The sequence below is a fragment of the Phocoena phocoena genome, chromosome 1 (genome assembly GCF_963924675.1).
Source record: "Phocoena phocoena chromosome 1, mPhoPho1.1, whole genome shotgun sequence".
Taxonomy (NCBI): Eukaryota; Metazoa; Chordata; class Mammalia; order Artiodactyla; family Phocoenidae; genus Phocoena; species Phocoena phocoena.
The window spans coordinates 164,057,421-164,342,081 of NC_089219.1; the positions used below are offsets into that span (position 1 = coordinate 164,057,421).

The window sequence follows — 284,661 nt, forward strand, 5'->3', positions numbered from 1 at the left end:
AGATTTGTTGTCAGCAGAGGTCAAGGGAGTGGGGTGGAAGAATTAGATGAAGGTGGTCAATTGTACAAATTTCTACTTATAAGGTAAATGAGCACTAGGGATGTAATGTACAGCCTGATAGCTGTAGTTAACACTGCTGTGTGGTATATCTGAAAGTTGTTAAGAGAGTAGATCCTAACTAAGAGTTCTCATCACAAGGGAAAAAACTTTTTTTTGGTACCTCTACGAGTTGATGCATGGTAACTAAACTTATTGTGGTAATTGTTTCACAATATATGTGAGACAAATCATCCTGTACACCTTAAGCTTATACAGTGCTGTAGGTCAATTATATCTTAATAAAACTGGGGGGGGAACCCACAGTTAACCATACTTCAGCCTCACCTTTTTAAAATACTAATCCTAGGGCAAACTAATAGGTGTATCTAGAAAAGAAGTTCCATAGTCAAATATGTTTGTGAAATATTGGATTAAACAAAGATAACAGAGTTTCTCAGGGCTTTTATCATGTTAATGAACTTTGTGAATCTCTAGGGGCCAGCATATGGTATGTGAGTGTTCCCAAATTTATTTGAAAATGGAATTCTTTTATAATAGTGCATTGTAAGAACCTAGCACTTCATGGAACACACTTTGGGAAACACTGCTCTAATTTAACACTAATACCCGAAGACTGTATATGAGTTGTTTGCATCTCCTAATAGCAGCACATAATATGCATTACTCCTCTCCTTCTTCCAAGGTCCAGAGGATTTCAACAGTGATTACAGGAGAAATATGCATTTCATATCCTTTATGAATCCTTTAGCCCAGATACCTGGGTTGTAGATTTTTAGCAAATATTCAAAAGAAAGCCCTCTACTAATGTATGGAAAATGAGAGAATTTTTGTGTCATTTCCAAACTTATCTTCTTACCCAGAGTGGCACAGATTGTCTTTCAAGGCACTGGGTCATTAAAAGAGAAGTTATGTGTTGAAATCACCATCATATTATAGTAACAAGGAGAAAGTTGTTTATTTGTACACAAAGCAGTCTGTCTTACCCTCTATTTGAAATATGTTAGAAGACGAAAGTTATTTGTGGGGAGAGCCTAAACAGCTAAGACTTTCACATCTGGAGCTTTCAGGAAACATGCTGTTCTGGAGAGCTGAGTTTTCTTTATTGCTAGAGTTTAACCTATATTCTCATGAGTTTTCAAAATTCTACCTTTTGGGTAGATCTTTTCTAAAATGTGTATCATGCCACCTTGTCATCTTAACTAGGGTACACTCCACATAACTGAGTCTTTCCTTCAAGGCTTTCACTCTGCTGTGATATAGGAAGATCTCCAGGGTCTATAGTGGTGTGTCACGCTGTTTGACCCATCACAAAATCTTCTCCAAGTCTTCCCTGGCATTAGTTTTGTCTTTTATATCACTCTGGCCAGCAACTATTACTTCTCATTCTTGTTCCCACACCAGACTCTTGCAGCCCCCATTTCGCTCTTCATTCTTGCCTCCCCATTTCATAGAATTTACTTCATATTAATTTACTAATTTTCTGTAGCCGACCACCACCCTTCTTAGAATCCTTTTTATTTTTATTTTTTTAAATTTTTGGTCACGCCACGTGGCTCGCTGGATCTTAATTCCCTGACCAGGGATTGAACCCAGGCCCACAGCAGTGAAAGTGCCGAGCCCTATCCACTGGACAGCCAGGGAATTCCCTTTGAATCCTTTTTAAAACAAAAAGAGTCTAGGGTTCTGTTGTTATAAATTATGCTGAAAATCTCTTCATGTTTATTGACTATTTGGCTTTCTTTTTCTATATCATTTGCTCATTCTTCTATTGGGTTGTCTGTCTTTTTCTTTTTGATTAGGAAATATTTCTATATATTCCAGATACTAATCCTTTTTGGTTATGTGCATTGCAAGTATCTTCTCCTAGCATTGTCATTTTGCTGGTGACATCTTTTGTCCTTTAGAAGCATTTCCATTTTCATGTAATTAAATGTAGTATTCTTTGCCTCTATGGTCCCACTAGAATCTAAGTTCTCTGGGATGAAGAATTGTCTATCTTACCCTCTTCTTGTTCTCAGTGCCTAGATCAGTGCCTGGCATCTAGTAGATTCTCAGTAAATATCTGTTAAATGAATGAATAAATTAATTAATGGATAAAAAAAGGAGTCTAGGATTTTATGAGATAAATTCACAGACGTTAGCTGTGTAGAGACGTTTGGGCTTATTTTATTTTTTACTTTTATAAAATGTGTTCTTAGGTAGGTGAGTTAGGCAGACAGCTGAGTTATTAAAATAAATTTAGTTAATTTATTTAACCTAGAATCCTAATTTAGTTGCCCAATGACCCCTGACATTTTAATTAATAAGGTACAACACCTTTCATTCAAAAAATCTCAAAGGATTTCGCCACTTGAAGTTTGACCACACCCTGCGGTACAAAGATAAATTCTAACAACAGCTGTAGTGTAGCTCTTCAGCTATTCAGAAGCAGATACACAGAGCAGTCAGATGAGTTTCCTGAGTTCATACAGTGAAACCTCTGGGGAGTAAGAAACATCTAATTTTTTCTCAGTCTCTCTATTCACCACATAACATTTCCTCTTCAGGTGCAAAGTAAAATTAAATAGTTAAGGTTATTTCTTTACTAAAGATAACTCCAGTTAGTGGACATGATGGTTAATTTTTTTTTTTTTTTTTTTTTGTGGTACGCGGGCCTCTCACTGTTGTGGCCTCTCCCGTTGTGGAGCACAGGCTTCGGACGCGCAGGCTCAGCGGCCATGACTCACGGGCCCAGCCGCTCCACGGCATTTGGGATCCTCCCGGATCGGGGCACGAACGCGCGTCCCCCACATCGGCAGGAGGACTCTCAACCACTGCACCACCAGGGAAGCCCCTTATTTTTACTTTTTATTTATTTTTTTAACATCTTTAAAAAATTTTTTTTATTTATTTTATTTTTTGCTGTGTTGGGTCTTTGTTGCTGCGTGTGGGCTTTTCTCTGGTTGCGGCGAGCAGGGGCTACTCTTCATTGTGGTGTGCAGGCTTCTCATTGCGGTGGCTTCTCTTGTTGCAGAGCATGGGCTCTTAGGCGCGCGGGCTTCAGTAGTTGTGGCATGTGGGCTCAGTAGTTGTGGCTCACAGGCTCTAGAGTGCAGGCTTAGTAGTTGTGGCACATGGGCTTAGTTGCTCCTCAGAATGTGGGATCCTCTCAGACCAGGGCTCAAACCTGTGTCCCGTGCATTGGCAGGCGGATTCCTAACCACTGTGCCACCAGGGAAGCCCCATTTTTTTAACATCTTTATTGGAGTATAATTGCTTTACAATGGTGTGTTAGTTTCTGCTGTATAACAAAGTGAATCAGCTATACATAAACATATAGCCCCTTATCTCCTCCCTCTTGCGTCTCCCTCCCAGATGGTTAATTTTATATGTCAACTTGACTGGGTCACGAGGTGCCCAAATATTTGGTCTAACGTTATTCTGGGTGTTTCTGGATGAGATATTAACATTTGAACCAGCAGACTGAGCAAAGCAGATTGCCCTCCCTAATGTGGGTGGGTCCCGTCCAATCAGTTGAAGGCCTGGATAGAGCAAAAAGCCCAACCCTCCTCCCAGTAAGGGAGAATTCCTTCTACCTGACTGCTTTCAAACTGGAACATCAGCTTTTTCCTGCCTTCAAACTCAAACTGAAACATTGGCTCTTTCTGAGTCTTGAGCCTGCTGACCTTCAGACTAGAACTACGCAATCAGCTTTCCTGGATCTCCAACTTGCCCATTTGCCCTGCAGATCTTGTGACTTGTCAGCCTTCATAATTGCATGGGGTGTGAGCCAATTCTTTATAATAAGTGTCTCTCTCTCTCTCTCTCTGTATACACACACACACATATATCTCCTATTGACTCTGTTTCTCTGGAGAACACTGACTAATGTAGTGGACATACTCTAATGTCAAATAATTAAAGGAAAAAATACTCCCAAAGACTTATCACTTCTCCAGCAGGAAAATCCCCTTTTGAAAGGCTTAGCTATGCAGAATTCATAAAGGATTGTGGATATCTATTGACTGGAGAGAAATTAAATTTCAGTGTTGAAAAAATTCCAGTGCTGAGATAGTAAATTTCTGAAAGATAGGTGCTTTGCCAGTTTTGTTTTATAGTTCTAGTACACTGAACAGCACGGCAGAAATTTTTAATGTAATGACATTATTTGATGGTGATGTAAGAATGATGATACCAAATAAGGCTTTGGAAACTACTGTTGGCATGATGATGCAAACAAGGTAATATCTAGGGCAATCAGGAGTGACAGAATGTATTGATGTAAGTCTACCCTAAGTGAAGATGCTTTCTTCTTGCTGATACTACAAAGAGGTGGGCTTCTACATTCAGCACTGACTGTGGGTCCAGCTTTTTATCTCTGCTCTGCGCTTCTACCCTACTCTCCTCTTCTGCCCTCTCCAGCATCAGAGCTAAACACAAACCTCTTCTACCTCTCAACTCCATCTCACCCTTGACGGGTCCTGTTTTCTTCCATCCAGTAAAGGAAGGAGGGTGGAGCTGTGCCTTCATTGGCAGCCAAACATCTTGGGTGCTTGCTTCAGGCTCCACCTCCTACACCAACCACCACCCAGTGTGGATTACACAGCTCTTACCCAGAAGCTGTTTTTCCATCCTAGGAGCTGACCTCATTGTTCCTGGGTCGGGAGCCATCTACAAGGTGACACTTACCAATTGGGGAGTCTAGAGCAGTTTTGCGTTTGTGGCACTGGAGGAGTCATCCTGTCCCATTGTCTTTTGTCGTAAAGACGGCATTGACAACCTCCTTTCGTCTTCTCTGAGCACGAACATGGCTGAAAACGCGGAAGTGCGACTTGTATGTCACACACGGATATAGTCTGTGAATTCAGTAGTTCAGGAGCCTTGCTGTCATTTATGAAAACTGCCAGAGCTGTACGGCTCTGCTTCCTGTTCTTACAGACCAGCAGGACATTCTGGCTCAGTTGAGCCCCCGTCACGGGCTGCCACACAAACGTTGTCTGGTGCTGTCATTTCCTGGCAGTGAACAATATTCCCCATTGCCTCGGGATGCTCTCACAGTGTCCTTCTTGTGGCGGTTGAACCAGTCTTCAAAAAGCAACTGTATAGCTAGAGTCAATCTTTTGGAGAAGATGGGCAGAAACAAGGTCAGTGTGGTTTATTGGAAAGAACACCAAATACAGTTCTAAGAGCACAGCTACACTCTTTTGATAGTAGAGGAACTAGGCCCCCACCCCCTCACCACTTAGTGTCACAACCCTACATGTGTCTTCCTGTCCCTTCCCTACCTAACACCGTGAGGTGGGAAACGTGGCAGCAGTTATCTCTGTTTTATCATAACCACTGACCAGTCTGGCCACACAACACCGTCTACTGGACACCACCACACACTCTCAGCCATCCAGCCAGGCAGCTGTGTTTCTAGGTTTTTTTCCACTGATGTGCACTGTTTTCTTGGCCACAGCCCTAACTTTAGGTACATCAATTTCCTCATTATTTAAATGTATTCAGTAATGAAAACCCAAGTTGAATCTGCATCCTTAGGAGAGAAAGCGTTCTCTTGGTGCAAGTTATGTCTCTTCAGATGTATATTGGGAATAATTAGACTTAATACCTTAGTAATTCATCAAATATCCAGCTAATATTGATTTAATGTCTACTTTGTGTGTGTCATAGTGCTAAGTGCTTATTGTGAAGATTTAACAACATTATATACTGCTCAGGAGATTTTTGTCTTTGAAAAGTTAATAATAGTTATTTCATATATTATATGACAAACGCCTTTTCAATACTTGGGATTTTTTTAACAATAGGAATTTAAATGCAACAAAGGGATAAAGAGTGAACAATTTCATTCAGACTTCAAGTTTTGGAAGGACTAGATATGGTGTTTGTTAGTAATAAACAATGTGGACTTCCCTTATTAGAAAGATACATACTTAGTGAGACATTTACTGACTCCAGGGTCACCATGTCACCCTCTTTGCAAAACACTGGTCTCTAGCACCGCACCTTTGTTATTTTGTGTAATTTTTATTTCCTGGCACCCCCACGGAGGCACTTTCTCATTTTTCCTCCTGTGTAAGTGAAATAAAGGTAACAGAGTCTATAACTTCAGAGGCCTTGAAATTTTACTTTTGTTCATACCGCCACAGTTAAAATGATTTCTGATTTTTTTGTTGCTTTCCCTTCAGCAGAGTTTCATTTGCCAAGTACCTGAGCGTCAGAGAATTCGATTCTGCGGGCGGATATATTTGTGTTTAACAGGTGCAGATATCTCCTAAGAACCCTCCTATCTTCACACTCGTCGCCTTTATATTTTTCAGGATTTTAGAAACACCATAATCTCAGCATATTAAATATGAAGGGACTCCTTCGGATTCCCAGAGCCTTAAAGTTAGGCTATGCAAATGTGTGCGAGCGTGTTTCCATGGTGCGGAATGAAAGTTACGGCAGGGTTTTTCGAAGCAGCATTTCTATAAGCGTCACTCCTGCCACTGCCTTTCACAAGGGCCCACTTGCTGTGAAATATTTTGAAAACAGAGCTGAAGTGAAGCTAACGCAGAGCGCAAACAGGCGGAAGTACGAATAAACTAAGCGTGGCAGGCAGAAACCGAGAGGTTGGCAGTTTCCGCAAAGGAAGAGAATGCTTGGTAAACCGGGAGGAAAAAACCGCCCAGGGGTGTTGTTTAGAAACCTCCTGACCTTCGTTTCCCTTGCTCCTAGGGTTGGGGGAGCTCCCCAGAGCCGAGGAAGCAGCCCCCCAAAACCGCTTCCGGGACTGAAGCTTCCCTCCTCACGCCCCCAGGGAGCAGCTCTTTCTCAGGCCACGATTCCCTGCGACCCAAAAATAACTACACAGACGTGAGGAAAAGGGCCAAAGCCTGCGGCACAGGGAGGTGCTTAGTTACCGACTTATCGCTTACAGCCAGAACGCTCGAAACCTAACCCAGCGCTAGCCTTTTATAGAGAGTCCCTGGAGCCCCGCCCTAGCAACTTCTCCTAGCAACGCCTCGCCCGGGTGCTCCGCGGGCTTATCTGCCTCTGCCAGGCTCTTCCTGTTCCCCTCCCCCAGGCAGCAGGCCCCGCCGCCCCAAGTCACGTGACTATCCCCAGGGGAGGAACAAGACGAGCGGAAGATGTGAGGGGCGGGGCGCTGGAGGGCGAGCTCAACGTCATCAAGATACGCCGAGCTGGTTGTGGCGCTTAGCGCTTCTGGGAGTCTTGAGATTCGGCGATTGGGTGAAATGGCGGAGCCTGCGGTCGTGGTGTGGCTTCGGGGCCCCAGCTTCGGGTGCAAGGCGGTGTGGTGTACCTCGGCCACGCGCTCCGTACGCGATTTTATCCACCGACACTGCCAAGATCAGGTCAGGTTTGTGGTTCCTGGAAGGAATGGGAAAGCAGGACAGGGGCAGGATTAGGTGCGGTGAGGGTCTGTCGGGGGCACGTCTATTCTTTGGGGTTCTCAGTTTTTGAGGCTGAGGGTTAGGGTTTTAAGGTGCTTCAAACTGATGCTGAGCCCTGCCTTTGCTTTTGTTTTGTGGTGGTTTTGTCTCACAGAAGGGAGAAAAACCCCTCCGCTCACGGGCGTTTAGTCCGGCCCTCAGTCTGGACTAACAGAATACACTTTGGTATTCTCTTCATTCGTAAATGAGGCAGTTGAACCAGATGATTTTTAAGGCTCGTTTCCTTACTTTCGCTCTGTGCTTATGTGACGTGCATTTTTTGTCCACTGATAACACAGCCCTCTTAGCTCCAACCTAGAGAAGTATGTCATATCCAAACCCAGGCCAAAGGATGGTTGGGAAGGAAATGGATTTATCTGGTCACTGGTCGGGGCCAAGCACTCACATAGGTCATGTCGAGCGCATGATTCTTAGGGCCTGTCATGTAGATGTTTTCACTAATCATTATGATGCTCTGATTTGCCCAGGCATATTTTTGAAAACCTGTCATTGACTTCTAAAGTTACATGTGTGGTTTACTTAATTATAAAGTAAGCAAGCTTTTACCATCTATAAGATATTAAACCTATTCAGTTATTTAAAGAATATGCTGGTCTCAATGAATCTAATTTTAATTTTGACATTTGATCTCCTATTAACACGTTAACACTGCAGTCTAAACCAAATCTTTACTTGGATTGGTTCCATGAAGAAGCAATGTCTGTTTGCAAATAATGTGGTTTTTCAGTTTCCCCATTTTTCTTCCTAGACTTCAGTCCAGTTTAAAAACTGTCAGAAATGTTTTTACCATCTGAATGGGGAAATATTTTCCAAAATAGTTGGATTTTAATATCTCTGAAAATGACTTTTATCTGATGACCAGTTTTCAAACTTACTGACAGTTGATCCAAAGTGAGACCAGAAAAAAATAAGATCTTAATTATGAGGGGTCTTGGAAAAAATAGTTTAAAATAAGCAAGAAATATAAACGAATGGATTCATTCATATACTTAAGACACATGGCCATAACAAGTATGAACAAAACTTATAAAAGGGCATTTGATGAGACACTGGAACGAATAAAAATAGCTCAAGTTCATGCTTATGCCTTTTAAAACAGAACTATTCTGACACATGATAAAGTTAGTGTTAGCTCTCCCTGAGAAAGTAAAAGTCAGCCTGGCTCTTCATCACACTGGGATAATACACAGATAAAGCTAGCTGCAAAGTTAATAGGAAACAGTGTTTCTCCCAAGGACATGGTACAGTGATGAAATGTCATAATGACTTCCTTGAAAGTCTGCTGCTTTTTTAGTCTTTGTGAAACCTTACCTCAAAAATCATAGACTATAAGAATAAACTGCTGTTGGAAGTTATATCAGTAAGAAGCATCCCACTCTTACCTTGAGAATCTAAGTCACTTTGATGTAGAGAAGCACTCTTGATTTCGCAGGTGCAGAGCTTCAGATTAGGGGTTTCCGGACACAACATTCCACATTTCTCTTAACTTTGTAGTTTCCGAGGAAAGAGGAGCCTGGATCTCCTTCACAGTCTAGACCTGATGTTGACTCTTATACACACAGCCCTGCTTTATTGTGAGCCTCTCGAAACATTGTTTCATTTAAATTTTACCTAAATTCCATCCACCCCAAATCCTATAATAACTATATCTTTTTATTTGTTGGTGAGACACCTCATGATTCCTCTTGTGTGCAGTCCCTCTCTTGTTGTAGTGAGTCAAGAAATTTGAGTTGTTGAACTATATGTTGTCTCTGGTGGCCTTCGGCTGATTGGCCAAAGACACACGTAATACTTTCTGCTTGAAATGCTCTGTAATGGTTAAAAACAGTTAAATTGATTGTAAATTTTCTTTGTTTTTTTTTCTACTAGTGATTATTAACTGACAAGAATCTTAACAAGTAGAAAATGCCATTTTGTTAATCAGTTGTCTCGTTAAATAAGCAGTTTTGTTTGGAAATGAAGTATGATGCATGATGTATAATCTTTCAGCCTTCATGTTAAAGTCTTTTAAAGTTATTTAGGATTTTAGAAATACCATACCCATTGGATATATAAGATATTAAAAGAAACTAAAGTAGCTTTTAATTTATAAACATTAAACATATAGGAGGTATATTATATGTCTCATTTAATTTTTAGAACTCTTTAAAGTGGACAGTATTTTATAGGCAAGAATAGTCCTTCATGTTAATCACATCATTGCATATAGCCTGAGCTCCCTTGCTCCTCTCTCCTGGTATCATATTTGCCTGGGAAAACTCCAGTCAGTTTAAATCCAGCTCTCCACCTGTTTTACCTGGCATCTGGGCAGTGACTGTGGTGGGGGAACTAATCACGCAAACAAGTCTCACTACAAATTCATAAACACCAAACTTAGTGGTGCTTGGCATTTCTACTGTATTTCTCTAACCCAGAGCATGCTTCCACTGGGTTGCAGGACTGCTGAGAATATTGATCTAAGTAGTCCTTGGGCAGCTGGACAGAACCCAGGATCTCAACACATCTTTAATAGCCTGGCTCATTTTTCCTAGGGTGTCATCCAAATATTATTTGTGTATACCATGGTGTGAAAAGGGTTGAGAGGCACTGCTCAGTTCATCACTCTTTCACTCTCGTAGATTACTTTTTCACATCTCTCTTTAAATCTCCAAGACTTCTTCCATCCCAAAGATCATACTTTGTACTCAAGCAGTAAGGAGAGAATTTCTGCATCGTCACACCAGTGCCTCTGGTAGGTACCTGCTGTATATTCAGCCTCCTTGTCGGTTACTGTGGATGCACTGTCATTATTTTACAAATAATTTGCAATTATCTTCTACTTTGTACAGTAACCCCTCCCCCTCACCTACTGAAAGACTTATTTGGGCGTTAGTTCTTTCTCCCCTGTATTTTCCAGTGTTTTCCCTTTTTACAGCATCATTCCTACCGGTGTGCAAACGTGAGCCCACATCCATTCTAGCTATCACCTTATTTTCTCTGATTTTCTTTATAAAAAAATATTCTTGAACATATAACTTTTCTCCTTTAGAACCCACTCTAGTTCGGGTTTTTTGTTCCCATCACTCCAACAGAACAGCTCCTTGTCATACTGGTCAGTATCTTCTATGTTGCCATATCCAGTGATCAGTTTGCAGTTTTCATCTTGCTTTGTCTGTCAGTGCCAGTTTGCACAATTGACCACTCCCCGCCGGAGTACACTTTTCTCACTTGTCCAGATATCACAGTTCTCGTCCACCTCACTGGCCTCTCCTTTCCAGTCTTTTACAGTTTCCTCCTCATCAGCCTGAACTCTAATCTTGGAGGGGCCCCTCCCTCATCCCAGTGATTTCATCCATACTCATGGCTTTAACTACCGTCGGTATGGTATGCCGACAACTTTCAAATGTAAATCCCCAGTGCAGACCTCTTCCCCACACTCCAGACTTGTATAGCCACCAGTCTATTTGGCATCTCCATCTGGCTGTGCAATAAACATCTCAAAGTAAAATATCTGAGATGAGACTAATTTTCTCCCTCAAACTTCCTTTTCCCTCTTAATGAATGACAGCTCCATTTTCCCATTTATCAGACTGGATTTTTGCAATCATCTCTAATTCCTCTCTTGATCTCACTCCCTTCACCCAGAGCATTAGCAAATCCTGTTGCCTTTACCTTCAGAGTATCCTCAGAATCTCACATTTCTCATCATCTCTGCCACTACTGCCCTGGTACAAATAGCCTTCATTTCTTACCTGGATTATCACAATAGCTTCTCAATGATCTCTCTGCTTCTATAGTCTTACTTTCAGTTTAACAGCTAGAGTGATACTTTAAGAGCATGACTCAGATCGCACTTTGTTCAAAACTCTACAATAGTTTTATTCAGAGTAACATCCAGAGTCCTTACAGTGGTTTCGAAGGCCTTATCACTCCCCTTTTGTGTACTTCGTTCTAGCCTCATTGGCTGTGTTGTCATTCCTTGAATAAGTTCATTCCTGTTGCGTTTGCTCTTGTCTCTGTCTGGAATACTGTTCCCCCAGGTAGTCACATGGCTCATTCTCTCACTTTCTTTAATTCTCCGCTCAAATGTCACTTGATCAGAGAGGCTTTCCTTGACTATATATATTAAATAGATTACCACCACACCCATCCACATATCTTATCCCCTTTACCCTGCATATCACCACTTGGCATGATATATAATTTGTTCATTATTTGTCTTCCCCCACTAGAATGTTAGCTTCATGAGACAGGATCTGTATTCACTGTAGTATTCATGGTAGTATTCCAACACTTGAAAAGTACCTGGCAAATAGTAGGTACTTAATATTTGCTGAATGAATGAATGGGTCCCATTGAAATAGCTGTATGATGTGGTTCAGAATGAATGTTCATAGTTTCCACTTCAGGAAGATGACGGCAATGCATTTTTCCTTTCTATTCCTATTTAGATCTCTCTTTTCTTCATGTTGCAGAGTTAATTGTCAGCCTCCTAAGTTCCATATAACTTTGGTGAATACTCCTCTCTTGTCTCATTTTATGGCATTAGAAACTTGTTTAGAAAGACTTACAGTTTTTATATTTTCTTTTCATCATTTGATCTGAGAATTTTTTTGAAATACATAGAGTGAGTTTGGGGGAGTGTACTTGGGCTTCTGCAGTGATTGGCTGGAACTCAGGGGGATGCTGGCAGAAGAGATGAGGCACCAACTGCCAGCTGGTCCTAAAGCTGTTAAAGCTTATATAGGTAGTATATTAAAAATCAGGGCTTCCCTGGTGGCGCAGTGGTTGAGAGTCCGCCTGCCGATGCAGGGGACACGGGTTCGTGCCCCAGTCCAGGAAGATCCCACGTGCCGTGGAGCAGCTGGGCCCGTGAGCCATGGCCGCTGAGCCTGCACGTCCGGAGCCTGTGCTCTGCAACAAGAGAGGCCACAACAGTGAAAGGCCCGCGTACCACACACACACACACACAAATCATACTTTTTCTCCTCCTCTCCTCTCTTCTTACCCCTATCTACACTTTTCATGATGTCACTTTTAAACTTTGGGGCCACTCAGTGTTCAACTTGATACTACCTGTTTTTAAAAGTCAGAGGAAGTGGGACCTTCAGAGTTACTAGGTCTGAGCACTGAATATTCTACCTTGACTCCTATTTCCTATTAGAGAAGGAGAAAGAGCAGGTTTTTTTTTCTGTTGTTTTTTTTTTTTTAACATTTATTTATTTGTTTGGCTGTGCCTGTCTTAGTTGCGGCACGTGGGATCTTCATTGCTGCATGCGGGCTCTTGCAGCATTCGGGATCTTTTTTTAAGTTGCATCGTGCAGTATCTTTAGTTGTGGTATGCAAACTCTTAGTTGTGGCGTGTGGGATCTAGTTCCCTAACCAGAGATCGAACTTGGGCCCCCTGCACTGGGAGTGTGGAGTCTTAGCTACTGGGCCACCAGGGAAGCCCTGAGAGCAGTTTTAATTTTCACCCAAAAGGCAGAAATTTCTTCTATATATCATGATTAAGTATTAGGAAGAAATTGTACCTAGAATACATCATACAAGATGAGTTTTTTCTTTTAGTAGTTTCCATTTTTGCAATTCAACAAATATTAATTGAACACATACTGTCTCCTTATAACTGGAGTAATAAAAAGATAAGCTAGGTCCCTTTCTGCAAGAAACTTGTATTGTCTCATAAACAGCATTGAAAGAACCCCCAAACTTGTCTCTAGGATATTCCAGTGGAATGCTACTTTGTGAAATGCAATGGATTACTCGTTAACACCAGTGACACAGTGCAGCATGGAGCTGTTTATAGTTTGGAACCCAGACTTCGTGGTGGAAAAGGAGGTAGGACATGAATGTTGATGGCTTAGTTGTAACACATCTGTGTTCTGTAGCCATATGTATTAAATTAACAAACTCCTTGGTGTCTGTAATGTACCAGCCTCGATTTGCCTTGTGAAATCCTTTGTTTGCTTATCTAATTTTGCATATTTTCTCTTTTATTCTTTTTGAGGTAGATACCGTCTGATAAAATTCCCACCTTCTCCAGCTGGATCACTCTTAGGCACCCTAGGCTCTCAAACTCTAGGGAGGATTAGATGAAGAGGGGTGATTGTTATTCTGTCCAGTTTGCAGACGAGTGTCAAAACAATCAAATCTCCTTGTGCTTTTCTCAAGATTTTTGCCTAGTTATTGTAGTTCCAAGAGAGGTCTAAAGTCACTTTATGAAATACAACCATTTACAGATTGAGGTAGATTAAGGTCCTGGTTGTAGTAACTCATCTTAGAAGAGAAAAAAGAAACTAAAAGAGCAAAAACTGAATATGAACAGTTCTTGGTATTTCTCCTGATGCACTAACATGTAATCCTTAGGCTTTCTCAAAATCTGTGGTGATTCGGTTTGGTTTTCAAAGAGCTAACATTTCAGATTATAATCATCCTGCTGTTCGAAATTGTGTCAGTAAGAATGAAGCTTGTCGTATCAGCCAGTGACAGCTTAAAATTGCCTCCTTGCAAAATCTCACCATATAATTTTTTAAATTCTTAATCGTGGAATCTTGAGATTTCTGGCACTAGGTAAAGCCCTCTAAAATAGCCCAGTGGTGTGGGTATTGATACAATATTGCAGGAGTATAAGAGGAAGTGTAAAAAGCATGAGATTGAACCAAGTTTATCAGTACTCTTAACCTTTGCCACCTGGGTTAGAATCTTGATGTACATTTCCTTTAAAACGGAAAAGAAAGTAGAGATCACCTGTAGTCTTGTGATATAATACTGTTTTCACAAATTTGGCTTTTGTCCATCCTTGAACACTTTTAACCTGCTTTCTCCAAACATATTTGCTCAGGTTTTGGCTCTATGCTCCGAGCACTTGGTGCTCAGATTGAGAAGACAACCAATCGAGAAGCTTGCCGGGATCTCAGTGGAAGGAGACTGCGAGATGTCAATCACGAAAAAGCGTAAGATGCCCACCTGTTTTTATTTTTTTTTAGAAACATACTTTTCTAGCATTAGTGATTGTACGCATGCCATGCATATCAGAAATGTAAACTTGAAATACTTATGCTCTAATTTGTTGTTATCAGATTTAACTTTTTCTGTAATTTAATAATTATCTTTGGGTTTTAGTCAAGTCCATAACAGTATGCTAAGTAGTAAGCATGGCACACCTTTCTGAGGGAATATCACAGTATGAACAAGAATGCATTAATTTGTCTGGGTGGGGTGTTTTATGTATAAAAACACATGTGTATAATATGGCCATTCAGTTACATCTCTTCTCTCCCATCCCCAGAATGGCTGAGTGGGTAAAACAACAAGCCGAGCGAGAAGCTGAAAAGGAGCAAAAGCGCCTGGAACGACTGCAGCGGAAGCTTGCAGAACCCAGGCACTGCTTCACCAGCCCCGACTACCAGCAGCAGTGCCATGAGATGGCCGAGCGTCTGGAGGATTCCGTCCTCCGAGGTGAGAATGAGGATTCCTTAGTGCCATCAGCAGGCGTCCCTGCAGCCAGCTGTTCCACACAGAGGGCAGTTCTTAAGCCTTTTTGGGTTACAGACTTCTGAGAAACTGATGAAGCTGTGGAATTTCTCCCCTCAGTAATGAATACAGTATATCTTTTATACAACCCAGGGAAAAAACCCATACACTCTCACAGCATTTGACATACTTGACCCCTGAACTCTGTGGGCTCATGGGCCCCAGGTAAGAATACTTTTTGTGCTTCATGGGAATAAGCTAAGTCTTCAAGGAGGTGCCTAGACCCCAACATTTTGCTTCCAGTTTTAGGTCCCTTTTTTAAAACACGGTTTTTAATGAGAATGATTTTCATTAACTTTTATGTTTTTAGCATCCAAAGCATTATGCTAGGGCTGTTGTGCATTCAATTGAATAAGAAGGAGTCTTTTCCATCAAAAGGGTTATGGCATAACAGGGGAAAGACAGTTGTGTGCAAATAACAAGCACAAGGGGATGAATCGTTAGGTTTGAGGAGAGATACGTATGAATCTGTCAGCCTCAAAATTACAAATTGGACATGGTGCTTTAAAAATCCGGTTCAAGAGCCAGAATGCTTATCTTAAATCTGTATAAATTTGAGATTAGTCTCCTTTTAACTGGATTAAATTTTGGTGTGTTAAGAAATTTAAATGTAGAGCTTTAGATTGCAGCTGTTTTTGCAATTCAGATTATTTATAAATTCTTTAATTGAACTTAGTCCTGATAGTAGAAACTGAGTTGTTAAAATGTCTGGTTAGGTATGCAGGCTGCCTCCAGCAAGACGGTATCGGCAGAAGTCGGTGAGAGTCGGAAACGGCCTAACAAATCAAAAACAGACAGAGCAGCCAGTGCAGAGAAGAGGAAATGCTTTTGGTAAGTGTGTTCATTTTCATTTCAAACAGATCTTTGAGAACTGAAGAAAAAAAAATTTTTTTTTCCTTCTATTTATCCCTCTGGAATATCTTGTTCTGAAACTTACCTACTATATTTTTTTCTTATCTACCTGGAATAAACATACTTTTAAGTAAAGTCTGACGGAAGCTCAGAAATTTTCCAGAGTGCTTCAGTTCAGGTTTCGGTGATTCTCACATTGTATACATTAGTAATGGTTTCTGCCATAAGTGCCATTCACAGAATCTAAAGGATAATTCTTTTCCTTACAGTGGAAAGTCACATAAAAATAGCTTTATACTTGAATTACTGTTAGGTGTTGAAAGAGTTAACTTTCAGAAATTCCAGGTGGAAGCCATGGCTTTACTTTCCAGGTGGTTCTGTTTTCTCTGTGGTTTTTCGTCGTCATCACTGAGGTCTTTGGTCACTTTGCCAGACCTCTCTTCACCACTTTTGTACCTGCAGGTGAAAAGCACAACAGTACTTTTTCTTATCCATTCTTCTTACAGTTCTCCCACCCTTCCCAGTTGGTCCTCTGGTTACCAGCTCAGTTCCCTTGGGCCGAGTTCTAGAATATGATAAGTGCAAATGGATCTTGGTTTCCTTGTTGGCCTCCCCTTTGGGGATAGAAAGATAATTATTAACTAAACACCATGTAACTCTGTGAGTCCAGCATAGAATTTTTTGTGTTCTTTCTGAAATGTGAATTAAATGTTCCTGAGAGAAAAGATAGTAGTATTTCCTGTGGGTTTCTTTTTTTTAAGCCAGGTTTATTGTGGTATAATTTATATATGGTAAAATTCACCCTTTTTTTTTTTTTGCGCTACACGGGCCTCTCACTGTAGTGGCCTCTCCCGTTGCGGAGCACAGGCTCCGGACGCGCAGGCTCAGTGGCTGTGGCTCACGGGCCCAGCCGCTCTGCGGCATGTGGGATCTTCCCGGACCAGGGCACAAACCCGTGTCCCCTGCATCGGCAGGCGGACTCTCAACCACTACGCCACCAGGGAAGCCCAAAATTCACCCTTTTTGAACAGTTCTACACGTTTTGAAAATTTTATAATATACAGTCATGTAACCATCACCAAAATCAAGCTATGGAATATTTTTATCACCCTAAGACGTTCCCACGTGTCCCTTTGCAGTTAATTTTCTTCCCCCACCTCCATTCCTGGCAACCGCTGATCACTGGTGTGATGTTTGTTCATATGGTTTTGTCTTTTCCAGAATGTCATTATGTCTGCTGCTTTCACTTACAATAATGCTTTCAAGATCCACAGATGGTATTATATTGTATCAGTAGTTCGTTCCTTTCTATTGCCAAGTATTGTTGCGTGGTATGTCTGTACCACAATTTGTTTATCAACCATTCTCTAGCTGTTAGAGGTTTGGGTAGTTTCCAGTCTTGGGCAATTATGAATAAAACAGGATTTTCTTTCTTTTTTTTTGGCCGTGCCATGTGGCATGCGGGATCTTAGTTCCTTGACCAAGGATTGAACCTGTGCCCCCTGCAGTGGAAACTGAGTCCTAACCACTGGACTGCCAGGGAGTTCCCAGGATTTTCTTTTAATTGTTTATTATTTTATCTAATTTCCAACAGTTAAAATTCATACAGTATTGGGGAAAAAAGTTTTAAGCAAAACCAGTTTGTTTTAAGAGAGTCACAGCTTTTAAAAAGAGATCCTGTTGGATCTTTGGCATGTTGCTTCCAGTCTCACTGAAGTTTTTTTTCCTTTTATCCCTCTCTGGAGTATCTTGTTCTGAAACTCACCTACTCTCCTCTCTAGCTAGCCGATACCTTTATTCAGAGTCTGTTTCCTGGACAAACTGCAACTCTTTTTTTTTTTTTTTAAGTAGAAGCTGTAAATGGTGTTAAACCTTTTTGTTGCTTCTAATAGGTTGGGCATGGAAGGACTAGAGACTGCAGAAGGGTCTGGCTCTGCGAGCTCCGATGATGACAGTGCAGAAGCACCTAGTACTTCAGGAATGAGCTTTCACGTTCCCCAAAATGGCAGTGATGTTGTTGAGATGGCAGCCGAATTTCCTAGTAGCTCTCAGCAGGCAAGAGTTTTGAGTGCAGACTCTAGATCACGAGAAGAACTACAGACCCCTGTGACGGACTCTGGGAATGGTATTTCAGAAGACTTGTATGCTGAGCTGGGAGAGGCATCTATCCAGGAGTACATGGAAAGGAAGATGGCTTTAGAAACAGAGAAAACCCAGGAGAAAAATGAGGCAGAGAGTAAAGAACCCTTAGAAAAGGAAGCAGCTGGAGTTGGACTGAATAAGGAGCAGAAGACCAAAGAAATGACTGATGGGGAAAGAGGTGCCAAGGGAGCCCCTGGAGGAGACAGGGAAAACATACCTGTTGCCAAGCTGGAGGAAAGCCAGTCAGGAAACACAGTAAGTAAATTTGCGGGGGGTGATGTCTGAAGCCAAATCAGTTTAATCTCTGTAGTAAGTCGTTAAAATGAAAAGATGTGCTTTTTCCCATCAGCTGCTTAGTGGAAAAGCTTGTTTAATAATCAGAAGTATAGATGATGGTGAAGCTTGCCATGTCCCCCCCCAAAATCCTTAGTTTTTTGTTTTTTGTTTTTTTTGTGGTACGTGGGCCTCTCACCGTTGTGGCCTCTCCCGTTGCGGAGCACAGGCTCCGGATGCGCAGGCTCAGCAGCCATGGCTCACGGGCCCAGCCGCTCCGCGGCATGTGGGATCTTCCCATACCGGGGCACGAACCCGTGTCCCCTGCATCTGCAGGTGGACTCTCAACGACTGCACCACCAGGGAAGCCCAGTTTTTGTTTTTTTTAAAGCTCTGGAATTGGTATTATTTTGCCACTAGGTGGTGTCCTTGGTTCCATATTTCATCAATTCTAAGATGCACGTTTTTCACGTTTTAATATCTCTGAATTTGAATATATATCACCTTATAGTTTAATTGGTATTATTATTCTTTCTTAATAACATGCACTAATAATATGCATATTATGATAGATGGCATTTTTAGCTTTGATAAAATGTGCTTATTTTCCTATCACTAAATTTCTAGTTACTTAGTTTTTCTTTCTCATGTGAGTTACTGTTTGAATACAGTTGTCAGTTGGATGTGAAGATCTTTCCTGTAGAAGAGGAGCAGCTCCTTTTAAATTTATCATTAAATCTTAAGCCCCACACTCAACCTTTTTAAAATTTATTTTCATTGTGCATGCTTTTCCTTAAATAGTTATTTGCCGCCTTTAGTGGACTTACTTCAGCAAAAATCTTTAACGTTCACTCTTCAGTCTAATGATTTGCTTTTTAGGATAGATGAAACCTGAACTACTTGGCTTCTTTGGTAAACACAAAGCTTATCATTATTTATTTAACCAGCACCTTCCCTACTGGTGCTGGTTAAATAAGCAAAAATGCACATATTGCCCTTTCTAGGGAAGATAGTGAAATTTTTTATGCTAAGGGCTTTAAATTGACCCTTACACCATCTCTGGAGTTACAAGCATGTAGCTTTTATGTTACTCATATATGCTAGGAGTTTATCCTAGTCTTGGAAAAATGAAGAAAGGAAAATAGAATAAAACCTGATTTGATTTTCAATCTTTGAGCTTTTGACTGTGAAAATTTTGTTCTTGATGTAGTTGTAGCTGTTGTATTCATAATAATCATGTACAACCATGTGTGATTCTCCAAAGACACATAAGTGGTGGTTTAGGATTTGGCCGTATATAAAGAAGCCAAGATTCACTCCAGAAATCTTAACAAAATGGACTTTTTTTTAAAAAAAAATAAAGATCACCTAGAAAGATAGTTTGTCCCTAGAGCTCTTCAATATTTTTAAAAAACAACTTACTGTGAGAGAAAATTACTGACCTTTGAATATGTTTTTTAAAAAAAAACCCTAGGGCTTCCCTGGTGGCGCAGTGGTTGAGAGTCCGCCTGCCGACGCAGGGGACATGGGTTCGTGCCCCGGTACGGGAAGATACCACGTGCCGCGGAGCGGCTGGGCCCGTGAGCCATGGCCGCTGGGCCTGCGCGTCCGGAGCCTGTGCTCTGCAACGGGAGAGGCTACAACAGTGAGAGGCCCGCGTACTGCAAAAAAGAAAAAAAAAACCTAGGTGGTGAATGTTTTCATTCTTTGCAGAGCACCCATCATTGGAAGTATTTAATTAAAAAAAAAAAAGTATTTAATTTTGTCTTAAAGTCTATAAAGGTACTTGGTGGATAGAACAGTTGCAAGTCTTTTGAACAGCATTTAAATTTGTCAAGTTATATAAGTGAGAACTTTGATAATCACAGTTATTTGATTAAAATAGAAAGCTTAGGATTATGGGGTTAGTAGATTCACAGGCATAGGAATCTCATTAAAATGAGGCTTTATAGGGTGCTGCTCTTTTCTCTGGTCATAGTATGGGGGTAGGTGAGGTACATTTTGCTGTTTGAATTTTTACTGGAAAAATCAAAAAAGAAAAGTAATATTAAGAATCTGTTCAAGAATTCTATAACTTGTTACTCTTCTGAATACTTGTTTCTAAGTATATAGATAAAAAATTAATATTTATTAATTATATGTATTGACAATGTGTAGAGAATAGCATGATTATTAAAATTCAGTAGTAAGATATGACATATTAAATGAAGATTTCTTGAAAAACAGAAGGTCGATGACAATTGAAGAAAGTTTTATTCAGAGGAATGGACCTATTTAAAATTTTTCTTTCTTTTTCTTCTTCTCAGGATATTGGTCAGGAAACTGTAGATTTACTGGCGTTCAGCTCTGTTGCAGAAGTGGAGTTGCTGGGTTTGGAGAAGCTCAAGTGTGAACTCACGGCCCGGGGACTGAAGTGCGGGGGCACTCTCCAGGAGCGGGCGGCGAGGCTCTTCTCTGTCAGAGGACTGGCAAAGGAGCAGATAGATCCAGCTTTATATGCCAAGCCTTCGAAAGGGAAGAAGAAGTGAATTTCATCGGAGCTGATCTCCTGTTTCTTTATAGGCTAGCGCTTACAACCTGTATAATGTTGACTCTTGGACATTATTCTTGTTGCTATTAAAGGTGACTTTTTAATAACCAAATTCTAACTATCCTCTTTTTCATTATTAGATTTATAGAATTAATTTGTGAAACCCTCTGGGCCTGAAGTTTTTTTTGTGGGAAGGTTTCTTATAACTTATTTCTTTAATAAATATAGGGCTATTCAGAGTTTGGGTTTCATCTTCTGTTGTTTAGGTAAATTATAATTTCAAAGAATTTGACCCCAGTTGTCAGATTTGTGGACATAAAGTTATTCATAATAGTCTTTTCTATCCTTTTAACATCTTATAGGAGCTGTAGTGGTAACTTCTTTTTCATTCTGGTACTGATAATTTCTGCTTTCTCCTTGATCAGTCTAGCTAGGAGTTTATTGTTTTGTTCTGTTTTCAGAGCCAACTTTTGCCTTTGTTGATTTTTAATTGTTTTTAATTTCATTGATTTTTGCTCTTTATCATTTCCTTTCTTCTACTTAGGTTGGGTTTACTTTGCTCTTTTTTCTTTATCTTCTTAAGGTAAGTCCTATGTCACTGATTTTAGACTTTTTTTCTAGTATAAATATTTAAAGCTGTAAGTTTTTCTTTAAGCACTGTTTTAGCTGCATCTCAAAAATTTTAATATGTTGTATTTTCATTTTCACTCAGTTCCAAGTATTTTCTAGCTTCCTTGTGAATTCTTTTTTTTTTTTTTTGCGGTACGTGGGCCTCTCACTATTGTGGCCGTTCCTGTTGCGGAGCACAGGCTCCGGACGTGCAGGCTCAGTGGCCATGGCTCACGGGCCTAGCCGCTCCGTGGCATGTGGGATCCTCCCGGACCAGGGCACGAACCCGTGTCCCCTGCATCGGCAGGCGGACTCTCAACCACTGCGCCACCAGGCAAGCCCCCTTGTGAATTCTTTGACCCATGGGATTACCTAGAAGTATGTTGTCTAATTAGCAAATGTTAAACTTTCAGTTTATTTAAACTAAAAAGAAAAGTTCTCCCACCCTGTACCCCGCTGCCTCTGACAACCACCAATCAGTTCTCTGTATCTATCAGCTTGAGGGGTTTTTTTAATTAAAAAAATTTTTTTTTTAATTCCACACTTAAGAGAGGTCATACAGTATTTGTCTTTATCTGACTTATTTCACTGAGCATAGTGCCCTCAAGTTCCATTCATGTTGTTGCAAATGGCAATATTTACTTCTTTGTTACAGCTGAATAATACTCCATTGTATATATTTACCACATCTTCATTCATCTGTCATCCATCGATGGACACTTAGGTTGCTTTCATATCTTGGCTATTATAAATAATGCTGCAGTGAATATGGGGGTGCGTATAGCTTTTCAAGTTAATGTTTTCATTTTCCTCAGATAAATACCTAGAAGTGGAATTGCTATATTGTATAGTAGTTCTAGTTTTATTTATTTATTTATTTATTTATTTATTTATTTATTTATTTATTTTTTGCGGTACGCGGGCCTCTCACTGTTGTGGCCTCTCCCGTTGCGGAGCACAGGCTCCGGATGCGCAGGCTCACTGGCCATGGCTCACGGGCCCAGCCGCTCCGCGGCATGTGGGATCTTCCCGGATCGGGGCAGTAACCCGCGTCCCCTGCATCGGCAGGCGGACTCTCAACCACTGCGCCACCGGGGAAGCCCAAGCCACAGGAGGGTTCCCTTCTCTCCACGTCCCTGCCAACACTTGTTACTTCTAGTCTTTTTGATAACAGCCATTCTAATAGGTATGAGGTGATATCTCACTCTGGTTTTGATTTGTGTTTTTTTTGCTGTTGAGTTATATGAGCTCTTTATATATTTTGGATATTAGCGCCTTATCAGATACATGATTAGCAAATATTTTCTCCTATTCAGTAGACTGCCTTTTCATTTTGTTGATGGTTTCCTTTGCTATGCAGAAGCTTTTTAGTTTGATATATTTCCATTTGTTTATTTTTGCTTTTGTTGCTTATACTTTTGGTGTCAGATTGAAAAAAATCATTGCCAAGACCTATGTCAAGGAGCTTACCGCTATGTTTTCTTCTAGGAGTTTTATGGTTTCAGGTCTTAAGTTCAAGTCTTTAATCCATTTGAGTTAATTTTTATGGATGGCGTAACATAGAACAAGTGTTTGTTTTTTCTCCTAAGTATTTTATTTTTACTGGTTTCTGCTTTTACTGGTTTCTGTGGTCAGAAAATAGCCTGTTTATGATTTCGATCCTTTCAGTTTTATTGAGACTTGTATTATGACACAGCGTATGGTCTGTCTAGATGAATGTTCCACGTAAACTTGAAAAAGCAGCCTTAGAATCCTTGTCTGCTTGTTCTGACACGTGGATCATCTCAGGCTCAGTCTTTGTTGATTTTCTTGAAAATGGATCTCATTTTCCTGATGGTTCACATGTCGAGTAGTTTCAGGTTGTATCTTGGATATGGTGAATGATTTGACAGAGATTCTGGATTCTGTTCTATGCCTTCAAGAGTATAGCTCTTTGTTTCCTATTAGGCATGTAACTTGGCTGGACTCAAACCCTGAACTCTTTTTCTAGGTGGGCAGCACCTCATATCTCAGTTGCTGCTTAGAGTCTGCCCTGTGCCTGTGTGGTTCAGGGGGCAGAGTTAAAGTAGACAGAAGTTTTGGCTTACCTTCTCTGGCTCTGCCTTGCAGGACCTCCTCCCTCACTTTCCTGCAGCTGTGATTTCCCTGAATTCTTATCAACAATACTCTGCAGTTTTCCCATCAGAGTTCTAGCTGCCTGGCAAGGTATAGAATAGGGACTAAAAACTGTAAAAGTGGGAGACTTCCGCAGTGCTGTTCTTTTCTTTGAAGTGTGAACTCTGCCTGCTTCTGGTCATTCTCCAGTGTATTCAGTTAGTTGTTTTTTTGTATTTTGTCCAGAGTTTATACCTATTAACAACAGGAGGTTGGTCCAAAAGAAGCTGCTCAGCCATATTAGGAGAAGAACCTCTAGTACTGCATTACAGATGTGTGTGTATCTATACCTTTATAAACTGAATTGCAAGAGTCCATATATTTTGAGTTATGAAGGGATGATTTTACGTGGTGAAATTGTTCATACACACGTATTAATGGTTCCTAACACCTCAGTAGGGTTGTCTGTAAAACTACAAGTAAAATTATAGGCACAATTTTGTGTGTAAGTGCTTTTATTCTGGAGAAAATGAAGCATTTTAGTGTAGTGATAGAGAACTTGGACTTGGAGATATTTCCAGTCCTAGCTCATACACTTCACAAGCTATGTGGCTTTGGAAAAATTATTTAACCTCTCTGGGAATCAGTCTGTTCAGCTGTAAAAGGAATAATGGTAGGGTTGTGAAGATTACATAAGGCATAAATGTAATGGGCTAAACTCTGCACAGCATTTATTAGACGTGCTTAGCTATTGGTTTTGTCTGATTTTTCAAACGGTGTTCCTGTAAAGGAGAAAGCCAATGCCAAAATTCCCTTCACGGTATTACCAGGGGCTCTCTGTTTATATAGAAGTATGGTTATTACACAGAAAACAGCTGTTCAATGAAATGCCTTGGGCAAAACTGGACAGTAAGTGGTTACCTAAGGAATCAAAAAGAAGTGCATTTTTTTCTTTATTATCTTCTTTCAGGAATATTTTGGACATTACCTTGTTTCATGATGATAGAAACAACCTTACGGAGACACCGCTCTGTTTTTCCTGGTTTCTCTTAATTGCTTTTTTTTTTTTTACTGTATCTTCACTCCACTCCCTTCCCTTCCCTTTGTAATGTCTCAGTTTTTATTTGGGCCCAAATTAATGTTCCAGTATCATACTACATAGTCTGGCCAGTTCTTTGTTTTTGTTTTTGTTTTTGCGGTACGCGGGCCTCTCACACTTGTGGCCTCTCCCGTTGCGGAGCACAGGCTCCGGACGCGCAGGCTCAGCGGCCGTGGCTCACGGGCCCAGCCGCTCCGCGGCCTGTGGGATCTTCCAGGACCGGGGCATGAAACCATGTCCCCTGCATCGGCAGGCGGACTCTCAACCACTGCGCCACCAGGGAAGCCCCAGTTCTTTAATTATTACTATTTTTTTGGTCTTCTGCTGGTATTCTTAATTTCTTTCTTTTTTTTCTTTAAATAAAGAGTATATGGGTGGTGCACTTTCTGAACCGTCACATACCTGGCAGTGTTTTTCTGTTACCTTTGCATATGTGATACCGTGACTGGATATCAAATCCGTAGCTTACAGTCTTCTCCTTTAAAAACAATAGATACTTGCTTTTGTTTTCTGGGATAGAGTATTGCAGAAGAGAAGCTTTCTGTCTCATTTTGAGTTTCTTTTGTGCACAATGTGAATTTTTCTCCTTAGATAGATACCTCTATATCTTTATCCTTTAGATTTTAAAATGTCACCACGTTATTTCTAGGTATGGTCTCTTCCTTAATATTTCTTAGTGTTGGGAAACCTTTTTGAGGTCTGAAGACTAGCCTTTTAATTTTAGACCATTATTCTCCTATTATTTGATTCTTGCCTTTATTCTCTGTTCTGTTTCCATGGAAGCTGATATTTCGCCACATCCAGTCTGCTGTTTACCACTCCTCCTGAGGTTGTCAGCAATTAGGTTTTTCCCTTAGAGAATCTTTCTCACTCTCAGATTAGTCCCTCTTCATGCTTACTTGCTTCTGTTTTTAGATGTGTTCTCTTGAAACTCGGTATGCATGTGCTTTAGGGTCTTCTATGTTTACTGTTTCTCTTTCATAAGGGCACCTTTCCTCTAATCCCTCAAATTGATTTCTTTACAATTTTTCGATTTTTTAGTATGTCTGCATGTGCGTGCATTTAGGTCTGCTAGGATGGGATTAGATATACAAGAGATTCATTGGGGGCTGCGGCTGGGGGCTGGTGCCAGAGAAGGTAGGGAGAGGCTTTAGATCTAGGTTTGACACCCATGGAAGGAGAGGGAAGAAAGGAGATGGGAAGAATCTCGGACTACAGTTCCAAGAAAGATTCAGCCAGGCGGATGGAGACTCAAGCCAAAGTCATCTGTTGGAATCCAGCATCTCGCTGAATGGGCCTGCCTTAGTACCCCACCGTGCTCATTGGCTAGAAAGAGTCCCCGGGAAGTGTAGGCTGGGGTGAACCTGGTGGATCCAGGGGGCAGCCGATGGGACCATCAGTCAATGATGCTCTCCACCAGGGCATCTGAAGGGTATTTATTCATGGTTGCCACAGTATGTTCTTCTGTTGCTTAGGATTATTTTTCTAGTTCAGGTAGTTGAAATCCATTTTCTTCAAATTATGTGGGTACCTGTGCAAATCTTAAAAAGCACACTCAAAGGGGGAAGGGGAGAGTTTAGATTTAGTGGAGGTTTACTTTGTCAGATTAGAGGTTCTTTCACGTGTGAGAGATTTGGGCAGCCGTGTCCAAAGAATTTTTCTGTTGTGGCAGCATGAAGTTGGCTGGGCCAGTGCCCCTTTCCCAAGTGGCGTGGTTATGCCCTTCAGTTGCCAGCTCGAGCTGTGCCCTGCTTCACTGAGTGTGGAAGTGTGAGCAGCCCTCACCCTGCTCCCCAAAGCAAAATGACCTTGACTGGCAAAGTAAGAAGATCATAATTCTGAAATTGCCCCTTGTAGCATTAAAGACCGGAAGTTAGGAGGTTCACGGTGAACCGAGACTGACCATCTTGACCTCATTATATGTGGCTGTAGTTTGTCCAGCTCTCACTGGTCCACGGGTGGGGATGTTAATGAGCTTCTGCTGGGGTCCATTCCAATGGCTCACGCTTTTTTTTTTTTTTTTTTTTGCGGTACGCGGGCCTCTCACTGTTGGGGGCTCCGGACGCGCAGGCTCAGCAGCCATGGCTCACGGGCCCAGCCGCTCCGCGGCATGTGGGATCCTCCCGGACCAGGGCACGAACCCATGTCCCCCGCATTGGCAGGCGGACTCCCAATCACTGCGCCACCAGGGAAGCCCGGGCTCACACTTCTATTTTTCCCGCTTTATTGAGAAATAGTTGACATACATCACTGTATAAGTTGTAGACATACAGCATGATGATTTGATTTACATATATTGTGAAATGATTACCACAATATGTTCAACTAACATCCATCTTCCCAAATATATACAATAAAAGGAAAAGAAAAAAGGAAAAAAAATTCTTGTGATGGGAACTCTTAGGATTTACTTGTAACAACTTTCCTACATGCCAGGCAGCAGTGTTGGCTATAGTCCTGTTAACGTTACATCCCTAGTACTTAAAAAAAAATTTTTTTTAATTTTATTGGAATATAGTTATTTACAATGTTGTATTACTTTCGGGTGTACAGCAAAGTGATTCAGTTATACGTATACGTTTATTCATTCTTTTTTAGATTCTTATATAGGTTATCACAGCCTAGTACTTTTTAATCTTATAAATTTGTACCTTTTAACTATCTTCCTCCAGTTCCCCCTCTCCCACCCTCCACCTCTGGTAACCACAAGTCTGATCTCTCTCTCTCTCTCTCTTTTTTTTTTTTATGAGCTTGATTTTTTTTCCTTATATGTAAGTCAGATTGTGAATTTGTCTTCCTCTGTCTGACTCATTTCACTTACTTGCTCACACTTTGATTTGAAGGTAGCACCCTTTCTCTCTCCTCCATTTCTAGTACTAATACAGAGTTTTCTTGTTATAGTCCTTTGGTCACTTAAGTGGGAGTTTGCAAGAAGGAGTTAAATGTATGTTCTCAGATTACCAACCTGAACCAGCCCCTGTTAGTGGTTTTTCTAAATTAAAAGTGCCTCCCAGAAAGTCCAATATTTTAATAGCAAGTATTAACAAGTCTAGGCTGGCTCTGATCAAAATCGGGAAGGTACCAACTGTTAAACTTCATGACACTCCGTGTGTGTCTGATCTAGAACACGGGGAATCCAGGTGTCACTGTGACACACAGGCCCTCTAAGCCATCTGTCTGTCGACTTGTTTCTGGGGAGAAGTCTGATTCAGGTAAGGAATCAGGACTAGTAAGGAAGAGAGTTAGGAGTGTAGACAAATACTCAATGAAAATGGGCATTCAGTACGGAGAAGGCCCCCAGTGCTGGATACCTCAGTTTACCAACTAGATCCCTTGCTGCACTTAGAGGTTTAGCATAGGAATGACGATTAGTCTAGGAAGGCCTGTCACATCTGCTTGTTGAAGTTCTCAACTTTCAAGACAACTCACGTTTCCTCCTCCAATGTGGGTCTTAGTGAAAGGAAACAGTGGGCTGATTTTAGAGTTCATTCTGCAGACCTCTAGTTTCCAAACATTAATTGTGCACGTCTATCAGTAAAACACTTGGAGGTGTGTACCCCAGATCATGTCACTTATCTGTTTAGAGCCCCATCTGCCTCTGAATAAAAAGCCCAACTGCTTGGGCTTCCCCGGTGGCGCAGTGGTTGAGAATCTGCCTGCTAATGCAGGGGACATGGGTTCGAGCCCTGGTCTGGGAAGATCCCACATGCCGCGGAGCAACTAGGCCCGTGAGCCACAACTACTGAACCTGCACGTCTGGAGCCTGTGCTCCGCAGCAAGAGAGGCCGCGGTAGTGAGAGGCCCGTGCACCGCGATGAAGAGTGGCCCCAGCTTGCCACAACTAGAGAAAGCCCTCGTACAGAAATGAAGACCCCAAACAGCCAAAAATTAAAAAAAAAAAAAAAAAAAAAAAGCCAAGCATTTGAAGCCCATTAAAAAAAAAAAAAAAAAGCCCAAGTGCTTGCTTACAATCCCCGGCAACCCCTTCACAGTCTATGCCCTCACCCCTCTCTGACCTCATCTCCTCCCTGCCTCACTCCACCTCAGCCAAGGCGGCCTCCTTGCTGCTTCTTGGACAAACCCAACACACCAAAGACACTCTGCTTCCAGAGCTTTGCACCAACTTCCCTCTGCCCAGAACATTGTATCTCCAGATATCCTCACTAATTTAAAAAGGCAGTTACCCCTCCCCCATACACATCTGTACCTTTCTTTCCTGCGTATTCTTTATTGTACCACCAATTTCATACTATTTATTTTACTTGTTTATTAAATGTCCCTCTCCGCCCCCCTCACCCCATAGAGATAAGCTCCATCAGGGCAGAAATATTTGTCTGTTTTCTAGTACCTGGTACATAGAAGCTGCTCAAAAAATATGAACGAATGAATGTACTACTGCCCTAATATGACGTATTTTATAAAAACAATAAGCATAGAATTCCGAATATATTCATCATCCATCATATGGCATATCCCACGGAGTGCCTTTGAAACCTTTGCTTGTAAACGTAGGTGCCTTTGAAGGTCTTTGTGGAAAATGACTGGAACTTAATATTTTATCAAAATAAAATCTGACAGCAATCTCAAGTTGGGCAGGAAGGGCAACCCTACAGAAAGGGATTCTGTTGGTCACCACCTGCCAAGTGACAAAACTGCCAACTTCTGGAGGAAGAAAGACTTTTCTTGTTGCCAGTAGAGGGTGCTGGGCACCAACAAATGTGAACAGGAGCAGGGCAGGGTGGGAGCCTGCTCCGAGGTGAGGTGACAGACAGAGGGTCAGGGGCAGCTGGCCTGGATTTGACCAGGCTCTATCCATTCTAATTCTTAGATTCCCGTATTGCATTTCAGCTTCCACTCTACCAGGTGTTCATAACTCATTTACAGGCTTGCTGAATATCCCAGAGCTACTTCTCAACAAAACAACTCTTTCCTAATCATTTGCTGTTGTTTTCTGCCAGAGGAATTGGAGTATCCTTGTGTAACAATTGCTTTATTTTTGTGTTATAAAACAAATTAGGGGAGGCGGGTACGGCTGTATTTTGTACACCTCTGACATATTTATTTCTGCCCGGTGTCCTCAGGTCACTTTAGTGGGAACTGTGTGCACTGATGCTCCAGCTTGTACTACTGCCCTTCACTGCCCTCACTCCAGCCGGCAGAAGAGGCCTCTGACCAGAGCTAGCTTCCTGTCCCGAAACGCAGAGACACAAGAAAATATACCGTCTTCTCTTCCTTCTCTCTCATCTCTTCAGAAAGGCTGTTGGAAGGTTCAACCACAGATTTTTTTTTTTTAATTATTTTTTGTGTTGTTGCATTGGGTCTTCCTTGCTGCACACAGGCTTTCTCTAGTTGCAGCGAGTGGGGGCTACTCTTTGTTGCGATGCGCAGGCTTCTCATTGCAGTGGCTTCTCTTGTTGTGGAGCACGGGCTCCAGGCACGTGGGCTTCAGTAGTTGTGGCACGTGGGCTCAGTAGTTGTGGTGCACGGGCTTAGTTGCTTCGCGGCACATGGGATCTTCCCGGACCAGGGCTCTAACCCGTGTCCCCTGCATTGGCAGGCAGATTCCTAACCACTGCACCACCAGGGAAGCCCTTGACTACAGATTGAGTGAGAGGGGACTGCAGGAGAGGGGCAGAAGGGAGAAATCAGGCTGGGGGTGGGGAGGACAAAATCCTAGCCTCTGCCCTGGAAAATCAGAGATAAGTGGCTGCTTTGTTTAAAGGCAATCCCCCAAGTCACCTATGTGAGTGTCGAGGTAGATGGGGTTCCTCAGAGATGCTTCTTCCTCTCCTCCGTTCACTTGGCGGAATTAGGGAGGCTCCTGGAACTGCCTGTAAGTCTTGACTGGTCACAGCCTGGCATGGGGAGGGAAACCCATCTGCCAGGCTCCTGGGGAGCTGGCAGGTCTGTCCCCTTCTCTATGGAGCTGCCACAGAATCCCAGGGTGTTCAGGGTGCCGTGATTCTGTGGGTGTAGCTCCTCAGAGGCTGTAACATAGCCCCAGGCTCCAATTTTGTCTTCATCTAAATAGCCTTAGTGTGCGAATTGACTGATGTTGCCACAAGCAAATACCAGGCTTTTGACTTAGAAAATGATTTTGTTTGAATAAAGTATTATCTCTTTGTATATTGGAGTTCTATATAAGATTCAATTTATAAAAACAGGGTTTATTGATAAAGCAATTTTGAAAGCTTCGAGACATTAATTCTTTATATTGTTATTTTAGAAACATGATTTTTGGAAAAATGGTTAATCCAGATCAAAGAGGGAAAAAAGAATGAAAACTGACCTTGAGATTTAAGAATGAAATATTGTAACAGTTATAATGTTAAAAGAGGCCAGATTTAAAAATTGCATGTATAAATTACAAAATCATTATGTAAAAACAGAGCACATCTAGGAAAAAATGACTGGAAAGAAATACAGGTTGGGACTTCCCTGGTGGTCCAGCAGTTAAGACTCCGCCCTCTCAATGCAGGGGGCCTGGGTTCGATCACTGGTCAGGGAACTAGAACCCACATGCCACAACTAGAGATCCCACATGCTGCAACTAAAGATCTCGCATGCCAAAACTAAAGATCCTCCACACCACAACAAAGATCCTGCATGCCGCAGCTAAGACTGGTGCAGCCAAATAAATAAAAATATATAAAAAAAAGAAATACGGGTTAATGTTTACCAAAATTATCACTGGGGGATGTGAAAATGGATTACTTCCCCTTCTTTCTAATCTCATATATTCCCTAAATATTCTATGACCTATGATCAGGTTACTTTTTTTGTTGTTGTTAACTACTAATCTGTTCTTTGTATCTATGAGTCATTGTTTTATTTTGTTTTAGATTCCATATATGTGGGAGATCATACAGTATTTGTCTTTCTCTGTCTGACTTATTTCACTTAGCATAGTGCCCTCATTGTCCATCCATGTTGTCAAAAATGGCAGGATTTCCTTCTTTTTATGGCTGTATAATATTCCATTATGTATATATGTGTATATGTATATAATTTTTATTTATCTATTTTTGGCTGTGTTGGGTCTTCGTTGCGGTGCGCAGCCTTCTCATTGCGGTGGCTTGTCCTGTTGTGGAGCACAGGCTGTAGGCATGTGGGCTTCAGTAGTTGCGGCACGTGGTCTCAGTAGTTGTGGCTCCCGTGCTCTAGAACGCAGGTTCAGTGGTTGTGGCGCATGGGCTTAGTTGCTCTGCAGCATGTGGGATCTTCCCGGACCAGGGCTCGAACCCATGTCCCCTGCATTGGCAGGAGGATTCTTAACCACTGTGCCACCAGGGAAGTCCCATGTATGTAATTTTTATAACAATGAAACATGTTATGGCTCCTTTGCTGGAACGTCACTTTGGTTTATTTCAATTTTATTTTAACAAATACTCGTTGAGCACCTGCCCTGTTCTCTACTCTCCCCCGCCCTGGGGATGCCTTTCTCACAGAGCTCAAATCCAGCAGCCAAAGTAGGTGTCTAGAACGTGGTTATAGTAGTTTTTTATCAATACATAGAAGGTGCAATAATGAAGCGTATTCATAGGCGACACAGCACGAAGAAGGAGGACTCATTCCATCTGGTGGAGTGAGGTCAGGTCACTTGGGAGGCGACTGGGGGCCTGGGTTTTAAAAGATCTTACACCCCAGACAAAAAATGGGTATAAAATGATGGCGTTCTTACTAAGATGTAGCACGTGCATGCCACACAATGATTCATAAAATCCTTCCCTGTCCAGCCGTAGTGACAAAGGCTGGCTGAGGTGGGGAAGCTTAGCTGCTGTTCTTTGCCCCCGTAACCTCCAGCAGACCCTCCCAGGCCTTGCCAAAGAAAGAGACAATCTGAGTTGAAAACACTGTTCAAATACTTTAATTTGCTCCTCACTGCAACCCTTCAAAGGATACCGTTATCCTTGTTTTACAGACAGGAAACTAACGCTTACAAATAGGAAATGCTCAGCCCCAGGACACACAGCGTTGAGGATGCCGAGCTGTCTCCAGGATTCAATGAGATCATTTCCCTAAAGCACCCGTCTCGGTGCCTCGTGTTTTTTAGTGTTGGGACTGCACTTGCTCCCCTCTGCTGTCAGACAAAAGCCGGGAGTCAGGAGGATGCTGAGCTCCTGAAGCAGATCCCACTGGAACACGACCCAATGGACGGGGGTCTGATGCAGTGTCCTGCGTGCTGAGACAGGCCGGGTTTGGAGACTGTAAATGGCCTTATGTGTGGGTTTTAAAATCTTGTTGGAAAAAAGATACATCGTTTTTTTTTTGTTTGTTTTTGTTTTGGCGGTACGCGGGCTTCTCACTGTTGTGGCCTCTCCCGTTGCGGAGCACAGGCTCCGGATGCGCAGGCTCAGCGGCCATGGCTCACGGGCCCAGCTGGTCCGCAGCATGTGGATCTTCCCGGACCGGGGCACGAGCCCGTGTCCCCTGCATCGGCAGGTGGACTCCCAACCACTGCGCCACTAGGGAAGCCCAGATACATCATTTTTTAATACAACGTTAAAGACAATTCTGAAAATGAAAACATGAAATCCTACACTAGCACAACTTATTTGGGAATGCTTTCTTGTTACTGCATTTCGTATTCTGTTATTGTCATTTGTTGTTAGGTCACAGACATACTGACCTCTCCCTCCCCTTCTCCCCAGTCCAGTCCGTGGCCAAGTCCGGAATGACCTGGACGGCACATCTGCCCTCTCCTCTCACCCCCACGGCCACTGCCTAGTCAGGCCTCCACCCCTCCGACAGGCTGCCCTCAGCACTTTAGTCTTCGAAGGTCTCTCAGCTTCATCTCTGAAGCCCCAACCCTGCTGTTCATCCTCTACACAGCACGTAGAATTACCTTTAAAATGTTTTTCTTTTATTGTGGTAAAATATGCATAACATACAATTTGCTATTTTAAGTATTTTTAAGCGTACACTTCACTGGCATTAATTACATGCACATTGTTGTACAACTGTCACCACGGTCCGCCTCCAGAACTTCTTCATCTTCCCAAACTGAAACTCTGAATGCTTTGAACGGTAACTCCCCATCCCCCCTGCTTCCAGCCCCTGGCAACCACCATCCTACTTTCTGTCTTTATTAACTTGATGACTCTAGGTACGTGGCGTAAGTGGAATCACACAGTGTTGGTCCTTTTGTGACCAGCTTATTTTACTCGGCGTAATATCCTCAAGGTTGTAGCATGTGTCAGAATGTCTACCTTTTTCAAGGCTGAATAATATCCCATTGTATGTGTGTACCACACTTTGTTTATCCATGAGAATTATCTTTTAAAATGCAAATCAGATCACGTCCGTTTTTTGCTTAAGACTCCTCAGTGGCTTCCTGTGGCCCTCAGTCAGAGGCTTCCCATGGCTGGGATGCCCTCCTCCAGCTTCCGCCCCTCGGCCTCTGTGCTCTGGCCACGCGGGCCGCTTCCTGATCCCGGAACAAGCCAAGCCCTTTCCCAGCCCCACACTCACGTTGCCCTCTGCCTGGAACCATCTTCCCTGCTCCCTTGGTGCTGGTTCATTCTCACTCCAGATGTTGCCTCCTTGGTGAGGCCTCCCCAGTCACTCTCTCTTTCAGCACCCTGTTTACTTCCTTCACATTATCTGGCTTCTTTGGTGGCTTGTTTATTGTCTGTCTCCTCTCCTTGGAATGGGAGCTTCACAAGATGCAGACCTGGCCGTCTGGGTCACTGCCGTGGGCTCGGTAAAGATGCTCTGATGAGCGCCTGGCTGAATGGGCGCTGTCGGGCTGTCTGCAGGGGGCGTGACCTGCCGTGATTTAGTGTCACCTGCTCACTTGTCCTAAATGCGCTTTTATAAAAGTACTGATATTAGAAGGTGGTTGTGACCTTGCAAGGGGCTGCACTTGACTGTTAGGAACCCAGGTTTTCTCCCTCTCTTCCTTGTATCCACAGCCTCCTGATCAGGTAGCTGGACTGAAGGTCTCAGTTTCTCCTTCCGTCGAATCAAGGTGGGGCATGCTGACAGCGTGTGTCTCCTCCTGACTTCCTAGCGCTTTGTGACGATGTAGGGAGGGAGAGAAACTGAGAATATCGGGTAAAGAGCTTTAAAAAGAAATATATCAAATCTTTTAACTAGAGGAAGAAAGAAACCAAGAACAACATAACAAAATTATTTGAAAAATTTCCCCAGAGAAAGAGCAGAATTTCCACTCATCTGCATTTAAAAGTTTGTAATGAGGGAAAATCTGTTCAATAAACACAAAGAATAATTTATTTTCAAATCACACATATCTATAGAAACACATAAAAATGCATAGTTAGAGAAAGATGAAGAGATCTTAGAAGGAAAAGCCCTTAATTTAACATGCTGGCAAAGAGCTAAGTGATATATGTACCGGCATACTTTTTCTGTGTTGCAAATATCTCCTCCTACTTTCGGCTTGCCTTTTCGTTAATGGGGTCTTAAAATAAACATATTATTGAATATAACATACATACATACATACAGAACAGTGACTACATCATGCAGTACAATGTGAATTTTTTACAAATGAACTGTGTGACCAGCATCCAGATTGAGAATCAATATCACCAGCGTCCCCAAAGCCCCTTTTATGCCTCCTCTGGACACCACCCCTCCAAGGTAACCACTATCCTGACTTACGTACATGGGAGATGAGGAAAGTTCTCTTTGGTGTGTGCTTGCGTGTGGGATTCAGTGCATTGATTTGGGCAGTTGTTTTTTTCGTTTGTTTTTTTGCGGTACGCGGGCCTCTCACTGTTGTGGCCTCTCCCGTTGCAGAGCACAGGCTCCGGACGCGCAGGCTCAGCGGCCGTTGCTCACGGGCCCAGCCGCTCCATGGCATGTGGGATCCTCCCGGACCGGGGCACGAACCCGCGTGCCCCGCAACGGCAGGCGGACTCTCAACCACTGTGCCACCAGGAAAGCCCCAACTTGATGTTTTGATGTACTTATACATTGTGAAATGATCACCACAATCCAGCTAATTAATGTATCTATCACGTCTCTGTACTTACCATTTGTATGTGTGTGTGTTGAGAAGATTTAAGCTACATCCTCTTAGCAGATATCAGTTATACAATACAGTATTACTAGCTATAGTCACCATGCAGTACATTAGGTCTCCAGAACCTATTCATCTTGCATAACTGAAACGCTGTACTTTTGACCAACATCACCCCACTTCCCCCTTCCCCCATCCCGGCAACCACCATCCTTCTCTCTGATTCTAGGAGTTTGACTGTTCTTTAAATTCCACATAAAGTGAGGTCATGTGGTATTTCTCTTTCTGTGTCTTGCTTATTTTGCTTAGAATAATGTCCTTCAGCTCCATCCCACTTATTCAAATGGCAGGATTTTCTTTTTTGTGGCTGAAAAATATTCCAACGTGTCACACAACTCTTGCCAACAACAATCCCCAACCCTTGAACAGCTCTTGACAACTTTTGTCTGCAAGACCGTTTTACGAACGCTCTTTCAATTGAATGCTTGGAAGGAAATTTCTTTGTGTGGGTTAATGGATACAGCTTATGCAGCCAAGAAGCACTTCCTTCTGAATGTTTTTCAAAATTATAAGGGCAGCAAAGCCAGTCTGTAAACTCTCAGAAGGTCTCTTCTGACATCCCAAGGGAGGATGGGACTCTTCCCCAACGGCATCTCCCCTGGCCTAAGGCGTGGTGGACGGAACCGTCAGGTGCTGGCTTTACTTCATTTTCTCATCCTCCAGTCTTCATGAAGTAGGTATTCTTTCCCCCATTTTGTGGTGGATCAAACCGAGTTATCAAGAGTGCTTAAATAACTTGCCCAAGCTCCTAAGCAGGCAGGTTATTGTCAGAATTTATCTGTTTTAACTACAGAGATTGTGCATTAAAAACAAAGCAAAGCAAAACAAAAATCTCATTTTTCTGATTACTAAAAAAGGCCTTCAGAAATTCTGGAAAATACAGAAGAAATATAAAGATGATACTAAAAATCACCCAGATTTCTTCAACTCAGTAGTAATCATTGTTAACACATTGGTAAATTTCTTTTTTTTCTTTTCTTCTGCGTGCGTTGACTGAAATTTCCATTATTCTATTTCCATTTATTACAGGATATTGAATATAGTTCCCTGTGCTATACAGTAGGGCCTTATTGTTTATCCATTCTATAAGTAATAGTTTGCATCTGCTAGTCCCAAACTCCTAACCCAACCCTCTCCTGTACCCCCTCCCCCTTGGCAACCACAAGTCTGTTCTCTATGTCTGTGAGTATGTTTCTGTTTCTGTTTCGTAGATAAGTTCATTTGTGTTATCTTTTAGATTCCAACTGTAAGTGATATCATATGGTATTTGTCTTTGTCTGTCTGACTTACTTCACTCAGTATGATAATGGCATTATTTCATTCTTTTTTTATGGCTGAGTAATATTCCACTGTATATGTACCACATCTCCTTTATCCATTCATCTGTTGTTGGACATTTAGGTTGTTTCCACATCTTGGCTATTGTAAATAGTGCTGCTGTCAACATCGGGGCACATGCATCTTTTCAAATTATAGTTTTGTCTGGATATGTGCCCAGAAGGGGGATTGCTGGCTCATATGATAACTCTATGTTTAGTTTTTTAAGGACCCTCCATACTGTTTGCCATAGCGGCTGCACCAATTTACATTCCCATCAACAGTGTAGGAGGGTTCCCTTTTGTCCACGCCCCCTCCAGCATGAAATCATACATTTTAATGATGATATATATTCCTTTTTAACTGACATTGCATAGTGTGAGCTTTCTTTATGCCATTTAAAATTCTTCTGAACGTGGTTTTTTATGACTATTTAACAATTTATTTTGTGTATTTATCTTTCTTTTGTTGGGCATTTTCTTAATATTTTTGGTAATTGTATAAAATGCTGTAGAAAATCTTTGTGTTTCAACTGTTGTCTAAATCTCAAATTATCTCTGTGGGACAGATTCATTTAAAAGGAGACTTACTGGGGCAAGTTTATGAATATTTTTAAGGCCCTTGATACATATGACCAAATTACTGCAGCAAAGGTGGCACCTGTAAATGCACCTGGCACCTTCTCACTGCTCTCTCTGCAACATTGACTATTAACTTCTCAAAAGAAGTCTTTGCTAATTTGGTGCCTGAATAATGCTACCTTCCTGTTTTTTGTTTTTGTTTTTGTTTATTGAAGTTAGTTGATTTACAATGCTGTGTCAGTTTCAGGCATACAGCAAAGTGATTCAGATATATATTCTTTTTCAGATTCTTCTCCATTATAGTTTATTACAAGATACTGAATATAGTTCCCTGTGCTATTCAGTAGGTCCTTGTTGTTTATCTATTTTGTATATAGTAGTTTGTATCTGCTAATTACAAACTCCTAATTTATCCTCCCACCTTTCCCCTTTGGTAACCACAAGTTTATTTTCTATGTCTGTGAGTCTGTTTCTGTTTTGTAAATAAGTTCATTTGTATCATTTTTTAGATTCCACATGTAAGTGATATCATATGGTATTTATCTTTCTCTGACTTCCTTCACTTAGTATGATAATCTCTAGGTCTTTCCATGTTGCTGCAAACGGCATTATTTCGTTCTTTTTTATGGCTGAGTAATATTCCATTGTATATATATATATACACACAATGAAATATTATATATACATATACACAGTATATATATATATATATATATATATATATATATATATATATATATACCACATCTTCTTTATCCATTCATCTGTTGATGAACACTTAGGTTGCTTCCATGTCTTGGCTATTGTGAATAGTGCTGCTGTGAATATTGGGGTGTGTGTATCTTTTCGAATTATAGTTTTCTCTGGATATATACCCAGGAGTGGGATTTCAGGACCATACGGTAGCTCTATTTTTGTTTTTTGAGGAACCTCTATACCTTTTTCTACAGTGGCTGCACCAATTTACATTCCACCAACAGTGCTACCTTCCTGTTGATTAAGCCTGTCCTCTTTTGACTTCTCCATGCTCCATGGAGGGGATCCTGGCTGAAGGTAATGGGGCCACTGCCTCTTGGATCCCTTCTTTTATTTTTTTTAAAAAGCCCTTCCATAGTGTTTTCCATGTCCTGGGAACTGTTTAAGTACTTAACAAATATTAATTCAGATAACCCTACAATGGAGGCTCTATTGTCATCCTCCTTATTCAGTAGATGTGGAAACTAAGGCACAGAGCGCAGCTCCAGGCCACCTGACTTGCGACAAGGTAGAGCTGGGCTCGGTCTGGGAGCGGGCGCTGGGGCCACTCAGAAGCAGGGAAGGGTTCCTGCTGCACAAAGAAGCCAGCACCTCTGGTTTGGGTCTCAGCCACGCATTCCCTGACTCATCACCCTTCTTTCTTTTAGGCCCTGTCTTATTTCTTCAGGTGCCTTGAGCACCAGTTCATGGACACTGTTGCCAAGCCTGGTCACATTAATGTGCCTACAGGCAGCCTGGCCAGTGTCCTTGGCGTGTCAAGAATGACACTTGCTTTGTAGTCAAGGCTGTGGCACAGACAGGTCATAAGGAATCACAGCCGTGAGTCACTGTGCCAGGGCCTTTTCCAACCCCAAAGCTCAGTGGGTGGCAGGGCTACCTCTGCCAGTCAGCGTGGAAGTGTCCCAAACCCCAGAGGAAGGGAAATCTGACATCGACTGCTCACTGGGAAGCTAGGGAGAATCCACATTAGCCTCACGTCAGCCCAGCCACACTTATCACCCCGTGCAGCTGTCTGTTTACTAAGGGTGGACTTCCTACTGCTGGGACCCTGTCTTTGTCTCCCCAGCCCTGAGGTGTCTGGTGACTGATAGGTGCTCAGTGAATGCTGATTGAATGAATGAACTGCAGATGGGATGAGCTGGCTGACCAGAAGTGGCCCACCTACTGAGATTAAGAGATTGTTTACCCACGAGATTAAGGTGCTGCGGGCGTGGTCTACCCTGGTCAGGGGGCCTGCGTTCAAATCCCAGTGGTGTCGCTGACATTCAGGCTCATGGCCTTGGGTGATATTAGTTTGTGTGTTTTGGCCTCAGTTTTCCTTCTCAAAGGCCCCCATTGTTGTGAGGGTAGAAATGGAATGTATGTGATGACAAGGAGACCCAGGTAGATGTAAGCGATGGACACTGAGCCTTTGGACGGGGATCTCGGAGCCACAGGGTCTGCTCTGTCTCGCTCCTTTGGAGAAAAGGCGGCACCATTAGGGGTTCCAGGGTTGACCTTCCTGCCCTACTCATAAATGCTTTTCCTCAAGGGGGCTCTGTCCTCTTGACAGGGCTTCAGCCTCTGGGAGGCAGGAAGCTGATTTGCCAAGACCTCTGGGGTCTGGCTGGACACGTTTCACATCGGCTGAGGCTGGATTCCAGGAAGTTCTAAACTTCCCTCCCACTGTTAACAAATTAAGAAGCGGCCACAGTGATGTGATGAAGGCAAAGGAAGGAATAGGGTACCACAGAAGCAAGGGCCCATCTCTGCTGCATCCTTTGTAAAACTCCTCCCTCCACCCTTCCCTGTTTTCTCCTTCCTGGCATTCTCCTACATAGGCCCAAAGGGGTGGCAAGGGCTCAGCCTCCCTCAGCCTCCCTCCTCTGGCCTCCCTCAGAGGGAGATGGCTTCTCTTTCCGGGACAAGGCAAACAAGTCCTCAGGACTGAGAGACCTGCCTTAGGGCTTTGGCCTCAGGGTCCTGTAGCCAGACCGCCTGACAGAGGTCATCCCACCCACTCCAGCTGGAGCCTGCCTTCTTGCAAGGACTCTGAAGGCTTTAAAAAAAAAAAAAAGTATTATTCTGTTTATAGACACCCAGTAACAGGCCTATGTTAACATAGGGCGATAGCAACATCTTCCTCTGAGAGGCTGCCCGCTGTGAGTGGTCGCGAGCAGGTTAAGGGGCAAGGGCTGTGGTGCGCTCTTTTGCAAACAGCATGTCAGCTTCAGCCCCGAGTCTCATTCGCAATCTCACTGCCTCTTCAGGCTTCTGTGGGGCACACCGGTTGCTTTCCTTCTGCAGGATTTCGGGCAAAGTGTTGGGCTCCTACATCCCAGTCCTTCAGTTTGTCCACCTCAGAGGCTTCTCCAGGATCTGGGGAAAGTTGGGGAGGGGAACCATTTTCTTAGAGAAATCTTCCTCAGGAAAGAGTCAAGGGGCTGCACAGTTCTGTGGTTAGTGCCCCTGGGGGAGCCTAGAAGCTGCCCTTGGACGAGGGACTTGGGTGATGTCCAGGGATGTCTCTTTTGCTCACAGAGCGCTAGTCAGCCTCTCACTGAAGATGAGGCTGAAATGCATGCATCCTCGTACAAGAAGCACGCTGACCTAAATTCACAATGAGGAGACATGGCCTCAGGTCTCTGCCAAAGAACAAATTTTGATAGTGAAGACCCACAGCCCTACTTTCTCCAAAGTAATAGGTGATTCCTTAGGTTGGTCCCCTTTGAAGGACTGACTCTAGAGCAAACAAATATTATTTGGGAACATAAAATGCTCAAAAATTATAATTAGTATTCTCAGAATGATTTTTAATTGAATATATAGTTGATTTCCAATATTGTGGTAGTTTCAGGTGTACAGCAAAGTGATTCAGTTATACATATATATATTCTTTTCATATTCTTTTCTATTATGGTTTATCACAGGATATTGAATATAGTTTCCTGTGCTATACAGTAGGACCTCGTTGTTTATCCATTCTATATATAATAGTTTGCATCTGCTAATCTCAAACTCCCAGTCCAACCCTCTCCCACACCCCCTCCCCCTTGGCAACCACAAGTCTGTTCTCTATGTCTGTAAGTCTGTTTCATAGATAAGTTCATTTGTGTCATATTTTAGATTCCACATATAAGTGATATCATATGGTATTTGTCCTTCTCTTTCTAACTTACTTCGCTTAGAATGAGTGGCCCAGGGTTTATTTTGGACCCATAGCTTTTTTTTTTTGGCTCTACAATAAAGAATATTTACCTAATAATGGTAACATAAATGTCACTTACTTGTTTTCAGCATTTAAAATCAACTTATAAACAAAGGACTAAACAGAATGTTAAGGTTACCAGTCTTGACATCGCAAATGCCAAGGTGTAGCTAGTACAGGGTTGGGAGACCAGGCTGGGTGAGGAGGTGCAAGACATGGTCGCTTCATAGTCTAGTTTTACATGATGCAAAAATAAGACACGGTCTGCAGCTCTGGGAGCAAGAAATAGAGGTTTTCGTATATTGTTTAAATTTGCAAAAGTGATGAAAATAACTAAAATTACCAATGCGTTTATTAAAAATTTGAGAGGAGGATGGAATCCAGAATGATGGGGGGAAAAGAGCGAAACCCTTGTTTTTCGTAGCAGGGAGTCAACAGATACGTCTAAGGTAAGAAATCAAGCATACTGTTTCTGGTTTGGGAGGTAAACGGTCAGAAGTGACGTTTGAAGAGTGGGGAAGGATGGAGTGGGAGACTATTACTTTTCATTATAAACCTTTCTTTGCTATTTGATTTAGTACCCTAGATACGTCCTTGAACACACACACACACACACACACACACACACACACACACACACACGGCTCTTTAGAAAACTCATCAGCTCCCACCAGGAAACTCTCAGAGCTCCAAGAGCAAGCGGCAGGCCAAATGCTCAAAGGACAGCTTAGAGCTGCATTGCAGAGGAAGCAAAAAGTGTTTCCAGGAGGTGTCGGGGCTGCTTGGTGGCTGGAGTGTCACATTCCCTAATGAACATGCAGGAAGCGGGTAAAACACGCCAGTAGCTTCTCACCAGAGTGGATGGCAAAAGCTCGTTTCCTTTCCATGATAGATGCAGTGCTGAGCCATTAACAAAATGCTGAAGTATCTGGGGAAAGGATCTGGCTCAGCAGGACAGAGCTAATCCTAGGGATTCCCAAATGACTCCACACTCGTTATTATGTATTTTGTTTACTCAGGCCACCTTTCCAATTACCCGTCAGAATGTGCAAAGGCTTCCTCCCTGCTTTATCAGGTATGAGAGGTAGAGAATCAGGTAGAGAATAGGATAATGATATCAGTACCATAATAATGATTATCATAGCAAATATCAATTAATGATGTCAAATATCAATACCACTGCCCTCCATTAACACTCTCTCCCGGACTGGTTAGAACTCTGGCTCCACTAGGATGAACTTAGTACTGACAGCCTAGAAAATATGATCTGATCCAGGCCTTAAAGAATTTTCCATCTAGAACAGGTGATCCTAAGGAAAAGGCCAAGGGAGTCCGCCTGTGCCCCTCGGCCTCGCCACCCGTCTCTGACTGTCCCCGCTCGTCCGCCTGCGCCCTGTCAAGCCGGGCGGCGGGCACGAGCAGGCCTAACAGCAGCCCCTGCTCTTCCTAAAGCCCCTCCGCGGGAACCCTGACTGCCGCCATCCTGAGGCTGCAAATCCTGAGACTCCAAACTCAGCTGCCTCCAGAGAGGCCAGCACCCAGCCTTCATCAACTACGCCCAGCCAAGGCTATGTTTTACCAGAAGGCAAAATCATGCCAAATACCTTTTCTTTTTTTTTTGGTGGTGGAATTGATGTTAGGATGGATGAAACCGAAATTACAAGTTTCTTTGCTAGGTATGGTTCAGTAAAAGAAGTGAAGATAATCACGGACTGAACTGGCGTGTCCAAAGGCTATGGATTTGTTTCATTTTATAATGACATGGATGTGCAGGAGACAGTAGAATCACAGATAAATTTCCATGGTAAAAAGCTGAAACTGGGCCCTGCAATCAGGAAACAAAATTTAAGTGCTTATCATGTACAGCCACGTCCTTTGGGGGTTTTTTTTGCGGAGCACAGGCTCCGGAGGCACAGGCCCAGTGGCCATGGCTCACGGGCCCAGCCCTTCCGCGGCACGTGGGATCCCCCCGGACCGGGGAACGAACCCGCTTCCCCTGCATCGGCAGGCGGACTCCCCACCACTGCACCACTAGGGAAGCGCCGTCCTTTTGTTTTTGTTTTTGTTTTTGCGGTACGCGGGCCTCTCACTGTTGTGGCCTCTCTCGTTGCGGAGCACAGGCTCCGGAGGCACAGGCCCAGCGGCCATGGCTCACGGGCCCAGCCGCTCCACGGCACATGGGATCCCCCCCGGAGCGGGGAATGAACCCGTGTCCCCTGCATCGGCAGGCGGACTCCCCACCACTGTGCCACCAGGGAAGCCCCGTCCTTTGGTATGTAATCCTCCTCCTCTACCACAGTTTCAGTGTAATCCAGACACTGGAGTAATCCCAACACTGAAGCTTATATGCAGCCTCCAACCACGATGACTCAGTGTGTTCAGGCTTATCCTCCTTATCCAAATTCACCAGTTCAGGTTATGACCGGATATCAGCTGTGGGTTTGTAGTTATCAGATGCCACCTCAGTGGCCTACTGGGGAGCAGAGGAGTTAGGTTATTCCTCTGGATTATACAGCTGTTAACTACCACTGTAATGAAGTTGATCCAGGAGCTGAAGTTTTGCCAAGTGAATGTTCAATTCATGAAGCTACTCCATCCTCTGGAAACGGCCCACAAAAGAAATCTGTGGGCTGAAGCGTACAGATGGTGGAGTCGTGTCTATTTAATCCAGAGAACAGACTGAGAAACTCCCTTGTTACTCAAGATGACTACTTCAAGGTTAAGAGTTCATCACTTTATTTTTTTTTAATTTTTTTGCGGTACGCGGGCCTCTCACTGTTGTGGCCTCTCCCGTTGCGGAGCACAGGCTCCGGACGCGCAGGCTCAGCGGCCATGGCCCACGGGCCCGGATGCTCCGCGGCATGTGGGATCTTCCCGGACCGGGGCACGAACCCGTGTCCCCTGCATCGGCAGGCGGACTCCCAACCACTGCACCACCAAGGAAGCCCGAGTTCATCACTTTAGAAGAAGTTGGGCAGTGCTTAAGTCTGTTTGATCTTCTCTGCTGACTTTCTAGTCTCATAGGAAGTTGCAGGTTTTGAATAGTAAGAAGAGACTGAAAGTGTTGTAACTATTATAGAAATTTAATTCTGAATTTTGATAAATCACACTCAGACTTTTCTATACAAGTTATATTAGATTGCCTAGTTTTATTTTACAGCGAAACTGTTTTTCATTAGACATGTACTTAGAAACTGATTCTGTGTTCAATATATAGTTAAAAGTAAAAAAATAATTGAGACTGAAAGGAATAACTTTAAGATTTATCTGTAAGGATTTTTTTTAATTGACATTTTAAGAGTTTAAAAGCAAATGCTGATTTGCAAAAAAAATTGTTTTAGAAAACCTATTTTGAAAGGTTAGAATTTTGATAGTTTAAATACAAGCACTTCACTTCTGCAACAAGTACCTGTGAACAGTACAATATCTATGATGTTGTGCTCTGATGATTTGTCCAGAAATTTACCACAAAAGCAGAGTTGTGTTTTTTTTTTTTTTTAAAGAAGATGTTGGGGGTAGGAGTTTATTAATTAATTTATTTATTTTTGGCTGTGTTGGATCTTCGTTTCTGCACGAGGGCTTTCTCTAGTTGCGGCAAGCGGGGGCCACTCTTCATCGCAGTGTGCAGGCCTCTCACTATGGCGGCCTCTCCCGTTGCGGACGGAGCACAGGCTCCAGACGCGCAGGCTCAGTAGTTGTGGCTCACGGGCCCAGTTGTTCCGTGGCATGTGGGTTCCTCCCAGACCAGGGCTCGAACCCGTGTCCCCTGCATTAGCAGGCAGATTCAACCACTGCACCACCAGGGAAGCCCGAAAGCAGAGTTTTTAAAACTGCATTTTTAATCAGTGGAACTCAGTATATAGTTAGCTTTATTGAAGTTTTCCTTATCTAAACCCAGTAAAACAGATTCCAAACAAACAGTCCAATCAGTGGGTCTTACATTTATTAGTTCAAAATATTTTATCTTATCTAGAATCCACACATAGAGATATCCGATTGGGATGGTAATTAGGATAATTAAATTCTGGGCCTAATTTTTTTTAAAGACTCCAAAACAAACTAAACTTTATTAATTACATAAGCTTCTCGATAAGTTACCATTCTCCTTTTTCTCTTTACTTTTTTTCCCTTGAAATGCTAAACTCAATGGCTATATCTTAAATTGTGCAAAATATTGGTATTAAAGAAGGCTGAACCTTTTTTTTGTTTTTTTTAAATTTATTTACTTTTGGCTGTGTTGGGTCTTCGTTGCTGTGCACGGGCTTTCTCTAGTTGAGGTGAGCAGAGGTTACTCTTTGTTGCAGTGCACGGACTTCTCATTGTGGTGGCTTCTTGTTGCGGAGCACGGGCTCTAGGCACACAGTAGCTGTGGCTCACAGCCTCAGTAGTTGTGGCGCACGGGCTTAGCTGCTCCGCGGCATGTGAGATCTTCCCAGACCAGGGCTCGAACCCGTTTCTCCTGCATTGGCAGGCGGATTCTTAACCACTGTGTCACCAGGCAAGCCCTGAAACTTTTTTTAATGTCACTTAAAAGTTACTCAGAGCAAAAAAAAAAAATGTTACTCAGAGCACCTGAAAGGAATTGTTTCTATAAAAACATTAAAATATTTGTTAAAGAACAGATAGATTTTTATTTTTTAGCCTATTATATTTCTGTTTTAAAGTAATATATGTCCAGGAGAGTCAAGGAAGTTTTGGCATTTCTAAACCAAAAAAGTTGTTTAGCAATAAGCATATCCCAAAAGTATACTAGATTTAGAGTTAACAGTCCATTTTTACATCAGCTAGATTCCTCGTTAGACAGTGTAAACCGTGACAAATAACTAGAGATCCAGAGCCCCTTTGCTATACCCACAGTCTTGTTTTTCCAGTCTGCAGCACCGTTCTTCCAGGAGGTTTGCTCCTAGAACAGGTGATGTGAAGAAGAGAAGTATCAGTATAAAAAATTTGAGGACTAAGCCTTGGAAAGGTAGCAATGGGATAATACCTTTCTAAGGGAAACACTTCTATCGGCATCATTTGACCTGCCATGGACATGAGTTTAAAGTGGCTTCCTGGGTTTTCTTTCATTGGCCAGCCCCTTCACTAAAACATGGAAACTCCATTTTTCCCTAGCCTAATGAATCTTCCATCGGCCATATCATCAGTGCCCATTGTCTTACAATTCCTAACAATCTTCATTCTGAATCTGAAGGGAAGAGTCTTTTAACTTAAGGATCCCCAAGAGTGCTTTCTTATGCCTCAGAATTTGAAAGTGCCCTGAAATTTGTTCTTTTTAAAATTCTCTGTACTTTTGTGTGTGTGTGCTATAACATTTTACATGTATTATTCTATGATTAAATCTCCAGTTTACTATAAATGATACCTAAATTCTAAAGAGCCAATTCTAATTATCCCAATATGACCTTAAGAAAAGTAAGGGAATAAACTTCTTATTTGTGTGCTATTTTGTTGGACCGAAGTATTTAAAAAGGTAGAAAGAAGAGACAAAATTCTGAACCTTTCAAAATGGAAAATTAAACTTAAAAGTGTGTTCCTATTACCTATGTTGATACTGTCTTTGCATAAATGAATAAATAGAAATAAAGAAAAAAAATTTTTTTTCAAAAGCGTTTTGACCTACTTATTCATGTCATATTATCTAAAAAGATGGTGGGGGGGCTTCCCTGGTGGCGCAGTGGTTGAGAGTCCGCCTGCCGATGCAGGGGACGTGGGTTCGTGCCCCGGTCCGAGAAGATCCCACATGCCGCGGAGCGGCTGGGCCCGTGAGCCATGGCTGCTGAGCCTGCGCGTCCGGAGCCTGTGCTCCGCAACGGGAGACGCCACAACAGTGAGAGGCCCGCGTACTGCAAAAAAAAAATGTGTTCCTACTACCTATGTTGATACTGTCTTTGCATAAATGAATAAATAGAAATTAAGAAAAAAAATTTTTTTCAAAAGTGTTTTGACCTACTTATTCATGTCATATTACCTTAAAAGATGGTGGGGATTTGGGTGGGGAGTATGTGACAAGATTTAGATCCTTGAAGTTCAGAAGTGTAAGTATTGTTCAGTCTCTTAATCTGGCCAAGTTAGTTTATAAAAGCAAATCTTGACACACTGAAAAAAACATAAAGAAAAGGCCAAGGGAATCACGTGAGAGCTGGAGAACCAGGACCCAGCTCCGGCCCTGCTGCCTCCTGGCTGTGTCTCCAAGGGCAGGGAGGCGGCGGAGGATGTGTTGTCGGGTGAAAACAGGAGAACATGTTACTACACGGATGTTGTCACACACCTGGGCTTGTGCAGGTCCAGACGTTCTGGGAGCTCATACAAGATTTAGTGTTGCTTTGGGGAAGCAGAGCAGAGGTTAGAGGTGAGCACAGGAGACGCTTCTCATTGTCTGTCCATCTGCCAAGTTTGTCAACTTTAACGTTGTATGTGTTGGCTATTAGTTTCCTGAATCAATAGTGGCCTTAATCTGGAGTAAGATCTCATGTGTCTAATTTCCATTCATCTACTCTTCTCTTTTTCCCCTGCTGCCCACCCCCTGCCTCTCTCTTTTTTCAGCAAGTGCAGTTCGAGCACAAACTATCTGCCGGGCACCATGTTAGACATGATTACACCTAGAGGGTGTCCGTCCCTCGCTGAGCACGTGCTCTGTCGGGAGAGCTGCACCCCAGCATCTCTTTCCAGAATGTCACAGGGAGTGTCATCCCCCTGTTTTCACGAGAGACCAAGGGCATCCAGAGAACATAGTGATGAACTGGGCAGGGAGAGATGGGGGTGCTCAGAACATTAGGAAGGGTTTTCATAAAGGAAGTGAAATGTATGCTGAGACTTGCCAGATGAGAACATTTCAAAGATAAAAGAGAGATGAAGAATGAGCCACTAGATGACCCTCCAGGAGGTGTTCTGTGAGAGGCCTGAATGCCGAGTGGAGGGCGATGTGAGGGGCAGGACGCAGGGGTGGGAAAGCGGGCTGGGCCTCGGGGGAGGAACCTCTGTCTGTGCTCCGTGTGGCCACGAGAGTGACAAGTTAGGAGTCACCTGGGCAGAGAGGCACGGTTCAGAATCAGCACCCTGGGCTCCTGTGTCCTATGTAACGGTCCTTGAATATGAAAATATTCAGAAATACTGAAGCTGTGGGGAAAGACACAAAAGGGCTTTTTACCAGAGGGAGAAAAATAAAACCTTTCTGATTGTCTGCTCTGACTCTCAAATGTTTAGGAAAAGCCCAGAAAAGACCTCAGGGAAAAAATTCGTTTCCCTTTTTTTTCTGGTCACTTTATTTCCTCTCATCTCAGGCAATCAGGAAGCTGAGGAACCCTCTGGAAAGGGCTGGGTTACGGTTCTCCTTAATGGTAGGATGGGATGCCTTTCTCCCACAGGACTGCTATCGCACTGCCACCCAACCCTGCTCTGTGTACGCGCAGAAGCTCTAACATTCAGATTCCTGGCCCCGGACCCCCATGCGAGCCCTTAAGGAGGTCTGGGCTGGGGTCCAGGAATCCAGAGTTACACCAGCTCCTCAGATGATTTGCCCCCAAGAGTCTCCTGTGGAAAAACACCCAGACCTGGCGGAAGGTGGGAGGTGCCCAAACAGGGGTTGTAGAGAAGCTGTCTGGGGCTGAAGGGAGGGGAGGCATGGGGGGGGGCACTCCTGACACTCAGGGGCTGCGGGCTTTGTGGTTCCACGATGGCCAAGCTGTGCTGGGTGGCCGGGCCGGGTGACTCCAGGTCAGGGAAAGCGGCTGCAGGAACCGTGGACTCTGGTCTGGGGAAGACAGAGCGAGGCTGCCAGTCTAGGTTATCTAAAGGCCACCGGGGGTGGGGAGGAGACTGGTCGTAAATGTCCCCAGTCCTAACTCATGTGCATGCCAACAACATGCCAACAAAACAGACGGGAGGCGGAGTAATTGCATGCTTGTACAGAATTCACACGATTACACTTAGGGCATTCACAACATACTATCTCTGGGAAAAAAAGTCTTCACAAACTTTTCAAACCCCTAACAACACAGGTTCGTAAACAGTATGCACTCCTTCTACCCTAGAAATCAGACAGGTTTGTAAGTAGTCTCCCCTCCCACAAGGTCAGTGGAAGCTCTTTTACAGTTTTTCCACTTTTCAAGCCCAACCCGACCCCACAGACTGCCTGACCAGACTCTCCCTCCAGATCCACAGTCGGAGGGGAGGCCTGGTTCCCAGCTCTGCATGACAAAGGGCAGCTGCCCTTCCTCCCTGCAACTAATAGGTCCCTTGAAAAAAGTCTCCCAATCCACATTCACCACTAGCTAATTGCTCAATTATTTTATTTCCCCAACAAAACTCTTCAGTCCGCCTGGAATCCACACTGCAGGACTAAGAGGCTGTGTCCAGAAAGCCTCAGGAGTCTGGGAGACTTGCCCTCTGTCTGTCTGCCTCCCCTGCATCCCCTGCCCAGCCCAGACTCGACCCTGGATTGACTGAGTCCCCAGCTTGCCTGGGGCTTATGGATGCTCCCAGCCAGCTTCAGGGGGTCCTGCAGGACCATGTGCTGGAAATAGTTTGAAGGTGAGGAAAGATTTGGGGCTGGGAATCGAAACACCTTGGCTTTATGCAGGCATCCATCATTACCTGTGTGAGCTTGGAGATGCTGTCACCTCTCTGGGCCTCAGTTTTCTTAGCTCTAAAAACCAGGGGGCAAGAGAATGGATGGGATGGTCCACTTCAGCCTTAAGCCCTCTGATTCTACAAAGTAGCCAGGAAAAGGCCGGGGATGGGGCACCTTGCTGGACAAATCCTCTGAGGGTGACAAATGCTCCCAGGCTCTCGCGCCTTAAGGGAGATTGGGAAGGATTCTCAGGTTCCAAACCGTGGACCATCTACCCAGGCACCAGTGGCCCTACGAGCTCCCTGAGCACCGGACCCCAGAAGCCCATCCACAAAGGCAGGACTGGTCCTGATCAGTTCCAGTTCCCATGAAGGACTCAGTCTAGAGTCGGCTCCATGCTGGGAGGCCAGCCCAGGAGCTCAGTGAGACACCTGGGAAAGGCAGAGAATCCAGCAAAGGAGGGTGCTTCCACTTTACTTTCTTATCTGAAAAACTAAGTTTCAGTTTAACTGGTCAGTTACCCCAGGTGCAGAAGCGGCTTCTGACCAGGGGGACTCCCAGAGGTCCTCAGCCCTGAGGCATCTCCTCGGCGCACTGGCTGGTCAGGGAGCTGCAGCACAGGGGCCCCGCAAGGCCTCATCATGAGCTTCCAGCCCCGGGGAGCTCCGGGGGGTCTAGATGTTGGGGGCCCGGAGAGGGGGCCTCGGCTTGCAAGGGCAGCCTGGGTGTTATATCCTTGGCACCACCCTGGCCAGTGATAAGCTACATCTCTTCCTCTCACCCAGCAGCGAGGGTGGTGGACTACTGCATATTTATGGAACAACTTCCAGGGACTGAGGGCCACAAGTCCTGGATCTCCTGTAAATGTGACACTTCTGCACCTTTTGGCCTGACTTAAGGCCCAAATGTTTGCATCAAGTAAGTCCTTTCCTTGCTAATCACTTGCAAAGAAAGGCAACAGCTCTCCTTTTGAAGAAGGCTACACTTTTCACAGGGAGAGCAGAAGGGCCCCCACAGGCCGGACCCAGACGTGGCGCCTTATATTTCAGGGGGTGTCGGAACAACGTGATATATGAACTCCAAGATGGGATTTGAATTCTGCCTTGTGAATTACACAAATGCTGAGGAAACAGAGGTGCAAGAGAAGGAAAGGGGAGCAGAGAAGCAGTAAAGGTCATGATTGTGTTGCCCGCTGAGAGGCTCCCAGCTCTCCCTCATCCATTACCCCTCCCACCCCGTTCAACTATCAGGATTTCTGTATTTCCTCTTACCTTGTCCTGTGAGCATGTTTGACAGAATCCTTGTTTCCTTCCCTTCAAATAACCCGCGCTCTGCCACTTACTAGCTGTATGACCTTGGGCAAGTCAGGTACCCAGCTTTATGCCTCAGTTTCTTCATCTATAAAATGGGAACAATCATGGCAAATTGTGAGGATAAAGAGTTAATGTATATAAAGCACTCAGAACAGTGTGCCGCCCATAAACAATATTAGCCGTTATGATTATCAGCGTTACTATTATTCCTCCCCTTCCTCGAAGTCAAAGCCCCCCCCCCACCTTACTACTAAAACCCAAGCAAATGCACACGCGCAGGTATATGCATACGTCTATCTCTCTATCTATCTATATGTACGCACATAGGCGTATGGTGCAATTTGTGCTCTCATCCATGGGGAATTCCGCCCTCGAGCACCAGAAGGTTCTCTCTTCCTCTGCCTGGGACATGTGAGGAGCACAGAGGCAGGGGGATGGCATGAGAGACCTGTCAGTGACACAGCATACCCACAGAGGAGGCCAGAGTGCCCCCTGCTGGGAAAGGGCTCAGGGGTTCTCCCTGCGCACTGGGCCCCTCGGCCCCCAACCACTGTCCTCTTCCACCGTCGTTGCTCACCTCCCACGTGACAGGACAGGGGGAGGTGAGGCTGTCTCCTTTCGGGAAAGGCTTCCTCCTGCGCATACTCAAATCCCCCGTGCCAGGAGGGGCGTCGGGGACTGAGCGAGCGCAGGCAGGTTCCTTCGCCACTCGGTGTTCTGACTTCGCATCTGGAAGATCTGCAGTTGCCGACACCTGCCTCCTAGGGCTGTTATGAATACACGTCCAGGACCCAGAACACTGCCTGGCACAGAGCGTCACTCAGGAAATGACTGCTCTTCTTATCATCGTCATTTTTAGAAAGGTGCCCCCGAGACTGCAAGAGCAGGCAGATGTAACCAGAGCAAACCCTCTAGGGTGCTCACTACACCAGGCGCTGCACCCAGCGTCTTACGCGTGTAATCCACTCAATCTTCACACTAGCCCGTGAAGTAGATCTGTCATCGCCCCCTCCTTCAGAGGAGAAACCGAGACACTGAGAAGTTAGGGGACTTGTTAGCAGCTCAAATAGCCAGCGAGCAGCAGGCCCCCTACTTGAGCCCAGCCAGCCTCAGATGTGTGTTCGAGGAGGCACTGGGGGCTCCCACCCACGTGACTCTGGGCAGCTCCGTTGTTCTGAATCCGGGCGTGACCTGGGCTCAGACTGCGCTGCTGCTGTGAGCCCGCGGCCGGCTCACCGTGCAGAGGGCTGGCTCTCCAGAAGGGTGCTGCACCTGAGGGCTCCCTCACTGCAGTCCTGTGGTTGCAAAGACATTTGCAGAAATCGCTTCTCCTGGGACTGGCAGAGAGCCGAGCTGCCAGCTTCCCTGTCCTGATAGCGTCTAGCTTCCTTCTGTCACGGGGAGGACAGGGTCACCTGAGGGACTGTGGAGATGAGCGGGAGGGGGCTTGCAGGGACTGGAGAATGGAGGGAGGCGACTCAAGGGGCTTCTGTGAAAGTGCCCTGAACGGGGCCTGGACCGGAGCAGGCAGGAGTGCAGAACACTTTCCCTCCTTCCTCTCAGTGAGCAAACCTAGACCCAGACTGGCCTGCAGGAAAGAGATTTAAGCAGCCGGCTAATGGGACACTCGTTTCCACAGAATAGGCTCACTTTTTCATAGACTAGGACTGAGGTGGGGTCAGGCAAATTCAATAGGCACTAAAATTATTATTGAGCTGCCAGACAGCAGCGGTCAGAGGCCCCAGGCCTGTGTGGCATCCAGACAGCCCTTTGTGCCCTTTCTAGACAGCCCCCTCCTCGGGGCTCAGGGACCTGTCTGGCCGCTGAACTCCCAGGAGGTCCGAGGGGTGTGACCTCCCTCCCTCCCGGGCTCTCTCCCTCCCACCACCCAGGCCCAGCCCAGGCCTGGCTATAAAGCTGGCCCAGCCTGGCCCTCAGCACACCCAGCTGGGACCCTCCCGGAGCCTCGTCCGGGGACACGTCCGCTCTGCCCCTCCGTCTCCCGAGCAGCACCATGCGGCCCCTCTGGCTCTGCTGGGCGCTCTGGGCGCTGCCCCTGGCCGGCTCCGGGGCGGCCCTGACCGAGGAGCGGGTCCTGGGCAGCCTGCTGCGGCAGCTGCGCCTCAGCGAGGCTCCCGTCCTGGACGAAGCCGATGTGGAGAGGCTGATCATCCCTGCCCACGTGAGGGCCCAGTACGTGGCCCTGCTGCAGCGCAGCCACGGGGCCCGCTCCCGGGGGAAGAGGTTCAGCCAGAGCTTCCGAGGTGAGGCCCTCCCTCCCTGCTGCAGCCTGGTCCTCGCGGGGTGGGGGTGGGGGTGGGGGGCTGCTCTGGGGAGGCGATCTGGGGGCGCAGGCTCCACAGGGCGATGAGGAGGGACCGTGGACTGTGAGGAAGGCTGGGCCCGGGCCCCTGGTCTCTGTCTGCACTGAGGGCCCCACCCCTCGGGGCCAGGAGGAGCTGGGCCAAAGCTAAGGCATCAGAGAAGATGAGGATGGAGACGAGAAAGCAGAACCAATGGGAGCGTGTGGGTGTGGCGAGAACCCTGGCACAGTCTTAGGGAGAGGCGTAGAATCAGGGCTTCCGGGTACCGTTGTCACATTGCCACCAGTAGCCTGACCTTGAGCAAATGGTTTTTCTTGTTTGTTTGTTTGTTTTTGCGGTACGCGGGCCTCTCACTGTTGTGGCCTCTCCCGTTGCGGAGCACAGGCTCCGGACGCGCAGGCTCAGCAGCCGTGGCTCACGAGTCCAGCCGCTCCATGGCATGTGGGATCTTCCCGGACCGGGGCACGAACCCGTGTCCCCTGCATCGGCAGGTGGACTCTCAACCACTGCGCCACCAAGGAAGCCCGAGCAAATGGTTTTAGAATCATCTTTTTGCTTCTCTGTTTGTTCCTCTGGAGCACTGGTGTGACTCTAGCTGACCCATCTCCCAGCGCTGTGAATACTAAAGTGCGTTATTGTGGATGAAAAGGTGTCAGGACAACACTGTAGCGTAACGCCGAGCTATTCAGCTGTCAGGGAGGCAGCCATCCTGAGTCCTATTCAGCCTCTTACCTCCCTGGGCCTGGACTCTCCTTCTCAGTGCCCAGAGCTAGACCCAAGGCCAGGTGCCCCCAGGGGAGGGTTCTGATCTTCAGCATCTCAGCTGAGGTAGCCCTGTCAGCCCTGCCAGCCTTCCCGCTGGGCGGAGATTGTTACAAACAAGGCCCAGACACATAGGGGGATTTTTAGGTAACTGAGCTTGGCCCAGGGAGGCAGAACAGGGGCTGGTCTCTCCCTGCCTGGCCACCGCCTCAGTGGCCCTGCCACCCTCAGAGCTCCCCTGGTGCCCGAAGGGGCCCCGCTGACCCCGCTCGTGTCCCCAGAGGTGGCCGGCAGGTTCCTGGTGTCCGAGGTCTCCTCGCACCTGCTGGTGTTCGACATGGAGCAGCGGCTGCCGCCCCACAGCGAGCTGGTGCAGGCCGTGCTGCGCCTCTTCCAGGAGCCGGTCCCCAAGGCCGCGCTCCGCAGACACGAGCGGCTCTTCCCGCGCAGCGACCGCGCCCGGATCACCGTCCAGTGGCTGCACGTCCGCGACGACGGTTCCAACCGCACCTCCCTCATCGACTCCAGGTGGGGAGGTGGCGGCTGGGGTGTGGGGCAGGGGATGAGGAGGGGGACTGGGCCCGGCGCGGGAGGAGGGGTGCCCTGGGGGAGGAGGGGCGGCGCGGGGGGCCCCTGGGGGGAAGGGGAGGGGAGGAGAGGGGTGGGAGAGGGCCCCCCGACCCCGGGGCCACCCCAGCCGCCCCAGTCCCCACCCCTCAGCGCGGGCCCGTGTCTCCGTGTGGTGTCGCAGGCTGGTGTCCATCCACGAGAGCGGCTGGAAGGCCTTGGACGTGACGGACGCCGTGAACTTCTGGCAGCAGCTGCGCCGGCCCCGGCAGTCGCTGCTGCTGCAGGTGTCGGTGCAGCGGGAGCACCTGGGCCCGCTGGCCTCCAGCGCCCACACGCTGGTCCGCTTCGCCTCGCAGGGGCCGTCGGGCGCCGGGCAGCGGGAGCCCCAGCTGGAGCTGCACACCCTGGACCTCAGGGATTACGGGTAGGTGCAGGGCCAGGACTCTAGTAGACTGGGTGGTCCCGGGCCACGGCGGCGGGGACCAGCTGGGGGGCAGATGCAGATAGCCCCAGGATGCAACTGATTCCCCACTACATGTTAAGAGTTTCTAATGGTAGGAATTTTTATTATTCAAATATTTTATTTAAAATATCTTCAGGGAATTCCCTGGAATCCCAGTGGTTAGAACTCCTCACTTTCACTGTGGGCGGGGGGTGAGGGGGGGTGCAGGTTTAGTCCCTGGTCGGGGAGCTAAGATCCCGTAAGCCAACCAACAGGCAAAAAGAAAACAAACAAAACCAACAACCAAAAACCAAAAAACTTCAGGTATTTTCAACAAGCTTTATGTTGTCATTGATACGTATACATTATTGTAATCATCTCTTTTCACTCTACCCTCTTCCCTGATTAATTCTTTGAAAAATATTAGCATTAGCGGTTACTAGGGTTAAACAGCTTTCCTCTGGCATTGGTGAATTCTTTCTTCTTGGGACAAGTTAGCTCTTTGGAGTGGATGGAGCTGTGTACTAGGGTGATTAATAACAGGGCTTTGGAATCGTACAGCCTGGGTCCATGTACCTTTGCCTTCTACTGCTGCAGGAACTCTGGCATGTCAGTTAACATCTTTGGGTCTCTGTGTCCTCATGTGTAATGGGAATGATACTGGAACCTCTTCAAGGTTCATCTGAGGATGAAATGCAAGTATCATCGGAGATAATATATGTAAAGTACTTAGTTCAGTGCCTAGCATAATAGGAAACCTGTAGTGAACAGTAACTGATTCATAATTTATGTTTTGGATATGTTTATTCATTCACCACTTATCACAAATAGCCAGCATTTTGAACATAACAAGAGATGGACCATAAGTCTCCCTCCAGATGCCCCACTAAGCCCCGCCCTGGGCTCCCTGACCTCTGTCCTCCCAGCTGACCTCTGGCCTCCCAGCTGACCTCTGCCCTCCCAGCTGACCTCTGCCCCCCCAGCTGACCTCTGACTCTGCCTCTCCTTGCCCCCCACAGAGCTCAGGGAAACTGTGATCCTAAGGCACCAGCGACCGAGGCCACCCGCTGCTGCCGCCGGGAGGTGTACATTGACCTGCAGGGGATGAAGTGGGCTGAGAACTGGGTCCTGGAGCCCCCAGGCTTCCTGGCCTATGAATGTGTGGGCACCTGCCAGCAGCCTCCAGAGCCCCTGACCTTCAGGTGGCCATTTCTGGGGCCGAGACAGTGCATCGCCTCAGAGACGACCTCGCTGCCCATGATTGTCAGCGTCCCGGAGGGAGGCAAGCCCAGGCCCCAGGTGGTCAGCTTGCCCAACATGAGGGTGCAGAAGTGCAGCTGTGCCTCGGATGGGGCGCCTGTACCAAGGAAGCTGGAGCCGTAGGTGTGGGGTGCAGCCACGGAGGCTCTGACTAGACACGTGCACAAAGCAGGTCTTGACATAGGTCTTAATTTTCTACTTAGCAAGTTACCCCTGCCCCAATTGAGTGCCCCTATTTTACCTGTCTCGTGTGTCCTTCCATTTCTTGCTCTCCTGTCCGTCACCCACCCTAAGCACTTACATGAGTAATTAATGCAACCCGATTGCAGAGCTGTAGAGGGAAATCCCAGCCTACTTGTTAAAGGATATAGCTGAGCAGGGACAGATTGTCAGCTAGGAGCTTCTGTTCTCTAGCAGATTCTCAACCGAGTATGGGACAACAGACCCTACAATGAGAAGTGCGAAAATAGACTGATTTACTCTATTATATGATGAATTAAAACAAAACAAAAAATCCCTCTGTTTCCCCTAGGTAGGGAGAAGGTCTAAAAAGAAGCCCCATTCACCAAAATGTTGACCTACTCTGGGCTTTTGTACATATACTTGGGTCCCCAGTCCCCTGAGAGAGTGCTAGAAGGGAGGATGAAGGGCTTTAGGCTAGGGGCAGTGGACAGGGTATCAGGATACCTGGTTTCTGGATCTAATAGGGCCATAAACTGTGACCTCAGACAAATGCAGAAGGCTTTGGGCCACCATTTCCTTTTAAAAAGGAGGATTTGGGATTCAGCTCTAGGACTTCATCGCCCTGGGGATCAGACAGCCCTAAACTCACCTGCTCCTCTGCTCCTCCAGAGACAGAGCATTGCCTGTGCATATGTAGGTTATTTCCCCCACTATTTTAGAGAACTTATCACCAGAACCCACATGTATTTACGTGTGTTTTTTTTTAACTTAGCAAAAAGAAAACAATCGAATGTAGATAATCTGCTGAAATAAAAGTGATGTTTCACTCTGTGTCTCTGTATTTAATTTGTAGTGTCCTTGACGTAGGAGAGAGGGAGCAATAATGGGGAATGAGAGCGACATAAGGATCTGAAGAGTGGGCGTGACCAAGATCCCCCAACCCCTAGGTGGCGCTGAAGACTGTAGTAACGGTTTAGATTCTCCTTTTATTTGTAATATTTATATCCCTCCAACTCTCATTCCAAAAATAGTATTGTAAACAATTATTGTATTAGTGGTTCTGGGGACAGGGAAGGCAAGCGAATGTTTACTGAGCATTCACTCTGAACCTGGGACCTATGCTAGGCAACCTCATATACATTATACGACTTAATTCTTGCAACTACTCCTTGAGGTAGGTATTATTATTCCCATTTTTCAGATGAAGAAATCAAGGCTGAGGCAATGCAAATCTATGGGGTAGAGATCAGCATGCCCCATGCTCTGCTGATGACACAGGCATTAGTTAACATGTCATTTGGAAGCTGCCACATCTGGCAACTCCCCTACATTTACCTTTCCCGCTCAACGGGGTTTCCTTATGCCTGACTTATTGAAGTTCATGGATTTTCTATTTTGGCGTACAAAGCTAATTAATAGCAACTGAATAGCAAAGGGGAAAAGGAGCTAGTCTATGGACAGCCAGGACTTGAGGACTTGGCAAGAATATTGTTGGAGATGGGGAGAGAAGATTTGTCTCTGACTTGTAAATGGCTATCTTACCTCCGTAAGACGTCAAAATGAAGAACTGCCACTTGGCATGTTGTGAGTACCAGGGCATACAGTCGCTTTCTCTACAAGAAGGATATCAAAATCATCTAAAGAGTTCTACCAGCTTCTCAGTGATGTATCTGTGGCTCTAAAAGGTCTGTGGACTCCTAACCAGTCACATGCAATCAGTGGCAAGGATGGGCCTGCTCACATCATCCCATGCGAGCTAAAAATACCTAGGAAATCGGCTTCATTTCAAAAAGTAAGGATGTGCTCATCAGCGCAGGGAGACAATGTGGTAGACAAAATGTTCTCCCCAAATACGTCCATGCCCCCCAATCCTTAGAAACTGTGACTGTGTTCTGTTACATGGCAAAGGGACTTCGCAAATGTAATTAAGTTTACAGACCTTAAAATAGAGAGATTGGTTTGGATTATGCCGATGTACCCGATCTAATCACATGAAAGCAGAGCTCTCTCCAGCTGGAGGCAGGAGAGATGAGGCAGAAGGGGAGGTCAAAGAGATCCAAAGCTTGAGAAGGACTCAATCTGCCATTGCCGCTTTGTAGATGAAAAGGACCATGAGCCAGGGAATGTGAGTAACTTCTAGAAGGTGGGAATGACTCCCAGCTGACAGCCAGCGAGGAAAAGGGACCTCAGTCCTACAGCCACGTGGAACCAAATTCTTCCAACAACGTGAATGAGACTGGACGCCGATTTCCCCCCAGAACCTCCAGATAAGAACCCAGATCAGTTGACACCTTGATTCGGCGCACAGAAGCCAGTTGGGCCCACTCAGATTTCTGACCCACAGAATGTGAGATAACTAATCCATTTTGTTTTAAGCTGCTAACTTTGTGGTGAATTCTTACGGCAGCAGCAGAAAACTAATACAGACAGTGAACCAAATCCCATTAGAAGTGAGCTGTAATTACAATTTTTTTCCACTGAGTAAAGTAACAACATTACAGCTAATTTTGAATGAATTGAAAACTACCCATAATCCCACCATCCTAAAACCAAATTGTTTCGGTTTTTGAATCTCCTGTTCATACACAACCTGACCTGTTTACATACAACAGGAGTACGTACCTGTTTTAAAAAATCAATGTTAAGGGAATTCCCTGGCAGTCCAGTGGTTAGGACTCAGCGCTCTCGCTGCCAAGGGCTCCAGGTTCGATCCCTGGTCGGGGAAAAAGCCCGATCCCGCAAGCCGCGTGGCATGGCCAAAAAAAAAAAAAGAAAAATCAAGGTTAAGGTGGGCCTTACCGCATATGAAAAAGAGGTGTAGAGTCATATTCCAAAAGAGTCACATTGATTCTCTTTAGGTGGTGGGATTAAAGGCAGTGTTCATTTTTCCATTTGATCTAATTTCTAATTGTTCTACAGTAAACATGGATTATTGGTATAAGAACAACAACAGCAAGGCAAATATGCATGCAAAGTATGACTCCCTGGAGATTCCTATATCGGGAAGGAGTCAAAGGGACCTGCCATTTGACTGGCTGGGAGCAGCTCAGGATTCGCCCTCATTCCCTGAATCATCTCCATTCTTAGGAAGATGAGCCTGCTATCCAGAGACAGACCAGGAAGGATGTCCTGAAGCCTTGAGAGTGAAGACCCCTGACAAGTGAAAGCAGAAATGAAGCACTGTCCACTTTGTTGGGACAGCTGGAGGTGAAGAGGGGGCAGGACCGTGGGGTGGGGGGTGAGAAGGGAGGAAGGGCAGGAACAGCTCAACCCATCTGACTGGTGGATGCGAGGATCAGAGGAGAGGAGTGAGGTGGGCAGTCCTGGAAGCTTAGTGAACTCCCCGTTTCCTTTCTGGACTTCTCTGTCTGTTCAGACGGAATAAAGTGATAGAGTAGGCACCCAAGAAGACAGGTGCCAGAGAAGGAGAGTATATGTGCATGGCAGAATGGCAGCACCAGGCTTCCTGAGGGTATGTCCTAAGTGGCTGGGTGGGGAGGATGGGTCTTTGCTCATCTCATCTCATCTCATCCATCCAACACTTGTACCCAAAGGAACTTCACAGGCATCAAACGTTATGGCCATGGGAGCCACAGCAGGGGCCGCTGCGCAGACAAAATGAGCCTTTAGAGTCAGCAAGGTCATTATAAGAAAATGAAATGGGATTGCCTACAATTAAAATATATATTTAAAACTTTGTATGCATAAACTTTAAACTTTGGGGGTAAAAAAAAAAAAGATCACAAAGTACCACTAAAAATAGCCAGTTTCTGGTCAGGAGTTCACATGTTTAAGCTTAGTCAGGAGGACCAAGTGCTTTGGCTGCTCCCTGTCTTACGTGGCCTGCCCTGGCTGGGAATCAAGCCAGCACTGGGGGCCACCAACTCGGCCTCCTTTCCCAGGCTCTCCAGGCTTTCCAGCCATGGAGACGTCTTACCTGGCAGAGGGGTGCCTTGGGTGCCAGAGAAGTGGGGATGGGGGACAGGTATTTCCTGGTTGCCGGGGGGAAGCTTGTCCGCGTCCAGCACCTATGCTCACTTGCCGGGTAGCAACATCGGAAAACTGTGCCGGTAGCGGTAGGGGCAGACAGACCCTGAGGGGCTGGGGCAGGGAATTCCAGGCTTGTTGGGGGGTTCAGCTGCTCCTTGGGAGTTCCTGGGCCTAGTGAGGTCCCTGCACCCCGTGAGCCCAGTGGTCTCCTCCCACAGAAGATGGGTGTGAACCTGACCCGGAGTAAGAAGGAGACGGTGAGGCACAGTGACGTCCTGTTCCTAGCCGTGAAGCCACACATCATCCCCTTCATCCTGGACGAGATCGGGGCCGACGTCCAGGCCAGGCACATTGTGGTCTCCTGCGCGGCAGGTGTCACCATCAGCTCTGTCGAGAAGGTGCCCATCTCGGCCCTGGCGGTCCTGTGTGAGGGGAGGAGGGATGGGTGCTAGTGGGCCTGGCCACTCACTCGGCCCTCTGCCTCAACCCCAGAAGCTGATGGCATTCCAGCCGGCCCCCAAGGTGATCCGCAGCACGACCAACACGCCTGAGGAGGGAGGGCAGCTGGGCCCCAACTCCAGCGTACTCCTAGGGGGCCAAAGTGACAACGAGTACGACAGTACTAAAAGCTGTCATCTTTAAGCCCTCCTTATATGGCAGCCCCTTTGCAAACCCTCTACATAAAGTTTCATGGCCTTAGGAGCTGGGTATAATTAAGAGTAAGAGGTTAAGTAAGTGGCCCGAAAAGATGATAGACATTTCACCAAAGAAGATTTACAAATGGCTAATGAGATGCTCGACATCATTAGTTATGAGGGAAATGCAAACCAAAACCCAGTGAGATACCACTTCACACCCACTAGTGTGACTTCTAGTTAAAAATAAAAAGGATAATAATGAATGTTGCAAGGATGTGGAGAAGTTAGAACCCTTGTGTATTGCTGGTAGGGGTGTAAAATGGTGCAGCAACTCTGGAAAACAGTCTGGTAGTTCTTCAAAAGGTTAAACAGTTGCCGTATGACCAGGCAATTCTACTCGTAGATACCTACCCGAGAGAGGTAAGAACAGATGTCCACACGAAAACTTGCTCATGGTTCTTTGTGGCAGCGTTACTCAAAATAGCCAAGAAGTGAAAACAACCCAAATGCTGAAAAACTGGTGAAGGGATAAAATGTGTTATACCCACACAATGGATATTATTCCAGTAATAAAAAGGAAGTAGTGACACATGGTACAACATACGAACCCCAAAAACATCATGTTAAGGAAGTTGCTTGCAGAAGGCCACAAATTATATGATTTCATTTACATGAAATGTCCAGAAAATGCAACTCTACAGAGATAGACTGGTTGCCTAGGGCTGGGGTGGGAATGGGACGAGGACAGGGTTTCTTCTGGAGTGATGAAGTGATTTAAAATCAGATTATGGCAATGGTTGCACAACTCTGGACATAGTCATTGAATCGTAAACTTAAAGTGCATGAATTTTAGGGTATGTAAGTTACACTTAATAAAACTTTAAAAAAAAAAGGGCTTCCCTGACGGTGCAGTGGTTGAGAATCTGCCTGCCAATGCAGGGGACATGGGTTCGAACCCTGGTCTGGGAAGATCCCACATGCTGCGGAGTAACTGGGCCCATGAGCCACAACTACTGAGCCTGCGCGTCTGGAGCCTGTGCTCTGCAACAAGAGGCCGCTATAGTGAGAGGCCCACGCACCGCGATGAAGAGTGGCGTCCGCTCGCCGCAGCTAGAGAAAGCCCTCGCACAGAAACGAAGACCCAACACAGCCAAAAATAAATAAATAAATTTATTTTTTTAAAAAAACTTAAAAAAAAGGAAATAGGCAGTTCCCTGTGGCATAGTGGTTAGGATTCCGGGCTTTCACTGCTGTGGCCCGAGTTCAGTCCCTGGTTTAATTAGCTAGGAAGTGGTACCAGGACTCAAATCCAAGTCTGATACCAAATTCTGTCCTTTCTGCACCCAGCCTGCTGGCAAGCTGTCTTAGGTGACAGGAGACTGCCCTTCATCTCCTCTCCTCCGCCCCCCTGCAAGGCCACCTCCTTCCCAGGCCTAAATCCACCAACATACATTTACTGAGGACCTACTAACTGCTAGGCCCTGGCTCATGCTTTGGTGTGTAGGGTCCACCTGGCTCAGGTGAGTCCACCTGCTCAGGACCCCCTGCCCTTTGCTTCTGAGCTTCGACCAGGTGTGGTCAGGACTAGATTTCACCCAAGGTGGCTGCGGCCCCAGGCCTCCAGGGCTTAGGCGAAGAGGGCCACCCCTTGGAAACCAGTTCCGGTCGCCTTTCTGCGGGGCCTCAGGCCAGCCCTCTCAGCTGCCCGCCTCCTCACAGGGCTGATGGGTGCGGGGGCTGGAGCTGCAGAGGACACCCTGGACAGAGGGTCTAGAGGCTGGGGCCCGAGCCACCAGGAAAGCCCGTGAATGCCTCCTGACGCCTTGTAGGAGTAAAAGCTGGTGTGAGAGGCTAGGGCAGCCTTCCCAAGAAACACGTGCACAGCACTCCCTCTGTGCCAAGCGCCCTGTGAAGCCTGGGTGTGCCGCAGTCAGGAAGACTTGTCCTTGTTCTGAGTTGCACAAGGGCCGAGGAAAGATGTGGACACAGGGAGTAGAAGTGGAAAACACGGGAAGGCAGAGGAAAAGGAAGCACGGAGATGGGTAAGAGTGAGGAAGGGCGCCAGCTAACCCCCTGCCCGCCCTCCCCCACTCTCTGCTTCTCCACCTGGACTCTGGGGGCAGCCGGGCCTAGAGCAGGCACAGCCCTCGTTTCATAACTGACTTCTCTCAGGAACCCCCCCAAACACTCCCTCATCTATTGCCTCAGTTTTGCTCTCCTGTGAAATGGGGGCACAGACCTCCGGCCCAAAAGTTAGCAATAGTTACTTTGGGGAAGTGGGATTGAGGTTGACTTCTCAGTTGATTTCTTTCTCTGTTTATTTTGCTTTAGATTGTTGCTTGCAATAAGCAGGCATGATCTCCATAGTTAAAAGATTTTAAAATGTTTCCCCTGATCCCCACCGGCAGGCCGCGTGGGGCACAAACACACCCTTCTTCATCCTTGTCCGCACGTGACCATTACTAAGCAACGCTCTGGGGAGGGACACCAGAGAGCCTGACTGTGCTTCTTCCCTCACCCGTTCGTGATGGTGTAGACAGGCCTTTCTGCATATCTAGTCAAATACTTAAAGCCTTGACCTGTGCTCTGCTTTTACCAATAAACCAGAACGTAGGCAGAATGGATATCGTGTCTACTTGAGATCAGTAGTGTTTTGAAAATGAAATGCACCTCTTTTCAAGGTCCAAGCCGGTGTGGATAGCTTGCTACCTTTATGTAAGAAAAGGAGGAAATACGAAATTGGATGAAGAAACTCTAGAAGGATACACAAGACACCAAGAAGGGGTACTTGTGGGGGGACAGAGGGAAGGAGGCTGACGGGAACAGAGACAGGAGTAACATCCCATTATAAACCTTTTTGCAGTGTGCTGATTTAGGAATCGTACGAGGGTGTTACCTAGTCACCAAATACATTCTGTAGACCTTCAGGGGGCTGCCGGGCTGCCCTGGCTGTGCAGTGCTCTAGCAGGACGCATTGCCCCAAGGCGGTCAGTCAGGGCTGGAGCGACCCGAGTGCCCTACTCTGGTCTTGCGCTGCATCCAGGAACACTCTGGGCATGAGTGTGTCCTCCTTGGTAAAGGTGAACAGATGGGTGCTCTGGGCCCAGCCTCTTCCTTCCACCTGGGCCCACCTTCTGTGTCACTGTGGGCAGGAGCCCAGCTCTGGGCTCCTGTGGAACCTGGGACTCCTCCCCAGTGACACTGACCACGTCGTGTGGTAGTCATCTGTTTTCCTGTCTGTTTCCACCACCAACTTGGGTGCTTCCAGGTATGGGGAACAGGCTGGGTTGTAGGCCATCCCTCCTGGTCCTAATGCTTGACACCCAGTAAACACAGCTGAATGAATGCATACAGTCATGAATGAATGAATGACAACTCTTCTGCTTAAATGTCAGTTTGGGCTCTTACTTGCTGTGCCTCGAGAAGCTTCTGGTTTACTGGGGTGAAAGCCCTGTGCAGCTCCCAGCCTGACCCTCAACTGTTGAGTTCTGACTCTTCTATTCAATCAGCCAGTGCTTGCTGAGCACTTCTGAGATGCTGTGCTCATGCTAGATTGGCTGGGTTGTGGGGAACTCTTAGTGAATTTCTATCCTGGCCACTCTGTCTCGGGGGCACCTCTATTAGTGCACCCTGTTCCTCCCTCAGGGCTGCCTGAGAGCTTTTTCAGCATGTGGACACCTCAAAGCCATCTGTAATTTCATACAGCTCTGGGGTGCCTTAGGTAAGAGGGAAGCACCACAGGAATGTTCAGGTAAAATGGGATTGGGATGGAAATCAATTTCATAACAGCTTTCAATTTTAGAAAGGGTTACATGGATACGTGTTCTCTCTTCCTTGAAGATAAAAACAACCAGGAATGCACTCGGTGGGCTGCAGCAGCAGTATATTTGGTTAGACATCAGAGACTTCTCCTGTCAATCAAGATACGTCGATAGTGGTGACCTGGAGAAGCTGAGAAACCCCAGCACCTCTCGGGTACTGGTCACCCTGAATTGTAAGACCTGAATATTGAACTGGAATTTCATTTGTAGTATGTTTTCAATTACATCACAGTAAAGATTGTTTTCCTTCTGCCAGCTTGGTTAATGCATTTCTGGTAACAGAAAGAACAAAGGTCTGGGTTCTAATCTTCACTGGCCAGGTGACCTCGTGCAAGTCATTCATCTGCTTTGGTTTCAATTTATTATTATATTAAAATGGAAAAATAATAATAATTGCATGTGCTTCTCCCAGGGTGGTCTTTGCTTTGGGTCAAGCCTTAGCGAAGGCTGAGTCACCGCGCAGCCAGGTGGCACCTCGGCAGATGACAGTGTTGCCCGGACACAGTGGTGTGTCTCCCACCCCTCCCCCCTCCCCTCCCTCCTGTCCCCTCCCTCCTGTCACCCCCCCCCCACACCCCCAACGCTTTCTGCAATCCCACACTGCAAGGTTTCCTCTTTCCTGAGATGGGAAGCCTGGCTGACATTCCTTGTCAAGCAGCTCCTCATTTATAACCTAAAACATAGAAACTTCCTGAATAAACTAACATGTATTTTCTTCCTAAGTGCCAGGCACAATATTATATATGCAATCATGATCTCATTGAATCTTAATTGAGTAATTATGACGTAGTTATTATTTCCCCATTTTACTGATGGGAATACTGAGGTTTGGAGATGTTAGGAACAAAGCCAATGAAGGGAAAAGCCTGGGTGCTAGAAACCAAGACTCTTTTTCTGAAGCACTGAATGTCCTGCCTCAGGCGGGCAGGCCGCCCTCCTCATTGCTCTAACTGAGGGGCCCTCCTGCCGGAACACAAGGAACGACCGGAAAACTAAGCTGAGGGGGGATGCAAACGGGGGATAATGTGCAGGGGTCCCTGGTGGGTGCCGGGGAAGGGGACCCGGAGCACAGGCGGGGTCAGGACTGGCCTCATTACAGCCTTCAGCGGGGGTAGGGACCTTTTTTTTGAGGGTACCAAGCCACGGGAAAGCAACTCAGAGAAGTAGATATTTTAATTTTTTCATTTTAGTATGGAAGCAAATATAACCATCATTTTGAATGAAGAGAAAGGAATGAGAAATGAGTATTTACGCATCTCCTTTTCCAACGCCATTGCCCACGTCTCCCCCAAAAGTCTCCCCTTGCCCTGCACACATGGGCCTGTCTCTGCTGAACCCCGTGCCCCCCACCGTCTTGCTCACTCCATCCCTCTACTGCCTCCCCTCTCCTCAGCCCTCTGCCCCAGCCCTTCACTGGTCCTCAGCATCCTGGACCTCACTCTGTTGGTAATTTTCTTATGAACGCAGTAATTTGCTGTCACCCATCACGTCCCATAGGATTCTCACAAGATCTTGGGAAGCAGGTGGGGAGGATATGAGCATCCCCATCTCACACAGGAAGAGCTAAAGCAACCGGGGGCCTTAGGTCCCAGCTTTCGGATTCCAAGTCCTCTTTCCGGTTTCCCCCACTCATTTCACAGATGGGTTCTCAGGGACAGTGGGTGGTTCCTAAAAATACCCTTTACACAGTAGGCCCTGAGGAAAGCTTTTCCTGGCTGCCCCGGGGCCCCCACGGCTCAGCTGCGGAGGAAAGGCTCCCTCGAGCCACTAGAGGGCGCCAGGCGCCAGCCGCTGAGCACCCAGGCCGCCTGATTCCAGCTGCAAAACGCGGAACGCCTGTGCCCTGGGGAGAAACTCGGTCAGAAACACGGATCCAGCTCGGTGCCCCGCGTGCCAGCTGCAGCAGGTGATTTCATGTATTCACATAACAAAGCAGCTTAGTGTTGGTTACAGAGGGAAGCGCTTGAATCATCTTCCTCTGAGCAGCCTTTGCCCTCTTCCCCTCAGCATCATCATCTCTGGTGGGAAAAGCGGGACACCGGACTGCCCACACCGGGGTCCCTCCCCTGGGCATCCCGGGCTGAGGGAGAGGAGCCTTCTCGAGGGCCCCTGTGTCCAGGCTTCTCATAGATCATCTCAGTCAATACACACCAGCCTTGCTCAAGAAGAAGCCTTAAATAAATAAGTACTAGAGATATAATGTACAACGTGATAAAGGTAACACTGCTGTACGTTATAAATGAAAGTTAAGAGAGACCTAAGAGTTATTGTCACACGGAAGAATTTTTTTCCTATTTCTTTAATATATTTAATATTTATATGAGGTGATGGATGTTCACTAAGCCTATTGTAGTAATCATTTCATGATATATGTAAGTCAAATCATTACACTGTACACCTTAAGCTTCCACAGTGCTATATGCCAATTATATCTCAATAAAACTGGGGAGAAAAACAAGCGGCCTTGAGAGTCAGATCATTTAGCGGTCCTGTGACCCTGGGCAAATTACTTACCCTCCAGGCACTTATCTGCTGCATCAGGATGATAACAGTCCCCACCTTGAAGGGTTGAGATGAGGATTAAATGAGATAAAGGGCTGGGCTTGGTGTCTGGCAGGAGGTGAGAGCTAATGACTGGAGGTGCTGTCGTTTTTACTATAATTGTTCAGGAACCTGAAGCTCAGAGAAGTTAAGCGTGAGAACTGGCCCAAGAGCCAGGGCCTGGCGGAGCCAGAGTCAGGCTCAGGTCTGGGTGTGCGCATGGCCCCTGTTCCCTGGGCACCACTGACTCCAGACCTGGTTCTCAAACCAGTTGGTCACCTGCCCTTTTTTTTTTCTTTTTTTGCGGCGCGCGGGCCTCTCACTGTTGTGGCCTCTCCCGTTGCGGAGCACAGGCTCCGGACGCGCAGGCCCAGCAGCCATGGCTCACGGGCCCAGCCGCTCCGCGGCATGTTGGATCTTCCCAGACCGGGGCACGAACCCACGTCCGCTGCATCGGCAGGCGGACTCTCAGCCACTGCACCACCAGGGAAGCTCCCTCACCTGCCTTTTTAACTAAGGGAAATGTAGAGGAAACTAGCATTTTCTAATTTCCATTTCCAATTTTATTACTCTTGACTCTCCAAAATCTGGAGCCCAGACTTACCCTTACCCATATGCCCTCCACTGCTTTTGCTCATCCCCTTTCCTGCACTGGAAATGCCTTCTCCCTCTCTTTTCTCTTCTCTAAATGTGGCAGATCCTCATCTCCCACTAAAACCTCAGAATCAGAGATTCCAAGCCTCAGCCAGTGTGGGAGCCACAGCCCAGCACTTGACAAATGGTTGTTGAATTGAGCTGATTGTGGCCACAGCCAACGTTCCCGGGTATCCATGGAGATAGACCAGAAAAAAAGATGACGACCAGAGAAGAATAGCTGCATCATCACCAGCCGACACGCATTCACTTAGAGCTTATTATGGGCACATGAAATGCAAATCATTCAGGTACCAGGACTCTCCATGGTTTGGTGTCAGTATCCTGAGCCATTCAGGGCAGAGAGGGAAGCTGGCTCTCCTGTAACCTTGTACTTCCTCGGCTGTGTGGGGATTAAATGGGAGGAGGTGCAAGGAGCATCTGGCTCAGTCTGACTCGCCCGCCTTTGTCAGTCATTTATTCACTCTGCACACGTGGCGCGCCCCTGTGTGGCGGGCACTGGAGCAGCAAATGTAACCAGACCTGATCTCTTCCTCCCCTGATGGGGTTCCTGATCTAGTGGAGAAAACAGATATGAAAGAAATCGCTGCAAGCTCCACACTACAAGGTGATACATGCTGTGATGGACACAGTAAAGCCTTGAGAGCCGAGAGGAGGTGTTTGGGAAGATCTGGTGAAGGAAGTGATGTTGGAGCTGGTCCTTGAAAGATAAGGGGAGTTTTTCAGATAGAAAGAGGTGACTAAGAGCAAAGGTGCGCTAAGGAGTGACACCCAGGTGATGGGCACTGCCTGTGCCCAGGTCTAGAGGTGGACAGAGGCCAGTGTCTCTCACCTGGCAAGAGTGAAGGATGTGGGACTTCCCTGGTGGTACAGTGGTTAAGACTCCGCGCTCCCAATGCAGGGGGCCCGGGTTCCCTCCCTGGCCAGGGAACTAGATCCCACATCCATGCCACAACTAAGAGTTTGCATGCCACAACTAAGGAGCTGGCGAGCCACAACTAAGGAGCCCACGAGCTGCAACTAAGACCCAGTGCAACCAAATAAATAAATAAATATTTTAAAAAAAGAAAAAAGAGTGAAGGATGTGCTGGAGGAGATAGGTGGGAAGACAGGTGAGGCTGCACCATGTAGAGGAGCGCCCACTGAAGGCAGGTGCAGCCAGGAAGGATTTTAAGCAGGGAAGGATCGGGTCTATTTTTGCTTAAGAAAGGAAATTCCGGAAGACTTTGGGAACAGTTACTTGAGTCTTGCAGCCATCAGGGTAAAAGACAAGCCAGCCAAAGAAGGTGATTCACAGGCTTAAGGACCCCTCCCCCTCCTCCCCCAGCATAACCCCCTCCGTAGTAATTGATTGTTTAAAACTCAATTTGTTTATTAATGTGCAGATAAGCTGAAGCTCCTCCCTGCCCACAGGCTTCATTCAGGCCCCGGTGCTCAGCAGCGCACAATGGCTGTTGTTTAGTAGGTGCTGGATGAGGATTGTTGAGTTAATGAAGCAACCACAGGTCAGATCCAGGAGGCGGGGGCAGGTAGGGGGCTGCAGGTGTGGAGGTCCCTCGAGGCTCCCAGCTTGGTGGCTCCAGGAGCTGACCTGGGAAATACTGGGTCAGGTTTGAGAGAAATAATAAAAATAACAGTTGCCATTCGTTGAGTCCCAAGTAAGGGTCAGACCCAGGCCTGGGCCTTTGCACGATCTTCCCAAATCCTTACAAGCAGCCCTGCTGAGTTGGTGTTTTGATCCCCGCTCTTACAAAGAGGAAATTGAGGCTTACCCATTTGCCCTGGGGCTGTGGCAGGCAGCAGTGGAGGCCAGAGCCTGTGCTCACCCCACTCTGCTGTCGGGGGTTCCGCTTGGGGTGAAGTGAGGGTTAGGTGGAGACCCCTGAGGTGCAGCCTCAGAAGAAGCTTTTAGAGCCAGGTGTGGGTTCGCGACCCAGCACCGTGCTTTAGAGCTGAGCAGAGTTGGAGCGTTGTGGGCATCTGTGTGGGAAAAGCAGAATAGTAGTTTGCTAGGGCCGCTCTAACTAAACGCTGCAGACTGGGCGGCTTAGAAACAGACATTTATTGTCCCCTAATTTTGGAGGCTGGAAGCCCCAGATCCAGGTGTCTGCGGGGTGGGTTTCTTCCTAGGCTGGTAGACGGCTGCCTTCTCACTGTGTCCTCACAGGGTCTTCCCTGTGTCTGTGTTCTACTTTCCCTTCTTATAAGGACACCAGACAGATTGGATTAGGGCTCATGCTAATGGCCCCATTTTACCTTAATTCCCTGTTTAAAGGCCCTGTCTTGGGACTTCCCTGGTGGCCCAGCGGTTAAGACTCTGCGCCCCCAATGCAGGGGGCCTGGGTTCGATCCCTGGTCAGGGAACTAGATCCCGCGTGCTGCAACTAAGACCCGGTGCAGCCAAATAAATAAATAAATATTTAAATAATAATAATAATAAATAAATAAAAGCCCTGTCTCCAAACACAGTCACATTCTGAGGCGCTGGGGGTTAGGGTTTCAACATGTGAATTTGGGGGTAAAATTCAGCCCATAGCAAGCACAGTCTGGGGATCATGAAGGTTCAAAGGCTGAGGGGAGAAAGACCAGAGACAGCCTGGGAGGAGGGAGAGGACATCCTGGGAGTGTAGTGGCAGCTCGTAGGAAGGGGTGGAACAGAAGCCCTGAGGCTGGCAAATGACGGAGGCCCCGGGTGATCCAGGAAGAGGGGACCAGGGTGACCGGGGCTGTGTTCCTGAACCCAGAACTTTGAGAAATGGGAGGCTTCTTGGGAGGAGGAGGAAGTGGCTGGAGTGGCCACACCTCCAGCTAAAGCATCAGTCAGACCTGCTTCAGACAAAGGTCAACACAGTTGTGGAGGCACCTCTGGTCAATTGCCGTTGCGGACTGTGGTGTCTTCATCAGTGGGGATGAAGACCACTCCCCAGAGCTGGGGGCCGGGGCGCCTGCTGCACTGACCACACCCCTGCTGGCGTGACCAGCTGCAAAGCCAGGCCACAGGGAAGCAGGCTCTCTCCAGGTGTGTCCACTCCCATCAGCACGCAGTCTGCTTCAAGCACAGCCCAAGCCTGGGACAAAGGTGGTCCAAGCATCACTGAGCCGCTGAGCTACTGACTACAGGACCCAGAACGCCAGCCCAACCCAGGTGTGTTAACCATTTCCGAAGGGGCCAGTTTGGTTCCTTTTCTTTCCGCATCCTGTCCATGTCTAGAATCTACCTATAGCCGCTCCCATGTGGAGACCAAGGGACCCTGGCCTTGTTATTAGACGCATTCTGGGGACCTCAGGGGTACCTGCTGGGAGCAATCAGCCTCCCACTAAAACACAAACAAAACATTTCCTGGGACCACCAGGAGCTCCTCTGTGGTCATCGTGTAGTTACAGAGCCCGAGGTCCTGCCCTTGGTCAGCTTGTAGTCAGGGAGGGGTTTGCACACCCATGCACACACTCACATTCACACACACACATGTGCACACCAGAGGATGCTTCTCTTTTCCCCAATTGCTGCTGACGCTGAACTAACACATCTCAGGATCTTCTTGTGAAAAACAGCAACAGTAAAACTGGAGTGGAAATAAAACAGACACATCTTGGATGATTCCTGACTAGAGGACACCACCATGGTCAAGAGTCAGTGTCTGGAGGGATGTGAAGATTATGTAGGTCAAATGCCTCTTGGTCCAGAGAGGGTCCTGGGCTGCCCAAGGTCACACAGCTGGAAGGCTTGTCCTGTGTCCACTCCCTCTTTCAGGCCCTCTTGGTTTGAGTTCAAGCCACGAAGACCAGCCCCAAGTCTACCTTTGTCAACGCTGACCCACAAACAGTTGCTGGGGTGCTCCCGCTTGGTTCTTTGATTCGAGGTGGGGACTCCAGCCTCCCACACAGCCTCCATCCCCTTTCTGGAGGCCCCGAGACCCCGGGAGGGAGTTTCCCCTTCAGGAAATGAGAGGCTGTTCTCCCAGCAGCCCTGGGGACAGGCTCCCTCCTCACTTCGCATGTTCTTTCTTTTTTTTTTTGCAGTTACATGGGCCTCTCACTGTTGTGGCCTCTCCTGTTACGGAGCACAGGCTCCGGACACACACGCTCAGCGGCCATGGCTCACGGGCCCAGCCGCTCCACGGCATGTGGGATCTTCCCGGACTGGGACACGAACCCGTGTCCCCTGCATCAGCAGGCGGACTCTCAACCACTGCGCCACCGGGGAAGCCCTGTTCTTTCATTTTTAATTACAGAGCCAGGCAGCAAAGCCTCCGAGGCTGAGCCAGAAATAGTAAGCTTTCTAATTTGACTTTTGTTCTCCTGATGGAAAGCCTTGCGGGTCCACTGCATGGAACACGGAGTGAGGGGCTCAGTGCAGCCTGCAGCTTGGAGATGCGGGGGATTCTGTGACCTAGATGTTGGACTCCAGCCTGGCTCCGCCTTGGCAGGCCTCGGTTTCCCCATCTGTGAAGTAAGGCATTGGGTCAAAGCTTCCCCTCAGGTCCCTTCCAGCACTAGAAATTAGTAAATCCTGAACAGGCCTTCACTCCGCACGTGTACAGCTTTGCAGGGCCTCTGACCTGTCCTCCATTTCTGGGTCTTCCTCTTTCCTGGAAATGGTCAAAGTGTTCTCCTTCCCTCCCTGCCCACGCCTCCAGCACCAGCCTGGGGCTCTCTGGAGTGGGATGGGGTAGGGGATGTCTCCTGCTTCTCTAACAGCTCCTTTTGTCCCATCTGGCTTCCTCCCTCTCCTCCACCCACAGCCGCTAGTTATTTCCCACAGTTTGCCCTCGGCCCCTGCACTCAGCCCAGCCCTTGTCCTTCTGCGCAGGGGCCTGACCATCTCTCCTGCTCTCACCTCCGGCTGCCAAGGGCCCACGCCTGACCTCCAGCAGGTTCCTGGGTGTGGCCGCCGGACTTGCCCCTGGCTTCTCAGACTGCCTCTGTCCACTCTCTGCCCCCACCCCCGTACGCCCCACCTGCGTGTCCCTATTCCGTCCCTGCCTCAGTTAATGGAGCCACCCCCTGCCTGGTCTGTGTCCTGGGGCCCAGGGGAGTGCAGGAGGATGGGGCCTTGCCGCAGGGTGGGAAGGACCCTCCTCCCCGCTCTCCCCACGGGAGCTTGACCCTCCTCCTTTCTCTGTGTCCGGTACAGCTTTCTTGCTCCAAAAGATGGGAACAGATACTTATTTTTGAAATTCCAGGATGTCTATCCCTCAGGCCCAGAGTGCAGAAGTGTCTTCATTATGAGCTGGTAAAGAGTCAGGTCAAAGCCAGGTCTCCGGACTCCTGCCCCTGGGGTGTCCAGGGCTGCTCTGCAAGCCATGTCATGCCCTGTCCCCAGTCTCTCACCACCTCAGGCCCAGGGAGCTCTCTGTGGCTGTAGCACAGACGGATTTCAGCAGGACCTGCCACCCTGGGGCTGAGGGAGGCCAGGCCCCTGAAGCTGTCTCCCTCACCAAGCAAGGCCTCCACAAATAGCACAGGGTACCCTCCTGTCAGGAGATGCCTCGGTGGAGGGTGACTCTGGGAGGTCCCGGGTGGCCAGAGTCCTTCCTGGACCCAGGGAGACCAACCACTTAAATGAAGAGCTTATTTTCCTGAGGAGATAAAGTTGAGCCCACCTCCTCACCAGACACAACCTGCAGGCTGTGGGTCAGCCTTACAGCACAGAGCCAACTGGGGCCACTGTGTGTAGCTGAGTTCCATTCCTTGCTGGAACTGAGCCCTGGGCATGTGCAGAAACTTCCCCGTCAGCAGCGGGACTCACTGGAAGAGTCAAGGAAGAGTCCTGCCCGCGGGCACGGGCCTGACGCTCAGAGGGCTGCCGGGTAGGAAGCCCACAGCTGGGACACGGTCAGCCCTTCCTGGTCCTGGGGAGACCAGCCTTGGCAGGAGTCTGGCAGTATCTTACACTGGTGGCTGTTTGTCCGGGAAGACGCCCAATCCATCCTTCTTCTCTCTTCCAGTGCTTTGGAGCTGGAAGGAAAATCTAGTTTATCTCCCTCATTTTACAAAGAAATTAAGATCCAGAGACATTCACAATGCTTGCACAGGGACTTCCCTGGTGGCGCAGTGGTTAAGAATCTGCCTGCCAATGCAGGGGACACGGGTTCCAGCCCTGGTCCAGGAAGATCCCACATGCCGTGAAACAACTAAGCCCATGTGCCACAAATACTGAGCCTGCACTCTAGAGCACACACGCCACAACTACTGAGCCCCCAAGCCACAACTACTGAGCCTGCGACCACAACTGAGCCCGAGCACCTAGAGCCCACGCTCTGCAACAAGACAAGCCACGGCAATGAGAAGCCTGCACACCACAACGAAGAGTAGCCCCCGCTCGCTGCAACTAGAGAAAGCCTGCGCACAGCAAAGAAGGCCCAACATAGTCAAAAATAAAATAAATAAATAAATTTATTAAAAAACAACAAACAAAAAACAAAGGTTGCACAGCTAAAACTCCCACTTTTTAATTAATTCACTCATCCAACAAGTATCGGAGTACCCACCACAAGGGCTGGACATTGTTCTCGGCACAGGGACACAGAAGTAAAGAGGTAGACCAAGTCACTGAGCTCCTGGAATCTACATTCTAAAGTGGAAGCAGTCAACAAACAGTTAAACAAATGGATGAAGAAAGTAACTTTAGATAGTACTAAGTTCCATGAAGAAAATAAACCAGGGTGAAAGGAGAGATAGTGACTAGAAGAGACAGGAAGGGTTGCACAGGTATCCATGAATGGGCAAGAGAGGGCCTTCCGAGGAGGTGACAGTTGCTCTAAGTCCTGAATGATAAGAGCTAGCTAACCCTGCAAAGGTCTGCGTGCAGAGCCTTGCAGGCAGAGGGAACAGCTAGTGCAAAGGCCCTGAGGTGGGACCAGCATGGTATGTTTGGGGACAGTAAGAAGGCCGGTGTGGTTGGCTCTTGGGGAGCACGTGAGGAGTGGTGGGACCTGAGGTGGGAAGATGAACCCGGCCCAGGTCAGCCTGGACTTTGGTGACATGGTAAGAAATTTGAATTTTATTCAAAGGGTAGTAAGAACTCATTGGAGGTTTTTTGTTTGCTTACTTGTTTTTTGTTGTTTGAAATTGACTTTATTTTAGAGCAAAATTGAGTGGAAAACACAATAGAATTCCCTTATAATCCCCTCCCCCTGCCCCAACATGCACAGCTTCCCCCTTTATCAACAACCCCCACCAGAGTGATGAACCTACACTGGCACACAATAACCACCTAAAGCCCATAGTTTGCATTAGGGTTCGCTCCTGGCGTTGTATATTCAGTGGGTTCAGACAAATGAGGAATGACATGTATCCACCATTACAATATCATTCAAAGTAGTTTCACTGCCCTAGAAATCCTCTGTGCTCCCCCATTCATTCCCCCACCAACCCCTGGCAACCTCTGATCTTTATATTATTCCCATAGTTTTGCCTTTTCCAGAATGTCATACAGTGGAATCATACAGCATGTAGCCTTTTCAGGTTGGCTTCTTTCATTTGGTAAAATATGCATTTAAGTTTCCTTCATGTCTTTAATGACTTGATAGCTCATTTCTTCTGAGCGCTGAATAATATTCCATTGTCTGGAGGCACCACAGTTTATTTATTCATTCACTTGTTGAAGGACATCTTGGTTGCTTCCAAATTTTGGTGATTATGAATAAGGCTGCTGTAAACATCCATGTGCAAGTTCTGTGTGGACCTAAGTTTTCACCTCCTTCGGGTAAATACCAAGGAGCACCATTGCTGGATCACGCGGCAAGGGAGTATGTTTAGTTTTGAAAGAAGCTGCCAAAGGGTCTTCCAAAGTGGCTGTACCGTTTTGCATTCCCACCAGCAATGAAGGAGAGTTCCTATTGTTCCGCATCCTCGCCAGCATTTGGTGCTCAAGATTTTGGCCCTTCTAATAGGTGAGTGGTGGTACTTCATTGTGGTTTGATTTACATTTCCCTGATGACGTACTGTGTTGAGCGTCTTTTCATATACTTATTTGCCTTCTGTATATCTTCTTTGGTGAGATGTCTGTTTGGACCTTCTGCCTATTTTTTAATTAATTTGTGCATTTTCTTATTGAATTTTAAGGGATTTTTGTATAGTTTGAATAATAGTTTTTAAATTTTTATTTATTTATTTATTTGGGGCTGTGTTGGGTCTTTGTTGCTGCGCCCGGCTTTCTCTAGTTGCAGCGAGCGGGGGCTACTCTTCGTGGCGGTGCTCGGGCTTCCCGCTGTGGTGGCTTCTCTTGTTGCGGAGCACGGGCTCTAGGCTCACGGGCTTCAGTAGTTGTGGCTCACAGGCTTAGCTGCTCTGCGGCATGCGGGACCTTCGCAGACCTAGGGCTCGAACCTGTGTCCCCTGTACTGGCAGGTGGATTCTTAACCACTGTGCCACCAGGGAAGAGCCTGAATAATAGTCTTTAATTAGATGTGTCTTTGCAAATGTTTTCTCCTAGTCTGTGGCTTGTGCTGCTGTTCTTTCTCTCTCTCTCTCTTTTTTTTTTTCTCTCTCTCTCTTTTTAAAAAAAATATTTATTTACTTATTTTGGCTGCACCGGGTCTCGCAGCATGCGGACTCTTAGTTGCGGCATGCATGCCAGATCTAGTTCCCTGGCCAGGGGTTGAACCTGGGCCCCCTGCATTGGGAGTGTGGAATCTCACCCACAGGACCACCAGGGAAGTCCCATGTTACTGTTCTCTTGACAGTGTCTTTTGCAGAGCCGAAGTTTTTAATTTTATTGAAGTCCAACTTATCAATTCTTTCTTTTATGGATCTTGCCTTTGGTGTTGCATCCAAAACATCATTGCCGAACCCAAGTTCATCTAGGTTTTCTTTTATGTTATCTTCTAGGAGCTTTATAGTTTAGGGCTTTATATTTAGGTCTATGGTGCATTTTGAGTTAATTTTTGGAGGATTTTAACGGATAGAGTTCATCTGATTAAAGTTTGCCTAAGATTACTATTGACTAGGGGCTGGAGAATGGGAGCAGGGAGATGGCAGTGACAGTCGCTCAGGTAAGTGATGGAAGGTCACGAACAAATACAAGATTTATTTTGCAGGTGAGACCAACGGGGCTTCCTGGGAATTGACTCTGAAGGATGTGGGATAGGAATCAAGAATCACCCTTAGGTCTGGAGGTCTAGCTGGGTGTAGGGTGGAGCCATTTACCGAGATGGGAACAGGTCAGGGTGGAAGGGCAGCTGGATATGTGGTTCTGGTACCCAGTGAAGTGGGCAGGCTGAAGGTGTGAGCCTAGAGCCATCAGCGATTGGATGGCGAGGGAAGCCAGGAGACTGGACCGCCTCACTTCGGCAGAAAGAGCAGCAGGTTCTTTCCATGACCTCATGCTGTTTGTAATAGCAGGTCAGCCCCAGGGGCCCTTCTGGCCTGAGGTCAGAGAGATGGTGAGACACCATTAATATAGGGGACTGATTGAGTGCAGACCTGGGAAGCGGATCAGTAGAACCAGACAATGAGCAAATCCCCCAGACCTATTATCCCTCTGCAAACACAGGCCCCTTTCCTGAATGTGGATTTCACATGGGTTCAAGAGTGTTGCTGGGGAAGTAAAATAATTGGGCAATCAGCCAGGAGAAGGTCAGTGTGGATTGGGACGCTTCTTACCAGGGACTGGTTAGCTCTCTGGGGTAATCTTTGTCATGCGGAGGAAGGAGCCTGGCTTCCGGCTGTGGGTCTGGGGGAGAGTCTGGCCCTCTGCAGACTGGCTTTGTCCTAAAAGGCCCAGAGGTGGTGAACTCATCCCAAAGCCAGATCTGCTGTCCCAGAGGACAGGAGGTGGGAGGGAGTCGGGAGGAAGGGGGAGAGCTCAACACCCCTGACTACGGGCCTGGCCGTAGGCCTCAGGTTGAGAACGCTGTAGGGAGATAGATGGTGGGAGCCCTGACCACCCTCCTGCCCCTGGAGGCCAGGATTTGACTCCAGCTAGAGTCCCGGCTGCCAGCTGAGGCCTCATGAGAAAAGATGAGGGTCAGAGGTCATCCCATGGGCTCCATCGGTGGGGATGAGCTGGACCTGGGCCTGGGCTCAGAACCAAAGAGGACTCAGGTCAGTGAAGGCTGGAGCCCAGGAGCAGGTTCCCTTCTAGATCAGAGCCCAGCATCTGGGGGCTCCAGGAGGGTCCTGTTTCCTTACAGCGGGGGGCAGACACCACTCTGGGAACCCCAGAGACACCCCGAGGCCCAGCCCCAGGTGCCCTGTGCCTGCCACAACCCTGTACCCTTCGGCCTCCCCGACCCCGGACATGGGGGCCCGTGTGGTTTTTTGGGGTCTCTGGATACACCCCTGCCCACAGGGTGGGCTGTGGGCCCTCCCTGCCCTCCCAGAGCAGCTTGGTCTCAGCATCAGCAGGACCGGCCCTTCCCCGGGGCTCCCTGGGCTGAAGAGGGTGTGGGGGAGGCCCGCGATTCCTTTCATCCACACCTTCCCAGCGAGGCTGGGTCCTGGGTTCAGTCCTTGCTGGGCAGCTGTGTGGTCTCAGGGGGATCATTGAGCCTCCCTCTGACAGCTGTCTGCTGGTCAGTTGGGTGAGGCAAGGAGAGGCCTGGCTTCTGGAAAGAGGGCCAGGAAGGACACCTTTGCAGCCAGATAACAATGGCTGGTCTGGATGGAGTGTTTACTCTGGGCCTGTACCTCATTGAACTCTCACCGTGAGCTCGTGGAATACATATTAGTGCTCCCACCTCACAGACAAGGAAACCAAGGCGCAGGCACGGTGATGAACTTGTCCAAGGTCACTGGCCAGGATTGGCCCCCCTCCGTGCTCTCATTAAGGATCTATGACCTTGGATCAGGGTCTTAACTGCTCTGAGCCTCCTTCCTGCAATGTCAACAATGTCTTCCTCCCAAGGGTGTGAGGGGGAGTGAGGGAGAAATGGGAGGCGAGTGAGGCAAAGGGAGAGCCCAACCGGGGCAGGGGTGAGGCTGTGGAACCACCCAAAGCATGGCATTTAGGGTGCCCTTGGCCCATGGTCTCCAGCCCCACTGAACTCAAGCTTCCTCTTGTATCAGCTGCCCTTTTGTCTTCTCAGCTGCCCCCAGGTTACAGAGAAGAGGCAAAATCACCAATATACATTTGCTTAATTAATTGAAGAGAAAGAGAGGCAGGAAGAGGAGCATATGGAGACGTAGGGCTTCTAGAAGGTCCTTCCTCAGGGCAAGATTTGAGGATAGTCTATGTGGATGATTTTCTTTTCGGATTTTTTTTTTTTTTTTTGCGGTACGCGGCCTCTCACTGTTGTGGCCTCTCCCGTTGCGGAGCACAGGCTCCGGACGCACAGGCTCAGCGGCCATGGCTCACGGGCCCAGCCTCTCCGCGGCATGTGGGATCTTCCCGGACCGGGACACGCACCCGTGTCCCCTGCATCGGCAGGCGGACTCTCAACCACTGTGCCACCATGGAAGCCCTGGATGTTTTTTATTTGGGGGGCAAATCAGAGACTAATACTGCTAACGACTCCCTCAGGGCAGGTTGGTGGAGGTTGGGGCAGGGGAGAAAAGAAAAGAAAAGAGAGGGAGAGGGGAAGGAAGGAAACAACCTGTATTACAATCACAGTTGTGATTTTCTGAATTCGGGAATGTCTTGGCTTTAAAAACGCAGAGGCATGAGAGCTCTCCCAGTAAGGCCCCCAAGAAAGAAAGGAAAAGATGAACTCTTGAGAGACACGTTTCGTGCCGGGGAAAAACAACACAACTGCTCCCTGCACGTGGGAGAAGCAGCCGGCAGTGAAGGAGATGCCATTGCTTTAATCTGGGTCTGGACATCTCTCTGTGACACAGTCACCCGCCCCCTCCAGCTGCCCAGCCTACCCAGCCCTACTGGAAGACCTGGCCCTGGAAAATGGGTGCCCAGATGACCACACAACCGTGTCTCCATGGTGCCCCTGACTTGCTTAGTCTGATGTGGGTCCCGCCTTCCGGCTGGAGTGAGCTTCCACCCACTGCCCCTGTAGCCGTTGAGACTCCCAAGGTCAGGGCACAGCATCTCACTCAGCGAGGGCCTGGGTCCTGTGTCCCGGATGCTCTCCCTCCAGGCCTCCATGGTTGCCTTCTGGTGAGAGGGCTGCGGAAAGGTGGTTGCCAGGCCAAGGCTACAAGGTCACAGAGGGGCTTTGTTCTGGGCCTGTGGCTGGGGCAGTGTTCTACCGGGTGGACTCCCACACCGCTGACCTCGGCCTGCGCTGGAAACTGCAGGAGAGCCTCTTCCTGCAGGGTCCCTCCAGCGCCCTCTCTCAAGGAGCTTATCATGCTCGCTTTCAAGGAAATGCTTAATGAAATTCCTTTGTTCATCACAGAGTATCTGTTGAAGATTGCACCCCGAGCTGAGGCGATAAACACGACTCACACGATCCACCCCCTGTAACTCAGCCTCCGTGTGCTCCCTTCTACACATGGGAACCGCCTGACAACAAGAACACGACTGCATGTCTCTCCCTAACAGGATCCACCTGTCTTTCCTACCCGTGAAGCAATTCTCTCTCAGCTCCAAAATGAGAAGGCCCACCATCCCAATAGTTATTGTATCCATCACGGGCTATATTAGTTCCTCCTCAAATTTGGTGATGGTCTCACTAAATATTCTGTTTCCTACTAAATTGTAAAATTGACCTTCAATAACTCATGTATACAACTTTTTGAAAAGGGAAGAAGGAGAGAGGAGAATGATTACTTTTTACAGATCAGTACATGCACGAAACAGGCATAGAGAGACAAAGCTACCACCATGCTCACTCCTGTAACAGTCACCAGGTCATAGTCGGTATCTATGGTTTCCGTCTTCACCGACTCATGCCGTGTTTCCCTAGCCCTCAGCCAGAACTTCAGCTGCTTTGGGTTCTGGAGTGACCCAAACCTTCATTCCCCAAAGGTCTGAGTCCTCGGTTATCCTGCCTTTTTGGGGTTGCTGTAGTTTTCAACTCACCTCTACTGTTGGGAAGCAAGTACCAAGTGGGTCCCCAGAGAATTCCCTGGATCTCAGATAGTCTTTTTTTTTTTAATGTCATATTTCTTTTTTTTTTTAATTCTATTTATTTATTTTATTTTTGGCTGCATTGGGTCTTTGTTGCTGCACGTGGGTTTTCTCTAGTTGCAGCGAGCGGGGGCTACTCTTTGTTGCAGTGCACAGGCTTCTCATTGCGGTGGCTGCTCTTGTTGCGGAGCACGGGCTCTAGGCGCACGGGCTTCAGTAGTTGTAGCGCGCAGGCTCAGTTGTTGTGGCACACGGGCTTAGTTGCTGCGCGGCATGTGGGATCTTCCCAGACCAGGCCTCGAACCCATGTCTCTCCATTGGCAGGCAGATTCTTAACCACTGTGCCACCAGGGAAGCCCTCAGACATAGTCTTCTTTGCCATCACTGTGTGACAGTCCCCTATTCCCCTTGGTAGTCGGGATCAGTCATACCAGCCAGGGGAGTAGCTCCGTTTTTGACCTGGTGGTTCAGTGATAAGGAGCCTAAAATGGCCAAGTAGATGTCACATCTGAGGATTCAGTGGAACCATTGATGTGTCCCCTGGTAGAAGCATGTCCTGCTCCATGCAGGACAGTGGGATTTCAGTTGGAAGATGTACAGTTTTTAAATTGCAGGCCCATATGACTCACAGAGAATGGTAGCATATGTTTGGAGGCAGGAGTGGGCAGGACATGTTTTCACTCAATATTGATGGAGCCCCTACTGCTGCCTGCCACCATGCCAGGTCCTGGGGATCTATCAGTGAACAATTCAAGGTTGTTCCTTCAAGAGCTTGCTTTCCATGGGGAATTGTGGGAGCATATTGGAGAAGTGGAGCAGAGAGGGAGGGTAGCCTGGGGTTTTCAGTAGAAGGTCTTAGGTGCCATGTGAAGGGCGCTCACCACCCCTCTTGCCAAGTGCCAGGGTAAAACCCTCTGTGTCTGGGAGCTCAGAGGGAGAGCTTAGGATAAAGGCTCTCCACCAGGGCAGGACCAGTGTCACTCACCGTCCAGGAGCCAGGCCTGCCCTCAGCCGGGCCCCAGGAGGACAGTGGTGTACGAGGAATGGGGCCCCACCACAACTGCTAACAGCTTGGTTCTTAGTAGACCATGGACAGAAGATGGGTATGGGGTTCAGGGCTTTCATAGGGCTGACTCCCCTCTTCTCTCCAGGCCACTGGTGGGTAGAGGGTAAGAGAACAGTGGTACAGTATGTGTATCATAGAATTATAGTATAAAGTATGAAGAAGGAAATTGATAAGTCAAAAATCACTGCTAGCCTGAAGGTATTTCCTAAAAAGTTTGTACACAATGACTGCAAATACTCAAGTGAGCGACTGTAGAGAGAAATCAGAGGTAAATATTAGAAACAAGGAGCAAAATTATCCTTCTTAGCAAACAACTCTTTTTCTCTTTCCTAAGAAAGCAAAGGAATACATCTCTAAACACTACGGTATTGCCTGGTTTGAATTTAAATAAATGGTATCCTGTGTCTTTCGGGTCTGGCGTCTTCCGCTCAGTTTTCTGTTTGTGATCAGCACCGATATTGTCTATAGCTTGGTTCATTTTCCTTGCTGCAGTATATTCCATTACAGGACTATACTACATTCTATTATCCATTACACTGTTGATGGATGTTTTTGGTGGGTTGCTTCAGTTTGGGCTCTTATAAGCAATGCTGTTATAATCATCCATACACGTGCGTTTCTGTCCAACAGAGTGGACTTTCTAGGTTTTTGGGTAACGTGATTTTTTTTTTTTTTTTTTGGTGTCTTGAACTGTAGTAAATACTGGGAAAGAATTCTCCAGTGTGGCCGTAGAACTTCACACTCTCACTAGCAACATCGGAGAGTTCTTGCTTCTCCAGATCTTCACCAATCTTCCGCAAGATCCATTCTTGATTTTGAAAAACTCCTACTACGGATACTTCCTTAATATGACAGAATGTGTTCATCTCAACTGTAAAGCTCATACTTAATGGGGAAAGAGTAACGTAGTCCTGTTAAAACAAGGGACAAGACAATGATATTTATTATCATCAATTTGATTTCGCATTGTTCTGAAGGTACTAGCTAAGGAAATAAGACAATAAAAAGAAACCAGAGGAATACATTTTTTTAACATCTTTATTGGAGTATCATTGCTTTAGAGTGTTGCGTTAGTTTCTGCCGTATAACAAAGTGAATCAGCTATATGTATTCGTATATCCCCATATCCCCTCCCTCTTGTGTCTCCCTCTCACCCTCCTTATCCCACCCCTCTAGGTGGTCGCAAAGCACCGAGCTGATCTCCCTGTGCCATGCGGCTGCTTCCCACCAGCTATCTATTTTACGTTTGGTAATGTATATATGTCCATGCCACTCTCTCACTTTGTCCCAGCTTACCCTTCCCCCTCCCCGTGTCCTCAGGTCCATTCTCTACAGCTGTGTCTTTATTCCTGTCCTGCCCCTAGGTTCATCAGATCCTTTTTTTTTTTTTAGATTCCATATATATGTGTTAGCATACAGTATTTGTTTTTCTCTTTCTGACTTATTTCACTCTGTATGACAGACTCTAGGTCCATCCACCTCACTGCAAATAACTCAGTTTCATTTCTTTTTATGGCTGAGTAATATTCCGTTGTATATATGTGCCACATCTTCTTTACCCATTCATCTGTCGATGGACACTTAGGTTGCTTCCATGTCCTGGCTATTGTAAATAGAGCTGCAGTGAACATTGTGGTACATGACTCTTTTTGAATTATGGTTTTCTCAGTGTATATGCCCAGTAGTGGGATTGGTGAGTCATATGGTAGTTCTATTTTTAGTTTTTTAAGGAAACTCCATGCTGTTCTCCATAGTGGCTGTACCAGTTTACATTCCCACCAATAATGCAAGAGGGTTTCCTTTTCTCCACACCCTCTCCAGCATCTATTATTTGTAGATTTTTTTGATGATGGCCATTCTGACTGGTGTGAGGTGATACCTCATTGTAGTTTTGATTTGCATTTCTCAGAGGAATACATTTTTAAAAAGAAGAATTTAATTATTAAGACTCTGAGCTTCCAATGCAGGGAGTGTGGGTTTGATCCCTGGCTGGGGAGCCAAGCTCTATGCTGTGGGTGGCATGGACAAAAAAAAAAAAAAAATTGTACTAGAACATATATACAATGGAATATTACTCACCCATAAAAAGGAATGAAATAGTTCCATTTGCAGAAACGTGGATGGACCTAGAGAGGATCACAGAGTGAAGTAAGTCAGAAAGAGGAAGACAAATATCGAATAATACCGCTTATGTGTGGAATCTAGAAAAATGGTACAGATGAACTTATTTGCAAAGCAGAAATAAAGTCACAGATGCGGAGAACAAACTTATGGTTACCAAGGGGGGTGGGGTGGGATGAATTGGGAAATTGGGATTGACATGTATACACTACTATGTATAAAATAGATAACTAATGAGAACCTACTGTATAGCACAGGGAATTCCACTCAGTGCTCTGTGGTGACCTAAATGGGAAGGAAATCTAAAAAAGAGTGGATATATATATATATATATATATATAACTGATTCATTTTACTGCATAGCGGAAACTAACACAACATTGTACAGCAACTATGCTCCAATAAAAATTAATTTAAAAAAAGATTTTGTACCTAGACAATGCAAGAGAATCAATTAAGAACTACTACAGATGATAAGACTATTCAGTATGGAGGCTGGGTTCAAAATTGGTACATAGAAATCAACATTCTTCAATGATACAAACAATAATTGGCAGTGCTGTGGAATAAAAGATCCCATTTTCAAAAACAAAAAAATATAAACTAAAACTACTACTATAAACGACCATAAAAAATATAAACTATCAGTAACTGATTTAACTATCTATCAAAATGAAAACTACACATACACTGTAACCCAGGGTATCAACTTGTAGACATTTATCCAAAAGATACATTCTTATATGTATAAAGTGTCATTTATACTAGGCGATTTATTGCAACATTATTTGTAATAGCAAAGGATTGAAATGGAATTTGAATATTCACTCAAAAGATTCTGGTTATATAAATTATGGTACATGTATATAAAAAATTTATGTAACAGTAAAATAAAATAAAAGAATGTGGCAGTACTATATAGAAGATTCTACAAGGTATATTGTTAAGTGAAAGAAGAAAACTGTAGGAAATATGTGTAGTATGCTAATCTTTGAGTTAAAAAGGAAAGAAAGAAATGTATCTGCATATATTTGCATAGAATATCTCTGAAGGATACCTAAGAAATTATGGTATTTCCTCAAACCTAAGAGTTTTTGATGCTGGAGCTTCCTTCTTCTGACCAAGGCTGAACTGTGTCACAAATTCATATGTTGAAGTCCTAACTCCCAGTACCTCAGAGCGTGACTGTAGCTGGAGATGGTGGTGCAGGGGGCTTTTAGGGGTGATTAAATTAAATGAGGCCCTTAGGGTGGGCTCTAAACCAATCTGACTGGTGTCCTAAGAAGAGGAAATTTAGACACATGGAGAGACACCAGGGATGTGTGTGCACAGAGGAAAGACCATGTGAGGACACAGCAAGAAGGTGGCATCTGCAAGCCAAGGAGAGAGGCCTTAGAAGAAGCCAAATTTGCTGGCATCTTGATCTTGGACTTCCAGCCTCCACACTGTGAGGAAATAAATTTCTGCTGTTTAAGACCGCCCCCTCCCCTCTCCCCACTAACATTTCGTTACGGCCGCCGGAGCAGCCTGAGACACCAAATGTCATCAGAAGGTTGTTGCACAAGAGTGTCCTAACTGCCACCTGTCTGTCAGTGATTATGAGACAAATTCTGATTTCAAAGAGGCAGCGTGTCAGAGACAGCAATAAACCCCTTTAAATCAATTGAACTAACAACACTGGTGCCTCTGGGGTGGGGGGTGGTGGATAGAGAGACTGGGGCCAGGGATGGGAGAGACTTTTTACTGTACCATTTACAGAATAAAATTATAATTTTGAAAAGGGGGTATGGATCACGATGATAGATTAGTAAGATTCCTACGGTGGGAAAAATATCTGAGTTTCTTTTTTAGCAGACTGTCTCTGGGGAGGAGAAGTGGGAGGTGAGTAGCAAAGGCGGGGAGGCTGACTTTTTAAAAATATATATTTATTTATTTAGGCTGCACTGGGTCTTAGTTGTGGCCTGTGGGATCTTTTAGTTGCAGCATGTGGACTTCTTAGTTGTGGCATGGTAACTCTTAGTTGTGGCATGCATGCGGGATCTAGTTCCCGGGTCGGGGCTCAAACCCGGGCCCTCTGCATTGGGAGCGTGGAATCTTACCCACTGGACCACCAGGGAACCCCCGAGGCTGATATTTTTCATGAACATCTTTTGCACCTTTTGACTTTTGTACTATGTGTGTTAATTAACTAGAAAATAATTAAGAAACATTGTTAACTTAAAAAATTAAAAAGTTAAACATGGTAAGTTAGTATCAGTTGAAAGATCCCTACCATTTATTGAGCACCTATTGTGTGTGTGTGTGGGGGGGGAGTTTGTGAGAGGCACTTTGCTGACATCTCCACTAATACTGACAAGTTCTTTGCAAAAAAAAGTACATTATCCCCATTTTGTAGGAGGAAACTTACACTGAAGGGGATAGAAAACCCATCTAAGGCCACACAGCAGATTAATGGCACAGCAAGGACTGAACCCAGGGCTCACCCTTGCCAGAAAGGTGTGGATAAACGGAAACATGGGTCCTTAGTTCTCTCCTGTTTCCCACCCTTCTCAGCCCAGGGAGCCCCAGGGAAGTGTTGGCCCTGCTAACGCGGAGGCCAAATTGCTCTGGGAGGACAGGGAAGGCCCACTGCCCACCCAGAGGCGTGTCTGGAGACCCCAAGGAGCCACATGGGCCCCCAGGTCTGGGGTTGGGGAGGATAATGGGTGCAGGGCTGGGGCAGCCCAAGGCACCTGGGGCTGGGCCTCGGGGAATTTCAGAAGCACCACAGCAGCGCCTGCCCTGCTCAGGAAGGGGACAGGTGTCCCTATTCCCCCAAAGACCCCCAGATGCTCTAATCCACAGGTGAACTGGCTCCCAGCCTCCAGTCTTCATCAACCTCACAGCTCACTTTAGTTCCAAGCCCAGGCTCTGGTCCAGTTTGTCTCCAACCGCAGAGTCCGCAGGATGACCTCTGACCTCACATTTTCTCACGGCCCTCAGCTGGCAGTCTGGACTCGGGCTGGGGTCAAATCCTACCCTATTAGGGGCAGGAGGGTGGTAGTGGGCACCTGGCCACACTCCTCACCTGCCCTCCTGCCTCAGTCCCTATCATCCATCTCTCCTGGACCCTCTGGGGGCCAGGTCTGCTGCCCACACCCCAAGACGGCCGGCCCACTGCCCTCCGGGGTACCCTCGGCTGTGGGCCAGGTCCAGATTGGCCCGTAATCAGGGGTAGTGACGCCCTGTTCCCTTGGCCCCTCTCCTCCCTTCAAGATCTGGCTCAGGGGCCACTTAACCATCTCCAGCCATCCTGACCTGGCAGGGTGTTAGGCCAGACACAGGTTGGGGTGGAAGTGGGGGAGGCCTGGCTCCTTCTTCTGCATGACAAAGGATGGGGGCTGCCCTCCCGCCCAACCGCTAATCAGCCCATTGTCAAAAGTCTCCCAATCCACATTCGATTTCTTCTTTTGGCCTCTGGCTAGGGTTGCCAGATTTAGCAACTAAAAATATAGGACTCCTGGTGAAAGGTGAAATTTCAATTTCAGATAAACAACAAATAATTTGTTAATACATCCCAAATTGTGTTGGGTATTTCTTCTGGCAGCCCGATCCCTGGCTGATTGCCCAATTGTTTTATTTCCCCAGTGAAACTCTTCAACCAGGCAAATCCACGTTCACGTGGGGAAGTCTCAGGAAACTGGGGGACATGTCCCCTGCCCCTGTCCAGCCCTGATCACCTGGATTGAGTCCACTTGGCTAGCTTCAGGGGGTTGAGCAGGACTCTGTCTGGAAATAGCTGAGGCTGTGGAAAGAACTCTGGGCTGGGAATCAGCAGACCTGACTTTACGCAGGCGTCCATCGAGAACAGTTGTGAGCCTGGGGATGTTTGCCTCTCTGAGCCTTGGTTTTCTTGGCTCAAAAACTGGAGGACGGGATGGACTGGATGGTCTTTTCGACTCTGACCTCTGAATCCATGAACAGCCAGGAAGAGGGAGAGGATGGGCTTCCTTATTGGACAAAACCCCATTGGAACTAAATTATCCCAGGCTCCCTTGCCTAGGAAGACCCCCCAGAACACCGGGGAAAATCATGGGTTTTCCAACCGCGGACAGCCCAGGAGCTCAACAGCTCCTAGGAGCCCTTTGAACGCCAGGCTCAGACGCTCATCCCGGCAGGCAGGATCGGTCCTTAGGCAGAGAGTCCTGGTGTTGAATTGGCAGTTTAGCTGCAGCAAGGAACAGGTCTCTACGTCTACACTCCAGAGACGGGAGTTTGCTCTTTGACTTGCGGGACAGGGGATCTAGCACAGAATGAGATCCCTGCCTCTGCTTCAGGAAACAAGCTTTTAAATTTAACTGGTGAGGGACCCCAAGTCAAGGTAGAGGCTTCTGACCCACAACAATAGCCATCTGTCTACAGTCCAGACAGCCCCCTCCTCGGGGCTCAGGGACCTGTCTGGCCGCTGAACTCCCAGGAGGTCCGAGGGGTGTGACCTCCCTCCCTCCCGGGCTCCCTCCCTCCCACCACCCAGGCCCAGCCCAGGCCTGGCTATAAAGCTGGCCCAGCCTGGCCCTCAGCACACCCAGCTGGGACCCTCCCGGAGCCTCGTCCGGGGACACGTCCGCTCTGCCCCTCCGTCTCCCGAGCAGCACCATGCGGCCCCTCTGGCTCTGCTGGGCGCTCTGGGCGCTGCCCCTGGCCGGCCCCGGGGCGGCCCTGACCGAGGAGCGGGTCCTGGGCAGCCTGCTGCGGCAGCTGCGCCTCAGCGAGGCTCCCGTCCTGGACGAGGCCGATGTGGAGAGGCTGATCATCCCTGCCCACGTGAGGGCCCAGTACGTGGCCCTGCTGCAGCGCAGCCACGGGGCCCGCTCCCGGGGGAAGAGGTTCAGCCAGAGCTTCCGAGGTGAGGCCCTCCCTCCCTGCTGCAGCCTGGTCCTCGCGGGGTGGGGGTGGGGGGGCTGCTCTGGGGGCGCAGGCTCCACAGGGCGATGAGGAGGGACCATGGACTGTGAGGAAGGCTGGGCCCGGGCCCCTGGTCTCTGTCTGCACTGAGGGCCCCACCCCTCGGGGCCAGGAGGAGCTGGGCCAGGCTGGACCGGCTGCCAAGGCCAAGGCAAGACCAGATATCATGGGGTAGGGAAGCAAAGTGGAAAGAGGGGAGAATAGAGAAGAGAAGACAGACTGTCAAGGGGACTTTGTGCTGGTGAACAAAAAGGCTGGCCTCAGCAGAGACTGTTGCCTCAGAGAGAAAGGACCTCTGAGTTCAGTTCTCAGTTGTGATATTTGTTTTACTTTGTACAAGTCACCGAACAACTCTAGCCTATTTGCGTTTCTGGCAGTGAGATTAAAGTAGCTCTGACTACTTCCCAGAGTTGTGGGCGTTCTATGAGATGGGAGGTACCAGGTCCGGATCCTGTTGCAGTCTGTCACCTCCCTGGGGCTGGGGCTCACCTCCTCAGTGCCCAGAGATAGACCCGGCCAGGTGTCTGGGGAGATGAGTAGACCTGGACGCCTGAGGGGGGGGGGGGTGTGACTGCTTGTGGTCACGGGGCTGGCTGGTCAGGTGATCATGCTACCCACCCGGAGCCTCAGGTGTTGGGGACATGCTGCTGGTGCCTCTGAGGAGGCTGTTGTACCCATCCTCACCATTTCCCTCAGGGCTCAGCAGTCCCACAAAAGTTGTTTACAGGCCCCTGGCTACTCTTCCTCCTTTGGGGGACATTTCACTGGGCATAAGCAGGGAAATGAGAATAAATTCTGGGCTCTTCCTCTGGCTCTTAGGAAAAGCCAGTCTCAGCCGGTGACCACAGATTTTCACTAGCTGGGTCTTCTGCCTCCCGCGCTCCATTCCCCCTCCTGCCCCTTTGCCTAAAGAAGGCTGTGGGTTTGTAGTCCTCACTGGAAGCACCAGTCTTGGCAGGGCGTTTCAAAGCTGCCCCTACCAGGTGAGGGCAGACGCCACTAGTAAACAAGCCCCAACCTCAGATGATGGGGGAGAGCCTGCTTGGCCCTAACAGTTTTTCTAGGAGTGGAGGTGCTCTCTTTCTGGCCTGGCCCATCAGTTTCCCAGCCCCCAAACTCTCCCTAGGGATTACTGGGGAAACCCTGTTCACTGGCCCTGGGCCCTGCCACCCTCAGAGCTCCCCTGGTGCCCGAAGGGGCCCCGCTGACCCCGCTCGTGTCCCCAGAGGTGGCCGGCAGGTTCCTGGTGTCCGAGGTCTCCTCGCACCTGCTGGTGTTCGACATGGAGCAGCGGCTGCCGCCCCACAGCGAGCTGGTGCAGGCCGTGCTGCGCCTCTTCCAGGAGCCGGTCCCCAAGGCCGCGCTCCGCAGACACGAGCGGCTCTTCCCGCGCAGCGACCGCGCCCGGATCACCGTCCAGTGGCTGCACGTCCGCGACGACGGTTCCAACCGCACCTCCCTCATCGACTCCAGGTGGGGAGGTGGTGGCTGGGGTGTGGGGCGGGGGATGAGGAGGGGGACTGGGCCCGGCGCGGGAGGAGGGGTGCCCTGGGGGAGGAGGGGCGGCGCGGGGGGCCGCTGGGGGGAAGGGGAGGGGACGAGAGGGGTGGGAGAGGGCCCCCCGACCCCGGGGCCACCCCAGCCGCCCCAGTCCCCACCCCTCAGCGCGGGCCCGTGTCTCCGTGTGGTGTCGCAGGCTGGTGTCCATCCACGAGAGCGGCTGGAAGGCCTTGGACGTGACGGACGCCGTGAACTTCTGGCAGCAGCTGCGCCGGCCCCGGCAGTCGCTGCTGCTGCAGGTGTCGGTGCAGCGGGAGCACCTGGGCCCGCTGGCCTCCAGCGCCCACACGCTGGTCCGCTTCGCCTCGCAGGGGCCGTCGGGCGCCGGGCAGCGGGAGCCCCAGCTGGAGCTGCACACCCTGGACCTCAGGGATTACGGGTAGGTGCTGTGGGTCAGATGGGTGAACCCGAATAATGAGGCAAATGGCAGAATTAAACATATTGAAATGGGCAACTTTACAGGGTGCTATGGGAATGGATGAATATATAAAATTTCTCCTAACAGTCTTAGGAGTAATATCAGGTCGAATTATTTATTTGGGCGTTATTTCTAGTTATCCATCCTTACACAAATATCCAGCATTTTGAACATCACAAGAGATGAACCATAAGTCTCCCTCCAGATGCCCCACTAAGTCCCGCCCTGGGATCCCTGACCTCTGTCCTCCCAGCTGACCTCTGCCCTCCCAGCTGACCTCTGCCCTCCCAGCTGACCTCTGACTCTGCCTATCCTTGCCCCCCACAGAGCTCAGGGAAACTGTGATCCTAAGGTACCAGCGACCGAGGCCACCCGCTGCTGCCGCCGGGAGGTGTACATTGACCTGCAGGGGATGAAGTGGGCTGAGAACTGGGTCCTGGAGCCCCCAGGCTTCCTGGCCTATGAGTGTGTGGGCACCTGCCAGCAGCCCCCAGAGCCCCTGACCTTCAGGTGGCCATTTCTGGGGCCGAGACAGTGCATCGCCTCAGAGACGACCTCGCTGCCCATGATTGTCAGCATCCCGGAGGGAGGCAAGCCCAGGCCCCAGGTGGTCAGCTTGCCCAACATGAGGGTGCAGAAGTGCAGCTGTGCCTCGGATGGGGCGCCTGTACCAAGGAAGCTGGAGCCGTAGGTGTGGGGTGCAGCCATCGAGGGACTTGGCTTGTGTGTGTGTCAGAAGTGTTCCAGGGTACCAGGAGAGATGGGGATTACTGAACCGTGGATGGCTCGTGCTCTGTGCTCTCTCCGGAGTTCTTCTGACCAGTCAGCTCACCTTCTGATTTTTGTTTCCCAGGAACAAGTCTCCCTGGCCACTGGGTAACCCCTGCCCAGTCTACCTTTTTTTGACATTATTCACTGCACTGTATCCTAAGCACTTATCTGTGTAGATTTTGTAACCTAAGAGGAGAAACCACAATTTGTCATTGTTTCCTCGTCCTGTCACTGGATCTGGGCTGAGCTCTGTGGTATGGGTGGGAGATGCAGCTGCCATTCTGGGCTTAAAACCTAGGGTCAAGTATGGGTTGTGCATTCCCAACTCAGATAATAAGGGTATTCTGCAAGAAACAAATAAAACAGATTTTATTCGGTATTGCTATGTTTTACCCAGAATCCTGCAAATTGTGAGGGAACAGAAAGTTCTATAGGGATTAAGTCAACCAGATTAGAAAACTAAGGGAAAAGCTTAAAAAGACTTGTTCGAGGTCTCAGTTAAGGGTGATACAGGGTGCTAGGATCAAAATGCATTGATTCTAAGGTGCCTGTCCTCTTAGGATTAAGGCAGGATTTATTTTGGTCATTTTTGTTGACAATTTTACTTTTCTGGGCACAGGGAGTGGGCTTTATTTCAATTCTACTTGATACAAAATTTTTAAAAATCTGTGATCAAAATCATCATCAATATTACAAGAATGTGGGTCACTCCTTTAGATTTGGGGGCAGATAAAGGGAACAAATGATAAAATGGTGAATATAAGATTTTTGAATGCCAAGATTACACTGGCTTTTAAACTGAGTTTGATGTAGGATCTGGGCCTGGGGCATGGATGTCTTGGATTCCTTGCCAGCCAGGCTTCACAGCTCTTATTAGCTATAAATTCTATATCCTCTAAATTTTCATTTTCTTGTCTATCAGATAGGGACAGTCCCTGACTCCTGTACTTTTACTGGAGATTTAAGGAAATAGTGTTTTGTTTTGTTTGTTTTTTAAAGATTTATTTAGTTGCGCCAGGTCTTAGCTGCAGCAGGTGGGCTCCTTAGTTGTGGCATGCTTGTGGGATCTAGTTCCCTGACCAGGGATCAAACCCGGGCCTCCTACATTGGGAGAACAGAGTCTTAACCACTGCGCCTCCAGGGAAGTCCCAGAAATAGTGTTTTTATAAGCACTCTCCATACTGCCTGACACGTAATGGGGGCTATGGTTATTTCAACTCACATTCTGATCTATCTTGGCCTTCTCTTGATTTTGAAATAACCAACTGAAAGTCAAATTTAGAAATCCCTTCCCTCTCTGAAATCAAGGATCCTAACTTTTCTCTTTGTCAGTGGCTCCACTAGGTTAGGGGTTAGAACTTTGCACTTCCCTGGGCCCCAGGGCACAGACCAGGCAGGGGGTGGCTCCATTAACTGAGGCAGGGACAGAATAGGAACACGCAGGTGGGGCGTATGGGGGGGGGCAGAGAGTGGACAGACGCAGTCTGAGAAGACAGGGGCAAGTCCGGCGGTCACACCCAGGAACCTGCTGGAGGTCAGGCGTGGGCCCTTGGCAGCCGGAGGTGAGAGCAGGAGAGATGGTCAGGCCCCTGCGCAGAAGGACAAGGGCTGGGCTGAGTGCAGGGGCCGAGGGCAAACTGTGGGAAATAACTAGCGGCTGTGGGTGGAGGAGAGGGAGGAAGCCAGATGGGACAAAAGGAGCTGTTAGAGAAGCAGGAGACATCCCCTACCCCACCCCACTCCAGAGAGCCCCAGGCTGGTGCTGGAGGCGTGGGCAGGGAGGGAAGGAGAACACTTTGACCATTTCCAGGAAAGAGGAAGACCCAGAAATGGAAGACAGGTCAGAGGCCCTGCAAAGCTGTACACGTGCGGAGTGAAGGCCTGTTCAGGATTTACTAATTTCTAGTGCTGGAAGGGACCTGAGTGGAAGCTTCGGTCCCACCCCCTCGTGTTGCAGACGACGAAACCGAGGCCTGCAGAAGAGGGCAGTTTGGTGCCGCAGGCAGGCGGTGGTCTTTGGTTTCACAGGGTGCGGAGTCCTCACTGAACCCCGTCCTGCGTGTGGCCCAGCGCACACCCCGGCGCCCCCAGGGAGCTTACAGTCCAGTTGCGGAGGCCGCTGGCTCATAGGAAACAGCTGGGCTAGATGGGTGGCACCCGGCGGCCTGGTCCTGGCAGTACCCGCTTTGGCTCCAGGGGACCGCTGAAAATACTGCGACCTCCGTTTGGGGCCAAACGTAGGACGCACCCACCCACCCTCCACAAGGCGTTCCCTGTCCGGCTGCCCAGAGCGGTGGGGGAGCCGCGTGACCGCGGACTGCGTGGAACCGAGGTGCGGGCTGAGCCCAGCCGAGCTTCCCATCCTCCCACTCTCCATGGCGGGCCGAGGAGCCGGTCGCGGAAATTCAGTGCAATACAGGACAATCAAGAACGTTTCCTGATGCTCTCCCCGCGCAGCCCCCGGACGCGACCACCCTGTGCTAGGCCCGGGGCTCCCCGAGGTGCCGGGACAAGGGGGACGCGCCGGGGGCTGGGGAGAGGAATTAGCCGTGGCGGCGCCTTCCTCCGTCCCAGGATGCGAGCCGGCCCGGCCGGGGCCTGCAGAACATTAGGAGGAGCTGCGCGGGCTGAGCAGCCGCCCCGGGGCCAAACCAGGGCGGAGGATCGCCGAGGGGCGCACGGTCCGGGGAGCGGGAGCCGGCGGCAGCGCAGACGCCTGCCTCGCCGAAGCTGCAAATTGAGCAAGCAGTGGGCGCGGGTCTGCGCATGTGCACGAGTGCCGGAGTTTCACTTTGTAACTTTTAAGTAGTCTGGACGCCGCCCCGCCCGGCCAGGTGGAGCCAGACAACCTCCCCGGGCCGCGCCGGGCCGCAGCGCCGCCGCCGCAGGTAAAGGGGAAGAAGCGTTGGGAGGGGGGAATGTCGCCCTCCGCCTTTCCTGGGACGTGCAGGACCTGGGGTCTACGTCAGAGTGCCATGTCTAGTGTCCGGTTCCGGGGTGCGGCCCTCCGGCCTCCGCAGCCCCGACTCCGGAGCAGGGGGTGACCGGGTGGGTGGGAGGAGAAGGTCCGTCCCTGGGCCCCGCAGACCCCGCGCCCCTCTTCCAGCGCCGCGCCTCTCTACTTCCTAACGACTTTTCGGGATTTCCCCCTCCAAGGCTCCAACTTTTCGCTTTTATGGCTGATCCCTTTCTCTTCCCACCCCTCTCTTTGGGGGTTTGTCAGCTGGTGTCGACCTCCCAGCCTAACCCGGAGCGCAGGCTGGGGGCCCTTCCTTCTCCGACTCTGCGAGGTGGGCCTGGGAAGGGGCCAGGCATCTGAGTCACCTGCTGCTGGGAAGGTAGAAAGCACCTTGGGGCTGCTCCCCGGTGACTGCTCCCTGCAGCCCTGGTGGAGTCCTGAGGAGGGAAGCTGGGGGTTTGGGGAGGGGTGGGGAGGGCGAGGAGAGCTCTGCCAGGAAACCCAAAACGCAGCGGTGCCAGTACCTGATAAGCCCGGCCACCTGAGACTCTGGCGTGGCCTCTGTCTTTCAGCTCAGGCGGTGTCCTGAAGGGCAGCAGGCCACAGCGGTACACAGAATGACCCGCCAGCTTCCTTCCACGCTGAAGTTGTGTGGCTGTGTCCCAGCCCCACAGCATGCAGGGTTTGAGGTTAAGCCGGTGGACTGTGCTCACCACTCCAGGCCCAGTGCGTACAAGGCGGCATCCTGGGGTCTTTCTCAGGCCCTGGCTCCTGCAGGGCTGTGGACAGTCGTTGGCAAGAAGGAAAGACTCCAGGTCGTTGCTTATTGGAGAAACGACCCGTATTTCCCTTCTCCCTTCTGCACGCCCATTGTCTTTCTACCTTCTCTCCTCCTCTGACAGCTGTCAGGTAGTCCTGAGTCTGCTTCTGCATTGAGGTGGATGTGTACAGAAGCAGAGGCCTCCTTTTGCCTTCATTCACCTCTTGTTTGTTTAGTTTGGGGGCAAAGGTCTCCCTTGGCTGTTCACTGGGCTGTAACAGGAGAAATATCAGATGGGGTCCTGCTACTCCTAATGTTGTCTTTCCCACTGTCTGGAGAGGCGACAAAATAAGAGGAGGTTTTGAGTGCCCACGAAGGCTCAGTGCTTTATGGACATTGCCTCTCACCAGCCCTGCAGGAGAGATGTCATTGTGCCCATTTTATGGAGAAGGAAGCCAGATCGCAGAGTGCTTAAGCCACTTGTCTAAAGGCACGTGGTGCTGAGACCCTGACTCCAGAGCCTGCTCAGGTGACTGCCGGCTGCCCCCTCCTCCCACTGCAGCCAGACCCTGTGCCGTTTCCTTGGCGCTCCAGGGCTTGCGTCTGTGGAGGTAAATGGTTGTCCAGGTTCCTGGGCCCTGTCTGGTGGGGCTTTAAGGAGAGGTTTGCAACCTGCCATCTAGAACATCAGAGTCACCTCCTGTGGCAGAAGGCCTGGAGCTGCTTTTCATCCTCACAAGGTCGGAAAATTTGGTGATGATAAAAATGCCCTGAATTTGCAAGAGCTGACGATGCTCACAGGCTTCCCGCAGCGTTGTGTTGCCACTCCTGGCAGGGCAGGCGTAGAGATCTTCAGGTGTGCTACAGGGGCCAGCAGCTACCAGCTCAGGTGGGCAGGGGGTTAGCATTGGTGGCTGACTTCTTTGGCAGTTTTGGGACCAGCCATGGCATCGAGCTCTCAGTCTCACTGGCCACAACCAGACTGTATGCTGTGTGTGGGCTGAACTTTGCGTTGGGGCCTGAGTCATCTGCTCACCTGGCGCCTGGGCCTCAGAAGTATATCTTGCCTTTCCTGAATGAGGTGCTGAGCAGAGAGCTCTCTGGAAGGCATGGATAAGACTAGGCATTCGCACATGCATATCTGACAAACATGGGATGAGTGAACATTGCCAGGCAGGGCGCCTTTGGCCACAGGGCCTACTTGGTGGTTTGGCCCCTGCCCAGCACTGCCAATCTTTTGCCCGCTGAGCTAGCTCTCTCCTGGTCACCACCAGCTGAGTTCCCTTCTCTCCCCGTCCTGTTCCTTCCGAGCCTGGCGGGGCCACCCTGTGGTGCGTGTGTTTCCAGCTGCCCTCTCAGAGCGTGCCCGTTTGGGAGGATGCAGGGGGCTGGCCCTGGAGGGACCGTCATGGTTCAGCAGAATCTGGACTTTCCATGGGTAACAGACTGCAACTAAGCAGAAAGTTCTGAGAGAGAATGCGGGCCCCCAAAGCTGTGCCCTCACCTGGAGGGGGAAGGCAAGACAGGCCACCTCTGGGGAGCCCTGAGGTTCCATCCCAGGCTGGTGGGACTTGATGGCTGACCTCACTGAGTCCTTCTTATCAAACCTTGTCAAACCACCCAGGGGAGCCTGTTTGACTTAGAGGCGTGACTGGGGCTGAAGGGGGGAGAGGAGCCTAGGTACCTGCTTCCCACGGGGCCTCTGCTCTCCCAAAGCTCAACACAAAGCAGCATTGGGGAGGCTCATCCTGCCCCAGCACCACTGCAGTAGCTGCCCCTTTCCAGGGACAATGCTCCCTCTGTGACCATTTTATGGGGGTGGTTTTTTTTCTTTCCACTTCACTTTTCAAGCCTTCCTTGTTTGTTCTGCTGCATTCCTTTTTCCTGATTCTAGCCTTTGGGGGCCCTGGGGAAGCCTCTTGGGGCCTATATGAGGTCCTGGACTCAGCCTTCCTGGAGCCCACAGCTGCCAGTACTTCTGTGGGGGGAGGTCCACTGCCCTGGCTTCAGTAGGGCCTTGAGCCGTTGGACAAGAAGGGGCAGGCTGGACCCTCAGGTGATGCTGGGGAAGAGAGAGGAGAGAGGAGCAGGGCAGCACAGAGGAGCGTGGACCCTCCGTAGTGCTAGGAGTCTGGGGAGAGAGCCGGGGCCGGAGAGAGCGCATTGGAAAGAACCACAGGCTCCGCACGAGCGTTTGAGTTCCGACACATTGGGGCACGTGTGAGTGCAGGGGAAGTGTGCTGCAGGGTTTCAGACCAGAAGCCCTGAACTGGAAGAGGGCAGCTCCCACGTGACTCTGACTGTCTGTGTTCCTTCAGGGAAGTCTGTAAAGGCTGGCGCCCCATGACCCCAGTCAGGACGGCCCTGCAGGAAATAAGTGGCGGACCTGAGGCAGCTTGGGAGGGTGGCCAGGGCTGCCACTGCCTTTGCTAGAGCCTGCATCAACTGAGGTCCTCTCCAAGGCGTTCATCCACACTTCCTTCCCCTGGCATCTGGTAAGTGCGGGGGACAGGAAGGAGGGGCGGGCCTTTGCCAATCAGTGTCAGGCTGGGCGTTCCGCTGGGGTGGTGCCAGGGGGTGGGGTTTAAAGGAGGGAAGCTAAGACCATCTGTCTGCCCGAGGCAGCTTTTGTGGCTCTGCCATCACATCCTCCGGCCATTGCCCAGTCTCTTGTAGGGATGAGAGAGTGACTTGGCCTTCTGAGGAGTCCTCCCATGCCCTTGACCTGCCACCTCCCCCCACCCACCCTGCACTTCCTGTCGTGTGTGTGTGTGTGTGTGTGTGTGTGTGTGTGTGTGTGTGTGAGACTGTCCCCAACCCAGCCGTCCCAGGGGCCAGAATTGGGAATCACCTTACCCCAACACACATCCTGCCAGTATTACCGCGTAGTCCAAATATCTGTCTGTTCTCTGTACCTCCTCTTCTTGTCCCCAAGATTTTTGTCCCTCTAACAGGTAGAAAGACCAGACTTAGCCGAAGTCCCCTGGGAATCTAGGTTAACCAGATTTAAGGAGGTGGGACCTTGAGAGGAAGGTGTTGCTGAGCATTTCTCCAGGCTCTTCAGCCACAGACAGTGTGAAAAGCAGGCCAGAACTTGGCTACTAACTCTGGGGCCTTTGGTGTTTGGAGATTTCCATTAGTTTCACCTGGGTTACCAGGCTCCTCGAAGGAAAAGTCAACAACCAGCCTGGAGCGATATTTGCTTTGGAAATGCTGGACCTTCCACTAAGGCTAGGGGTGTAGGAATGAGAGGGCAGAGCCTGGGGAGTGCTCCAGCGGTGCACGGTGGGCGACTCAGGGGTCCTTGAGGAGGCCTGGGATCCCATCCTCCTCACCCTAGACCACCCCCTTTTGCCTTCTCTGTCTCCTCTCCGCTACCCCTTTCCTGGCTTTTAATCTCTCACTAAACTAACCCATGTGTGTAGCCGGCTGCAGAGGGAGTGTGGCGTAGTGGAAAGAGAGCTGGCGTCTGGGACCCAGGAGGCTGGGTCTGAGACCCAGTTCTGCCCCCACCACCTCCTTAATCTTAATCTCTGAGCCTCGGTTTCCAAGTGTATGGAGTGGGCCTGTCTCTGAGGCCCCGGCCTGACATCCTATGAACTCTTGTCTGTGGCTCAGATGATCAAGAGTTGTTGGGCTTCCCTGGTGGCGCAGTGGCTGAGAGTCCGCCTGCCGATGCAGGGGACACAGGTTCGTGCCCCGGTCCGGGAGGATCCCACGTGCCGCGGAGCGGCTGGGCCTGTGAGCCATGGCCGCTGAGTCTGCGCGTCCAGAGCCTGTGCTCCACAGTGGGAGAGGCCACAGCAGTGAGAGGCCCACGTACCGCAAAAAAAAAAAAAAAAAAAAAAAGAGTTGTTGCACTTGGACACTCTTCCTCCTCCTCTGTTGATTCCTGTGCCCTGCCTGGTCTCCCCTGCCTGCCCTCCGGACCTCCCAGGGTCCCGCTGCAGGAATGACTTCCCGGCAGTCGTCCCTGAGGCTGGAGGAACTTGGCACCCCTTAGGCAGGCACCACAGCAGCTCCTGTCCTCCCCTGTCCTCCTGTTCACCCCCGCTGGGGAGGCGACCAGCTGTGTCCTGGGTGAGCCATCCACCCGGTGCATCTGACCCTCTGGGCTGTTCCCACAATGGAGCTATTCTCTGTAGGCTCTGCCGGGCGCTCGGGGCCAGTGTCTGCCTCTCCCCGATCCCTGTGCCCCACCAGCCCCTGGAGGAGACACCCACCCTTGGCTCTGCCAGCGCTGGCTGGGGAAACCACGGGAGAGTTGGAGCCCTGACCCTCCGCCGGGTCCCATTCTCCAGGGAGGACCAGCACGATGACTGACTCCCCATTCCTGGAGCTGTGGCAATCCAGGGCAGTGGCCATCCGCCAGCGGCTGGGCATCGGGGACCAGCCCAATGACTCCTACTGCTACAACTCGGCCAAAAACAGCACCGTGCTCCAGGGGGTCACCTTCGGTGGCATCCCCACTGTCCTCTTCATAGACGTCAGCTGCTTCCTGGTGAGACTCCTTGGGAATCGTGTCAGTTCTTTGTTTGTTTAACCTCCATCCCCCAACTCCCCACCACCCCAGGGCTTTCTGGGAAACTCAGGTGAGGAGCCAGCAGACATCCCTGGGTTGAAGTCCTAGCTCCGCTACTTCGCAGCTCTGTAACCTTGGGCGTGTTACATAGCTCGTTGAGGCCTCAGGTTTTTGCTCTATAAATGGAGGTAATAATTTTTACCTCGAAGATTCTGGGACAAGATTAAATAAGGCAATGTATGTAAAGAATACACATTACGATTCTTTTGATTATTACCATTGTTACCGAGTTATCAGCCTGTCACGTGTCTAAGGCCCCTGGGAAGGGTCAGTCCACAGGGATGACAGATGTGAATGAGCATTACAGCAGCTGCAATTCCCAGTTTATAAATGTCACACCCCTGTTCCCCACTGGGGTCCCTGGGCCTTTAGAGGATCAGACGAGAAAAGGAGAAAACCGGGGAAAGGCGAGATCGGTGCCGGCCCTCATAGGTGGCCTTTCTTTAGTTCAGACCTCCTTGTTCCCAAAGACCGCCCCCCCCCACCCAATTTGAAATATGCCGTATTCTCCCCTAGACTGGCTCAGACATGCTAGGTGAGATTTACTGGGGCTCAGGGGCACCTTCTTTGGACAAGTGCCCATGGGATGGTTGGTCCCTCTTGTCACCTTCTCTTCCCATGTAGTGGAGGCCATCTGATTAAACAGGGTAAGAGGGGCTGGAGGGAGTAGACCCCTTGGACTGCTTTGGGCCAGAGGTTAGGTGGGGGCCTGGGGGAGGGGGGTTAGGGTAGCCCGAGGGCCCCTGTCCCTGAAGGAGGCGAGTATCCAACCCAAGTTTGCTTGGGGGGAAAAATGTTCACAGGAAGAGGGAAAGGGAGTCCTAACTCCTCTTTGCATTTTCCTCCCAAGGATTAAAGTCTAAATTGTTGCCTTAGACTTTTGTGACATTTGTTGGTCCTCTAAGGGCAGATGTGGGAACCCGTGTGCTACTCATGTTGCTTTTACGAAAAAGGGCTCTTTAAGTGCCGAATAACCCACGTCCTGGAGCCAAAACCCATTTGTAGGTTGAGAACAGTCACATCTGCCAGCCTTGGTTGGGAGGAGGGAGTAGGCAGGAGAGTGGTGATGGATTTGAAGGTTGGTGGGATTCATGGAGGAGGGTGGCCCTAGAGCTGTGATCCATCCAGCGTCTCCAGGGAGGGGAGGGTCTGGGCCAAGGAGAGAAGTCCGGAGAGGCAGGCTGGGGTGGGTATGTCTTGGTTGAGAAGAGAGAGTAGCTCTCCAGTGGAGCGTGCTGGTGGGGGTGGATTTGTATTGCAGGAAGTTACGGGGATTGGGGGTGGGGTGGAGGAAGGGACCCACCAAAGAGCCAGAGGGGCCTGGAGGAGAGAGGTGCGTGGGAAATGTCCACACCGCTCGAGCCAAGGGAGCAACAGCCAGGGCAGAGGGCAGGCACTTGCCAAGCTGCCTTCATGTTTATCCGACAGCAGGACTCACCTGCCTTTGAAAATATATCACCAGCTTCCAGATTCACCTTGAGAAAATTCTGCTGGAACTCAGCCCCTCTGGGGTCCAAAACCCACATTCAAAGTGAATCAGTTATACATATACATATGTTCCCATATCTCTTCCCTCTCGCGTCTCCCTCCCTCCCACTCTCCCTATCCCACCCCTCTAGGTGGTCACAAACCACCGAGCTGATCTCCCTGTGCTATGCGGCTGCTTCCCACTAGCTATCTATTTTACGCAAAACCCACATTTAAAACCACAGTTCCTGACTAGGGCAGGCAGGGATATACTGATTAAAACTCTGAGCCCTGAAGGGAGGGAACCTGTCCAGGGAGGGGAGACAGGCAGGAGCAAGACAGAGGACCTGCAAAGGTGGACACGGAGGGAGCAAGGAGACAGTCTAGAATCGACAGACTTTTAGAGCGGAAAGGGGGTTAGTCTTGAGTCCAGCGCCTCGCGTTGCTGTTGGGCACACAGGCCTGCCGAGGGCCCCGCATGCTCTGCGCCAGGTGTCCCCAGGGCTTGCCTCCAGGAGAACCAAACTCAAGATGAAGATCTGACCACTTCTGGCTCAGCTTCCAGGAGCTCTGCTACCTCTATTCTGTAATGAAAAATGCAGCTCTATGTAAAGTGAAGGAGGGAGCTGGTCCCCAGGGCTGCTGTGAGGGCCTTCCTGCTCAGGAGACCCTGCAGGCAAACCAGGGCTGAGGAAAGCTGTGGCTGTCAGGGCTGCCTTGAGACTAAAAGAGCAGGACCTGAGTGCTTGACTAGGGGGCTGCCGGGGCAAGCTCCGTGTCAGTGTTGACAGCCTCTGTGGCTTGGGCACAGGGGACAGGAGCTGGTGAAGGGGGTGAGCACGGCATTGAGCCCTTGAGCTGTGTGGCCTTGGGCAGCTCTGTGCCTTCTCTGGCCCTTTTAGCCCTCCTGAGTCCGGGGACGGGGCGGGGGGGTTGTTGGGGGAGGGGCGGGCTTTGCCCCTAAGACAATTGCCCCTAATTAGAAGCCATCCAATATGCTTTTACAAGACCTGATTTCTTTTCTACTTTTAGTTTTTAATATTGGTATTTTCCATCATAAGAAGAAACTTCTGGGATTATGGCCGCATTGCCCTGGTGTCAGAAGCAAACAGGTAAAAAAGACTCATTACGTCAAGCGTCTGTGTGTGTGTGAGAGAGAGAGACAGAGACAGAGACAGAGACAGAGGCTGGGATGGGGCTGGGGGCTTGTGAAGCCCACCAGGCACAGCCCACACATGATGTTCGTGTCAGATTGTGTTCATTAGTGTGTCTGCCAGGCCTGTACCAGAAACTGTTCTCTCTGCTCTTCACCACAGACCTGTGAGATTAGCCTTGGTACCTTCTTGGTGGCGGTAAGAACACCATTGCCCATACACCCAGCTTTCCCCTGGGGCTTGGAGCTGGCTCGCTGTGAGCCAGCTGCTTCGGGCTACGGAAGAAATCTAGTTGCCTTAGATACTTAAGGCTTTCATCATCCGCTCAGGAGGACGCCAGCTTGCTTTCTCGCCTTGGACATTTTCAAGTGTATCTTCTTTGAGGTTAATTAGTTCGGGGCTGGGGATGAGGCGAGCTGGATTGAGAAGGGCAGCAGGGCCGTAGGTGAGCTGCTCCTCTCCTCTGGGTCAGGGTCAGCCAGCGGCCCTAATCCGCCCGCTTCGGACGCTCTGTCACACAGCACAGACTGCCTTGGCCAGGACTCACGTCCTTCCGCCTCCACCCTGGGCTCTCTACGCATGTCACCTGCAGGGGGAGAATGAGTTTCAGGTTTGCACAACTGGAATTTCCAGCTCCAACTAGCTGTCCCTCACCCCAGGATCTTGTGCCAGATGCAGTAACAGGAAGCGACTGGGGAAACAGAGACTGGCCCGGGCTGCCCCGCCCAGGCCTCCCCAGGGGCTCCGCAGGCGGACCCCCACTCTTGTTCCTCAGGGGGTTCCCGTGTTGAAATGCGGTCTGTGCAGGAGGGCGATGGGGGTGTCTGTAAATGCACCTTCTTTCCCCACAGTCTCCACCCTGGTGTTTGTGGAAGCCCAAGGGTATTAACCTTGGGGTAAGGTGCTGGGGCCTCTGCTTCAGCTGTGTGCCAGCCTTGGACTGTTTGGGGGGAAGCGTTTGAAACACCTGGTGCATTTTTGGCACCTTCACTCCTAGGAGGGCTGAGTACTACAACAGACTAGAGCACCTGGAAGTCAGGAGCCTCCACACTTCCGTGGCTGTGTCATCTTGGTCAGGACGCTGAGCTCGTTGGGTTGTTTCCTCTTGCCTCTTCTTGCCCATAGGGTTACCACGAAGGTCGATTGAGGCAGTTCTCCGGAAAGGCTTTGAAAGTTGAGCTTCACCAGGCCTTATGCCATGAGAAGTGGGATGGTGAAGCCGGGAGTAGGAAAACAGAGAGAAAAGCAAAACGTTAGCATATTGCAAACACCCCAAATTCACAGCGCACGGGGTGTTTTTATGGGTTACTCAGAAGAAAGGATCTGCCCAAATTAGCAATGTAAAATGCCCCAGTTCATCAAGTCTAAAATGCCCATCTTTGGCATTTTCTCATCTATGAAACTGAGTGCAACTTATTATCGATGGTGATCATGGTTAATTGACAGCATCCTTTACTCCTTAGTGGTTCAAAAAATAATTGTGCCCTTTACAACCAGTGGTGTCTTAGATTTGATAAAATACAGTATTTATTCCAAGTTTTATTTGCTATATTGGGAAATATATTATAAACAGGCAATACTTTGAAGTCACTTTACGTAGACCAGTCTCAGGGCTGAGGTTCAAGGGTGTGGAGCACAGGATGGCCCACTGATACCCTGACCCCCTGATATTCATCCCACGTAACACAGAGTTTGACGTCTCACCAAACCTTGGAATGGTCGATGCCCTTGCCTATATTTTTCACACGGTGAGTTATATTTTGTCCCAGCCGCCGAGCGCTAGTAGCTTCGGTTCTGAGCTCTAAGAGGCAGCGAGATACTAGACATAAGTTTTTAGACCTTTTAAAAGGATTATCTGCCATTTTTCCCTTTTGTGTTTCTAGTGAGTCCAGATTCCAGAGACTGTCCTCTTCCTCCTCAGGGCAGCAGGACTTTGAAAGCGAGCTGGTTGGTATTTAAGGGGCAGGTATGGTTGTGGCTGCGGGATGGGGGCTCGCAAGGATGGGCAGTAATGAATTGGCAGGGAGAGGGCGGTGGTATTCCTGCTGAGCCGCTAACTCTGTACCCTTGACCTTGAGTGGCACATGCTGGTGAGAGCTCTTCTCTGCTTTGACAAAGACACCTGACCTTGGGAATACCACAGCAAAGATGGCAGCCGCGTGATCCAGGATCGTGAGACTTTGATTAATTCTCAGGCACCTGGCTGCAGCTCTTGTCTGTGTTATCGTACTTAACGGCTTTGTGTGACAGTTAATTATTGACTTGCTTGCTAGCTTGTGAGCCAGCTGTGGGCAGGAACCAAATCTTATCCAGCCCTGTTCCCCACCTCCTGACACCCAGTAGGTGCTAAGTGACTGTCAAATGAACGACGAGCAAATATTTGTTTTTCCCAGCCGGTAGTCCAGCTTCAAGGGGTATCAAGTTGAAGAGATACGATGGACACTAAAACCCATGAAACCCTTTCCCTCTCTAAACCCCGCCCCAGGGAACTGTCCAGTTGAGTGGGCTTGGGTTCCTTGCTTTTGTCTTGCGTCTCATTCAGTCATCTTGAAACAAACAGAAGCGCCCCCGTCAGCTTCTCCAGAGCGGCCTTGAACTTTCGTCAGCTCTCCATTCAAGTTGCACCATTTGACCCAGGAGCCTGTATAATTCCACAAACTGTCAAAGCTTGAGAGACGTTCACAGGATCTCCAGGCACAAGATGCATGTGACAGAGGACTGGGAACACGCCGACTCTGTCGCGTTTGGACAACAGGGTTGCTTTGCTGAATCTGGGACAAAAGCACTGCTTTTTTATAAAACGGGAGGTTAGGTGGTTGTTTAAAGTCAAAGATGATGATTATGTCTGCCTCCGAAAAACAGAGATTGTTGGAAGCTAATCCCTGTTCTCCGTTTCCAGGGATGCTGCCCCTGGCTGACTGCAGTCTTCCGCCTGCAGTGAGTACAGCGCGGGTGGCCGGAGGTGTCTTTGTCTGGGTGGGTTTGTTTGGGTGTTCGGCCAGTCAGCAGGAGAGAGCCAAGGTGCCTGATCCTGAGCTGGAGTCTCTCAGATACTTTTCAGTTCAGACCCAAAGCTATACTTGGGGGCTGAGAATAAAGGTGGCCCGGGGAGCCCCCGTGCAAGCTCATTAAAGCTAATTTTTTGCTTTAGGCAGGAATCATATCTGCGTACTATTTAACACGGATATATTTGGATGGAAGCTCTTCTAGGCAGCGTCATGTCTTTGAATTAGTGAAAAGTGGAGAAATAATGTTTGCTTAATATATTCAGCTCACGTGGTTAGAAGTTTTCTTTTTTTTCTTAAAACCTGGGCCCCTTGGAGAGAAATCCTGAAAGAGGCGCTTGGTGATTATAAGCCAGTTAGTCCCCTTGCATGTGGTGGCAGTGCCAAGCTGCGAGTCTCAGCTCTGCTGCCTGCGGCCGTATTGCATCCTATCTGAGAAACCGCCGTTGTAAGACGCACAGCACCGAGAATGAGAAAATGCTTCCCATTATGCTGTGATTGGCTATGATCCCAGGGTGCCCCCCATTTCAGAGGTGTTGAAATATGGAAATGCCATCTTAGAAGTGATGAAACGTGACAGTTCTAGGACATTGGGTAAGTCCCTCTCTCTGGGCTTCAGTTTCCCCAACTATAAAAGCAGGCTGAGAATAACACCTGCTCTGTCTAGTTCAAATGCATTCACACGCGTGAGCGTGTTGTGAACAGTCCAGGCTGGTGAGAGTTGTTCCCAGGGGAACTGGCAGAAGGCATTTTGTGCAGAAGAAACCAGTGAACTCTGGTCTGGAGTAGGAGGGGAGGTTTCTGGGAGGGAGGAGGGGACAGAGGTGGGAGAGGTAGGTTTGCCTGCCTCGCCCTTCCCTGCCCACTCCAAAATCATGTCAGCGTTTCCTCCAGGTGTTGGAAGTCATGCATATTCTGTGCAACAATCCATCACGTACAGAACAGAATTCATAGGAAGAAATTTTAAGTCACCCCTACCCCTACCTCTGAAGGATGCCCTCGGCATGTTTCCCTCTGCTCAGCCACTGCCCATGGCACCGCTGGTTGGGACTTAGGCCATTCCCCTACCCGGGGCTGTGCCCCCGACTCTCTGCCTCGATCGGGTGGGGCAAAGCCAGAAACTTTGACTCATCATCTTCACGTTAACTAGCAAAGGCTGCTGACGGTTTGCACCGCAGTCCATACCCACTGTTTCTATCACTCCATGTCCCCTTCCTGCCCTCTCTGCGAGGACCTCACTTCTCATTGAGGCCATACCCATACAGTTGCGTATTCTGCTTTGTCATTTTAATGCTGTATCAGACATATTTTTCCATTTCAACTCCCACTGTTTTTTCTCTTCTGTTCCTGCCACAGAAAGGACTACCCTTTGACTGTTTTTAAGGCTGCAATTAATTTTTTTTTTATTTCGCGGTACGCGGGCCTCTCACTGTTGTGGCCTCTCCCACTGTGGAGCACAGGCTCCAGACGTGCAGCCTCAGTGGCCATGGCTCACGGGCCCAGCCGCTCCGCGGCATGTGGGATCTTCCGGGACCGGGGCACGAACCCGTGTCCCCTGCATCAGCAGGCGGACTCTCAACCACTGCGCCACCAGCGAAGCCCTGCAATTAAATTTTAACAGCTGCTCACGCCCAGCGTTACAACTGACATTTTTTTTTTTTTTGCGGTATGTGGGCCTCTCACTGTTGTGGCCTCTCCCATTGCGGAGCACAGGCTCCGGACGCGCAGGCTCAGCGGCCATGGCTCACGGGCCCAGCTGCTCCGCGGCATGTGGGATCTTCCCAGACCGGGGCACGAACCTGTGTCCCCGCATCGGCAGGTGGACTCTCAACCACTGCGCCACCAGGGAAGCCCACAACTGACATTTAAAGAGGCCTCTCAGTTTCCTTCCAAATTGCCTTTCCCAGCAAAATAGGGAAATTCGAGGTGTATCTCAAGAAAAAATTGTTGATGAAAATTACTCACTTATTGGTTTTTTTTTTTTAATATTTATTTATTTATTTATTTCTTAGTTGCGGCATGCGGGATCTTTTTAGTTGCGGCGTGCACGTGGGATCTAGTTCCCCGACCGGGGATCGAACCCCGGCCCCCTGCACTGGGAACATGGAGTCTTACCCACTGGCCCACCAGGGAAATCCCACTTATGGGTTTTAATCTTCACCAGTGTTTGTTTAGTAAGCACGTACTGTGGCAAAGTATATGCATTTTGGTCGTGTATTCAGAAGTGAAAACAGTGTAGTCAGTGGTAGAGCTTTGTCCTCCAGGTAAGCAGTAAAAAAGGGTAACATTAGCAAGCGTACTGCGAGCATCCACCCGGCACCAGGCGCGGCGTTGGGCCTGGATCCTCACTGCCTCCTGTGCACCTGCTGAGTGACCAGCTAGCTAGCGGGTCGTAGCCTCCCTGCTTTAGGTCCCAGCCTCAGGTGGGTGCCGTGACCCTCTCTGGAGGCAGCTGAGCTGGAGTCCACCGTGGTCTGTCTGTCTGGCTGCAGAGCCCTCGCGCCACACCTTTCACACCTGCCTTTTGATGCTGTGGCCCTTGCTTCCCTGAGCTCTTTCTTCCCAGTGCAGGGCTTTCCCTGTCTTCTGGAAGCAGGATCCTCAGGGTAGCTCCCTGTCAGGAGAATAGGAAAACAGGAGACACCCCCCTCCCCTTCTCCCTCTGTAGCATAGAAGTCTGGCTGTCAGAACCTAGAATTTTCTGGGTCTCCAAATGATCTGGAGCCTCCAAATACAGCACTGAGGGTGGGAAAGGGTGGAGCAGGTCGCCCCCCGCCTCTGGGGCCACAGCAGGGACACAGGGAAGAGGCAGGGCCAGCGGGATGGACTGAGCCTTAGAATGTTTAAAGCGGTAGCTCCAGGGACTTCCCTGGTGGCCCAGTGGTTAAAACTCTGTGCTCCCAATGCAGGGGGCCCGGGTTCAATCCCTGGTCAGGGAACTAGATCCCGCGTGCCACAACTAAAAGATCCCACACGCGGCAACTAAAGATCCCACGTGCCGCAATGAAGGTCCGCACGCGGTAACGAAGATCCCACACGCCTCAACGAAGACCAGCACAGCCAAATAAATAGATAAATATTCAAAGATAAATAAAATAAAGCAGGGACTCCACCTCTGTCTCCCAGTTTCCCTGAGGAGGAGATGGGAGAAAGGGCGGGAGCCATGATCCTGGACACACACAGCTTTGCTCAGGAGATTCTCACCTCTTATCAGTGGCTTTGCTTGTCCACAGGTGCAGGAAAGGGATGAGGGATAATTTTATTTACACACAAACGTGGGCACAGATGTTTCTAGAGACCTAAAGCGGAGCAGTGGCAGCTTCCTTCATCCAAGGAGTGTGGGGCGAGGGCTGAGAGCTCCAGGCTCTGGAGTTCATGTCATAGCTCTGCTGTTACAGGCTGGATGTTTGTAAAAGTTAATGTGCTTTTTCTGTACCTGTTTCCTCATATTTAAAAAAGTGGAGATCAAATTGGGACCTACCTCACGGACGGTCATGAGGGTTAAATGAGATCATCCATGCAAGGCCCAAAGGGCCCAGCCTGTTACCACTATTCACTAGGATTCCATGTGTGTCTTGGCCAGAGATGACCAGATCCTGGAGTGGTGTGGGGAGGACGCCATCCACTACCTGTCGTTCCAGAAACACATCATCTTCCTGCTGGTGGTGGTCAGCTTCTTGTCTCTGTGTGTCATCCTGCCCGTCAACCTCTCGGGGAGCTTGCTGGGTAAGGACTCCTCATCTTGCCTGAGTTGGGCCCAGGCAGAGCAGCAGACCTGGGGAAAGGGCCTCATTGTAGTGGATCAGAACCCCAGGATTCATGCTCAAATTCAGATGTGAGAAGGTCTCAGGGTGACTTTCTGAACTTTTCCATCTGCTTAAAGATCTGGAGAAGAATCCACCCCAAACCTGGGCCAAGAGCTGGGGCCCCTAATATCTAAGTAGGAGGAAGACCCCAAGACTGATCAGGGGCTTTCAGAGTGTGTTTTGTAGTTTCCTGCCCCCACCCAAATCAGGAGGCCACAAGTAGTGGATCCAGAAGATGTCTGTGACGCTCAAAGTGAAAATCAGAGCGTGGCGTTCTAGTTCCAAGCACCCACAGGAACCCAGCGTCCCCATCACGAATCCACCTCTTACGCCCAGTGATTCCCAGCCTTGGTTTTGGGAACAGCTTAGGGTGTTTCTAGATTTCTCAAGGAATGCCACAAGACTCTCAAAGCAAGATGAATTCAGATTTTGACTTTACCCACCTGGTAGGTTGAGAAGTTGCCAGAAGCATCTTGGAGCAAAGCAGAGGCCTTGGTTGGTGTAGCTCTGAAAAGACCGGATACAGTCCTCTGACTTCTCGGACATCTCATGGTGCTGCTTCTCAGAGCTCCACAAACCAAGGCTGTGCTGTCCCCCTCCCACTTCCCTAGTGTGACCCTGCAACTGAGTATCTGTGCTTCTCTGCAGACAAAGACCCTTACAGCTTTGGGAGGACAACCATCGCAAACCTACAGACTGAGTGAGTTCGAAGTTGGGGGGTGTGAGACTGCTGATGGGTGAGACCAAGGAGAGGGCGGATTCTGGAGCCCGGGATAAGCCAGAGGTCATCCAAAGTGAGCGAGTTAATGTCTGAAAGCCTCTTTGCCGCTAGTGCCCGCTGCTGGGCTATGGGCATGGACACGCCCCAGGCCGCCGTTGTTTTGCTGCGGGTTTTAGGAAACACAGAGGGCCCCGTGGAGCTGGGGTTCATTAGTCAGGACGGCGCCCTCTCTAAAGGGCACTGGCCACTCAACCTCTGTTGGAGGAATCTGTTGTGATGAAGCCTTTGACCCTCAGCTCAGTGCCATGAGGGTAACCAAGCCCAGCAACGCACCCTCACTCCCTGCCTGGGAGCCCAGCCCTGATGGCAGGTGGTGTCCCTCCCCTCCCCCGCAGCAACAACCTCCTCTGGCTGCACACCATCTTCGCTATCCTTTACCTCATCCTCACTGTGGGCTTCATGCGGCACCACACCCAGTCCATCAAGTACAAAGAGGAGAACCTGGTGAGTGAGGGGCGGTGGGGGGCTGGGCACGTGCTGGGGAGGGTCTCAGGCGGGAGCTGGGGAGGAGTGGCACCAGGCTTATTCCCCAGCACCACGATGGCAGTGAGGGTAAGGAGGGGCCTCAGGCTTGCAAATGTGTGCTCAGAATCGGCATTAAAATTTTTTTCTGGTAGATTGTTTTAGGATTTGGCTATTTCCCCCCATTTTGCCAACTAGCCTTTAGATTTGTGGGGTTTGGGCGTGTAGTTACTGATTCTAAGTAACTTCCAAGAAGTTTGAATTGAGAGCAGCTCCCTCTCTCATTGCTGCCCATAACTTGATGGGGGGAGAGGGAGTTTCTGTTACTTGGTTCCAGGCCTGGGTCCTCCTCTGATCTGCTGTGTGACCTCGTTTGAGTCACTTCCCCTTTCTGGGTTCTTTCTCAGTCTCTTGTCATGCAAAGGAGGCTCATTGAAATTGCTTTGGAAATGTATTTTTTTTTTTTTTTGGCCACGCTGCGTGGCATGCGGGATCTTAGGTCCCCGACCAGGGATCGAACCCGTGCCCCGTGCAGTGGAAGCGCAGAGCCCTAACCACTGGACCGCCAGGGAATTCCCTGGAAATTTATTCTTGACTGCCTAGAAGAAGACGCTATGTAAAGGAGAGACTTCAAGGCTCTGTCAGGCCGGGAAGGCAAGCACCTGAGCCTCTGAGTCCCCACCGTCTTCCTTGAGGAGGCTTGAACAGGGTGTCCCCCTGGCAGACTGGCTTGCCCTGGTGACTTTTCTCCCTGGTGTGTTTCTCCGGCAGGTGAGGCGGACCCTGTTCATCACAGGACTCTCCAGAGACGCGAAGAAGGAGACTGTGGAGAGCCACTTCCGGTGAGCAGGGCCGCTTCCACTGGGAGGGAAGGGGAGAGAGACCCTAGGAGGACCTGGCCCAGCCACAGAGCCGCGGATGCTGCTCTGGGCAGGCTCTCCTGGGGCTGTGAGGGCCTGGGCTGGGGCGGCACGTCCTCTGCCGGCAGCCACGGCTGCCCACGTGAACACAGTAGCCAGAATACAGGCCAGGGTGTGGGGCAGATAAACATCTTGAGAGCTCAGGGGCAGAAAAAGATTCATAGAAACAACACGCCCACACATTCCCCGCAAACAAAAAAAAAAGAAAAGGATTCACCCTGGGCTTCTCAGCGTCAGCTTTGCAGAGTAAGAGATGCCCGAGAGAGACAGCAGTCTTGGAGGCGGGGAGGGACCTGGGCCCCGCTCTGCATTTCGTGGTTCATTCTTCTGCTCAGCACGTGTCTCTTGAGTGAGCACTCCGGGTCCGGAGCCCTGTCCTCAGCAGAACCTCCTTTCCAGCAGCCTCCTCTGAGCACCTGCACCGGGGATACCTGCAGGTGGAGGCTAGAGGAAGGGCCTTCCTGTGAGAAGGAAATTGTGTGTACGGTGCGATGAATGCAGGGCATCTCATGGAGCTTCAGGAAAGGGGATGGTCGGGGGAGAGCAGGCCGGGAAGGCTCCCAGGACCCTGGGCTGGCGGACTTGAACCTGGGCTAGGGAGCTGAGGTTTCAGCCTGTATTCATTCCTCATCAGTAGTCATTAATTTGTAGTATGGATTAGGGGTTGGCTATGGCTTGGCTTTGCACTAGTTATGAAGAACACTCGCTAAGCAAATTATTAGTATAAACAGAATTGCAAAATGAATGTTTAAAATTTATTGACTAACCTCTCTTTTAGAAACTCTAGGTATTTTAGAGATATTTTTCTATATATAAACATTGGGTACTGGAATCATTTTTCCCTATTCCTTGAAACAGCTCCCCAAAGTTTCCTGTTAGGCAACATTTGGAAACAGTAGCTCCACTTAATATATTACCTTAAAGAGAAAAAAAAGTCCTCTCATTCCCATTACAAACACTGAATCACACTTTCTCCCATTTCAGGCAGCCCTTTTAGTGAACACTGCTGCAATCCATGGGGATTGATGTGTGAATTTGCCTTGTAAAAGGGATACTTACACCATTGTTCTCTTCCGCAAAGCTCCTAATGGGACCTGAAATTGTCTGCCTGACATGTCTATGGGCTGTGTCTCTCTCTCTCACTAAAATGTAAACTTATCCAGGCTCCATCCCAGTGCCTAGCAAGTAGTAGGTGGGGATTTACATGGTTCAGGAATGCCCAGGAGTTGCACATAGGATCTTGCGTGTATGGTGAGGGAGCATCGTACGCTGGGTACAGTCATGGGCCCTGGAGCTGGGCCGCCTGGATTCACTTCCTGGCTCAGACACTCACTAGCTGTGTGATCTTGGGCACAAGTCATTTTACCTCTCCGACACATATTGTTCTCATCTGTAAAATGGGGACACAAACCTCACAGGTTATGGCGAGGATCAAATAAGTTAATGCATTTACTGGGCTGAGGGTCCTTTGCTTTCATGAGACCAAAAAGGTCTGTGATCTTCAAAAAGGTCGCAAACTGAATAGGACTTTCAGTGATGGTCCAGAGTAGAAATGACCTAGAGCAAACAATAAATTTACTCCTTTGCATGGGTAGAGGAGGGAATGAATAGTGTTATTTTTTTTCTTCAGGAGAAGTACTGACTGATTTAAAGCCAAGTGGGTATAAACTTGTCAGTTTCAGGCAGTTACTTTCATGCTATTTAAGAGGACCTCTTTGTATTAAGTTTCAAAATTTCCCCCTTTGGTAAAAGACAAAGAGGAAAGAGGTCTCCCCTGGCACAGAAATGAGCAGTGTAATTGCTCTGCCACCCCTGGAGTCTTGGGGGGTCTCTCCTGCCTGGGGGGTTCTCTTTTCCAATGGCTATCTTTTGCTTCTGATCTGCCCTGGGCACAGGGACGCGTATCCCACGTGTGAAGTGGTGGAGGTCCAGCTGTGCTACAACGTGGCCAAGCTGATTTACCTGTGCAGGGAGAGGTAAGGGAGGGCTGGCAGGGTGGGCGGGCGTGGGCTGAGCTGGCCTGCACCTTTCTGACTCCTTCCCTCTGAGATGCCATCCTCCTTCCTTGCTGGCCTCGGATCCCCTAGAGAGGAAAGGAGGGGAGTGGCTCTGTGAGTCACACCACAGGATTGCGAGTCTGAAATTTGTCCCTCCCACTGCAGAAAAAAGACAGAGAAGAGCCTGACCTATTACACAAACCTGCAGATGAAGACAGGCCAGCAGACCTTCATCAACCCCAAGCCCTGCGGCCAGTTCTGCTGCTGTGAAGTGAAGGGGTGTGAGTGGGTGAGGGCCCACACCCCCCGGGAACGTGGGCGCTGGGTCCCCCGAGACCTGCACAGGGCCGTGTCATCACAAGGGGATGTGTCCTCTGGTAGGAGGACGCCATCGCCTACTACACGCGCATGAAGGACAGGCTGACGGAGAGGATCACAGAAGAGGAATGCAGGGTCCAGGACCAGCCCCTGGGAATGGCCTTCGTCACCTTCCAGGAAAAGTCCATGGCCACCTAGTGAGTGTGGGCATGCATGTTCCTTGTCTGCCTCCAGCTAAATTGCTGTCCCTCTTGGATAGAGACGGTACTGCTGAACCGCCACTGCTGGGATTTGTTTGTAGCATTTCCATGTCCTTCTGCCGCTGTGGCTGGGATTGGGGGCAGCCATCCACACCCACTCCCTTGGGGAGCCTGGCCGATGTTTGTGTGACAGCTGGGCATGGGTGATTCCAGCTGAGCCCCTCTTGGGTTGATATGGCCTTACCCCACTGCCGGGCTCTCACCAGCTGCCCCAGGGATCCCATTGCCTCTATGAGCCAGCATGTCACCAGGTGGGGTGGATGCCACCCTCTTTCATGTACCCACTCTGGAACCACAGGTCTTCCTTCTGTGCGTGGCCTTCCCATCTCCCTACAAATGAACTGCTGTGGGGGAATACCTCTGGGCACTCCAGGAGGCTCACTGCTGCTGAGAGCCTGGCCCAAGGGAGTGGGTTTTCATAGTGCCCCTTGGCATGAGCTCTAGCTCCTAAAACGCTCTCATGCCTGGGATCTCCATGTGGTCTCGCCCCGGGGGCAGCAGGGGATGGGGTCGGTAGAGGGAGACGGAAAGGAGTTGGCCCAGCAAATGCTCCTTCCCCTGCCTTCCCTGCTTTGTGCACCGTGAACCCTGGGAACAGACTCCTGGCTGTGCCTTGCAGACTCTCAAGTGAGGCTGGGGTGGGGACGAGGCCAGTGGAAAGAGGAAGAGTGTTCTGAGACAGGAGTAGGGGTGCTGGTGGGTTCTTTGTGGGAGACTAAAGAGGGAAGGAGTGGAGAGGGTGGGGGTGGGAGTCCTAGGGAGGGGCATCTTGGAGTCGTAGTTGATGTGGTCTAATGCTGCTATGGGGCCTGGGAAGAGGTGAGGGAGTGGAAAAGTGAGGCCCCGGGCCTGGCAGCGGGACGTCCAGCTTCATGGGCAGGGCAGAGGGGGGCCGCAAGGAGGAACCCTATGTTGGGGCAATGCCAACAGCATGGGAGCTGGGGTCAGCCAGACAGGGTGCAAAACCTAACTCTGAGAGCCTCAGTTTCCTCATCTGTAAAATAGGAATGGTAATCCCCGGCTTAGAGGGTTGTCCTGAGGATTCAGCAAAATTCTGCACATAATGTGCTAAGAAGGGCATCTCTTTCATAGCACTAATTATAGCATAAGTATAATAAACTAATAATAAAGCAAAGGTCCTGTGCCATGGGGCTCCCACTCTCACACGGTCCTGTTTGCTGTGTGGGTACGTGGTACCCCGAGGGGTCTGGACCCTGGCCATTTCTACATTTCCTGGCAGCATCCTGAAGGACTTCAACGCCTGCAAGTGTCAGGGCCTTCAGTGCAAAAGTGACCCGCAGCCATCCTCCCACAGCAGAGAGCTCTGCATCTCCAAGTGGACGGTCAGCTTCGCCGCTTACCCCGAAGACATCTGCTGGTGAGCCCCCAGGCCGGCAAGGGGCGGGAATGGGGCCTGGGAGCCCTGCAGGGCTGCCCAAGTCACCTGGAAGCACAGGTGTGACCTGGCACCCAGAGAGACACTCATACTCTCCTGCACCCCTCTGGGCAGGGGGTGGGAGGTGTGATGGGGGTGGGTGGTGTGTCCACAGCCAGGACTTCACTCCATTGTTTCTCCCCCGTATCAGCAGTGTCTGGTAGGATTATAATGGGAGCAATGTATGTAATTTTAAGTTTCCTTTTAGCCACATTAAAAAAAGTAAAAGAAACTGGGGAGTTCCCTGGTTGCCTAGTGGTTAGGATTTCAGGCTTTCACGGCCATGGCCCAGGTTCAATCCCTGGTCAAGGAACTGAGATCCTGCAAGGTGCACGGTGAGGCCAAAAAACACAAAAAAAAAACCACAACAACAAAACAGGTCTTAAAAAAAAAGAAAAAAAAAAAGAAACTGTTAAAATTAACTTTAATAAGAGTTCTCCCTCTGTATCTAAAATATTATCATTTAAATATGTAATCAGTTTTTCTTAATTGAAATGTTTTACAGTCTCCTTTTCATACGTAGCGTCTTTGAGATCCAGCGTGTATGTGCCACTTCTGGCCCATCTCTGTTTGGACCAGCCACATTTCAACACACAGTAGCCTGCTGTGGCTCGAGGCTGCTGTAACAGACAGTGCAGCCCTGGGTTAGGTGCCAGCCGCCTCTCTAGCCTGGGCCACAAGCTGGTGAGCTGAGCTGTGTCCACAGGAGCCTTAAGCACAATGCCGAGGGTGAGGACAGCCCCGCAGAGGCCCCAGCATGGCTCGCCATCCGGCCTGGCCTCGGTTCCTGGTCCAGAGCAGGGTCTGGGCGCTCATCTCCACCGGGCTGTACTTCAGCCCCTGGCAGTTCTGCTCTTTGGTTCACTGAGCTTTCTAAACTTGGGACTGGTTTGTCGGTCTGCTCCTGGTGGGGTGAGAAGCCAGGGCGGGTTCCAGCTGCGCCTTTTGCTTTTGTCCCCCGCCTCCCTCCAGCTCACACCACAGCTCACGGCCCCGTGGGGAGTCACGTGTCTTTAGTGTGTCTGAAAAATGCCATGTTGCAGCCTTGTTTGGTCTGCTGGGGGGCTCATGGCATCTCTTCGAATAGGTTCTGGCTCCCAGACCCTAGCTGCAGATAACCTGTTTTCCCTCTGAGCTCCTAGGGACCCCAAATTCGACCTTCCTATAGCTGAAGGTCAGTGCAGGACACTTGGCCTGTGCTCCCAAGGTCAAGATGGGCCCTCAGCCAGAGCACTCAGTCTAGTCTCTTGCCCTGCCTAAATTTGACCTTCTGACTCACCCAAGCCGTGGGCACTGTAGGTGTCATAGGTGGCCAGAGCCTGAGAGATAAACCTCCAAGGCCTGTGTCCTCCCCTCTGCAGGAAGAACCTCTCTATCCAGGGCCTCCGCTGGTGGTTCCAATGGCTGGGCATCAACTTCACTCTCTTCTTGGGGCTGTTTTTCCTGACCACGCCCTCCATCATCCTGTCCACCATGGACAAGTTCAACGTCACCAAACCCATCCATGCGCTAAATGTGAGTGACCACTCTGCAGGGCCTCTGCCAAGAGGGCATGGCGGGTGCGGGAGGAATGAGACCAAGAGCCGTGGGGGCCACTGAAGCAAGAGGCCATGTCACTCGGCTCATGTGCTTTGAAGCCCCTGAGCAGGCATGGCCACGTTTATTACAATGTCTTTATAGTAACGTTATGTAGACATACGTGTGTGTATATACTTTATGTATACATGTATGTGTATGTATATGTGTGTGTCTATGTGTTGACCATAGAGACATAGATACAGTGGAATCAATCTAAATGTTCAACAGTAGGGGTAAAATTAGGAGTTGAATGAGGTGTATTCAGTCTGACAGACTATTAAGCATCCATTAAAAAATTGTATAGACTTTGTGGCAGACATGGGGTTTTACGATAAAAGCAGAATATGAAATTATCTCTCAGCAACGGTTATAGTGATCTGCCAGTGATGTGTGTGCAGGATGGCTGCTACGGGGAGTGGGTAGCAAAGAATGCAAAGCGCTTCTCTGATTGGGGTGGCAGGGTCATGAATCAATTTTTCTTTTTATATTTCAGTTTCTGATACTCCTGTTGTAAAGTTCCTTATTCTAGATAGGTAATGAATGATTTTTAAGGATCTTAGATGAATTGATAACAGCTGGGGGGCCTGAGGGCCTGGTCCTCGCTCTGCCATTCCCTAGCTGATGAATTCTGAGCCTTGGTTTTTCCTCTAAAAACTGGCTTTGTCCTCTGTAACACTCTGCTATGTTATACCCATGGGGCCGTTGTGATGATCGAATGACTCAATAGATAATAAAAAATATGTAAGTTTTGTTTAGATTTAAAGCATCTACATGTTTATTCCTTTGCCAGTCTTTTGATGTATGGTCAAGGCCTGTTCTTTTGAGGAAGGATCTGCTGACTGGATTTCCCCTTTGTGTATTTTACATAAAACACACGCTTATTTCATTGTTTGTGATTCTAGCTTTGCTTTCTCACAGTCAAGCAAGAACTTAAAGATACTTGCAAAGCCGTTCAAAGTATAGAACCCTCCTAGATTTCATTTCCCTTGGTCTTTTACAGTTAATTCACTCCCATCTAATTCAGCAGCGTTTTTGAGAAATTGGCCTTTATCAAGTCTTTCCGATGTACCCAACTTAGTTTTCAAAGAAATCTCTCTATTGCTATGCTCATTTTATCAGGGAAGGTAATAAGTTAATCGAACCATGTAATTGCAATAACAAGTACAACAGGCATAGATGAGATTGGGAACAATCACGAAGCAGTTCTGGGAAGCTATGACTGGGCCAGGTGGCTGGGGAAGGGCCCTGGCCGTCAGTGCTCTGTCTTCCTTTGCTGTCCGTCATTGGCTTTCTATAGGGAATGGAGGAGGTTATCTCTCTGGTCAGTAAGACAAGTGGAGTTCAGTTGTATGTGAAGTTGCATTCTTCACTCTAAAGAGCTATACAGGGACTTCCCTGGTGGTCTAGTGGTTAAGACTCTGTGCTTCCACTGCAGGGGGTACAGGTTCGATCCCTGGTGGGGGAACTAAAATCCCAAATGTCACATAGCATGGCCAAAAATCTTTTTTTAATAAAAATAAGAAAAATAAAGCACTGGGGCTTCCCTGGTGGCGCAGTGGTTGAGAGTCCGCCTGCCAACGCAGGGGACGTGGGTTCGTGCCCCGGTCCGGGAGGATCCCACATGCCGTGGAGCGGCTGGGCCGTGAGCCATGGCCGCTGGGCCTGCGTGTCCAGAGCCTGTGCTCCGCAACGGGAGAGGCCACAGCAGTAAGAGGCCTGTGTACCAAAAAAAAAAAAAAAAGAAAGAAAGAAAGAAAAAGAAAAATAAAGCACTGTATAAATGTCAGGTGCTGTTATTGTCTGTTCAGCCAACATTATCTACCCTGTACCAGGTACAATGTTGCTTCTGGGGGACAAAAGTGACCAAAATCCCAGAGGTTACTGAGTCACCATGCCAACAGGTCATGGCCCAAAGCCCCCAGGGCTCACAGCTCTCTCTGCTGTGGACTGTTTTCTAGGACCCAATCATCAGCCAGTTCTTCCCAACCCTCCTCCTGTGGTCCTTCTCAGCCCTGCTGCCCACCGTCGTTTACTACTCTACGCTGCTGGAGTCTCACTGGACCAAGTGAGTTCCCTGGGGCTCGCCCCTGAGGTGGGTGTCTCTGATGCCCCCTCCCCGCCAGCGCGATGGGCATACAGCCGGGGCCTTACTGGGGACGCCCGGTGCATCTGAGGGACTGTGACGGCTCACCTCTGACTTCCTGCAGGTCAGGGGAAAACCGAATCATGATGACCAAGGTCTACATATTCTTGATCTTCATGGTGCTGATTCTGCCCTCCCTGGGCCTCACCAGGTACATATTACCACCTCCTGCTCTCAATTCAGAACCAGGGTCACAACAGAGAACACTGTCCTCAAGAAAATGCAGATGCTCTGGGAGTGGTTGCAGATTCCTGACGACATTTGAACCTGTCACACTCACTTGGCATACAATTGTGCTGGCCCACTGATTCTTCCAGAGATATGATCTTTCTGCCTTAAAAAAAAAAAAAGCTTGAAAATGAAACTTACCATGGACTTTCCACTTAGGGAGAGGGTCTAATCATGGCTTTGGTTATTTTGAGGAAGGAAGTTTCTGTTAAAGCAGGCCCTGATGAGTTATGGTATAAGTAGCATCTTAGAGAACCAGGGTAGATCTTGAGATCTGGCCTTTTTTTAAAAAAAAAAAAACAGCAGAAGAAAATGAAAACATATGCAGTGATCACATGGACCGTTGGAAATAAGTTCTTATGGGATTCATTCTTCTTTCAGTTTGGATTTTTTCTTCCGGTGGCTCTTTGATAAAACTTCCTCGGAGGCCTCTGTCAGGTTGGAGTAAGTATCAGCCACGCTGAGTTTCGGAGCCACGTCCCCCAGGGGCTGGGGCTGCAGTGTGGGGAGGGTTGTCTGTCCTTCAGGGCCTGTGGACTCCCCGCACCACTACAGGTTCCTGGCGGGGCTGCACCGGGGGAACTGACCCACTTTGTGCTACAAGTGTAGAAATGTGGTTAATCTTTTAGGTTGAAACTCAATTAGTGGCGTTCTCATTCATTCTCTGAAACTTACTTACTGAGAACCGGACCGCCTGGGGAGAAGGAACTGCTGGGTCTCAGTGGTGCCAGGGAAGGGGGAAGGAGAATAATAATTAACACTGCAACCAGAATGACTGTCTGGTCCAGGATTAGTTTTGCTAGGAGAGAGGAGTTGAACTTATTTCTAATGTGTGTCCTCGTTAGTATTTTCAACTTGTACCGAACCCACTTAATAGTAATAGCTGTTATTTAAGAAGATGCCATGCTAAATGCTTGATTCTTTCCTTCATTTACTCTTTAAACAAGCTACGAGTCAGAAATTGGACTATTTCCATTTTACAGATGAGACTGGGGCCCAGACGTGCTGAAGAAAAAAAGGCTACCCAGCTAGTTAAGAGGCAGAGCTGGGATTCATCCCCAGCCCCTACTGTACTATACTTTAAGTCCTAATGTAGGCCCGAATGTCCAAGATAGACTTTTCCAAAGGACTGTTCACAGGGAAGCCTGGCCGTGCCTATCTGAAAGGATAGAGTGAATTTTCTTAAATGGGTTCTCGCTGGGTAAACTGAGGACTTGGGAGCTGGCAGCCACAGACAGACACACCCATACCCAACCAGCTCGGGTCTAGGTTGACAGTGACTTCCAGATGGCCAAATCCGTGGTCAGTTCTGAGTCCCGTCTCTGCTGTCACGGGCCCCTCTCCCTCTCGGGGCGCTCAGCTCGCACACCCGGTGGTTCCCCAGGTGCGTCTTCCTGCCCGACCAGGGCGCCTTCTTTGTGAACTATGTCATCGCCTCGGCCTTCATTGGCAACGGCATGGAGCTGCTGCGGCTGCCCGGCCTCATCCTCTACACCTTCCGCATGGTCATGGCCAAGACTGCAGCCGACCGTAGGAACATCAAGCAGGTACAGAGGCTGGGGGTGGGCGCCGCCTTCGTCCCAGAGCCTCCCCGCCGCCCGCGTTCACCCAGCCACTTGCTAAGTGCCCGCCACTCTGCTCAGGGCCTCTCAACTGGGCCCAGGGCTGTGGGGGGAGGAGGTGTAAGGAGCCTGGGTGAGAGCCTGGCTAGGTCATCCTCCACACTGACTCGGGCTGGAGGAGAGAGTGGGGATTTTTGCATTTTAACCGGGCTGATCACACACACACACACACACACACACACACACACACACACACTTCTTTCCCATGGACCTTCATTTGCATAAATTCTTAGATTACTACAGAGGTCAAGGCATTTTGGGCTGGTGGCATTTTTTCCAGGACTCTCTAAATTGGGTGTGTGGGTTTCTCTTTTATTCTCCTTTGCCACTGTGGGAACCATAAGAGGAGAAGCCCTGCATCCTGTCATCTAATCCTCAGAGCCCGCCGTGAGATGGGCGCTACTGGAGCTTGCTTTGCAGACGCACAGACTAAGCCACCGGGAGCTCAAGTGCTTGGCCCGGAACACACCGCTAGAAGGGGCGGAGCGATGTTGGGTCTGACAGAGTCTGTGGAGTATCATTCTACAGTCAGATGTAGCCCCTCTGCCCTTTGGGGGCTCACAGGCCTGTTGTGTAGACAGGATTAGAACAAGAGAAACACTACGAAAACACGAGTCATTGTGCCTTTCAAGGTCTGGGTGTGAGCCAGGTGAAGCTGGAGGAGGCTTGTGGAGGGACAGAAGGGGCCTTGAGAGGTGAGGGGCGCGGTGAGCCTCCCACTTCCAAAGTCCTCCCGCACTGTGTTCTCCCCGACCACTTGGAGTGCACAGAGGCGGGTTGGTGTGGACCAAAGCCCTAAGCCCCTCACCACCTCCCCATCCCAGAACCAGGCCTTCGAGTACGAGTTTGGAGCCATGTATGCCTGGATGCTGTGTGTCTTCACCGTCATCATGGCCTACAGCATCACCTGCCCCATCATCGTGCCGTTCGGTGAGTGGCCCTGGGGCTGGTCCCAGGGTAGGTGGATGGCTGGCAGCCATCAGCAGGGCGTCATGGAGCCCCACAAACAGAGGGCCTCTTGTAGCCTCAGGAAGCATAAGCTGCCAGGGAGCCACAGGGGACACCAAATTTAATTTCACTTCTCGTGGATTCCTTCCACGGGCCTTCCAAACTGCGAGCTCTCTTAGTACCCCTCCTGGTCTGAGGGCCTCTGCCGGCTGACCGCTTCATTCCTGGGTGACCCTCCGGCAGCGGCTAGGACAGTGCCAGCAGCACTGGTGGAGGCTCTCGTGTTTGTGTCCTGGCTCTGGAGGCCACTGTCACTCTCCACGTGGATTGTCACACTTAATTCTCTCATGATCCTTCAAGGCAGGTCTTGTTTCTGTCCCCTTTTCACAGATGAAGCACTTAACGCTTTGTTAGTGAGGAGTAGAGCCCAGATATGAACTTAGGACTGTGTGACTTACAAGGTCAAGGTCTTGCAATTAAAATACACCATCAGGAGCTGGCAGACAAATGGAAGCGTCTGGAAGGAAACAGAACACCCAGGAGACTGTTGGCAGTGATAGCTGTGGTTTAGGGAAAGGAGGAAGTTTTAGTTTCCCCTGTATACTCTCTCGTGCTTTTTTTTTTTTTTTTTGCGGTACGCGGGCCTCTCACTGTTGTGGCCTCTCCCGTTGCGGAGCACAGGCTCCGGACGCGCAGGCTCAGCGGCCATGGCTCACGGGCCCAGCCGCTCCACGGCATGTGGGATCTTTCCGGACTGGGGCACGAACCCATGTCCCCTGCATCGGCAGGCAGACTCTCAACCACTGCGCCACCAGGGAAGCCCTCGTACTATTTTTAAAGATCTATGATAGTATTACTCTTTCAAAACAACAAAAAATGTTTTTAAAGAACCTGACATGATAGAAAAGGCAGCACCCACCCACCTCCTGTGCCATCCCTGGGTTTAGACCCTTGGGCATCTGTTGGCAGTGACGGTACAGGGGGTCAGCTTGGGTGGGAGAAGGAAAGGAGCGTGGGAGCACTGAGGGATAAGAGATGGGGGGCTCAGCGTGTGAGGAAGTTGAGGCCAGGCCTCTGGGTGTGAAATCGCCTCTTTCCCCAAAATGGTCCTAGAATTTCAATGTTCCGTGAGGACAGCAGCACAGACACCTCTACTCCCTGGGTCAGAAAGAGGCTGGGAGGGAGGGAGGGGAGGTGGGGAGAGGAGAGAGGGGGAGAGGTGGACAGGGCGGGGTGGGGCGGAGAGAGAAAGAGAAGGAGAAAAAGCAGTAGGAGCGAGGACGTGCACGTGTGCACGTAGCCCAGCCGCAGCCCCAGCCCAGCTCCCGGCACAAGTAGCCACTTCCAGGAGGAAGGGCGTCGAGTGGCCCCTGCGGCCCAGCCACCGTCCAGCTCACAGCCCTGGCCCTGCAGGCCTCATCTACATCCTGCTCAAGCACATGGTCGACCGGCACAACCTCTACTTCGCCTACCTCCCGGCAAAGCTGGAGAAGCGAATCCACTTCGCAGCCGTGAACCAGGCCTTGGCCGCTCCCATCCTGTGCCTCTTCTGGCTCTACTTCTTTTCCTTCCTGCGCCTGGGTGAGTGGCCCTTCTGACTAGGGCGGGGGTGGAGGGCAGGAGGCAACACCCAGCCTCCTATTCCCGCATCCACACCAGCCAGTCAAATCCCTTCCTGTTTTAAGAGCATCGACTCGGTGTCCAATCAGACGGTGGTACCCCAAGGGTGAGGGCTGATTGGGTACAGCGCCGACAACCCAGTTCCAAGCTATCCTGAGGTCAGGTGTAACCTGGTGAAGGCCAGGTGGATTGCCCCAGACAGCCTTACAGAGAAGATGGTCCCTTTACCAGCTATGAAGGGGCTGAACCAGAGAGGGGGAAGCTCGTCCGCGATGCTCTTTGCGGGTGTGGATGGGCCCAGGTCGTCACACTTCACGGTGTGGAGGCAGTGGGGACATGCAGGAGGGAGAACTGCCACTCTTGAGAAAAAGGAAGAGGCAGAAGAGATGTGTGACTCTGCCGAGGGCACTGGAGACTGGAGGGAACCGACCCAGCGAGGAAGCTGGCAACTTGCCTTTGACTCGGTGCCCCGGTACCTGAAATCTGACCAGGGATAACGCCAGCTGTTCAATGGGTCACTCTTTGTGCCCCTGCCTGTGAAGATACCATCCCAGCTGCTGGAGATGGTGGGAAGGGGGTGGCTGATGCCTTCTCTTAGTCTTCGGCCTGAGGGAGAAGCCACACACAGTTCCTGCACCAGGTGTGACCTCCCCCCCGCCAAGGCTGGCATCTTTGTCCCCAGGTCTGAAGGCTCCCCTCACCGTGTTCACCTTCCTGGTGCTTCTGCTTACCATCCTGGTCTGCCTGGCCTACACCTGCTTTGGATGCTTCAAGCACCTCAGCCCTCTGAACTACAAGGTAAAGGGCCCCTCCCCCACTGCTGCCCAGCCAGGGTCTGGGAGGAGAAGATGGTGGCTTCATTCTCCATCCCTCCTCCACCTCTTCCCAGATCAACAGATCAACAGCCCTCTCCACATTTTATTTATCCACGGGGAAGGCGTGGGTAGCTGGGTGTGATGTGTAGCTTCCCTCCCTGCCCCCTTCCCTGCTCCCTGCACTGCCCACACCATCCTCTCTTGGGCTGCCGCTGGGAGCTTTGTGCCAGCTGGTACTATTATTCTGGGTGTTAATAGTCTGTTTGTTTAGAGGGTGTTAGTTCAGGAAGATCGGTTTTGTTTATCATCGCAAGTTTTTGCTGTTGTCTGCAGACGGAAGAATCGGCAAGTGACAAAGGAAGTGAGGCAGGGGCCCACGTGCCATCACCGTTCACAGTAAGTGCGGTTCTTAGCCAAGCGTGAGCATCTGCACCGGCCCCGACCAGATGGGCCCTGCAAACCTGCTTTGATCCTCTCCTGTTAAGACAGAAGTCCCTTGATCACGTGCCAGGCGGGTTTCTGAATTAACGTCATTTGAGAAGGAATCCCTGGTCCCTCTGGATGTTTTCTCTTGCATGTGGGAAGCCACACCCATCACCAGAAGATAATTAGTTTTGCCATGATGTATACCCATCTCCCTCGGTTTCAGTTGCCTGCTCACTTTCCTTCTCTGCATATTTAATGCTTGGTGAGCTTGGGCCTTTAGCGAAGCCATATGGCAAGGCCCTGCGGTTTGATGAAGCTTTATCAGAGCATTTCGCCAGCACCTGCCTGTGTGAGGTCCTTTGCTAGGCACCTAGAGGGTGTCACACTAACTCCCCTCTGAATTCAACAAATGAACATTTTACCTGCTATGGAGGGGGGGCACAGTGTTAGAAAGACACCAGGACTCCTTTCCTTCCTGGTTCTCCTTGCTTCCGGCCTCCAGGGTCCTGCTCCTAGGGTGGGGTTGGGAAAGGAAGGTGGAGCCACAGGCTCCCGGAGCTGTGACTGCCCGGCCTGACAGACAGGGCTGGGACCGCGCCCATCTAGATCAGCGGCAGCATTCTTTCCAGTGGCTCCCTCTCGGGTGTCAGGCACTCTTATCAGTGTCTGTCTCTGGACCAGCCCCAGAGGAGGTTTCAGGAAGATCCATTACCCAGAGGCACACCTGTGACTATGCCTGCCAGACAGGGCAGGTGGATGATGCAGATCCCTCGTTCCCAGCCTGCTTCAGGTCGGCAGCTGGAGTCTGGGATTGAGAGGAGACAGAACCTGCACAGAGTCGGTCAGCTGCTCAGAAGTCCCACTGACGGCATTCTAAGCCTGCCCTGTGTAGATAGAGCTGTTTCCTACATAGAGTGAGAAGTTCTTCTAGAACCCAGTGCCAGGAAGAGTTTTGTTTCCTCTGAGAAATTGGTGTGTGTGCTCTCTTCTCTATGACCAGGAGAACTGTGACTGTGTGTTCTGATTTGCTCTGGCTGTTAGGAAAATCTGCAGTTGGCATAGTTTAGGTCCTGATGTCCTAGGTTGATGTTATTTCTTTATGTGTCCTTCACGAGCATTCTGTGTGTCTTCTGGCTGGAGGGAGGCGGGGCGGTAGGGGAGGAACGGGATAGGGACTCTCGTGCCCACCCCACCCAAGCACTAACACCCCCATTTGTTGGCAGTCCTACGTGCCCCGGATTCTGAACAGCTTGTCCTCGGAGAAAATAGCTCTGTCCCCGCAGCAGCAGCAGACCTACGGTGCCATCCACAACATCAGTGGGACCGTCCCACGGCAGTGCCTGGATCGGAGCCCTGCGGACAGCGTGGCGGCCGCCTGCCAGGAGGCCTGAGGGCCGGGGAGCTGCCGGGCTCGTCCAGACCCGGGGAGTTGGGAGGGGAAGAGACACAGGTGGAGAAGTGGCTTGACTCCAACCTCAACCAAGTCAGGACTTCTTTCCACCTGTTTTAAGCACAACAGCTCTACAAAGATGGGAGAAGAAAGGGGCTCTGGCCCTCGGCTGAGGCGGAAGTGCGGGACTGCCATCAGGTGGTGGTCTTTTCTAGTCCTAGGAGTGGTAAGGGGAGGATGTGCAGCTCTGGACCCTCCCTTGCTTGCCCAAGGCTCTATTTCCAAGTGCCCCTTCTGCATAAGTGCTCAGCTCTGTGGCCGGGATGATGCCCCTGACGGTCTTCAGCAGGGTCATGTGTTGGCACTGTGTTCCTCCAACCCATTAGTGTGGTGACTGTATCAAGCAAGAGGGGGAGGTACCGTGTGGAAGACCTTCTCCCTCTGAGCATTCAGACACTGCCCCCCTCCTCCGGGCACACACGCAACTGATAACCAAAGAGTCTGCAGCAACCGCAGGCCTGAGATGGGTGCCAGATGATGGTCCAGGTCCATCCCAGCTTCCCCTTCTGGCTGTCAGGCCCTTCACACCCCTGCCCCCAGCCCCCAGGAGCGAGCCACAGGGCGCAGGACGGGAGCGGGCCGGTGCTGGGCCGCCCCAGTCTCCTCTACGTCCCTGCCATGGTTCTGTGTTTTTCTGTCACGTTGCCAGTGACACTGTGGCTGGGTCAGGGTCCCCTGCAGCTGGCAGAGGCAATGAGGACCACTAATAAAATGCCCATTCAGCCAGACTGGTGAGATGCCGCCTCTTCGGGGCCCAGTGCGTGGGGCTCAGCCTCCAGCCCTTGATTCCATCTGTCTGTTCCCTCCAAAGGGAGCAGTGCTCAGGGCCTCCTTGAAGCCAAGGGAGAACTATGGCCACAGAAGGAGGGGCGCAGCCTCTTGCTTTTTCTCTCCCCACGGGATCCCGCGGCTTGGGACGCACCTTTGGGCACTTGCCGGAGAAGCTGCCTTCCTACTGCCAGAGGCACAAGCCGGTGTGGTGGGTGCCGGTGGGCAGAGCTGGGAGGCCGCTTCCATCCCCGCTGAGGCGAGGCGGGCAGGTCCCCGGCAGTCACTCGGCCTCACTGCCTCTGCTCAGAGCTGCCTCGGGCGGCACCTGGGAGGACAGAGCGGCCTCCCGCCGGCCCCAGCGGCCCGTCCTGCCTCTCCTGGCCAGGATGGAGCAAGGGCCCCAGTGCAGACCTGGCAGCTCTGCTGGAAGGGGCACCCCACGTGGGGTTGGGGCTCGACATGTCACTTGGTCCAGCCGCTCTTAGAAGGAAAATCATTTATCATCAAAGCCATGTTGCTTAACAAAGTGTGTGGGGAGTGTGTGTGCAGGGGTGTGCAGGGGTGAGCACGGGGTCCCAGCACGGGCAGGGGACGGAAGCAAGCACATTCCTGGGGAAAGGGGCAACTCCGCCAACAGAGGACTGGGAGGGGGCCTCCCTGCCAGCCTCACTTCTACTGGGAGCTGGGCTGGGAGACCGGGGGCTTCCGGGGAAAACGGCAGGTGTCGGGAGGAAGCCTGCCATGCCACGGCAGGGGCTGCCTGCGAGGTGACAGCCGGTCCCCGCCGGGGTCACTGCCGCTCCAGCAGCCCCATGAACTTGTGGATGTCCTGGGCGAGCAGCTCTGGCTCCTCAAAGGCAGCAAAGTGGCCCCCACGGGGCATGTAGGAATAAGAGATGAGTTTCGGGTATTTGGACTTCACCCACTTTTCTGGGACGTGTATTAACTCACAAGGGAAGGCAGCAAAGCCCATGGGCACGTGGACCTTTATCCTGGAAGAGACAGAGATCCCACTGAGGGGGAAGCTGTGTCCTGGCCCCCCTCTTCCCCAAAGCAGGGATTCACGGGGCTGGGGGTTCAGTTCGCTCACCCATGTGGAACCATAGAAGGACAGACCCAGGGTTTTAACCGCCCACCTCAATTCCAGCCCTCTCTGGGGCTGCCCCAGCTGGACAGCGTCACTGAGGTGGGGTGGGACAGCCTCTAACTCCCACCTTTGTCCCCACCACCCCCGCTTCCCTTTGCTGCTGCCTGAGAGTTTCCCTGTGAGATCAGGAAAGGGTTCCGGGGAAGTCCCAGAGCCATCACCGCCACCCTAGGACAGCCTCCCGGCCCTCCGGGAGCCACTTGGGATGTCTGGGGGCCAGGCCTGGTGTTCCCTCCGTGAGCTACTTCTAATAATAGGAATCTCTCCCAACACCCCTGACCTTTAAATTGTGTTCTCATCTTACACTCCCGGTGCGCACCCAAGGCTAGGCTGTACTTTACCGCATCAAACGTCCTCCCTCGAGTCCAAGGCCAGGCCATTCCCCTGCTCCCTGCCTCGGAAGCACCCTCCTCAGAAGCCCCGCTCCGGGCTCAGCCGGACTTACCCCTCGTGCCTATTGCCCAGCCTCATGTTCTCTTTGTAGAAGCGCTGGGAGGAGGTGATGGTGCCTGTCGTCCAGTAGAGCATCACGCCCGTCAGCAGATCGTCCAGGGAGAACTTCCTGGGAAAGCAGACCGGAAGGCCCCTCTCAGTGCCAGGTGCAGTTGTATGACAAATAAGGGCCGCCACTTTCAAGCTGTACGCCAGGCGCTATGCCCTCCTGGCTTCCCTCCTCAGGCCTCACTGCCAGCTTGGCGATCTTATCCCCGTGCCACAGGCAGGCCTGGCCCAGCGTCACCATAACCATGACGACAGGTAATGCAGAGTAATGGCCATGTACAAGGCAGGCTGTCATCTTGGGTGGTGTCAACCAACCCCCTCCCTGACCTGCCTAACGGTTCAGGCCAGAAGGGATGAAGCAGGTGAGGTCAACTGAACCCAGAGGCTTTGGCTGGTCACCGCTGGGTAGCCAGGAGGTCGGTGGGTAGGATGCTGCAAACTCTGCTCAGAAGTGTTGCCCACTCCTGGGACCTCAGTGCAGGCCACCTTCAGACCATCCTCAGCGGGGCCCACCCTGCCAGGCCCTGAGCCAAACCTGATCTCCAGGCAGGCTTTAGAAGCCCTGATCCTGCCCTGACCGGACACCAGGAGAAGCAGGGCAGGGTCAGCAGCTCCTGGGGCATTTTTATTCACTAGCCCCCAGCTTGCCTCCCGCCAAACCTGTGTCACCCCAGGAGGGAGCCATGGGCCCCTGCAGAGACCCGCCACACCCACTCAGCACGGGACACCCCTTTTCTTCTCCAGCCTGGGAACTGCTGAGCAGGTGAACCCCACCCAGACTACAGAGCCCCACACTCTGGAAGGAAATAATCATTTGGTACCTAATGTTGGAGCACGTGGTCTGTGGACTCTGGAAGCCCCACTTCCTCCTGGGCCCACCCGGCCCTCTCTCTCTCCTGCTGCTGGGCTCCCTCAGCCCGGCCTGCGTCCAGAGCCCCCGGAGCCCTCCATGTGGCCTCCCCTCTGCCCACTTCAGCTGCTGCTTTCCACTGGCTGTGCCTCCTGGGCCTCCATTTCCCCACTGTTCCCCAACTCATCTTCCACTCCCCAGCATCTGCCCTTCTTCCCTGGAATAACTGCCCACCGCACCCCAGACCCTCTCGCTCCCCTGCCATCACTCACCCCTTCAGTGCCCTCACCCTGGGGGCCTTCTGCCACCCTGAGCCCACCCGACAGTCCACAGACGTGAGGGGACTCCAGCACTACTGACGCCACGCTCTCCAACCTCAGCTGCCACCTCCTCAACAGGTCCTGACAGCCCTGTGCTCACCCACAAGCCTCCCGCCTGCCCTGCCTGCCTCTTTGAGGAAATCCAAGTTCATGGGGCAGCAGCTCCCACCCCCCATACCCTTCCCTGCTTGAGTCCAGATTTGGGGCTTAGGAGAGCTGTCGCCGCTTGTCCTGGGCCCTAAATGCCTCCATCTGCCTCTTCAGGCCCAAACGTCAGTCACCTGCCCCCCCAACCCCGAATGCCCTCAGGCCTTACCCTTGCTCCATACCCCTGCCCCCTCTCTCCCGCCCCTGCCATCTCTCCCATGCCTCCTCACCCTGCACACCGGAACTGTCCCTGCTGCCCAGGCCTCGCGGGTAGGGCCCTCTCACTGGGTCTGTCCTCCCAGACTTTCTCACTTCTGGTCCTTCAGCAGCCAATAAGGCTCCTCCCAGCATCCCTGGATGCTGCCCTGTTGCACTCTGTCTGAGGAGATCTACCCTGTGGCTCCAGCTACTAATTCACCAAGAGGACAGTGGAAATAACTCCTTCCAATTTGACCCCTCACCTGAGCTCCAGATCTGTAAGCCCAGTTACCAAGTGGACACCTGTGCCCGGGCATCCTGCTAGCATCTCCCACTCGGCATGTCTGTGACAAAAATGAGCTCAGCCTGTCTGTGTCCCCGCCAAGCCCTGCTGCCCTCACTCCTGCATTCCCACCCCATCCTTGCTGCCTGGATTAAAGAACATTTGCGGGCTTCCCTGGTGGTGCAGTGGTTGAGAGTCTGCCTGCCAATGCAGGGGACACAGGTTCGTACCACGGTCCGGGAGGATCCCACATGCCGCGAAGCGGCTGGGCCCGTGAGCCATGGCCACTGAGCCTGTGCATCCGGAGCCTGTGCTCCGCAACAGGAGAGGCCACAACAGTGAGAGGCCCGTGTACTGCAAAAATAAATAAGTAAATAAAATAAAATAAAATAAAAAAGAACATTTGCTGCTCCGCCTGCCAGGCTTCTTAGCTGTATGCAGTTAGCTTCGTTGATTCTTCAGAAGCCAATTGGCCCAAAATGGTCAGTTTGCTTAATTTACTTGTTTGCTTCAGCTATTTAGATGCAGTTGGTCAATTACATTTTTATCCTCAGAACCACATTTTGCGCCACCAGGGAAGTCCTGAACATCTTTTTAAATGCAATTTTGATAACAAAATGAAAACCAGTCAATGGAAACTGAACAGTTAAAAGAAGCATTTAAACTTGTGAACTGGGACCACAACTCTGTTGTGGAGATAAAGTTGTTTGGGAAGCGTTTGGGCAATTAGAAACACATCTCAAAACCCCTAAAAAGGGCTTCCCTGGTGGCGCAGTGGTTAAGAATCCACCTGCCAATGCAGGGGACATGGGTTCGAGCCCTGGTCCAGGAAGATCCCACATGCCGCAAAGCAACTAAGCCCGTGCGCCACAGCTACTGAGCCTGCGCTCTAGAGCCCGCGAGCTGCAATACTGAGCCCGTACGCCACAACTACTGCAGCCTGTGTGCCTAGAGCCCATGCTCCCCAACAAGAGAAGCCACCGCAATGAGAAGCCCGTGCACCGCAATGAAGAGTAGCCCCCCCTCTCCACAACTAGAGAAAGCCCGCACGCAGCAACGAAGACCCAGCACAGCCAAAAATAAATATATAAATTTAAAAAAATAAATAAACTGGTGAACTGGCTTTTGGCAAGTTGGCCAGGTGCTTCCATCACCCCTACAGCTCTGACCACAGCTTGAAAACTACCACAGCAACCATTTCCACCCTCCTGCAAAAAGATCTGTGTCCCTTATAGAACACAGATCTGATCACGTCTGTCCCCTGCTCAAAGCTTTGGCGCTCCTGGTATGCAGCCAAGCAGAAGCTGAAGGGGGAAGCCCGCGGGCGGTCTGGTTGGCCTCACATCTGGCTCCAGGTACTTGTGTGCAAGGAGCAGGGCCGGACCCCTCGCCAAGGTGCTCCCGGTGGCACTGCATTGACCTTTGGGTGCTGCCCGGTGTGGGGCGGGGGAGACAGATCCCCGGGTGAGGCTCTTGGAGGACCCGCCTATAGGAATGAGTTTGTGGTCTGGCTCCACTGTACCTGCTCCAGCCTCTGGACAAGTTACCCCTTCCAAGTACACCATGCATTTTAATCACTCCAACCTTTGCTTCTGCTCTTCTCTGCCTAAATTCCCTTCTTCGCCCTTTCCACCTGGCAAACTCCTACTCATCCTTTAAGGCCCAGATCAAATAGATTCTCCCAGTCATTTCCCCTCCCTGTCCCTTAAACAGAGTGAATCCTCCTTTCTCTGTGCCCCACAGTCCTTGGCATGTATCTTTAGAGCTCATTTCATCAGACAAGTATTTATCGAGCACCAACTATATGCCCAGTGCTGTTCCAGGTGCTGGGGCTAGGGCATGGCTTAGACAAAGTCCCTACTTCCAGGGCCAGATCCATTCACTCTTTTCCACATCTGAGCACTGTATCTGGCACTCTCTGTGTCTCTGAAGCAATAACAAAAGGGATGGGCCCTGGAGAAGGTGGGTCAAGACCGACCTTGATGAAGCTTAGGTCAGACCAGGGACCCAGGAATCTTGCGCTGTCGAGGCTGCAGCCTCCAAGGCTTCGGGAGACAGGACGGCCTCCCCACTCTTTCTGCAGCCACCCTGCAGGACCGGCTTCCACAGAGCATGCATTCCTATGGCCATGAGGCCCAGCTCTTCCGGGGTTTGGGGGGAGGGGCCGTGGGCTGCTCCCACGTCTTGGCCAAAAAGAGGCTCTTGCTGCCCTCTGGACGCCCCGGTCCCAGGAGGAGGCTGTTTAGCAACCAGAACAGTCTTGAGCCCTGCATCCTATTCTTGACCCCTCCACTGTGAGGCTAGACCCTTCTGGGCCTCAGCTTCCTCATCCAAAAATCAGGGTTAGGCTGGCCACAGGGTGAGGATTTGTGGGACATCCAGCAACAGATGGAACTTGCTGACCATCCCACCCAGATAAAGCAAGCAGAGATGAAGACGGCGAGAAGGGAGGTGGGTGAGGAAGGTGGTGCCAGCAGCAGGGGTGGATGGGGTCTCACCTCTCCAGGCCTCCATCCTCCAGGTCTCGGAACTCTGGATTGGTCCAGGTAGAAAACTTCTCTAGAATATAGGCAGCCAGTCCCACGGGAGAGTCATTCAGAGCACAGCCTGACATGGGAAGAAGCAAGCGAGCGACTCAGGCCTGGGGCCAGGGAGCTGGCCAGCAGGACAGAGGTGCGGTGCCGGTCCCCCAGAGTGGCACCGTGGGCAGGAAGCCCACGTCAGAGCACAGCCCTGCCCTAACTCTAGGAGCACCTCACTTCCTTGACCCTTGGCCTTGGAATCCTTAATGGCAAAAGGGGTAACACCTCTCCCACTACCTCTTAGGGATCCATACGCTACATGGGCAACTTCCTTCAAACTGAAGAGTCTACGACTCCAGGTTTTGTAGGATCCCAATGAGAAATACATATGAATGGTGTTTTTTAAAAGTGGGCTTTTTTTTGTTTCTATTCTATGATTAGTGAAAAATTAGAAACAACCTAAAAGTCCAAAATAGGGAATCAGTTACAGATACTATTGATCCACTCACAAGCTCGAAGACTGAGCAAGCATTAAAAATGGCATGGATGGATCTCACAAACAAAATATTCAGCAAAAGAAGCCAGACTCAAAAGAGCACCTATTTGAGGATTCCGATGCATATAAAGTATAAAAACAGGCAAAAGCAATCTATCTGTCAGAGGTCAGGAGGCTGGCTGCCCTGGGCGTGATGGGTAGTGCCCAGAAGAGGGTACAGGTGGCTTCCGGGCTGGTGGGTCATGCTTTGTTTCTTGAGTGCGTGCTGGTTATATGGACAGATCCCATTTGCGAAAATTCATCAACCAGAATGTTAGCAGGTTCTTCTGCAGGTCTGGGAGAGGAGAGGTAGGGAAGGCCGAGAGGTTTCAGGCAATTGTCTTTTCTATTTTGTGCTTTTCTGCATCTTTCAATTTTTTGACAATGAACATGGATTACTTTTATAATCAGAGGAAAAAAACTGGTTTTATAAAACACTGTTACTATTATCAGGAGCTGCCTAACGTGTGTGAGCATGAGACTGTCATGGAAACTCTAAAAGACTTGGAAACGGGCAAAACAATTTCTGGGTATCCTCTGAGTGGAATTCGAAGAGTTTCTAGTGGACCCTTCTGGGGTCATGTGATTGCCAAGGGGACCCCTCTTCCCTTGTCTTAGAGCTATTTTTACAGCTCTGTAAATTGTTGAAAACTGATAGGAATGCGAATGATTCTTGTTCACAGAGAAGCAAAGTAGATCCTAAAGGTTCTCATCACATAGTAAACAACGCTTTTTTTCTCTTGTTTTTGTATCTATGAGATGTTGGATGTTAACTAAACTTATCGTGCTAATCATTTTGCAACAGATGTAAGTCAAGTCATTAGGCTGTATACCTTACATGTATACAGTGCTATATGTCAGTTATATCTCAAAGAAACTCAAAGAAAAATAAATTTGTCCAGATTTACTTGAGTTTTATCCTGTGGATTTTGACAAGTTTTGCATCTATTAGCAAATTTACTTTAGTGTTCCCAGTTGCCTTCGAACTGTTCTGTTTTACATTTTACTAGTTCCTTTATTAATTAATGAGTTAAATAAAATCTTTGACACGTGTTCATTTTTTATTTGTATGATTTTATCTTTTTAAATATTTGGGGGGTTTTAATTTACATTTGTAAATTACTTTATTGACAAAATATATAGTATACCACCCCCCACACACAAAGTATAGCTGTGTGATTAATATCTTAAAAAATATATTATTCCTGGGCTTCCCTGGTGGCGCAGTGGTTGAGAGTCCACCTGCTGATGCAGGGGACACGGGTTTGTGCCCCGGTCCGGGAAGATCCCACATGTCACGGAGCGGCTGGGCCCGTGAGCCATGGCCGCTGAGCCTGCGCGTCCGGAGCCTGTGCTCCGCAACGGAAGAGGCCACAACAGTGAGAGGACCGTGTACCGCAAAAAAAAAAAAATTATTATTCCTTAACAGGGCCCTGATGGCAGAAACGGTTGCTGGGCCCTCCTCAGTGTCTTGGGGACACTCCCCCCACGCCCTGGGGCACCCTCCTGCCCCCAAAGCCCCAGGCCTAAAGAGCCCTAGGCTTCGTCCTCCCCCCATCCCTGTCCATCCCTCTGCTTCTCACTGTAGGACTTGGGCTCAGGGGTGGAGGGACCAGGGGTCAAAGCCAACAGGAACACTGATGCCGCTCAGTGGAGTTGTTTGGGAATTTTATGACCACGCATCACTCATGTCTGTGGAGAAATGCCGTGTAAGGGTGGAAGGAGCTCTGAGTTTCTCACAAGAGGTTTTCACCCCGTGAACCGTGTTCCTGGGGTGGGTGAGGCTTCCCCCCCGGTTGGAAGCCTTGCTGAATGGAATGGATGTAAGCCCACCCGACCCGAACCACTGAGCCAGGCTTTCCTCCGCCTGCCCACTCACCTACGGTGTCCGGCTTGGTGCTCTGGATGTGCAGGTAGCCGCTCTCCCTCACTAAGTTGAAGAAGATCTTCTTTAAGGAGTACATCAGCTCCATATCCCTCTTGGTGTAGCCAAAAAGCCTCCCAAAACGCCATCCCAGGAGAAGGGTCAGGGTGTAGAAATTTCTTAAAATGAATGCCATGTTCAAGTGCAGGCCTTTCACGTGGCTGAGGGCAGAGAAGGGCCAGGGGAGGCTGGGTGGCATCAAGGATGGGGAAGCGACAGGGGCGGAGATGGAGGAGAAAGAGGCCACGGGGCTGAAGAGCACAGGGCCAGCCCTCTTCGGCCTCTGCCCCCTGGGGTGACCACATGGTGGAAGGGCAGGTCCCGGTCAGGCCTCTCCCGGGACTTGGTCCATCAGAAAGGTCTACTCCCTGACTTTCCCCTCCTTTAACTGGCCCTCTCTGCCTGGGAACCTGGCCCAGAGTCACCAATCCTGTGTGACATCAAGTGGAGGGAAGATCCACGTCGAAGTGCCCCAGGCAGAGCTGAATGACGGGGACCCTCCCTTGTCTCCCCTGGGCCCACACATATCCTGCCTGTGTAGCCCCTGCTCCAAGGCTCAGACACTACTCCCAGGCAGGGCCTGGCATGCATAACCCGCCTCCCTGCACATCCACCTCACATGGGCTGTGCACACACACCTGCACACGTACACACACGCCTGACAGCCACCCTCACCTGGGCACCAGCTGGGCCATGTTGGTGCAGATCAGGGCTCCCCAGTCTCCGCCTTGAATATAGAATTGCTGGAAGCCCAGCCGCAGCATCAGCTTATAAAAGATCCTGGCAGTGGCCACTGAGTTGAAGCCTGGTTGTAAAGGGGAAAGAAGAACCGTGTGGGGGTCACGCCTTGGGTCCTCCCAGGCCCTCTGAGATTCCTCAGCCCCCCCGCCCCAGGCTGAGGGGAGAGCAGCTCACAGGGGATGAGAAGGAATCCTGGAGCCCAAGGGTGGGGTGCCCAGTGCCCAGAAGGCAGTGCCCCTGGTGCTCACCTTGGTGCAGGAGACAGTGAGGGCGTGTGATGGGCTCAGGCCGGTCCGGCTGAGCGTCCGTGGGCCCACACTGCGTGCGGGGCTTAGTCGGCCTCACTGGCCCGGAACAGTGCAGGGCCCACACGTGGACCTGCCCTGAGTGGGCAGCTCCTGAGGACACGAGAGTCCAGGCCCTGAGCCAGCTCTGGACAGTCGTGACTCGGCCCGGTCCCCCGCCTGCCACGCCCCTCACATCCTGAGAAGATGCACTGGCCCTCTGGCAATAAAATCGCCCCCATTGCTTCTCTTCCCTCTGGTCTCAGACCCCTCCTTCCTCAGCCTCCTTAGGCTCTGAAGGAAGCTGTCCCAGCCGACTCCCCACCCCTGGGGCAGTGACACAGCCTGCAGCAGCCCGTACCCTTCTTGGAAGATGCCTCTGAGAAGCCATAGCCAGGAATGGATGGACAGATGACTTCAAAAACATGCTCATCGCTCAGGCCATGGTTCTTGGGGTCAGTCAGGAACGGGATGATCTTATAAAACTCGTAGAAGGAGCCAGGCCAGCCATGCACCATCAGCAAGGGCTTTGGGGTCTGGCCGGAGGGCAGCTGGGGGGGCTTCACGTGGATGAAGTGGATGTCCAGGCCTAGGGAGACAGAGCACAGTCAGGGTCAGGAGGAGAGGGTCCTGAGGCTGTGGACGCCACAGTCCCAGCTCTCAGGGTAGCCAATCAGGCTCTGCACCGCCACAGTAGGGCTGCCACCCTCGGCGCCCCCATGGTATTGACTACAGTAGCCACCGCTAGTGCTGGCTGAGTGCTTACACGGAGCTCCAGACACCCGGGTAGCTTGCTCGGCCTCACGGCCACCTGCAGCGTGCCCCTCTCACATGAGAACGTGAGCTCTGTCTGTAAGGCCGCAGCCAGGCTGCTCACGCACGGCTGGATTCCCAGAGGCCAGAATAGGTCCTGGCTCGTGGCAGCACTCAATGAATACTTGTTTAATAATTTACAAATTGCGGGGGGAGAAAGCCCTATATATCCAGCAGTAGAGAATGAAATAGATTATAGTTTAACAGTATACTGTAATATAACACAGTCATCTAAAATGACTTCCCTGGCGGTCAGGACTCCCCGGGCGGTCCAGTGCTTAGGACTCCGCACTTCCACTGCAGGGGGCACAAGTTCAGTCCCTGGTTTGGGAACTAAGATTCCACATGCCGGGCGATGCAGCCAAAAAGTAAATAAATAAAATAAAATGATAGTGTCGACGTGTATTGAATATGGAAATCAGTTCCGTATACACTGCTAAGTGGTAAAAGCAAACTACCAAGCCATATCCATCGTATGACCAATTTTCGTAAACAGTCATATGTATGCATATGTTTACACCGTGTGCATAGGAATTTTAAAGTCTGAAGAGATAAACTACAAGAATATAAGAAGTAGTCCTCTCTGAGCAATAGAATTTCAAGTAAATTATTGGCTTTTTTGTGTTATAGGAACTACTAAATTTTTCTACAATGGACATATGCATAACTTTTTTTTTTTTTAAGTGGAGAAAATTTTTCTAAGGTAGAGTGCTGGGCACTGGAACACCATCCTGGCCAAGGGCAGGTGAATGGATTCCAGGCCCCACTAGAGTCCCTTTGACAGCAGCCCCTTCCCAGGCAAGTGGCCTGGATTGCGCCTGGGTGTTCAAGGCAAACACAGCCAGGGCTGCTGGCACACCTGGAACCCTCCACCACGAGGGCTGGCACTGATAGCAAGGTCTGTTGTTTATTCATTATACAAATAATGCATGTTTTCTATAGAAAACAGGAAACAGAGGTAAATCAAAAGGGGGGAAAAATCACATAGTAACCCCATGATCTGAAGAGAACATTGTGTTGTCTGTCCAACTTTTTGCAACAGATTTTTTTGGGGAACAATTTTACATTTATAGAAAAATAGTGAAGCTTGTACAGGAAGTTCCCATATACCACTACTCAGTTTCCCCTACTATTAATATCTCATGTTAGGATGGTACATTTGTTACAATGCATGAACCAGTACTGATACATTAATAACTAAAGTCCATACTTTAAGTATGCAGATTTCCTTAGTTTTTTTTTTTTTAAGTTTTAATTTTTTTAATTTTATGGTGGTAAGAACATCTAACACGAGACCTACTGTCTTCACAAAGTTTTAAGTGTATATATAGTTCAGTATCATTATCTACAGACGCAATGTCCTTCAGCGGATCCTTAGAACTTACTTATCTGCTGTAACTGAAACTTTGTACCCAGTAATTAGCAACTCTCCAGTTCGCCCACCTCCCAGCCCCTGGCAACCACCATTCTTCTCTCTTTGACAATTTTAGATACCTCATGTGAGTGGAATCACGCAGTATTTGTCCTTCGGTGATTGGCTTATAACACCGAGCATAATGTTCTCAAAGTTCATCCATGTTGTCACATATTGCAGGATTTCCTTCTTTTTAAAGGCTGAATAATATTGGTATATACAAACAATGGAATATTACTCAGATTTCCTTAGTTTTTACCCAATGTCCTTTTTCTGTTCCAGGATCCCATCCAGGACACATTACATTTATCTGTCATGTCTCCTTAGGCTCCTCTTTGGCCGTTCAGACAGTTCAGACTTTTTTAAAAAGAGAGAACATAACTTTCTTTTAACAAAAACAGAATCCTACATACATTCTATTTTGGAACCTCATTTTTTTCACTTAACAATATATCCTGGGTGTCCTTCTATGCTGCTAAATTTACTCCTAAATTTTATTTTAGTAGGTAATTTTATCTCCTTTGGAACACAGAGCATGATGTGAGATTATTTTTGATTCGAATTCTATCAATCACATCATCATTTGAGTTTAAAGTTAGAAAAAACACACATATACATCCATTCTTGTGTATGCATGGGCTATCCCTGGAAGCATATGTTTTTGTTTAATAAATTTATTTATTTATTTATTCATTATTTATTTATTTATCTTTGGCTGCATTGGGTCTTCGTTGCTGCACACAGGCTTTCTCTAGTCACGGTGAGCGGGGGCTACTCTTCATTGCGGTGGCTTCTCTTGTTGCGGAGCATGGGCTCTAGGCGTGTGGGATTCAGTAGTTGTGGCATGTGGGCTCAGTAGTTGTGGCTCACGGGCTCTAGAGCACAGGCTCGGTAGTTGTGGTGCACGGGCTTAGTTGCTTCGCGGCACGTGGGATCTTCCCAGACCAGGGCTCGAACCTGTGTCCCCTGCAGTGGCAGGCGGATGCTTAACCACTGCGCCACCAGGGAAACCCCTGGAAGCATATGTTTAACGGAAGCAGACACTGTCCCTGGGGAGGGACAAGAGGGAGATTTCCTTTTAGCTCTGTCTCCTTCTGTACTTTTTGAATTTTAAACACGTAAATTTTTAAAATTAAAAAAAAATGTTAAAATATGCCCTATGGGTCCCCCTTCCCTTTGGGGAGGAAACACTCTCTCGGTTGCCTTACGTGGTACCGGTAGGTTCTCTGTGCCCAAGCTGCTGAGTCAGAATTGAGAAGCCAAACTGGGCTCAGAGGGTAGCACTGGGCCTGGCCAGCGGGTGAGGGGAGGCGGTGGTCACAGCCTAGGGCCCGAGCTGAAACTGCGGCCACAGGTGAAGGAAGAACAGACAGGCTGGGAGGCTGGAGAGCTGGGTTCTGGCCCTGAACCTCCACTTCCCTGCGACTCAGGTGATTCCCCCCTCCCGTCTGGAGGTGATGGGCTACATTCCCCGGAGCCCTCTGAAGCCCCTGAATGTCTCAGACTCTCTGAGAACAGAGACTGATCTGTGGCAGGAGGCCCAGGACATGGGCTGGAGCCAGAAGCTCATCACAGAACAAGAAAGTGGCAGGAACAGGGAGGCCGAATAAGGAGGCTAGTGGAGATGAGGACAGAACATCGGGGAGGGGTCAGAGGTTGAGCCTTGAGCAGCCTGGAGCACAGGGGTCAGTGCAGAGACAGAAAGGACCCCAAAAAGGTCCAAAAGTGAGGGAGGAGGATAGCAGCAGAGAGAGTGACGAGGGAGCCTTCTTGGGCCAAGAAGGCTTTTCCTTGGGCTGGGGAGCCAGGAAAAGAGACACGTTGAAGGCGTGCTGGGCCCAGGGCTGGGAGGTGGCCAGCTCAGCACTGTGGCGGGGGCAGATGGCACGTGAAGCCGGGTCCAGCAGGAGGACCCACACTGCGGGGCCCAGGGCCAAGGCCAAGCTGCAGGCCTAGGGAAGTGACTGATCTGCACACGAAGTGGGCTGCTTCCGTGATAAACTCCACGCAAGAAACTACCCCCTTTGGAGCACTTGGACCCTGAGAAGGTTTTGTGCTATAAACACTTGATATCCTGTGATGTTGTGAGGAGCCCTGAGACGGTCCAGTGGGGTAAGGCTTTCTCAAGCTTGCAAGCCTCCAGGAAGGAAACAGCCCTTTAATGCCTCTTGCCTCTGGGTTTTGGAACATGCTGTTCCCTCCTCTGGACAACTTTCCCCACACACACCTGGCAAACTCCCATCCATCCTTGAAGTTTCAGCCTAGATGCCTCCTCTTCCACGAAGCCTTCCCTTACACTCCCAGGTGGCATGTGGGGCTCACAAAGTTCCCGGAGCCTCTTCCCTCATAGCACCCCTTACCACATGCTATAATCACCCCCGAGAGCCTGTGAGCTGGGAAGGCAGGGACCTTGTCTTCTCTGACTGTGTGTCACAAGCAGAATGCTTGGGTACAGGAGGTGCCCTGTCAATATCTGCCGGATGGACATTGAAGAGCTGGGGTAACAGAAGGAGCCGAGTCAAACCCAAGGGAGCCAGGCATCTGGCACCAGGGATCCAAAAGGCAACCTTTGGGGCTTCCCTGGTGGCGCAGTGGTTGAGAGTCCGCCTGCCGATGCAGGGGACACGGGTTCGTGCCCCGGTGCGGGCAGATCCCACATGCCGCGGAGCGGCTGGGCCCGTGAGCCATGGCCGCTGAGCCTGCGCGTCCGGAGCCTGTGCTCCGCAACGGGAGAGGCCGCAACAGTGAGAGGCCACAACAGTGAGAGGCCCGCGTACCGCAAAAAACCCACAAAAAACAAAAGGCAAGCTTCGTAAATTACATACAAGGACCTGTAGGTACTTTGGCTTAGATAAAATGGTTTAGATCCTCTTGTTAGGCTCATGACAGAAGGTATCAAAGTCCTCTAAAGTGCCCAGCAACAACTGGTTTATATTTAGAATTATTCTCCTACTTATTGAAGTTACAGATTTAAAAATTATTCTTCAACTTTCTGAAGTTACAAATTTCAAATTTAAAGCTCTTCATTAAGCATTTGAGTTCAACTTACAGATATTATTCTATATATTTCTTAATCTAGCAAATGTTGACAGTTATTCCCCAGGAACCTTTGATTAATGGGGCTGCATGTCTATACTTGCTTTATGACACTCCCTTAAACACTGTATAATTTCAATTTCCTTTATAAGAACTTTACTTGATTTGACTAACCAGTATATCGTCCACAAACTTTAAGTAACTCTCAGAATTTTAATAAATTAAATTTATAAATATGGTAAGGCTTAAATCTTCCAATATTGCATATAAACACAGGAAGATTTTCATATAAAATCACAGGTCTAAATCCATGACTCAATTACCCACTTTAAATTAGTACTGAAAAGTCATATCTGTTACTTGCAAAGGCTGAATTCTCTTAAACATTACAAATATCTAAAATTTCAAACACGTGCAATTTCTTCAATATGAAAAATTATTGGTAGAGCAACCCACAGAATGGGAGAAAATATTTTCAAATCACATTATCTCATAGGGGATTAATATCCAGACTATATAGAGAACTCCTAAAACTCAACAACAACAACAAAAAACAAAGAACCCGATTCAAAAATGAACAAAGGACTTGAGTAGACATTTCTCCAAAGAAGAAAAACAAATGGTCAACAAGCACATGAAAACGTGCTCAACGTCATTAATCATTAGAGAAATGTAAATCAAACCCACAATGAGATACTACCACTTCACACCCGTTAGGCTGGCTATTACAAAAACAAAAACAGAAAATAACAAGTATTGGCAAGAATATGGAGAAACTGGGAATCTTGTACACTTCAAAAAATATTTACTCATTTTATTATTTTTCATCCCCAAATACATATAAATGAAAACCTACTCTTCAAATGCAGGGAGGTCCTTGCCTATAATGTAGTATTTATTACATTTACATTACAAAACATTCTCATATGAAAATCAGTATGCAGCTCTTTCACATGCAGTTTTATACATACTCACACACAGTATATGTAAGCAGTTAGGACTTTTCTACTTACATATTCCTCTGGTGGAAAATTAGGAAACTGGGCAATTCCCACACTTTTCAGCCTTGGGAAGGTAAATACAACCTCTCTGAATATTTTTTAAGAAGATGAATTTAAAATGGTGCAACTGCTAGGAAAAACAGTATTAAAGTTCCCCCCCAAAATCAGCATAGAATTACTATTTGACTCAGCAATTTCACTTCTGGGTATATACCCAAAGAACAGAAAGCAGAAACATAAACAGATATTTGTACACTCATAATCATAGCAATATTTTTCGCAATAGCTAAAAGGCAGAAGCAACCCAGGTGTCCACTGACGGATGAATGGATAAGCAAAATGTGCCATATCTATACCACGGGGTATTATTCAGCCTTAGAAAGGAAATTCTGACACATGTTACAACATGGATGAACCTTGAGGACATTATGCTAAGTGCAATAAGCAAGTCAAAAGGACAAATACTGTATGATTTCATTCATATGAGATAGTTAGATTCAGAATCATATTTAAATTCATAGAGACAGAAAGCAGAATGGTGGTTTCCAGAGGCTAGGGAGAGGGAGGGAATGAGGAATTATTGCTTAATGAGTACAGAGTTTCAGTTTATTTATTATTTATTTATTTACTTTGGGCTGCGTTGGGCCTTCATTGCTGTGCTCGGGCTTTCTCTAGTTGCGGCGAACGAGGGCTACTCTTCGTTGCGGTGCACAGGCTTCTCACTGCAGAGGCTTCTCTTGTTGCGAAGCACAGGCTCTAGGCACGCGGGCTTCAGTAGTTGTGGCACGCAGGCTCAGTAGTTGTGGCTCCCGGGCTCTAGAGCGCAGGCTCAGTAGTTGTGGCACCAGGGCTTAGTTGCTCCGCGGCATGTGGGATCTTCCCGGACCAGGGCTCGAACCCGAGTCCCCTGCACTGGCAGGCGGATTCTTAACCACTGTGCCACCAGGGAAGTCCCCAGAGTTTCAGTTTTGCAAAATAAAAAAAGTTCTGAAGATAGATGGCTGTGCTGGCTGGATAACAATATAAAAGTACTCCACTGTGGCGTTACACATAACAATGTACACTTAATGGTTTAAATGGTCAACTTTATATTATGTGTATTTTACTATAATTAAAAAGATAAATTTGTAAAAATTAACAGCATGAGTTTGATTTTCTTAAGCATTTCTATATTTGATTCTGAATCTTTCTGGGGCTAAAAAAATGTTTTTCCACTTAGGAAACTATTATCTCATCCCAAACGATCTTAGGTTACTTTCCCAAGAACATTTTGAGAGATACCTTCCCTTCCAGATGAAGTTGGGTGACAACCTGTGATACTGTTGGGACAGGAGATCTAGAGCTACAGAGACAGGACAGTTTTTATTCGGACCTTGACTGACAGGCTGAGCACCCTTGAACAGTCACAGCATCATGGACTCCAAAGCTTCAAGGAGGGGTTGACTGACCGAGGCCACGCCCAGATCTAAATCTTATCTCCATCCTCTCAGAGATTGTTCTATCACTGAAGTGGACTGTGCATTTCTTTGGTTTTTAATTTATTTATAGGTTTTCCTGTTTAGCTCTAAAGACCATTGGATTTGTTGGGGTTCTGCATTATTTTTGCATCCTCGTGGCGTTATACCTTCCAAATACATCTCAGTGACCAATAATTGAATTCTGGGTCTCCGGGCTTTATCTAAGTCATGTCCAGTATCTAAGGAAGGTGGTTCTTTTTTTTTCTGCCGCACTGGGAGGCATGCAGGATCTTAGTTCCCTGACTACGGATGGAACCCATGCTCCTGCAGTGGAAGCGCAGAGTCTTAACCACTGGACCACCAGGGAAGTCCCTAAGTCACGTCCAGTACCTAAGAAGGCCGTTCCTGTGATATACATCCCCCTCCAGCTGGTGTTCTGGTAACATACCTTCAATCTTAGTCTTGAAGTGAGGATATCTGTTAAGACTCTCCACCTGCTTCCTCCAGTCAAATTCATTCCGCCAGTAGGAGATGACTTTCTTCAGATAGTTGGAGTTGAAACCGTAGTGGAAGCGGCTGTCCTCCAAAGGTGGGGTTAAACGGACCTTGTCAATCCTCTGGTGTAAATCCTGGAGCAAAATGCAGGACCCCAAGTAGAGAAGGTGAATGAGGCAGAGCACAAGAGAAAGTTTGTTTCCAGAAGACAGTTCCAAACCCTGCAGCCACAAGACCCACATATTATATATTTTATAACATTATTATATTACATAAAATGTATAATATATATTTTATATTATTATATTTTATTTATAATTTATATATATTTATTTTATATTATACACAATATTTTATATTATATCCTAGATATTATATGTAATATATTATATATTAATATAGTTAATATATATGATAACATATGATATATATTACATAATTATATTAATGTATATTATATATAATATGTATAGCAGAGGCAAAGCAAAGTTTCACCAGACAAGGTGAGGAGACTCCTGGTCTGCACACTTGTGCTCTGGGTTGTTAGGTTTATCCCAGAAGAAACCTCCTGGCTTCCCACAGCGGTGGCTGCTCCCCAAACATATGTTCTTCACTTTCGACTTCAGGATGACTTCTCATCTTTCAGTTTTTAAATGTATGAACAATACAGATCTTTAATTTATCGAGGCTTATATACAGCAAGGGTTGGCAAACTTTTCTGTAAAGGGCCAGATCATAAATATCTTAGGCTTTTTGAGCTGCAGCTACTCCACTCTGCCCTTGTAGTGTGGAGACAGCCGTGGATGGTACACGGACAAATAGGCATGGCTGTGCTCCAAAAAAACTTTATTTATGGACATTGAAATTCGATGTCACGTAATTTCCACATGTCGCAAAGTATTATTCTTCTTTTGATTTTTTTCCAACCATTTAAAGTGTAAAAACTATTCTTAGCATGGGAGCTGTACAAAAGCAGGTGGCAGACTACATATAAAACAGATAATCAACAAGGACCTACTGTATAGCACAGGGAACTCTACTCAATATTCTGCAATAACCTATATGGGGAAAAAATCTGACAAAAAATGGATATATGTCTATGTATAACTGAATCACTTTGCTGTACACCTGAAACTAACACAATCTTGTAAATCAACTATACTCCGATATAAAATAAAAATTAAATTAAAAAAAAAAACAGGTGGGGCTTCCCTGGTGGCACAGTGGTTGAGAATCTGCCTGCTAATGCAGGGGACACGGATTCGAGCCCTGGTCTGGGAGGATCCCACATGCCGCGGAGCAACTGGGCCCGTGAGCCACAGCTACTGAGCCTGCGCGTCTGGAGCTTGTGCTCCACAACAACAGAGGCCGCGATAGTGAGAGGCCCGCGCACCACGATGAAGAGTGGCCCCCACTTGCCACAACTAGAGAAAGCCCTCGCACAGAAACGAAGACCCAACACAGCCATAAATAAATAAATAAATTAATTAATTAAAAAAAAAAACAGGTGGCAGGATGGATTTGCTGACTCTGATACGCAGCACTGAACGATACAGTATATCCTAACTCAGTTAGGATAAAAATGACAGACCCGGAGATAAGGTACAAGTCTCACAGGCAGGCGTGCCTCAAGCTGAAAGAGCAGCTCCAGCTGGGGAAGTTCAAGTTGGTCCACGGAGCCTCTCAAGTGTTACCCTTCCCAGAGTGTCCTCCCAAGCACTGCAGTAACCTCCACACAGATTTTAGGAATGTCAGACGCTGAGCCTAGGAACCCACTAAAGGAGGTATCGACAGGGCTCAGCCTCTGTCCTCAATAGCGACACCTCGTCAAGTGCTACCAAGGGAGCCTCAGTCTGGCTTCTCTTGGGTACAGCTGTCTCCGCTCTTTAATCCCATCCTCCTGAGCGCTCCCATGACTTTTTATCGGCACCTCTTACCGCATTTATCTCTATTAATCATTAACGTTTCTCTGTCCACATTTCTCAACTGCTGGACTAGGAGCTCTTTGAGGGAAGGCTCTCCCTCTTCTTCTAAGCACCCAGCACAGGGCCTGCACACAGTAGGTGCTCCCACACCCACAAAATGAAAAAAGGATGAGTAGGGACATTGCACGTCCCACCCACCCTCCTGGCCCTGCTCAAGCCTCGCTCTCAGATCAGCCCACCCCACGATCATGTCCATCCATCCTGATTCCAGCCCCGTGCAGGGGACGGGCCTAGGCTTTGGAGTTAGACAGATCTGAGTTTAAACCCTCTGCTTATTATCTCGGTCGCCTTGGGTCAGTTGCTTTGCCTCTCTGAGCTTCACTTTCTGCATGACCGCAGGGACTGCATGTGACTACAAGGGGGCTGACACACAGTAGATGCCTGGCCACGGCTGGCCCTGTGCCAGGTTCTCTGCAGCAGCATTTATGTCACCACGGCCTTGCTTCTCACTCACGATCTCCACCCAGGCCCTGAGCCGACAAGCTCACTCCCAGGGTTTCAGGTGGGGCACCAAGGAGGCAAAACCAGCTGCTTTCTGTGACCCTTGGGTCCGGCTGGCACCCACTTGCCGGCCTGGGTACTGCTCGGGCCTTGGGAAGGGGAAGGCGGAAACAGGGGAGGGAAGGAGCAGAAGGGATGGGTGGGCAGAGCAGGAAAGCCCAGTGGGAGAAGAGTAGGCGAAAAAACACCCCCCCACAAGAGGAGCACTTCCCAAGCCCCTCCCCATCCCAGCCCCAGCCTGAGGCGCAGCCCCAGAAGGGACCTCCCCGTCCTCCCCACTGCTCCCTCATCTGGAAAGAGGTGCCTTACATTGATCTCCTCGTCTGACGTTTCCACCTTGAATGGGCGGATGCTCTCGTCCTCCCCAGCTGTGGGCCTCACCCCGGGCCCCCACCATCCATCTTCAAGTGGCAAAGTTTCCTCCTTGTCCTTGGAGACGAACCAGTAGATGACAAAGCCCAGCACTAAGGCGAGGAGTATTTCCAGCCACATGATTCCTGCAAGGGGGATAGAATCCACCTTGACCTCTGGCCGGAAACGCCAGATCCCCGACTTCTTTCCCACCCAACCCTCGACTTTAGGTACTTTTGACCTGAAAAAAATAATATTATAAGCATAGTATGGAAAAATTGGAAAACAACAGAAAAAGACACAAAAATCACCCATAATCCTACTGAGCTATGAAATTCATGAGTCAAATTTGGAAAAGGTGAAGCTGTGTTGGCTTCCGCACAGCCCTGGGTGGTGGGCCTGCATTTCTGAGGCCTCATGGTTCTCTGAGGGGCCTCTGGCTCCAGACGCTTCGGAGAAGCTTCTCTCCACCCCCGTGACACCTTCCCCAACGGGAGGCGCAGGGACTTCTCTGAGTGGTGGGCTCAGGAGAGGAGATAGAGCCATGCTTGCCCCTTGCTGTCTCTCTCTGAGGGGGGGTCTGTCCTCAGGGTACCCATAGGGGTAAGAAGGGAGGTGTGAAGAGCTGGGAAGTTAAGTTCATTCGGGGTGGGGGAGTGTTCAGTGGCCCAAACATGGCTATATATCTCAGTTGGTTGTCAACAGCTTTATTGAGATATAATTCATATACCATGTAATTCACTTGTTTAAGGTGTACAACCCAGTGGTTTTTAGTATATTCACAGATATGTGCAACCATGACCACAATTTTAGAACATTTTCACCACCACAAAGAGGAACCCTGTACCCTTTAGCTATCACCCTGCTTTGTCCCTCACACCACCCAAGGCCCCAAGCAACCACTAATCTACCTTCTGCCTCTATAGACTTGCCTATTACATTTCATATCAACTCAGCTCTTTTAACACTCATTAGTCTGATTCCCCTGCTTTTTTCTCAGAAGAGGAAGAAAGAACTTAGTTCCTGCAAACCAATACCAGGCTGACACTGGCCCAGCATTATTATCTAGCTCCTCATCTTGCACATTCCCAGGGGAAGTAACCACCCGAAGGTTCACATTCAGAGAAATGTGCGTGAATACGGGCACCGTCCTCGGGCCTGAGCCAGCAGAGGGTCTGCTGGATGCAGGGCAGTCAGGACCCAACCAGAGGAGAAAGCATGGATCTCAGGTGAGGCCTCAGCAGATCCACTTCCCAGGCCCATCCGGACTCTCCCTTGGAAAACTGGGGCAGGAGGAGGACGCTGTTAGCAAACCCACCCTAGGGTGCCCTCTATCAGCTACAGGACTCTGCTGGGGGCTTGCTGAGGCTCTGAGGTTTGCTCCTGCCAAGAAAAGAAAGCAGGCACAGGCTTCTCCCGCCTCCCACAGAGAGACGCTCTGTCCCTCCCAGGAAATCCTACCCTTTGAGAACAGGGAGAAAAGCCAGCTGCTAGTCTCTGTGGTATTCAAAGGCAGGACTAGGCTTAGGGATTGTGGGGCACTGGGGCGCGTGTGGGAAAAGGCAGAAGGCAGAGAGCACAGCTGCCCCCAGCAGCAGGAGCAGATGGACACAGTTCACCCAGTGGGAGGGTCACGACACAACAGTCTGGAGCTGGGAAGGCAAGGACTGTGTCTATCCTGGTCCCTGCCCTGACCCCAGTGCCCAGCATAATGCCTGCCCAGAAAGGCACTTTGCCAATATCTGTGAAATCAGCATACACGGTAGAAGCAAATAAGATAAATTTTGCAGGATGCTGTCAAGCACAGAGAGGCCAAGAGCACAGTTGTCACTTGCTGCTGGGATATAAATGCCCAACTTTCCCTTTTCTGCATAGAATTATCCCAGTGCTTTCACTTGTCCACATGAGCTCTGAGCTCTCACCCTTTGATCAGCTCCTTGGGAAGCAGCCAGGGAAGCAGAGCTGTGGAGTTAGGGGCCTGCAGGAGAGGTGGGGCGGCTGCAGGTGCCACCCTCACTCCCCACTGCCTTTTTTAAATTTTTAATTTATTTGTTTTTTAGGGTTTTTTTTGGCTGCATTGGATCTTCGTTGCTGCGCGTGGGCTTTATCTAGTTGCACTGAGCGGGGGCTACACTTTGTTGCGGTGCATGGGCTTCTCATGGAGGTGGCTTCTCTTGATGCGGAGCACAGGCTCTAGGCGTGCGGGCTTCAGTAGTTGTGGCTCGCAGGCTCTAGAGCACAGGCTCAGTAGTTGTGGCACACGGGCTTAGTTGCTCCGTGGCATGTGGGATCTTCCCGGACCGGGGCACGAACCCGTGTCCCCTGCATCAGCAGGCGGACTCTCAACCACTGCGCCACCAGGGAAGCCCCCCCCCCCCACTGCCTTTTAACAATTGCTGGGTCCTACCAACTTAGCAGATCTGATGTGTGTGTAGCGTAGTTATGTCCCCGGACTTCGACAGCAAACAGAACCACGAGAGAGAATGTTGAAATGATCAGTGTTCAAACACTGCATCTAAATTCAGGGAACCAGGACAAGGGGCACCATGATGGGCCACAGCCCAGGGCAACATAACAGATTCAAGGAGAAAGTTTAAAGCCCTTTCTCTTGCATCCTAATTAAGATAATAAGAATATTAGTCCTTGGTTCAAGGAGGGTGCTTTAGAGCCACTGATCTCAGATTACAAAGCGAGCTTTACTGCAGTGTGTTGATCTGCCACCTATTAACCGCCCTTTATTTAATACCGGGTACTAAACGCACACGAAGTAAGGCGCTCTAGGTTAGCCAGGTGTAACAGGTATTGACTGTCTGCCGGTGGGTTTTCCAGGGATGTGATAAACCATGGCCCATACAAATCCACCCACTAAGGAGTCAAAATTCATTGAACTTGACTTTCCTTTTCACTTAAGGTAAGAGTCAGAGCAGGCAAGGGACTTGCCCCAAATCGCATCGCACTTGTGAGGATTAGAATTTGTAGTCAAAGCATTCATTCCCTGTCTGTCATTGGGCATGTTGCTCCTACCAACCCCGCCCCCATCCCATCTTGTCTCCCTTCAGCATGTTTTCAGCCTCAAGCCTTCATACCTGCTCTTTGGGACCCTCAGAGCACAGGAGCCACGACTGCACGCGGGCCGCGGCCGTCTACCCGAGTGGGTCTCTCAGGCCTGCACATTTTTTTTCCGAAAAATTAAATAATAAACAAGACCTTCCCCTTGCTGGTGCACAGGAGCTGCGGGTCCACGACGAAGGAGGTCAGCGAGCTCCGAGAAGAGGCGGGGCCTCAGAGTCCGACCAATCAGAGTTCAGGGACCCCCTGCGTCCTTAGGTTTAACTCCGCCCCCACGCTCCCCGGTAGGGAGGGAGAGCCGAGACGCCCACCCCCGGGGCGTGAAGAGTCTGGGCGTGCCGGGCGCCGGCGGGACGGCTACCCGGGTGCCGCGGCTGCCCTCAGGCCTCCGGCCCTCCTTGGCCAGGACTGCTGGTTTACTTAGAGTATGAGGAAAGTGTAAGTTTGAGGCTCAGGAGGGAAGGCGCCGCTCTGCCTGCCCAGCTCCCTGCACAGTGCAGGCCAGGGCGTGGAGCCAGCTGGTGACTCTCCTCCCCAGGGCGGGCTCCATGGGGTTGGACTCTCCATCTCCCCCAGTGGGGAGAAGCACCATTCACCGGGAAACCCAAGGCCAGCTGGACTCTGGCTGCCGCAGCCTGGGTTGCGGAGGCGGTAGCACTAGGCAGATGACACAGCCCTTACCTGCCTCCCCTCCCCCAAGGCCTCTCTAGGCCAGTTGGCACCTGAGATGAGTAGGGCTGCATCAGCCCAACCTCCCTGGGTCGGCCAGTTGCTAGGTTGGAACCACTGAACCTCCAAGCTAAAGAGGAACTCAGCAACGTGAGTTCACCCCCCTCACTTCATAGCTGGGGAAACTGAGGCCAGGGGTGGCCGTGACTCACCCCAGGTCATGTGGCCAGGGAGCAACACATCTGGAACAAAGGGAGAAAAGGACCACTGCCCTCGCTGCCCTCTACTGTAACTGCTCTAGGGCAGGGCTTCTCAACCTCAGCACAACTGACATTTTGGACCAGATAGTTCTTTGTTATGAGGCCTGTCCTGTGCATTGTAGGGTGTTTAACAGCATCCTTGGCCTCTACCCAGTTATACCAGCTCCACCTCCTCCCCTACCCCCACCCCCACTCCACCACGCCCCGTGTGACAACCAAACATATCTCCAGATATGGCCAAATGTTCCCTGGGAGGGAAATTGCCCTCAGTGCAGAACCCATGCTGCAGATCAGCGGTTCCAACTTCAGGATGTGTTAGAATCACCTGAAAAGCTGTTAAACGATTCAAGGGATCTGGGGTATGGCCGGAGAATCTGCATTTCTAACTAGTTCCCAGGTAATGCTGCTGCTGGTGGTCTGGGGACCACACTCTGAGAACCTTTGCTCTAGACTGAATTATAAAGTCTAAGAAGGCTGGCTATCTGTCTTGCTCCCGAAGGTATCCCAGTGAGCACCGAGCCCAGTTCTGGCAGATGCAGGAATCTCACCAACAGCTGTTGAATAAACACTTGGGCCTGACCGAGGTGGGAGGGACTGTGGCCCTTCTATAGGATCAAGAAGCAAAGAGAAAATTCCATCTCTAAGGTGAGCAGACAATCCCAGAGCCTCTCTCTGCACACAGACTGGTAAGTTGGTCCCGTGCAGAAAGCTGGATTCCCCAAGCTGCCCTCCTGGTTGTAACCCTCAGGGGGAAGGGTGGACCCATGACTCCACATCCATGGTGTCCAAGATCCCAGTTAGAAATTTGAAGAAAATGCTACAGTTCCAGGGGGGCCTGCTGCCCCCACAGCCAGACCTGTGAAAGCCTCAGCAGCCTAACTATCACGTTTTACCAACCCTCTTTTCCCAGGGAGGAGAAATTCCATAATCTGTCCTCACAGCCTGCAAGCTACAGGCTAAACTCCTAGCCAGCCCCAGGAGGCACCCCGACTCTGGAGCCTGGAGCCATACAAGGCAGTTTCTCTGTCCCCCACAAACAGACCTCCAAATTCTGGGACAACCCTCCATTTCCCCCATCAGAACCCTGCTCTTCCTCCCTCAGGAGCCCGCAAAATCTCTTGTCCGTGAGCTGCCCTTGACCCCATGGCAGTGTGTATTTATGTTTGCCCCTGAACTCTCACCCCAGTGGGCTCAAGGCCTGAGGGTAACAGGCATCTTAGGGAGGGCTTCCTCGGACACTGCTGTGAGCACTTTGTATCATTTGACCCATTAATCCTCACAACAATCCCACTTTACAGATGAGAAAACCAAGGTTGTGTAACTCGTCTGAGATCACAGCCAGTAAAGGGGGTGGGGTTGGAGGGGAAATGTGGCAGGATTCTAATAATGACAGCCAGACCCACAACCCCCCCTTCCCCAGACCACCTCTATTCCTTATGCTTTGTTACTTGGGGAGGATTTTTCTGTACGATGAAACTGTGTGCTTCTCAAAGGCTTCTGTCCTTTTCAGCCCCAAATCCCCACCCACCATGCCTTGTTTGTAACAGGTGGCCGATAAACCACAGAACTGAATACTGTAATAGCCAAGCCCGTCGTGACAAAGAGAGCTGGCGGAGGCTCAGGGAGACCACGTGGCTCTGCTCAAGGTCACCAGGGGTTATGAGCTAGCTCAGGCCTGCCTGGGGCAGGGGGACTGCTGAGAGCTTGGAAGGAAGCTGGGGAGATGCCTTCCAAGTCACCTTCCTTGCAGGTGTCTTTCCTATCTTCCCCCAACTCCTCCGCCCCCTCCAGCTAGAATGCGATCTTCTGTTTCTTCTGTCTTCCCCGTGGCTCCAAGCACGGGGCTCTGCCCACGGAGGCGCTCAGTGTCAGTGCAGGCACACACTTGAAGCTGCAGGGCTGGGGTTTCAGGCCCACCTCTGGCTGGTGGGCCTCAGTCCTACCACTGGACTCAGGTAAGACGTTGACCTTTAAGATGGAAGGGTCTGTGGAGGGTCCCCTCAAAACTGGAATTGAGGTAACAGTGCTAGAGATAAACTAGGATGAATCAAAATGTAACAGGAGACTTTCGTACAATCCCTCTGGAAGACTGTTTGGCAGAATCTCCTAAAACTGGGCAGATACAAACGCTGTGACTCACCAGTTCATTCCTAGGTATAGATCCAACCAAGATGTGTCCACGTGTTTACCAAAAGTCACAAATGACAGCACGATCTGATCCGATCTGTAGAAGCCAAAAACTAGAAACAATCCAGATGTCCTTCCACCACAGATGATGGTCTCTTGACACAAGGGAACACCATACAATGAGAACAGACGATCTGTAACTACACACAGTGACAGGGATCAATCCCACAAACAGTGCTGGGCCAAAGATGCCAGACACAGAAGAGCACACACCGCATGACTCCACTTATATAAAGGACATAGACAAGCAAACCGAATCTGTAGTAAGAGACTGGAGGATAGCACTTTCCTTTGGTATGGGGGCTGGAGCCCAAGCGCTATTTTGTAAACTCCCCAGTGAATACAGTGTGCAGACAGGGGACAGGTCCGTATGTAGCCCAGAAAAGAGAGGCCTCAAGAGCAAGACTGGGACGTGTGACTTAACAATGCAGGGGTGCGCTGAGCTGTCACGAGTGTGGGGTGACCACGGTCGCAGGCCTCCCTATAAGCCTGTATGCTGCCCCTCAACTGTGGCACCCCACCCGGGCTCTGATTCTCTACTCAGTGAGAACTACTGACTCAGAAGTCAGCCGCAGGTAAGCCTGATTCCTGGAGGAGGGTGGGACATTAGAGGGCAGACCTAGTCACTGGGTCCCCGGGAACAAGGTGTCACCCCGTCCTGCCATACATCGAGGAAATGCAAACACCCTGTGAGTTTGGGGAAGCCTGGTGGCCCACTTGGGTGTTCCCATTTGAAGAGCCAGCCTGGCTTTCCTGGTAGAACCCCCGTTCCATGAGACATCGCCCCACCAACAGCAACTCGGACTACCTTTGACTTTAAGAACCGGGAACATTCTGGAGTTTACAGTAAAGGATCTTCTAGCTTGCTTCCCTGTTTGAGTAGTTCAAAGCCCAGCTCTGCCATTTACCAGCTGAGGGGCTTTGGACAAGTTACCAAACTGCTCTGAGCATCTGTGGCCCCCTCTGTAAAATGGGGATAACGCCGATCTCACAGACTCAAAACAGGTACTCTACCAATGTGTGTTCCTTCCCCTTCCCCCAAAGCCCTTATTACTGTGCCGAATCTTCATGCAGGAAGAGACCCCAGAGGACCCCATCCCTATTAGATGACTTAGGGATAAGCAGGCTGGGAGGAGGAAAGTGCATGGCGTGGACATCTGCTGGCCTCCCCATGTGCCCTCACCAAGGACGGACTTGAAGGATAAGGAAAGCACAAGGTCACGTACATCTTGGCTACCAGTGTTTTGCAGTCCGTGCACCTGGGTAGTCCCCACTCTTCTGAGAAGTTACATTCTCAGTGTAAGGGAGCAGAATTCTGTTTACTAAGCCTCCCCATTTCCAAGGAAAGCTATATTTATCTCTTCTGTGTGGTCAGCTCCTGCTGGTGTAGAAAATATTCTATCTACTTCAAAACATCAATATTTAGGAGACACCATGAAAAATTCAGAAGTAATACAATGCAAAACGAGAGTGCCTGCTTTATTATGCTAGCACCCGAAACTCGAGGTTAATTCATCTACTTGAAAAGTTCAGAAAATATATTTTATCTGATTAAGTTGTTTTGTTTTGTTTGTAATGCACTTTTCCAGAATACTGGCAAAATACTTTGCTGAGAGAATTGGAGAGCGGGTGGTAGCCTTTCAGAATGAAAGCATTTTTTTCTTGGAGCCACAGTACCCTTCCTTAAAAAATGAGTAGTTTGTCTAGTAAGGAAAATGCAGCTTTTGTTGTAAACTAGCCTAATTGTTTTAAAGACACAGTAACTGGAGGACAGTGGTCATTTAGTTCTAAAACGTTGAGCTGAGAGGTAAATCTGAGCAGCAGTTGACTACTCATAAGAAATGGGATTATATGAAGTTTAAGTCCCCACATTCTATACTGAAGCTTTGAGCATGCGCTTCTGAAACTTGGGAAAAAATTAGGAATTAGTTCAAGTTGAAGAAGTCAGTTGTGCAATATGGTGACCTTTACCCTTTAAAGATGCAAATAGAGCAATTTATTATTTTACTTTTCTTTTGTCTTTCTGGGTCTTACTCTAAAAGGACAATTTTAACTATAGGAGATCAAGTAAAAAGGGTGCTTAGTTCTCTAGGATTGCTAAAAGGAAACCCAGTCCAACAATTTCACTGAATGTATAGTATTTCTGTTATGCTTGGGGCAAAAACACAAGTTTTAAAGCATACGATTGGGACTTCCCTGGTGGCACAGTGGTTAAGAATCCACCTGCCAATGCAGGGGACATGGGTTCGAGCCCTGGTCCAAGCCCGTGCACCACAACTACTGAGCCTGTGCTCCAGAGCCCACAAGCCACAACTACTGAGCTCACATGCCACAACTACTGAAGCCCACACACCTAGAGCCCATGCTCCACAACGAGAGAAGCCACTGCAGTGAGAAGCCCGCACACCAAAACAAAGAGTAGCCCCCGCTTGCCGCAACTAGAGAAAGCCCGCCTGCAGCAACGAAGACCCAACGCAGCCAAAAATAATAAATAAATAAATAAATAAAAATACCGATGGAATTAAAAAGAAAAACATACGATTCCTTTATCTTATTTATTTTTGGCTGTGTTGGGTCTTTGTTGCTGTGCACAGGCTTTCTCTAATTGCGACAAGCAGGGGCTACTCTTGTTGTGGAGCATGGGCTCTAGGTGCACGGGCTCAATAGCTGTGGCACGTGGGCTCTAGAGTGGAGGCTCAGTAGTTGTGGCGCACGGGCTTAGCTGTTCTGTGGCATGTGGGATCTTCCCGGACCAGGGCTCGAACCTGTGTCCCCTGCATTGGCAGGCGGATTCTTAACCACTGCGCCACCAGGGAAGCCCACAATTCACTTTTAGATTGATACTGAAAGTTCAAGTGAAAACTCTTTTCTTGTAATTTGAATATGTAAAGTATCAAGAAATCATTTTGTTCTTTTAAAGTAAATAAGAGATTTGTATTGGTGCTGGAAAAGGAAGCATAAACTTGCTTTTGGATCAAAGGGCGGTTTAGTAGACACTACCTATGACTATGAGCTGGGGTCTTTGCAGGCACAAGGAACAAGACACAGTCCTGTACCTGCTGAAGTGCATGCTCTAGTAGGACCGACAAACAGATGAACAAATAACACCTTTCTAATGATAGATACAATATATCTGCACAGATGGAAGAGAAGTGCGCAAAGTTAGAGTGGTAAGTCTGCCACAAAGGTTTCACAGAGGAGGGGGTCACTGAGTAGGGTTTTTAAGGATGAATAGGAGTTTACCAGGCAGAAAATAATGGTGGAATGGGGATAAATCTAGGGAGAAAAGAGAGCATGTGCAAAGGCACGGAAGTAAGAAAGTGCATGGTGTAAGCAAAGAACCACAAGAATCTACATCCATGTTCAGTGTAGAGCTGACGATTACAAACTTTGGAGTGCAGACATTTAATTTCTATATTAGCTGAAAGGAGTCCCTACCTTATCTCTTTTATGAATTGTTACTTCATCATGTTGAAGCTGACTCAGGAGTTTAACTTATTAATTGTGTTTGCAATTCAGATGACCCTTCTGTAAATTAGATGCCAAGGGGAGTGAGGAAAGGAAATATACTTGGGAGGTGAGTATTTCATGGTTGCATGAGAAAAAGGTGGCCAGGGCAAGAGATTACTCAAAACCAACATTCCACCCCAGCTGCCCTTAGTGATTGGGCTGCTTCAGCAAATACGCCCTGAGACTGATAGTGTGGCAGACTGCCAGCTATGTTTTCCTCTTCGTTCTCAGCACTGGAATTTTTATTTTAGTTGGAGAAGCGCAGCTAAACACTACATTTCTTGGCCCTCTTTGCAGCTCAGTATGACAGGGTGATTAGGTGCTGACAAAGAGCTGGAAGTGTATTTGAGGCAGAGCCATCTGTGATCCAGACAGTACCTTTGTGTGAATTAGGAAAAGGCATCCATTCCTCAAAATACCATCACAAGATGAACCTAATATACTGCTTTGCCATATGCTAGAAAGCACTTGTAAATAAAATATAAATCCATGATGTTGATGATATGAATGGCATCCTTGTCCAGTGAACAACCTACACAAGAGTACATGGGTCCTGCATGTGTGTGGAAGACTATGTAGAGAGCCCTGACTCAGCTGGGAAGCACACCCTTTTGCCCTTCCCCTTTCTTTTCATGCCTCCTGGGACTCAGACATGATGGCTGGACTCTGGTAGCCATTTTGGACCATGAAGTGATCTTGAGGATGGAAATCAGAGATGATGGAAGGATCTTGCATTCACCATGGAGCCACCAGCCCAGGCCTGGACTGCTTACTCCCAAACTTCCTTTGTATGACAGGAAAATAAACTTCTATATTGTTTAATCCATTGTTATTTTGAGTTTTCTATTATATAAAGCCTAACATAATCCCAACTAACTGAGAAAGTCAGGGCGGAAAGAAAATATATCAAGCTCCCCCAGGGCACACACTCTTAAGAACAAACGCCCAGTCTTCAAATTTTTCAGTGCTCTATTACTGTTCCGTCTCTGGAACATTTATATGATAAATAAACATTTTCCTGCTGCCCCAATCACATAAAGGTATGTTCTCAAAAGACAGCAAAGAGGAAACAAACTTTCACTGAATATGCTTTTGCATGTTGAAAAAAAAAATTCTTTTTACCAAATGCATGTACTATCTACCCCAAAACAAAATAATTATACATTTAAAAAATATGGACAACCACAAGAGTGAGTCTTCCCTCTGATCCAGCTCCAACAGTGAGTCAGACACCTTGCAGCACCAGAACTGCGCAAATGCACTCAGCAGCTGAGCTGTGACTTCCCAGTGGCCAAGAAGCCCTGGAGACAAAGGTGAATCCGGAAACTCAGAAACCCATGGGCATCTGAGGGCCGGGGGCCTGGCGAACATGTGAAACAGGGTAAAGAAAGCTGGCTGGGCTGTGGGAGAAACACTGGCTGCCGAAGAACTGGTGTCCAAACGGGGCTGTCCTTTCTGTGCACATGGCTCCCACTGCCACCTCTGGACAGATGACAGACATGAGCATCTCTAACCCAGACCTCCTCTGAGCTCCAGACCCAGGCACCCACCGGCCAAGTCGATAGTTCCTCAATGTCTCAACACCTCCTCCAGTGCATCTGAAATTGCACTTGTCTCCCTAAACTTTGTCTTCCTCTGGGTTTCCTCTCACTGTAGCTGGCGGTAGCCACCTTCCATCTGCCAAGCCAAAAACCCGGGCGATGTCCTTGAAAGCCCCCTCCTCTGTTTCATCCACATCCAATCTCTCGGCAAGTTCCGGCAGCTCTACCTCCCAACTTATATCCCCAATCCTTCTCCACCACCACCACCCCGCCCAGGTGCCCAGGTGCCCGTCTCTCCCTGGACTACAGCCGGTCCACTCACTCCTGCTCTGCCCCCCCCACCCCAATACACTCTGTAGCCAGAGCGATCTTCTGGCAATGCAAATCTGACCCTGTCGCGCCCCCTGCTAAAACTCTTAAATAGCTTCCTGCTACTTTGGGGACAAAGCAAGGCTGGTTAAGGTGACCTTCAAGGCCTGTGTGGTCTGACCTGCCCACACCCCTCCCAGGCTTCAGCCCTGACCCCCATGTCCTTTCAGGTGTGTGTGCTCACCTGCTCCCTCCGGCTGCAGGGCTTCGCGGAAATGCTGGTTCCCTCTGTCTGCAACGCTCTTCCCGTCCCTTCTCAGCTCCTTAACTTGCGTTCATCCTTCTGATTTCAGATCGTGTCCCTCCTCCAAGCCTATTTCAGCACCACGCACCTCTCCTTCCTACCCCTCGTCACTGTCACGTTTGTCCATGACGTTATGTGACTGGTAGGGGTCTCCCCCACTGGAAGGAAGCTCTTTGAGGGTAGAGACTAGGGCTGCTTTGGCTCCCCTGTGTCCCCAGTGCCTGGCACTTATTGGATGCTCGGTAAATATTTGTTGAATGGCCTTTTCCCCTGGCTGGCAGCTCGCAGGCTGCACGATGCCTGGAGTTACTGTAAAGGACGTGAACCAGCGGGAGTTCGTCAGAGCCCTGGCAGCCTTCCTCAGAAAGTCCAGGAAGTTGAAAGCCCCTGAATGGGTAGACACTGTCAAGCCGGCCAAGCATAAAGAACTCACTCCCTACGATAAGAACGGGTTCTACACACGAGCTGCTTCCACAGTAAGGCACCTGTATCTCTGGGGCAGCCCCGGGGCTGGGGCGGGGGCTCCGTGACCAAGATCTATGGTCGGTGTCAGGGAAACGGTGTCATGCCCAGCCACTTCAGCAGAGGCTCCAAGAGCATGGTCTGTCGGGTTCTCCAAGCCCTGGAGGGGCTGAAAAAGGTGGGAAAGGACCAAGATGGGGACTACAAACTGACACCTCAGGGACAGAGAGATCTGGACAGAATCGCTGGACAGGTGGCAGCTGCCAACAAGAAGCATTCGAACAAAATAAAGTGCTGTTGACGACTTGTGATAAAAAAAAAATTGTTGAATGAATGAATTTAAAAGTTCTTTGAATGACAGCGTTGAAAATGATCAGACCTTTTGAGCAAAAAGATGGCTGAATTCTCCTTGAGGAATTATAGACGACCTACTTCTAAGCCTAGTTTGTAGAGATGGGCCGGTATCCCAGGCGCACTGTAAATGTCAGGGTTTGGGATCTAGAAAGATGAGGCTCAGCCTCAGGATCCTGCTGACCACGATGGGAGGAGGGGTGGGCCAGCCAGCCTGCCCTCGGAGAGTCTCCTCCCTCGGACCCAGGCAGGTGGTGAGAACCTCACAATCTGAAAATGCTCCCCAAGTCATAGAAAGCTACTAGCTAACTCCAACTCTTACCATGTACCTGGCCTTGGGCTGGATGCCCAAATGTCCTTCAAGAGAAGAGGCCGAGGGCTTCCCTGGTGGCGCAGTGGTTGAGAGTCCGCCTGCCGATGCAGGGGACGCGGGTTCATGCCCCGGTCCGGGAAGATCCCACATGCCGCGCGGCGGCTGGGCCCGTGAGCCATGGCCGCTAAGCCTGCGCGTCCGGAGCCTGTGCTCCGCAACGGGAGAGGCCACAACAGTGAGAGGCCCGCATACAGCAAAAAAAAAAAAAAAAAAAAGAGAGAGAAGAGGCCGAGAGGGTGGACACAGACCTGAGCCCCAGGAGAAGGCCCAGCTGTGGCCTGCACGGGGGATTCCTCCCTCCAGCCTGTTGTCTGATGTCTTCCTGACAGGGATTCAGACTCAGGAGTGTAATAACCTTGTGTTCCTTCTGGGGAAGTAGTCAGCCAGTGGTCCACAAGCGCGGGGCAGAGGGGTACACTGTGTACCCACAGACTCCAGGCCAGAGAAAGGCAGGGCTGGGGGTCTGTGTGCTTCCTCGGCCTCGGCCCCTCACCGCCCTACCCAGCCTTGCTGCTCCTCCCTGGGGAGAGGCATATCCAGCAGAAAGGGGAAAACAGATGGCTTCCCTTCCACTCCAGGTGGGCATGTCAAGGAAGGCCACCCAGACCAGGAACGTCCCTCCAAGCAACGTACACCGAAGGCTGGCCAAAGCCTGGGGCTCCCAGGGGCTCCCCAACAGCGATGCCCGAAACTCCCAGGCAAGCTCACTGTAGCAGAGACCGCTCTGGCCCAGGATAGATGGGAGAATACCCTGGGTGAAGGGCCTCCCCAACTCTGCACAGCCCAGCACGTGACCAGCCTCTCCACCCACAGGCTTTTCCCGGAACCCCAGTGGCCAGCGGTGCTGGGGTGGGCCAGGCCCATGCGCAAGGTCAGCTGGCTGGACAGATTAGAATGCTCCGCACTTGGGACAAGGGCCATGTTTATCTCCCTGAAAGATCTGGAACCAAGCCCCGGGAGAGCAGCCTGGCAGGAAAAGAAACACGTCGTTTGTAGGCAAAAACAAGGGGAAGTAAAAAAGTAAAAACAGTGTGGGGGGCAGCCTTATTATGGGGAACCCTGTTCTGGGGCCTGAGTGAAGGCACATCACTGTATGCTCTGGAGGGTCACCCCCGCCCCCTGCCCCCATCCCCATGCCCCCAACGAGATATATATATACACGCACACACACACACACACACCTGTATAGACAGACAGAAAGAATACAATTACTGACTGCTGATCTGATCTGATGAAAATCTTTATGGACTCAGGAGCCACCTCAGCTGGTGGTCAGGCACTCAGGGCCTGCTTTGAATCCTGGCCCTATCCCTTACCAGCCATAGCCTAGGTAAACTTAGGCCAGTGTCCTCATTTCTCCAAGCCTCAGTCTCCACACCTGCAAAATGGGTGGAATAAAGTACATCCCTTACTGAATGAACTCAGGGAAAGTGGCCGCACAGGGAACAGCTGTCACAGGCATTCGCTTTTTGTTTTTAAATCCTGAGGACACTAAAGGTCAGGGAGAGAGGCCTACCCTGAAGCTGAGGGAACCTTCCCTGAGGAAGTGTTATCTGAACAACAAGAAGGGAAGTTAGGAGCGATCCTTGAAAGAGAGAAAGGCAGAGGGTTCCAGGGCAGATAGGATGCCTGAAGGCCAGTGTGGCTGGAAGGCAGAAAGTGAGGGAAGCACGGCCTAGGATAAGGAGGGGGCTCTCGGCTCTGGGGCCTGAGTGAAGGCAGCCTCAGCACCTGCCAGGAGGGTCTGGATGGGTGAAGCGGGGGGAATCATATAGGTGGGCTGCCTGGCCCAGAGCACCTTCAGAGAGGGGATGCTGACCTCCACAGATTTTAAATGTCCCTGAGCTGGGGGAGCAGGGGCCACCACAAACTCATTTACATAAGCTGCCATGCAGACTTTTAGTTAAACAACACAAGTGGGGAGCAGACTCTCTCCACCCTGCACCCTCCACCTCTCTCTCTCCCACACTCATGCTCTGGGAGTTTCATTTGAATCCTTTCCATCTCGCATTCTGTCAAGTTGTCCACTGGTTTAAATTACCAGAGAAAAAACCCAAGTGGAACACAGTTCACTGCCTATGAGGAAAAAACATTACCTTCCTGGAATTTCAATACGTGACATTCTCTATTTGAGGAGAGAAAGACTCCTATTTCAGGAGATAATAGGCGTGGGCCTATTATATAGGTGTATAATACACCGATTTGATTTCCTTTCCACCACTAACCACACTCTCTCTCCTCCCTCCCCTCCCCAAGTCTGCTTTTCCTCAGCGACGTGCTCCCGGTCTGGAAGCTTCCTCAATAGTGTGTAACAGGATAGCACTGCGAGCTGGGCCACAGCACAGTCACTTGAGCTGGCTTTATTGTCTGAAACGCACTGAAAGGGTCCCTGTGCTTCACGTACTGCAGCCCTAAGGACTAGAGTCTGAGCTCAGAGGAATATTCTGGGTTGCTGGTGTCTTGGTGGGGTCAGTTTGCTTGTGGAAATGTCTAGGTTGCAAAAGGAAATAAAAAGTCAAAAAAGGCTAAAAATACTTCTGAAGTTCAACCAAAGGTCCAGGGGGCAACTCTGAAATTAAGGTGTTCCATCTTGACAGTATCACCGTGACCCTGAGACCCACCTGTGGGAAGGGGGCACAGACCCGGCCGAGGGCAGGGGGCCGCCTTCCCCCACCTGGTGGCCAGCCTGCCGGCTCCTGCCTCCTCACAGCGACAACTTGGTTCACAGGCAGAAAACCCGGAAAGCAGGAAAATACATCCATTTTCTCCCAAAGAGTTGGTAAGAGCGTCAGATTTCCCTGAGCCCTTGGCACTCAGGGGTTAATCATGGAGCTTGGTGCTGGAATCAGTGTTTCTCTTACTGTCCAAAAGGTCCAAGTCTCTCCAGTTCTAACGAGAAGGGTAGTACAACGGGAAAGTCGCACCCAGTATCGCAAAGGCCACTCGTGCCACCTGGAAAGCCAAGTCGCAGGCTGAGCCGCCGGGGGACACCCTGAGGTGGTGGTCCTCGGGGAAGGCCCGCGCCCAGCCACTGAGAAGCACCACACGGGTCTCTGGCTCAGAGGCACCTGGCCTCCCGCTGCTGGTCACTGGCTCCCTGCAGCCCCCACGGCTCACGGCGCAGGCCACAGCCTAGCTACAGCCAGCCCGATAGGCCCACGGTGGGGACGCTCAGAACTCTTCCAGAACATGAGGACGCGTCTGGGCAGCACCACCTCCTCTGAGGAAGCCCAAAGAAGCCCTGGACTGGGACATGGTGATGGGAAGACTCCATAAGCACAGCATCTCCCGTGCTACGATAACCCTAAGAAGTAAGGCGTAGTTGTTTTCTGTTTTAAAGAGATTTAAAAATGAAGCTCCAAGAGGCTAAACAGTTTGCCCAAGTTAACCCAGCTTGCAAGTGCCAAGAAGATATTTTAATTCAGTCTATCAATCTTCCCAAACGCTAAAGGTAGTAAAAACTCCTGCTCTTGACTCGGGACAAGACCCATGGTTCCCACTTGTGGGTTAGCTATAGATTCCTCCAGAAAGTCCTTGAAATCCCCAAATAGAAGAGCATTTTTTTTCCTACCGCAAGCACTTTCTGCTGAGCCTAACAGGTGTGGCTTAGCAGCAGTTGGACTGTGCACTCAAATGGCTCCTCAGGAGAACGGTACCCGCTGCCTGACAGCAAAGCCAAGACAGACCATGGGGTCCAGTGGACAGGAAGACTCCACTCCAGGTCCTTGAACCTGTCTAAAGGAATGTTCACAGGCTAGACTTCAGACAGTGAAGTCTCTGTCTCTGGTGACAAAGGATGAACGATGACCTCCCTCAGGAAGTAAACATAGAGTCATTCTTCAGTATCCGTGGGGGAGTGGTCCCAGCACCCTCCAGATACCAAAATCGGTGGATGCTCGGGTCCCTTATATAAACGGCAGAGTACAGCCTGCCCTCCGTGTGGCTGGGTTCCACATCCACGGCCTCAAAGCCTAGGCATACGGAGGGCCAACTGTAACCTTGATGGCAAAAGAGGCAGTTTCGGTTTGAACCTGGTTTGCACGATGGCGTGTTCACTTAGGCAACCAAGGGCAGGATCGTAGCGTTCTCTCCTTGACAAGAGAGCGTCCAGCACTCCCTCCTCAGGGAAGGGGGTGGGGTGGGGGCTGGATCCTTGGCAAAGCTTTGGTTCCCTCTTGGGGGAAATGCTGGGGTGCCATCTCCCTGCTGCAACCTCCCCACCTGACCGTACGGCCCCTGGAGCCTCTGCTCCTAAAACACTAGGCTCGGGCCAAGAACCACCCACCAGCAGCCCACAGGTGACCCATGGGGCCAGCTGGCCTGGGTAGTGACGCTTCTGCCTCCACCCTGGGCCCTCGACCTCTGCCTGGGGTCTTGCCTCCTACACCCTGGCCAGGTCCTTCACTCTTATTTGATGCTGCCCGCAGCGAACCCGGCGTAGGCTGCAGGACCACCTAGGCCCCATCAAAACTGACAGCTTCCCAGTAACCTCTTTCCTTTTCTGAAGATCCCTTTGGATTCTTAACCACAGAATCATCACATATTAGATCTGTAAGAAGCCTTGCAGATTATATAGCCCAACCTCATTTCATGGATGAGGTCCCCAGAGGGGAACTTACTGGCAGAGCTGGGACACCAGCCAGATATTCTTCCTATGCCAATTCTCTTTCCACATCACTGTATCACCTCTCAAAGGAATGAATCACTATGATGGGATGTAGGGTCCTATCAGAGGTGGGTTTTGAGCATGGGATCCTAGAGACCCCTCAAGTCACCACAGGCCTGCTCTGTCTGTGTCCACTCCAGCCTGAGTGGGTATGCTCTGGGCTCCTTCATCGGCAGTAGTGAGCAGCTCACACTGAGCCCTGCCTTATTTTGTAAGCCCAGCTGGGTTCCATGTCTTTGAGTATCTCAGCTCAAGAATGGAGAACTGGAATCTGGGCAGCCCCTGCCTTCCCATGTCTGGGCTAGGCCAGGACGCTGGAAGGAAAGTCAAGGTGCAAGTCAGCAATCACTAAGCCTGGGCATGTTAGGTTACGTCGATGGGAGGGTCACCATGTATTGATAACATGGGGGCCCCCTGTGCCCTCCAGCTGGTGCTGGATTTAGACCTCAGACATGAACGAGGACACTACAGGAGGGGGCTGGGGGAGGCACTCCACTTCCTCCAGTGATCCGATGCCCTTTCTCTAAAGGTCCCTCTGCCCAAAGAGGCCCCATTCAGCCTCTTACCACGGACATCCCACTCCCATAAGTCTGTACCAGCCCATGCACTTAAGGGATAGCCGGGAGGCAGGTGGGATTACACAGGGAACACGTGGTTGGAGCAGGTGGTGTTGAAGTTCACCCTGGCGGCCTTGCTGAGCAGTTATTTCCCATGGAAGACTGTCCTTTCCTGGAACTGGAGGTGGGGGGGAGCCTCTTGTTCTCAGGCTGAGCCAGTTAAGTTTATCCGGTAGCCCACTCACACCAAAGGACCCTGGTGGCAGCTTGGCCCACACTCAGCAAACACAGATATAAAGTTCATCCATGCCAGCCACATGCCTGCCATGGGGCCTTTGCACTTGCTTGACCTGTGCACCATCACTCCAGATAGCAGTCTGCCACCCCCTTACTCCTCAGTATTATTCAAATATCCCCTCTCAGGGGGGCCTTCTTTTACCCGCCCCCCCACTTCTCTTTTCAGTGCTGTATTTTGCTCCCACATCGCTTTCTAACATAGTTTATATTTTACAAATCTATTGTGCGTATCGTCCATCTTTCCCCCAGCAGAACGGTAGACTCCGTGAAGGCATGCTCCCTGCTGAGCCCCGGTGCAGGGGCAGAGCCTACACACAGTGGTCAGTCCGCTCGCACTGCCCACGCCTAGGTGTGGACATGTGGGAAGGAAAAACTGCTTTTTGCTAAATCAGACCTGCTGGGGCTAGTGAAAGGCTACAACGTGCCCAAGCCCCCACTCCCTGAAGGAAGCAACCACCATACCAGAAGACAATGCTACTTCCCGGGGCGGTGCCTCTTCTTGCCAAAGTTTATTTTTAATGCTGAATTCAGAGGAGTCTGCGAAGCGGCACTGAGACAGGCATAAATCCCAATGCTCTCAGCAATTTCCCGCAACAGCTCGTAAATCTGATGTACTGGGTGCTGAGGTGCCGAATGCAGAGGTCCCCCCCTACTCCACGGCGGAGCCGGCACGGAGCTACAGCGTGGGGAGGTGGGGCAGGGCAGAGAGAAGGCTGTCTGCGCATCCGGGTGCCAGGGGCCCACCCAGGCTTTGTGGAGCCTGAAGTTTATATAGTGGAGGAGAGTGAAGAGGGTGGGGGACGAAGCTTCAAAATAAGTCAAAACTAGGATCACAACATTGTTAGAGTCTGACCGCGCCTCCACCCCGAAGGTGTCAGAAGGGCCGGGCAAGTGAGGGGCCGGAGGCTTAAATTCCCCAGCTTCCTGCGGGGAGGGAGGCTAAAGGAGTCTCGGGTCTCTGCTGCGCTTACACTGATCACATCCCTGGGCTCCTGCTACCTGGTGAACTCTTAACCCCGGGCCCAGGTTTCCTCTCCCGTGCGCTGAGCTGAGCAGGCTGGCCTTCTCTCCCGAGAGAAGAGCAAGGGGAGGGAGAGAAAAACTGGAGCGGCGCACGGAGATGGCGAGAGGGCACGTCTCAGCTAAGAGACCTGAGATCGGTTTTAGGACTCCGGTGACAAACAAGTGCAGTTGCACTGCGTGACCCAGACGCACCCTGGAAGCGGTACTCCCCAGAAGAGCCAAGCAACGGGGCCCCGCTGCTCTCCCACTCTGGCCCGAGCCCGCTCGCAGGGCTCACGCGGGCCTCTCCCGGAGCCCGGAGCGCTTGCGGGCCAGAGGGGGCGGGGGCCGAGCGGCGCGCTCGGAGCCTAGGTCTCGACGGAGCTGCGGGATGCGGGGAAGCGGGCGGGAGCGGAGGCCTGTCTGGAAGTCTCCCTGGAGCCCTGGCCGGACGGCGCCGGCCGACAGCGTCCCCAAGCTCGCGGGATCGCGATCCGCCCCTGCACCCCGGGAGCGCGGTCACGGCCGCCCGGGCCCCGGAAACTGCGCACGACGCCCCCGGGCGCTTACGGTCGTCTGCTCCTGGCTCCCGGGAGCGCGGTCACGGCCGCCCGGGCCCCAGAAACTGCGCACGACGCCCCCGGGCGCTTACGGTCGTCTGCTCCTGGCTCCCGGGCTCGGCGGCAGCAGGTACGCGGTCCCTCCGGCTCTGGCTCCCCTGGTTCCCCGGCTCCCTATCCGCGCGTCCCCTGCCAACCCCACGCTGACCCCGCCCCGGCTCGGCCTCCCAGAGGGGCGGGCCAGGGCCGGGCCCAGGGCGGCGGGGAGACCCGGGTTCAGTCGCGCTCCGCCCCTCTTACCTGAGCGACCCGGGCGAATCTCTGCACCTGCCTAAGCTCCGCCTCTGCTTTGGAAGAGGGATCTCAAAGTGCTGCCCGCGGACCCGAGGACAGAAACGAAGCCAAAGTGTTTAGTATCTCAGGCAGTAACTGTCCACTGAATCAAAAAACAAACCCCAAGGTTGCACGTTGTATGACTTGTTTCATATTTCTAGCTGTTCATTGCTATTGTATTTTACACGTGTATTGGTCCAGGACAGATTGGGAAATTTAAAAACAAACAAATTTGTCTTTCAACACACAGAGTCTGAGAAGCATTAGTCTGGGTGAAAGTACGACCCATTCAAAGAGGTCTTCATCGCACTCGTAGAGAACGGACGTGAGGGCACGGATGGGGCGAAGGGTAAGCTGGGACGAAGTGAGAGAGTAACATGAGCATATATACACTACCAAATGTAAAACAGCTAGTGGGAAGGAGCCGCATAGCACAGGGAGATCAGCTCGGCGCTCTGTGACCACCTAGAGGGGTGGGATAGGGAGGGTGGGAGGGAGGTTCAAGAGGGAGGGGATATGGGGATACGTGTATACATATAGCTGATTCACTTTGTTATACAGCAGAAACTAACACAACATTGTAAAGCCATTATACTCCAATGAAGAGGTAAAAACAAAACCAAAAACAAACAAAACCCAAAGAGGTCTTCGTGGTGAGGATGAGGTCTACAACGGGTAGTTCAACCCCTGGACAGTAGCACTTAATCAATCCGCTTCCGTTCAGAAGAAGCTGGGCACTCAGGCCAGTGGATGCTTGGTTCTTGACTTCTGCAACAAGCGTTAATCCCCAGACCTTCATCCTTAGAAAACCTACCCTGTCACCTCTGTCATCGCTCCTCGTCACCGCCTCACAACTCCTCCGACACCGTTTTTATGTGCTCACAGATGCAGTTTCAACACCCGGCATCCTCAAGATCACAGCCAGCAGACCAGAACCAGGGCCTGTTACAGGGATATTAAACTTCTGACTGTCACCCTGTATACAACGTCAGGATAAAGTTCGCCCCCTTGGCCTCCAACCGTACTGCTCACCCTGGCCCAGGAACTCTCCATTTCAGTGAAGAGAGGCTGTTCCTGGCTAACAAACACACTCAATTCAATCACATCTCCAAGCTTTGCTCGTGCAGCATGCCTGGAAAGGATGCTCTCCTGCATCCAAACATGAAATCCTACTGTTCTTTAATTCCACACCCTCCTACAAAAGCCTTCTCTCATCCCTGCAGTCTCTGGCATCTCTGTGCTCCTTGAAAACATGCAGCCTGTGAGATCCCTCCATCCCTCCCCCACATCTTTCAGACAGAAGCTGCTCTGCCTCTGGCCATTTTACCCAGGGACTCAAATTTGTTACTCTTCAAACTGCAGTGATGATGAAAACATTCTAAAATTAGATATTGGTGATGGTGTATCACCATAACTCTGTTAATACACTAAAAACTACTGAATTGTACACTTTAGTTTTTTATATAAATTTAAACATTTATTTTTGGCTGCGTTGGGTCTTCGTTGCTGCGCGCGGGCTTTCTCTAGTTGCGGAAGGCGGGGGCTACTCTTCCTTGCGGCGCGCGGGCTTCTCATTGCGGTGGCTTCTCTTGTTGCGGAGCACCGGCTCTAGGTGGGCAGACTTCAGTAGTTGTGGCTCGCGGGCTCATGGGCTTAGTTGCTCCGTGGCCTGCTTCCCAGGCTCGAACCCGTGGCCTGCTTCCCAGGCTCGAACCCGTGTCCCCTTCATTGGCAGGCAGATTCTTAAGCACAGCGCCACTGGGGAAGCCCTGAACTGTTTACTTTAAAAGGATGAATTTTATGGTAAAGGTAATTTTATGGTAAAGGTAATTTTATGGTATGTGAATTATTGAATTTTATGGTATGTGAATTATATCTCAAGAAAACTGCTATTTTTATATAAAAAAACTGCACTGAGGTTGTAACCTCACTCCTCACTCCTGTATCCTAATATCCTCCTCCTTGGTTAGATATTCATCCAGTATTAGAATATGAAATCCAGGACAGTGCAAGATGTTTCAAAGTACAGTCTATATATACACAGTCAGTAAATAAATAAGACACTGAGTCCAACTCAGCAGGGCAAAATTTAGACAATCAGATTTCAGCTTTTGGTCAAAAGCTGTTGAAAGGTTTATGGAGTGAAAGAATGGGTATAAAGTGATCTCTAGAATAAATTATGTATTTTTAAAAGTCAGAACAAAGGCTGTTCTTCTGTACAAACTTCTGGAGAGTTTCCAGGTACATCAGGGAGAATGAAGAATAATGTGTTGGGGGGAACAATCTTGGCTAAAAATTGTAGATCAATTCCTGATTCCTGAAAGGAAACAACATCTTTTATGCCAAAAATGCATAATATAAATCTAATCATGAGGAAACATCAGGAAAAAAACCCACCAGATTAAGTAACATTCTACAAAATAACTGGCCTGTACTTTTCAAAGATGTCAATGTCAGAAAAGTCGACGTCATGAAAGGAAAGGAAAGGCAGATAAAAACGTTCATGATGAAAGGAGACTAAAGAGTCATAAAAACAAATTGCGACGCTCTATCCTAGACTGGATCCTGGACCAGACACCATTTCTATGAAGAATATTATTGGGACTACTGGGGACATTTGAAGAAAGTCTATAAGTTAAATAATAGTATCATATTAATGTTAAATATCTTGATTTTGAGAATGAATTCTTTCTAAGTGAATATCCTTGATCTCAGAAAATACACACTGAATTATTTAAGGAGTCATGGCTGAAATGTCCTTCCATTTCATACACTATATATACTCTACATATATATATATATATATATATATGGAGAGAGAGAATTACAAAGCAAATGCAACAAAATGTTAACAACTAGTAACTCTGGGTAAAGCATATATGGGAATTCCTTATACTGTTCTTGCAACAACTTTGCTGTAAGTTTGAAATTATTTTGAAATTAAAAGTTTTTAAAAATGTGGGTTAAATAAACATATACATTTATCTCAGTTCCCTAGTGAAAATGCCGTGAAAATAACTACAGAGGGGTAGAAAAGCTATAAATTCCACCAGGAGAAAGTGATTGGGAGAAAAGATAACAGCAGAGGAGAAATGTCAACAGATTTTTGTAAGATGAAAAGTCAGATGATTGACTCGGCAGAACAGATAAAGCTAAAAAGCTTTCTACAACCAGAAGCAAGCAGATTCCTGCCCTAGTCTTGCAGAGATCATTCAGCTATAGCCCATGGGCCACATCGGACCCACAACTTATTTTTGTAAATTGTTTTTGTAAATAAAGTTTTATTGGAGTACAGTCATACTCATTTGTTTGCATACTGTCTATGGCTGATTTCATACAATAGCTGAGTTGAGTAGTTACCTGTAAAGCCTAAAATATTTATTATCTGACCCTTATACAGAAAACATTTGCCAATCCCTGCCTTAGAGCCCTGCAAAGTCTTAGGAGCTAGAGGTATGGGGAGTCTCTGAAGGCAGGGGTGTGATGGTGTGGGAAATGGTCATCTGCCATAGACCTTGAGTGTCCCTGCATGTTCCTGCTGGGTGTGCCAAGAACGCAAGGCAAAGACTCAATAGTGGAGCATTGCTGTTTAATGGGTATAGAAGTTCAGTTCTGCAAGATGAAAAGAGTTCTGGAAATGGGTAGTGGTGATGGTTGCATGACAATATAAATGAATGTACTTAATGCTACTTAACTGTACACTTAAAATGGTTAAGATGATAAATTTTATATTATGTGTATTTTACCCCCCCACACACACACTTGGGGGGCGGGGAAACCCTAGGACGATTAATTTAAAGTTTGTATAAGGAGAATTTACATCTCCTGTCCCTTGTTCATAGTCTAAGCCAGTGACCAGTCCTCCCTCACTGTGGCTGACCAGGGGTTTATTTTCTGGAAATTGAACTGAAAGGCTTCCACCCCAGGGGCACTAGGCCCAAGTAGAACAGGGATGAGGCACCCGACTGAAACCAGTAGAACCAAGTGAAAGTCTTCCCATTAACCTGTGAGGCCCTCCTCAGCCCCTTCCCACTCGAGTTCACAGAACACTGTCCCCAAGTAATAATCCCGAGGCAGGAAGCAGAGGATCTGCCTCTGAACTAAATGAGCCGTCCCGGAGAAAACAGCCGCAGATAGAAAGAGCCGCAGATAGTGACATCTGGGGGCCTCATAACGAAACAGCTGGCTCCCCATCTGACCACCCTCCATTGAGGTCAATCAGGCTACTGCCCCCCACGCACACAGAACTTCCAAATGGTGTTTTAGTACCTCACTCCTAAACGTTAAAAGATCACCAGACACTGGCAAAAGTCTCCCACATAAAAGGCAGAGTCCAAACTAGAGAGAGAAAGTGCTCACAGGTAACAGAAGAAACTATAATATCCTCAAAGAGATAAAAAATGAATTGAAGCAGGAACAGGACACAATTAAAAAAGAAGCATGCAGAGAATTAGAATGCACTTTTTGAAATTTAAGAGAAAGGTCAGAAGATAGAGTTGAGGAATTCTCCCAGAAAAATAGAACACAAATCAAAGAGATAGACAGTGGAAGAAAAAAAAAAAAAAAAGGAAAAGAAAAATCAGAAGATCGATCCAGGAAGTCACCAGACTAATAAGAGCTCCGTAAGAGAGAAAAGAGAATATAGACAGAAGGAAATTATTAAAGAAATAATCCAAGAATATTTCCCAAACCAAAGCACAGGAGTCTCCAGATTAAAAAGACACAATAAAAAGCCAGAAGAACACACCAATGCAAGTCATTGTGAAATTTCAGAATACTAAAGAAAAAGAGAAGATCCTAAAAGCTTTGGTTGGGGGGGACCCAAAAAACCAAAAATAGTCAACACAAAGACTCAATAATCAGAATATCCTCAGACTTCTTAGCAATAACACTGGATGCCATAAAATAGTGAAGCCAGGCCTTCAAAAGTTGTGGGAAAATTATCTCCAAAGAAGAATTCTATAATAAAGTGTGAGGGAAAATTAAGAACATTCTCATACATATAAGGACTAAATATATTTTTACTTCTCATGCACCCATTTCTAGGGATATTACTAGAGGATGTGCTCCAGCAAAACAAGGGGGTAAAATATGAAAGGGGAAGACATGGTATTTGGGAAACAGGGCATCTAATAAAGGAGCAGCCTGGGCTGACAACTGTGCAGCAGGCTTAGAAAGCAACCTGTCCAGATTGAAAGAGGAAGACAAATGGTTGGGAGGCAGGTCTCCAGGGAAGAAATGAAATTATATACTAACTGAGTTAACTTTTTGGGAAATAACATGAACAGATATTTGTCAGATCTGATGGCTTATTTAGGGAAAAAAAACTAAGGAAAGGAAGATAGAAAAATAAGTGAAGGAGGAAAATGATTAACAACAGGAAAAACAGGAAGTTGTTCAAGAAAGCAAATCTAATCATGGTACACTGCTTGGCTGTGTAGTGGGCATATTTACATAGTCATCATTAGGTAACCACTATTGATTTAACACAAAGTTATTGTTACTATCTTGGGAGGATGCAGTGGGAGCAGTAGGGGCGGGTGTATAATACTTAAGTCTTTATTATAAGAAAAAATCAATAGGTCATGTCTAAAATTGACAAACCAAGAAATATGCATTATAGGCATTTTATTTAGATATTCAGAGGTAAATGCCAAAAGACTTGAAAGTAGAATGAGAAAAATGAGGGAAGGGGATTGTTATATTTTATTCTAAGCCTTGATTATTTGATTTCTCAACAACCATGTACAGATAAAAATAGAAATTCATTTAAAAATATTATTTTCTAAGGCCATCGGACACTCCAGATTTGTTGCATTTCTCCCTAGATTTCTAAAGCATGACTTGCACTCTTCCCAATTCCAGGCTCATATCAGTTCCAATAAACTGCTGTTTACTTCTGCTTCCACTCAAACTTTTCCTTCACGTTTATTCACCATGGGGCTCCTGCCTTGCACTCTCTGCTCTCTGGATGCTTATCAGTAAGTTCCTTTTCAGATGCCAATTGAAAGATTATTGATTGCATCAGACCCTGTATGTATTTTATTAGAGTTAGATTCTCATATCACCTGCTACTAATCACAACAGTGTTATCTACCTCAAAATGAACAGATTACAGATCCCCTGGGACTTTAGACTGGAGGTGAGGATACCAAATGGCTATTTTACAAAATGCCCTAAAGAGAGAGCATTTTGTAAGAAAATCAATTACACAGAATTATTTCATATCTGTATTTCTCATCATTTTTATAATCAAGCGTATTTAACAGTCATCTGTTAGCATACGGTGCTACCCCAACTAATAGAAGAGATTTTCACATAGTGAGGTATAAGAACTTATTCTGGCTTATACATGATTTAACTTGAACTTTAGGCTAAGAACAGCTTGTTTGTGACCTATTAAACATGCATTGTACATCTGCTTTAACCATTAACACAAAGAATGCATTTAAAAAAATCAAAATGGAGTAACCGTGGTTCAAGCCTTCAAAATGGAGCTGAGTGGCCATTTTGGACACTGTTTCAGACACGTTCCTGGATTACTAAGAATTAAATTTTCTGAACTGTATCAGACTCAAGGACACAACCATCCGTTCTCAAAACAATATCTGATAGCTGCCAGCTGCAACCTCACGGTCTCAAGGTCTCCCCTTGTAACTATGCAACCATTCGGGATTACAACCAATCCTTCCTTGGCAGGCAACCTTACTTCTTGCCAGCTCCAATTATAATTCTTGACAAACAGCTCCTGTAATTTTGCAGTCTTTGCCTTTGTAAGCCTCCTCCATTTTGTAGTCTGGCAGAACACAATTCAAGCACTACTTGAATCTGTGTCTCCTGGGCTGTAATCTTCAGTTTGGCTCAAATAAAACTCTTTTCTACTCCTATTGTAGATTGGTTTATTGATTTTTTCCGTCAACACAACAAAACAACCAATAAAGAAACACAAGTGGAACCCCCAGTTTCTAGAAACTTGCCCATGTACAATAGACAAGATAATTTACAAAGATATCTTTTGGGAGATTATCAAGAACGACAAAATAAAGTAATATGTCCTGAGTCACCACAAATAGAAAATAATTTTAGGGTTTTTTTTTTGCGGTACACGGGCCTCTCACTGTCGTGGCCTCTCCCGTTGCGGGGCACAGGCTCCGGACGCGCAGGCTCAGCGGCCATGGCTCACGAGCCCAGCCGCTCCGCAGCATGTGGGATCTTCCCGGACTGGGGCACGAACCCGCGTCCCCTGCATCGGCAGGCGGACTCTCAACCACTGCGCCACCAGGGAAGCCCAAATTTTAGGTTTTAAATAGATTTCATAGTTTTACAAAAAGATGCAAACGAAGAGGAAAGATGCAAAATGTTGGATTTTTTTAAAGCACTTTTCCTATGTCCACAGAAAGGCGGAAGGATACATTCTTACTCAACAATCCTGAAATTTCTTTTAAATTACTTCACACTGACCACTTTCTCCCAGTTTCTTGAGATCACTGACTATACTATATTCCCAGGACTTCAAGGTCAACAATATTATCTCATGAAGATCAAAAGTCAACAGAAGAATTTAGTAAAGAAGCCAGCTATAAACACAGTTTATACACAAAGTTCAAAGGAAGTCAAGGCCCTCTTGAGCCCTCTATGGGCCTGCACTGGACACTGCATTATGACGTTGCCCTATCTGAGTATGAGAATCATTTCGTTCTTGTTCTGCCCAGGATGGGGAGATTGTTATTTAAACTCAGTATTTTAATCAGAGTCAATCATTTGAAGCCTCAGTTGGCTCTACATGGTTTTAAGACAACAGCAGTTTCAGCCCTTTTCCCCCACCTCCATCCCCTGTTCTCCTTGAAGAGCAAAAACCAGGTTTAACCCTTTTAACTGATTCTTTTTATGTTTGTATACTTAAGTGTCTTTTTTAACTTCATCTTAGGCACTACCTGTTGAAGACTTCAACAGATAAGGAAATTAGCTCTTCAACTGACTTCCCTAGGGAACTTCCATCCGCCCAGTATTCCTTCCCCCCAATTTTAGTTATATTTTAATATTCAGTGTTTTCATAATTTGAAGGCAACTCAGGGCCAAGCTACTATCACTATGATTTTCTTTTCCTGTGTAACATGATGTTTTCCCTAGAATTAATATTTTTTAAATTTGCTTGGTTTTCTGTGTACCGATCACTACTTCACCACCCACCTCTCTATCAGTTAAATATATCCCTTCATAGTACATTCACTCACATCAGATTTTTGTCCTTTTCTTCAAGAAGTGCCTCAGGAGCCCTCTGACCTACCTCTGATCTGGTCTGGTGGCTCCATCCCTGCCGCACAGCTGTCATCCGAGTTCCCCCTTCACCACCATCCTTGGGATTCCTTCCTGCTGTCTCCTATGTTAGGTATCCACTTCCTATATCCCATGTCTTCGTCTTTCTTGATTCATTCCATTTTAGAGGAACACCTCCTTGAATGACTTCCTGAAAAAGGCTATGTGGGAGGTAAATTTCTGAGACACTGTAGAGTAGATTATTGCCCCCGGCGATTTGCTGAGGAGCCACAACTGTCTGTAATTTGAGCAAAAAATAAACTTTTTTCAAGATACTGAGATTGGAGGGCCACCTCAGTAAAACCTAATCTAAATGTGTCTGGGAAATGTCTTTATTCAATATTTCCCTTTAACTGTTTAGATGAATACAGTTAAACAGGATGGAAACAGTTTTCCTTCAGAATGTTGAAGGCATTGCTCCACCATATTCTAGTTTCTAGTATTGCCCTTGAGAAGTCCAAAGCCACTCTGATGCCTTTTAAAGGCATCTGATCCTTTTAAAAGTTCTGATCCTTTTAAAGAACCACCCCCCCACCCCCGGGACTTCCCTGGTGGTGCAGTGGTTAAGAATCCACCTGCCGATGCAGGGGACACGGGTTCGATCCCTGGTCCGGGAAGATCCCACATGCCGCGGAGCAACTAAGCCCGTGCGCCACAACTACTGAGCCTGCACCCTAGAGGCCACGAGCCACAACTACTGAAGCCCGTGCACCTAGAGCCTCTGTTCCACAACAGAAGCCACCGCACTGAGAAGCCCACACACAGCAACAAAGAGTAGCAGTAAAAAATACATAAATTAATTAATTTTAAAAAAAAGACCTCTCCCCCTTTTTCCTCTGGAAGCTTATAGGAGCTGTTCTTTATCACCATTATACTGAAATTCTGAGATCACAGGTCCTGATATTTGGTCTACTTTCACCCTCATGCAAGGCACTAGGCAGGCCCTTTCAGCCTGGAAATTCATGTCCTTTAATTTTGCAAAAATTTCTTAAATAATCTTGTTGATGATTTCTTCCACTCCAGGTTCTTTTTTAGGAAATTCCTATATCCAAATCTTGAACTGTTTTTCCTATCTACTCTTGCCTTTTTTTCTGCCTCTTTTTTCTTTTTGGCTCCATTTTCTGAGGTATTTCTGCAATTTTTTCTTTTCCCACTTCTACTTTTTCACTTCAGCTGTCATGTTTTTAATTTCCAGGAGTCTTTTCTGTTCATTTAATCTAGGTTCCCCTGAAAGCAGAGCCTGAGACAAAGGCTTACTTATAGTAGCTTATTTGGGAAGTCATTCCAGGGATAGGAGTGAGGGCTGGGAGGTGAAAATGTAAAGGAGGAAAAGACAATACGAGGATGTTTTCAACTACACCACTGCCCTGGGTAACTGGTGCTTGATTCTATCGGACCTTCTGAGAAGATTTATAAAATGATTCTCAGAACTGTCCACACAGGGAGCAAAAAGTAGGAGTATTAGTGCCATCCCTCACTGGTCAAGGGTGAACCTCACAGGCTTAGAATTCCCTGCATTTCTGGGTTGCATGTACATGAATGCCAAGAAAAGTGGTGTCAGACTGAAACCATAAAGGAACGGACTAAGAGAGTAAGTGACTATATCAAAATCTGAAACTTTTGCATGGCAAAAGGTATCTGTGGTAGGCTGAACAGTGGTTCTCCCAAAGACATCCCTGAGCTAACCCCCAGAATCTGTGACAGTTACCTTAGATGGCAAAAGGGACTTTGAAGATGTCATTAAAATGTGAAGATTATCCTGGGTTATCTGGGTGGGAACTAAATGTAATCACCAGGGTCCTTATAAAAGGGAGTCAAGAAGGTCAAAGGAAGAAGGAGATGTGGTGACAGAGTACGGGTAGGAAAGGAGATGCAGCATGGAGCCATGAGCTCCATGAGAACAGCCTTGGGAGGCTGGGAAAGGCAAAAAATGGTTCTCCACTGGAGCCCTCAGATGGAATGAATCCTGATTGCTTTTAGCCCTTTTTCAGTCACTTCAGACTTCTGTTCCTGTAAGAGAATAAATGTGTGGGTTTTTTAAGCCACTAAATTTATGATAATCTGTTATGGCAGCAATAACAAACAAATTAGTTTCCAAGGGATCGAAACAGTATCCATACACAAAGATAAAATATGAATGACAGAATGGGCAAAATGCTTGGGACATATTTAACAAAAGACATTCTGAAAACATAGAGGATTCCTGTTTTTTTAATTTAATAAACACATAGAAATTACTATGTCCCAGGCCCCAGGTCCCAGTGCTTTACAAATGCTAATTCACTTAACCTTCATAATAACTCTATGAGGTTCTTATTATCTGCCATCCGAGGAAACTGAGGCACAGAGGTTAAAGAACCTGTCCAACATTCCAAGAACACTTAAAGAAGTAACAACCCAACAGAACATTAGCAAAAACACGTTTGAAGATACCGTTATCACCTCAAGTCCTCTGGAAAGCATATACCAAGATGTAATAAGTGTAAAGGTCTATTGGCAGAAATGCCTGTGAACAGAAGTGGAAGCAGGAGAGGGAAAGAGCCTCAGACCACAGTGCAGTTCTGACACCTGTGAAGGGAGAGCAGGGAGGAAGGAAGATTGGGTAGGAAGAGCCTCAGCCTGCAGTGCAGCTCTCGGTCTTGGCCAGGTTATACGGGGCAGGACTGGCCCAGTGCTAGTATCCCTGCCATGGTCAGTTACTGGCTGGGAACAGCCCAGGAAGAGTGACATATCAGTGTGAACCTGCAGCAAATCTCACAGATGTGGCAATTGGAGGCTGCCAGCTAACTGCAGTTTTTTTCAGGAGGTTATCTCCTTTTCTTCAAAACACCATATTGAGGTATAACTGGTATACAATAAACTGCAAATATTCAGAATATACAATTTCACAAATTTTTGTATATGTGTACACCCATGAAACTGTCACTATAATTAACATAGTGAATATATCCATCACCTCCAAAGGTTCCTCATGTCTCATTATAATCCCTTCCATCCACATCTCCCCTCTTCCCCAAGGAAACCACTGATCTGCAGTCACTATATACTAGTTTGCACTTTTTAGAATTTCATGTAAGTTAAGTCATTTAGTATGTACTCTTTCATGTCTGGCTTCTTTGACTCAGCATAATTATTTTGAGATTCATCTACCTTGTTGTGTGTATAAACAGTTCATTCCTTTTCATTACTGAATAGTATTGCTATGTATGGATGTGTCACAATTTGTCTATCCAAAAACCTGTTGATGGACTTTTCAGTTGTGTCTATTGATAGTGTTTCGGCTATTAATAAATAAAGCTGCTATGAACATTCAGGTACAAGTCTTTGAATGGATGATTAGACGTTATGTATAACTTTTAAAGAAACTGCCTGTCTTCCAAATGGTTGTAACAGTTTACATTCCTACCAGCAGTATGAGATTTGGTTGTCCCACATCTTTGTCAGCACTTGGTATGGTCAGTCTTTTTAATTTTAGCCATCGTAATAGATCTGTAGTGGTATTTTGTGATTTTAATTTTCATTTCCTTAAAAACTGAAGATGTTGAACATCTTGTGCTTATTTGCCATCTTTCCACCTTTTTCAGTTAAGTGTTCAAATCTTTTGTGTACTTTTGTTGCGGGGCAAGGGGAGTTTTGACAGTTTTACTCGTTTTTTTGTTTGTTTTGGTTTTTTAAATTTTATTTATTTTTGGCTGTGTTGGGTCTTTGTTGCTGCGCGCAGGCTTTCTCTAGTTGTGGTGAACAGGGGCTACTCTTCGTTGTGGTGCGCGGGCTTCTCATTGCGGTGGCTTCTCTTGTTCCGGAGCAGGGGCTCTAGGCACACGGGCTTCAGTAGTTGTGGTATGTGGGCTCAGTAGTTGTGGCTCACAGGCTCAGTAGTTGTGGCTCGCGGGCTCTAGAGTGCAGGTTCAGTGGTTGTGGTGCATGGGCTTAGCTGCTCTGCAGCATGTGGGATCTTCCTGGACCAGGGCTCGAACCCATGTGCCCTGTATTGGCAGGCAGATTCTTAACCACTGTGCCACCAGGGAAGCCCAGTTTTACTGAGTTTTGATAGTTCTTTATATATTATGGATACAAGTCACTTATCAGATATATGCTTGCAAATAATGTTTTTCTGATATGTGGCTTGTCTTCTCATTCTCTTAAGTCTTTGGAAGAACATAAGATTTCGATTTTGAAGTTTTATAAAGATTTTATAAAGTTTTATAAATTCTTTTATAATTCTTTTATAAAGAATCTTTTATAAATTTTATAAATTTATAAAAGAATCTTTTATAAATTCTTTAGTTTTATAAATTTTATATAAAATTTATATTTATATATTTATATATAAATTTTATATAAAATTTATATATAAAGTTTTATAAATTTATAAAACTTTATAAAGTTTCATAAATTCTTTTATAAATTGTATCTGCCTAGCCAAGGACCCAAAAGATTTTCTCCTGGAAGTTTTATGGTTCAGCAGGTTCAGTAGTTGTGGCGCAAAGGCTTAGTTGCTCTGCAGCATGTGGGATCTTCCCAGACTGGGGCTCAAACCCGTGTCCCCTGCATTGGCAGGCAGATTCCTAACCACTGCACCACCAGGGAAGTACCTAGCTTTTCACTTTAATTCTTCTTTTGCAGAATTGTTTTAGCTATCTTAGGTCCTTTGCTTTCCATATAAATCTTTAGAATCAGCATACCAATTTCTACAAAAAAAAAAAGCCTGCTGGTATTTTAATTGACATTGCATTGAATCTATAAATCAACTTAGGGAAAAATGAGATCTTAATAATACCAATTCTTCTGACCCATGAATAAGATATATTACTCATTTTTTAACTCTTCTTAATTTCTCTCAACAATCTTTTGTAGTTTCCAGTGCATATATTGTGATGATTTAAATTTTTTTTAAGTAGGTTCTTATTATTTATTTTATATATAGTAGTGTGTATATGTTATTCCCAAATTCCAGTTTATCCCTTCCCCCTACCTTTCCCTTTTGGTAACCATGTCTATTTTCTGTCTGTTAGTCTGTTTCTGTTTTGTAAATAAGTTCATTTGTATCATTTTTTTTTTTAGATTCCACATATAAGTGATATCATATATTTGTCTTTCTCTGACTTTACTTAGTATCATAATCTCTAGGTCCATCCATGTTGCTGCAAATGGTACTATTTCATTCTTTTTTATGGCTAATTTTACATATATATATATACCACATCTTCTCTATCCATTCATGTCCTGGCTATTGTAAATAGTGCTGCTATGAACATCAGGGTGCATGTATCTTTTCAAATTACGGTTTTCTCTGTATATATGCCTACGAGTGTTGCAGGATCATATGGTAGCTCTGTTTTTAGTTTTTTAAGGAACCTCTATACTGTTCTCCGTAGTGGCTGTACCAATTTACATTACTACCAACAGTGTAGGAGGGTTCTCTTTTCTCCACACTGTCTCCAGCATTTATTATTTGTAGACTTTTTGATGATGGCCATTCTGACTGGTGTGAGGTGATACCTCATAGTAGTTTCAATTCCTATTTCTCTAATAATTAGCAATATTGGGCATCTTTTCATGAGCCTGTTGGCCATCTGTATGTCTTCTCTGGAGAAATGTCTCTTTGGATCTTCTGCTCATTTTTTGATTATTTTTTTGATATTGAGCTTTGTGATATTAAAAATGTATTTGTCTTTTAAATTTCCATACCTGTTTGTTGCATACACTATACAGAAATAAAATTATATATGTTGATCTTGTAACCTGCAACCTTGATAAACTCACTTACTAGTTTCAGTAGCCTTTTTGTAGATTCCATAGAATTCTCTATGTGTCCCGTCATGTTATCTATAAATATGGATAGTTACTTCTTCCTTTCCAATTTGGATGCCTTTATTTTTCTTGCCTTGTTGCACTGGCTAGTTTCCAGTATGACATTAATGAATGTCTCACATGAACTAGAAGTATTCTGCTGTTGAACTGAGTGTTCTATGTGTCAATTAGATCCAGCTGGTTGATGGTGGTGGTGTTTTTCTACATCCTTGCTAATTTTCTATTTACAAGTTTTATTACTGAGTAAATTGTTGTATAATAATTTATTTAGTCTTTGTCCCTGGTTCCTGGGAATTAACCTCTAAATCTTAGGAATTTCCTGAGTGATAGAAGAGTCTTTGTTATTCATGGTGGGCCCTAGAACCATGTCTTGAGTTTATACTAATGAGATAACTTGCGATGGGGCCTGGCCATGCCAGAAGGGCCAGTCATATGATTAGAGGGTTGGTGATCTTAGGCCAGATGTCTGGCCCATCCTTTGGGGAGATGCAGTGAGGTTGGAGATTGAGTTCTAGTACTTGGCCAATGATTCAATCATTCCTACATGATGAAACATAATGGACAGCCAAAGCTCAGGTGAGCTTCCCTGATTGGTAATCATATATGTATGTGCTGGGAGAGTAATTTGCCCAAAGAACATGGAAACTTTGCATTTGGTACCCTCTCAGTTCTTACCCTATGTCTCTTCATTTGACTGGTCCTGACATACCTTTTATAATAAAACTGCTAAGTATAGTGCTTTGTTGAATTCTGTGAGTCACTCTAGCAAATTATGAAACCGGAGGGGATAGAGGGTACCCCGGAATTTGTAGCCAGTTGGTCAGAAGTGCAGGTGGCCTGGGAACCCCAGAGCTTGCAGCTTGTGTTTGAAGTGAGGGGGTCTCATGGAGGACTTTGCTTTTAACCAGTGAAGTCTGTGCTAACTCTGGATATATGATGTCAGAGTTGCATTGTAGGTTTCAAATATAATTGTGGATTTTTGTTTCTTCTTTCAGTTCAGTTCAGGTTTTGCTTCATGCATTTTGAAGCTGTTTACGTGTAATCACATTTAGGATTATTATGTCTTGGTGAATTGACCGTTTTATCAATATATTGTCCCTCTTTATGCTTGGAAATATTCTTTGCTCTGAAATCTAATTTTAAAAAAATTTTATTTTATATTGGAGTATAGTTGATTAATGTTGTGTTAATTTCAGGTGTACAACAAAGTGATTCAGTTATACACATACATGTATCTATTCTTTTTCAAATTCGTTTCCCATTTCGGTTGTTACAGAACACTGAGCAGAGTTCCCTGTGCTATATGGTAGGTCCTTGGTGGTTATCTGTTTTAATATAGTAGTGTGTTTATGTCAATCCCAAACTCTCAATTTATCCCTACCCCCCCCGCACCTTTCCCCTTTGAAGTCTACTTTTTTTTTTTTTTTTTTTTGAAGTCTACTTTTTAATATTAACACAGTCCAGGTAGCTTTCTTTTGATTAGTGTTTGCATTGCATGTTTTTTCCATCCTCTTACTTGTAACCTACTTGTTACCTTCAAATACCATTATATTTGAAGTAAGCTTCTTGCAGAGAGTACAACTGGTTCTAGTGTTTTGTGCTTTGATTCTGACAATCTCTGCGTGCTTTAACTATTTGCGTTTGATGTAAGTGTTGATATGCTGCATTTAGGCCTACCACTTTGTTATTTGGTTTGTGTTTGTTTCCTGTATTTTGCTCCTGGTGCCCTTTTCTTGCCCCCCACTTTTTAAAAATGTTTTTTAGTATTTCATTTTATCTACCGTGTTATTATATTTCTTTGCATAGTTCTTTTAGTGATTGCTTGAGGGATGAGGATATCCATACTTTTCAGTCTACTTAAATATTTTTTCACTTTGAGTGGAATGTAGAAAGTTTACTATCATATGGGTCTCTTTATCCTCCTCCTTTATGCTACTGATATCTTATGTATTACATCTACACACAGTGAGAACACCATATATGCTATATTTTATTTCTACTATCAAACATATTTTAAGAACTCAACAGAATATTCTTTTAACCTAGATAATTACCATTTCTATTGCTCTTCCTTCATTCCTGAAATGTTTCGGTTTCCCTTATGGTATCATTTCCCTTCTAACTGAAGAACTTCCTTTAGTAATTCTTTTTTACACCAAGTCTGCTGGCAACGGATTCTCTTCCTTTTCCTTCATCCAAGAATGGCTTTAGATCACTTTTGTTCCTGAAGGATATTTTCTGTGGATATAGAATTCTGGTTGACAATTCTTTCCTTTCAGCAATTTAGAAATATTGTGCCACTTCCTGCTGGCCTCCATGATTTCTGATGAGAAATCCAGTCATTCAAATAATTGTTTCCCTATAGATAATGCTTTTCACTGGCTGCTTTCCAGATCATTGTCCAGTTTCATTATGTTTGTGATTGGATTTCCATTATGATATGGATTTCTTTGGCCTTCTTAAATCTATAGGTTTTAAGTTTTTCACCAAATTTGCAGAGTTTTCTATGCCAGAAAATTTTTGATCGTATCCTTGACATTTTGAATATTGTTACCAACTCTGGGCCTTGTTTAAATCCTATGGAGAATACAGTTTTTGTTTGTTTCAGGAGGTAGTCAACCTGGTAAGGTTGCAGGCAAAGGCTTTTTTTGTTTCTTTTGGTTACTTTCAGGTGTTCAACACCAGTCAGTTTTTGAAAGGTGAACTGACATTGGAATCATAGCCTACAGAAGACAGGTGCAGCTTTCAAAATTTTTGCAGTGCTTTTTGGACCTACTGCATGTGAATGCCTCCCAACTGCTGGTCTGGGATTTGGGTGGTGGTCTACCTATTCAGTTTCTAAGTCTTTAACATGCTGAAAAGAATCAGATCCATACACATTAGCAGATTGGGGGCAGACTCATAACTACACAAACAGCTTTATAAGGTCACTTTTTTGAGTTCCTTCCTTTCTATGATCTCCCTGGTACTTTCTAATTCCTTCTATTGGTTCTCAGGCCAAAAGAAATCTGGCTTTAGTTACCCTGTGTACTTCTGCCACCATCTTTTGCATCCAGGGCCAAGCAGATAGAGAACAAAGAGAAAAAAATGAAGGTTGGTTCCACCCTCTTGGAAACACAGCTGTACTGGAAAGGTAGGGCTATCTCCCTGAGTTTTGGCTCCTGCAGGCTCCCATTGCCAGTAGTTGACACTGTCACCACCATGGGATTGCTTGGGGGTGGGCTGTAAAAGAACACAGAAAGGGTGGGGGGGAAGAAAAAGAAAAAGGATTTCTGCACTCTCTCCAAATATTAGAAGTTACCCTTTTACTTCTTGGGTCAGACCCAAAGGCTTCTGGTACTCCTGGTCTGCTCCCCAGTACTCACTTCTAGGTTTCCAATGTGTTGAATTCAGGCTGGGGGATACCAGAGGGAGGAAAATGATAAGACTCATTCATCACTGGTTCAGTGGTACTTCAAATTCTAGTCTTCTTGCCCAACCCACCTGCTATTTTCTTTTCAGAGTCCTCAAACAGCTGCTCTGTGCATTCATAGCTGTACTCAGTGGAAGAGCCATGGTGGAGTGTGCTTCTTCATCTTTATCTGGAACCAGCCCAATCACTACTTTAATGTAAGAAAGAACAATGAAATATTTTTACTTTCTTCTCATGCTATCATAAATTTTAACTGTGGAACTAGAGGAATATTTTCTGTTTTAAAAAGAAATAATACTGGGCTTCCCTGGTGGCGCAGTGGTTGAGAGTCCGCCTGCCGATGCAGGGGACACGGGTTCATGCCCCGGTGCAGGAAGATCCCACATGCCACGGAGCGGCTGGGCCCGTGAGCCATGGCCGCTGAACCTGCGCGTCGGGAGCCTGTGCTCTGCAACGGGAGAGGCCACAGCAGTGAGAGGTCCGCGTACCGCAAAAAAAAAACACAGAAAAAAAACAGAAATACTACTAAATACTACGATATTGCCATTACCACAACAAGGTATTTTTTACTAAAAGGGGAACAATAAATATTAACTAGGGATTTGGTTTTGTTTCATTTTTAGTAGGCAGAAAGGAGTACCTCTTACTGTCCTTGGGCAATTAATTTCACATTTCACTCATTTTGAATTAGTTTTAGCATTCAGCTGACCCTTGAACAACGCAGGGGTTAGGAGTGCTGACGCTCTATGCAGTAGAAAATCCACGTTTAACTTTATAGCCGGCCCTCCATACTGTAATTCCAACCAACTGCAGATTGTGTATTACTGTATTATGCATTTTTGGAAAAAACTGGCATATAAGTGGATCTGTGCAGTTCAAACCCATGTTGTTCAAGGGTCAACTGTACTTTTAAGACGATTACCATCATAGTGTTGTGTCAGATTTTTCTAAGGCTAACAGAAGATATCAACTATAAAATGCTGCCAACACTGCCTCTAATCACTGACTTAGAGCTGTGACTAAGAGATTTTATATTTTTAAGACACAAAGTTGGCAGGCTAGGGAGAAAGGAGAAGCCAGCCCTTTCAACAGAGAACATATGTAGCCAACAATGCTTAATGGGCTCTGTGCTCCAAGGAGAGTGGGTCTTTCCAAGAGAAGAACAAAACCGCTAGCTGTACCTAGAATCTTAATTACTATGATGACTTCATTTGGATTACCTTAGAATAAGCAGCATTTGATCAAATACATCACAAAACAGTTTGCTAAAAATTAGTTCATGGGGAAATCCGTGGCGGTCCAGTGGTTAGGACTTGGGGCTCTCACTGCTGGGGCCCGGGGCTCGATCCCTCGTTGGGGCACTAAGATCTCGCAAGCCAGACATGCAGCCCCCCCCCCACCAAAAAAAGTCCATGAAAGTGTGATTATAGTATCCAGAAATACTTCCTAATAAAAGAAAAAAATCAGAGTATACAGCATTGCGATTTTCAGAATACATAATTTGGTGTTTTATTATTTATATGGTCTTTAAGAGATTCAATACTTTCACCACCAGTTAGTTCTCTTAATAATTTTATTTTGTGTAGATACAAATAAACATGTTTTAGATTTAAGGATTTCAGTTTCCCCCACCACATAAGAACACTCCCCATGGGGACAATCTTGTTTTACCTCACCTGCCAAAAATGGCATTTGATAATAGACATAGCTCGGTAGAAAAGGCAAACGTTACTTATAAGTAACTATTCAATTACCATTATGAGAAAACTTAAGAGCTAGCTACTTATACCCAGTCCCCCGAAAAATAACAATCATAACAATAATAGTAATAATAGCTACCGTTTATTGAGCTTTACTGTGTTCCAGGTACTGTGCTAAGGGCTTAAAGGGGATTATGCCATTTAATCCTCAAAGCCCTATGAATACTACTGTCAGCCCAATTTCCAGAGAAGAAAATGGAGGCTTAGAGAAGTACTGTCTCAAAAGCCACAGAATTGGGGAACAGTGGAGCCAAGATTGCAATGCAGGCAGTCTGCCTTGGAACCCCTGCTCTTAATCACGGCTGCAAGCTACAGGGACTCAAAGAACTCAAACAGAAGTCCCCCCCCATTCCCGGTTATCTTCATAAAATAGTGTTAAAAAGTGAAAGATGTAAATGAAAAAGAAAAAGGCCAAAAAAACCTCTGGTTATCCTACTATGGGGGGAAAATACCAAAACCCAAAAAACCCTATACTATTTGATGTTACTTTTCTTTTCTTTTCTTTTCTTTTTTTGCGGTACGCAGGCCTCTCACTGTTGTGGCCTCTCCGGTTGCGGAGCACAGGCTCCGGACACGCAGGCTCAGCGGCCATGGCTCACGGGCCTAGCTGCTCCACGGCATGTGAGATCTTCCCGGACCGGGGCACGAACTCACGTCCCCTGCGTCGGTAGGCGGACTCTCAACCACTGCGCCACCAGGGAAGCCCTAATGTTACTTTTCTTAATCAAGAAAACAAAATGCCATAGCATACAGCTCAGAGAAAGTCATATAATAAAAGTACCAAGAAACAAAATAAATAAAAATGTATATATAGTATCATTAGGCTCACTTTAGTCTAAATAAATATAGAATATCCCAGTCAAGAAATAAGTAATTCTTGAGAAGTTAAAAACTTAAAGAGAAACAATATATCTTCATGTAATATTTTATTTACTGATCTCTCTGAAACACGCCAAAATTCATATGGCTAATGGAACTTTCCATGTTAAAATGCTGGTCAACACAACAAATTCCTAACAAAAAATATTTTAATGTAAGAACCAACATGTGAACATTATATTCAGGTGGTAAAACTCAGGTTACAAATATAAGATAAATATCAAATACTATCATACTTCTGATTTAACGGAGAACAGTTGTGGGAGTCATGCTTAACACCTTGGTTAAGTAATGAGAGAAATGGGTTGGGGTGTCAGAGAGGTATGCAAAAATTTAACAGTTCAAATAATCCTTAGCCCTTCTGAGAAAATATAGATGGCAAATATGTGGCAAATATTCCTGTAATATGGTGGTTTCGATCCACTAGTGAGCATTCTGTTCATGCATTTAAAGTAACAGCAGATGTTTCTGGGCATGAAAATTAGATTCAAAGTTAGTCTTTGCTCAACAAGTTAATGATACTATGAATCCCTTATATTTAAAAATATAGTTTAAATTTGTAAAGTTTAAGGTAAAGCATACTTGTTTTCATAGTTATCTTTAGATATAATTAGACTACACTACCATATATAATCAGCTATACTGCTGTGCACAGTTAATTCCAGTTACCGTATTTTATATTTGCTGGTCATCAACAGCACAAAATTTATGCTCCAAAAGAAATATATCAATCCAGCAAAATGGTTCCATTTAATTTTTCTTTTAAAGACATATTAACTAAATTTAAGGAAGAATTGGCTTTTCTTGATATCTCATTTTCAAATTACTGATACAAACTTACCAGAGAGTAATTATTTATTTTGCCTAACATCAAACAATCTGCAAAAAGTTTCCAAGATAGAGCCATTCCTTGTTCCATTTCCAAAAATAAATAAAAGTTTTCTAACTGAAAGCATTTACAGTCCTAGCTCTCTAAAGTAAACATTAAAAAACAAAGTACAAAAAATGATCTCTTGGCTTCTGAATAGCCCACTTAGTTACATGAAGTATTTTCTGTCCCAACACTTTCTCAAATTCAAAAGATATTTACTTCCTAGGAACATGACAGTCTTCATTTCAAACCATTCAGTCTGTTTCCATGGCAACACTGCGGGATTCCTTGGCCACCATAAGTCGCATTAGTTGACTGTGGAATTTCTCAATCTTCTTTACATCTTGAGCTTGGTCTGTTCTATACACCAAACACTGTCAGAAATTTTAAAAGCACACATTAACTATGTAAAACTAGATTATCAATGACGTAGCAAACGTATGCTTGGATAAAATTTTGAGTCTTTTCCTACCACTGTTTTGCTCTACTTCCTCTGGAGGTCATACTAAAGAAATTACATTCAAGTTTCCAAGTCCCCAACAATGACATTCCTTAAGTTTAGTATTTTATAATATCTCAAATGCCACTGCTGTGGTTAAAAAACAAACTGAACTCTATTAGAATCTTCTCAAAAATGACCAGTTGAATAATGTATTCAAATTCTGCCATGGTCTGATGAGAAGACTTCAAGATTGGAATTAGATATTTTCTCCCTGGGATCTGGTCATAAATGATTGAGTTACAGTGGGAAAAGCATATAAATCTTAGGATCCCTTTCTTTCTTTGTGAAATGGGAGGGGGGAGGGTTAATGATAATTTTTAAAAATCTGGAATCCCTTGCTTACTGCTGGTTGCTAACTAAATCAAACGAGATAAATCTATTCAACCTTGATTTTCTGACATTACTTATAATTTTTAAACCAAACCAAATTCTTCCTTGCTATAAATTCAATTCTTCATTAGATACTTAAGATCTGTTTATCGTTGGCCATAAAACCATTTGTTCTAGAATCTTCAAAATTATCAAATTTAAGCTGGCAGTCTTTTTTTCATCTTGTAACACTGATCCATTATTCTTTAGCCCATCTTAGATTCACGTGAGTTCTAAACAATGGGAACTTCATGATCCTACAGTAATATTCATCAACTTAAGTACTTTGGAGTTCAACCCCATCATGCCCAACTGATCTGAATTCATACAGCCTTTAAATCACTTACTTAAAAAAATTTTATCCACGCATTGTACAAATTTGTCTAACAATTTTGTAAAGCGGCCATAATCATCTCCACCATTTCAATTTTAGTATATGTTCTGTAGAAGAAAAAATACCTTCTCACTACAGTTTAGTGAGAAGAACAAACACCTTCTCATTAAAATACACAGAAAGATTTTAGGTCCACAGAAGACAATATTATAAATCAGTCATGGCACTGGAAAAAAATGATGCATAAATGGGACTATAAAAAAGTCAAAGCTCCAAAACGATAATAATGAAGTCTAAGATCAGTTTTGTGAAGGAATTATTAGCCATTAAAATGAATTACTGAAGTATACAAACTTTTCTTTAAGAGTCATTAGAAAACAAATTTTTATGTTGGAGTTGATTCATATATTTACTGTTTAGGAGGATGGGTTTGATTGTATCTTTGGTCCCTTCTAGACATGGACTAGTTCTCAGCAATTTTAAGAAAGGGAACAAAAAGTATTTTTCACATTTAGATCTTGTCACAGGAATCATCAATTTTAAATAAAGTTCTTTCCAATACTGCTTACCATGAATCCTTTAACAATATTTAATCATTACCAGAGGCAAAAAGTCATCATCTGGAGATAAAGCCCCTTGTATTGAATTCAATTCTGCATTCTCCTCTATTTTTAAAGCAGGATATACCAATTTCTCTTCAGTAGATATATCTATTCACTCTGCGACAATCATAAGTAAAATTTTTCTCAATGTGAATGCTCGAGATTCAAGTGTACATTTACTGAATCTACTAAGTGCAGGCACTAGTGCTAGGCACTTCCTCCACATATTTCATTTACACTCCACAACAACCCAACTGGGTAAGCAGACTATCACTGTGGCACTTCATAGACAAGAAAATTATGGCCCCCAAAGCCAAAACTTTTGGCCTGAACTTTCCCCAGGATGAAATGCTGGTAGATGGCTAAGCTAGGATTCAGATCTCTTGAATCTAGGTTTAGCACAATAGAGCTCAATTTATTCTTCCTTTTTCACATTTTCACAGTTACTTCACCAAACTCAATTGGTTCTTGGAAGACATGGTAATCATTAAAAGATCTGACTTCACACAACCTCACAATGGAATCCTGAACACAAATATAGTAAAATATATGACCAAAAAGTCATTTTTAAAGTCACTATTAAATTTTTTAAAGAATTAATCCATTAAAAAAAAGTGTTTATTAAGTACCCTCTGGGTCAGGACACCATGCTAGTCACTACAAATACTGGTAAGAATATTACTGATCTATCTTTATTTTGAAGCTCACAATCTATTAAAAGTCCAATGTGATAAGACAATTGTGACACAGCACAAAAAGAGGCAGAAATAAAAGTAAGAGATGAAGCAATCCTTTTGAGCTGGGTTTTGAAAGATAAGCAGCAGGTCTGTCACACTGGGGCAGGGGTAGGATTCGGTACTGCAGAGATGGAAACAGACTGTTCAAAAGCGCAGAGGCCGGGCTTCCCTGGTGGCGCAGTGGTTGAGAATCCACCTGACGATGCAGGGGACACGGGTTCATGCCCCGGTCCGGGAAGATCCCACATGCCACGGAGTGGCTGGGCCCGTGAGCCATGGCCGCTGAGCCTGCGCGTCCGGAGCCTGTGCTCCACAGCAGGAGAGGCCACAACAGTGAGAGGCCCGCGTACCGCAAAAAAAAAAAAAAAAGTGCAGAGGCCTAAGACATCATGGCATATGAAAGGAGCCCTTAAGTAACACTGAAAAACGAAGATTAGACAGGATATGAGGGTGGAATTTACATTATGAGTGATGAGAAGCCACTAAAGATTTTTAAGCAGGGTAGTAACAACCAAATTTGCATTTTTAGAAATCACTCCGGCAGGGCAGCATAGGACGACTAAAGGATGAACTGGAAGCAGGGACACAGTTAGAGCCTATTCTACTAGTCCAGGTAAGTGACGTTGAGCCCTTAAAGTTAAGAGGTTAGCAGTCAAGATGGAGAGTTCATGGCAGAAAATGAGACGAGGGAGCTTGAATCAATAATTCACAAATGCCCAGCAAAATGTATGGAACTTATCAGAGGATCAAAATACAAGTTTTTCAAATGAAGGAATAGTTAATGTGAGAATGAGGGAAAGGAAGGGACCAAAGATGATCCCCAGGTTTCTGAGCAAGTAACAGAGAAAAAACAGGAAGAGCCAGTTTGATAAGATATGATGAGTTCCATTCTAGACAGGCTAATGTTAACGAGTAGAGGAGGCAGGATGCTCAACTTAGAGCTAGTCAGGAAGCCAGAAGAAAAATATGACCTAAAGGTACAAAATTGGAAACAGACAGATACAGGCAGTACTGGACTTAATGGGTTGGTCCAGAAGTGGTATGAAAAGATCAAGAACAGAATCCTGGAGAAACCAATATTTATGGGGGCACATCAGTGAAATAATTAGCAAAGAAGAATGAAACAGAAAAACAAGATAAAATGGAGCACAGATGCCAAAATAATAATTTCTACAAGAAGTGGTTTTCTCAGAAGCAGCCAGGAAGTCACATAAAATATGAACTGCTGAGGCTACTGGGTTTGAAAATAAAGGGGCTGCTGCTGAGCTCTCACCAAGAGCAGTCTGAGTGGAAGACTTCATGCAGAAACCAGATGGCAGAGGGGTAAGGAATGAATGGGGTGTGAGGAACAGTGAGCAGACAGGGAAGGTCAGAAATATAATTATAGAGCCTATAACTTGTGTTCAAATACCATTATTTACTTCTCACACACGTATAAAGAAACTTTCACCCCTCATATCCACTTTTGGTCTCTATGTTCCTCTTGCTTAGGGTCCGAAGAGAGCAGTTATTAAACTACACTTAACATACTGCATTAATGAAGCAAGTTGAATTATCTTTCCAAGTGCCTATAAAAATAGCTTCCAGGGGCTAATGGCAGACTATGGGAGGGCTCATGCCAAGGAGTACTTCCCAGAACTTCTGCTGCCAGTGTCCTTGTTCCCACGGTGAGCCACAGCCACCCCCCGCCTCTGCAGGAGACCCTCCAACACTAGCAGGTTGGGAAGCCCGACGTGGGGCTCAGAACCTTCACTGCAGTGGGTGGACTTATGTGAGGGAAGAACTGAATTGTTAAGATCCAAGGATGAAACAAAGAATTTGCTTCATGTCCTGACACTGAATGAAGTCTTGACTATGCATCAAGTCAACTCCCAAGCTTTGTTCTGTGAAGCACTGTGGTTCAAAAAGATAGTAATAGAGCTGTGTGGATGAAAAGGCTCTTGTGCTCCAGCCAGGAGGTGGGAGAGCTGGTCCACAAGAGACCTCCCAGCTCCAAGTAATATCAAACAGCGAAAATCTCCCAGAGATCTCCATCTCAACACCAACACGCAGCTTCACTCAACGACCAGGAAGCTACAGTGCTGGACACCCTATGCCAAACAACTAGCAAAACAGGAACACAACCCCACCCATTAGCAGAGAGGCTGCCTGAAATCATAATAAGTCCACAGACACCCCAAAACACACCACCAGACGTGGACCTGCCCACCAGAAAGAAAAGATCCCACCTCATCCACCAGAACACAGGCACTAGTCCCCTCCACCAGGAAGCCTACACAACCCACTGAACCAACTTTAGCCACTGGGGACAGACACCAAAAACAACAGGAACTACGAACCTGCAGCCTGCAAAAAGGAGACCCCAAACACAGTAAGACAAGCAAAATGAGAAGACAGAAAAACACACAGCAGATGAAGGAGCAAGATAAAACCCATCAGACCTAACAAATGAAGAGGGAATAGGCAGTCTACCTGAAAAAGAATTCAGAATAATGATAGTTAAGATGATCTAAAATCTTGGAAATAGAATAGAGAAAATGCAAGAAACATTTAATAAGGACCTAGAAGAACTAAAGATGAAACAAGCAATGAAGAACAACACAATAAATGAAATTTAAAATACTCTAGAAGGGATCAATAGCAGAATAACTGAGGCAGAAGAACGGATAGGTGACCTGGAAGATAAAATAGTGAAAATAACTATTGCAGAGCAGAATAAAGAAAAAGAATGAAAAGAACTGAGGACAGTCTCAGAGACCTCTGGGACAACATTAAACACACCAACATTCGAATTATAGGGGTTCCAGAAGAAGAAGAGAGAAAGGGACTGAGAAAATATTTAAAGACATTATAGTTGAAAACTTCCCTAATATGGGAAAGGAAATAGTTAATCAAGTCCAGGAAGCACAGAGAGTCCCATACACAATAAATCCAAGGAGAAACACACCAAGACACATATTAATCAAACTGTCAAATATTAAATACAAAGAAAACATATTAAAAGCAGCAAGGGAAAAACAACAAATAACACACAAGGGAATCCCCATAAGGTTAACAGCTGATCTTTCAGCAGAAACTCTGCAAGCCAGAAGGGAGTGGCAGGACATATTTAAAGTGATGAAGGAGAAAAACCTACAACCAAGATTACTCTACCCAGTAAGGATCTCATTCAGATTTGATGGAGAAATTAAAACCTTTACAGACAAGCAAAAGCTGAGAGAGTTCAGCACCACCAAACCAGCTTTACAACAAATGTTAAAGGAAGGAACTTCTCTAGGCAAGAAACACAAGAGAAGGAAAAGACCTACAATAACAAACCCAAAACAATTAAGAAAATGGGAATAGGAACATACATATCGATAATTACCTTAAATGTAAATGCATTAAATGCTCCCACCAAAAGACACAGACTGGCTGAATGGATACAAAAACAAGACCCATATATATGCTGTCTACAAGAGACCCACTTCAGACCTAGGGACACATACAGACTGAAAGTGAGGGGATGGAAAAAGATATTCCATGCAAATGGAAACCAAAAGAAAGCTTGAGTAGCAATTCTCATATCAGACAAAACAGACTTTAAAATAAATATTATTAGAAGAGACAAAAGAAGGATACTACATAATGATCAAGGGATCAATCCAAGAAGAAGATATAACAATTGTAAATATTTACACACCCAACATAGGAGCACCTCAATACATAAGGCAAATACTAACAGCCATAAAAGGGGAAATCGACAGTAACACATTCATAGTAGGGGACTTTAACACCCCACTTTCACCAATGGACAGATCATCCAAAATGAAAATAAATAAGGAAACACAAGCTTTAAATGATACATTAAACAAGATGGACTTACGTGATATTTATAGGACATTCCATCCAAAAACAACAGAATACACATTTTTCTCAAGTGCTCATGGAACATTCTCCAGGATAGATCATACCTTGGGTCACAAATCAAGCCTTGGTAAATTTAAGAAAATTGAAATTGTATCAAGTATCTTTTCCGATCACAATGCTATGAGACTAGATATCAATTACAGGAAAAGATCTGTAAAAAATACAAACACATGGAAGCTAAACAATACACTACTTAATAACAAAGTGATCACTGAAGAAATCAAAGAGGAAATCAAAAAATACCTAGAAACAAATGACAATCGAGACACGATGACCCAAAACCTATGGGATGCAGCAAAAGCAGTTCTAAGAAGGAAGTTTATAGCAATACAATCCTACCTTAAGAAACAGAAAACATCTTGAATAAACAACCTAACCTTGCACCTAAAGCAATTAGAGAAAGAAGAACAAAAAAAACCCAAAGTTAGCAGAAGGAAAGAAATCATAAAGATCAGATCAGAAATAAATGAAAAAGAAATGAAGGAAATGATAGCAAAGATCAATAAAACTAAAAGCTGGTTCTTTGAGAAGACAAACAAAATTGATAAACCATTAGCCAGATTCATCAAGGAAAAAAAGGGAGAAGACTCAAATCAATAGAATTAGAAATGAAAAAGGAGAAGTAATAACTGACACTGCAGAAATACAAAGGATCACGAGAGATTACTACAAGCAACTCTATGATGATAAAATGGACAACCTGGAAGAAATGGACAAATTCTTAGAAATGCACAACCTGCCAAGACTGAATCAGGAAGAAATAGAAAATATGAACAGACCAATCACAAGCACTGAAATTGAAACTGTGATTAAAAATCTTCCAACAAACAAAAGCCCAGGACCAGATGGCTTCACAGGCGAATTCTATCAAACATTTAGAGAAGACCTAACACCTAACCTTCTCAAACTCTTCCAAAATATAGCAGAGGGGGGAACACTCCCAAACTCATTCTACGAGGCCACCATCACCCTGATACCAAAACCAGACAAGGATGTCACAAAGAAAGAAAACTACAGGCCAACATCACTGATGAACATAGATGCAAAAATCCTCAACAAAATACTAGCAAACAGAATCCAATAGCACATTAAAAGGATCATACACCATGATCAAGTGGGGTTTATTCCAGCAATGCAAGGATTCTTTAGTATACACAAATCAATGTGATACACCATATTAAGAAACTGAAGGAGAAAAACCATATGATCATCTCAATAGATGCAGAGAAAGCTTTTGACGAAATTCAGCACCCATTTATGATAAAAATCCTACAGAAAGTAGGCACAGAGGGAACTTTCCTCAACATAATAAAGGCCATATATGACAAACCCACAGCTAACATCGTCCTCAATGGTGAAAAACTGAAAGCATTTCCACTAAGATCAGAAACAAGACAAGGTTGCCCACTCTCACCACTCTTATTCAACATAGTTTTGGAAGTTTTAGCCACAGCAATCAGAGAAGAAAAGGAAATAAAAGGAATCCAAATCAGAAAAGAAGAAGTAAAGCTGTCACTGTTTGAAGATGACATGATACTATACAAGATAATCCTAAAGATGCTACCAGAAAACTACTAGAGCTAATCAATGAATTTAGTAAAGTAGCAGGATACAAAATTAATGCACAGAAATCTCTGGCATTCCTATACACTAATGATGAAAAATCTGAAAGTGAAATCAAAAAAACACTCCCATTTACCATTGCAACAAAAAGAATAAAATATCTAGGAATAAACCTACCTAAGGAGACAAAAGACCTGTATGCAAAAAATTATAAGACACTGATGAAAGAAATTAAAGATGATACAAATAGATGGAGAGATATACCATGTTCTTGGACTGGAAGAATCAACATTGTGAAAATGACTCTACTACCCAAAGCAATCTACAGATTCAGTGCAGTCTCTATCAAACTACCACTGGCATTTTTCACAGAACTACAACAAAAAACATCACAATTTGTATGGAAACACAAAAGACCCCGAAGAGCCAAAGCAATCTTGAGAACGAAAAACAGAGCTGGAGGAATCAGGCTCCCTGACTTCAGACTATACTACAAAGCTACAGTAATCAAGAAAGTATGTTACTGGCACAAAAACAGAAATATAGATCAATGGAACAGGATAGAAAGCCCAGAGATAAACCCACACACATATGGTCACCTTATCTTTGATAAAGGAGGCAGGAATGTACAGTGGAGAAAGGACAGCCTCTTCAATAAGTGGTGCTGGGAAAACTGGACAGGTACATGTAAAAGTATGAGATTAGAACACTCCCTAACACCATACACAAAAATAAATTCAAAATGGATTAAAGACCTAAATGTAAGGCTAGACACTTTCAAACTCTTAGAGGAAAACATAGGCAGAACACTCTGACATAAATCACAGCAAGATCCTTTTTGACCCACCTCCTAGAGAAATGGAAATAAAAACAAAAATAAACAAATGGGACCTAATGAAACTTAAAAGCTTTTGCACAGCAAAGGAAACCATAAACAAGACCAAAAGCAACCCTCAGAATGGGAGAAAATTTTTGCAAATGAAGCAACTGAAAAAGCATTAATCTCTAAAATTTACAAGCAGTTCATGCAGCTCAATAACAAAAAAACAAACAACCCCATCCAAAAATGGGCAGAAGACCTAAATAGACATTTCTCCAAAGAAGATATACAGAATGCCAACAAACACATGAAAGAATGCTCAACATCATTAATCATTAGAGAAATGCAAATCAAAACTACGATGAGATATCATCTCACACCGGTCAGAATGGCCATCATCAAAAAATCTAGAAACAATAAATGCTGGAGAGGGTGTGGAGAAAAGGGAACACTCTTGCATTGTTGGTGGGAATGTAAATTGATACAGCCACTGTGGAGAACAGTATGGAGGTTGCTTAGAAAACTACAAATAGAACTACCATTTGACCCAGCAATCCCACTACTGGGCATATACCCTAAGAAAACCATAATTCAAAAAGAGTCATGTACCAAAATGTTCATTGCAGCTCTATTTACAATAGTCAGGAGATGGAAACAACCTAAGTGTCCATCATCGGATGAATGGATAAAGAAGATGTGGTACATATATACAATGGAATATTACTCAGCCATAAAAAGAAACGAAATTGAGTTATTTGTAGTGAGGTGGATGGACCTAGAGTCTGTCACAGAGTGAAGTAAGTCAGAAAGAGAAAGACAAATACCATATGCTAACATATATATATTGAATCTGAGAAAAAAAAAAGTGTCATGAAGAACCTAGGGGTATGATGGGAATAAAGACACAGACCTACTAGAGAATGGACTTGGGGATATGGGGGGGGAGGGGTGAGCTGTGACAGGGTGAGGGAGTGGCATGGACATGTATACACTACCAAACGTAAAATAGATAGCCTGTGGGAAGCAGCTGCATAGCACAGGGAGATCAGCTCGGTGCTTCGTGACCACCTAGAGGGGTGGGATGGGGTGGGTGGGAGGGAGGGAGATGCAAGAGGGAAGAGATATGGGAACACACATATATGTATAACTGATCCACTTTGTTATAAAGCAGAAACTAACACACCATCGTAAAGCAATTATACTCCAATAAAGATGTAAAAAAAAAGCTTCCAGACCAAGGTTCTTGACTTGGGAATGATGGGAATGAAATGTGAAATAAGCATCATAATGGGTGAGCTGCATAAATTCTATGTAAATAATTTCAAACAAATGGTTAACTCAAACGAATCTGAAAGTATGCAACAAAGAAAAATGTATACTTACAACTAAATCATCTGTTACTTTAATACACAAACTCCCATCAGAATGCCTATATTTGAGAACCACACGTGCCTGAAATAAAAATACATATTTAGAAACAGTGAAGTCAGAAGACATTTCTCATAAATAATTTAGTCTTCAGGTGGGCTAAAATGGATCCTTTTAGAATTAATAGCCAAAACATTTAAAGGCACCTTTACTGTAAACTTATTATTGAAATGAGGGAAAACAGCATTTTGTTCATTTCTATTGCTGCAATTCTTTTAAGCCTTAAAATAGTCAGGTATTTTATTTTCAGCCACTTTGAAGAGATGTACTGAAAATTCCCATGACACATCCATATTCAGAGAGCCTGTGAGACTCTTAAGGTGGTTTGGCATTTCTTGCCAGTAAGAATAATATACTGAAGGGTAGTCACAGCTTGCCACCTCAAAGTATACCACTTGGGCATAAGGAATGTTTTGAGCTGAAGGTGATTAGCTCTCTGCCCTTTCTGGCCAAAAGCAGGACATAAATCAACCTTTGTAAAGGTCACATAAGTTTCCAGTTGTAAAGGTGTTTCCCTCTCCTTGGGAAAAGAGAACAAGTTTGTTCCCTAACAAACCTTACTAAACAACTCTTATTTCCCATACATTTCCTAGTCACCTTCTCACAGCTTACCCCCTCCCCGAAGCCCCAAACCTCTTTTCCTTTGTCCAGCCTCTTTCCCACCCTTTGTTAAGATGGCATATAGGTCCCAAATTCCTCAGGTCACATTTCTTTGTGAACTTCTGTGCTATGTATGCTTCTACCTGTTAATTTGCAGAGCCCCAGTCATAACACCTAAGAGAGTAAAGGAGAAAGTTTTTTCTCCCCTACAATACCAACACACCTAGCCACAGATGAATGATAGGCAAAGAAGGGGAAAAAAACAGCAGAAATGGCTAGCTCAGTTCAAATCCATTCCCCGGGAAAGAGCACTGCAGCCACAATTCATACCTTCCATTTTCCCATGGCTCTCAGGAGGTGGGCTCAGGCTAAGTTTCTCAGCAACATCACGTCTTTATCACGATGGCACAACATGACGTCTCCATCAACAACTTTCTAAACCCAGAGTAACTCCTACACTGAGTGCCATGCTACACAGCACTTTTTGTTGTTTGGTATTCTACAGTTAGGAAGCCAAGAAAATGATTTAGGTATTACGATATTCCAATAAAAGAAGACATCTCCCAATAGAGTCTACAACTTCCATGAACATTATTTTTGCTACTTTAAATAATGGATTCAAAAGTGTGCTGCCGCAGAGTCAAGTTTCTTGTTAACCAAAATAAATAACTCTTGTTTAGTTTTAGCTAGCTGTTTTAAAAAGTGCTAAGTATCTATAAGCCAAAACAGGAACATAATTTTAAAATGGTTACAATGTAGCACAGGACCCTCAAGACAATTCTGGAAACTAGATAAAAAGGGTTATTAGAGCTTTTCCTACAGCTTTTCCCAGCTCTCTGCTCTCCTGGGATTGCAAAAAAAAAAAGTCATACCACCCTGAGATTTGTCTTGGTGAGGGAGGAAAGGGAACGCACCAAGCACTTAAGTAGGTATAGATAATGACAACTAGGTTAAGTACCTTTAGATTACCTGATTCTATTTATTGAGCTATTAAATTCAGTTTTACGTATTAAAAAAAATTCAGTCCTCCAGAAACAAAAGGAAACTGAAACTAAAAAATATACTAAACATGACAACTACGTAAAGTTTTAACTCTCACTTAAAAGAATACTCACTGGCGAGTAGGAGAAATGAGAGTTAAAAGGTCTGTGGTACTACAAGAGAGTCCATTTTGTAACTTAGGGAGCGCCTAAGTTACCATGTCAGATGCCACTAAGAGAGAAAAAGAAATCAAGGTTCTTGCTTTCTTAGGAACTTTGAATTCAACCAAGCAAAATAATCAAAACATACAACAACATAAATTAAGCCCTATAAAGGCATATACAGGTAAAATGTTAAAAGAGAACACAAGTAATTTAGATTGGGAGAAGGGGAAGTGTAAAAAGGCTTTATGGAGATGGCTTCAGAAATGCATTTGTTTTTCTTTTAGGGAAGAAATTAGGAGAAAAGCTGAAGTGGCAGTCTGAAGATATGATACATTATGTAGCTTCATGAGACTAGGGCTGAGTATGGCGGAAATGGTGGAAGACAAAGGCAGCAAGACTGGAGAGAGGGTCAGACTGGAGACTGGGAGTCCGGATGTCTACCAGCAATCAATGAAGAACCAGTTTTAAAGCAGGAAACTGAGAATTCAATTTTTGTGTTTTAGATAGCTGTGGTATGAGAGTGGTCCAGAAATACTGCCATCTTCAGTTAGAGCAGATGCAACAGAGAATGGTAAAAAGTGATGGATGTAATCAACAGAGAGAGAAGACAGAATTCTGTAAAACAGATCCCAAAGAGTTCTGACAAAATTTCTTTTCTTTTTTAGTCCCAGCAGTATGGACCGGTAGAAATAGCATGTACATGGGGTTTAGAGACGTGGGTTCACATTTTAGCTTCATTTCTTAGAGACTAAGCAAATCATTTAGTGTATCTAAGATTGTTTATTCATCTACCTCAAGGAGCTGTCTTAATTGTTCACATAAATTATACAAATAAATATATATATAAAATGCCTGTCACATACAAGGTACTCAATATAACTGTCAGCCTCTCCCCACTCATCCCCTCACCTTCCAATCAAAAAAATCACTAGCTTTTAACTAGTGCAAGGCTATCATAAGAAGGCACAAGTTTTTAGGCCACTGGAATTTTCTGACTGGGGAAAGAGCGCAAAGATTCTCGCTCTCTTGCCTATACTAGACATGCCTTGTTCACAGCAATGCTCTATAATTACCATTTTATTTTCATTTTCCCTAAGAATGACCACATTCTTAAAATATGATTACTCTTGATGTGAATTTGTATATTCTTTACTATCTTTTCAAATATTTTTAGTTTACACTGTGGGTACTTCTGGACAAAAATCCTGTATTGTCCTCATGGTGTACTGCTTAAAGAAACAGATGGCCCTACAAACAAAATCTACCAAATGGAGGAGCCAGAAATTGTGTCATAAACAAAGTACTCAATTTCAAAAATACCTAACTCATTTCATAATTCGTTACTATTACATCTTTGTATTGCAAAGAATGAAACTAAGAATGTTTTACAGCTTCTTGTTACTTATCTAGGTCTAAAAAGCTAGCAGGATTTTTTTTTTTTTTTTTTTTCTGGTTGCATTGGGTCTTCATTGCGGTGTGTGGGCTTCTCATTGCAGTGGCTTCTCATGTTGCGAAGCAGGGTTCTGGGCGCGCGGGCTTCAGTAGTTGCAGTACGTGGGCTCAGTAGTTGTGGCTCAGGGGCTTACTTGCTCCTCGGCATGTGGGATCTTCCCGGACCAGGGATGGAACCCATGTCCCCTTCATTGGCAGGAAGATTCTTAATCACTGCGCCACCGGGGAAGTCCCGCTAGCAAAATTTCTAATTAACAGGGAGCTGCTTCAAATATTATTTAGATGACAATAAAATAAATAAAAACCTGAGAGGAAGAAAAGTCAAGACCCAAATGCTATATTCTCATCCTTGAGACTTCTTTGCTTTTTAAAAATAAGCTAACCTCTGATACTCACTTATTATAATTTTTGTGGGGGCCATGCATGAATTACAGGGATCCATGGGCCCTCTAAAATTGTTTACAAACTTCTACGTACAAGTGGATTTTTCTGAGAAAAGGGTGCAAGCATGTCATGTTCTCAAAAAGGCAATGACCTCCAAAAGATTAAGAACCACCACGCTAATGGCTGTAGATGCCTCCAAACTGGGGTCTTTCCAAAATTTCTCTGCGGTCGCAGAAAAACATAACCGTTTTATCTTACACGAGGTAGTACGGGACAAGGGCACCAAAACAGCTGAGGGACAGAAGGCCGAAACTGCAGGGGGAGGAGCCCTGCCCTTAGAGACACGTAAACCAACGACAGCCATAAGGGATGTTCGGGGATTGGGGGCGGAGGAAGGCTACCTAAGGGCCCTGAAATGACCCCGATCTTGCCCGTTTCAGGGCTTCATCGGGCCGTTAATAAGGGAAGAACAAGCGGACTTGGCGGGGTCCGTCTCTCCTCACTCACAGCACCTACTAGGATGCTGGAGAAGCTTCGGAGGCCGAGCGGACGGCAGAGAAGTTATCCTGACCGGGGGCTGGGACAGAGGCACTGGCCCCTCCAGTGATTTACCTTCATAGGGTCTGCGAGGTAGAGCTTCTCCGCTGCGCGACTGAACTCCTCCCAGGTCTGGTACTGCGGCATCGTGGGCCCGCGGCAGAACAGGAAAGGGAGGCAAAGCTACGGACCTGAGGCGACGCGACGCGCCCCACCGACCTCCCTACCTCTCGCAGCCACTTACTGCGGCAGAGACCCAGCCGCTCAACGATAGTGGCGCCTCTTCGCACCAACGCCTCGTTCCATTGGACGGCCCGGACCGCCCTCGCCCAATGGAAAGGAGGGATGTTGCCAAGTAGGAGGTGGAGCCCCGAGCGTGTGGCTCTGGGAGCTGGTCCAGAGAAGTGGAGAGCGAGGAAACGATGGAGGTTGCCACAGCGCCCCCTATAGGACTGGAGGAGAATCTGTCCCGCTGTTCTTTGGGCTGGACTCCAATGGTAAAGCCTAAGTTTCTTCAGCAAACATTGAGCGGCTTAGTGATAAGCGCTGGAGCTACAAGAATGGAGACATTAGGGTCCAGCTGTCACACCTACAGCTTAGTAAAAGAGAGAGGAGACATAAACACAAGAATGCAACCGAAAACTTTATGTGATGGATATTTATGTCGGGTTAGTAGAACACAAAGGAAGAGTGATCACGTGTGGGTGGGGGGATGCTATAGTGATGGCACAAGCCGAATCTAGATAAACATGGTGAATGTCCAACAGGTGAGCAAGGCGGGGCAGGATATCTAGCCCCACTTTAGATCTGTAGTGTATTTAATGTGATAGGTATTTGGGGGATGGGGGAAGAAAAGAATCAAGGGAAGAAATCATGCCATCACTTAAGCCAGGAGAAGACATCTGAACTTTGTTCTCCAGGCAATGGAGTGGTATAGAAGGGTATTTTTCTTCAATCAAGTTTATTGAAGAATTTTTTTTTGTACAATGAAACACACCAGTTTTAAATGTACAGGTTGATGCATTTTGACACACACACACATTTATATATTAAAACCATTGGGTATATGCCCATTTACCAGATACCACAATCAAGATAAGGAACATCTCTATCTCCAGAATAGTTCCCTTATGCTTCTTTATATTCAATCCCACCACCTGCACCCCTAACCCCGGACAATCACTGACCTGCTTTCTGCCACTCTAGTTTTCCTGCCCATGCAAGGGCTTTAAGCTGATTTGCATATTATAGGGCTCCAGCTTCACACAAAGACTGAAGTGAAGTGGCAAACCTGGAGATGGGGAGACCTCTTAAGATGCTCATGCAGTAATACAGGCATATAAATAACTAAAAAGGACCTACTGTATAGCACAGGGAGCTCTACTCAGTACTGTGTAATGACGTAAATGGGAAAAGAAATCTAAAAAAGAGTGGATATATTGTATATGTACAACTGGTTCACTTCGCTGTGCAACTGAAACTAAGACTACATTGTAAAACAACTATACTCCAAAAAAAATTTTTAAAGGATATATTGTACAGCACAAGGAATATAGCCAATATTTTGGCTATATGTTGGCTATATAATATAGCCAACAACAACAGCAAAAAAGCCATGGATCTAAATTAAGGCACTAGCTTAGGAATGGAGAGGAGGAAACAGTTTTGAGATTTACTCAGTGAATGATGTGGGGTATGCAGGAGAGGAAAAAGTAGAATGATTCCTGGGCCAGTGGAGGTGGTGATGCCATTGACTGATGCAGGGGAAAGGGAAGAAGAAAAGGTCTGGGGGATATTGGGGAAGACAAAGAGTTCAGTTGTGAACTTGATGAGTTTGAAATATCTTTGGAACATGCAGGTGAAGATGTCTGGTAACTTAGCTGGGTATCTCCATCGGTAACTCCAGGAGCGGTATGAAATAGGAGTCATCAGCAGATAGGTCTTAGTTGAGCCTTCCTGGGGAGAGGACACAGCATAAGAAGAGAAGACTAAGGACAAAGCCTGTGAAACAGCCACATGTACAAAGGGTTAGAGAGAGCGAGTAGAGCTCACAAAGGAGGCGAAGCAGAAATTATCAGAGGGATAAAAGGAGACCAGGAGTGTCTGGGAAGTGGCGGGGAGAAGGTTTTGAGGAGGGAGTAGTCAGTGGTGTCAGATGGCAGGTAGGGAGGAAGTACAAAGAGAACTAAAATGAGTCCACTGATTGTAGTCATTGGGAGGCCATTGGCGACCCTCAACCAGAGAACCCTTAGTCAGACTGGGGTTCGAGTAGAACTGACTGAAAGAGGCTGAAGAGGTAGAAAAGTGAAGCCAGTTGCTTTATACTATCCTTTATAAGAGCTTAACCACAAACAGAAATGGAAGTAAATAAAAAGATATGAAATTGAGTTATTTGTAGTGAGGTGGATGGACCTAGAGTCTGTCATACAGAGTGAAGTAAGTCAGAAAGAGAAAAACAAATACCGTATGCTAACACATATATATGATATCTAAAAAAAAAAAGGTTCTGACGAACCTAGGGGCAGGACAGGGATAAAGATGCAGACGTAGAGAATGGACTTGAGGACACGGGGAGGGGGAAGGGTAAGCTGGGACAAAGCGAGAGAGTGGCATGGACATATATACGCTACCAAATGTAAAATAGATAGCTAGTGAGAAGCAGCCTCATAGCACAGGGAGATCAGCTAGGTGCTTTGTGACCACCTAGAGGGGTGGGATAGGGAGGGTGGGAGGGAGACACAAGAGGGAAGAGATATGGGGATATATGTATACGTATAGCTGATTCACTTTGTTATACAGCAGAAACTAACACAACATGTAACGCAATTATACTCCAATAAAGATGTTAAATAAATAAAAATTTAAAAAAGAAGAGGAGGTAAGAAGATGGCCCAAAGACACCGGTAAAGAAAGTCTTATTGTTTAAGATGGAAAGATTTTGTGCCTGTTTATAACTTTCAGAGAAGGAATTGTAAGAGATGGAAAGATTAAAAAATACAAGAGAAAGAGGAAAGCGAGATTTCAGGGGAATCATGAAGGGGAGGACTAAAGGCACAGATGTATGAAAACAGAAGATTCACCATTGCCTTTGAGGTGGTGGGGAAGGAGGGTAAGATGGGTAAGGTTATAGGTGAATATGTAGATACGAGGACAAGAAGGTAAACTTTCTTTGCCACCTAAGAGGCAAGGCCATCTTCTAAGATAGGTGGGCAAGAGTGGGTTTGGAGCCTTGAGAAGATTTAGAAAAGCCAGGAATGAGCAAGGAAGCAGACCAGAAGCTTAAAAAAATGTATGTCAAACAGAGTTGAAGGCCCAGCTGAAACTGTAGATCATACCCTGGGAATTGCTCCAATCTGCACATCTGTCCCAATCTGGATGGTCTCCAGCACCATCCAGAAGCTTGGGTCTTAGAATGGAAAAGGCAGATAGTAGGTATTTGCAGGGTATGCAAGGCAGAAGGACAAGGGGACAAAAATGTTGAAGGTACAGGCAAGAGAGCAGTTGCAGTGATAAATCATGGGATAATTAATTGGGTCAAAAGAGAGAGTTTAAGGGACCAGGTCTCTAGGAAATCTGAAGGTAATATAATAGGAAAGAGGAACTGAAGTTATGGTCAGATGAGATATTGGGGTTTAACATTTTGGAGGAGAATGGTTCCCGGGTTGTCCATACTAGGATCAAAGTCACATATGAGTAAGAAAGGGGATAGGATGTAGGAGAAGGCTGTGAGCCAGCGGCCCAAATCCTCAGTTAATGCGAACGGGGTTGGGGGAGCCATAAAGGATGAGGCAGAGAGGGCAGAGTCAGAAATAATGACCCTCCAGGAGGAGGGGTTTTTGCCTGAAGGTGAAAACAATGGGAGTGAAGACAATGCCAACTTTGCATTCATCACAATAAGGAACATAAGAGATCAATTCAATTCAGCAAAACATATATCAAGTGCCCATCCTGGGCATATCAAGCACCAGGAGCTGTGCTAGGCACTGGAGACCCAGCAGTGAACAAGAAAGACCTCATCCCTGCCTCATCGAGATCACAGCTTAGAAGGCAGGGTGACAATAAAGAAGTGATTTCCATTGTGAGGTTTCCCATGATGAGTTCCCATATCCCCCGAGCTTAGCCCAGCCCAGCCCCTAAAGAGAGAGAGAAATCAAGATGAGGAAGAAGGGAGGAAGAAGGAGGCCCTTCTTCATTCAAATGTTCCCAGCCACACTTGGGTGCATTCTTTAAAGTAGGTTATTCTTTCCAGCTGTGGAGAAATAGCTTCCGAAGGGCTATCAAAGAGTGTCCTTTATAAACTGCTCACACTTGCACGTCACAAAAGAAAAATTCCTTTCATTCCCAGAGTCAGGAAGAGCAGGGCCTCTGCACCCTTTGTGGTTATCCTTTTGGCTTCATCTTCACACACGTTATCTCATTTGAGCACTAAAACAACCCTGTGAGGGTGGTCCACGAGCCCTTATCATAATTCCGAAAATCTGAAAAGCTCTGAAAAACAGAAGTATCTTGATATCTTGGTGGAAAACTTGATCTGACCTCTCATAAGGCTATTTGTAGTCTTTATTTGTCCAAGTTGGTGTATTTGATTATAGGGTGGAGCCTAGTCTCTGCTGGAGGTATTAGGTAATATATGGCATGTGTGCCATATTACCTTTCTAGAATCCAGCAAGCTGTGAATTCCGAAAGATAGGTGTCTGCAAGGATTTTGGATAAGGGATTATGGACCTGTGCGACTCTCCTTTACAAGTGATGAAGAAACCAAGTCTGAGAAATAAATTATACGAAACAGGTTGGCACTGGACTTTTGCTCTCCATTGTCCAGCAGCTGGCAAGCTAGCAGATGTTAATAACAACAGGAAGTGGTATGATTAATTTTGATTTTTAGAACATGTCACTAGTGGCAGTAGGGAAGCTGGATGGGTGGAGCCCAGCCTGGGTGCAAGGTCAAAACCAAAAGCCTTTGTTCTTTCGCCTGCATTGGTTGCCTCCTGTGATTGTTTTCTTGTCCTTGCCTCCCATTCGATTCCATTTCCACTACAGTGTCTTCCACTCTGTCCCCACCACACCCCTCAACTGAAGTTGCTTTCACGAGGTCACCAGCTGCTCTCAGGGTCACTAGTGACCTTCGTATTTCCCAATCCAGCAGACAGCTCTCAATCTTTTCTTGACCAGACTATTCAGCTGCATCTGAGGCCATGGACCACCCCGTAATCCTTACAATTTCCCAGCTGCTTGGCTTTTTTGACTCCATCCTTCTTTGCTCCTCCTTCGACCTTTCTGGCTTTTCCCACTCTGGCTCTGTCTTAGCCTCCTGTGCTCTTTTGGCCCTTCAGCACTTGAGCACTGGGCCCCAAGATACCAGACTTTGCACTCTCTGTAGTTCTTTCTGTCGTTCTTTGGGTTTCCACTTCCACCTCCATGCTGCTCAGTCCAGGCTTCCTCCCTGAGCTTCAGATTCATATATCCAAAAGCCTGCCAGACCCCGGGGCTAACCCCGGAGTTTAATTTTGGGAGGTGAAAACAATTTTTCAGCAAATGGAAGCAATTTATAAGCCATAAGTGTGATGCCTCCTTTTATTTATTTATTTTTTTTAAACATCTTTATTGGGGTATAATTGCTTTACAATGGTGTGTTAGTTTCTGCTTTATAATAAAGTGAATCAGCTATACATATACATATGTTCCCATATGTCTTCCCTCTTGCGTCTCCCTCCCTCCCACTCTCCCAATCCCACCCCGATGCCTCCTTTTAAACTTATTTTACTATTGCCATTTGGCAAATTATTAGCCACTCGTGTACTATATTTGACTGCCAGGAATTCAATACCTATGTATCGCAGACCTTTCAAGGGCCAGTGATTGTGTTGGGCAAAATATTTATAAGCTAGTGAGGTCAGGGGCAGAGATAATAAGGCCAATTCTCAAATACCTACAATTAAAGACAGGAAATGTGTCACAGTACAGCAGAGAGCAGTCCATTCCACAAGATTTGGCGATACATGTGTTTACTCTTCTGTTCCTCTCTCTTTCCCCTAAGGAGGAAGGTCTGTTGTTGTTTTTTTTTTGTTTTTTTTTTTTTTTGCAGTGTGCGGGCCTCTCACGTTGCGGAGCACAGGCTCCGGACGCGCAGGCTCAGCGGCCATGGCTCACAGGCCCAGCCGCTCCACAGCATGTGGGATCTTCCCGGACCGGGGCACGAACCTGTGTCCCCTAGCATCGCAGGCGGACTCCCAACCACTGTGCCACCGGGGAAGCCCCTGTTGTTGTTTTTAAGTTAGAAATGACTGATTGTTTTCAAATTCTTTCCTTGGAGCTTTTTGTTCTCCTCGGTTGTCCTCTAAAACCTGTCAGCACCATAGTGGTTGTAGACTACGAATAGGAGTAGCTTCTTAAGTGGCTTCTTACTTAACAATCATAATGACAGTCCACAGTGCTGCTGGCACGCCAGGAACTGCGTGTTTCTATGTTGATTTTCATGCAATAAGCATTTGTGGAACCCACAATACACCGGAGTCAACGAAGCCGCTGTTTCTCTTGTGCCTTCCCAGGTCTCATGGATTCAAGGCAGAGCAGTCAGAGTGTAACAAACCTGGTAAGAGAAGGCAACTGAGAAACCGGTTTGCCCAGGAGTTGGATCCAGAACGGGGAGGGAAGGAAACCTGAGGACATCCTGACGCAGCTGCAGGTCGGGGGCAGCTTTGGCCCAGTGTCCGGCGGAGGGCAGTGGTGTGCAGACGGTCACGCGGAGATGGGTCCCTGACTGCTGACTTCAGCCTTTTCATGGTCCGCATGCAGCACATACCCCTAGTTTAGCTGAGGAGGTTACTGGTGCGCTTTATTACCTTTTGCTCAATCTCAACTTTTCCTTTCCGGAGAAAGCCTCAGCTCTTACTTAATTGCCAGGAACTTCCAACCCAGTTTAATCCATTCATTACTTATCGAGCACCTCTTCCCTGTCAGTCACGCTACCAGGTGTTCTACATTGAAAACAAAGATGTGTGTGAAAAGCTTACACGCTAATGAGAGCAGAGCAGGCTGCAGGGATAAGGCAAGTTTATAAATAATCAAAACTGGAGGCAGAAAAAAATACTGATGGGGATTCAAGCAGGTCTAAGCATCCCCTGCCCTCCCAGGTGTTTGGGGGGGGAGCGGTGGTCAGGAGGTAAAGACAAGAGTGTGACTGTATGAAGCCCAGAGCTGACCTCCAGGACCCACATCCAGCACTCCCAGATTCTGTGATCAGAAGCCCCCCCCCACCCCAGCTGCATAGGAACAGTAAGGATCACCTTGAGGCTGCGGGCTCGGGGTAGGAAAGGGAGGGATGGAGCGAGGGACACAGGCCGAGATAGAAGTCACCCTAAGAAACAAAGCCCCATCCCAGAGCCATGCTCAGAGGGGTTTAGAGACCAAAGGTTGTGCTAGCACCCTCATGCCACCCTCACCGACAAAGCCGTCCCCCAGGCATGTGGCAGAGTTCATGGAGGCTGTCTCTCGCTGCCCCAGTTGAACCCCATGCCAAGGATGCTAACATTGCCATACTTTGGGCAGGTAATTCTCCCTTGAAGGTGAAACAGATTTCAAGCAGAATGAAAACACCTCAAAAAACAAGGGGGGAAAAGCCTTGTTTTGTCCAAGGGTGTTGAGAGAGAACAGGCTCCCATTGAGCCTTGGGGATCAGAAAGGCCACCCTCAGTATTGCCTCCTCTGGGGGAAGGTGGGTCAGGCCAGGTCAGATGCTGCCCAACCCTGGCCGCTGTGCTCTGGAGACGGGAGGCCAATGGCAGGGGGCACTGCGATTCCGAGGCTCCTGCCTTGTCAGTTTCCTCTGAAACTGATTAAAATGAAATGCAAACCCAAGTCGCTGGGGAAAAAAGGTCAGAATTTTACCCCCGCCTGCTCCCCTCCCTCCTCAGCACACTGCGCTCTGGCCTGGGTCCCATCACTGCTCAGATTTCCCCTTCACCCGGGCAGCCCCGCACTGCCCAGAAACCCCAGAGAATGGCCCCATTGTAGATGAGACAAACCAAAATAGCAGCATCTTCTGTTCTCGGCCTTAGGGAGATTCACTTAAAACCCCAAAGTCCCAGCTGTGGACGACAATGGAAGTCATTGTTGCAAATTAGTGATCCTGGAACAGATGAGAGGCAGGTAGTCAGAGAGCAGCCAGTGTGGTGGGCTGGGCTGCAGGGAGAGGACAATTACACAGTCACTCCATTAACCCAATTAGCAATCACTGGCAGGAATTCTGTTCATCACCAAAGAAGCACGGTGGGGAAGGTGGGAAAAGGGGACAACCAACTGGTAGGGGGATATGGGGGCTGCGGTTGGGGAGGGAGGGGATCACTGCTGGAACAAAAAAGGTCTAGAAATAGAACTTCAGTTATTCCTAGGCTGGTAAATGTTATTTTTATCGTGTTTTAAAAATGTTCTGGATTTCTTTTTAGGCTGTGCCCTAGAGCATTTGGATGAACAGTCTTTGCGTTTATTAATAAATCAACATATAATTAATAATAAATTGAGGGAAGAGATATGGGAATATATGTATAACTGATTCACTTTGTTATAAAGCAGAAAGTAACACACCATTGTAAAGCAATTATACTCCAATAAAGATGTAAATAAATAAATAATAATAATAAATTGACATATATACACTAATATGTATAAAATGGATAACTAATAAGAAAAAAAGAAAATCCCTGTGGATTTGAAAGATAAGAAAATCAGAGAATAGTCTTAAGTATATAAACTCAGTAAAATTATGAAGTGGAAAACAAATCTCAGGACACTAACATACATATTACTTAAGAAGTTTTGCAATAAAATAAATCCAAGACAGGTGATCAAAGTTTTGTTTTGTTTTGTTTTGTTCTTAAGATAGAGAATTGTGCCTTTTAAAAATATTTTTATTGGAGTATCATTGTTTTACAATGGTGTGTTAGTTTCTGCTTTATAACAAAGTGATTCAGTTATACATATACATATGTTCCTATATCTCTTGCCTCTTGCGTCTCCCTCCCTCCCACCCTCCCTATGTGCCTTCTTAAGGAGGAGGAAAACGAGTCAGTTTGGCAGAGGGAAGGGAGGTGCGGTTGGCAAAGAATGCAGAATACTTGATCAAGGATGCTCTGTGAAATGACAAGAAAAGAATATCGATAATACTAACAATAAAATTAACACTAATAACTGCATAAATAAATCAGTCAATAACTCGGAGGACATCTCCACTCAGCAGCAGGCTCTGCTGTGGAAACTGTCCGGGTGGCCTGGGAAATGGTGACTGTGGACTCTTGATTGATCACAGCTGTCATGTCCTCAAGTCTAACAAGTCAATCAACACGTCCTGAGTGTCTACCTGGTACTCGCTGGAGTTTTGTGAGGGGGGATGGACACAGCATGAAGAAGGCTACAGCTGTAAGCGCTACTGGCTTTCATAAGCAGTGTTTACATTCAAGTCACAAAATTCTGAGCAGAGAAGGGACAGGTTAATTGGGACTGGGAATCAGGAAAAGCTGCACAGAGGAGCTGGATTTAAAAAATAAAGGTCAGATTATGACAGATGGAACGGGCAGGCTTTAGGATACAGAGAAGGTGTAAGCGAAGGCACAGAGACAAACTTTTAAGGAGCGGGTGCAGCCCTTCTCCGGGGGGAGGCTGGGGTACTCAGAACACGGCGACCTTAGTGGCAGAGATGACCAGTTGCGAAAGAGGGCATTGGAGTGGCCACTGATGACTGGAGAGACGGTGAGGAAGGTCCTCCCACCCCCTCTGCCTGGATTTTATCTTTTTTAGAGGCCACAGGGTGAGGGACTGACCTGGGATCTTCGTGTGGCCGCCTGGGGCTGCAGGAACCAGGACATTGATAACTATACCCTTCATCACAGTAAGTAAAGGGAGAAAGGGAAACCTACCAAGTCTGGAGCCCTGGCTGACTGTGGGAGGACAGATGGAGAAGATAAGCCCAGCCCCAGGGGAAACAATGACTGATTGGGTGTCTGCCTGTCTCCTTCCCCACTCAGACCTGGGAGCCGCCCTCCCACAGCTCCCTCCCGGAGGCCCACTACCTCTCACTCTATTATCACTCTCTCCACACGCCATTGTGCTCTCACCCCATTTCTCTCCTGCTTTTATTCCCTTCTCACCTTTCCCAGCCTTCCAGCCACTGTGAAAGAGAAAAATGGTAAGACATGCAAAGCTTTGACTTCAGCACAGAGATGAGGTGTTCTGTGTCTCCTGTGTTTGACCAGTTGCAAGCCAGCTGTGTCTGGTTGCTCAAGATCTAGCTAAGCTTTGCAGCCCTTTACAGTCTGTCTTCAGGATGCAGGGGCTGGGAGGGCTCGCACTGACCTTTGACCACACAGACAGTAATTATTTGCTGATGGCCAGCATGATGACATGTGGAGAAACTAACCCCCACCAAAGGATTTTAGGAAAACATTCTTTGATCACTGACCGATGGAATTTCCGTATCCGAGGAGGTGTCTCAGGCATATGTTCTGAGATCTATGGAATTGTTGTGTGCGTTGGGGTGAGGGCTGGGAAGCATGTCCGTCTTGGCGTCTGGGCCTGCTTTCTTCTGGGTGTGGGTCACCACCCTCCTCATGGACACAGGCTTCCTTCTTCCATTCTTGTTGGAGATCACCCAGGCTCCTGGAAGGCCCTTGCTCCCTCCCCGCTCAAGGCTGGGATGGTGTTTGTATGTGAACTGTTGGGTATTCTATACCCGCTCTGTACCCAACCACACAATACCTGCCTGTTCTCAAAGCACCAGCGCAAAGGCACTCCAGCTTCTTCTCAGGTTTCCTGAACTACACCTGGTCCTTCTTCCCCTGAGGCTGCAATGTTGGAGGCTGAGTAGATGGCCTCCTGGTGGCTCCCACAAGGCCAGGCCCCCGAGGCGACTGGGGTTTTAGAGGCTGGCTCACTATGGCAAGAGTCAAAGAGAGCCTCGAAGCTCGGGGCATCCTTCAGGAGTGAGCTACCTCTGGCTCCAAGCAAGAGGAGACTAACAGGTCTCAGGCTGGGCAGAGACAGGACAGCTACTTTGGAAGTGCAAGGAGGTGTGCACAGGCACTGGCATGGTGCCTGGAGGGCTTCCCAGTGTCCCCTTGAGAGCCCTTGGCCCACCTCCCAGCTAAGCTCAGCTGGGGGGCTCGGGCTCAGCTCTAAGCAAGCCTGGACAGAAATGGCCGTGGAGCTCACCCTTACCTGGCAGCTCCCACTACCAGCACAAATGAGCCTTTAAACAGCTTCCTCACTTCCCGGGGTGGGTGGGCAGTCAGGGCAAGTGGCTGCTGGTGGCCACTGCCTCATTTTCTGGTGCAGTTCCAGGTGGCCGGCGCCACTACTTCTTTTCTGTCCACATGTGGAGGCCAAGGGGTCTCCTGGGAGAGAGCTGCTTTGAAGCTCCTGCGCTGAACTCCTGCACCCTGTCTTGGTGTTGGGAAGCCTTACAGCTGCTCTGCGCTGGCAGAGCCTTCTCTCGCTAACTTGGGGCTTTTTGGATCAGGGTGTTGGTGAAGCAGAGTTTTGGCAAGAATCTTGGCAGCTGCTGCCAAGAGGAGAAAGAAGGGAGATAATTAGACCTGGTAATTGGTTTGCTTTTTACTTTTTTTACAGGCAACAGTGACTATGGCTGGGAGAAGACACAGAAGAAAGTTGTCCTCCAGGATCAAGGCTAAGCTGTCTTGATTTTAGGGGAAAATGCTGGTCCCCGACCAGTCCAGTACTTCCCGTCACGTCTTGCCTGGCACATCTGTCTGGCTGTGAAATGATTCTCTGCACCCCATGCTGTCCCCAACACGGCAATGCAGGTTTATGGTACCCAGGTCCGTGCTGAACCCGGGACCAGGCATCTTAGAACCTTGAATCCAAAGGTAACCTTTAGATGGAGTTGCCCAACTCCGACGCCTCCAAGAAGAGATGCTGTGGGGCCTATTGCAAAGGGCTTTATGGAAGCCTTTTGTTTCTGGGCAGAGCTGACTCATCATTTCCCCCAGATAAGTTTGCTCTCTGGGAGGTTTCCAGGCCCCCATCCCTCCAGTTGGCCGTTTCTCCAGACCAGATGGCTCATGTTAGATCTCAATTTTGCAACGTGCTACCCTTCACGGGCACATGTTCTGGATTCGTCCCAAACTGAGCAGCTGATTCACTGGGACGTTCTGGGAAGTCCTCGCCATTTGATCCCAACTCAGCACATCAGCATAGAACCTGCGAGTAGGATTTCCAGTTTTTGTGGGGAGCCTATTGATTCTAAGCCCAGACCCAGAAGTGCAGTCCTGGGAGACTGAAGTTGGACCTCAGGCGGGGTGCCCCGGGAGCTCTGCATCCGGTCCTTGGGTTCTGCTATTGCCCCCGGGAGGGCTGCTTCCTCAAAGTTCATCAGAAGTGGACTCAGTGGGATCAATGACCTGTTTTTGTGGCCATTTAATATCTTGGATAAAAGCAGAGGAAAGAATTCATGACCAATTTGAGCTCTGAGAGTTTAGGTTTAAACAGGATGGCCTTTCTTCAGCTTCCCTCCTTCCCAGTTACCAACCCGTTTATACAGGAGACACTTATTGAGCAACTATTGTGTGCCAGACATTGTTCTTAGGGCTCAGGGATAAGGATAAAAAGATGATCTTTGCCTTCAAGGGACTTAATGACTAATGTCTGAGATAGGCAGGCACTGAGAACAAAGTGAATGAGAGCTGACCTAACGCAGTGGTCAAGAGCCCAGACTCAGGAGCCAGACCACCTGGCTCAGGTTCCTGCTCTGCCACTTAGAAGCATGTGACTTTGGACAAATTACTTCACCACTATGTGCACCAGTTTCCTCATCGGTAGAATGAGAATAATAACGATACCTACTTTAGTGTTTTATGAGGATAAATTAGTTACTAGATTTAAAGTGCTTAGAACTGTGCCAGGAATAGTGAGGGTGGTACACATCTGAGATAGGTTAAAGCTGTAGCATCAAGAGGACTAATTGGATGAAGGACTTAAGAGGAAGGAAGAGGTAAGGTATGTACCCCAGGATTCTGGGATCTGGACATGTGCAGCCAGGAAAGCTCTTTTGAGCCTAGGGGCCACTACCATATACATATATATATATACTTTATTTTAAATGTAAGTGTAGTTGATTTATAATATTGTGTTAGTTTCAGGTGTACAGCAAAGCGATTCAGTTATACATACATATATGTATATATATATTCTTTTTTCCCTTGATTCTTTTCCATTATATTTTCTTACAAGATATTGAATATAGTTCCCTGTGCTATACAGTAAATCCTTGTTGTTTATCTGTTTTATATATACTCATGTACATCTGTTAATCCCATACTCCCAGTTTATCCCACCCTTGCTTCCCACTTGATAACCATAAGTTCGTTTTCTCATTGTGAGTCTGTTTCTGTTTTGTAAATAAGTTCATTTGACTTTTTTTTTTTTTTTTTTTTTTTTTTTTTGCCGTACGCGGGCCTCTCACTGCTGTGGCCTCTCCCATTGCGGAGCACAGGCTCCGGATGCGCAGCCTCAGCGGCCATGGATCATGGGCCCAGCCACTCCACGTCATGTGGGATCTTCCCAGACCGGGGAACAAACCCGTGTCCCCTGCATTGGCAGGCGGACTCTCAACCACTGCGCCACCAGGGAAGACCCTATTTTTTAGATTCCACATATAAGTGTTATCATATATTATTTGTCTTTCTCTGTCTGACTTACTTCACTTAGTGTGGTATTCTCTAGGTCCATCCACGTTGCTGCAAGTGGCATTATTTCATTCTTTTTTGTGGCTGAGTAATATTCTGTGTGTGTGTGTGTGTGTGTGTGTGTGTGTGTGTGTGTACCACACCTTCTTTATCCATCCATCTGTCAATGGACAGTTAGTTTGCTTCCATGTCTTGGCTATTGTAAACAGTGCTGCTATGAACATTGGGATGCATGTGTCTTTTCGAAATAGAGCTTTCATCTTTTCTGCATATATGCCCAGGAGTGGGATTGCAGGATCATATGGTAACTCTATTTTTAGTTTTTTAAGTAACCTCTAGGCTGTTTTCCATAGTGGCTGCACCAATTTACATCCCACCAACAGTGTAGGAGGGTTCCCTTTTCTCCACACCCTCTCCAGCATTTATTATTTGTAGACTTTTTGATGATGGCCATTCTGACCAGTGCAAGGTGATACCTCATTGTAGTTTTGATTTACTTTCCTCTAATAATTAGCGATGTTGAGCAGCTTTTCATGTGCCTCTTGGCCATCTGTATGTCTTCTTTGGAGAAATGTCTATTCAGGTCTTCTGCACACTTTTTGGTTGGGCTTTTTGTTCTTCTGTTATTGAATTGTATGAGCTGCCTGTGTATTTTGGAAATTAAGCCCAAATTGTCAGTCACATCATTTGCAAATATTTTCTCCTAGTAGTAGGTTGTCTTTCTGTTTTTGTTTATGGTTTCCTTTGCTGTGCAAAATGTTTTAAGTTTGATTAGGTTCTATTTGTTTCTTTTTGCTTTTAGTTCTATTGCCTTGGGAGACTGACCTAAGAAAAGACTGCTACAATTTGTGTCAGAGAATGTTTTGCCTATGTTCTCATCTAGGAGTTTTATGGTGTCATGTCATATTTAAGTCTTTAAGCCATTTTGAGTTTATTTTTATCTATGGTGTGAAGGAGTGTTCTAAATTCATTGATTTACATGCAGCTGTCCAGCTTTCCCAACACCCGTTGCTGAAGAAACTGTCTTTTCTCCATTGTATATTCTTGCCTCCTTTGTCAAAGATTAATTGACCCTAGGTGTGTGGGTTTATTTCTGGGCTCTCTATTCTGTTCCATTGATCTATATGTCTGTTTCTGTGCCATCACCACAGTGTTTTGATTACTGTAGCTTTGTAGTATTGTCTGAAGTCTGGAAGGGTTATGCCTCCAGCTTTGTTCTTTTTCCTCAGGATTGCTGTGGCAATTCTGGGTCTTTTGTGCTTCCATAGAGATTTTAGGATTATTTATTCTAGTCTGTGGAAAATGTCATAGGTAATTTGATAGGGATCACATTAAATCTGTAGATTGCTTTGGGTAGTATGGCCATTTTAAATATATTAATTCATCCAATCCAAGAGCATGCGATATCTTTCCATTTCCTTGAATCATCTTCGATTTCCTTTATCAATGTTTTATAGTTCTCAGCATGTAAGTCTTTCACCTCCTTGATTAGGTTTATTCCTAACCAAGGAATTTTTTTATGTGATTTTAAACACAATTTTTTTTTTACTTTCTCTTCCTGATATTTCACTGTTAGTGTAATATATATATATATATATATATATATATATATATATATATATATGTTTTTTAATCTTGAGTAATTATGGCCTTGATTTGTTTCTTTGTAGAGTGGGGATAATCATATCTTCCCTCCCAACCTCAGAAAAACCAACATTTGAATCTACTATGTCCCAGACAGTTTCATTCTAAGATTGAGATAAATAAAATATTCTAAATGTGTTTATTTTAAAAATTGTGATTTTCTCTCTACCACAGCCTCCCCGACCTCATACCCACCAGTAGCCTGGGTAACTGAAAGACGACCAAGCAGGCAGGACTTTGGTCTGGCTTTGATAACAGCAGGTACTGCTGTGGTCCTGTTTTGCCTCCATGCAATTCATCACATTTCCATGCTGTTTAGTTCCTGGTTACTAAAGCCTTGTGACCCCATGGGAGGCTGGTGATTTCTTCAGAATGAGGATCTGGGAGCGGTAAGAAGCCTCGTGAGAAGGGCTGGGCTGCTCAGAGGTGAGGTTTTCTGGATGATATGATGAGATGGGTTGAGGACACACATTCCCCTGTGCAGACCGGTCCCTCCGGGTCCTGGAGGAGCTTCAAGCTCCTAGGAGCTTGTCTGTGCCACAGGGCTTCTGTAAGGCAGGCTCTGCACAAAGCATGAGCTTGTTAGCGGAGGTGGGTGGGGAGCATTCACATCCTTTGACTGAGGGGAAAGGCCGGATTGGGGGGTGGTAGTGCGGGGAGCACGGCAGCCTCACTGCTCATTACCGTGAGCTGCCTTCAAGTGTCCTGGAGAGACTTCTTGGCGAGGTTTCAGAGCTTGCCACCAAGATTATGGCCCCGGCTGGCCTGGCAGCCGTGTGAGGGAGGAGGAAGTCTGCAGCAGATGGAGCAGGATTCCCGCCTGTTTGGGAGACTGGCCAACTCTAATGGGATTACCATCCACTGCCCTGGTATCCGCCAGGAAGTTGTGAAATGAAATCTCAAGAACCCTACCACAGAGAGTGTGTGGGATGACTTGGCTGAAGCAAGAATCCTTGGGGAAATCGATCCACTTCCCTGGCACTCCATTAGTCTCTTTCCAGAACAGAAGCTCTGCCTCGGAGCCCAGCACTGGGCAGCTGGTCTGTTCTCTGCAATGGCAGCCTGTGGCCTTGGGTGGGGACGAGAGAGATGGTACCCTGGCAGGATGCTGAGGGGTGATGCGGTGACATGAAGGAATGCCTGGGCTGAACCCCAGGCGCCGGAAAATCATCCCTTGCTCTCTTCTAAGCCTCTCCCAAGCCTCTGACAACCCCACACTGTAAGGTCAACAGGGACTGCCTAGGAGACGGTTATCCAACCCTCTCGGTGGATGGAGGAAAGCATCCCTGAGCTAGGTGTCCACATTCTGGGTTGGAGGTTCTGCCCAGTCACTTAACCTATCACTTAACCTATGGGGCCTCATTGTAAACTGTTTATCTTGTGAGGATCAATGAGGAAATTCTTTGTCAACTGTAAAGTACTTTAAATGGAAGGAATTGCTCCAGGCACAAAATTCTCTGGGAATGGCTCCCAGAGGGTCGGTCAGAGGAGCTGAGTGGAGCCTTTTGGGCCAGACTAAGTCTTCTCCCGAAGACAAAGAGAAAGGACCTTTCACATGGCCCTTCTTTCTGGCTTCATCTGATATGGATATCCCTGCTCTCACTGGTGGTCTGGGGTCCTAGCAAATAAGAGTTTCTGTGCCAAGATCACAGAGCTGACTGGTTTTCCTGTGAAGACAGGTTTACCTGTGATGCCAAGGTCACCGGTCTTTGGGGCAGCCTAGGGGATCCCCAGCCCAGGAACCAACAGGGGCCCTGTTTTCAGCAGTGTTTGTGTTTATACACGACAGTGTCTTCACCTTTTATCTAGCAAGAGTGAGTAATCTATTTGGGATATTTAACAAAAACCAGACATTACCTCACTGGTGTCTTATCCAGAGCTGCTCCAGTCTTCCCATTAATTCCAGTAACTCAGGGTCTTTTGCCATGTTGAGCAGTATAGAGAGAAATCCATACTCTTTTTTTCTGAGTAAAGGGATTCACAGAACACACTGTTCTAGTATTTGTATTCAAGCCCTTTCTTTTCCCAGTAAACGTCTGTTTTCTTTATTCTGGGAACATGGCAGAGGAATTAACCCAGCTCATCCCCCAAACCATCCTGACTCTAGTTGGGTTTCTCTGACTCCCCTCTTCCCTCGGGGATATGAAGAATTTATGGGTGAACTCGCACTGGCCTCACAAGGAAGCATCAGGAAATACCAGCATCGGGAAGACCACCTTCTCTGAGGCTGATGGCTGTTTTCTAACAGAAGTGTCAGAGATAGTGGTTCAAGTCGTCATAGGCTTTGTGAGCAGCTGTCAGAGTACAGACTGACATCGTCTCATGTCTCCTCAAGGTATGCAAAGGCCTGCCTGCTTCTTGAAGAAGGACCTGCCATCGGTCGTCATGGAACACCCTGTGGGTCATCCTCACATAAGAAGTACAGCTATCGTAACCCGAGGCCTGGCATGTTACATCTGTGTCTTGCAGTAGAAAAATTGAGGCCCAGGGACTTCCCTGGTGGTCCAGTGGTTAAGAATCCACCTGCCAATGCAGGGGACACAGGTTCGAGCCCTGGTCTGGGAAGATCCCACATGCCGCGGAGCAACTAAGTCTGTGTGCCACTGCTGCTGAGCCTGTGCTCTAGAGTCCGTGAGCCACAACTACTGAGCCCATGTGCCACAACTACTGAAGCCCGCATGCCTAGAGCCCGTGCTCCCCCAACAAGAGAAGCCACCACAATGAGAAGCCTGCGCACCACAACGAAGAGTAGCCCCCGCTCGCCGCAACTAGAGAAAGCCCACGCGCAGCAACAAAAACCCAGCACAGCCAAAAATTAAAAAATAAACAAATTAAAAAAAAATGAGGCCCAATTAAAAACTTCCATGTATCCAAAATCATCATATATTAGGTGATATGAAGGAATAATTGCTAATTTTGATAGGTATCATCACGGCATGACGACAACGTAAGAAAATGTCCATAATGGTATAGGTGCTTACTGAAGGACATAGCAGTGAAATGACATACCATCTGGGATTTGCTATAAAATACGTTAGCAGAAATATAAGAAAGAAAAAAGAGATGAGGTGAGTGACACAAAGCATTGTTAATGGTTGAGTCTGTTCTTTCAGCTTTTGTGGATGATTGGATGTTTTCATAATAAAAATAATAAAATAAAGGCACTGTGAATAGTGTTAAAAGACAAGACCTACACTGGAGAAGATATTTAGAACACATGCATCTGACAAATGATTCCTATCCAAAATATATAAAGAATTACAAACCAGTTTAAAAAGAATCATCAACCTCATAGAAAAAAAGGGCATAAATTAGAACAAGCAATTCCATTCCTAGAAGGGAAAGCTTGAATGACCAATGCCCACACTCACTGGTGACCAGAAACATGCAAATTACAAAACAAGACACCAATTTATGCCATTAGATGAGCAAACATTTTAAAGTCTGGCAATACCAAGTATTAGTGGAGATATAGAGTTTAATACATGTATTTAGAAAGCAATTTGGCAATATCTGCTAGAAATGTTTATATCCTACAACCTAGGATTCTACTTCTCAATATATATCCCTCAGAAAGTCTGGGGCAAGGGCACAAGGTATACTTCGAACACATACTTCGATGTTCATTACAGCATTGTTTATAATAGTTAAAACTAGGAAAAAATGGAGAAATAATTCATAACATAGTCGTTATAATGGCAGACTACATAGAAGTTAAATGAATGTGTTCCATTATTATATATAATTATACATAATTCATATATATGAGTCATATATATACCCATAATTATATATAATTATGGATGATTTTCCAAAACATAATATGAATATTGAATGAAATGAAAATTGCAAACGAACATGTATGTTATCACATCATGTATATAAATAGCTTAAAACATCTAACGTATTTTTGTCTGTCTCCCTATGTTATAAGAGTACAGAAATAATTAGAAGGGCCGCAGAGCAATAGGAGAATAGTACTTACCTCCAGGGAAGGAGAGAGGGAGTGCGGATGATCTCAGTTTTATCTGTGTTTGGTTTTTCTCTAGGAGAAAATGTAAAAAACGAATCTGAGGCAAATATATCAAAAGACTGACATTTGAAATATCTGGGAGGTAGGTACAAGGTGTGTATTACATTGTTCTCTGTACTATTCTGCATATTTCAAATATTTTCTAATTTCAAAAACGATTTCTTTTTTTCTAAGTTGAAGTATAGTTGATTTCCAATGTTATATTTCTGGTTCACAGCAAAGAGTGTGTGTGTGTGTGTGTGTGTGTGTGTGTGTGTGTGTGTGTGTGTGTACACATACACTCTTTCTCAGATTCTTTTCCATCATAGGTTACTACAAGATATTGAATATAGTTCCCTGTGCTATACAGTAGGACCTTGTTGTTTATTTTGTTTATCTATTTTATGTATAGTAGTTTGTATTTGCTAACCCAAACTCCTAGTTTATTCCTCCTTCCCCTTTCCCCTCTGGTAACCATAAGTTTGTTTTCTATGTCTGTGAGTCTATTTCTGAAAAAACAATTTCTTTTTACGCGGGCCTCTCACTGTCGTGGCCTTTCCCATTGTGGAGCACAGGCTCCGGACGCACAGGCTCAGTGGCCATGGCTCATGGGCCCAGCCACTCCACGGCACGTGGGATCTTCCCAGACTGGGGCACGAACCCGTGTCCCCTGCATCGGCAGGCGGACTCTCAACCACTGCGCCGCCAGGGAAGCCCATGAAAAAACAATTTCTTAATTGAGGTCCTAAAGTGCCTCCCTTCTAAATATCACCTTTTCTTTTTCTCCCCCCCTCCCCCAATATTTTAACCAAATTATGAGTAATTTACGTGTTTGTGGACATGTGTGGAACTCCAACCAACATTTATGTGTTTGCGTCTAGGGGACAAAGCCTCCTGGAATTCAAACATGTTTTTCTGGAGCACCTCGTTTCTAAGTTGGGGAGTGTCTACATTCTAAATATCACCTTTTCCTATGACTTCAGAACCCCCTGACTCACCTTGCACCTCTATGAAAACGACTCCCAAATCTGACTCACATCCTTTCTCTCCCCAGCATCATTTCTATGTCTCCAATTCACTTCATGGCTAGTTTTTCTATTATCTCAAATTATCTTCCAAATCAATTATCTCTACCACTGCTGTCTCAGAACAGCTCTTTCCTTTAGTTTGCTGTTTCTGTCAATAGTGCACTCAATAAATGTTAGTTTTCAGAAAGAGACTCACAGACACAGAGAACAGACTTGTGGTTGCCAAGGGGGAAGTTGAGTGGGGGAGGGATGGACTGGGAGTCTGGGGTTAGTGGATGCAAACTATTACATATAGAATGGATAAACAACAAGGTCCAACTCTATAGCACAGAGAACTATATTCAATGTCCTGGGATAAACCGTAGTGGAAAAGAATATTTTAAAAAATAACGTATACATGTGTATAACTGAGTCACTTTGCCATGCAGCAGAAATTAACACAACATTGTAAATCAACTATATTTCAATAAAAAAAATTTTAATATTAGTTTTTATTTTCATTAGTCCTTTCAACTTTTACCTTTTCCCATTGAGTTTACTATACACAGAACTGCAAATTTGTCATCTTGAAATTCTGTTTCTTTTTTTTCTGAAGTGCTGTCCCCCTCCCCGCACCCCGTCAAAATGCTATTTTATATCAATTATTCCCAAGCTCTAAAACCTTATGGTGGCCCACTGCCAGCCTAAGAAGGTCCAAAATCCTTAACCATTTGTTTGCAGGCCTTCCTCTTTCTCCAGCTTTGTTGCCCGCTGTCTGCTGTCACTAAGGAGGTGGCACAAGCACCCAACCATGCTGCATGTCTTCCTGTCTTCCTGCATTTTCAGTCTTGAGATGCTCCAAGCTCAGATCAAAAGCCTTTTCTACAAAGCTTTCATCCAGTTCTACTGCCGGAACCGTTCCCATAGCACAGCCCATGTGCTGCCTTAGGTACAGGCAAATCTTTTTAAACAAAATGGGTCTAGAAGGCACATCCTTCCCCCTCCCCAGATCCCTTTCCATTAATGCTGAGCTCAATTATTTAGCAGACCCAGGAAGCAGAGGTGGGATGAATAGACATGCTTATCCATACAGGATCTCATCCATATAAACGTTAAATCCATCTTTCACACTTCCTTTCCTTCCTCTTAGATTTTCTTCGGTGATATTAACTGTAACGCAGGCTGGCCTCACATAGGATTTGCAGAGAAGGTAAGGTGCTTTTCTCTGACATATGGCAAGAAGCTGATGAAAATGAGATTCCTTTAAGCTTAATATTGTATCAATTCTAAGATGCACATTTTTTCACATGTTAATATCTCTGAAATCAAGATGCATTTTTCAATCAATAGAAGTTTTTTTTTTTTTTTTTTTTTTTTTTTGTGGTATGCGGGCCTCTTACTGTTGTGGCCTCTCCCCTTGCGGAGCACAGGCTCCGGACGCACAGGTCCAGCGGCCATGGCTCACGGACCCAGCCGCTCCGCGGCATGTGGGATCTTCCCGGACCGGGGCATGAACCCGTGTCCCCTGCATCGGCAGGCAGACTCTTAACCACTGCGCCACCAGGGAAGCCCCAATAGAAGTTTTTTTGTCTTTCTTGCTGGTATACAAAAATAAAAGTGCGTCTTCTATTGATGGTGTCTATAATTAGATGAAATAAGGTATATGGGAAGGTATTTAAAATGTCTCTAAATGCAAACAGCTTTTACTATTTGATATGAATATTAGCTATCAGTGTTAAAAAGAGACTTTGGAACACTGTTCTAGGGGTGCATACTTTTGCAAAAATGGCTCCAGAGCAGCATTCCCGTTCACTCCCCCACAAAAGCAGCATTGTATACATGTCTTATCTACTCTGCCGTAAGCTGTTAGAGGGCAGAGACCCAGAAGAAGATATACCTTGAAATTCTCTGTGTAACGAGCAATAAAGAGCAGACATAAAGCCCTGCAAGCAAAATTCCTGAACAAAAGGTTTCCATGAAGGAAGCGGCTGATCGGTCCCCAGGTAGTATCTGGGGCCGCAGATAATAAGCGGGCGATCAAGAATAGAACCCGCAGTGCTCATGGCCTCGGTCTCAGGCCAGACTGCACTCTGACCTGTTTATCCATCCTGCTCTCCAAGAGCCCATGTTTGGGTTCTCAGGAAGCCACTCCAGGCATGTTTTGTGACAACAGAGGTTGCCTGACAGCTTGATCAGGGATTCATTGTTTATACTTTTCTACGTTCCTGGCGTCCCTCCCACCTGCTTTCGTATCACTACCGCTGGTAAGTTAGGCAGACCAGACTCTTCCAGTGTCCTCTGTCACCTCCTCATAGTACTTCTCCCAACCCTCGGTGAAGCCAGGAGCCCCAACTTAGGTCACCTGTCCCTTACTGGTCACCTGTGACTTACTTGCCCATTCTGTCCCATTGACTTAGGCAGTAAACTCCCTGGGGTGGTAACAATTCTAGGTGGTCATGGGAGACTCTGAATGCAGTATGGTACTCCATAAATTATTAACTGTTGGAATCGTAAAAACAAGGAGCTGTGAGTATCCAGAGAGGGTGGGCAGAGAGGGGTTTGACAACACACACCACACACACACACACACACACACACACACACACACACACACACACGTTAACACAAACATCCAGGAAGAGTTTTCTCAGTGACTTTGTTATATGGTTTTCTGAGTTTTCTGTTTTGCTTTTTGCTGAACCTAAGTGCTTTTGCAGTCGTAAGTAGGGCTGTTGCCAGCTTGGTCCCAGGATGCTAAGGCAGAGGATGGGCTGCAGAGAATTTTTCTTGCTTATGGCAGCAGCAAGGGAAGTGTGGGTTCCTTCCAAGGAGCCAGTGTGACTGCAGTGTTGGTGGGAGGCAGCCAAGGTGATGAGAAGGATGTGTTGATGCAAAAAGGTCTGAGGTCAGGGAGCCTCTTTCTGCATGGCAGCCCTTCCACGTGGCATTTCCAGCGCACCCTTGCTCCCTCTCACTGGCACGTCCTGGTGAATGGAGGTCAGGGAATACTATTTTGAGTGCTTCGAGAGGGACAGGAGGCTGCTGGGTATATCAGCCTGCTTGTGGGAGGACGAAGGAACAAAAGCATCATCAAGGCTGCACTAAACACAGATGCTGTTCTTTGACCTTCACTCCAGTTGCTACATCACTCCTGTGTATTTTATCTTTGCCAAAACCACAATGGGAGGAAGCTAGTGAGACAAAGAGGTGATCGTGGAGCCAATTTCTATTTCTAGCCTGTGGTTGACCCTGGCAAGTAACCTTGAGCAGGTCATTAACCCCTCTGTAGGGTGATTATATTGGATTCCAACTTATGTCAAGGAACTCTTGTGAAAAGTAATAAGTTGAGATTTTAAAATGCTTCAAGATCTTAGAAGAGATGAACAAACAATATCGCTGTGTTTGGGGCCAGCGTTATGGGCTGCCCTTGAAATCTAGCTCTCCATGCACTGGCCAGGCTCTCTCCTTCTCTTGGTGACCAAGGGCACAACACATTTAGGACTAGTAACAAAAATAGCTAACATTGATTAAATGTTGACTGTGTGCTGGGCACTTTAGTTTAATGCTCACAGCAACCTCATGAAGTACCCAGAAAAAGTCCAGAGAGGGTAAGTAACTTTCCCAAGGTCACACAGTCAATAAGCCAGAACCAGTATCTGAACTCTGGCCTCCTGAGTCCAGGGTCTGCTTTTTTTTTTTTTTTCGGTACACGGTCCTCTCACTGTTGTGGCCTCTCCCGTTGCAGAGCACAGGCTCAGCGACCATGGCTCACGGGCCCAGCCACTCCGCGGCATGTGGAATCTTCCCGGACAGGGGCACGAACCCGTGTCCCCAGCATCGGCAGGTGGACTCTCTCAACCACTGCGCCACCAGGGAAGCCCCAGGGTCTGCTTTTATCCATGGTGTCGAAGTGTATTTAATTACCAGGTAATTCCTCATTAGTGAGCATTTGCTATATATTCTGTGCGAGTTGGATGGTATGTGGTATGGAACTGTATAAACAGGCAGGAAACACACGAAGGCTGGATGCTAAATTGGTGACACTGAAGTGCTTTTGGAGATCTGGGGAAAGAGAGATCAGTATGCGCTGAACTTTGAGGGGAAAGTTCATGGAGAGAATGAGGCTTAAACCTTTTTTTTGGCTTTCCAAACAGAGTTAGAACATTTAGCCTCTCTGGAATCATAATGTCTAGAAAGATGCTAACATGTACTGGTTGTGGGCAAAGGGGCGGGGAGGAGGGACTATTTCAAAGTCAAATCTGGGACCTGCTGCCTACACCGTGTTGAACTGATTCGTAACGTACTCTGGCTCTTGAAGCCTCTGTGATGCTCCGCGGTAACGGAAACTTACACAACATTATATGTCACTTGCATCTCAATTACGTAAAAAGAAACCTGCATGTCTTCCAAATGTTTTTGGCCAATAGAACACCTTTTTCATAGAATTTTTGTCACTAACTCATAGACTTTCAAGTTTGGGAACCACTGATGTACAGGAAAGCCCCTCCTTGGAAACAAAAGTCATTGACAACCCCCAACAACTGAAAATCAAACTCCCTGAACATCCAGTGTAACGCTGCCCTTTTCAGGGCTAGCATTCAACACACAGCACTCTGGACATTTGGATTTTTTCCCTGTGTGTACCTTGTTGCTACCCTAAGCCAGACTAGGAATCTCCCAAATGCAAACGTTTGGCCGGTGTATCTCTTTATGCCCTGTGGCTCCTAGCCCACCTTGTCTAAAGAAGGTCAATAAACATATGTTGGTTTAAAAACAGAGAGCAGAGAGGAGAAAATGAAGAAGGAAAAAAACCCGTACTTGAAATGATAGCAATTATTGGCAATTTACAACTGATTACTTGAGTTAATTGCCACTCATCAATCAGCACTCTTTGAAAGACTAGTAGATTGTTTAAAATGCAAAATAATGCAAATTTTTATCTTGGTCTGGGTCAGAGCTGGATCTGCAGTTGGAGGGAGCCAAATTTGGGACATGACTTCTGAAATATATCTTCCTTTATTAGCTTTGGCTGCTTTCTGCTGAACTGGGTGTGCCTGCGTGGCTCCAGCCCTTGGAGGTTTGATGCCTGGTCCTAGAATCTCATAAAGCCTGAGTACCCCCCGGGGTACTCAGCATGACTGCAGATGCCAACTGAAGGGCTGCTGGTGATGCCACAGCTTGTGGAACAACTAACCCAAGGGGGGGAGGCTGCAAGTGACACTTTGATCTTAGGCGTGGTCCCTGTCTGAACACACCTTACTGCCCACACCCCTGCCCCCAGTGCCCGGGGTTAAAGGGGGCACCATTCCTGAGGTGTGTGACTTTTAGGCTCTAAAGGCCCATGTCTTTATTTTTTAATTAAAATTGTTTTTATTATTGAATTATAATTGACATGCAATATTATATTAGTTTCAGGTATATAACATAGTGATTTGATACATTATGAAATGATCACCAAGATAAGCCTAGTTATTACAATGTTATTAATATACATCACTCATTAGTCTTAAAGTTTCCTCCCACCCTAACTCCAGTTTTTTCTTTTTTTATTGCTGAATGACATTCCATTTATTTTACTTTATTTTTTATTGAAGTATAGTTGATTAACAATGGTGTGTTAGTTTCAGGTGTACAGCAAAGTGATTCAGTTATACATAGACATATATATATTCTTTTTCAGATTCTTTTCCATTATAGGTTGTTACAAGGTATTGAATATAGTTCCCTGTGCTATACCGTAGGCCCTTGTTGTTATCCTAACTTGAGTTTTGAAACTCGCTCGCCCTGGGAGAAGTAATTCATAAAACATTTGCTGCTGACACCTAGAGGGGTTTCAGTGCAAATGGGCAGGGGCTTCTCCTTTTTTTCAGGAGGAAGGGGAAAGGAGAGGGCTCCTAAAGAGGGTGGAGTCCCAGCACAGGATAGAGGTGTCTCTGAACACTGGTATGAAGATTCTGTCTCCTGTGGGAGGAAATTGATCTTGTTTGCTCTTTTTGTCCTTGGTTGAGTTCCTGGTGTGGATCTTGGTGTCAGAACCACCCAGGCTTGGTCCTCACTGGCTCCTACAGATTCCTAGCCAGGGCTGCTGCCAGGCCTGGGCAGCAGGAGATGGGTGGAAGCTCGGAGAGGTTCCTGCCCTACGTGCTGGGGGCCTGAGGCCACCTCCCCTGTTCATGCAGCTATTTGGAAAAGACTGGAAAGGAGAGGGTGGAGACTCAAAGCCTTGAAATCTGATTGTGGTTGTTTTTCTGCTAAAAACAAAGGATGCCCACCCGGCTCCTGGCCTGTTGGTGCCCTTTAAGGCAGGGCCACAGTGACCCCTGAGGAGCAGTTGCTGGAGGTGAGGCGGGATGAGCACATCCCCACCTCTCCTCCTCTTTGCTTTGGAAGCACTCATGTACCAGTCTGGAGCCAGCACTGTCCTCCCGTGCTAGCTTGTGTTATGTGGATCAACGTGAGCCCTCTACGGCCAGGGCTGAGCCCTGTCTTAGTTTCCCATTTAACTGCCCACTGGTTCCCACGGGGCTGTGGACACAGAGGGCCTCCAGGGTAGGCTGCTGACAGCGTGGCGGAAGAGTTGGGGGTTAGGAGGCTGTTTTGAGGGGTGTGTCAGAATCCTCATCCCTGTCCTTAATTTCTCTGATGCCTTCTAAGGAGCCAGGGTGTGCACCGATCAGTCTCTGTTCCTGGCCCCGTGGCCAACCGTCACATGCGTTGGAGCAAAAAAGAGCTGCCGTCAGCGCGTTGTGGGTGGTTGGCTTGGCCTCTGAGGCTTTGGATCCACCCGTTGAGCCACAGGTTCTCTATCTTGTGACACCCTTCATCGCCTGTCCCTCCTGACAACTGGTTGCCTCCACTTCTCCTGCCTGGATGGGAAACGCTGTGGTGGAGGTGGGTGGGCAGCCCGTCATCTGCATTAAAGCTTGAGGCCAAAGGGCAGCAGAAGCAAGGGGCCGAATTGGCAGGGTTCAAACAGCACCATCAGTGAACTCAAGGGGGCCTGGCTTCCCCACCCAGGAGCCCCAGGGTGATGGGACCATACTAAGACAGGCTGGGACCTGGGGCCCTTTGCTGCAGTGCTTGCACCTGGACAAACGTCTCCTCAAGCAACGAACTACAAAGAAACTATGAGGGACTAAAAATAACTGCGTGCATGCAAAGTTAGGGCAAATTATGGACAACAAGATACAAGAAGCCCATGCACCGCAACGAAGAGTAGCCCCCGCTCGCTGCAACTAGAGATAGTCCCCACGCAGCAATGAAGACTCAACGCAGCCAAAAATAAATTAATTTAACAAAAGTACTTTAAAAAAAAAAGTTTATTGGGTTTTTTTAGAAATTTATTTACTTTTGGCTGAGTTGGGTCTTTGTTGCTGAGCATGGGCTTTCTCTAGTTGCGGCGAGCGGGGGCTGCTCTTCGTTGTGGTGGGCAGGCTTCTCACTGCAGTGGCTTCTCTTGTGGTGGAGCACGGGCTGTAGGCACGCGGGCTTCAGTAGTGTGGCACATGGGCTCAGTAGTTGTGGCGCACGGTGTTAGTTGCTCCGCGGCATGTGGGACCTTCCTGGAACAGGGCTCGAACCCGCGTCCCCTGCATTGGCAGGTGGATTCTTCACCACTGCGCCACCAGGGAAGTCCCCTAAAGTTTACTGTTAAGATACAAAAAGACCAAAACCCCAACTGCCACTTCTGAAGAACCGTGAGTGAAAACAGGGTGTAGGGAGAAAAAGCAGGTATTGCTCAGTCCCCGCTCTGCACTCAACACCACCAGAGAGGTGGACAAACCACCTAAGCCACGCCTCCAGCCCGACCTCTGGACACACCCCTACCCTCACCCCATGTAAGGAACTAGCTCGGCCCCCTACTCAGGGACTGAGCAAGGGAACCTGTTACTTGTTTTCACTCCCTCCTGCTGCAGCAGGAGTCCCAATAAAGCCTTGCCTGAATTTCTTGTCTGGCCTCTTATCAATTTCCATTGATTAAGGAAGGCCAAGAACCCTGGTCTGTAACAATACAACTTGCAGTCAGTTCTTGTAGCCCACATGCATCCAGAGACTTTCCAGGCTGAGCAAAAATATTGGACCACTGCTGCATCTTGGAATTCCAATGGTTTCAACCTTGATAGTGCAGTTAACTGTATATCTTTCTCACAATTCCTTTATTCATAACGTGCACAGAGGCCAAAGTTTACTGTGATCTTCCTATGCGCCCAGCACTATGCCAAGTGCTTACGATGTATTATCTCATTTAATCCTCACAACAACTCTACAAGGAAAGTTCAGTTATCACCCCAATTTACTGATGAACTCACTGAGCATAGGGAGGGTAAGTAACTTGTCCAAGATTATATTCCCAGTATGTGGCAGGGCTAAAAGTCTGACTGAGGCACCAGTCTTAACAACCATACTATTGTCTCATGTATATGACGATTTTCCTTTGTCCTGGATTAAAGCCTTTTCATTTTACCAAATCTAGGTCTTGTGTATATTGATCTAGCATGGGGTCAGCAAACTATGCCCTATGGGTCAAATCTAGTCATAGCCTGTTTTTGTAAGGCCTGCACACTGGGAATGGCTTTTTACTTTTTTTTTTTTTACTTTTTTTTTTTTTGGCTGTGTTGGGTCTTCGTTGCTGGGTGCAGGCTTTCTCTAGTTGCGGCAAACAGGGGCTACTCTTTGTTGCAGTGCACGGGCTTCTCATTGCAGTGGCTTCTCTTGTTGTGGAGCACGGGCTCTAGGTACGCGGGCTTCAGTAGTTGTGGCACGTGGGCTCAGTAGTTGTGGCTCGCGGGCTGTAGAGCGCAGGCTCAGTAGTTGTGGCGCACGGGCTTAGTTGCTCCGCGGCATGTGGGATCTTCCCGGACCAGGGCTCGAACCCGTGTCCCCTGCATTGGCAGGCAGATTCTTAACCACTGCGCCACCAAGGAAGCCCTCTTTTTACATTTTTAAAGGTTGTTAAACACACACGTGCATGTGCACCCATGCACGCTAAATGGTACACTTAAGGTGGTTCAGATGGTAAAAAATTTTTTTCTGGCTGGGCCTTTAAATTATTATTTTTTAAAACTGTGGTAAAAAGATATAACATACAATTTACTGTCCTAACCATTTTAAGCTTCCATCTCTTGGCTATTGTGAGTAGTGCTGCTATCAACATGGGTGTGTAAATATCTCTTTGAGATCTTGCTTCAATTTTTTTTGGATATATATCCAAAAAAGAGATTTCTGGATCTATTTTAAACTTGTGGTATGCAGGCCTCTCACTGTTGTGGCCTCTCCCGTTGCGGAGCACAGGCTCCGGACACGCAGGCTCAGTGGCCATGGCTCACGGGCCCAGCCGCTCCGCGGCACGTGGGATCCTCCCGGACTGGGGCACAAACCCGCGTCCCCTGCAATGGCAGGTGGACTCTCAACCACTGCGCCACCAGGGAAGCCCTCAACATCATTTTTTGAAGAGAGTGTCTTTCCCGCTTGAGAAGATGGTGAATTTTATGTTATGTGTATTTTAACACGATTTTTTGTGTTAAAAAAAGAATATGAAGCAGAGATAATATTTGGCCCACAAAGGCTAAAATATTTCCTATTTATTATTTGGCTCTTTATAAAAAAGTTTGTTGACCCTAGAGCTAGTGCCTACAGCATCCTAATACAGTACACCAGTGTCACATGTGTTGACAGTAAGCCCCAGTGTGATGTCTGTCATTCTCTAATTCTCCAATTCTCTTTGGAATATGCCTCTTCTAAGAGTGCACTTAACAATGAAAAACTCAATGGATTCGTTGTGTGCATGACGATGGAGGTGCCAGTGGCTGCGCCTTTGAGTCTGTGTAGATGTGGGCCCAGTTGCCTGGCAGGCCGGCCAGTGGCCTGTTTCTTAACCTTCCTGGTTGTGAAACAAGGATGAGAAATTTTGGCCTCGGAAAGGAGGGAAATGAAAGAGGCGAATCTGACCAAGTCTCACTGAAACATTGGCAGGGAGCTCTGAAGGCTTCTTAGAAGGAAGAACCAATGTAAATCACGGGCAGCGTTATTATCCTAGCAAGGCTTTGAGCTCCTGGCCTAAACGTGTAAAATAATCTGCTTAGGCTCAAGAAAAATGCCTTTTCTCTTTTCACACTGGATGTATGAATGTATGACCAACAGACTATCTAATTTAATGTCTTTTCCTGTCTCACTTCTCTACCCAGGTGGTGAATTCCCCGAGGCCTGGTCTGGGTCTCAGATTTCACCTGTAGCTCCTCTGAGCACTTGGTACCACACTTAGCAGCAAACAGCGACTCTTCTTCTTTGTTTACTGCCTGACTCACATTCTGAAAAGCCCCTAAACGAAAACAGGCCTCTAGGAAGAGTCTCTAAGGAAATAAGGGCCTTCTGCCGGCCTCTGAGAACAATCTTGAGGCCCAGAGAGCTGGAAGGGCCCTGAGTGCCCAAGTATTCCCTCCTTCACCTTCAGAAGACAAATGCTTCATCACTCCCCGCACCTTCGGCCTTCAACCCACTTCAGTGCTCCAGGAAACATCCTGAGGGTTAATTATTTCTGAGGGCTGACTCAGACGGCATTTTTCTGCCAAAGGATTCTGTCAGCCAAGCACGGTCCTGCAGTTACCCCTGGTGAGGGAGCCCTTGTGAGTCCCGTCAGGGAGGAAGCCCCACTGGCAGGGAGGCCCCAGGCCCTGTCGCTTGGGGTGGAGTCCACACCTAATCCCCAAGGGCGGGGCTGGTTGCCGGGAAGGGAGCTGACGCTGGGCGAGTGAGGGAGGCCTGTGTGAGAAGCATTCTTACCACCAGCTGCCTTTCAGCCGGTCCCTGTGGGGCTACCGCTTGCCTTTCATTTTGTTAATTGGAGATTGTGTCCCTGAGTGGAGCTTAATGTCCTTTTGAAATTATCTCTTCTTTTTTTCTCTTTTAAAAATTTCTCTTGCATCCTCCATTCAGTTCAGATTGTCACTGTGTCCCTGACGGCTGAAGGTGGATAATGGGACATCCGGAGGAGAGGGTTGATTCTCGAACACAAACTGTCTGCCCTATGAGGCCAAACTGGGGGAGGGTGGGAGGGAAGGAGGGAGGGTCTCTGGGGGAAGAGGGCCTGGCAGCCATTCTTTCTCAGGTCATTGTAGGATGAGGGGGCGGGGTGAGGGGGGGAAGTCCTGGGAGAGTTGGGGGCAGGGCATCAAAACCAGAGTAGAAGAGGTGGCGAGGCTGTGGAAGCAGGAGAGCTAGGAATGCAGGTCTGAAAAGAATCTGAGGGGGACTTCCCTGGTGGCGCAGTGGTTGACAATCCGCCTGCCAATGCAGGGGACACGGGTTCAAGCCCTGGTCCAGGAAGATCCCACATGCTGCGGAGCAACTAAGCCCGTGCGCCACAACTACTGAGCCTGCCCTCTAGAGCCCTCGAGCCACAACTACTGAGCCCACACGCCACAACTACTGAAGCCTGTGTGCCTAGAGCCCATGCTCCACAACAACAGAAGCCACTGTGATGAGAAGCCCGTGCACCGCAATGAAGAGTAGCCCCCGCTCGCCACAGCTAGAGAAAACCCACGCACAGCAAAGAAGACCCAAGGTAGCCAAAAATAAATAAATAAATAAACAAAAATTTATTAAAAAAAAAAAAGAATCTGAGGGCTGGGGGTGGCTGGAGCACAGGTAACAGAAGGGAGATTCAAAGAGGCTGAACTGTACTTGAGGTGGGGAGGAGACAGAGCGAATGAGGCCAAGGACTCACTCCATGGGAGCCCTTAGCTTTGACCTGCCCTCCGCCCACGATGTGTGTAGGAAGATATCCACGGGGCAACACAACTGCAGTCATCTCCCCAACTGACCCATACTGTATTTAGGGCTCCTACTGAGGGGCCAAAGCTTTGCCTTCATACAGAAAGAACAGCACTTCCACAAAAGGAACCAGGTGAGGGACTTCCCTGGTGGCGCAGTGGTTAAGAATCTGCCTGCCAATGCAGGGGACACGTGTTCTAACCTTGGTCCGGGAAGATCCCACATGCCGCAGAGCAACTAAGCTTGTACGCCACAACTACTGAGCCTCTGCTCTAGAGCCCACGAGCCACAGCTATTGAGCTCGCGCATCTAGAGCCCATGCTCTGCAACAAAAGAAGCCACCGCAGTGAGAAGCCCGCGCACCACAATGAAGAGTAACCCCTGGCTTGCGGCAACTAGAGAAAGCCCGCACGCAGCAAGGAAGACCCAACGCAGCCAAAAATCAATCAATTAATTAATTTTTTTAAAAAAGGAACTAGGTGAAGGCAGGGCTATTCTTGTGTGAGAAATGGTAATTATACCAGTCAATTCCATCTCCTCTAAGAACCCAAGACCTGTAGTAAATTACATAGTTATAATTCTACCCTATTCCCAATTTACCCACCAGAAAACAACACAAAATCCGACCCCATGTTTTGCAAGAGTCAATAAATATTTATAGAACAGCTTGTACGTAGTACATACATGGTAGTATATAATATGTTATATCATTTGATCTTCTCAATAACCTTGTGATCTATTTACTAATAAACAAATGAAGACTCAGAGAGGCTACAAGGTAGCCAGGAATCACAGGACCAAAGAGATAGTAAACCTAGGCCTGTCAATGCTGAGTAGACAGGCTTTGCATCTAGTGAACGGTGTCTACCAGGCTCTAAGATCAGGGCTTGTACGCTGCTCCATAACCACGTCCACGGCCCAGAAACTGGGTAGACCGATGCCTACAAATATGCCTCAGGGCTGCTTTTGGAGATTCTATTCTGATCCTCTCTCCTGTGCGCCTTACTCCCCGGCTGCCATCCTGCCCCCCTTCCCCTTCCAGGAAGGCATAGAATGCAGAAGTTGAATTTCATTATTTGACGTCCCAAGTATTTGAGTGCCCCCCATGGTGCCAAGCAGTATTCTAGCTTCTGGGGTTAAGAAAGTGAACAGGACAGATTAAAACCTCTGCCCTCATGGAGCTCATATTCTAGCCAGGGTACAGACATTTCTCTGAGAGATCAGTTTCTAACTGCATGGATCAGGTCCTTGCGTGGATCAGGCAGGATCTGGGGGAGAAATGTAAGTTCTGGGACCCCTAGGCTGCCGTGCAGAGACTGGAGCAGAGCCCTGCTGGGTTGTCTGCTGACCTACCTCACCAACTGTGCCCACTCCCATTGCTGTGGTCCAGGCATGGGCTTTGCAGCTCTGTCTGTGGACCCCTTCCCTGGTTCTCATCCCAGGATGGGCTTCTAAGCCACGCTGACCTAATTAGTGTCATTGCCACAGGATCTGGAATTCAGACTGAAAGATTCAATCTGGGCTGATGTCTTGAACATGTAAAACACCAGGAGCTAAGGCATGGCCTTTTGGGTATTTTTTATTAACAATATTTATTTTATTTTATTTTTTACCATATGGACTGGAGAGCATAAAAAGTCCATTACAGAGTAAGAGGACAGAAATGGACTCAGGCCTAGAGATGCAGCATGGACAGACACCCTGATACCCTCTAGGCTCCGATGTTGGTATTTTCCTGAGGCCCAGCGGCTCTCCTGCTGCGGGCATAAGAAGAAACCTCACCCATTCAATGACTTTTCTTCTGTGCTTAAGCTGGCTTAAGTTGTTTCTGCTACTCAAGACCAATTCAGTCTCATCTTCAATGTAAACAAAAACTTTGAACTTCTGTTCAGGGCAGAAGCAGCAGATTTAGAATTGGCCTGATAAGATCAGTACTGGAAGTGACAATCAAACTGGTCCCTAGAGACCAGGATCACTTAGGACACTCTCCTGCCCGGCACCACCTCTCCTCCAAGGCCCAGGGCTAAGAGCACACGGGGAACATGCAAGTTGATCCAGATACAATCAGAGGCTGACCTTCACCCAAATCGACTCTCAGTAAAGGATCAGCTTTTTGATCCACATGCATTTTTTCCTTTGCTCTAGGCCCTAGAAGGGAGAAAAGATTGTGGTAAAAGAAAAAGAAGGAGGGACTTCCCTGGTGGTCCAGTGGGTAAGACTCCACTCTCCCAATGCAGGGGGCCCAGGTTCGATCACTGGTCGAGGAACTACATCCCGCATGCATGCTGCAACTTAGAAGTCCACATGCCGCAACTAAAAGATCCTGCGTGCCGCAACAAAGATCCTCAGTGCAGCCAAAATATGTAAATAAATAAATATTGTTTTAAAAAAAAAAAGAAGGAAAAAGATAAACTACCTTCTAAACTGTGAGTCCAGTAATGGAGTGGCTGTCAGTATTGATCTTTGCAAGATCATTGCAAGCTTAGCAAGAATCAGCTACTGGGTCATAGCCTGTTTGGAAAGACAAATGTAGTCCATTAAAAAGGACTGCATAGGGCTTCCCTGTTGACGCAGTGGTTGAGAGTCCTCCTGCCGATGCAGGGGACATGGATTCGTGCCCCGGTCCGGGAAGATCCCACATGCCGCAGAGCGGCTGGGCCCGTGAGCCATGGCCGCTGAGCCTGCGTGTCCGGAGCCTGTGCTCCGCAACGGGAGAGGCCACAACAGTGAGAGGCCCATGTACAGCAAAAAAAAAAAAAAAAAAAAGGAAAAAAGGACTGCATATCAGCTACAGAAAGCTCCTTATTTGACTACCTTTACTCTACTCCTGACTGGTTTCCACCTGCCCTACAAGCCCCAGTTTTCTCTGGGAAGCCTTCCCCAAGGTTAGGTTAGGGACCTCCTCTCTGTTATAGTACTTCCTTAAAGTACACTCTGTTTAAATTCCTGAGAGTAGAGACCGTGTATTTTAGCTCAATACCTGGCAGGTGGTAGATATTTAATATAAATTTATTCAACAAAGGACTGAATTCAGGCATTAATTTAGAGCTACCTCAAAAGTCTCCATATCTAAACATCTACAGACAACCACTCTGTGGTCATCAAAGCAAGTGTTCATTTTCTCATGTGAAAGAAGTCCAGAGGAATTCAGTCCTGGGCAGGAATGGTGGCTCCAGAAGTTATCAGGAACCCCAAGCTGCTCTGGCTTTCTCTAGCACCATCCTTAGCACTTGCTTCCCCAAGGTCCAAGAGGGCTGTGGCATGTCAGCCATCACATCTGCATTCCAGGCAACAGGACAGAGGGAATGGGCAACAAAAGGGCATCTTGCCCATCTGAATCTAAGCAGACTTCTTGAAAGTTGCACATATAACATCCTCTTATATCTAATTGGTCAGGAAAGCTTAGAAATGTGGACAATTAACTGGGCACATTGCTGTCCCAAATAAACTTGGAGTTTTATAATTCAAGGGGAAGAGGAGAATAGATAGTATGTAGGAACCTGAAGTCTCTGCCCCAGTCCCCAAACAAAACTGTCAGAAAGCCCCCAGCCCCCTTTTAAGATAAGTTAAAATATCGGTAGCTCTATAGGGAGCTCCACTTTGCTCTGTATCTCCGTTCCCTTTGATAGATGGGCTAGTAATCAATACTTTTGTCTCTGCATAGAGAACTAAGAGAAGCACGGAAAGGGTCATCTCCTGTGCTCTGGTTCTAGTTTGCACCCATCGCTTGCACTTGCCACAGAGGGGACCCTGTGAAGGGTTCACCACAAACAAGCTGCAGGAAAGCTCTGTAGCAAGTGGGCAACTCTCACAGGCCTGGATGACTCAGCCGAAATGGGGATTGCCGACAATGCTGAATGAAACACAGTACACTGGGGGCCCTGCTGTGGGGTTGACAGCAGGGATGCTCCGTGTTTCAGATCCGCAGCTTGCAGGAAGTGCTCTGATAGCATGCAGGCCTGTGCACTGGGCTCCAGGACAAGAAGGAGGAGGGAAATTTTCCTTCCACCCTCACCCTTCAAGGCAGATGGTCCCCAGTAGCCACAGTTAGAGCATCCTCCCCAGGACATGGGCAGAAGCCCCCACTACCTTGGGCTCTCTAATTAGCACTTTCTCAGACTACAGCTTCATTTTCTCTTAAATTGGAACCATCTGTATGCAGGACAACTATGATAAAGGAAACATGGGAAGTAATAACGAGCTCTGGGGTAGAATCCTGGCCCTGTCCCTTGTTTTCTGTGTTGCTTTGCTGACTTGTTTAACTCCCCACGACAAGTCCATTTCCTCAGGTGAAATAGGAGTGGCAACACACCTACCTCACAGAGCTGCTCAGAGGATTAAACAAGATAATGCTGGTGAATGCGTTTAGCACAGTGCCTGGAGTACAAAAGGTACCCAATAAAAGACAGTTAAATTTACATCTGAGAATACAGAATGGAGATAGATGGCCAAAGCCATTGTGGAGACTCAACCCCCGAACAAAGCTTCCTCTGAAATTAGAGAAATGTGCAACCCTGGTATCTTGGCTGGAATCCCAGGAAGGGATGGGCACTTAACCACGGCAAGCCAGCTCCAGCCCCAGACACCAGGCTCCAAAGGGCAGGGGCCACTCCCCAGCCAAGGGCAGGGCTCAGGGAATGGATTCACATCTTGTTCTGGGGACACTGCACTTGGAAAAACATTACTGATTCTGTGGTTCAGGTTGCAAAGAGAGGAAGAAAGACTGAATGCCATTACATAATGCGCATAGGTCCACTGTGCTTTCCACTTAGAGAGGCACTTGGTAATCATTTTCATTAGTGTCTCTTAAAACTATCTCAGAGATAGCTTATTCCCATTTAGGAAGGGCAGAAGGTAGAAGTAACTGGCTGAACAGCATGAGGCCAAGTAGCGAAAGTTAAGAGTTCATGACCCCCAGATTTCTAGCACGTTGCTTACTTAACTCAGCAAGCTCCATCCATCCCCTCGGTGAGTGCCTAGCAGGGCCTCCGCAGTCGGTGTACTCACCGCTCACATCGGGCGCTCATAATCACGGGAGAAAGGCAGAGACGGAATTCTAGGGTACACGGCTTAGGACAAGAGGTGAAAAGCAACCCTTCCAACCAAATCACCAGTGGATCTGACTGCCAGCAAGTCCTGGAGCGGGGAGGTTGGAACTCTTCCAGGACAGACGTCACACTATAGAGCTCTGGAGATGCGATGGGGGCAGAGGAGGGGTAAGAGAGCCAGAGGCAGCCCCTGTTTTCAGCACGTGGAAGAAATCACGGCCGGAGTGTGGCCCCAGTGGGGCTGAGGGGGAGGTTGAGGCAAATCCGCGTGTCGCGCTAAAGACGCACCTACTGTGTGCTGGGCCCTGTCTCATTACCCACATTAGCTCATTCTTGGCTCTGACTCTAGGAAGCAGGTATGATCGTTATCTCCTTTTCACAGAGGCTGGGCTTTGAGCTCAGATAACCTAGCTCCTGATTCTGGAATCTCCGCAGTTGTCACTTAAGCTGCCTCTCAGGACAGCACTGAGTGTGAGTCCGCAGAGCTGAGTGTTGGACTCAGGCTCTGGGAACGTGCACCCCTCGGGAAGGAGGCCTGGCCTGCCCCCTCACCCGGGGAGACGCATGCCTTTGATCAAGGCAGCGTTACAATTCATCTCTGCCATCACAAGCAGAGACACCCTTGGCACGCGCCGCCTGGGTCGGGTCAGTCTCCGGGGGACAGGATGCTGAGTGCGCTTGTCTTGAGCTGTGCGAAGAGCGTGGAGAGCCCACTGGGCCTGATCGGCGAGGGGATCTGGAGCACAACGGGGCCAAGGGCTTCTCCTCCGTTGCCAAAGCCTGGGGGCGCCTGAAATCAGTCCCAAAGCTCAGGCCTGACCCCATGCCTTCCGGGTCCCGGGAACAGAGCTCAAGGATTCCAAAGAACGCATTTCATTTAATTTTGATTCCAATACCAAAGCAGCCCCCTCTGCTCATGGAGGCAGAGCCCTTTCCTCTGAAAAATTTTTCCTCAGAAAAATCCCGAGCAACAGCTGCCTTGGATTCTGGAGTTGACCCCGCATGGGAGTTGCTCGTGTGGCCCCAGTCTCTAGGGGTTTCAGACAAGGAGAACACCTGATCCGGGGCCTTCGGGAGGATTCTGAGGGGTGGCAGGTCTGCCTCTGCTGCGTGTTCATTAACCCCTGGGGTAAAAACTGACGAGTCACAACTGTCTAATGCCAGTTGTCAAGACAGGCCTCGGCAAGCAAGCAGCTTGTTGGGAGGCGTCCTGAGTCAGCTGGGAAAGGAAAGCTGCCGGGCCCTCTGACCTAACTCAGGCATGCGTCATACTCTTTCTGTTCTCTGTCATCCTCTGCTTCTTCCTAAGCCCTTTTCCCAGCCAGATGCCTCGTGTGGCGTAGATGGCGAGCAGGACGGGGGGACAGGAGCCGCTGAGCCGAGCGAGAAGTGGTCACTCTCTCCTGTCACACCCGCTGGCTTACAAGTCCAGACACAGGCGCCCGCCCCTCCCAGTGGGAGACGCCAAATCTTCTGTAACATTTTAAAACAGCCATGGAAATGCCAGATGACAAAATTTCCCTTGGAGATTGAGAAATTGTAATTTGGATGATGGCAGAATTCTTGAACTTGTGACAGATTTGCTTCCCAGGGGAGGAGAGGGCGAGGTGAAGACACCAGGCCCCCATCCCAGGTCAACCAGAGGACCCCATCTCTTCTGTTTTATAGACTGAGGTTGGGCACAGATTTGATCTGAAAGAGTTCCTTTTCTTTAAAAATGTCGATGGAGGGACTTCCCTGGCCAGTGGTTAAGGCTCTGTGCTCCCAATGCAGGGGGCCCGGGTTCGATCCCTGATTGGGGAACTAAGATCCCATATGGTACAGCCTAAATAAATTCTTTTAAATGTTGACAGAGCCCTGTCTGTTGGTAGCTGTGAAGAGTTTTGAAAAAGGAAAAACTAGAGAGGGAGAGGTAGTCACCTCTAAAAAAGTCATCTGGGCCTCAGCAGGGCACATGTGGAGGGGTCGCTACACCACCTGCTGGTTCTAAAAGAGGCAGATTCTAGCCTAACGGACTCCCCAAACTCTCTTCTTTGGGAAGTCGGAAGATCACAGTTTGAAGTATCAACCCGAGGTGACAATCACATATAGAAGAGTCCTACATAATCCAGAGCTTTAAAAAATGTGAAATTAAGTCATGAATGCCTGGCAGCTTCTAGACTCTTCTAGTCCTGAAAGACACCACCCAATGCTGCTTCAGAGTCAAGCCCAAGAGTAGACAGATGCTAATAAGGCTGATTTGTCCTTTTCTCTCTTCTCCTGGGCGTGTGAACCTCTGAATACAGAAAACCAGAAAGGAGCATCTCAACCCATTTCGGTGGTGGCCTCCTTTAGAGTGAAATGTGAGGCCAGGGCTCCAACCTGCTGCTGTCCTAAGAATTCCCAGGAAGGCTTTGTGCTGTGACCTGGATGCCCGTCCAAATTGCCTTGGCTGGGCCCTCCTTCCCTCACGGTCCTGCTGCTATCAGTTGACTGGTAACGTTTCCTTTCACTGCCTTTTTCAAACTGCTGGGTGAGTGCCAAGCGCAGGGTTCATTCACCCCAGGGCTGGATCTTTTCGGCAGTGTAGGAAGGTTATGTGTTTGCAAATCAGCATAGTAGGGCAGAGTGATTTGGAAGCCATTTCATTTTTTCACTTCATCAAACTCCTACTCACTGGCAAACTCTAAAGCAGCGATATGAAACCTTTCTGGAGTTGTGACACCCTATTGTCACTCATTTCATCTCATCAAACACCCACCCCTCTTAAAAATGCCACGAGGCATGTATTTATTTTTAAGATTAAGGTGAATTAAAATTGGAAAATTACCTGAGCATTTTCTGGCACTCTAGCAGAAAAGATTTACCAGAGGTGTTTAGAAATCAGAACTAAGGATCAGTACTGTACACAAGGAAGACACGTGACCAAGTTGAGACGTTGGAGGAATTTTTCTCTGCTGCCTCTCTCCTCCCACCACACGACTCCGCTCCCCAGTGAATACCCCCTGCCCTGGAATCCATGCCCTCTTGCTGCCCTGTACCTCCCTTCATGGTACTTCATGCAGGACTGGCCCTTCCCTGGACCTGTCTTCTACTCTTTCTATCAACACTTATCCAACGCCAACTCCCGCAGGTGGCTCTTGTAGGCTAGTTGTTGGGGGGAAAAAAGCTAATAGCTGCTAAGTTCCCTTCCAGCATGAAAATTTTTGCAGGGTTAATTGTGTTGAAGATGAATCCCTCCCAGAGATATTTGTAATTTAACTAGAGATAATATCATACCCAAAAGAATTAATTTCCAGTGGAATTTCAACAGGTAACAGACATGGCCAGTGGAGAGTTGAGAGACTGGCCCATCCTGCTTTGTGGTAATGCCCATCCTAGCCATGCAAGCCTTTGCTTTGGGATAGTATAAAAGGCACTGAACAAGAGTCAAGTGACCTGAGTCTATTTCTGACTCAACCCTATTCAACCAATATTTACTAAGCACCTACTATCGGCCTGGCATTGGGCGAGGCTCTAGGAATCCAAAGATGAATGAGACAGAGTCCGTGTCCTTAGTGAACTCCTAGTCTGTTAGGAGGCAGCTATTACCATGATGAATGTTCCCGCAGCAGTATAGACAAAACGCTATGGGAACACAGAAAAGAGGATAATTAATCCTGCCTGGAGAAAGCCACGGAGAATTAATGTTTGCGTCGGGCCTTTGAGGATGAGAAGGACTTCAGCAGACTGAGCACCGGTGAGAACAGTGGGGGAAAAACACTGGAACGAAAGCACAAGGAGGTGGTTGCTGGGGGAGGTGGGACACAAGAAGGGAAGGGGCAGGCGTGATGCTGAAAAGCGGGCATGGGGCCAGAGTTTGGAAGGGCTGTCAGTGCCTTACCCAGGAATGGAAACAGTACCCTGCAGACTGTGTTGAGCCATGAGGATTTGGAACTTTCATGGAAAGACACATTCAGGACACTGCCACCTTCTCGCAGGCGAGAGGTATGGCGGTTTCACCCAAGGCTGTGAGGATGGAGAGGAGGGAAAGAGATGCTCTGAGGATAGAATGGCTGCATGTGATTGGCAGCTTAGATGCTGGAGGTCAAGGAGAGCGAGTAGTCACAAGTGATAGATGAGGCCTCCAGCACAGGCTCCTAAGAGGTGGGGAAGCCAGTAGGTGAAGACAGGAGTAGGAGCCCACAGGAGATAAGAACGAGCTTGCTTTGGGGCCTGCTGGGTTAAGAGACCAGGGTGTGGAGTGAAGGTGGCTGTCGGGGTTCCTGCAGAGCATTCTTCTGTTGCTTGTGATGTGGGTCTTCTAAGAGGACACCACGTTCTCCTGGTGTCTGTGCCACCTACGCGTCCACACACGCTCGCCTCTGACCTGGCTCTTCTTCTGATGCCATCATGTCTTCCGTCAGCCAGCAGGAATTTTGTGTGCTGGAAGGGAACTTGGAAGGTATTAGGTCCTTTCCAAAGCGACAAGGTGCCTACAGGAGGTGCCTGCCACCTGCACAGGGAGTTGGCATTGGATAAGTGTCAATAGGAGTGTTGGAAGGAGACAGGTGCAAAAGTAGACAGGTACAAACAAGAGCCCTGGCACTGCCGCTGCCATTAACCAGAGTCCAGGCCAAATGAAGCTTCTGGAAGCTCAGGTCCTCCTTGAGTACAGATCTGCTTCTTCACTTTCTAGATGCTAATCTACCCTCCCTCCACTTATCTCTTGTTTTCACTTTGTCTTTCTTAAGTAATATCCTTGCCTAGGGAACTATCTTTCCAAAGAAAACTTGTGACTTCCTTCTGTTTATTTCAGCATGAACACTGCTTAGTGAAAACCAATGTTCGTTTATGAGCTAGAACTCTGTTGTGGAGATAAAGTTGTTTGGGAAGCGTTTGGGCAATTAGAAACACATCTCAAAACCCCTAAAAAGGGCTTCCCTGGTGGCGCAGCGGTTAAGAATCCCCCTGCCAACGCAGGGGACACGGGTTCGAGCCCTGATCCGGGAAGATCCCACATGCCGCGGAGCGGCTGGGCCCGTGAGCCATGGCCGCTGAGCCTGCGCGTCCGGGGCCTGTTGCTCCGCAACGGGAGAGGCCACAACAGCGAGAGGCCCGCGTACTGCAAAAAAAAAAAAAAAAAAAAAAACCTAAAAATGTGCATGCTCTTTGACTTGGTAAACCCACTTTGAATTTATACTAGAGTAATATTGGATGAGTGCACATGTATGTATGTATAAGATTGTTTATCATGCTTATTATAGTAAAAAACTAAGATATAACCTAAAATTCCAAAAATAAGAGATTAAGTAAATTGATCACAATTATCTATATAATGGAATTTTATAAAATTTAACTCACCAGGCTTCCCTGGTGGCGCAGTGGTTAAGAATCCACCTGCCAGTGCAGGGGACATGGGTTCGAGCCCTGGTCCGGGAGGATCCCGCATGCCGTGGAGCAACTGAGCACATGCGCCACAGCTACTGAGCCTGCGTGCTGCATCTACTGAAGCCCACACACCGAGAGCCTGTGCTCCACAACGGGAGAGGCCATCGCAGTGAGAAGCCTGTGTACCTCAACGAAGAGCAGCCCCCGTTCAACGCAACTAGAGAAAGCCTGCGCGCAGCAACGAAGACCCAATGCAGCCAAAAATAAATAAATAAATTTATTTTTTAAAAAATTAACTCATTAAAAACGACAATATAGATCAACATTTGCTGACGACTAGAAAGTCAGAAAGATGTTCAAGATTTATTCATTGAAAATAATAGATTATATAAATGTATTATGTAAAATTTTTAATAAAAATATCTGGAAACCCAAATCAGCAAAATATAAATAATAATTATCTAGAGCACAGTGGGAGGAATTTCTGTTGGTTTAATTATTTTTCTTCCTGCTTCTCTTTATTTCCTAATCTTTCTACAACTAGTATTGGTGGCATAAATAAATATCTTTATTTCTTTCAAATGTGCAAGGGCCAGTTTATCAGCTGTCTTCCCAGACTGAAGAGCAAATGAAGAACAGAAAAGCTGTTGGGGAAAAAAAAAATCTATTAAAAGAAAAAAAGTGACTAAATTGGAAATTATGGGCTACAAAGTATATTTTACAAAGGGATCTCCCTTTCCCCTCCCATTCACCCCCTGGGGGATTCTTTGGCACTGGATACTCTCAGGTCATAGTCACATTGAGGATCATATACAGGGTCCTTTTAGACACAGTTCCACTTTGCCTCCCAACTTTTCCTAATATTTTAGCTCTTCCACAGTCTCTCAGATATAAAAACCACTCAAGGGCTTCCCTGGTGGTGCAGTGGTTGAGAGTCCGCCTGCCGATGCAGGGGACACGGGTTCGTGCCCCGGTCCGGGAAGATCCCACATGCCGCGGAGCGGCTGGGCTCGTGAGCCATGGACGCTGAGCCTGCGCGTCCGGAGCCTGTTGCTCCGCAACGGGAGAGGCCACAGCGGTGAGAGGCCCGCGTACCGCAAAAAAAAAAAAAAAAATACCACTCAAGATCTAATATCTTACCTTAAAGCTATTATTACTTTTTAATTCTATTTCGCTCTGTGCAGTTTACCTTCTAAGCTGGACATGTTGCCGCAGGGGATGAGTATTCGTGAAGAGAGTGGTCAGGTGAGGGTGATCAGGCCTGAGAGTGATAAACGTCAGCAGAAGCCAAAGGGATGCTGGGAAACAGGCTTGTATAACACGGTCAGCTGTAACTGGTAATCATATGTATGCAAAATAAGATATTATTCTCACCTCTGCAACTGACGGGGGAGAAAAGATAGGATCCAGTGTTGGCAATAATGCGGGAAACAGACTTCATAGGATGCTGATGGAAGTGTAACCGGCTACAAGCTTTTCTGCAGGGCTTTGGCAATGTGGATTCAAAACTATCCACAGGTGCATACCTTTTGACCCAGAATTTCTACCTCTAGAAATTCATTTTAAGGAAATAATCAGAGATGTAATTATATGCTTATCTATAAGAATATTCATCAGTTTTATAACAGAAAATTTTAAGAAAGAGTAAGTTTCTATCACACAGATCTGTGCTCAGATCACAACTTACTAGTTGAATGAACCTGGGCAAATTCCTCAACTTTTTTTAAGCCTCAGTTTCCTCATCTGTAAAATGGGCACAATAATAGTACCTTCTCCTAACTATTTTCCCAGCCTTGATTCATCATTTCCCTACTTCTCTTGGCAAAACTCCTCAAAAGAGTAGGCTATCTGCACACTCTTTGAAATCGGCTCCCACCAGTTTCTTGCCCTCGCCACTCCAGTGAAACTTATGTTATCCAGGTCACCAACATTGACTAAATTCAATGAACAATCCTTGGCTATCATCATAATTGGGCATAATTCAACACAGCCGGCCCCTCCTTCTGTGACATACTTTTTTCTCTTGGCTTCCAGGACCCTGTACACTCTAGATTTTCTTCCTACCTCACATTGGTCACTTCTCCATCTCCTTTGCTGTATCTTCCCTATTCCCTGCCCTCTTAAGGACAGAGTACCTGGGACTCAGTCCTTGGTCTCCTCCATCTACACCCCTCACCCTCCCTTGACGGTCTCATCCAGTTTCAAGACTTTGAATAATATCTGTATGCAGATGATTCTAATGTATATCTCCATTCCAAACCTCTCCCTGAAATACAGGCTGGTTTTTCCAACTGACTACGCAACAGCTTTATTTAGATGTCTAATAGGCATCTCAAAATTAATATACAAAACAAAATTAGCATCCTTATTTTCACTCCCCAATCTGCTCCACCCGTGGCATTCCTACCTCAGTTCCGTTCGTGTGACAGGTTGTTCAGAACAAAAACCTTACAGTCATCCCCAATTCTTTTTGTTTTTCTCCCTGTCATACCCTACATCCAATCTCTCAGAAAATCTGTTGACTCTACCTGCAGAATATATCTGGAATCAGATCAGCTTTTACCACCTTCACCACTACTACCCTGATCAGAGCCACTATCCCCTCTCACCTGGGTTACTGAAATGGACTCCTAATTAGTGTCCCTGTGACCATCCTTGCCCTCCACCACTCTTTTCTCAAGACAGCACCCTGAATGATCCTTTTACTTTTTTTTTTTTTTTTTGCGGTACGCGGGCCTCTCATTGTTGTGGCCTCTCCCGTTGCAGAGCACAGGCTCCGGACGCGCAGGCTCAGCGGCCATGGCTCACGGGCCCAGCCGCTCCGTGGCATGTAGGATCTTCCCAGACCGGGGCACGAACCCGCGTCCCCTGCATTGGCAGGCGGACTCTCAACCACTGCGCCACCAGGGAAGCCCTCTTTTGCTGTTTCTTAACCACACAGACATTCCTGCCTCTAGGGCTTTTGGAATAGCCACCCTTTTGCCTGGAATGATCTTCCTTCTTATTCCTTTCAAGTCTGCTCAGATAGCACTGTCACATGATGGGTTCCCCAGAGGGCAGCCTCGGAGCTGGAGATTGGCATGCAGGAATTTTATTTAGGAGTGCTCTTGGGGTCAACTCCCACATGAGGGAGAGGAAGAAGCGGGGTTGGTCTGTCTCAACAAAGCTGTAAGCCAACCCCACACGGAGCTCTGAAGCTGGCAGAGTTAGAGTGAGAGGCTAAGACACTACCTGATTCAACCAGACATTGGATTGAATTGACCATTGGAAGGCAGCTGTAGGGAAGGGATCAGGGGACTGTCTTCAGCAGAGGTAGTTCCAGAGGAAGGCTGACAGCCGAGGGATGTCTGCTGGCTGCACTCCCAACAAATTGGGTGAATAAGGTCATCAGCCCTGATGCGGATCATGGGCAGTGCATTACAGCATCCATTATAATCCACCCCTTCTGTGCTTAGATCTACTACTTGATAGAAGTTTGGGGAGCAGCTCCTCCAGAATTCCAGGTGGCTTCTTTCTGAGGGGAAACTCAACAAGAGAGAGGTTAAGGGGATGAACCACAGCCCCTGGCATGGCAGATTGTCTTGGGGCAACAGCTGAAATTTATTTTCTCTCCTTCCCCGTATTATCCATTCTAGATTCCCGTCACCTGCAAATAGCACCTTTGCTGATCTAGGTGGCTCACCCGGTGGGTGACCCAGACCCTTGTCTCTGATGGTTCTGTTCCCTGTCACCATGCCCTTCTCAGCCATAGCTTCTAGACTTGTCCATCAGCTGTCAAAATTGGGTGAGGAAGTATCGAGTCACTCAAATGGATCCCCTGCATGCCACATTGTTCTTCTCGCCCCAAGTGTGGAATAGCCATCCTGCCTTCTCTACCGGTCAGGGTCTGTCACTCCTGCCAAGATGGGGACTCCTCCTCTTGACTACTTGTCATTTGGCACGAAGAGCCTGAAGTTCCCAAGAGGCAGCCATAGCTTATAATTCAGTGAGAATTTTTCTGTGTCCCCCTAGTGAAAGCATTCCTTCTTTTATAACCAGAATCTCTAACCCTGCAGAGCCCAGAGCTGCAGAGACAGGAAGCGCAAATTCCCTGAGTGGATCATTGAGAGTGATGGTAAAGGGAGTCATTCTTGCTTCTACCTCTTGGTTCCCAGATTGAAAAAGGATGTTGCCATCTTAGCAAAGCCTTCAAGTCGATGCTTCGCCTATTCCTTCATTCTCTCTGACTAGATAGTATGACGTATGCCTGTGGTCATGGGCCTACATTCGTACCTCTTTTGCTGCAAAGGGAGTCCCTTGGTTTAATACAATGTTATGTGGGATCTGATGCTGGCAGATTGGAACACTGTAGAAGCACTTGGATAGCGGTACTGGTTGAGGCCCTGCATGGAGAAAAGGCAAAGTCGTCAATGGAATATCTAAGTCTTGCAACATTAATTGCAAAAAAGAAAAAAGAAAGGAAGGGAAGGAAAGAAAGGAAAGGAAGGAAGGAAGAAGGAAGGAAGGCAGGAAGGAAGGAAGGAAGAAAACTTTAAAATAGAGCTGTACTTCCTCGTCAATGAAATACTATACTTTGTAACTACTGAAAACTATGATCTAGAAGACTAGTTAGTAACATAGTCTGCGCTGTTATGTGAGAAAAGCTGTTCATAAAACATTTTATACACAAAACAATCAGTACAATTTGATTTTGTAAATCTATGTGAGCATAGAAAAATATTCAATGAATGGTAGTTTTATATTCTACATTCATCTATTAGGGTCCCAGCACTTTTCTTATACATCGAGTAAGCTATAAATTAAAGTCATAACACATTAATCATTTATGTGTCATAATTTAATGCAAATGTTCTCCATCTTTTATCTCTTCGTTTGCACAGAAGTTTTACATTTTAAAGTATTCAAATCTGTTCATCTTTTCCTCACTGATAGCTTCTCTTGCTTTAAAGCCATGAAAATTGTCATTCCTGCACAGACCTACTAAATGTTATATTTTCTGCTAGTTTTCCTATTTAAAAAATTTAATTGCTATTCCTTGCAAGGTAGCTGGTTGGTTTCCTCAGGGATGATAGCAAAGAAAAGACTCAGAGTTGGCCTCTGTTGCTGGTAGGTTGGACATATAGCACGGTAGCTAGATCAGCCTTGGTGAGGGGGAGCCCATGCTGTGGGGCTCATGCATAGCCTCTGTCCCTCACGATATGGCTACTCTACTCATGCCCCCAGTGTGCCAGCAGATATGACAGAGGTGGGTTGACTTTAACGGGCTGAGTCAGTTTTGCCTACCTTGTTGTTTAATTCTTCTTCTTTGGTAAGTACTATCTCATAGGCATGCTAGCCAACGACCTCTACACTGCATGCCGGCTCCCACATGTCCATCCAAGTGTCTCCACCACAGATTTCCTTATACTGACCTTCAACTCTTTCTCTTTCAAGGTCGCTGACCAAGCCATTCACCACTGCCCATGAGTTTTTATTTATTCCAAAACCCAGGCCACTTCTTTCTTTCACACAAATTGGATGACAGATTCAGTGCCTGAAGGTCTTGCCATTGAGAGGATTTCTCTTTCCATTGTCTTTCGGATCCCCCCAGAATGATACTGTAGTGCAGCTATCCATGCATTTTCAGCTCGTACCCACATATCAAGACAACTCATCCATGAACCTCACTAAGGATTTTCCCTCCTCCGTTAGCTGGTCATCACCTGGTAGCCAGGGATCCACATGGAACTGTGGGAGTGAGCTGAGGGAGAGGAGCTGGTGAAGCAGTGATGGGTGGCCTGTGTGTCTGGGTCACCAACCTGTGTAGGTCACTTATACCCATCAGTCCTGTTCACGGTTGACCCTGGATGCAGCATTTCCATCTTACGATGAACTACTTCTGGGACTGCCTGAGCTTAGGATTCCAACGGCTCTGACAGAACTCAGCTCACGCTGAGCAGTTCTGGCTTCCTGGCCACTTGTTGTCCCACGGTCATGTGTCTCTCTCTATTGGGGCCTAATAGCATGCCAGGAGCTTTCTAGAAAGCTCCTACGGCAGATGGCATGGCCTTGCTCCAGAACCCTGGGGATCTGCATTGTGATTCTCCCATCGGGACTCGTCGTCAATTCCATATGACGTCTTTTTCTACTACTGATACCTCTAGGAACATAGGGTCTGCCAGATCATATGGCCCAAGTGGCAGGACTGCTTGCACTGCAGCCTGGACATCCTCTGCAGAGTCCTTTCCTGCTCTTGGCCCCACTTAAAGCTGACAGGCTTTCATGTCACCTGGTATATGGGTTGAAGTGATATTCCCAGGTTTGGAATATGCTGCCTGTGAAACTCGAAGAGGCTTAACAGGTGTTGGATTTCCTTCTTTGTGGTGGGAAATGCAAGAGCCACTAATATATCCTTTACTTTGGAGGGGGGATGTCTCAGCATGCCCCAGACCACTAGACCCCTAAAAACATTACTGACATGTGAGACCTCTGAATCTTCATAAGGTTTTTCTCCCACTCTCCGGAATGCATGTGTTACAAAGGTCTCTAGCGAGCTAGTCACTTCTTGCTCATCTGGTCCAATCAGCATGATGTCATCAATATCCAACCAGTCCAAGTCTCTTGGGACTACATAATGCCAAGAGTGGGAGCATTAACATAGCCCTGAGACAAGACTGTAAATGGAGGGACTTCCCTGGTGGCTAGTGGTTCAGACTCCGCGCTCCCAATGCAGGGGGACCGGGTTCGATCCCTGGTTAGGGAACTAGGTCTCACATGCATGCTGCGACCAAGAGTTAGCATGCCACAACTAAAGAGCCAGAGAGTTGCAACTAAGGAGCTCACCTGCTGCAACTAAGACCTGATGCAACCAAATAAATAAATATTTTAAAAAAATACTGTAAATGTATATGTTGTCTGTTCCAAGTGAATCAACTGTTCTGATCCTCTTTCTGGTAGGGATAGAAATAAATGCACTCATTGGTTCACTGGCCACATATTATGTACCTGAAGATATGATAATTTGCTCTAGCAAAGACATAACATCTGGCACAGCAGCTGCAGATAGGTCTACTGCTTGGTGGACTACAGTAATCTTTTGTCATCCTCCAGGATCTGTCTGACTTTTGCAGGGTGCAGACTAATGGTTAAATGGAGACATGCTGGGGACCACCGGGCCTGTAACCCTTAGGACTCTGAATTGCTTTTGTAATTACTTTGTATGAATTGCTATCTTCCTCCCTGGGATGCACTATTATTTTTTATTTACTATCTTGGCTCATGGGGGCAGGAGTGGTGCAAGAAAGGGAGTTTCTAAGGCCTTTCCACTAAATAGCTTTTATTCCACAGGCCAGTGAACCAAGATATGTCCATTCAGAGACTAGGGAAGTAAACACCTGGTAGGCCCATGGACCCAGTGGGCGCACTGGGGGCCAGCCCTGGGCCAGCCTCCACTTACTAACTGGCCCCCATACGTACCCACGCTAACAGGGTTCTCATGTTGATACTTCGGGTATCAGGGTCTCAACCCAGACCCCATGCCCAACAGTCATTGAAAGAGTATTCCCTTTTCTCAGTATGTGACTACCCAAACAAGTAGCCACAGTTCCCTTTTGGGAAAGGTTTGGGAAATGCCTCCATGTACATCATCGTGGTGTTACAGGGTACTTCCTGCTGGGGACCTGACCTTTCTATCAATGCATGAGTTCTAGGTCTGAAAACTAGTTCCTTTCTGGAAACTGAGCAAGGGATCGTGGCTTTTTATGGGGGCTGCCATCCTTGGATTAGTGATCCCCAGACTGAGCAGAACACTTTTGCCCAGTTACTTTTGTTATGTTCTATTAACCATCTCCACAATTCTCTGGGGGCCAGAGTCCCCTGGCTGCCACGCCAGCCTTGCTACTCATTAGGGTAATTGCATCCACCTGGCTACTGAGGGTGAGCTACCACATCTGGTCCCTGTTGTTTCAGGGTCCTACCATCCCTGTTATCATTAGTGAGCCGGGTTCTGTAACGGCAGCTCCTACCGTTAGCCCTGGCCTACAGACTCTTAGTGACACTGGTGCCCCTCTCACACGCACCAGGATACCTCTTACGCTTTGAGGTACCCTCCAGGCCTTCCTATGGGACACAGCCACCTGGCAGGCTTTTCTGTTGCACATAGTATATCAGTTCTAACGTGCCCACTCCTCTGAGCCTTTTATTCCCATCTTCCATCATCTGCCACGGCTATTCTAGCATTTCTACCTCACTTAGTGTGGGCCATCAGTTTTCCATGCTTCTAGGAACCATCCTAGCAGCATGTTCACACTCTCACCCTGGAATCTTGCCAGGGCATTAAATCCTATGTCCTGAAAGACTGCTCCCAAATTGAAAATCTCTTCTCCGGCTTTATACATTGTCCCTGTTACTCCCGCACCTTCAGAATGCAGTCGCCTGCGTACTCTCACAGCAGCTCCTGGTGTATGTGGGTAGGTTTAGCAGCTCCTCTGGAGTAGGAGCCCTATCCTACCTTATCAGGCCTAGCTTGTCTCTGTCCAGGTTATGCTGTGGCTTTACCTTAGGTATTAGTCTTGTGGTCAGGAGGGCAGATGGCGGCAGATTCTATAGGAGGTGTGTGTCCTGCCAGGGAGAGTCCCCTGCAACCTCTCTAAGCAAGGGGGCAGTGGCAGCCCTTCTTAGGGAGAGGTGGGCCACTTCTGCAGGCTCAGAGGGTTCAGGTAACCTGGAAATTCAAGGTTTTGGGGTACATCAACTCAGATATTCACATTCCATGTGTCGAGTTTCCATTCTTTCCCAATAAGGGCTCTGTCCTGTCTACGTTGGGAGTTTGATCATCTTTGGCGCTCGCTACTCTTGTGATTAAGTCTTGGACCTGCTCTTCTGCTTTCCCTGTCCTCCAGGCACAGGTGAGCATCTCCTTATATGTTCCCAGGGAGGTCCTCTGGCCTTCACACCAGGTTTTTTTTTTTTTTTTTGCAGTACGCGGGCCTCTCACTGTTGTGGCCTCTCCCGTTGCGGAGCACAGGCGCCGGACGCACAGCCTCAGCGGCCATGGCTCACGGGCCCAGCCGCTCTACGGCATGTGGGATCTTCCCGGACCTGGGCACGAACCCGCGTCCCCTGCATTGGCAGGCGGACTCTCAACCACTGCGCCACCAGGGAAGCCCCTACACCAGGTTTTTAATTGCTGATTAATCCTTCTCAATATTGCAAAGTGTTAATTATCCTAATTCCACTGTCCCAGTAGTTACTATTTCCCCCATATTTCTCAAAGGCCTGATATATCACACCCACTAGTGCCATTCCCTTCCACCAGAATACTATCCCAGTTTACCATCAGTGAAAGGTTTAACAAGTTCACTGCTACCTTACTAGGTAAGGCAGGGTCCTTACTGTCAGCTGGGTGATGGGTGATCTAATTCCAAAATCCTATCTTAGCACCTTCTTTCTTCAACCACTGCTGATACCAATAGTCATAGGTTGAATTCCCAGGGAAGCAGATTCCAAGGCAGGTATCAACACAGAAGAAGTTATGTTAGGAAGCGCTCTTGATATCAACACCTCTGGATGGGAAGTGAAGGGGGCAGGATTGTATACAGGGAGAAGTTGGTTGGACCACAGTGCAGCCTCAGTGAGGCCGTAGCCAGGCCCATGTGAAGGTCTAAAGCTGGACTGACCCTTTGGAGTAGTGTCAAGCTGGGGCAAGGGAGCAGGTCTTCGAATCCTCACATTAACCAGTCATTGGGTGCGGGCTGCCCCTGAAGCCAGTGTGATCTTGAGTAAGGTGACTTTCTTCATCAAAGGCAATTTCCAAAAAAGCTGAAGTCTGTCAACACTCCCAGCAGCTGGGGGAAAAGTCTTCAGTCCTGAAGGGGTACTTGGACAGCATCAGAACTTCTACTATAATCTTAATAAATAGACCTAACTATCCTATTTACTTAGTGAGATAACCCATGCCACTTCTTCATAGTCTATCCCTGCATCCTGTGCACATAGATTAGGACCAGATGATCACATGATAGGGGCTGAAAAAATATTTATTGAACAAATGAACAAGAAAATAAATACCTAACTTGTTGGGTTATTGTGAGGATTGAATTGAGTTGACGAATATGAAGTAATTAAACAGGCCAGACACACAGTAACCACCATGTTACCTATTATTATTATAGAGTTTAGAGACTTAGACCAACATGGTAATAGTGATTGTCTCTGACTAGTGGGATTATGGGTAATTTTTATTTTGTTCTTTGGAATTTTTGTATTTCCCAAACTTTCTATGATAAGCACATTTAATTTTGCAATCAGGAAAAAATGGTAAATTATTAAATTAAAAGAAAATTTAGTTGGGAATTTCTGTAAAGAGCATGAAAAATTTTAATGGACATCATCTCTCTGTATCAAAAAGAACAACTGGTTTGACAGCAAATTTCAAATGGTCCTTTCTTAAGGTTGACCTCTAAGTTTCTGAGTACCTAGAACTGTGCCTGGCACAGAACAAGCACTCAGTAAATATTTGTTTGAAAATTAATGGAGAAGAACAGAGAAGGAGATTGGCATCATGGGGGTTAGGAGGTATCTGTCCTACTGTTGAAAGAAGCATTGTCAGACTGAGAGGTTTTTTAAATGCATTGTTCTGGTCTCAGTTTTCCTATATGTCAATGTGCTAATAAATACCTGTGTCCCTCTCTGACCTTTTAGTGACCTCATGAAACTGTTTCAAGAATAAATGACTTCAATGCTATCCCTATCAAAATCCCAGCTGCCTCTTTTGCAGAAATTAACAAACTAATCCTAAAATTCATATGGAAATCCAAGGGACCCAGAATAGTCAAAACAATCTTGAAAAAGAACAAAGTTGGAGGACTCATACTTCCTGATTTCTAAACTTTTCTACAAAGGTCAAGACAGGTGTGGTACTGGCATAAGGATAGAGACATAGACCAATGGAATAGAATCGAGAGTCCAGAAATACACCCTCACATATGGTTAATTGATTTTTTTTTTTTTTTTTTTTTTTGCGGTACACGGGCCTCTCACTGTTGTGGCCCCTCCCGCTGCGGAGCACAGACTCCGGACGCGCAGGCTCAGCGGCCATGGCTCACGGGCCCAGCCGCTCCGCGGCATGTGGGATCCTCCCAGACCGGGGCACGAACTCGCGTCCCCTGCATCGACAGGCGGACTCTCAACCACTGTGCCACCAGGGAAGCCCGGTTAATTGATTTTTAAGAAGGGTGCCAAGAATTCAAGAGGGAAAAAAATAGTATTTCCAACAAATGGCATAGGGACAACTGGATCTCCTCATGCAAAAGAATGAAGTTGACCTCCTATATCACACCATATAAAAATTAATTCAAAGTGAATCATACATCTAAGTGTAAGAGCTAAATTATAAAACTCTTTGAAGAAAACAAAGAAATAAATCTCCATGACCTTGGATTAGGCAATGGTTTCTTAAATATGGCAATACAAGCACAAGTGACAAAGGAAAAAATAGTTAAAAATAAATTGGACCTCATCAGAAGTAAAACCTTTTGTGTTTCAAAGGATGCCATCAAGAAAGGGAAAAGACAGACCACAGGATGGGCAAAAATATTAACAAGTTATATAACTGATAAGGGACTTATATCTGGAATATATAAGGAACATATACAACTTGACATAAAGACAACTCAATTTAAAAATGGGCATAGAGGACTTCCCTGGTGGTGCAGTGGTTAAGAATCCACCTGCCAGTGCAGGGGACACGGGTTCAAGCCCTGGCCCAGGAAGATCCCACATGCCAGGGAGCAACTAAACCCCTGTGCCACAACTATCGAGCCTTTGCTCTAGAGCCTGCGAGCCACAACTACTGAGCCCGCGTGCCACAATTACTGAAGCCCACGCGCCTAGAGCCCGTGCTCCACAACAAGAGAAGTCACCGCACTGAGAAGACTGCGCACCGCAACGAAGAGTAGCACCCGCTCGCCGCAACTAGAGAAAGCCCGCACACAGCAATGAAGGCCCAATGCACCCAAAAATTAAAAAATTAATTAATTCAAAAAAAAATGGGCATAGGATTTGAATAGACATTTCTCCAAAGAAAAAATATATATGGCTGATAAGCACATGAAAAGATGCTCAACGTCATTAGTCATAATGGAGATGCAAATCGAAACCACAGCGAGGTATCGCTTCATCACTGGATGAAGCTCTAATAAAAACAAGGAACAGGGGCTTCCCTGGTGGCGCAGTGGTTGAGAGTCCGTCTGCCGAGGGAGGGGACGCAGGTTCGTGCTCCGGTCCGGGAGGATCCCACATGCCGCGGAGCAGCTGGGCCCGTGAGCCATGGCCGCTGAGCCTGCGCGTCCGGAGCCTGTTCTCCGCAACGGGAGAGGCCACAGTAGTGAGAGGCCCGCGTACCGCAAAAAAAAAAACAAAACCAAAGAATAAAACCAAGTGTTGGGGAGGATGTGGCAAAATCAGAACCCTGCTACACTGCTGGCGGGAATGTAAAATGGGGCAATTGCTCTGGAAAACAATGTGGCAGTTCCTCAGAAAGTTAACATAGAGTTACCACATGACCCGTAAATTCTACTCCTACATATATACCCAAGATACTTGAAAACCTATGTTTACACAAGAACTGATGCGCAAATGTTCATAGCAGCAGTATTCCTAATATTCAAAAGGTAGAAACAACCCAGATGACTGTCAATGGAAGAATGGATAAACAAAATCCATACAATGGAATATTCTTGAGCCATCAAAAGGAGTGAAGTACATATTAAATGAATACATACTAAAACATGGATGAGCCTTAAAAACATGCTATGAAAAGGCCACATATGGTATGACTCCATTTATATGAAATACACAGTAGAGTCACATTTATAGAGAGAAAGCCGATTGGTGGTGGCTAGGGGATGGGGAGAAAAATAAGGGTAGGGGAAGGGGGGATGAGAAGGGACTCCTAATAGGTTCAAGTTTCTTTCAGCGGTGATGAAAACGTTCAGAAAGTAGGTAGTGGGGCTTCCCTGGTGGCGCAGTGGTTGAGATTCCGCCTGCCGATGCAGAGGACGCGGGTTCGTGCCCCGGTCTGGGAAGATCCCACATGCCGCGGAGCGGCTGGGCCCGTGAGCCATGGCCGCTGAGCCTGCGCGTCCGGAGCCTGTGCTCCGCAACAAGACAGGCCACAACAGTGAGAGCCCCGCGTACCGCAAAAAAAAAAGTAGGTAGTGGTGATAGTTGCACAATTCTGTGAATATACTAAAATCCACTCAATTGTACGTTAAAAGGGTGAATTTTATGGTATATGAATTACATCTAAGTTCTTTTTTTTTTAAAGGTAAATGACACAAGGAGCTATCCCTTGAAGTAGAGAATTGGAGGCTGGACTAGGGCCAACCTTCAGGGGATGGGAAGTCCCTGTAGAGTCACAGGGCAGCCTGAGCCTTCTTCTTGCTCACAGCACAGGTACTCACATACCTGTTCCCTGCAGGACACACCTGGCTGTGTGCCCTCTATCAGGTTGTTAAACGGCTTTCAGAGCCTGAGTTAGCTGGCAGCCGTGCAAACTGCCAGCCACGCTGAGTGACTCTTCTAAAGAGGCCTGAGATCCGTTCAAACAGCCCATCTAGGAGGCTTTTGTTTGCTTGCCCGGAACATCCCTTCCACCTGCCTCCATCCTCAGCCCCTCCTTCTCACGCCGCCTCCACCATAGGACCTTCCGGGGTTCCTGCAGGCCTCTTTATCTCCTCCACAATCTCAAAGGTCATCTACTTCACCAGATCTGGTTGATGAAAAACACCACCAGGGGGCTTCCCTGGTGGCGCAGTGGTTGAGAGTCAGCCTGCCGATGCAGGGGACGCGGGTTCGTGCCCTGGTCTGGGAGGATCCCACATGCCGCGGAGCGGTTGGGCCCGTGAGCCATGGCCGTTGAGCCTGCGCGTCCGGGGCCTGTGCTCCGCAACGGGAGAGGCCACAACGGTGAGAGGCCCGCGTATCACCAAAAAAACCCCACCACCATGATGATTTTTTTTTTTTTTTTTTTTTTTGATTTTTTTTTTTAAAGGACAGATTCCTGAGGTTCACCCGGATGAAATTCTGAGTCAGTAGGTCGGGGGTGGGCCTGGAAGTCGTGAAGCTGTCCCAGGTGATTGTGCTGATCAGCCTGACTTGGGAACCTTTGATCCAGTTCACCCTCCCACCCAGTGCTTCCACATCCCTGCCAAGTGGTTGACTCAGCTTTTCCAAGGAGTTTTCCCTGACTCTCCTCTGGAGCCAGGTGCGCTCCACCCAAGTGCTTGGAAAATGCTGTGCTCATCACTGCCCCTGTCTTAGTGCAAATGATGAATTGTCATTGCCTATTTAAATGTCTCACTCCCCCACTTGACTGAAAGCTCTTTGAAGAAGGGGACTGTGTCTTGTTTAATGTTTTACCCCCAATGCCTGACTCATAGTAAAGACTCAATACACTTATTGAATGAATGAATGAATGAACACCACCAGAAATCTACTAATATAACCATTAGCTAAAGCAATTGGTACAAAGAACTTGACAGTGCCAATATTTACTTGGCTATTATATATAAGGAATTAGAATTTGATGGCTACCTCAGCTCTGAAGATGTGACTGCAAGCTAGCTGCCCTTTGGAGAGAAGTCTCATAAGAGCATCATTTAGGAAGACGAACCATTTACTAGAAGGGTGTGATGTATTCCCTAGGACCAAAAATAAGCATTGAACTACACTCTACTGTCTGTAAGTACTAGAGGAAAGTAAAGTAGCAGCTGATTATTTCTCATCCCGAGAGGATTTAGATTCACCCATTTATCTAGCCAAGGGCAGATGCATGTTTTGAGGGGCCTGAAACAATTTTGGAGGTCCTCTTTAAGGAAGATCTTTCTCTACCACCCACGAACTTCTAGTGCCAGGAGCCTAGGACATGCTCATTTTTGTGACACCACATCTGACCCTGCTCCTTTGTGACATGCCACGTGAGTCTTCAAAGTGGGTGGTGGGAGTATTCCTGGAAGCTGTTCCTACACTGGGACAGCTAGCAATAACTCTACACTTAAATAACAGCGTACCATATAACTGTGTCCCCCACATCCCATACTAAATGTATTCCCAACGCAACTGCCCCTTAGCTGGATCCCTAAATGCCCATGGCCACTCCAATATCCCTTGACAGGAGGGGAAGGTGGTGGAGGGGAAGCTGGAGTAGAGACAGAGGTCTTATCTATTAAATATCTTACTTTTGAAATTTTAAAATACCTTACTTTTGAAATTTTAATAAAAACATATAACCATGAAAGCACATAGTAGGGCCTCTCCCAGAGCCTTGGAAGGGGCCAGTGCAAGTGAGGGGCTTAAGTTTAAACTCCTTTGGCTTCACAGTTCAAGGTGCTTCTGCATACAACACCTGTTTATTGAGAATCTATTACATGCCAGGTACTGTTGTTGGCACTAGGAATACAGCAATGAACAAAATAATCCAAGTCTCTGACCTGTAGCACTTACACTCTAGTTAAAATAGATCTGTTTCCCTGGCTTTGGAGGACAGGGAAAATGGATGTGTTGGCCACCACTGCCTCCCAATCAATATTCATGGAATGAATAAATGAATGATGAAATGAATGAAACATTTGAGAACTAAAAACTGTTATGCTACTGAGATTTGGTAACTCAAAAATGAAATTCAAGACAAAGTACAAAGTTGCTCCAAAAGCCAGTGAAAAATTATAGGGATGGTAATGACATGGGCGTTGCACCTTAATCTTCCAGGACCCAGCAGTACTATTGTTCTGACATGAACTAGCATTGGCAGGTAACCAGAATTTCCTGCCCCTTTCTTTCTACATTGGCATTCCAGCTAGTACACCTCCAAGGTAAGTCCTCCCTCAGGTCTGACAGGTAAAAACAGGGAAGGACAAGTGAGAATCAATCCCCAGTCCTGTGTGGCGTCGCCTCTGCTTCTGCTCCCTGGCTGCCAGGAGCTGCTAGAGATGTGGCCCTGTCAGCTGCTTATCTCTCACAACTGTCTCACAACTGCAGGCAAGCTCTCCCTCCCCTCTGGCCCTTCCACTGCCCTTCCCCCCACCTCCCGATTCACAGAGAGAGAAGACAATGCCCAAAGTTTCCTATCAGCAAACCTGCCTGCATCTGAGTCCATCTTCTCCTCTTCCACTCCTGATGAGATTAAAGTCCCAGCTCCACCACTTACGAGCTCTGTGACACTAATGGAGGCAATTGTGTGGGCCTCAGTTAAAAACTGGTCCCCACTTAAAAATCAGGATAATAATAGTACCTATTTTATTGGATTGTTGTGGGCATTAAATGAGATAATGGACATAAAAGGCTCAGCAGAAGGCCTCACACAAGAAACTTCCCGTAATTGTGAGCATTAGTCCAAGGCCTTCCTCGGTGTTCTGAGTTCTATCCTATTTTGCCTCCCCAGGATCTCCATTTCTATCAGTTAATTCACTCTCCCTATTTCTTCAACGTTTCTTGTACAGGTTTTTACCCATCAGCATTTTTTAAAATTCAATTTACTCCGATTTTTTAAAATGACAATGAAATTAAAAATGTTCCTTCCTTGACCCCATAGCCCCCTCCATCTGTCATTCTATTTTCTCCTCTACTTAACCTTCTTTAACTTTTTTTTTTTTTAGATTTTTTTTTTTTTGATGTGGACCATTTTTAAAGTCTTTATTGAATTTGTTACAATACTCAGTTTTATGTTTGTTTTTTTTGGCCACGAGGCATGTGGGATCTTAGCTCCCCAACCAGGGATCAAACCTGCACCCCCCGCATTGGAAGGTGAAGTCTTAACCACTAGACCTCTAGGGAAGTCCCTAACCTTCTTTAAACAGTGGTCCCCTCTCACTGTCTTTCCGTCCTCCCTTTTTTTCTGAATCCACCTACCACTCCTCCAAGCCAGTCTTACCAAGTTCACTAAAATCTTCCTGTGGCTTTGAGACCCCACAGACAACCTTCAGTCTTTTCTTCCTTGGCTTCTCCTCAGCTTCTGACATTGTTAATTGTCCCTCCCTTGAAATGCCTTTTCTTCCCTTGACTTCCATAACATCACACCCTTTCATCTTTGCCTCCTACTTTTCCTCCTACTATTCTCCATCGTCAGTCTCCTGTGTGAGTTCCTCTTCCTCTGTGGGCTCTTCAGCCTCTGCCTGTCCCTAAGTGGTTATGATCTCTCTTATTCTAGCCTCAGTCTGCTTCTCTTCCTACTCTCCCCTGTCCCTTGGTTCAGCCCAGTGACTCTGTGGCCTCCTTTATCATCTCATGCTGAAGACCAATAATTTAGTGCCTCCAGCCCAGACCTCTCATCTGGGCTCCAGATGCATACACTATACATTGCCTTCTCCACTTATATTTCCCATAGGCCTCTCAAAGACCATATGTTCAAAAATAAGCTTATCATATTTCCCCATAAACTAGCTTTTCTTCCTGTTTCTCTCTTTCAGTGAGTAGTACCACTCTCTATCCAGTTGCCCAAGCTAGAAACTTGAGAGTCTTCCTTCACTTCTCCCTTATCCAATCAACTAACAAGCCTTGTCAATTATTCCTCCTATAAACCCCTCAAATCTATTCACTTCTGTTCATTTCCACTGTCACTACTCTCTTAACAGGCCTGTTTGTTTCCAAACTCCCTCCCTCCCTGCAGGACAAAACCCTGGAGCATGTTGTGTGGGCCCTGGAGGGACAGGTTGGGCTCCTCCGGTGATCTGGCCCCTCCCACCTCCCTGACTGGTCACCTTCTCTTCCCTCCAGGCACACTGCTCCACTTGCAGTTTCCAAAAATGCAGGGCCCTTTCTTGCCTTTGGGCCTTTGATCCTGCCACTCACCATGGCTGGAATAATCTTCGCAGCCTTTAGTTCTCTCAAGATTGGAGTCATCTCTGCACAGCTCCCATATCTACCCCTATTGTAATACTCGCTGCACTGTGTCCACGAACTACCTATTTGCCTGTCTGTCTCCCCTCCAGTGTACAAACTCCTTGAGAAGAGCACGGAATCTCCTAGCTCACAGCTGAATTTCTAAGGCTTTAAGTAAGACCAGCAGAAGATAGGTGCCAGACACAGACTTGCCGGATGGATTAGAGACCCGCTTGGGTCTGATGTACATCTGTGGCAGCCTGTTAAAGCAGGGTCCTCAGAGTTGCTGAGTACCCTTTTTGAGCACCTCTTTGCTAATATCTCAGCACCTGCTGTGAACATTCTTTCCACTATTATCAAGCCTCAAACTCTGGGATACAGGTGAGAAGAGGTGGGATGCCCTCCCTTGGAGGGAACCTAGATTCTCAATTTTTTAAGAAGCTCAAGTCTGCCAGTTCCTTCCTTCATCCACTTACTTTTCCACCTCTCTGTGTTTCTGTGTCCTCACCCACTTTTCCTTCCCTTCTGTCGCAGAAGAGCAGGGGTCCTTCCTTATAACCAAGATTAACCCCTCTATTGAGACCCTTGATCCCATGCCTTTCGGGGATGGTAATTCACCAATTCTCCCTTTTCTCCTCACCTACAAATGCTTCCTGTCTGTGGTTTCATTCCTTCCAGCATACAAACAAGCTCAGGTCTCTTTTCTCTTGAAAACCTCCCTCCTTATGGCCTCCTCCAATAGCCTTTGCTGATGAACTCTTTTTAAAAGGGACTTTCTATCATCAAAAGGAAATAGCAAGTGTTGGCGAGGATGTGGAAAAATTGGAACCCTTGTGCACTGTTGGTGGGAATGTAAATTGGTGTAGCCACCATGTAAAAGAGTATGGAAGTGCCTCAAAAAATTAAAATTGTTGATTTTAATTGATCATGTGATCCAGCAATCCCACTTCTGAGCATTTATCTGAAGAAAATTAAAACACTAATTTGAAAAGATATTTGCACCCCCATGTTCATTGCAGCATTATTTACAATAGCCAAAATACGGAAATAATTGAAGTGTCCATCCATGGATGAGTGGATAAAGAAGCTGTGCTGTATATACACAATGGAATATTGTTCAGCCGTAAAACAGAATGAATGAAAACTTGACATTAGCGACCACATGCATGGGCCTTGAGGGCATTATGTTAGGTGAAATGAGTTAGAGAAAGACACATACTGTATGCTCTCTCTTACATATGGAATTAAAAAAAAAAAACCTCATATAAAAAGAGAACACATTGTAGTTACCAGAGGCAGGGGGAATTGGAGGAAAGTGGTCAAAAGGAAACTTCCAGTTATAAGATAAATAAGTACTATGTAACGTACAACGTGATGATTTCAGTTAACACTACTGTATGGTATATTTGAAAGTTGCTAAGAGAGTAGATCCTAAAAGTTCTCATCACTAGGAAAAAAACAAACAAACCTTTTTTTGTATCCATATGAGATAATGGATAACGAAACTTATTGTGCAATCATTTCATAATATATTAAGTCAAGTTATTATGCTGAACAACTTGAACTTGTACAGTGCTATATGTCAATTATATCTCAATAATAGTGAAAGAAAAAACATAAAGAGGAAGGAGGCAGCAAAAAAGACATAGGGGGCTTCCCTGGTGGCGCCGTGGTTGAGAGTCCGCCTGTCGATGCAGGGGACGCGAGTTCGTGCCCTGGTCTGGGAGGATCCCACATGCCGCGGAGCGGCTGGGCCCGTGAGCCATGGCCGCTGAGCCTGCGCGTCCAGAGCCTGTGCTCCGCAACGGGAGAGGCCACAAAAGTGAGAGGCCCGCGTACCGCAAAAAAAAAAAAAAAAAAGACTTTCTATTACACTTCTTGCCTCCATTGTTTTCACCACCCTCTTGCTCCTTCCTCCTTGCCCCCCACTTCAGTTCCCCAGCGAAAATGTTCTCTTTAACGTCACAATGACCTTCTCCAGCCCCAAATCCAGGCTTACCCCTACACTCTACTGACACAGATGTCCCAGGTTTTCTGCGTCACCTTCCTCGTGATCCAACAAGAGTTTATTGAGGACTATTCTGTATGCAGCCTTGTGCCTAGGGATGAGGGGTGACCCAAAGTGTAAGACGGGGTCCTCGAACTTGCAGATAGAATTAAGATAAATACCCCAAAACAGCGTGGAACAGTGGATGGCAGAATATAAATAAATAAGTGCTAAATTTTGTGGCACAGCCTATACTTCCTATCAGGGACGTAGGAGAACAGTGAGGCTCGACAGCCAAGGACGTAGACCTAGAGTCTGTCACACAGAGTGAAGTAAGTCAGAAAGAGAAAAACAAATATCGCATATTAACGCATATATGTGGAATCCAGAAAAATAGTACAGATGAACCTATTTCCAGGTCAGGAATAGAGATGCAGAGAATCTCTAGAGATCTCTAGAGATACAGAGAATGGATGTTGTGGGGTATGGGATGAACTGGAAGATTAGGCTTGACATAAATACACTACCATGTGTAAAATAGCTAGCTAGTGGGAACCTGCCTTATAGCACGGGGAGCTCAGCTCAGTGCTCTGTGATGACCTAAATGGGTGGGATGGGGGGGGCGTGGAATGGGAGGGAGGTCCAAAAGGGAGGGGCTATATGTATACATAGAGCTGATTCACTTTGTTGTACAGCAGAAACTAACACAACATTGTAAAGCAATTATACTCCAATAAAAAAAAATCTCATAAATGACTTTGTTCTAAGACAAAGAAATAAAAAGGAAATGCTATTCAAGTTTAAACTGTGAGCAAGGCTACACTGTATATAATGGGCAGGATTTGTGGGGGTGGGAGTAGGGTTAGGGAGCAAGGGCCTAGCTAGGGTAAGACATGAGCCAAGGGCTCCCATCCAAGCTCCGCTCAGCTTTTTTTCTTCACGCTAAAGTGTAAATGACTGACAAGAGCTTAAAATGTAAACTATAAGGTGTGCTTGCATTTTACATTAAAGCCTTCAACTAAGAGGATGCAGCCCTTGTGATAGATAGAATTCATCTACCCTGAGTTGGAACAGAATATTAGAGTGAAAAAACACATACTCATCCCTCGCTCTCCGACCGTTCGGTTTGCCAGTTTTCCTATATAGGAACTATGCACGAATATGCCAGCTCTGTTGTGCAGATATTTTCCTTGATCTGAGGTCAGAACCCGGTCTCAGGCTGCCTCAGCATACACAACCTCACAGCCTCCCAAGCGGGCTGTTTGTTCTCAGTGTTTGATGTCAACCTCTGTTCAGCGTGCTTTTATACCCCAAGTGTTAGTTTAATCCAAACCCATGTTTTAAAATCCTCTCTTATTTGGCAAAGTGGCTTTCTCATGCATTGCAAGTAATAATAATATCAGATACTCATGTGTCTCCAAATGCTTGGCCTACAGTTGTTCTGCTTAATCGTTCACAACAACCCCGTGAAGTAGGTTCTGTCGTTATCCCCATTGACACATGAGGAAACTAAGGCACAAAGGATGAAAGAACGTGTCCAGGTTAAATAACTTGCTGTGACGTTATGGAGACAGGGTTCCACTCAGGAGGTGGAGGTGGGGCTGTATGGCTTCCTCTTGCTGGCAATCCATGCCGCTCTGCCAGCTTCTGATGGCTGCTGGCAGTGGCTGTGGAGCTCCTGCAGCTTTATTTTATTTTTCAATTTTAAAAAGTGAAGTATAGTTGATTTACGATGCGTTCGTTTCAGGTGTACAGCAAAGCGATTCAGTTATACATACATACCTATCTTTTTTTCAGATTCTTTTCCGTTATAATTTTAAAATATCGAGTATAGTTCTCTGTGTTATACAGTAGGTCCTTGTTGGTTATCTATTTATATATAGTAGTGTGACAGAAGCTTTAGAAATGCTTGCCTTTCACTAGTGTAATGACAGTTTGTAGTATGTAACCTATAACAAGAGCTTCTCAAACCATCTGTGTTGAAGGACTAGCTTTATTTTATTTTTTAAAATTTCCAAACCGTTGAGTGACAACACTTTTTAAATTGCTATGGAAGTTTCTAAACACTTTCAATTTCTGTATTTGTGGTAGATTAACAAGGAGCAATTTGCAGATTAGCACCAGTTCAAGGACTATATTTTGAGTAGCACAAGTGCATATCATCACCAAAATCAGTTTCATGCTTTTAGAATTTCATTTCTTTCATTCAGTGATATTTGTTAAGTGCTTACTACACAGCAGGCAATAAACCAGGTGCAATAAACAAGAACATTAGGACCTTCTCAAAGCTAACATTCTAGCAGGGGAAGCAGACTTGGAAAAACTCGCTGCAAATGAATTATTTTTTTTTAGATAAATGCTAAGAGGAAGATTAGAGTACTCGGAGTTCATATCAGGGTGCCCCAAGCTAGCCTGACAGGTTAAGGAATGTTTCTCTAGGGAATCTTCAATCTCAGAGCAGAAAGATAAGCAGGGTTGCTAAGCTCATAGTTGGGAAAAAGGTTTCTGGGCAGAAGAAAGGGCCTGTGCAAGGGCCCTGAGGCAGAGAGACAGAGGGCAGGCTGCTGAAATAAAGTCCTGCAGGTCTCTAAAGGTCATGCCAAGGGTTTTACGTTTATCTTAGGAGCTCTGGAAAGCTCTGGAAGAGTTTTAAACAGGGAGGTAAAATGGTCAGATTCACCTTTTAAAAAGAACACTCACTTTCCCATTAATTTAAACACATTGAGTTTTCACAACAATTGCAACGGGGAATTAACAATCTATTATAGAAATTTTCACATATGAACAAAAAGTTTGGGACTGTTCTCATATAGCAAGGGTTACTGCAATTCCTGTGCCTGGAAGAACACATCACGGGGACAGTCACATCTCCGAAGAGGTCAGTACGTTCTACCTCCGCGCCCTTCCCTCAGCGGCGCCATCCTCTCAGTAGCATCTTAAGGAGAGCAGCTGTGGGCGGTATGTGACTAACACAACCACACTGTAGTTCAAGTTCGCCGTGCGCCCGGCTAAAACTCATTTTTTAAGCCTATCGAGGGTGACCACGTGACCCTGTTCTGGCCAATGAGAAGACAGAAGAGATCTGTTTAGCGTTCAGGGAAACCTTTTGCTTTCCAGGTAAGAGGAGACCACTGTCTGGCTAGTATGGCCCTATCCCCTTCTTCCTACCTTAAAAATGAGTCCCAGAGGTGCTGCAGCTACCTTGCCACCATGAGACAAGAAGCACAAGGAAGAAATCCAACATGGTAAGCCTGGTGGAGCAGAAAGGAAAACCTGAGTCTTGCATGACTCGGCCTGGACCGCCCACTTCCGGCCTCCTCGTTCTGTGAGGGAAATAAAGCTCTCTATGTTGAAGCCTCTGTAAGTCTGGTTTTTTGATTCTGGCAGTTGAAAGTAATTGAGCTTTCCAACTGGAAATGGACGGTCCACAGAATCAGATCAAACTGCATAGCACAGTATTCTCCCCCCGTGACTGTTTCCATCTTTGGACATTTAGATATTTCAAAGGAAAAAGGCTTTTCTTTTCTTTCTGACATCCGGTCACCCTTCTCACCGGGAGCTGTAACTGGATAAGTAGCTCTACCTTGTATCCTTTGTTTCCTAAAAGGGGAAGGGCAGGCAGTGAGGCTTCGGGTGGAAAATGTTGATATACTACACCACATCAGAATGTGCTGTTCTCATTTATTTTTTAATACAAACCCATCTTTGCATGTGGGCACTGGCAAAGAATTGATGGTTATGAAATATTGGGCGACGGTGGTAATATAGGAGGTAAGTGACTCACAGCAAAGGAATCTTGTCTTCAAATTTCACAGAACGCAGACCCACTGTGGTTCATGACATAACTCCCACATTTTTTCCTTATTTATCCAACAGGGCTCCAGTGAAATAGATCATGCATTCCATTTGTTAAATGAACATGTAAAATTATGGGACGGGGTTGTGTAAAGCAGCGTGTAAAAGTCATGGGAAGGTACAGCCTCCGGCCTGCTACTGCTGCGTGCTGTTCACTTCCTTTGGCACCATTGAGCTCTGGTGAGGACCAATAAGAATGGTTTATACAACATTCAGGGATGAAGTTCAGGAAGTGGTTGTCACAAATGATGGATGCTACAGTTACTATATTCAGCACCAAAGGGATTCATTTATCTTTACAGACATACAGGAGCAGAAAGGGTGCGTTCAAAGGTAGCCTTCTGGGCAGAGAAGACATTGCAATTCTAGCCACACACTGTCAAGCAACCCATATGTCTACAATGTAAAGGGCTTTTTAAGATTAAAAGCTGTCTTTCAAGCAAAACGGCCTCTACTAAAAATAATTCTATTTGATCAAAGTAGGAAGAATGCTACTGGTTGCTATCTCAGGGGCGAAGATAGACTCAAAACAGTATAATCTGTCATGCCCACAAAAGGACCCCATGAAGGGCTATCTGTCAAAGGAGAGATGTTTCAAAGGCATACATACACCACTGGGGTGGCCAACTAAAAATATAAAATACTAAAATATGTGTGTAATGAAATCTCCTTGGCTTATAATGAGGGTAAAATCCCCCTGATGGGGTCTCGCTGAAACTCCAAATTAAGAGACAAGCTGAAATCCCTATGACCTTGAGGCAGCAGCTGAAGACTTTAATGTATGTTCATTTTCAGTCACTAAATGTTTGTAACATCTGGAGCATGATTAATGCCTAAAAAGGTTGAAGAACTTCTAATGACATTAATAGCCATTGGTTACACTGAAGAGTGGTCCTGCTGCCAGAAAAACAAATGACCAGGCACTTAAAGCCTCTATCAGGGTGGAAAAAGGCATTTTGCCAAATTTAGTCACCTCTTGGAAACTGTGTGGTCAGTTTTCTGAACTATATTTGAACTCCAGAAGTCCACAGTTGTTTCCCTGGGTAAAACAGCCTTCCTGGTATTTCAAGGAAATTTAAAAATTTTCAGAAAGTCTAAAAAGTTCCATGATCCCAATTTTGGAAAAGGGGAAATACTATAAATACATGTACAGAAAAATACACTAGAAAAAAAAATTTAAGTTAACAGCAGTTACATGGGGTAGCAGAATTACTCTTTGTTAGACATCTCATATTTCCTGAATTTTCTAATATGAACATACATTATTTTTATAACCAGAAAAGTTTATAAACCATTTTTAAGAAGGAAAAGACTTCTGAAAAAGCAGGTAACCTTCTACGGAGGAGAAAGATGAGTTGACTCTACTTTTGCCACTCATTAGCTGTGTAACCTTGGTACTAGAGGTAACACTTATAAGCTTAAGTGAAGTGGTATATATAAAGCACCCACAATACTCAGAGGCACATAGCAGATGCTTAATAACTGACAGTTTACATCATTATTCTTGCTCAAATCATATTCAGTGTTCAAAACCATATTCAGATAGCACCGGGTATAAAATTCTATTTTGATGGGAAAGTTACCTGAATTTCGAGGTGAAAGAAAACTGTCCTGAAAACAGAATAAAATAATATTCCTCGTATAGCTCCAAAGCCTGGGATTCCATGGCAAGGAGAGAGCTAATAGGAGGGGGACGTGACAGTGTCGACAGGGTGCCAGTGTTGGGGACCAGAATCAGGCTCCCTTTCACCTCCCACTGGCTTCCAGACAGATAAAAATTGTGAGGCTCTCATGAACATTTGTCAGGGATCCCCGTGCCTGAGGTCAGGTGCAGTGACGTGGGACATAGCAACTGCCATGGCCGCAGCTGTTGGCCGTCAGCCCTGCCAGGGCTATTTCAGGTTTCTCCAAGTGTTCCTTGCCCCACTAAGCAAAGCTTCCAGAAATGCTTTGAACTATTCAAGGACGAAAAGGCCCTTATGGCCTCCATTCCTAGGAGGCCAGCATTCTGCTAACTTAGCCACAGTGAGGGTAGGGTTTCTCTCCTGGGTGGGGAGAGACTGTCTATGCCCCTAGGCCAGAGCTTTCGGGGAACAGAACCTTACACATGCTTCCTCCAAGTCCGAGCCCTTTGCGAAGATTCTCTGCTTAAATTTTCCAGTTGTTTCAGCTAAATATATCTAGTATGAACTCTCTCCTTGCTGTGCAGGTAGTGAGGCAGTGTGTCCAAAGCTAAGTAATAATAATACTGATAGTGCACATGGACTACCCCTCACTCTGTGCCTATGTTGTGCCAAGCACCTTCTATATCGCTGCACTTATTTCTCCCAACAACCTTGTGAGGTCAGCACAGTTACTGTTACTATTTTATAGATCACTGGCCCCAAATTTATGTCAGCCCACAGCTGCTTTGTAATGCATACATGCCTGGGAGCATCCTTGACTTACTTTCTCTGTCTTGCAAAATTTCTCAAATGATTACCAGTTTAAAATGTGCACGTTTGGGTCTTTATGGATTCAAAGGAACAATCCTCGTTAGATTATTTTTTTTCTCTACGACCCTGCCCCAGTGAGCCTGAGTACTTTTCTCGATGACCCTGCATCCCGAGTTCCGATATGAGTCCTTTATATCATGTCCCTGAAGAGTGAACCTCTAAGTTGTTGGCCTCAATTCTCTTCTAAAAGCTGTAATACTCTTTTTTATGGCCCGGGGAACAAATGTACTTTCATAATGACCAAAAGATAGCATGGGATAGAGAACTGGCCAGAACCATATGCAATGAATTTTTTAGTGTAAGAAGAGCCCCGTGGCTCCCATTATTCATTTATCACTCAGGCGTCCACCGGGCAACAGCTGACAAGTGCAAAATGATGCTCTGCCCGTTACCAGACTGTTGGGACACAATGCAGACCGTCCACTGCAGCCCTTCCTCTGTTCTCCCTTCTGCCCCCACCCCTCAAAGGCTGTTCTTGGCAAAACATATGGGAGCCATTCGGGCTTACTCCTTTCCTTCCGATGTCCAAGTCACGTTGACAACAGGGGATTTACCACTGCCCCAAATGGAGCATTTTGCTCTCTTTTGGATTATTCCAAGTTTGGGGCCTGTTAAAAGTTTTGTAACTACATAAATATTTATCCGGCGTTTTGGTTACTATATAAACTTAACAGACATGACACTGGATCCAAACGCTGTAAGTCACATGAAAGTCTTCCAATCAAGAAAGGGGGATACTAATAAAGGACTTTGGAATTGATTCGTTTTATCACGAAATATTCTTACTGCTATTTTTATGCTGGGCTTTTAACGTACCAAAATGTGTTCACCCTTGACTCTACATAAATATTCAGACCTCACTCGCTGTCCATCAGCCAACTTGCTGAAACGTGCCCCTGGATCACAGAGACCTGGGGGAGAACGTGCATGGTGCAGTACAAGGCTTCACCCTTATTTTATTACTTATTTATTTTGGGAGGGCCGTGCGGCTTGCGGGATGTTAGTTCCCAGACCAGGGATTGAACCCATGCCCTCGACAGTGAAAGTGAAGAGTCCTAACCACTGGACTGCCAAGGAATTCCCAAGGCTTCACCTTTATAAATGAACTGGCTAACGGTGGGAAGCTGAGGGCAAAAAATGCTACTCTGAGCTTTGTCACCTGTGAGGGCGAGAGATATGACTTTGTGTTCAAATGTCATATGTTTACATTTATTAATGGGTTCTTTTTTTTTAATGTATGTATGTATGTATTTATTTTTTTGGCTGCATTGGGTCTTCGTTGCTGCACGCGGGCTTTCTTTAGTTGCGAGCGGGGGCTGCTCTTCATTGTGGTGCACGGGCTTCTCACTGCGGTGGCTTACGCTTGTGGCAGAGCTCGGGCTCTAGGCATGCGGGCTCAGTAGTTGTAGCACACGGGCTTTGTTGCTCCGTGGCATGTGGGATCTTCCCGGACCAGGGCTCGAACCCGTGTCCGCTGCATTGGCAGGCGGATTCTTAACCACTGCGCCACCGGGGAAGCCCTGTTAGTGGGTTCTGGTTGACACTTATGGATGCCAGGTAGAAAGAGCTGAGACGTTTAATGCCCCAGATAATGATTATTAAGAGTAGGCACTAAAGTACTCAGACCTAGGACGGGACATGTCGCTCATGAAAAATGTGAGGGGAAATATTGTGCATTCTTTTCCTGACCCTCTGTTTGCCGTGAAGTTAACCCTCCACATGCAAGGGGTGCAGTTTGTGTTCTATGTTCTTCAGAGCTGTGGTCTCTGGAGGGAGGTCTCTGGCAGGGCTCCCCGCTCCTCTGTAGAAGCTAGCTGGTGTCGGGAGAGGGTAATCAGCTGGGGTTAGAGCCTGCTTCCTCCACCCTGGCCTGAATCCATCTCCTCCACCTTTCTTCGGCTCCCTGTCACCACATCCTGTGGACCGAGCAAGGAAGGACACTCTTTATTGCTTTGCAGATGATCAGACTGGAACGAGTTTTTCTGAGTTTGATATTACATCATTAAAGGGAGCTTCAGCTGTAGCTTCAGCTCGAGGTGAAATGGGGTAGGTTTGCTGGCTTCATAAACTCTGGAACAATCTTATTTACTGCCCCAAGAAGGAGACAACAGAGCAAGCCCTGGACATTTTGTAGAACACTGCTCTGGTAAAGCTTACAGTCGCTCTGCCGGGGCTTCATTTCTTTAAGGGACCGAGTTAGTGGGCAACTGCTGTTCTTGGAATGTTATTATCTCCATTCTGTGCATAAGTAAATGTTAACAGCAAGTGGTTTAATGACTTGCTCCAAATTTTATAGCACACCAAGATTACAGTTAGAGAAAAACTAGCTGGAATTTCTGACTGTCAAACCCATACTTTAGCCCGGAGATTCCGCTCTAAATAGACATGCTTTAAATGCACACTAGCGAAATCTGTGAGAAACAATGTTGCAGAATCTAGTATCCTTCAGAACCTTTGGATGGAAGTTATCAAAGCTCACTGCCAACATTCTAACTCCCTCACCTCTGCATGGACCTCCTAGGAGGTGATGAATCACTTTTCCTTTCCCCCTCTGAGGACCTGCCAGCGGAGGGGTTAAGCAACGGCGCTAAGGACACAATTTTAGAGGTAGAACCATGACCAGACTCATCTCCCGACTCTAGATAAGAACTTTCCCAACGATGCTAGAAACTGACCAGATGAGTTCAGAGAGACTATTGCATACCTGTGATGATTCTGTACTGTGTTGTGTCTACTTGGTTTATCTGGAGTGGTTTCCCAGAATCCCCTTCTCTGTATGGTTCTGGGTTAGAGTTGGCCCAAACAGAAATGGGGGCGAGATTTGGGAGGTGGAAGTAAAGCAACAGCCACTACTTTGTGAAGGTCATTGTGGTTTCATGTGGTGACAGACAGATGGAAAAGTGCTGGTGGGTTCCAGTGTGTCTTTGCTCTTTCCCATTCCATGCCCAGCAACTCTCTCTTTCTGTCTTCCTTTCTTTCCTTCTTTTTTCCACCACTTTATTGAGGTATGATTGACATACAAAAATCTTTACATATTTAATGTATACTACTTTAGAGATAAGTGTAGAGATGAGCGTAGAGATAAATATATAGAGATAAGTATATACCCATGAAACCATCACTACAATCTATGTCATAAACATGTCTGTTACCTCCGAAGTTTCTTCATACCCCCTTTATTTTATTATTGTTGACATTACTGTTCTTGTTTTGTATGATATTTGGTGTTATTAAAACTTTAAACTAAGATCTACCTTCTTAGCCAGTTTCTAAGCATACAATACAGTATTGGTAATAGTAGGCACTTTGCTGTACAGGAGACCTCTAGGACTTACTCATCTTGTATAATGAAACTCTGTACCTTTTGACTAATGACTGCCCCCGGCCCCTGGCCACCACCATTAGACTCTCTCCAGCAATTCTTTCCGACGGTTGGTCCAGTAGCCCCAGGCCCAACCACCAGATGCAAAGGCAATAATTCTCCATGGACTTCTCTACCAACTCTGCTTTCACAGTTCTACTCCAGCAGCTGCATGTACCTGGCTGCCCCTATTCCTGGCAAACTTTGACTGGTCCATTCACACCAGTGCTTCAGGAGAGCTGGTTAGGCACCAGTCCTCCAGTTCCCCATTAGGTATCCCTACTTCCCCAGCTTCTCCCATAATTGCCCGATACATCCTGTGATACTCACCAGTGGTTCTGCTTTCCCCACTGAAATCTGACTGATGGAAAATCAACATGGTGCACCACGGGAGCTGCAGAGGAATATGAGGGAGTCCCTGCCCTCAAGGGACTTGCAGCTCAATGGGGAGGTGGAACACTTTAACACAGCCAGCTGGGGACTCGTGTCAGCTCACAGATCAAGTGACAAATGCATGATGTGGTCATTGCCTTGAAGTCCTTGCAGCCTGAGGTGTCCAGTGTCTTTTAGTGTCAGGCATGAGGAGCTGATTGGGAGTAGACACGGTCAGCAAGCATTCTTCATGACCGGTGGCCACGTTTAGTCGGAATGGATACAGACCTTCTCCTCTGTTCCATCCAGACTGTAGGCTCCTTATCAACATAAAAATGGAAAGAAAGTTACTTACATACTGGGTGAAAATGTTGAGTACAGTCGAATACGAATGCTGACACTGAAGATTTCCCATCCAACCAACAGAAGTTCCCCTGGCTTGCCACACTTGGGTAACTTGAGTTCTGGAATTCCAGCCTCGGTTAACCCGTATCCACAAATTTGCTGGAGTTATGAAACTTAGCGAGAGTACTGTTTTTCTCTTATTCATTCCCAATATGTTCTGTCCTGAGCCGACACCACTGAATTTACTTCCCCCACATGTTTAACCCCCTGCACGCTGACCACCTTTTGGTATCAGCCAAAAGAAAAACAGATCAAAGCATGCGTTCCTGGTTTTTACACAAAATAAATTTTATTTCTAACTTGTCTGGAAACTTGCCCACTCACTCCGTCTGTTGTCTCTTTTTGCTGGACCTGTTTCCTTCTGTTAAAAGCAGTTACTAATACCTCCTTGGGGAGGTATGAGCACCAATGCTGGGCTACAGATCCAGGTAAGACCCCTGGGTGAAAGGTGATAGGGAAGCACAGCAGCAATCTGGATGAATAGCCCCTGGAAAAGTCCAGTCCTCAGCTCAAAGCACTACCACAAGCTTCCGGAAGCTGCTTGTGAGCTGAGGTTTTATTTTGCAAATGTGTATCTACATGCTCGTGTGTCTGGAGTGTTGACTCCAAAGACCTAAGAATACAGTAAATGTCATCATAGGTAGCTCTGAAAACTGGGCATTTATTTTTAGCTCTGACCCTTGTCTGTTAAATGATTTGATTTAAAAAGAAGGAGGGGTTTCCCTGGAGGCGCAGTGGTTAAGAATCCACTGGCCAGTGCAGGAGACACGGGTTTGAGCCCTGGTCCGGAAGATCCCACATGCCGCGGAGCAACTAAGCCCATGCGCCACAACTACTGAGCCCGCGCACCTAGAGCCCGTGCTCCGCAACAAGAGAAGCCACCGCAGTGAGAAGCCCGCGCACCGCAATGAAGAGTAGCCCCTGCTCGTGGCAACTAGAGAAAGCCCGCGCACAGCAACGAAGACCCAATGCAACCAAAAATTAGTTAGTTAATTAATCAATTTAAAAGAAAAAGAAGGAGGAAAAGGGGTGAAGAGAATGAAATCTAGGAGGCAATGAAAGAATGTGGAACTCCTGATGGATCTTAAAAAGCACCAGCGTGAAACTCAAGTACAGCTTTCCTATTTCTTTTCTTTGTTTTAAATATTTATTTATTTATTTATTTTTGGCTGCGTTGGGTCTTTGTTGCTGCGCACGGGCTTTCTCTAGTTGAGGCAAGCGAGGGTTACTCCTTGTTGCAGTGTGTGGGCTTCTCATTGGGGTGGCTTCTCTGTTGCGGAGCACGGGCTCTAGGCACGCAGGCTTCAGTAGTTGTGGCTCGTGGGCTCAATAGTTGTGGCTCACGGGCTTCAGTAGTTGCGGCGTACGGGCTCTAAAGCACAGGATCGGTAGCTGTGGTGCACGGGCCTAGTTGCTCCATGGCATGTGGGATCTTCGCGGACCAGGGCACGAACCCGCGTCCCCTGCATTGGCAGGCAGATTCTTAACCACTGCGCCACCAGGGAAGCCCCTTCCTATTTCTTTTCAACCAGAAAGGTGGTGACAAGAAAAATGGATGAACAGTGGAGGGTGTGTGCTCTTAGGAGAATTTGTTGCCTTCCCTGCAGTCATTCATTTTGAGACCCTGGTTCCAAGTATCTACAGCAGAGGAGGTGGTCTTTTTCAGAAATCCAGCCTTGAGTTTGTCATTCATTTTTCCCTGGATGTTATACGATTGTACTTCCAAGCAATCTGTCCTGTTTGTCTTGGCATCTTATGGGCTGTCACCCAAAGGGTTCCCGTCCACTTTGTGTTTCCATGTTCTGCTGACACGGGGCAAAGAAGGAAAGGAAGCCAAGGCGTAAGATCAGACAGAAAGCTGGGTCTGCTCAGTAAAGAGAGGGAAATTGTGGCGATGCTGAAAGGTGGAGAAAACAGACTCTCACATAAGGGCAGGGCTCAAGCGAAGAGACTCGGGAAGGAAAGCAGGAATCTGAACAGTGGCACCAGGACAAGAAGCCAAGATCAAGAGACATAATGCAGTGGAAGCGTGGAGTCTTAACCTCTGGACTGCCAGGGCAGTCTCCATCACTCTTCATTTCTGCTGTAAAATGTGATCAAACATTTTGATCCCTTCTATCCAGATCCTTTCTATCTGCTGTTCTATCTTCCCCCGGAGTTGTCCTTGTCTGCACATGGGGTGCAGGGTCGCCATCATATTTGCCCTCAGCTTGTGGGAGAGGGGAAGGGAGAGGGGAAGAGTGAAAGAAAAGCCCTGCATAAGCAGTTTCTTTTTAAGCAAGTGATGTGGGAATTACACACATCACTGGTGCTCACAGTCGAGAATGTGGCCACGGAGCCACATTGAACCGTGGAGGGGGCTGGGAAATGAAGCTCCTGGCTGGGTGGGGATGTGTGGGTCGCAGCTCCATTACCAGGGGAGAAGGGGGCACACAGATCTGGGAAGACAAGGGCAGTCTGCTACAATAAGGAACCAGAAGGCCATATCAGCCGGGACAGGGGAAATTTTAGACCCTTGACCAGCCATTAGAAATATCATGGGACGGGGAAAGCAAAAAGCTTCCTTAGGAACTGCATGTCCATTTGAAGGAAAAGACACCATCAGCAAATACCAGCCTGCCCTTCTTCTTTGGCTACAGCCCAGTATTCTAAGGACCTTTGCCTGAACCGCAGTGATTTCCAAACTTTTAAAAAAGCAGCTGCATTTATAAATACATTCTTACATGGGATTCTAGTTATGAATAAGAAAACAAAAGGGCTGCTCCGGCTGAAACAGAGGAGAGGGCCCAGAGCTCCAGCTACCTGCTCTGGTTGTCATGGCACATTAGAGGCCAACACCCAAGGGGTATGATGTCCACTTGAAGGTTTTCCCCCAGAACAGTGAGGCTCCAAGAAACCCAGTTTGAGGACCCCTGAGCTGTGGGAAGCAGGGCCCAAAGCTACTAGCAAGGATAATTTCATCAAAGCCAAACTAGGACCACCCTGAACCTTGTAACAATGAGGTCATGCTCCAGATCCTAGAAGTGGCGAATCTGAGCTTCACTCATTTTCTGAGCAAGGTCTTCTGTAAACCCTATTCTGTGGTAGCAATGACTCATTTCATTTATTACAGTGGCTTGCATATCTGGGGGGGGTTTGTTTTTGTGATATTGGGGTGTCTATGTTTATGATTGATTTAGTTAACAACGCAACCCCCCAACTATAACATGGTTACCATGGGAAAATGTCATCCACTTTATGAAGTGGTTCCATGGACTGCACTGCGACAAAAGCCCCCGTGGGACAAGGTCCACCCTGACCCAGAGGCAGGCGCAGACCTGGGCAAAGGGCACGAGCTCGCTGGTCGGAGCACCGTTATTACCAGCACTCAGTGCCCGGCGATTCTCTCACCTCTTATGGTGAAATATCAAGGAAGAGAGGGGTGTGTGAAAGAGAAGATCCAGAAGTTCAACTTAGGACTAAATTGTGGATGACATCAAAAGAAGCCTCGAGAATGTACAGGAGCCCATAATCCCAGTGCCCAGTCAGCAGAGGCGCAAGATATTCAGCTGGAGTAGAAGATAAACGTGGTAGGGAAGGGGGAGGTGGGCTGGCTTCCTCAAGCGGTGTCAGTGAAGAATGACACCTCCCACTGCAACTGTCTCCAACAGCTATCATTCGTTAAGAAAAGGGGGAAAAAGGGCCTGAACCTAGCTAAGAGAGCAGAGTATTCCTGACAAGAGTAGATAGAAGGGTTCGGTAGTAAACCAGAAATGACGTCCCAGTTTTCCTGACACCTCCTTCATACCAGATCAAGTTCCTTGACTCCCAATCCATCCCCAAAGGAATAATCTTCCCACTTAAGCCCTGTGTTAAATGAGCAAAACATCATAGAGTGTTGCAAACTGTTTAACGACACCTTGTAGAAAACCCAACAGAAAGACGGGCAAAAGACGTGAACAGGCAATTCATTGAGACTGTGAATATACAATCAAAATGAAGTCCGGGCTTCCCTGGTGGCGCAGTGGTTGGGAGTCTGCCTGCCGATGCAGGGGACACGGGTTCGTGCCCTGGTCTGGGAGGACCCCACATGCCGCGGAGCGGCTGGGCCCGTGAGCCATGGCCTCTGGGCCTGAGCGTCCGGAGCCTGTGCTCCGCAACGGGAGAGGCCACAACAGTGAGAGGCCCGCGTAACTGCAAAAAAAAAAAGAAGTCCAAGCTAATTATTCCTCAGAGAACTGCAAATGCAGAGCTCAGTGAGACACCTACACCTACCAGGCTAGCAAGAATTAAGAACGCTGACAACACCAGGTGTGGGCGAGGAGGTAAAGCTACAGGAATTCTTTCACATTCCTAGTGGGAATGTAAATTGGCATAATGACTTTGGAAACCCATTTGGCATTTTGTTGTAAAGTTCAACATGCATATAACTAGGACTTAGCAGTTTCGCCCTGGGTATATATCCTACATCAGGTTTTTTTTCCAAACAGGCTCCCGTTAGCAGGTCATGAACCTAATTGAGTGGTACACAACCAACATTTTTAACAAACAAAATAGAATACAATAGAGTAGAAAAACTTAGAGGACATTGTAGTAAGGGTAAGTTTTGTTTCGTAAATTGTTTCACATACGTGTGTACACCCATGTGTGTGTGAGTTGCGATGTGATTTTCATGGTTGATAAATGAACGAGGCAAGACACCTGTTGAGGAGCAGAATGTTTTCTCCTGGGATCAGCCTTTGAATGTTAAAGCAGAAAAGGTTTCCACAACAAATTCCCCCAAGTCAGTAACAGGCCATGTTCCCTGTCTACATTTCTTGACTAAAATAGATTATTTTCTTCAAACTGTATTTTTGCACAAACCCATTTTTACCAGTGGGAGTACAGCATGTGCCACCTGGACCAGGCTCTTCTGCGGACACAGTTCATTAGCTGCCCTCACTCTCAAAATGCAATTGAAATGGATGCATCCTTTAAACTGAATACAAGCAATGGCTTCCAGGGATGCGTTTGACTCAATAATTCATGAAGTACTCATGATTACTTATTACTGAGAATAAAGTACAATTAGCCACATAGAAGCCCAGGAAATGTATCTGCCATAAAGTATTAAGTGTCTCTACAGTACAGCAAACTTTACTGTCTTAAAAACCATTCCTAGTCCCAAGGACTTACTGGAATAAAAGCATCAATTGTGAACTATTCGGCTTGCAAAGGTGGAACAAACTTTCATATCTTTGTGTTACGGGTTGAATTGTTTCCCCTCAAAATGTATGAGCTAACCCCTACTACCTCAGAATATGAACTTATTTGGAAATAGAGTCACTGTAGATGTAATTTGTTAAGATGAAGTCATACTGGAGTCAGTGGGCCCTTAATCCCATATGACTGGTGTCCTTCTATAAAAGGGAAATTTGGACACAGACATGCACACAGGGAGAATGCCATGTGAACATAAAGGCAGAGATCGGAGTGATACAGCTGCCAGAAAACCACCAGAAGCTAAGCAAGAGGCATGGAATAGATTCTCCCTAACAGCCCTCAGAAGAAATCAACGCTACTGATATCTCAGTTTTGGATTTCTAGTCTCCAGAACTATAAGACACTGATTTCTGTTGCTCTAAACCGCCCAGTTTGCAGTACTTTGTTACAGTAGTCATAGCAAACTAATACTTCGGATCATTAAGATTTAGGCAAATGCTTTATCTCCTATTTAAATACTAAATATAATTACAACTCTGTAGGTTTATAGTCAACATTTGAAATCAGGAGACCTGGAATAAAGATTCTACTTTGAGTTGGCTGTTTAACCAATCAGTATCAGCTGCTTCAGTGTGATGAAGATTTCTTTGCATTAAAAATAGGCATAGGGCCACCAGTTTAGAACTTAGATAAAAGACCTCAACTTTTTGTTTTTTTGGCCGCACCGCATGTGGGATCTTAGTTCCCTGACCAGGGATCAAACCTGTGTCCCTTGTGTTGGAAGCGTGGAGTCTTAACCACTGGACCACCAGGGAAGTCCCCAAAGACTTCAATTTGGAACTGGCTTCCTGGTCCTGGGTGGTCCACGTTGAATTAATCTAGATCCACTTTCATACCCCCTACCTGTTCCCAGCCTTCCTCACCCCCAAAAGGCTAGTGTCTTGCTTTCAAAAGCTTCTTGGAAGAACTGGTAATTCTCTCCTGGTGCAATCACAAGCGAATGAATGGTTCATTGTAAAAGAAGTCATTCAGCTGAATAAAGCAATCTCTCCTTCAAAGTTAGGGGTGTTGGACCAAACGTTATAATTAAGTCAAGTATTTGTCTACGTTTCTTGTTATGCAGCTCAATGTATATAGGCATTTCAAATAACTGAATTTTGGGGTTCCATCAATGTTATTTACTTATTAAGACGAATTTACAGATGAGTATGTAGTAAAGTACAATGATACTATCTTACTTTTTAAAAGGGTTCAAAGACATCTGAGATGTTTGAAAACTTAGACATTTTACAGAGGGTAGGAAAAGCAGCTAGCAATTTCCTGAATTGCTAAGAGCATCTTCTAGAGTTAAGTTACCAGTACAATTATACTTTCACTAGATGCCCAAATCCTACTTATCCGCTTATAATTTCTGTTGACTTGTGAGTGAGAAATAAAGATATAATTTACTGGCTAAGCCAGTCCTATAATGAGTGGAACAAAACAGGATATGCTTGAGAAGTAATAAGCACTTGTCTTTGATTTCCAACACTCTGGTCAGGAAATCTGAACTGCTCGTGATTTAGATCTTTTGGAAAAGAAAAGAAAAAAAAGTGTTGCTAGGGTTTCCTAAACTTTCTGCTGGGAGATGTTAGTTTTTTTGTTTTATTGTGGTGAAATATACATAAAATTTACCATCTCAACCATTTTTAAGTGACAGTTCAGGAGCATTAAATACATTCATTCACATTGCTATGCAACTATCACCACCAGCCATCTACAGAACTCTTTCATCTTGCAAAACTGAAACTCTGTGCCCATTAAATAATAACTCTCTTATTCCCCCTCCTGCCCAGCCCCTGACAACCACTGTTCTATTTTCTGTCTCTCCGAATTTTGACTACTCTAGGTAGCTCACATAAGTGGAATCATAAAATATTTGACCTTTGTGACTGGTTTATTTCACCTACCATAATATCCTCAAGGTTCACGTGTATTGAAACTTATGTCAGAATTTCCTTCCTTTTTAAGGCTGAATAATGTTCCATTGTATGGGTATACCACATTTTGTTCGTCCACTCATATGTTGATAGACACTTGGGGTGCTTCCATCTTTTGGCTATTGTGAATAATGCTGCTATGAACATGGGCGTACGAATATCTCTTTGACTCCTTGCTTTCAATTCTTTCGGGTATATAACCAGAAGTGGAATTGCTGGGTCATGTAGGAATTCTATTCTTAATTTTTGGAGGAACAGCCATACTGTTTTCCTTAGCAGCTGCACCATTTTATATTCCCACCAACAATGCACAAAAGTTCCAACCTCTTCACA

At 47.2% G+C, this 284,661-nt stretch overlaps 8 protein-coding genes and 2 pseudogenes across 16 annotated transcripts; 8 read left to right on the forward strand and 2 right to left on the reverse strand.

Annotated features, from left to right (window-relative positions):
* Positions 1-7,213: 7,213 nt before the first annotated feature.
* On the forward strand, positions 7,214-21,055 carry SDE2 (SDE2 telomere maintenance homolog). Its single transcript, XM_065888704.1, has 7 exons — positions 7,214-7,403; positions 13,202-13,319; positions 14,323-14,434; positions 14,770-14,939; positions 15,731-15,845; positions 17,759-18,263; positions 20,588-21,055. Exons 1-7 carry the CDS (start codon positions 7,284-7,286, stop codon positions 20,807-20,809), a joined length of 1,362 nt encoding a protein of 453 aa, XP_065744776.1. The 5' UTR covers positions 7,214-7,283; the 3' UTR covers positions 20,810-21,055.
* A 21,446-nt stretch (positions 21,056-42,501) lies between these two features.
* LOC136118483 (deleted in azoospermia-like) lies at positions 42,502-44,496 on the forward strand (annotated as a pseudogene).
* An 8,904-nt stretch (positions 44,497-53,400) lies between these two features.
* Positions 53,401-56,867, forward strand: LOC136128929 (left-right determination factor 2-like). 2 transcript variants are annotated; one of them, XM_065884992.1, is made up of 5 exons: positions 53,401-53,650; positions 54,754-54,782; positions 54,885-55,000; positions 55,224-55,466; positions 56,504-56,867. In XM_065884992.1, the coding sequence occupies exons 1-5, from the start codon at positions 53,401-53,403 to the stop codon at positions 56,865-56,867; spliced, it is 1,002 nt and encodes a 333-aa protein (XP_065741064.1). The 2 variants fall into 2 exon arrangements, with proteins under 2 accessions (XP_065741064.1, XP_065741061.1); XM_065884989.1 differs by having other exon boundaries at positions 54,754-55,000.
* Positions 56,868-60,375: 3,508 nt separating this feature from the next.
* Positions 60,376-61,559, forward strand: PYCR2 (pyrroline-5-carboxylate reductase 2). Its single transcript, XM_065871744.1, has 3 exons — positions 60,376-60,399; positions 61,136-61,315; positions 61,410-61,559. Exons 1-3 carry the CDS (start codon positions 60,376-60,378, stop codon positions 61,557-61,559), a joined length of 354 nt encoding a protein of 117 aa, XP_065727816.1.
* A 27,703-nt stretch (positions 61,560-89,262) lies between these two features.
* Positions 89,263-92,891, forward strand: LOC136124195 (left-right determination factor 2-like). 2 transcript variants are annotated; one of them, XM_065878719.1, is made up of 5 exons: positions 89,361-89,610; positions 90,896-90,924; positions 91,027-91,142; positions 91,366-91,608; positions 91,975-92,338. In XM_065878719.1, exons 1-5 carry the CDS (start codon positions 89,361-89,363, stop codon positions 92,336-92,338), a joined length of 1,002 nt encoding a protein of 333 aa, XP_065734791.1. The 2 variants fall into 2 exon arrangements, with proteins under 2 accessions (XP_065734783.1, XP_065734791.1); XM_065878711.1 differs by having other exon boundaries at positions 89,263-89,610; positions 90,896-91,142; positions 91,975-92,891.
* A 2,293-nt stretch (positions 92,892-95,184) lies between these two features.
* On the forward strand, positions 95,185-127,882 carry TMEM63A (transmembrane protein 63A). 2 transcript variants are annotated; one of them, XM_065896325.1, is made up of 24 exons: positions 95,185-95,306; positions 98,456-98,632; positions 100,283-100,638; positions 103,219-103,298; positions 105,224-105,287; positions 106,240-106,277; positions 109,929-110,071; positions 110,800-110,851; positions 111,268-111,376; positions 112,166-112,236; positions 114,210-114,290; positions 114,477-114,600; positions 114,693-114,826; positions 116,130-116,267; positions 117,686-117,839; positions 119,861-119,967; positions 120,110-120,196; positions 120,655-120,717; positions 121,658-121,820; positions 122,720-122,825; positions 124,257-124,424; positions 125,146-125,261; positions 125,612-125,674; positions 126,928-127,882. In XM_065896325.1, exons 3-24 carry the CDS (start codon positions 100,453-100,455, stop codon positions 127,093-127,095), a joined length of 2,415 nt encoding a protein of 804 aa, XP_065752397.1. In that variant the 5' UTR covers positions 95,185-95,306; positions 98,456-98,632; positions 100,283-100,452; the 3' UTR covers positions 127,096-127,882. The 2 variants fall into 2 exon arrangements, with proteins under 2 accessions (XP_065752397.1, XP_065752404.1); XM_065896332.1 differs by lacking the exon at positions 95,185-95,306 and having other exon boundaries at positions 98,593-98,636; positions 100,443-100,638; positions 126,928-127,463.
* Positions 127,883-128,408: 526 nt separating this feature from the next.
* Positions 128,409-168,728, reverse strand: EPHX1 (epoxide hydrolase 1). 6 transcript variants are annotated; one of them, XM_065874253.1, is made up of 9 exons: positions 168,640-168,728; positions 148,389-148,576; positions 145,547-145,727; positions 137,739-137,966; positions 137,028-137,157; positions 136,308-136,513; positions 133,870-133,978; positions 129,518-129,634; positions 128,409-128,917 (listed from the first exon to the last, which is right to left on the reverse strand). In XM_065874253.1, exons 2-9 carry the CDS (start codon positions 148,569-148,571, stop codon positions 128,716-128,718), a joined length of 1,356 nt encoding a protein of 451 aa, XP_065730325.1. In that variant the 5' UTR covers positions 148,572-148,576; positions 168,640-168,728; the 3' UTR covers positions 128,409-128,715. The 6 variants fall into 6 exon arrangements, with proteins under 6 accessions (XP_065730325.1, XP_065730316.1, XP_065730332.1 ...); XM_065874244.1 differs by lacking the exon at positions 168,640-168,728 and adding an exon at positions 151,517-151,634; XM_065874260.1 differs by lacking the exon at positions 168,640-168,728 and having other exon boundaries at positions 128,716-128,917; positions 148,416-148,571.
* LOC136118505 (small ribosomal subunit protein eS19 pseudogene) lies at positions 160,576-161,042 on the forward strand (annotated as a pseudogene).
* Positions 162,050-168,882, forward strand: LOC136118512 (serine/arginine repetitive matrix protein 3-like). The gene is made up of 4 exons (XM_065871760.1): positions 162,050-162,163; positions 162,279-162,336; positions 167,583-167,676; positions 168,279-168,882. Exons 1-4 carry the CDS (start codon positions 162,050-162,052, stop codon positions 168,880-168,882), a joined length of 870 nt encoding a protein of 289 aa, XP_065727832.1.
* Positions 168,883-190,186: 21,304 nt separating this feature from the next.
* Positions 190,187-204,461, reverse strand: SRP9 (signal recognition particle 9). The gene is made up of 3 exons (XM_065886969.1): positions 204,390-204,461; positions 200,152-200,220; positions 190,187-190,306 (listed from the first exon to the last, which is right to left on the reverse strand). Exons 1-3 carry the CDS (start codon positions 204,459-204,461, stop codon positions 190,187-190,189), a joined length of 261 nt encoding a protein of 86 aa, XP_065743041.1.
* Between the last annotated feature and the right edge of the window lie 80,200 nt (positions 204,462-284,661).

Excerpts from the sequence above, each read along its gene's own strand:
- TMEM63A (XM_065896325.1), top strand. The coding sequence starts at position 100,453 with ATGACTGACTCCCCATTCCTGGAGCTGTGGCAATCCAGGGCAGTGGCC. Across the intron at positions 105,288-106,239 it reads AGGACTTTGAAAGCGAGCTG|GGATGCTGCCCCTGGCTGAC; the intron begins GTTGGTATTTAA and ends CTCCGTTTCCAG. Across the intron at positions 112,237-114,209 it reads ACTGTGGAGAGCCACTTCCG|GGACGCGTATCCCACGTGTG; the intron begins GTGAGCAGGGCC and ends CCCTGGGCACAG.
- LOC136124195 (XM_065878711.1), top strand. The coding sequence starts at position 89,361 with ATGCGGCCCCTCTGGCTCTGCTGGGCGCTCTGGGCGCTGCCCCTGGCC. Across the intron at positions 89,611-90,895 it reads GTTCAGCCAGAGCTTCCGAG|AGGTGGCCGGCAGGTTCCTG; the intron begins GTGAGGCCCTCC and ends TCGTGTCCCCAG. Across the intron at positions 91,609-91,974 it reads CTGGACCTCAGGGATTACGG|AGCTCAGGGAAACTGTGATC; the intron begins GTAGGTGCTGTG and ends TGCCCCCCACAG.
- EPHX1 (XM_065874253.1), bottom strand. The coding sequence starts at position 148,571 with ATGTGGCTGGAAATACTCCTCGCCTTAGTGCTGGGCTTTGTCATCTAC. Across the intron at positions 137,158-137,738 it reads AGAGGCATCTTCCAAGAAGG|GCTTCAACTCAGTGGCCACT; the intron begins GTACGGGCTGCT and ends CTTTACAACCAG. Across the intron at positions 128,918-129,517 it reads CTGGGCAATAGGCACGAGGG|GATAAAGGTCCACGTGCCCA; the intron begins GTAAGTCCGGCT and ends TGTCTCTTCCAG.
- PYCR2 (XM_065871744.1), top strand. The coding sequence starts at position 60,376 with ATGGCAGCACCAGGCTTCCTGAGG. Across the intron at positions 60,400-61,135 it reads CAGCACCAGGCTTCCTGAGG|AAGATGGGTGTGAACCTGAC; the intron begins GTATGTCCTAAG and ends CTCCTCCCACAG. Across the intron at positions 61,316-61,409 it reads CCATCAGCTCTGTCGAGAAG|AAGCTGATGGCATTCCAGCC; the intron begins GTGCCCATCTCG and ends CCTCAACCCCAG.
- LOC136128929 (XM_065884989.1), top strand. The coding sequence starts at position 53,401 with ATGCGGCCCCTCTGGCTCTGCTGGGCGCTCTGGGCGCTGCCCCTGGCC. Across the intron at positions 53,651-54,753 it reads GTTCAGCCAGAGCTTCCGAG|AGGTGGCCGGCAGGTTCCTG; the intron begins GTGAGGCCCTCC and ends TCGTGTCCCCAG. Across the intron at positions 55,467-56,503 it reads CTGGACCTCAGGGATTACGG|AGCTCAGGGAAACTGTGATC; the intron begins GTAGGTGCAGGG and ends TGCCCCCCACAG.
- SRP9 (XM_065886969.1), bottom strand. The coding sequence starts at position 204,461 with ATGCCGCAGTACCAGACCTGGGAGGAGTTCAGTCGCGCAGCGGAGAAG. Across the intron at positions 200,221-204,389 it reads ACCTCGCAGACCCTATGAAG|GCACGTGTGGTTCTCAAATA; the intron begins GTAAATCACTGG and ends TTTTTATTTCAG. Across the intron at positions 190,307-200,151 it reads AAGTAACAGATGATTTAGTT|TGTTTGGTGTATAGAACAGA; the intron begins GTAAGTATACAT and ends AATTTCTGACAG.
- SDE2 (XM_065888704.1), top strand. The coding sequence starts at position 7,284 with ATGGCGGAGCCTGCGGTCGTGGTGTGGCTTCGGGGCCCCAGCTTCGGG. Across the intron at positions 13,320-14,322 it reads ACTTCGTGGTGGAAAAGGAG|GTTTTGGCTCTATGCTCCGA; the intron begins GTAGGACATGAA and ends ATATTTGCTCAG. Across the intron at positions 14,435-14,769 it reads GATGTCAATCACGAAAAAGC|AATGGCTGAGTGGGTAAAAC; the intron begins GTAAGATGCCCA and ends TCCCATCCCCAG.
- LOC136118512 (XM_065871760.1), top strand. The coding sequence starts at position 162,050 with ATGTCAAGGAAGGCCACCCAGACCAGGAACGTCCCTCCAAGCAACGTA. Across the intron at positions 162,164-162,278 it reads GCGATGCCCGAAACTCCCAG|GCTTTTCCCGGAACCCCAGT; the intron begins GCAAGCTCACTG and ends CTCCACCCACAG. Across the intron at positions 162,337-167,582 it reads GGGCCAGGCCCATGCGCAAG|CTCGTAAATCTGATGTACTG; the intron begins GTCAGCTGGCTG and ends TTCCCGCAACAG.